The sequence below is a fragment of the Pseudorasbora parva genome, chromosome 16 (genome assembly GCF_024679245.1).
Source record: "Pseudorasbora parva isolate DD20220531a chromosome 16, ASM2467924v1, whole genome shotgun sequence".
Taxonomy (NCBI): Eukaryota; Metazoa; Chordata; class Actinopteri; order Cypriniformes; family Gobionidae; genus Pseudorasbora; species Pseudorasbora parva.
This window is the reverse complement of record NC_090187.1, coordinates 34,818,489-35,093,069: the sequence shown is the minus strand read 5'-3', so window position 1 is coordinate 35,093,069 and position 274,581 is coordinate 34,818,489. Positions and strand designations below refer to the sequence as shown.

The 274,581-nt window shown below is 37.5% G+C and overlaps 7 protein-coding genes, 1 long non-coding RNA gene and 8 other non-coding genes across 29 annotated transcripts in view; 12 read left to right on the top strand and 4 right to left on the bottom strand.

The window, feature by feature from the left end:
- The window catches only part of LOC137043942 (uncharacterized), a 96,070-nt gene extending 56,737 nt beyond the window's left edge, over positions 1 to 39,333 (bottom strand). For 6 of the 7 annotated variants that reach the window (XR_010898581.1, XR_010898580.1, XR_010898582.1 and 3 more), the window contains exons 1-2: positions 39,216 to 39,333; positions 38,465 to 38,603 (exon numbers count right to left, since the gene is read on the bottom strand). This is a non-coding gene — a long non-coding RNA (uncharacterized lncRNA). Of the gene's footprint in view, positions 1 to 16,772; positions 17,285 to 38,464; positions 38,604 to 39,215 lie in introns of those variants that run through there. The other variant, XR_010898578.1, reaches the window with a different exon arrangement.
- Positions 39,334 to 63,857: 24,524 nt separating this feature from the next.
- snapc5 (small nuclear RNA activating complex, polypeptide 5) lies at positions 63,858 to 67,046 on the top strand. 2 transcript variants are annotated; one of them, XM_067420496.1, is made up of 4 exons: positions 63,858 to 63,998; positions 64,497 to 64,612; positions 64,689 to 64,763; positions 66,155 to 67,046. In XM_067420496.1, exons 2-4 carry the CDS (start codon positions 64,523 to 64,525, stop codon positions 66,326 to 66,328), a joined length of 339 nt encoding a protein of 112 aa, XP_067276597.1. In that variant the 5' UTR covers positions 63,858 to 63,998; positions 64,497 to 64,522; the 3' UTR covers positions 66,329 to 67,046. The 2 variants fall into 2 exon arrangements, with proteins under 2 accessions (XP_067276597.1, XP_067276598.1); XM_067420497.1 differs by lacking the exon at positions 63,858 to 63,998 and adding an exon at positions 64,103 to 64,204.
- A 2,718-nt stretch (positions 67,047 to 69,764) lies between these two features.
- On the top strand, positions 69,765 to 78,487 carry lctlb (lactase-like b). 2 transcript variants are annotated; one of them, XM_067420493.1, is made up of 14 exons: positions 69,765 to 69,894; positions 70,065 to 70,225; positions 70,312 to 70,399; positions 70,486 to 70,595; positions 72,006 to 72,134; positions 72,234 to 72,329; positions 72,417 to 72,471; positions 72,546 to 72,707; positions 72,793 to 73,067; positions 73,194 to 73,320; positions 73,672 to 73,871; positions 74,660 to 74,723; positions 77,529 to 77,573; positions 77,723 to 78,487. In XM_067420493.1, the coding sequence occupies exons 1-14, from the start codon at positions 69,765 to 69,767 to the stop codon at positions 77,836 to 77,838; spliced, it is 1,758 nt and encodes a 585-aa protein (XP_067276594.1). In that variant the 3' UTR covers positions 77,839 to 78,487. The 2 variants fall into 2 exon arrangements, with proteins under 2 accessions (XP_067276594.1, XP_067276595.1); XM_067420494.1 differs by lacking the exon at positions 77,529 to 77,573 and having other exon boundaries at positions 70,312 to 70,390.
- On the bottom strand, positions 74,411 to 86,665 carry zwilch (zwilch kinetochore protein). 2 transcript variants are annotated; one of them, XM_067420491.1, is made up of 19 exons: positions 86,520 to 86,665; positions 86,337 to 86,376; positions 86,162 to 86,257; positions 85,957 to 86,075; positions 85,628 to 85,818; positions 85,477 to 85,559; positions 85,251 to 85,406; positions 85,073 to 85,144; positions 84,334 to 84,427; positions 84,139 to 84,191; positions 81,821 to 81,917; positions 81,658 to 81,737; positions 80,978 to 81,134; positions 80,828 to 80,856; positions 80,599 to 80,735; positions 80,243 to 80,338; positions 79,183 to 79,298; positions 79,003 to 79,099; positions 74,411 to 74,594 (listed from the first exon to the last, which is right to left on the bottom strand). In XM_067420491.1, exons 1-18 carry the CDS (start codon positions 86,567 to 86,569, stop codon positions 79,008 to 79,010), a joined length of 1,758 nt encoding a protein of 585 aa, XP_067276592.1. In that variant the 5' UTR covers positions 86,570 to 86,665; the 3' UTR covers positions 74,411 to 74,594; positions 79,003 to 79,007. The 2 variants fall into 2 exon arrangements, with proteins under 2 accessions (XP_067276592.1, XP_067276593.1); XM_067420492.1 differs by having other exon boundaries at positions 85,477 to 85,556.
- Positions 86,666 to 87,017: 352 nt separating this feature from the next.
- On the top strand, positions 87,018 to 90,859 carry rpl4 (ribosomal protein L4). The gene is made up of 10 exons (XM_067420490.1): positions 87,018 to 87,162; positions 87,930 to 88,101; positions 88,272 to 88,378; positions 88,779 to 88,917; positions 89,197 to 89,321; positions 89,606 to 89,735; positions 89,907 to 90,063; positions 90,241 to 90,324; positions 90,504 to 90,624; positions 90,703 to 90,859. Exons 1-10 carry the CDS (start codon positions 87,160 to 87,162, stop codon positions 90,790 to 90,792), a joined length of 1,128 nt encoding a protein of 375 aa, XP_067276591.1. The 5' UTR covers positions 87,018 to 87,159; the 3' UTR covers positions 90,793 to 90,859.
- Positions 87,764 to 87,861, top strand: LOC137043992 (small nucleolar RNA SNORD16). The gene has a single exon (XR_010898600.1). It is a non-coding gene; the product is annotated as a small nucleolar RNA SNORD16 (small nucleolar RNA).
- Positions 88,136 to 88,202, top strand: LOC137043990 (small nucleolar RNA SNORD18). The gene has a single exon (XR_010898598.1). It is a non-coding gene; the product is annotated as a small nucleolar RNA SNORD18 (small nucleolar RNA).
- Positions 88,440 to 88,537, top strand: LOC137043993 (small nucleolar RNA SNORD16). The gene has a single exon (XR_010898601.1). It is a non-coding gene; the product is annotated as a small nucleolar RNA SNORD16 (small nucleolar RNA).
- Positions 88,989 to 89,121, top strand: LOC137043995 (small nucleolar RNA SNORA35). Its single transcript, XR_010898603.1, has one exon. It is a non-coding gene; the product is annotated as a small nucleolar RNA SNORA35 (small nucleolar RNA).
- Positions 89,388 to 89,486, top strand: LOC137043994 (small nucleolar RNA SNORD16). Its single transcript, XR_010898602.1, has one exon. It is a non-coding gene; the product is annotated as a small nucleolar RNA SNORD16 (small nucleolar RNA).
- Positions 89,769 to 89,838, top strand: LOC137043989 (small nucleolar RNA SNORD18). The gene has a single exon (XR_010898597.1). It is a non-coding gene; the product is annotated as a small nucleolar RNA SNORD18 (small nucleolar RNA).
- Positions 90,364 to 90,432, top strand: LOC137043991 (small nucleolar RNA SNORD18). The gene has a single exon (XR_010898599.1). It is a non-coding gene; the product is annotated as a small nucleolar RNA SNORD18 (small nucleolar RNA).
- Positions 90,845 to 109,699, bottom strand: map2k1 (mitogen-activated protein kinase kinase 1). The gene is made up of 11 exons (XM_067420489.1): positions 109,294 to 109,699; positions 96,467 to 96,677; positions 95,620 to 95,766; positions 93,634 to 93,711; positions 93,478 to 93,529; positions 93,255 to 93,379; positions 92,418 to 92,625; positions 92,235 to 92,299; positions 92,060 to 92,118; positions 91,641 to 91,686; positions 90,845 to 91,551 (listed from the first exon to the last, which is right to left on the bottom strand). Exons 1-11 carry the CDS (start codon positions 109,374 to 109,376, stop codon positions 91,438 to 91,440), a joined length of 1,188 nt encoding a protein of 395 aa, XP_067276590.1. The 5' UTR covers positions 109,377 to 109,699; the 3' UTR covers positions 90,845 to 91,437.
- Positions 109,700 to 113,206: 3,507 nt separating this feature from the next.
- Positions 113,207 to 261,100, top strand: megf11 (multiple EGF-like-domains 11). Of its 5 annotated transcripts, none has more exons than XM_067420481.1 (26): positions 113,207 to 113,417; positions 141,766 to 141,893; positions 147,627 to 147,750; positions 154,508 to 154,609; positions 155,112 to 155,212; positions 164,358 to 164,450; positions 207,808 to 208,054; positions 209,923 to 210,043; positions 212,726 to 212,862; positions 213,845 to 214,057; positions 216,970 to 217,144; positions 225,456 to 225,576; positions 226,602 to 226,765; positions 226,900 to 227,002; positions 237,399 to 237,545; positions 242,454 to 242,588; positions 247,825 to 247,953; positions 248,629 to 248,757; positions 249,486 to 249,614; positions 249,881 to 250,009; positions 251,312 to 251,545; positions 252,441 to 252,559; positions 253,559 to 253,613; positions 257,153 to 257,212; positions 257,852 to 258,061; positions 260,540 to 261,100. In XM_067420481.1, the coding sequence occupies exons 3-26, from the start codon at positions 147,635 to 147,637 to the stop codon at positions 260,713 to 260,715; spliced, it is 3,345 nt and encodes a 1,114-aa protein (XP_067276582.1). In that variant the 5' UTR covers positions 113,207 to 113,417; positions 141,766 to 141,893; positions 147,627 to 147,634; the 3' UTR covers positions 260,716 to 261,100. The 5 variants fall into 5 exon arrangements, with proteins under 5 accessions (XP_067276582.1, XP_067276584.1, XP_067276585.1 ...); XM_067420482.1 differs by lacking the exon at positions 113,207 to 113,417 and adding an exon at positions 125,585 to 125,603; XM_067420483.1 differs by lacking the exon at positions 141,766 to 141,893.
- Positions 261,101 to 262,890: 1,790 nt separating this feature from the next.
- Positions 262,891 to 268,629, bottom strand: rab11a (RAB11a, member RAS oncogene family). Its single transcript, XM_067420480.1, has 5 exons — positions 268,438 to 268,629; positions 266,471 to 266,666; positions 265,853 to 266,046; positions 265,647 to 265,727; positions 262,891 to 265,198 (listed from the first exon to the last, which is right to left on the bottom strand). The coding sequence occupies exons 1-5, from the start codon at positions 268,475 to 268,477 to the stop codon at positions 265,062 to 265,064; spliced, it is 648 nt and encodes a 215-aa protein (XP_067276581.1). The 5' UTR covers positions 268,478 to 268,629; the 3' UTR covers positions 262,891 to 265,061.
- Positions 268,630 to 269,228: 599 nt separating this feature from the next.
- Positions 269,229 to 269,300, top strand: trnaq-cug (transfer RNA glutamine (anticodon CUG)). Its single transcript has one exon. It is a non-coding gene; the product is annotated as a tRNA-Gln (tRNA).
- Positions 269,301 to 274,581: the final 5,281 nt, after the last annotated feature.

Below are 274,581 nucleotides of genomic sequence, written 5' to 3'. Positions count from 1 at the left end.
CCGTTTGAGAAATCAGAAAGTTGCTCGCAATTTGGCATCCTCAGTGTCTTGACTTCAGGCTGACCGAGTTTGGTGCTGATCGGGTGAATCGTCTAGGAGGAGTATCGCAAATTTCAGAGCATGCGTTTTCCGAACAACCCATAATAGCTCACTTCCTGTTGGGCTGACACATAACTTAGAGCACGAAAGTTGTTCGGCCCGATGAGCTCTATATGTGTACCGAGTTTCATATATGTACGTGGAAGTGTGTTTGATTTATAGACCCCGTTTTCAGACCCCACTTTAGGGGGCGCTGTCGAGCCCCCCTGCCACGCCCGGGTCCCAGCCTCAGCCCGGCCCTGATGGCCGCGCATTCTGATGCGTGTGCAAAGTTTCAAGAGTTTTCGAGCATGGGAAGGGCCCCAAAAATGCCCAAATAGTCGCGTAAAAAAATAATAATAAATAATAATAATAACAAATTAAAGCTGCGAGCAGCGATGACGGGCCCAAGCCGGGGGCACCGCCACCCCGGTGGCATCAGCTTAACTGTGCACAGCAGGCCAATAGGCATTTAATATGGGAAAAAATAAATAAAGGGACTATGTCAAAGTCATTTGAACTCACCTCATTAACTGCAGCAACTGGTGCTGCTATGACCAGGAACCACAACACTCACATCTATGAGATCAATTACATTTTATTCTTTAATTTTATATCAGAAGATGTCAAATGTCAATTTCAAAATGAGTGCAGAATACTGTCCAAATGCTGATGTTGTATTATCCTTACACTTCTCTTTATGTGTTTTTGACCTACTGTAGCTTCTGTTTGTTCACCAGTCTTATGCAGCTAAAAGCATGCATGGTTTTATTTTAATGTGTGGCATTCAATATTTTTTTTAAATAAATAAATAAATAAAGCTAAATCACAGAAACCACAACAATGATTTCAATGTCAGTGTCAGGTAAGAGTAATATACATGCACAATTTTGTAAGTCCAGAAGGCCTGTATATTTTTTAAAGATATGTTATTTTTTGTGTTGTTTTTTTTAAACTTATTTTTCACACTAAAGTAATAGTTATTTGCAATAGCCAATGATATAAAAGCGTTAAATTATGACAATCAAGAGACAAGGTTACACACACACACACACACACACACACACACACAGAGTGAGAGAGACCCCCCCCCCACCACACACACACACACACACACACACACACACACACACACACACACACACACACACACACACACACACACACACACACACACACACACAGTGAGCCTGAGAGAGTGAGGGGGGAGGGGGGGAGGGTTAGGACAGACAGAAAGAGAGAGGCATAGTCTGATTCCGCTTGAAAAATTAAATGTACATTCTCAAAAGAACTCATTCTGTATGATTTATAAGTGTTTGTACCCATTGGGACCTCAATTTAGGTCCCTACAGTGACACGAGTCCCCATGAGTCTGTGTGCATTCAGGTTAAAAAAATATTGTCAATGCCTGTCAAATCTTCAGTGTCCTTTGTTTCATATTGACCGAGTTGACTTTATCTAAAGGTCTTTTTATATTTGTATTTTCACAATTCTGAAACTAATTATATAAAACGATATTGTCAATGCTTTACAAATTAACTGGTTCCATACTTTTTCCATTTTTTTGAACCCAGAAATTCAAACCCAGAAATATATATTTTTTTTATCCTTTAATGTTGGCCAAAGCACACAGCAATAAAAGAGCTAATCTTTTCACCATCAAAATGCAACTGGCACCCATCCCCCATCAGACACACACACACACACACACACACACACACACACACACACACACACACACACACACACACACACACACACACACACACACACACACACACACAGTCACAGGTCTGGTGTGCTATCTTTCTGGGGACTCACCATAGACTTAATTTTTTAAGGTTTTTATACTGTACCAACTATATATTATGTCCCCCTACACTGCCCCTACCCCTAAACCTACCCATCACACAAAACTTGAGTCCCCATGAGTCCTGTGCATTCAGGTTTAAGTCCCCACCAGGCTAAAAAAACATTCACACACACACACACAGAGGCAAGGTTTATTGCTTGAAAACTTATACAATATTGCCCTCTACTGGTCATTTAAGTGAGAGAATAAGTGTTGGAAAAAACAAAAAAACAAAAAAACAGTGTGATATATAGAATAACCAGCAGGTGGGAGTATAGCCTTATTTATGAACCAGGCACTTGTGTTCTTATTTTGTGTTTTTTAGGCTTATGCTAAGGGAACACCGTTAGAGATATTCAATAACCGTTCGCATTTTAGCATCTTCTGTATATTTACTTCATGTTGTCTGAGTTTGGAGGAGATTGAATGAATCGCTTTTGAGGAGAAGGTAAAAATTCAGAGCTCGCTTTCCACTTTGTGTTATCTTCCAACCAAATTATCTGACTTCCTGTTGGTCAAAGCTAATGACTGTAAATTAGAAAGTTGTCCGGCTCGAAAAGTACAATATATATACCGAGTTTGGTGACTGCAGATAAAACTAACCCCCCACTTTGGACAAAAGTGACACTTCCTGCTGCCAGTTGGTGGCGCTATAACTTTGGCTTACAAAAGTCATATCCATATGATCGGCCTCTTACAATGAACACACAGCTGAAGTTTCATCAAAATGAATTAATGTATGCAAAAGTTATAACACACTTCCTGTTTCCCTTTTCTCGCCATAAATTCGTCTCTTCGCCACGGCCAAACCGTTTAAGGTATCAAAAAGTTGCTCGCAATTTGGCATCCTCAGTGTCTTGACTTCAGGCTGACCGAGTTTGATGCAGATCGGGTGAATCGTCTAGGAGGAGTATCGCAAATTCCACAGCGTGCGTTTTCCGAACAACCCATAATAGCTCACTTCCTGTTGGGCTGACACATAACTTAGAGCACGAAAGTTGTTCGGCCCGATGAGTTCTATATGTGTACCGAGTTTCATATATGTACATGGAAGTGTGTTTGATTTATAGACCACGTTTTCAGAGCCCACTTTAGGGGGCGCTGTCGAGCCCCCCTGCCACGCCCGGGTCCCAGCCTCAGCCCGGCCCTGATGGCCGCGCATTCTGATGCGTGTGCAAAGTTTCAAGAGTTTTCGAGCATGGGAAGCGCCTCGAAAATGCCCAAATAGTCGGGTTAAAATAATAATAATAATAATAATAATAATAATAATAATAATAATAATAATAATAATTAAAGCTGCGAGCAGCGATGACGGGCCCAAGCCGGGGGCACCGCCACCCCGGTGGCATCAGCTTAACTGTGCACAGCAGGCCAATAGGCATTTAATATGGGAAAAAATAAATAAAGGGACTATGTCAAAGTCATTTGAATTCACCTCATTAACTGCAGCAACTGGTGCTGCTATGACCAGGAACCACAACAGTCACATCTCTGAAATCAATTACATTTTATTCATTAATTTCATGTCAGATGATGTCAAATGTCAATTTCAAAATGAGTGCAGAATACTGTCCAAATGCTGATGTTGTATTATCCTTACACTTCTCTTTATGTGTTTTTGACCTACCGTAGCTTGTGATTGTTCACCAGTTTTATGCAGCAAAAAGCATGCTTGTTTTTATTTCAATATGTGTGGCATTCAATATTTTTTTAAAATAAAAAAAATAAAAAATAAAGCCAAATCACAGAAACCGCAAAAATTATTTTAATATCAGTGTCAGGTAAGAGGAATATGCCTGCATACATTTTATGGAAGTGTATTGTTAACAGACACTTTTAAATGTTTAAATGTAATTAAATTTAAAATAACGATATCAAAGTCATCTAAATATGCCATATTTACTGGTCAAAGTCGACCTCTCTAAAACATGCAGCATGTTTTTATACCGCTGAGAATGTGCACGACAGGCAATATGCATTTAAACAGGAGAATATTTGAAAATTGCTCTAATATGTCACATGTATCACAGCAGCTGGTACCCCTATGACCACAAGCCACACCTATTATGAAATTTAAATATAGATTTTTTTTTTTAATGTATTAGGATATAATGGGTCACTTTCAATTATGTGCAAATGTATATTTTGCAGCTCAAAATGTTGTAAGTTCAAAAGGCCAGTATTTAATTAAAGATATAGTATATTTTTTGGTTTTTTTTAAACTTATTTTTCACACTAAAGTGATAGTTATTTGTGATATGAAGGTTTAAATTATGACAATCAAGAGACAAGGTGACACACACACACACACACACACACACACACACACACACACACACACACACACACACACACACACACACACACACACACACACACACAACCCAAACAGAGTGAAACTCAGAGAGGGAGAGTGAGGGGGGAGGGGAACGACAGACAGAGAGGCAGAGTCTAATTCCGAAAGAAACAAGATTTGAAACAAACAAAAAAATAATAATCTAAACAGTGGGAGAAAGTTTTTTTTTTTTTCTTCACTGTCTGGAAACACTGTTTTGCAATAACAATAGTTTTATCTTCAAAACGGTGTTCTTAAGGACATATCCAACCTGGTTCATAACTAAGGCTATACTCCCACCTTCTTGTTATTCTATATAATTTGCTCTTATTTTCGTCCACAAATAAAAGGCATTAATCTGCTTATTTTTAGGTTACACAAACTTCATTGTTTGAAAAGGAAACTCAAATGTGTTTTTTCTATTGTTACAAATTAACTGGTTCTATAATTTTATTGTAACACAGAATAATATATTTTTTTATCCTTTAATGCTTGCCAAAGCACACAGCAATGAGCTAATCTTTTCACAATCAAAATGAAGCTGGCACCATCCCCCTACAAACACACACACACACACACACACACACACACACACACACACACACACACATACACATACACATACAGAGAGAGAGAGAGAGAGAGAGAGAGAGAGAGAGAGAGAGAGAGAGAGAGAGAGAGAGAGAGAGAGAGAGAGAGAGAGGCAGAGTGAGATTTAGATTAAACATGATTTTCAGCAAAACAATAATAGTAAAGTCTAAACGGTGGGGAAATGTTTCAAAAGACAATTAAATGTGTTTTTTTCTTTTGTTAGTAATGTTTTTTATATTTATATATTTCTATTAATAATTATTTGTATTAACACAATTATTTAACTAATTATATAAAACAATATTGTCAATGCCCTACAAATAAACTGGTTTTATACATTATTTTTTTTATTCAAACCCAGAATAAAATGTTTTATCCTTTAATGCAGGCCAAAGCACAGCATTGGGAGGTAATCTTTTTAGACAGAAGAGTGGCTCACACACACACACACACACACACACACACACACACACACACACACACACACACACACACACACACACACACACACACACACACACACACACAGTCTGGTGGGCTATCTTTGTGGGGACTTGCCATAGACGTAATGGTTTTTATACCATACAAACCATATATTCTGTCCCCCTACACTGCCCCTGCCCCTAAACCTACCCATCACAGGAAACTTCCTGCATTTTTACATTTTCAATAGAACTCATTATGTATGAATTATAAGCTTTTGTACCCATGGGGACCTCAATTTAGGTCCCCACGGTGACAAGAGTCCCCATGAGTCTGTGTGCATTCAAGTTGAAGTCCTCACCAGGCTAGAAAAACATGTACACACACACACACACACACACACACACACACACACACTGTAGAAATCAGTGACACGTGTCCCCATGAGTCTGTGTGCATTCAGGTTGAAGTCCCCACCAGGCTAGAAAAAAGAACACACACACACACACACACACACACACACACACACACACACACACACACACACACACACACACACACACACACACACACACACACAGGAGTAATGCTGAAGTATGCTGCAGGCAACTCTTATCAGTTAAGCCCATCCACCATCCCCCATCCACAACACACACACCCACCCACAAACACACACACATACACACACACTCATGTCTGGTTCACTATCTTTCTGGGGACTCATAGACGTAATGGTTTTTATGCTGTACAAACCATATATTCTGTCATCTTACACTGCTCCTGCCCCTAAACCTACCCATCACACAAAACTTTCCTCAAAAGAACTCATTCTGTCTGATTTATAAGCTTTTGTACCCATTGGGAAGTCCCCATGAGTCTGTGTGCATTCAGGTTTAAGTCCCCACCAGGCTAGAAAACCATTCACACACACACACACAGGCAAGGTTTTTTGCTTGAAAACTTATACAATATTGCCCTCTACTGGTCATTTAAGGGAGAGCATAAGTGTTGAAAAAAAAACAAAAAAACAGTGTGATATAAAGAATAACCAGCAGGTGGGAGTATAGCCTTATTTATGAACCATTACTTGTGTGCTTATTTTGTGTTTTTTAGGCTTTTGCTACGGGAACACCGTTTGAGATATCCAATAACCGTTCGCATTTTAGCATCTTCTGTATATTTACTTCATGTTGTCCGAGTTTGGAGGAGATTGAATGAATCGCTTTTGAGGAGAAGGTAAAAACTCAGAGCTCGCTTTCCACTTTGTGTTATCTTCCAACCAAATTATCTGACTTCCTGTTGGTCAGAGCTAATGACTGTAAATTAGAAAGTTGTCCGGCTCGAAAAGTACAATATATATACCAAGTTTGGTGACTGCAGATAAAACAAACCCCCCACTTTGGACAAAAGTGACACTTCCTGCTGCCAGTTGGTGGCGCTATAACTTTGACTCACAAAAGTCATATCCATGTGATCGGCCTCTTACAACGAACACAAAGCTGAAGTTTCATCAAAATGAATTAATGTATGCAAAAGTTTTAACACACTTCCTGTTTCCTTTTTCTCGCTATAAATTCGTCTCTTCGCCACAGCCTAACCGTTTGAGATATTAAAAAGTCGCTCGCAATTTAGTATTCTCAGTGTCTTGACTTCATGCTGACCGAGTTTGGTGCTGATCGGGTGAATCGTCTAGGAGGAGTATCGCAAATTCCACAGCATGCGTTTTCCGAACAACCCATAATAGCTCACTTCCTGTTGGGCTGACACATAACTTAGAGCACGAAAGTTGTTCGGCCCGATGAGCTCTATATGTGTACCGAGTTTCATATATGTACGTGAAAGTGTGTTTTATTTATAGACCCCGTTTTCAGACCCCACTTTAGGGGGCGCCGTCGAGCCCCCCTGCCACGCCCGGGTCCCAGCCTCAGCCCGGCCCTGATGGCCGCGCATTCTGATGCGTGTGCAAAGTTTCAAGAGTTTTCGAGCATGGGAAGCGCCTCGAAAATGCCCAAATAGTCGGGTTAAAATAATAATAATAATAATAATAATAATAATAATCCTTAGAAGAACAATAGGGCTCTGCGCCCTTTCAGGGCTTGGGCCCTAATAATCCTTAGAAGAACAATAGGGCTCTGCGCCCTTTCAGGGCTTGGGCCCTAATAATAAAAACCCTTAGAAGAACAATAGGGCTCTGCGCCCTTTCAGGGCTTGGGCCCTAATAATAATAATAATAATCCTTAGAAGAACAATAGGGCTCTGCGCCCTTTCAGGGCTTGGGCCCTAATAACAAATAATCCTTAGAAGAACAATAGGGCTCTGCGCCCTTTCAGGGCTTGGGCCCTAATAATAATAATAATCCTTAGAAGAACAATAGGGCTCTGCGCCCTTTCAGGGCTTGGGCCCTAATAACAAATAATCCTTAGAAGAACAATAGGGCTCTGCGCCCTTTCAGGGCTTGGGCCCTAATAATTATAATTATTATAAGTAGTAGTAGTATTAATCATTATCATAAAATTCTGGACGTTAAAACAATAATTATTCATACATCAATAATAGAAATATTATTAACAATACTGCTGCTACTACTACTAATAATAATAATAACAACAACAATCAAATTCAATCATTTTAAATGCTAAAAGTAATTTTAGGCATCATAACATTATATTCCAATTACAGTATGAAAAGGAAATTCATTTTGCGATTTGCTAAATATTACATTTAACAGTTAAAAATGTATTAAAAATGAACTAACAATATATTGTGCAAAATACATAACGCACATAAATATTGGGTAAAATAAAACATTTTATGATAATGCACTACTGTAATACTTTTCAGTACTGAATGAAATGATTTATAATCAATGTTTCTCTCTTTGTCCGACAGTTTTGCTCCAGAAGTTTCTGAAATTCTCAATCTCCGGCCATAAACTAAATGAGTTTATGATGCTCAATAACAGATATGCAGGATTAACAGCCCTCATCCTGAGTAAAAGACACGAGGGAGAGCGAATAAGAGAGGGAGAGAGAAGCAGCATTGATGGCTCTTGGCAGGGTATGATAGGGGCAGCGGTGTAGTCAAGGGCAGAGTCATCCTCTGGCAGCGCATTCCTGCCCTATCTGTGCAGTAAACTGGATCTCCTACTTCCTCTTATCAGCTGTCAGGAATTCTCTAACTGAGGCTCTCCCTACTGCTCCCTCCCACTCTCTCTCTCTCTCTTCTCAATTGCCGCCTCTCTCTTTGACATAGAGCAATGATGGTTAATGGTCATTAAGATAAGAGAGCGCCACGGGACGCCGGACGCCTCTGAGGACACGCTGGAACCCAAACACTTGGAGAGGATGCGTCACATCATCACCGGCCCTACATCTAACCTTCCTCCAACCTCCGCCAGCCAGTTAGTTGCCATTAGTGTCTAACAAATGTGTGCTCATTAGATGCGGAAATGGTATTGTAAATGCAAAGTGTGCGTGTCCTAAAAATGTGGATTCATTATTAATAGATAATGTGTTTGCCTGTTTTTTAGTCATACATTAGTAATATGCTCCGAGTATGTGAAAAACAAAAAGGTTTGTTGAACTTGAAAACTGAACATAAAAGAGGTCAGTATTTATACAGTACAGAACAACTGCATCGTCATAAATATGAATAGGTGTTTCCATGTTATTGAGTAAGTGAGCTGAACACCAGAACAGGTTTTTTTGAAACAGATCAAATGATTCATTTAAAACCTCAAACTCAAAATAATCTTTTCACATGATGAGCTTAGGTGGATGTTAAAATGTTTCAGGTAATAACGCCTCAAGTTTAGGTGTGTACATAGTTATTATATGGTCCTAACATAGTTATTATATGGCTTCAGGATACATTGAAAATAACATGCACGAATCACATGGACCATTTTTAAAGCTTGAAAACGTATATCCCTATTCACTGTTACTTTCAAACGCTCTTGTTCGTGTTTGTTTGTTCGTGTTTGTTTTGCTTTCTGAGTGTGAAAGGTTTTGCTGCATTCACACCACGTCGTAATTACCATAAGTCTGAGATGACGTGACTTTTACTCAGAGCTGTTTACGTCCATGGCAGTGTTTGACATTAAAGGTGCACTATGCAACTTTCCGTCCACTGGAGGGCGCCTATTCAAAACAAATGCGTAGTTTGATGACGCAAAGTTTGAGCGGAGTATCTTGGGATATGTGGTCTTCACCTCACAGCCGGTGGAAAATAGGACTCGGGCAGAAATCATGTTCATGGATGCGGTTAATAATGTTACTGTAGTATAAAGCAGAGCAGGACTGAGTGTTGTGGAGCTGAGCACGGCCGCTGGAGCGATTGTTAAACAAATACCCGCCTCGCAAATACCGGGACTTTTATTATGACGGGACGGGACACATTCGCCGGGCGCCTGCACTGATCCGCTCTTCCGGTTATGATTATGAGATAATAGAGCTCTGTTTATCATATTAGATACATTTAAGTGTGTTGAAAATGATGTTATGACGTTACTCTGTGCGCTCACTTGTTCACACTGCTAAGAGTAAAGCGCTCCTGCCAAGTAAAACCGGAAACCAAGGGTAGTGCAGATATGACGCAATTGACCGGCGACTCCCTCAAACGCAATGCTGAAACGTCCCGGTCCTTGGTTAAAATAGCAACATTTGGGATATTGTAGGTACTCAACTGAACATATAACACCGGCCTAGTGGTTTTTGGATATTTTACTGCAAAAATACTACATAGTGCATCTTTAACTTTTTTTGCTCAGCAGCCACTGATTCTACTGGTTTTCCAAAGTTACTAGTCACTCACACTGTGTCTACATGACCGCTGATGGCCACAACATCTAAAAGCTGTCTACACCGGACTCGACAAAGCGCCCGTTGCAAAGCATTTGTCCTTTGTGTCCATACGTCATTGTGGCAATCACACCATCTGCCTCGTGCCGTTTTCTCACAGTCCCTTGGCCTTGTCCTGCTTGCCACATGCAGTCATAAATAGAACGGGGAATCAGTTTGCTCTCTGGGATTTGTCGCGTCACATTGTGCAACTTCCAGTGTAGACAACATCACTGATTATAACAGGTTCTATATAGAACACTGCAAAAAAAAATGCTTTTCTTATCTTAGCAAAAACTCTCTTAATTTTGAGTTATTTTTTCCAAAAATAAGACAATTACTTTTGCTTGTCTAGTAAATAAATACTTCTTGTTTTAAGAATGTTTAGATGTTTGGACTAGAAACAAGACAAAAATACTAAGTAAGAAAAGCATTTTTTGCAGTGAACCTTTTAGGGGTTCAAACTGATATAACCTGATATAACCTTTTAAGGTTCTATATAGAACCTTTTCTTCTAAGAGTGGTTACACATGCATTTTCTTTCTCAACTGTTTACGTTCACTTAAACCAAAACTTTGTTAATAAGCAGCAAAAAAGTGCTCAATAAGAGCCCTCTCAGTGCTTAATTTAGCACTGAGAGGCGGCTTTTTGTGCCCCAACTTAGAAAATCCTTCAATTATAGCCAACAACAAAGTGTAAACATGATGTAAATAAGAGATCCATTGTACAAATAAGATAAGAAGTTTTTTTTATTATAACAGAAAAAAAAAAGAGTTTTCACTTTAGAGATTGACAGCTCTTCTTTAGCCCCTTTCACACTGATTACGGCAAATACACGGATAATAGGACCCGGCATTTGTTCCCGGGCCGCTAGATTTGGTCCATTCACACTGCCAGCGAAATACCGTAATATGTGCGCTTTCACACTCAACCCGTAACGGTCTCGGATCGAGTTGACAATTATTTTTATTTGCTCATAAACGGCCGCATTACGTACCGTTCCACTGAGCTAGCGAACGATCTCAGCGCGGATAGTAAGGAGCTCCGTGGTCTCGACTTGTGTCCAGTTTGCGCACATTTCTGCTTGTTTAATTTTAGTTTCTTTTGTATACGAACACTCTCTGCGTTTAAAACACCGACTAGCTCTTCTGGCACTGCAGGGTTGTATTATTGAAAAAACAAGCTCTAGGAGTCGCGCGATAACTACGTCATCACTACGTCACATCCATTGACGGCATTAGTTTTGGCTTTTGTTCACACAGCGCTCGTCCCGGATCGAACCCCGCAATTTTACTAGGTCCCCGACCCGAGTTCAATTCGGTAATCAATTCCGGGACGTGGTTGCTTTCACACAGAAAGCGACCCGGCAATGTTCCGGGAATATTGCGGGTCTGACGTGCAGTGTGAAAGGGGCTTTTGTGAATGAAGCAGAAACTGTGATGATTGACAGTGATAATTAAAGAACAAGACATTTTTAAGGTACCAAATTCAACAATTTTTGCTTTTGCACTGAAATTGGTACTGGTACTGGTATTGTTAACGACTACTGAAATTTTGGTACCGTGACAACCCTATACCGTCATATTATTTTGAAAAACACAAGGGAATGTGTGGATGAATATGTTGTAAAATCTTCACAGATTCTCATGCATCCATTCCTAAAGTGAGTATGATTTGGTTAATATAAAAACACAGAGCTGTAATGACACTATAACAAACACCTTCAAACTCCACTGATTCATAAACCAAGCCCTTTATGCAACCAAATTGGAACCAGATGCTGACTTTAGCTCTGCTTTCTTGTGATATAGAAAACGAGAACAAGAACTTCAAAGCTAACTCCGTATTTAGATGCTAACCACAATGTAATATTACACGATGCAGTTTCAAAATTCCCATGCCTCAAATTCTTACAACAGTATGAGCAAGCCAAAGGATCGCTCATTAGTTTAGCTACATAGTCACACATGTAGCTAGAGACATTAAAAGAGCTTGTTCAGCTTATGAATGTTAAAAGAATGTTGCAGATTGATAAAATGCAAAACAATCTTTTCAAATATCAAAAATTCATAAACAATACAAAGAGATGTTTCTGCACAATTAATTCAATTATTGGATTTGTTTACTTAATTATACATATTACCATTTAGAAGTTTGTGGTCATTAGGATTTTATTAATACTAAGGATGTATTAAATTGTCAAAAGTGCCAGTAAAGACATTTATAATCTTAACCAGATAGTGATCGTTATCGTTATGCGGTTAAAAAAATTCTCCAAAATGTTGATTTCCAATAAAAAAGATGTTCTTTTGAACTTTCTATTCATCGAACACATCTGGAAAAAAGTGTAATGGTTTCCACACAAAAAATATGGCCAAAACAACAAACATTGATTAACAGTTTTTAATAAAGAGATTTTTTTTTTTTTTTTGTGAACAAGGTCATTATATATGACACAAGTGACTATAAACTATATACAAAAGCATAAACTGTAATAATCACAATTCCCCCCCCCCCCCCCCCCCCCCCCCACACACACACACAAAAAGTGCATACAACTTATACTGTATATCCACAGCTATCAGGGCTCTATGAGATGTAGGCCACGGAGAACTTGTGAGTATTAGGTTTAAATGTTCTAACAAAGCTTTTTCACACATAACCGCAGAAAAAAAACCGATTCCGCCCCTTCGACACACCAGCTGATCAGTCTGACAAGACTGTGTGTGGATGCACGTGTCTCACTTTAAATAAAGATGTCAGTCGGTAAGACTGGACCTTTGAAGTGACAGCAGCCTGCATCTGTCCCAACTTCCCCCTCTGTTCACGTGACCACAGAAGCAAAAAGGAAAAAAAAAAAAAAAAAAAAGATTCATCGCACCTGCTCAACACGCTAAAAATACAGCCCTGCAGCAGCTCTCCGCTGCAATCCTATACATACTTGTGAGTTAACCCGGGGAGAATGTAATGCCCTGTAAGTGGCTACAACTGTGGAAATATGAGATGACAGAGTGTGCGAGTCTGAGCAGATTATCAATTAATGCAGTGACCTCTGTAGTAGCAGAGGCTCCAAATAAATCCAATGACCTAAAGACTGTCTCTGCTTGCTTCAGAGGAAATAATTCTGGACTTGAGCTGCTAAAGGTTACGGTGCTCTTCTGTAGAGTTCACAGGGTTCTAGAGTTTGTCTTCGGCTTGAATTTAGCATGTTGATAAAAACATTAAAGGGTTAGTTCACCCAAAAATGACAATTCTGTCATTAATTACTTACCCTAATGTCGTTCAACACCCGTAAGACCTCCGTTCATCTTCGGAACACAAATGAAGATATTTTTGTTGAAATCTGATGGCTCAGAATGGCCTTCATTAACACCAATGTCATTTCCTCTCTCAAGACCCATAAAAGGCACTAAAGGCGTCGTTACAACATCCATCTCACTACAGTGATTCTTCCATAATTGTATGAAGCGAAAAGAGTAGTTTTTGTGCGCAAAAAAATAAATAACTTATATAGTGATGGGTCGATTTCAAAACAAAGTTTCGAACGGTTATGAATCAGCGTATTGATTCATGATTCGGATCGCTTGTCAAACTGCCAAACTGCTGAAATCACATGACATTGGCGATCCGAGTCATGAATCGATACACTGATTCAAAACCGTTCTAAACTTTGTTTTGAAATCAGCCCATCACTATATGTCGTTATTTAAACAAAAAAATTCGCACAAAAACTATTCTCGTCACTTCATATAATTATTGTAGAGCCACTGTAGTGAGATGGGCTTCATAATAACGTCTTTAGTGCCTTTTATGGGTCTTAAATAAGGAAATGCCATTAGTGTTAATGAATGCCGGTCTGAGCCATCGGATTTTAACAAAAATATCTTCGTGTTCTGAAAATGAATGGAGGTCTTACGGGTTTTGAACGACATTAGGGTAAGTAATTAAAGAGAGAATTTTCATTTTGGGGTAAACTAACCCTTTAAGACAAAAATGCTTTAAGTTTGGTGCAACTAATATGAATGTACATGAAAAGGAGGACAGAAGTGTGTTCGCCGTGGTATGATTTACTGGATCTCTCAGTGACTGAAGATATGGACGCCAGATTGGAGAGGGTAAAGCAGACAACATTACAAACAGCACTACAGTTGTAGCCTACATCTGTTTCAGACTACATTGCACACCAGCTAGCCATAATTCTGCTCACTCTGTGTGTTAATCTGTTCATCCTGCTCTTGGATTGGCCGAGGGGAACAGGAGAGAGCTACTCAACTCATTTCTCTTTTTTGAACTTATAACCCCTTTCCTCCACTGCCCCCTTCAGAATTTCACCCTGGTGTGACGACAGACTTGGAAGACCAAACCTTTGTTGTTAATTGCGCTTGCCTCATGTTTGGAATAGCAGAATCAAAATGGACAAGAAAATAGTGCCTATCTGGAGCGCATATTTGTGGCTGAACTGTGGTGAACACGTACACAAACTGCAGCAAAAAGAGCTGGAATGCTCACACAGAAGTTTCAGTCTTCTTTTAAACTCCTACTAAACCAATCAATCTTTACCAAGGTTTTTCAGTTCATTCTCTTCGAAAGTGCAGCGGGAAAGTAGCCATGCATTCACATTGCTGGAACCTACTAATGTCCACATGGGAGTCTGTAATTACCCAGGATGCAGCACTAGGATTAGTGTACTCTTGTTAGGTTTGCTCGCCAACTCTCCATTTTTACTGTTAAAACATAAGTACTGCTCCTGCTCTCCAACCTAGGTTTCTTCTTGGGTCAGGAATTTTACAGGAATAAAAAATGGAAAATTCAGTAATTTATTCTCCTTTGTGTCAGTCCAATCCTTTCTTTTTCTGTGGAACACAAAAGGGGAATTTCTGAAGACTATTATTGTCACTCTTTTGCATGTATCTTACGTTCGCCATCTCAGAGTCAGACAGCGGCCTACTAAAAATCAGCATCCTTAGAAATGCTTTGAACGTCATAGAATGTCAACAGAAAATGATGGCGTCTCTTGAAACTCCCCTGCTTCACAGCATAGTTATAGGGTTAGTTCACCCAAAAATGAAAATTATTTCATTAATTATTTTGTTCATCTTCGCAACACAAATGAAGATATTTTTGTTGAAAGCTGATGGCTGAGAAAGGCTTAAGAAAGTCCTCCATTGGCATTCAGTACATTTCCACTGACCAACTCACAAGACACTAAAGACTTCGTTACAAAGTCCATCTCACTACAGTGGCTGTACAATAATTTTACAAAGCAATGAGAATAATTTTTGTGTGCAAAAAAAAATCAAAATAATGACTTCATCCACCAAGTTATTGTCTTCCGTGTAGGTCTCTGACGTGAACTCACCTGGAACTCACGCGATAGCAGCGCTCCTCCTCTTCCGGGTCATGCATTCGAACGGTGGAGCTGCGTCATATTCTCGCGAATGCGTCGAGTTCACGTCAATAACATGGTGGATAAAGTCGTTATTTTGATTTGATTTTTGATTAACTATTTTCGTCGCATTGTAAAATTATTGTACAGCCTCTGTAGTAAAATGGGCTTTGTAACGCCGTCTTTAGTGCCTTTATGGGTCTTGTGAGTGGGTCAGTGGAAATGTACTGAATGGAAGTATGGAGGCCTTTTTGAAGCCTTTCTCAGCCATCAGCTTTCAACAAAAATCTTCATTTGTGTTGCAAAGATGAATGAAGGTGTTATGGGTGTCCAACGACATGAGGGTGAGTAATTAATGAAATAATTTTCATTTTTGGGTGAACTAACCCTTTAATGATATGCTAAAGCCCATCCGCACATTGACGGGATTGGTTACAAGGTAGTTTTTGACATCAGTTTTAATAATTGTATGTGTTTTAAGGACCTCAGTGATTGATCTCTGAACTTCAGTTTGTGGTTGACTGGGTAAACGGTGCACATTTAAAGGGTAAGAAAGATATCACAGCTCCACTTTGGGTCCATGAAGAGGGCACTAGTAGTTTAGGGGCCGACACGGAATGAAATAAGGCAGCACTGATTAAGATGGACTGCTGATAAGCATCCAACATGCACAATGGCTTCCATACTATTCGTGGCGTGAGCGACACACAGTCGCACGCAACCCTACACAAGCACACAGGAATGCTCTCTCTCTCTCCGTCACACACACACACACACACACACACACACACACACACACACACACACAGGATTGCGCCGCCATACCATTGGATATCTTACCATCAGTGTGGAGGCTGGCAGACACGACCCTTTGAAATGCGATCCTCAGCCTTTCCAAGAGCAGCCTCTTGCCCTAATTAGATGATTATATCCAGAACAACATTATTTTAACTCAGGAGAGGAGAAAAAGTCTTTATTACTCAGTAAATTCCTCCTGACTTGCTATTTGTAACCGTGGCTAAGAGTTACCAACTTCAAGCTGTCAAATGAGTGCCAGATTGTGTCGAGTTTCGAAGCTTTAGAGGAGGGAATCATTTCTTTAGATTAGTTCCGCTCTCGGTTCCTCGCCACAGGCCCGCGCGCCCACATCCAATCCATCACGTCAGATTGCACTGGTCCAGCTGTGGCGAGACTGGCCTTTTTTGTTGGTTTTTTTTTTTGCATAAAGGGTTGTGTCTACAAACTTTTCTACTTAGAAATCAAGCTCTCAGCGCACAACCCTGCATGCAATAAACAAATTTGTCCATCCAAGTTCAAGAGCCCCACTTGTTCAGACGGAGCACTCTGTGTCCTGAGAAGTCCTGGGTAAAAAGTCAAGAAGATAAACACTTGGATAATCAAATAATGGTGATCAAAGCCTGTTTGTAAAGGGCAGCTATTGCAGCACAGACTTTGATGTCTTTAATAGTTGACTAGCCTCTTAAGACAGACATTATAAATTACAAAACGTCTCGCAGAGAGACTCGTCGCATCTTAAAAAGGGAGTCTTTGGTCTAAACTCCCAAAATGTTGTCACTGTGTCCAGAAAGTTCTTTGTCTTCCCAACATGAGAAGGCTTGTTAGTGGTGGAGGGGAAACGTCGCATTGCATCTCCTCTTGGCAGCAGCAATGGTAATTTAGAGGCTGAAGCGAGCTGTGGAACAAAGGAGGGTTCGGCTCTGGGCGGAGAGGAGTCTCTAGCATGTCATTTCAGCGGTCGTCCATATATCTAAAAAAAAAAACTAAAAACAGAATGTGCCATTCAAATATTTCCCTAAACTCTGTTTGCCCCATAATCATGTGGAAAATGACTGTGTTTGCATTGTCCAAGCGGTAGAGGCCTGTTCTAAACACACACTGAAACTGCAAGAACAATGATGTACTTGTGGAAATTATAGGGGTTCTGCATTAAGTTTGCTAACATCCACACAACTTTACATAAAGAGTAAACCTACAGAAGAAAACTTAATTTAGACGTTCTGTGCTTCTGCTGAGCCTGAGACCAGTGTTTGGGATTTACTAAGAGTAGTCACACTACTAACTCAACTTTTTTAGCATCTGATTCATTATAGTAAATCAGTTCATTCAGATGGTTCATTTAAATGAACAGATTTAAAAATAATATTCAGCTATTCGAGTCCCTGTACTAGGTACACTACCACTCAAATAGTTTGAGGCCAGTGCAATTTTTTTGAATGAATAAAAACTTCAAATTTAAAATAACTGCTTTCTATTTTAATATATTTTAAAATGTAATTTATTTCTGTGATGGCAAAGCTGTATTTTCAGCATCATTACTCCCATCTCATCAGGGTCACATGATCCTTAAGAAATCTTGCTGATATGCTGATTTGTTGCTTAAAAGTGCCCTAGAATGAAAAATTGAATTAACCTTGCCATAGTGAAATAATAAGAGTTCGGTACATGGACATCACATACTGTGAGTCTCCTCCTACTTCTTATGAAAATCTTGTAAATCAAAAACACAACGGGAAAAAAAGTGCTTCTCAACATAAACCCAACCGTGACGCGGTTGGGGATCATTTATATGCACGCCCCCAACATTTGCATCTGTCCAAATATGTGCATTGTCTTGCTGAACGGATGAAGCGAATCATCGGGACTTCAGGAAAACAAACTTCTCTCATGGACACATGTCATATTCCAGGCTTCAGCATCTTAAACTGAAGAAAAGGGGCAACTATATTCCTACAAGCAGTAAGTAGTGATTTATCCACTTATTGACTAGCTGTTTAAACAATTTCTGATTAAATTGAAAGTTTCTTAGAGAGACCGCATTGTCTAGATGACGCAAACTGCTAGTACAGTAACAGTAGGAAAACTCCAAGTACCATACAAAACTAAATAGTGTGTCTAATGACAAAGGGTAATATTATTTTGTATTACAAAATACAACCGTAGATACTTTGCTTACAGATCGTTCACTCAATTCTTCTAGCAAACGTCACCTTTTCCACCATATAAGTTAAAAAAACGACATTTGACAAGGCTATTCATTTAGTAAAAATATAAGTTATATATTTATATTTTTGAGAACTGAAGTAGGCCTAAGATGTTTTCGCATGATTGTTCAGAGTACATCACAGTCACTACGTAGCCTACATTGTGACTAACGTTATAAAAGTGCAATATCATTGACAAAAAAAGACAAGTATAAAATGTAGACTGAATGACACTTTAAGCAGATTCTAGCAGAACATCTCAAATGGAGATTGCTGAAATGCAGCTTACTTGTTTATTGGTGTTTTCAGATCATCCGCGCAAGAGAAAGAGAGAGAACGTGCATATGGTTGCCAGATTGCACGTTTAGGTAAAACACCGGATAGTATACGTTTTTTTTTTTTCACAGAAAAGCTCTGTTTTGGCAACTGCACGAACACAAGCTCTTTCTCGTGCATGGATGATCTGAAAACACCAAATAAACAAGTAAGCCATTTGAGATGTTTTGCTTAAAGTTTCATTTATTCGGTCTGTGTTGTCATGACAGTCAGGACTCACACGCCACTTTACTGAACTGCTGTGAGCTGCTGAAATAAGCCAATCAGAGCAGAGCTCAACATTAATATTCATGACTCTTAAAAATAAGGCAAAAACAGAGCATTACATCCTAGGGACAATTTCTAGGGTTGTAAATGGACCTGTAAAACTAAATCTGGACAATTTTTGCCCTTAAATAAGCCAAATACCCTCAATGTAGATATCAGAGAGCAATTTAACATATTGTTTCAAATCATTCTAGGGCACCTTTAACAAACATTTCTTATTATTATTATCAATGTTGAAAGTAGTGTATGCAGCTTTAAAAAGTTTGATTAATTCAAGTGAATTGGTTCGTTCAGATGTTAAAAAAGTTATTCTTTTGGTGATTTGAATACCCGCAATCTTGTAAATTAGTTATGTAAATTAGAGATAAACATTCATTAATTTGAAAGTCTTTTAAAGGCACAATATGTAAGACATATTAAAATATAATTTAAAAAAAAAAACAATAGAACAATGTTAAATATTTTGTTGACTTTTGTACATTATACCAAATTTTATGTCCATTCTTTTTTTTATTTTGTAGAAACCATGAACATACCAAAGACACTTTAAATATATTATTGTTATATAGCTCAACACAGTTAGTCTTATTGTTTAAATCTCGTTTTTGTGATTTACAAAGGACCATGTTTTACCATGCCTAATATAGATCTAGCTTATTGCAGTGTGCAACAAGTGTCTCATAGTAGCCGCCGAGCGAACACACAGTAGCTTATAACATAACTTTCAACACACTCAACCTAATATCGGTCCAATCAAGCCTAGAAATCTAGACGCACCCTAGCGGCAGCAAATCTAATCTGCCCGCGAGTGTCGTCTAGCAACTCTCAATACACTTCTGAGCTGTAAACGCCAAACTCTGGTCGGGCCAATCACAAGTCGGTGGGCGGGGCTTAACATAATGACGGCAGAGTTGCGCTTGCGTGCTTCTAGTAAACACAGAAACTGTCGAATGGCGGTCTTTCGAATCAGCTTTGACCGCGACTCTAGAAGACTTGGAGTTAAGCTTTTCTCTGAAAAAAGAACAAAGAACGGCACTGAAGTCATTCTTAAGAAGGGAAGGTGTGCTCTGAGTTTTGCCGACCGGATGCGGCAACCAACTCTGGTTAGTTGTAGCGCTATCCAATTGCGTGGACGCCTTGCAGAGGGAGTTTAAAAGACAACCGTTTATCGGATTGAGCCCTGTCAGTGGTGAGTTTCCAGACCAAACATCTTGATGTGGGTCTGGCTTGTCAGGCTAGCTCCAATCGGCAATCGCTCCAGCGGCTTGCCGGCCACTCCAATGGCTTTCAGCCCAGCCCTACTTCATACTACAGTAACATTAATAAAGCTTTCATACATTAGCTCATCCATGAATATGAGTCCAGACATAGTTTTCTACCAGCTGTAGAGGTGAAGACAACAATTCCACAAAATCAAGGCGTCATCCTCAAGCTACGACCTTTGTTTTGAATAAGCGACCTCTATCAGCAAAAATTACAATTTGTGCCTTTAAAGGAATAGTTCACCCACAAATGAATATTCTGTCATCATTTACGTACCCTCAAGTTGTTCCAACCCTGTATGAATTTCTTTCTTCTGCTGAACAGTGTTGCAAACATTCTTCAAACTTGAGGGTGCATAAATGATGACAGAATTTTCATTTATGCGTGAACGATTCCTTTAAATGGTACTGTGTTATGCCAGAAAAAAATATGGCTTTGATTAAATTATATCTAGTTATGTTTTTATTGCAGAGTAATCCTTTTTAATTATAAATGAATAAAATAAATGAATAAATACAAAAAAAGAATAAAGCTTTGTTGGCTAGTATACCCCAAAACTGGACTTCCTGTTGATGTCACTGCAGAGGGGGACAAATCCAATGAAGATTGAAGGTGACAGGAAACACTAAAATGTGGTCAGGGTCATGCCTAAGAAGGCTTACGAGAAAGTGTTTTTTCAGGAAAAATACGTCACACTCTGTCTGCCTCCATGTCACTCTTTCCTGTTGCTGTGCCGTGAGGGGGAGCAAAACAACAGCCGATGATGTTTTGTCTTAAGATTCTGTTTCTGTTTTCTTAACCTGAGTACTAAGCACATGATCAGAGATTCAGTCAAGAATGTTTTGATATCTCTATTAGGTCTGCAAACGATTTAAAGGGACTCTGAGGAAGAAAAACTTTACAGTAAGAAGGAAACTGAAAATTGCTGTTTTACAAATGGTGTGTTTAAACTTGATGGTGGGAGACAAATTAAAGAATGAATAAGAAAAATATTGAACCTTTTTAAAGAAAGTGAGAAAGAACACCCTGAGCAAAGCAGAACTTTTCTTGCAGATGCTCGGCTTTTTGCCTATTACAAAGCAGGTCATGGAAACAGCCCTCGGAATGGGCCAAACAGCAGTTTATGAGTATTTCTGTGGCACCAGTCCATACCACTGGGCACAAGAAAACCTGCATACCCCATTTCAAAATAAACAGGGAGTTTTAAGAAAGAAGTCATAAACAAATCTATGTTTTGACTTCTTTTATTCAAAGGAAGTATCTCAGTATCTATTTCATTCTTTTCAACAGTTCAAAGAACAGTAGGACATTGTATGGAAGCTGGATTCTTGAAAACCTTTAAAATATGCTGTCAGAATGATTTAGCGTTTTAATCTTGAGATGTTCAGTAGCTTTAGAGTTCAGTAGTTTAATAGACATATTATATATTTAAAGTGTCCCCTTTTATTGCCTTTTCAAAGATTACTTTTCATGCTGTGTTTTATATCTATTTGTGAATAAAGGTCTGCAAAGTTTTAAAGATTAAAGTGCCCAACAAATGAACTCATTGGCCCGGTTTCACAGCCAGGGCTTAGATTAAGCCAGGATTAAGCCTTAGTTCAATTAGTACATTTAAGTAGCTTTTATAAATGTGCCTTAAAAAAGCATCACTGATGTGTATCTTGAAGAAAAAAACAATGGCACTGACATATTTTAAGATATGGCAGTGCACGTTGCTTGTAGTTGAAATCGCTCAAACAGCTCAGCATTAAGCCTCGTCTGTGAAATCGAGGGATTATCTCCTAAAAGAAAAAAAATATTCTGAACCGCCGAAAAGAGTGGTCAGTAATTCGTACTTCCGTAACATATCTACGTAGGGAAATTATAACAAATTTACATAATGCCAGCCCACGAACAGCCTCTACTTTGACCGGCCCTCAAACACTATAGCTGTAGCTGTAAAGCAACATGTTGTAACAATATGTTGTGTTGTCAACATGTTGACATTTTCTATGCTGCAAATCCATTTGCATGCACTTCCAAAGAGGTAATGTATGTTATGAGAAAATGTAAACAATTTTTTTTAACTTGGATGCATGTAAACCTATTGTTGGAGTCATCCAAAACTAAATTAAGAACCTTTAAAACATTCATAATAGGGGCACGCATTTTAATGATATTTGTAAACTAAACACAGTTCTGAACACAGTATTTTCTTATGTTCTTGTTACTAGGGGAAAATACATAAATTATATATATCATTATTTATCAAAAGGCAACAACCCATAGTTTCTCTATCCGTCATCGTGTTAAACCCACCAATAGCACGCCAGGCGGAAAAGCTAGTCTGTGATTGGTTCCCACAAAAGTGATACAGAAGCAGTAGAAATTAATGTACAGGTTTCCAGACTGAGTTGCCGGGTGAAATCAAATCGCCGGCAGATCAGGCTAGGTTTACCCAGTCTACATGTATATTATATAAAAATATATATTATTATATATAGGCACAATATGTAATTTTCACCACTAGAGGTCAATATGCCCATTGGCCCCTGTCCATCATGGCCTCCTAATAATCCCCATATAATGATTGGCTTCATCACTCGGTCACCTCTCCACCAATCAGCTGGTGTGTGGTGAGCGTTCTGGCGTAATATGGCTGCCATTGCATCATCCAGGTGGATGCTGCACATTGGTGGTGTTTGAGGAGATTCCCCCTTCTATGTAAAGCGCTTTGAGTGCCTAGAAAAGTGCTATATAAATGTAACCAATTATTATTATTATTATTATTATTATTATTATTATTATTATTATTATAATTACTTATTCAAAACAAAAGCGTAGCTTGATGACACTGTTAAGGAGCATGAATTGTCGTCGTCTTCACCTTCATAGACGATGGAAAGGATTAAGGAATCCAACAGACTCTGGCAGATATTGTTCATGGATGAGCAAATGTATTAAATTTGAACGAGGCCACTGGTGCAAACGTTAATGAAAGACACCTGCGATACACCGCTTCGAGGTCAGCTGAGCTTTTGTTATGCACTGCAGTCGGCCGCTTCCGCTCTTTTCATTGTGCATGTGGGGCCATTTTTTTTACATGGTTAAAATAACCATTTAAAAAGCTGTTTTACATGGTTAAAATAAAAATAATCAGATTAAATACATGTTTAAAATTAGGTTATGTTATAATGTTACTATGTGCGCTCGTTTAATGGCTGAATTGCAGCACTTTGCAGTAATCTAGATATTAGAAAATCAGAGTAATAAAAAGTGGATGACTTGCAATTAAATGACATGCAATTAATTTTAAAATATATTGTATGATGGAGAAAGCTCTCTCTGGCTTTATGCTATATTATGTTATACCCACTTGACAAAATTGGTAATAACATTGCGGTAAATCAAGAAAACAAGTGATTCAAAGAATGAGACTAACAGCAGTGCGCTACATAACAGTAGCCACGTTTACATGCACACTTTTTTGTCTTTCTGATTAAAATAATTCTGATTGAAAGATTTAGTGGACTGTTTACATGAGCCGTTATCTAAACCGATCTGGGGTTTACATGTGCTGACTTTCAATCGCAATCATCACAGAGCAGTTTGTCTGCCGCATTAGGAATGTCGACGCCGTCCTCTCCAGCAGCTGAATGTGTTCACGGATGCCATTCGCCTTATTCACCTGGCGGCCATTTTGAAAACTCTAACGCCGTTGTGGGGTACACAAACCCGGAAGTTGGACTCCAATACAGTACAAATCAATAGCAGCATTCTGTGTCACTCACTTTCTGCCTGCTTTGTGTAACAAAATCATGTAATGCATCACTGATAATATGTTTTCACTGATAATATGTAATAAGTTTTCATTTGTTAATGTTTTTTAATTTTCCTCCTAATGTAATTTCTAATGTTCTGCCCTTTTCTGGTACGTTTTTCCATACTTATAATATACAAGCAGGCCATTTGTATTCCTCCATACCAATAAATGTACATAGTTACCATTTACAAACCTAGACCAGTATGCCTATCAATGTTTTTGAATGACTTATTTCTATGTGATGTTCTGACAAGTTGTAAAGTTATGAAAGACATCATCCATGTGTCATAAAATTGTACTTTATTCTTTAGATAAATGGACATTTTATTTTACACATATGAAGATCCAGTAGCTTATACATACACATATCTCCCACATGTAAATTAACTGTATCAACTGTAATACTGATCTGCCCACGTTGACACTATATGATAGATTAAAATAAGTTGATAACATCACCGTTTTCTCCAGAATGACTGCAGCCGAATCAAATTTTGTTGCAATATTGTCCTGTTTACACCGTGAAGCTGTTTTGGAACAATCGGTATTGTAAAAGCGCTAAATAAAGCTGACTTGACATGTCCCAGTCTTGCTATTGCTTGAGTCTTTCGAACTTCGTCTGTAGTAAAATCCAGAAATTACGACCAGGATCCCTTCTGATATTTTTTTAAATCCACTCTCCATGTAATCCCTTATCCTCCGGAAAACGGTGAAAGGTTTGTCCTCTGTAGGATTTTTTCCTGAGTGACGAAGTGCAGTGAAACAGAATGCTGCTGCTGATTAGTACTGTATTGGAGTCCAGCTTCCGGGTTTGTGTACCCCACAACGGCGTTAGAGTTTTCAAAATGGCCGCCAGGTGAATAAGGCGAATAGCAACTCTCAACGGCCACCAGGACTTAAACGGTTTTATAAAAGCTATTATATTTATCTATTTATCTATTGTAAAGTGTAATCATCTCAGAAAAAATAAATTCTTCTGACAGGCGCAGTTGAAGTCAAAAATGCCTGGGACCAACACTGGCAAGATGAGAGGATGTAGCCGGGCTATGTCTGTGTCATTGTGCCTACATTATCTGCATAACTTCTAACGAAATAAAATGGTTTACCCCACAGAAAAATGTACTTTCCTCTCAACATTAGAGCGTGTGAGCGTGGCGCGCGGTCAGTGGTGAAGGCGCATGCTGTGTATCACGTCATATAAGGATGCAAACTCAAAAGTAATCGGGTCAGGTCGTTTACATTTTTCGTTTGATCGGTTTATGAAAAGGTTTATCCCACCCGTCTCAAACCGATTACAATTTCATTCGGTTTGGGCATTTTTATTCCGATTGAGGTATTTATATGGAGCATTTTCATTCGGATTGGACTTTTAAACCGATTATAGTGCTCCATGTAAACGCACCTAGTGATTAGTTTTCTGTTGACAAGTGTATCCAAACAGTTGCTCACCTGTCTGATAAAACGCAAAGAGATTTTGAAGATCCGATGGTTTCTATAAAAGTAAATCAAGGGAACCACAGATATGACGTCATTGACAGGCGACGCATGGACACGGTACATGTCCTGATTATAATAGCGGATTTCTCTGGGTTTTAACACTGCTGGAAATGTTTGGGATAATCATCTTACATATTGTGAATGAAACAGATTATCAAAAAAGGACCTGGTTCAAGCCCCCTTTTGTTGACTGAATGTCAGCTTGCATTTGAGAAATATTTTTAAAATGTGATTTTTAACACATTAATAAATCATATTATATGTAATCAATAAGAGGCTGAAATGTAATCTTGCTGCTTCATACCGGTTTTCTTTGATGTGGTGGCATCAATCCAACCAGCCTCAAATAGCCTTATTATTTTACCACAAAGTGTGTTAAAAAGACATGATTATGATCTATTTCAGTGATTAATTCAAGCTAAAAAAATAAATAACAAAAACTAACTGACTGGAATCACTTACCACCGACTTTTTGCTAATAGTTTACTCAAACACTGTCTTACAATTTCACTGCCCACTGACTTTGTACACTAAGCAGTCCATATTTAAAAAAATATAATAAATGAATGAACGAATGAATAAACAAATAAATATATATGTCCTACAAAACAGTTCTCCGTGATTCAGGAAGTCATAATAACAAATGTGGTGAGAGCTCAGGGTGAGGGTCAGCATGATTCAATGTCATCTGAAGTCACAGGCCATCCAGGTCCAACAGGTGAACAAACACGGGCTTCTGAAGTTGTCCCAACACTCTGGGAAGTTGCGGCTGTCATCGCCAAGCTCCAGTCTGGATCCGGCAGTATATACAGACTGTAACTCGCTTGGATGGAAAATCTGAAGAGTTCCTCTCATTGAATTATTCTTTCCTCTAGCTGTCCAACACAAGTCATCTAGTTCTGCTTATGTAGACAACACATAGCATAAAGAGAAAAACAAACGATGATAATTCACTGTAAAGATCCAAACCAATCATCTTGCAAAAAGCCAAAATTCGGTCCTTTTCTCTCCACGCATTGGCTGATTCTCATGTGAAGTATTTTAAAGCAATCACAACACAAGTCTCAAACAACCTTGGCGAGAATGAGCACCACATTGCTTTATTTCTCCAATGCAACTGAATCCTATTAAGATCTGGGTGGTATTTCCTCAGAAATGCAGCAAGCAGCACAAGAAACCCAAGAAAAACACCACCAGGAACAAAAAATAAATTGCTGTAAACAGTGTTTTAAGGGGATGTGATCGTGCTCTTGTTTATTTGTACTTGTTGCCTGGGTTCAGTGAACTGGCAGAGGAAAGTGGGGTCTGACTAAGGGACCAAACTGTAGAGAGAGCAATGGACACATGTCTTACAGACCCCCTAAGGCCATCTGGACCATCCATAAAGTCAGTGATTCAATAAGTCATAAAGTCAGAGCCCAAGCTGACCTAACATTCAGGCCACCATCGACCCTTCAAAGCCACCAGGCAAACCGCCTACACTTCAATGCCTCCCTTTCCCTTTTCCTTTCTAATGCTAGCGCAGTTAGACACATGTCCGTGAATAAATGCTTCTGCTCCGGTCTCTCTGTTTTCTTGCCTTTCTTCCTCTTTCTCTCCTCCACCCACGCCAAAGTCCTGTGGTGAACATGTGGCAAACCTAATGGACTTAATGACTGGCCACAGTTCACTGAAGCCACTTGTAACAAAATGAAGACTGTGGACTAGACAAACAGATCAGAGTTTTAATTAAAGGCAAAGTGTTAAAAGTCTTGATATCTTTTCTTCCATATTTTGACATCCGAACCATTTTGAGACCTGGTTCAATCCACTAGTTGTTTTTTAAATGCGAGCAATTGCAGCTGATTATAAGGAAGGGGCAGGGTTTATGCGGATAAAATAATTTGAGCAGTGTGGCATATGTCACTAGAGAGAAGTTTGTTGTTTCGAGTTAACATTTTAATTCAAAATTGAGAGGAAAAATTAAGTAAATAAATGTATCGTTCACAATAAGATCAATAACATGAGTCTTGAAAATAGACCGGGTCAATCTTGGAGACAGTATTTTAACAAATTCAATCTTAAAATATTGTAACATTTAAGGCAGTACCTACACTGTAATTTTTTGTTGTTGTTGTTTTTTGTTGGTTTAACTTAAAAAAGTAAGTAACCTGGTTGCCTTAAAATTTTGAGTTTATTGAAATAAAAAATTTGAGTTGATACAATGAAGGAAAACTCAAGATAGAAGATAGAAACTCAAAATATTATTGTATCTGAACCACATAAAAAAATTGATAAATCATGAAAATAACACTATTTGGCATGTTTCACTGCGTCATCAGAAATAAAACATTACCCAATATGCGTACAAAATCTTTTAATAATATTTTAATAAAGGTTGTCGAATCTCAAAAAATATTCATTGTATTAACTCAAAATTTTAATTTCAATGAACTCAATTTTAAGGCAACCAGGTAACTTTTCGTCTAAATATATATATATATTTTTTTACAGTGTACAGATATCTCTGTTAAGTCTCTGTACAAACTAGTAAACCAGGTACATCCAACTACTTCCATTGCACTCACCCACAATGCAACTGGAGTGGGGCCAGGGCTGCTGTTAATTGGGTCTCTTAATTAAGTTAAGAGTAGTGCAGGTGGCAGTGCAAGAGCTAATGAGCAGAAGGGAGGTTGTTTTGGCCCAGCCATTAGAAAAATTACTTGAGTGGAAAATGAATGCAGTACTCGCTCGCTGAGTCTGACTGGACTAACAAAAAGTAGTAATCAAACTGTGAGCAATAACAACGCTGAATTACTTTTACCACATTTTACCTAATTTTATTTTATTTTTTGCCTCTATATATTAGCCTAGTTGATCAAACTATATTCCTTAAAGGGTTAGTTCATAAAATTATCCAATAATTGACCCATCCTCAAGCCATCCTATGTGTATATGACTCTCCTTTTAGCCAAACACAATTGGAGATGGTTTTTCCAATTTATAATAAATAGTGGCACATGTAAGCCCCCAAAAAAGTTATACATACATCTATCATAAAAGTAATCCATACGGCTCCAGGGGGTTAATAAAAGTCTTCCAATGCGTTTTTTTTATATAAAGTGTAATCACTAGTTTTCGGTAATGTTTGTCAACGTGTTCACAAGAGAGTCGAGTTCCGGCGTTATGATGTAGGACTTAAATATTCTCATTTTATACTTCTAATTTGTTACCAGTATTTTTGCATATCATCTATTTCATCTATTCATCATGTGTCAGGTAAGTGGTCACTCTTCTGCCGAAACTAGACTCATGTACGGCCATTACTGGAAGCCAGTGATTGTAGTCTAAAGTTATAAATTTGGATTTTTTTTTTTCGTACAAAGACATTGCTTCACTTCAGAAAGCCTTTATTAACCCCCTGGAGCCGTAAGAATTACTTTTATAATGGATGGATGCACTTTTTTGGGCTTCAAAATCTCAGTTACTATTCACTCCCATTATATATTATATATTTGAAGAGCCAGGATATTTTTTAATATAACTCAGATTGTGTTTGGCTAAAAGAAGAAAGTCATATACACCGAGGATGACTCGAGGGTGAGTAAATCATGGGATAATTTAAATTTTTGGGGTTATTAACCCTTTAAGCATTAGACATACCTTTTACACATTTGAAGGGACAGTCCATGCAAAAATTGTATTCTGTCATAATTTACTGCGGAACACAAAATAAAATATTTTGAGGAATGTTTCAACTGTTTTTGTCCATACAATAAAAGTCAATGGGTTCCAAAACAACACTTAAAACCACTTGACATGTATTGTATGATTTATTTAAAAATCTTTAGTGTTCGAGTAAGAAAGTCAGTGTTAACAAAATATAAATGCATGTGTGAACTTCACCTTTAGCATAACAGTACGTGGTAGTTCTAATGAGGTGAGATTGAATACTGTCAATCAAACACCCTCCATGCATTTTGTTGAACCCAAGCTCTCTGAAAAGTCTGTCATATAGAACACAATACATATGCCGGACTGCAATTACACTTACTGTATGAATGTAACTATACTAAGTTAAATTGAGCTCAAAATGCTGTAGAATACACAACTAATGGTTGACACATCATGCTACACTCTAAAAAGTGCTGGTTTAAAAACAACCCAAGTTGGGTTGAAAATGGACAAACCCAGAAATTGGGTTGTTTGAACACAGTAACTGGACCCATTCAAACGACCCAATTTCTGAGTTTGTCCATTTTCAACCAAACTTGGGTTGTTTTTAACCCAGCACTTTTTAGATTGTAAGAATTATACACAGAAAACCACCAAATCCACACTCTACTATGGATATGAAGATGCTTATTTGTTCCACTACATAATGACAAAGAAAGCTTTTACATAGGGCAAATATTCTCAAGTCAAATGAATCAGAGTGAAGCTCAGCCTTCTCCATATTTAAGCAAAAATCTAAATTGTCCATAATACTAATATTTGTATACTTGCAGAACAATGTAGGGGATGTTGCCAGTGGAAAATATTACTGAAACACTATATCAAAAATAAAATCTTGACAAAATAAACTTTTTTTTAACCAATTTTGAGCGGTCTTCAGGCATTGTTTTCATTGAGGTGATTAACACAGAGGTTAACACAGGAAAAATATTTTTTGTTTAAAGGAGGATTAGTTCAGAATATAAACTGAATGGTTGTAACAGCACTAAGAGTGACTTTTGGAAAAGACTGGTGTGAGAATAACTGACTGTGTGACGTGTGTGTTTGTGTGTATAGAACAGCCCGTTTTTGTTTTTGAGGGACCGCCGAATGTTATGTTGAGATGAGAGCTAAAGAGACCCAGGCGGTGTTGATATCCTGTCCATGAATACTTACGACCATCCACGAAAAATAAATGCCACACACTGGCAGATCCCATTAAAAATCAAAGGCTTTTCAGGACGAATCTCTCTAAAAACATGGTTGGCACACAAGCTGCAGGAAAACACATTATGTTCACATTAAGAGCAAGCAAGAAGAGGTCATATAGGGGGTCTGTTATGGAGAGGAAAGTATCAGAACAACATGTTTTTAAAACATCTCTTCCATGCAAAGAGAGCAGAAGGGACAGTGAGGCCTGTATTGAGAGACTTGAAGGCACGCGAATGTTTGGATGACTTTGAGGGGGTTTTCTTCATGCAGCCCCTGTTAAATTATCCAAATACAACCACACCAGTATTCATCTGCACTTTATCCCATGAAAAGCAGCTTATCTTGACCACACACTGACAATGTTCTTCCTGGGAGATGCCCAAAAGATAGCCAACTCTGGCTTTGAAACCCCCGCTCCGCAGCTTAGGGGCATAAATAAGCATGCTGATATTAAACTAGTCAAGGAGATCAGCTGAGTGTTTTAGCCTGGCTGAGGCCATGAGAGTCAGATGGCTGGACACGAAACAGGAGAAACAGATGAGCCTCTCAACAGACCAGGATCTCCATAGACAACCCTTTTATCGGTTTCACCATTCAGCTACCTTCTAGGACCGCAAATAACTTGAATGAAGACTCATGAATTATTTAGATCTCTCTAAATAAAGGGGTGCTACAAGGTCTGAGGACAATTTATACAAAATACACAATTCTTAAGGGGGTCGCACACCGGACGCGGAGCTCGGCGGCGCTCGGCGGCGCGCCACGCAGCGTCTCAGGTATCGCACACCGGACGCGCACATTTTAAAAGGCTACGTTTATTATACATTTCCCCAAAATATGTTTAGACTTTATTCAAGCTGTTGAACTCAGAATGTAAAACAAATGTGTCTTGTAGCAAAGGTTGAAATCAGTATACCTTAACGATAATATACTTTTAATATAAAGCCTTGAAATGGCGCTCTGTGGCGCGGCAGGATTTAGAACAACTTCCTGAGTCGCCGCGGACAGGCGCCGAATGCCGCCACCGGTGTGCGTACACTCATTGAAAACAATGTGTTCGAATTTTAAAGACGTGGCGCGCCGCCGAGCGCCGCCGAGCTCCGCGTCCGGTGTGCGACCCCCTTTATGCTCAACAAGGCTGCTTTTATTTAATCAAAGATGGGAAAACTATCATATTTTAAAATATGATTTAAAATGAGCAATCAATTAATCATATCCAAAATAAAAGTCCATGTTTACATAATATATGTGTGTGTACTGTGTATAATTATTATGTATATATAAATACACACAAATGCATGTATATTTAAGAAAAACATGTTATATTTATATATAAATTCTTTATTTTTATATAAGAAACATTATATAAATATATACATGCAAATATTTCTTAAAGGTCCTGTTCTTCGCGATCCCATCTTTCAAACTTTAGTTAGTGTGAAATGTTGCTGTTAGAGCATAAATAATAATACCTGTAAAATCAGGAATGACGTCACTTGAACAGTTTGTTAACTAACCCTCCGCCCACAAAAATACAAAAAAGTGGGCGTGGTCTTGTGCACATTGAGCGCTTGCATCGCCCCGTTATGGTGAGAGGCGGGACCTTTCCAGGCAAAGTGCGTTAAGCTGCTGTCCAATCACAACACGGGAAGCGCTGGCCCAATCAGAACTTGTTACGTGTTTCTGAAGGAGGGACTTCATAGAACAAGGAAATCATCAGACCGTTTTTAGGACAGAGAGAACAGCGCTGTACAGATAAGTAAATTGTGTGAAAAAGTACTGTGTTTTTTACACACGAAACATGAACTCATGTTATATTGCACACTGTAAACACAATCAAGACAAAAACACATGAAAAACAGGACCTTTAAATATATATATGTAAGTATATATAAAATAGTTATACATAGTACACACATATAAATTATGTAAACATGGACTTTTATTTTGGATGCGATTTATCACGATTATGTATGCCTAATTTATTTATGTCATGGCAAAGCTGAAACATTTCTTCTTATCAATGTTGAAAACAGTTTTATATTGATGCTTAATATTTTTGTGGAAACCGTGATACATTCATTTTTTCAGGATTGTTTGTTGACAGTTCAAAAGAATAGCATTTATTTGAAATGGCAAATTTAAACATTATAAATGGTTTTACGATCACTTTTGATCAATTTAATTTTTTATTTAATTTAATTTATTTATTTATTTGGTATTTTAATTGTCCTTGCTGAATAAAAGTATAATTTCTTTCTTTCTTTTTTAAAAATTAAAATAAAAAGTATTTACCCCAAACTTTATTTAATTTTTTGTGATATGGAAGTTTTTAATACTATATAAATAAATCAGGAGTTTTGTAAAAAAAAAAAAAAAAAGAAATTATATATATATATTAAAAACTTTATATTTTAAACTAATTGTATTCATAAGTAATTTGGAAATAAATGGTTGTAACATTTATTATTTTTTTTATATATTTTAGGAAGGGGTTCCGGGCCATCTTTATTTGGGTGATGTTGCCTTTAAATAGAGTATACCGGTAATTCATTTTCATACATTTTGGGAACCTATATAGGCGGAGGGTGAACTAACTCTAAGGTAAGGCTAAGAGATGTGCATCCCCATTAAAAACACATACATTTCCTTGTAATAGTTTAAATTTACGTGTCGTCACACAGGCCAGCATAAAGGCTCCTGATAAATAATTTGTTATTAAAGCATCTATGATCACAAACCACTGTTAATTTAAACAGAAATTAAAGCAAGCATAAGCTACTGTATGCAGGATTTGGCATGGCAGAAAAAAAGAGTGCAGAGCTCCCTCTATAAATCATTTTTAAAAAACTGCTATCTTAATTTATCACACTCTCACAAAGTAAAGCTGTCTGAACAATGACTCGTATTTACATAATGTCTATACTTATTTACAGACATTATTATGAGAGGATTTATTATGAGAGGATTTATAATAACTATTATGATAGTTATTATGAGAGGATTTGCGAACGTAAAGAGTCCAGAACACACTCACCGTTCAAAACTCAGGAGTTTTTGTTCAGTGCTAACTCAAAACACTTCTGATTGGCCATTGCATTGAAAAAAAAAAATCAACAGATATGTTTGTGACTGGCAACATTGCTCAATGCTGCAGTAACACATTGTGCATATACGCACTGGATTGTTTCATCAATATGCTATTATTATAGAGAAAACTGATTCTAGACCAGCAGTTATGGGCAGCTTATCCTTCTTAAAGCAATCCGAAGCAGAAGTCGTCAGTGGTTTGACTGAGAAAATTCCACACTAGCCTCAAGTCCGTGGCCAGGGGAATGCAAAGCCTTTCCCTGCCTCACACACACTCCGCCTATGGTATACCTACGATGACTTAAAATGTTGCCTATGTGTCAATTAGGTTTCGGAACAGAGCATCTATAAATATGGTTGGTTTTGTGCTCACATTTTTCACTCTTGGCTCTAAGGACACAGTAATTGAGCTGTAATTGAGTGTTCAAGCCTCACCTCCCCTCTTCCTCTCATTATTCCCCCAGCACAGGCTCCTTGGCCTGAGCACAGGTTGTGTGGTTGGGGTCTCGGAGGCCAGAGGAGAGCCTCTTCCTGTCACAGTATTGTCTTCCAACCGACCTGTTGCTGACGGAGAGCACTCACGCCTGCTTACAACCACACAGGTTCAAAGAGCGGCCAGTGACACAATAGCAGAGAAAGAAAAAGTAAGAGAAAGATCAAGAGCAAAATAAGTATGAAGGAAAGGAAACACAGTTTCATGTCTCTCTCTTTCACCCTTTGCCACCCTGAATCCTGCAAAAACATTTTCTCTTCCAGTCAGCTGAAGGTTATTAGCAAAAGGACCCTTGACACAATAACGGATCTTTTAGGAAACAGCGCTCAGAGTTATTTTTGACAGACTAGCATAACAATGAGCTCAATGTTTCTTAACACGTAAGCTTGTTTTCAAAGTATGCTTTTCAGATTCTGCGCAATAACATCTCGTGTGCATTCTGCAAGTGTGTTCTTCATATCCTTTGTTACTTTTTGTATTGTATTATTGTATGGAGATAACTACGTCCATGGGGTTTGTGGCTGAACTACAGCAAGCAGTGCCAAAAAAGTTAATAAGACTCTACAATCATTCCTACAATGCACAAACTTTCCCAGCATCAGCAGTTTGTGTCTCTCAGTGATGTATAAAACCGCCTGCAGCTCGCCAAGAACTCCTACAAATTAAGGTCTGAGCTCTCTTGTCCAGAACAAAGCTGACCATGACAAAGTACACTTTGATCAATCTATCTATCACATGCAACAGACGACATTGGTGGCTCTGAAGGGGAGAAACCAACTCATTTACACTTGCTCTCACTGTATGGTACCTTGCTCAAATATTTCTTGACCACAATGAAGGTAAACAGATTTGACTTTACTTGTGCCTTCGACTTGAGTTTTATAGGTATTTAGCGCCAATTTAGACTGAGAGAGTAGATGAGGTGGTTACATAAAGGGATCTTATCATGAGAAAGCACAATGAGCCAATGAAAGTCAATAAGCACAGCAAAGCACGGTTTCTCATGTGAAGAGTGTTTACATGTAAGTCTTAAAGTCCCAGCAGGAACAAAGTGCCAATGAATCAGATGAAGGGTGGGAAAGCACATGAAATGTTTCTTGAGCAGCAAATCTTACCGATTTCAAAATCTCACTAATACAAACCTTTTTATCAGAGTTGATATACTGTATATTAAACAATGTATGATATCAGCGTTCTTTATCTGCTGCTATATGAACTGTTTAAACCCCTTTCCCATCCTCATCAAGTTAACCTTATCATAACCAATGCTTCATTCACAGCAAACAGAGGACACTTAGCATGACGGGGTCTCTATAAATAGCCAATCCATTGAACAATGGTGTTAATAGGGAGGTACTCCAATGCCTGTTACAGTTGCAGAGTTTAAAAGTTAACAGCAAGCGAATTTTGTATGGCATATTAATTAAACTCAGGCTAAGGAAAAAGCAGCAGTTGAATACAGAACAACTGTTTGTGACAGTTAGCTATCTTTTGATCCAAAACCACAGGTTGATTACAAGTACATCTACAAAATTACTAAGTATTCATCAACAAAACAGGCATATAAAAGAACAAATGCCTGTTTTGTAGATGAACGCAAATAATGTCTGAGCTGTGTCATGCCTGGTGTTGGGCAGAGGCCCAGGCTGTCTGGACGCAGTGAGCAGGCTTGATTCATTGATCATTAATTCAGTTTACTAACACTGATTTACAAGCAAGCAGCGTCATGGACCCATTCTGGCATAGATTAAAAGGTCTGGCATCAAAATCATGCTTTTACCAGAGCAGGAAGGGGGGGAAATTCAAATAAATAAAAGGAATTATTCCGATACAGTTCTTTCAACTCAAAACCATAAAAAGGGGTTTTGACAGTCTGTCTTTCCTCCTTGCAACAGACAAATTGATCTACAGTAGCTCTTCTCCACAAACTTTACATCATCTATCATAAAACCTTTGCACAGTAGAAATTCAAGTACTTATAAAGGAAACTATGTGAGAACTGCCTTAATCTTAAAGTAAACCATAAACAAACTCTTGTGTTGGATTCTACATTCATGTAAAGTAAAGGCCTATACACACTGAAATTGCTGCCAAGCAACCACATTGGATTTGTAAGCTTAAGAAATAAAAATAGACTCTGAGCATATGTTCTGTTGGGCTGACTAGTGTTCTTAAGGTATAATGTTACATTACTGTTAATGATTAAGATTTATCAATGCCCATTTATTATTTATTATTTATTATAGATATTATGCATATTTAAATAAATGTATTCAAACATTTAGAAATACGTTTTTAAATATATTTAAAAAGTTAATAAGTTCATTAACTTAATTATTCATTAATGTGAAATATAAAATGAGCAAAGGAACACTTCACTTTCTGCATAAAGTCATCAATGCATTCATGCCTGCATTTGAACAAGGATTAAAAAGAGAGACTAATAAACAGAGAAATTCAACAAATTATATAGGTAGGTGCTTCCTTTTGACAATACTGAAAATGCATAAACACTCTTTGTCTTCCTACAATGAGCATTAAATTTTTTTATTAATTCTTCACTTGCTCTCTCTCTTCGTTCTCCCAACCAGATCTAGTGGTTAATAACGAATATTGGGACTATTTCATTCAAATTTTTTATAATTCTCCTCTTAGCTCTTTAAGGTTAAAAACTAAAAAAAAGAAAAAAAGTATTTAAAAAAGTCAAGACATTAAAGGTATACAGACGGGCTCTTTCAGCAGGCCAGGGAAAAACAACGAGGTGCTTCAAGCCTGAAGCCCATGATACCTGATCATCAAACCACCGCCAATTAGAGCATTAGGAGAAGTCATTTATTTTGCCTATGTTAAAAAAGGTGCTAAACTCTGTGAACCATTCCCTCATACCCTGCTGAAATTTCATCCAGAGTGCGGCCCCACGGAGTGAGAGACAGAGGGATATTGAGGGGCTGTGCGAGGGAAAGCCTGAGAGAGTGAGAGAGAGAGAGAATGTGAGACCCCAGAGACGTAGACCCCTGGTGCAGACTCTGCCAGGCCTGGGCCAATCCTAGAAATACCACAATTTTAGTTTTCTTTCCCACTTTTTCTCCTTGCAATACCTTCCCACTTCCACCATCTACATTTCTAACCCAATAGGCAAAATTCAGTGTGTATGTCTGTGTGCGTATATCTGCATTTGGCGCACGGGCACGCACTGCATGGGGGCCCTGCGATAACACACACCCTGGGAACCAATTTCTATTAGGAGGAACCTGATTTCTACTGAGGGGGAAAGGAATCTACTGAGAGGGGCCACAGACTTGTGGTTCAAAAGTAATTATATATAGTATTTTATATATGCACCAGATGAAGACTTGGAAGACTTCAGATTAAGACTTCAAATGATTTTTAGTTGTCAAACAGTATTTAATAAGTGGATCCAAACTGCAAAATGGACCAGCATTTACACCACAAATCACAAGTGTGGCCATGTGAGACGATGTAAAAGGTGTCTTTGAATGTTTGATAATTGAGAGATAAAAGTGACACTCAACACAGGCAATACAAAAATTATATATATATAAATAAATAAAAATCTATATTTCTGTCACCCTAGCTATTATCATCTCCCTCCAGCATTGCTGTTTTTAATGGGCCAGTATGGGATGCTGGATTTTTATGCAGGGTAGAATAAGTGTCGCAAAACAGTATGTCAAAAGTCCCAGGATGGTGGATCTGTGCACACACTAATGGCTTAATATTTCCCACAACACTAGTTTGAGGCCAGTTATGGGATGCTGGTTGCTGGTTTGTCAGTTCCCGGCATGGGCCAACTACACTGGCTAAATTTTGCTTGAGAATAGCATGATTGAGCTGGTCCACCAGCACCATACCAGCTCTAACCACCATTAACCAGCCAGCCCATATACGTAATGTGATAAACTAGTTAGAACAAAAGTAATCTAAAAGTAATCAAAAAGTAGCCAGATTACATTACCTAACCTAACATAGGCTAATGTGGAGAACTACATTATTGGGCCTACTTACTAGATTTTTTGTCATATGTTTGCCTAATTGACTAGCTACAATTTGAAAGTAATCTACCCACTGAACAAAAATTAAAAATGTCATAGTGACTTTAACAGTTTTGTTGACAAGTAAAGCATACGATTCAGAATACGGTTTGGTGAGTGTTTGAAATGGACAATCATATTTACAAAGACAAATAAACATGGCATCGTCCATAATATCAGAAAACCTTATCACATCTGATCTGACAATGTTATATTTTACAGGTATAATTAAGACGTGAATAAATATGCTTTACCTTTGTGTAGAGCAGGTGTAGAGCAGCTTTTGGGTCACGCAGAACAGAGAGACGGTGGAAACGGTGACGGCCAATGACGTAACATATTAGACTGTTACGATTCCGTTCACGTGGTTTACTAAAAATGGCTTTGTGAGTCCTGAAAAGTAAAAAAAATAATAATAATAATAATAATAAAAATTAGTTTGACTATAAAATATGGTTGTCTCGTGCTAATAACCGTGTGTTCACACTGTGTGTGAACGTAATCGTTCTCTTCGTGGTGTTGTGTGAACGTTTTCCTTACGACAGAGCTCGACATTAACGCTTGTCCGTTTGTCCGGGACAAATGAAAGAATTTCTGATTAAAGAGACTGATTAAAACGCCAATAACTAACGAATCACTAAACTGCAAGAATGATTCTGCATTAATTTAGTGTAAGTGGTTATTGATAGTGGAAATGGATAATAATGTAATGAACTGAGGGTAACAACACGCTGTTGACGCATCTCGAGGAGAAATCAAAACAAACGAGTGCCGCTCACAGTCACACAGAGTAAAGGCTTCTTTACACAGACGAGTTAAGGCGCCTCGAAGATGCCTTAATTGCGGTAAACATTCAAAATGTTACGTTTTTATATTTATAACATATGATACAGTTAAAACTACATCACACAACCAAATGTGCTGTTTTCCTGAAAACCATCACGATTGAAAATTACACATTTCATATGACAGTTCCATAATCATTTAATCAACATTTAGACTTACATTTTAGATGCAATATTGAGTGTTTTTGTTCTATTTCAGCTGCGAAAATAGTTCCAAACAAAGATTCCAAGCAAGTTCCAAACAGCAGAACCATAACAACGCCTCTCACGTGTTCCGAATTATCAGAGTTTGAATCAATCTTGAATTGTTCCCAATATCTGTCGTTTGAATGAATCGTTTGAATTAATGACTCAATGACTCACTCATTAAGACTCACCTACTGCCACCTACTGGTAGTTTAGTTTCATATACTTTTCAACATTTATTTTGTTTATTCAAAAATACAAATCTCATAACATTATTTAATGCAGTTGTAATTTTTCTGGGTAAATTATTTAATTTGACTGGTAACAGCCATATCATGTTTTTTTTATTTAATGTATAGATAAAACTTAAGAACATAATGTGAAACCTGAAGCACAGCTTATATTTAATAAGATTAGGGGGGACATGCCCTTTATAAAAGGTTAAATATCCCCCCCCCCCACCCTGTCTGAGGTCGAGTTCTATGTGGAAGTTAATAGGTATGTGATGAAAACTTTTTTCAGTTTATGTATTTTTTTGTTTACCAGTAAATTATCATAATTTATGTTGATAAAAGGCTATGAACATTTCATTGGTCTATGGACAAATGTGCCTCACACATGCATTGTATGACGAAGGAGCCCCATGTGACGAACAGTGCCATCTGCCGGAAGTAGCGAAGAAAACGTGTGAGTTTTGTTGTGCTGTCTTTCTCTCAGCCTTTAATTCTTCGAGATGGAAAATGGTGTTACATTTAAACGAAAGTAACGTATCTGATCACAATTATAATGTGAAATTATTACTTTACAGGTTTAAAGCAGCTTCTAACTATTAACATTTGGGTCATATTGTCTATAAATTATTTTCTAATTGTTTCATTTGAGTCTGAAGGGCAGTTTTGTAAGTGTCAAATGTTTGAAATTTTTTTGAAAGTTGCTGTAGATAACATAAATGCCATTCTGGGTGAAAAAACAGCCTATCCTTAGCTGGTTTGCTGGTCTGTCTCTAAAAGGTAGCTTATAATGCAGTGAGACTACTTGAACAGTAAACCAATTTAGGCTATTTTAAGATAGTATGAGATTATTATATAAATTGCCTTATTATAGATAGTTACCCTTTTGTGTGGTTTTAGCCTTCAACGTTTTGTTTAACCGTTTTTTAACCTCTTTAATACACCACATTACCAGCATAAAGGAAATACAGTGGTATTATGCTTAAAAGCAACTGGGTATGCTGGCTCTGTAGGCCAATATTAATTGAAAAACTCTGACCCAATTCCTGTTGAATGATAGAAAAAACAAACATTAAATGTATTAATCAAGAGCTATATTACCCCAGTGCCCCAAAAACTGCCAACGGACTTGAACTTGAGCTCCACAAACCAACCTGTCCAAATCAAAATTCAAGTCATGGGCCTGGAGCAAGAGTCAAATCTGCAAGAGGGAAAAGGATATTTCATACGACAGCCATCCACGGGCCTCCAACAACAACACCTCAACACAAAGAGGAAATTCTCCCCCGTCCAGGGCTCGCTGCTGGAACACAGCATCCGCTTAATCCTGCGCTGTAATGAGCTCATTTCACAATGTCATTTGCAGCCTTTTCTTTCTACTATTACAGTCAAACCAAACTCCATTATCTCCAGGGTTACAGTAAAGAAAACAATCACATAGATCCCATTTCCTTAAATTTGTCTAATCCATCGCGTTTGACAAACACCAGTAGTTTGTGTATATGTATTTTGCAGGTATATTGAAATGTCACAAACTTCACTGGACTGAATTTTTGGGTTGCTTTTTAAGATGGTTATTCAACTTTTGAAAACTCAAGGACCACAAAGCAGGATCCCATTAACCTGTTAGTGTTTATGCTTCCAATTTTTGCAATCATTTTTTATTAACTTGTTGAGTGACCATGTGTGGTATGCTGTGCGGTATCTTACATCATGGCATGAATAATTTTATATCTTAGCAGTAATATCATGAATTTTTTTTGTATTTTTTTTCTTTACTGTAAATTCAACCCCTAAATATTCTATTGCATCATTGCATATATATATATATATATAATTGACTAATAATCAAATATAACTATTTATAAATAATTATTAATTGAATTTGTTTTATTATTTCCTTTTGCAACCAGACACTGTCAGAAAAGCTAACCGCAAGCCCGTCTCCTGAAAGCATTTGATCAGAGGAGATGGCCGCCCAAGACCCAGCACTTAAGCCGAGGTGACAGTGAGTCTGAAAGACATGATGCAAGTCAGAGAAAATTGGAGATAAACAGATAAAAGAGTGCACTCTCTGCTGGACACAGCAGGATGCAGAGGACAGGAAATAAACCTGTATTTAAGCTGATTACCTGCCCAGAGCCTTGGGCCTTCTTAGTAGCTCCACACTGCCTGGCCTCTCTTCATCCACCGCTGTTAATTAGAGTTGTGCTCGGGGGGAAAAAGGCTGCCTTGTCAGCCTGGCAAGAGTGTTAGTGATGGCTGGTTGGAGGGGGATATGCAGGGGCTCTTAATTGGGTCTGTATGCTGTATCAGTGGCTGGCCTGAGCATTGGTGATGATTGCTGTGAGCAGGTGGCCATGGTGGCAGCTCCACACAGGCAGTCCCAGGCCAGCATGTCTGTTCTCGTCAAGACCCGGAACATTGAGCAGACAGCTCTCACTCATTACCCCAAACCTGCGCACCCCTCGTCGCTTAGCAACCAAACCCATGGCCCCTCCACAACACTTTCTCCGGCAGGCCCAAAATCTACCCAACATGCTTGCACCTCGACTGTAACACTCGTGCATAAATAAACAAACCTATAAATCCTCACAGATTTTTTAAAATATAAAATCAGGGTAAAAAATTACTTAGGACTAGACCATAAGCCAAAACGTTTGTAATTATTGGTCCATTTAGTAAAATAAAGTATGTTTTTCTTATAATTTTTACATTTATTCCAGAATATTCACATCAAGAACATGGCAAATTTAATAATTATTTGTGAAATAATTCACAAACCCTTCTGATAGTCAACTTATTTTTGGATTTTAATCATCAAAGCTCTGAAAACAAACACTGCAAGTAAAATGACATAAAGAGGTGATATTAAGTGGGTGAGTTGTTTATTTTTATATTAGTCTTTCCATTAACACCATTATTTTTTGTTCATCCAGACCGATTTGTAAATGGATTATTGTGTGAACAGCGCAATAGTCTTTATGCCGAACATCACATGAACAGGACAACAGGTCTCATCACATCTGCCAGTTGAAGAAAGTGTTAACAGCCGTATGAACTGTCTACGATATCTATGGACTTTTTAAGTAACTGGCTAACCTAAAAGTTATTTTTAATGTTGGTGTTTTATTGTTAATGTTAGTAAGAAGAAGAAAAATTGCTCCTTTGAAGGCATCTTGAGTAAAACAGCTCTATATTTATCAAAACACATACAAAAGACCTGAACCGGAAGCAATTCAACCTTTTACGGTAGTTTGTTGTGCATAACCCGTATAGGTCCTGCTCCAAATGGCACACTTCATATGCACTTACGGTCTTGTGGACTTACAATGGCTATCGCATGTGAGTGTCTGTTAAGTCCATGAGACCAAAAGTGCGGATTCGTAAGAAGGCCGTAAGTGTTTAGAGTACCATTCCATAATGTACTGAAGATTGGCTGCGTCCAAAATCACATACTCGCTTGTATAGGTTTTTGTGTAGGTTTTTTTCATGAGTGTATGAGTGTGTGTAACATGAATGTACATACTACATACTGGACATACTACATTCTACCAGCATTCATAAATGATCTCCCGTGGCCTCATGGGATAGTAAAGTGTCCATCATATACAGACTTCAGAATCTCACTGGAAGGAGTAGGTATCATCTGTATCATCTGGGTACTTTTACCTACTCTAATCTGAAGACTGTGAAGTCGGATATACTTCTTTTGTCACATACTGTTTTTCGCCTATAGTTGGGATGTCAGCCCATGCCCCCCCCCCCCCCCCCCCCCCCAATCAAACTCTTCTTATCACTGGAACTTCAAATGCCTCACTGTCACTTTAGAAAAATAAGTGATTTGTACACTTAATGGCATATTTTGTCATATTTGTTTTTTTGTTTAATATGTTTTCTTCAGAGAAAACGCCCCTAATACAGGTTTGAGTGAAGTAAATGATGGCGGAATTGTCATTTTTGGGTGAACAATCAAGCCGATGGACAAGAAATAACTGTCACAGCAGAATAAGTTCTGTACCATATCCTACTTTTTCTGCCTCACATGATGGGGCTTTTTCTCCCCGATGTATGCGTGCCTCTAGACATGCCAGAACTAGAAGTCATACTCCATGACTTGTGCGATTGAGATCGGTCTGATAACACCTTGTCGAACACATACACAGGAATTGTTAAGATCTTGAAAGCATTCTTGTGAAATCTGCAGCCGTCTCTTTCTGGCACAGATCTCCATCAGTCCCAGATTACGGTCGATATCTTTGAAAAAAAGAAAAAAGAAAGGGCTTACTTACAGAACCACCCTTGTGACTTCAACCTCAACACAAGATGATGTTGATGGATACCAGGCCATGTGACCAGAAACAGAGAAAGCATAAAACATTTTTGTAAACTTCCAGTTTTGTTTGAATGAAATGAAAAGGGACAGAGTAGACCCACGGCTCCAGAAATACCTCCGTACTTATTGGAGAGAGGCAACTGTTGGTTTTGGGATGACCACGTCATCTGCTGCTCAGCCAGACACATGAACTTAATTTATTTTTCCATATTTTTATATTAAATCAATCCATTAGAAGACTCAAAGTCACAGAAGTACCAGGGAGGTAGTGAGGGAAGGGCTGCAGCGAGTAAAGCTGTTGAAAATGTTATGAGTGAATGGAAGTTTGGAAATGAGCTGTAAAAGACTCAATCATGTAGAGATCTCATTTGACTTTAGCATGGCTTAGAAAAGTGGTATTTGGTGGCATCCAGCCCAGGCAGGGAAATGCCAGGAAATGACATCAGCTGTTGAGTTGCGTTTGTTTAATGGACTTTGGAAATAAATGGACATTTTACAGGTTTCGCACCTACAGTGTATGATTATGCTGCTTGCTGTGGCATTGAATGTATGTTGACATTATTGCATACCATACAAACATTTTACTGCGCCGTATTTAGATTATAAAATGCAAGCATTCCAATAGTGATGACAGATTGGAGTGAAAATGTATTGCATATTGAATTCTGAATGCATTAACGCATACCACCAGAATGTAATCATCTGTAACTTATAATAATCTTTCTCCTTCCCTCTGAGATTGCAGTTGTAGATTATAATCTTGTTTTTTTTCCCTGTTAATATGACTTATCCTCTAATATTGGTGGGTAAATTGGTAAACAGTTACTAGAGTTGTAAATCAAAACCAAAAGACTGCGAATAATTCATAAACAATTCATAAACAAGTTAATCTTTTGAGCCAATCGTTTAAATGAATAGTTAAAGTCTCACAAACGCTTGAATCATTTTGATGATCTTTTACTGAATAAACTTGAATCCTTTAGGAGTGTTTCCCCCAAAAACATTCTATGGTCGCCATTTCTGTCGTTACCAGAGTTCAACGGAACTTGCGACTATAGTTGTTTTGGGGAAACACACCAGAGCGCTTACTTTATCAACCATTGAATCAAGTTATCATTATGTCCAGTTATGAAACGCATGTTGTGTTGATTCGAGAGCAGATGTTGTGTGAATGCATATTAAAGTGGTCACTTCTGTTGCCACATGGCCACATGGATTACTTTTATGATGTCTTTACTACCTTGAAAAGTGGTAGTTGCGAAGGTTGTCAGTGGAGGAGGGACAGAAAGCTATTAGGTTTCATCTCAAATATTTTCATTTGTGTTCTGAAGATAAACAAAAGTCTTACAGAACGACCTGAGGGTGAGAAGTTGATTACATAATATTCATATTTGAGTGTACTATCCCTTTATCTGTGGTCTATAAGTAAGCAAGTAAGTGAAATAGTTCTCTCTTGGACTTGCTAAAGGGCAGTGTTAACTCAGCACCCCACTCCTTGGGGCCTAACGTTAATATAATAATCCAAAATGGATTCCTGTAGCTTTAGAGCCAAGTTCTCCACCGGATCAGTGTGTGCGGTTAGTAGGAATCCACACAGAACCCAAACGGACCCACTGTAACACACACACGCCCTGCCGTATGGCAACGGACCCACTGGAATTCCCCTGGCTGATCATTTGTCACGGGTTGAGTTTCGCACGGCTGGAATTTCACAGTTTGCACATGCAGAATATCAGACAAGATGTGTGATGTTTCTGCAGCTCAGGGCTGTCTATGTGTCGTGTCGATCAAAGTGTGCAATGCCGCTGTTACAATGTTCACACAGCTGTGTGTTCATCAGGGTTGCACTTGGGCTGCAGGTGCTAGACCTCAGTGTGGAAGTGTTTGTAAATGAATGGTTTTGTCAGTGTGTTCACACATTCTCCCTGAAGCTAACACAGACGATCATCCTCATACACTGTAGATAAAACAACGTTTATTGGTGATTGATTGTTTGTAAAATTTACTAGCAGTTTCTGAGTGAAAATTGTTTGTACACTTCCTTTTTTTCGGTGTATAGTTACAGTCTACAGACTCAAACCACACAGCTCACCTCACTCTACCTTGCACTGGATGATATTCAGGTATGACGCACAACACTCCGTAACCCTTTCCCCCTTTAGTAGTTTCCCTCAATTACATAATTTCATTTAGCACTGTAGAATTTACACCTTTCAGTTCTCATGCTTATTTGTCCCTCTAGTCCTTACATCAGTAATGCACTCCGTTTTGCTAGTTCATGACATTGTTGAAGCTTTCATCAGCCCATTGGAACTCTAAAGTGAGAAAAGGTTTGTGAAATTTGTGTGTTTGTGCATACGTTTTAGGGTGAGGCCACGTCTCAAGGAGATGTAACAACCGGGAAGAGAGGAAAACCTAGTGGTTCCCCTAAATAGATTTGATTTAGATGGGAAGTAGGAGCAGTAATCAAGAGGAAGTCTGATACACTAGGATTAGATAAACTATGGCCTGGTTTCGTAGACTGGTCATAGAAACTATTAAACAGCATAACTGTTTTTAACATTGATGATTTGAAGAATAATATGTTTGTTGAGCAGCAAATCAGCATATTAAAATTTTATCTGAAGGAACATGTGACCCTGAAATTCAGCTTTGCCATTGCAGAAATATATTACATTTTAAAATATATGTAAATAGAAAACAGTCATTTTAAATTGTAATATTTCACAATATTACTGTTTTATTGTAGCCTGGATGCCAGCCGAATTTAGCCCCGCCCACAAAATTTTTAGGTCGGCCAATTCGGTCTAGCCTTGCTCCATAGAGGAGTAATTATCCCCGAACAGAAACTGTTCGGACCAATGAAATCATCAGGGCGGGTTTAGACGATGACGGACAGATGATCAACAGTAACGTAGTCATGCACGTCATCAAAGGGGCTTGGATTATATTTGTTTGAATCCTAAACGGAGAGCTTGTTTGTATATGCATTCACCATCACAATTTCTCTCAGAAATTATGATCATGTTGGGTAAGTACTCTGTGTATCATTAAATTATTTTACAACACTGCACTGAAAAAATAAAACCCTTGGATCAACTTAAAAAAATTGAAGTAATCGATCACACGAAATATTTTACATTGACTCAAGTAAATATTTTAATTTAGTTTAATTTGAAAAGTTTAAATCCATGCAACCACTTTTTAAAGGTTGATCAAACTAATTATTTTAGATTGGAACAAACTAATTATTTTAAATTGGATCAAACTAACAAATCATTATTTTATGTTGGGATAAACTAATTATTTAAATTAAAACAAAGTAATATTTATAGGCCAAAGTAAATTAATTATTTTAGGTTGTCTCAAATTAAGATGTCATTATTTAAAATGTATAATCAAAACAAAAAAAAGCTTTTAAAACATTTTGATCAATGACTATCATAACACTTTCCTTTAGAACACATTTATATTTATTGTTCAATGAACATGGTCACATGTATGAAGAACAGTCTGCTTCACACAAAAATACAAATTTGTTACAAATAATCAAATCACCACTTGATGACATCACATTAGTAGTAATATTAAATTAGGAATGTTTGTCCTGACAACACAGTTCACCATAAAACATCCTAAAATACAATTAAAATATTAAGATACAAATGTATTTCATGACCATAAATGTATATGATGATGAACAGTCTCTTTCAGCTGAACACCAGAGACAAATCCTGGAACTGCTCCTCAGACAGTGAACAGTGAACACTGCATCAGTTTCTGATACAGAGCTGTAAGCTCTACATTTAAAGGGTTAGTTTACCCAAAAATAAAAATTCTGTCATTAATCACTTATCCTCATGTTGTTCGACACTCGTGAGACCTCTGTTCATCTTCGGAACACAATTGAAGATATTTTAGTTGAAATCCGATGGCTCAGACAGGCCTTTAATGACACCAATGTCATTTCTCTCTCTTAAGACCCATAAAGAGTTCTGATTGGGCCAGCGCTTCCCGTGTTGTGATTGGACAGCAGCTTAGTGCACTTTGCCCGGAAAGGTCCCGCCTCTTACCATAACGGGGCGATGCAAGCGCTGAATGCGCGCTCTTCTCCACGTAGGAGAGCAACGAGACCACGCCCCCTATTTTGTGTGTTCTTGTGGGTGGAGCGTTAGTCAACAAACGGTTCTAGTGACGTCATTACAGCAGGAAGTGCAGCGGTGTAGTCCAAACCGGCCGTTCGCTGTAGGCTTTGAAAGGGAACTTCTGTTAAATAAAATAACTCGCTTGGCATTGAACTTTGAGCTTTTTAATTTTACAGGTATTATTTATGCTCTAACAGCAACATTTCACACTAACTAAAGTTTGAAAGATAGAATTGCGAAGAACGGGACCTTTAATGACAGAATATTCGTTTTTGGGCGAACTAAACCTTTAAATATAACCTATTTGTATGCAATATAGCAAGCAGGTTCCGGACCTCTGATCCTTCAATGACAATTTTAATGTCTTTTGGTGGATGAAGAGGATCCTCCTTCCCAGTGATAAAGATCGCCATGGTTGTTTGCTCCAGTTCTTCAATCTCATTTTCCTGCATAAAAAACAAAGAGAAAATAAGTACATTATAGTTTCAGAACTCTCCCATTTTCAGCTCTTACACACTCTAAACTGAACTTGAATAGGCGCGTGACGAGTGAGAGCAAAGCGAGGCCGGTAAGTAATTGGATGATCAGTGCCAACTGCACGTCACACTGGTCTCAGAGCTTTCACAGAGGAGTGAAGGGAGAATAGAAGGAGGAGCGACGACAGTGAAGGAAGAGAGAGGACCAGGCCTGGATTTTACATAGCATATAGGTGTTAAGTCATTTGCAAATGGATTCCTTTGGACACACTTATTTTGACAGTGTTCCAGGGAAGACAAGGAAAAAAAAGATTGTTTTGGTACGTCTGGACATGGTCTAAGTGTTCACAGCTCAAAATTCAGCAACAAAGATTTCTTATAAATCGTGTTAAAATCTCATCTTGTGAGCTGAGTTTCTCATCACACCCCTATTTATTAAAAGTGGCTAGGAAAACCTAGACTATGACCATGTTAGTCTGTAGGTGTTATTTGTGTGAGCAAGTGAGAGAGATGCCCTTACCTGGTATTCTTTGAAAAGGTGCGCCAAAGTTTGCCGAGGTAGATCAGAGATTTGAGGATGCATTCTCTTCTGATGGTGATGTCTGCAGTCTGAGTAAGAACAATAACTATGAATTAAAATTAAACAATTACAAAAAAAAAAAAAAAAAAAAAAAAACACTATTCAGCCATGGATCCCACTGATTATCAAATTCATAGATACCTCATCTAAAACCTGCAATGTCCTGGTGGACTCCTCCCTTGCTCCTGATGACCTCCAACAGTTTGGTGGAGTGCTTGTCCAACTGCACCAAGAACTTGTAATCCAACTTGTCACCAAAGGAACTGTTGTAATTCGCATAAACTTAACTTGATCTTAAAAGTAGAGCATACAGAAATAAGTTTAGAAGATGGTGAACACAAAACAGAATCCCCAGCACAACCGTACTAAATTACAACAACAACAACTCATTAGTGAATCAACAGTTAGGTCTAAAAATGTGGAATGCCAGGGTATGGCAAATGCCATACGTAAACGAGTAGTCGTGTGCCCAGTCTATTCTCTGCTATATGCCGACCTAAAACATTCACTTTCATAAAATCATCATCAAAGCAGTCCATATGTGACATCAGTTAGTTAATTCGAATCTCGAAGCATCGAAAATACATTTTGGTCCAAGTATCACAAAAACTATGACTTTCAATCTACGACGTGTTCCTCAAAAAAAGATTAAAATGGTTCATGAATCAGTGAATTAATCAATGATTCGGATCGCCAATGTCACGTGATTTCAGCAGTTCGGATCGCGTGTCGAACTCCCAAACTGCTGAAATCACGTGACATTGGCGATCCGAATCATTGATCAATTCACTGATTCACGAACCGTTTTAATCTTTTTTTAGGAACACGAAAGAGAAGACAATGCTGAATAAAGTCTTTTTGATATTTTTGGACCAAAATGTATTTTCGATGCTTCAAGAGAATCTAATCAACCAACTGATGTCACATATGGACTACTTTGATTATGTTTTTATTAGCTTTCTGGAAATGGACAGTAAAGTGGCCATTGACTGCATATGCTCTGGGACTAAAATATAAAATATCTTAAACTGTGTGTGAAGATGGAGGTCTTAAAAGTAAGGAACGACATTAGGGTGAGGAGTTAATGAAATTAATTTCATTTTTGGGTGAACTAACCCTTTAAGAGCTGGAATAGAGTGTGGCCCCTTTAAGAGCTGCGAGTTTCACTATTGAACTGCCGGTATTGTGTGTGTGTGTGTGGAACTGTGCCGCGATTCACGCAAACTGTGAGAAACACAGACTCGGGAGCACTCTTTTTCAGAAAAGTAACCTGCTTATTCGTTTTAGCCGATTGTAATGTATTTAGTTCAATACTGTAAGCAGTGATGGTGTTAATGATTTACCTCAGATATATGAGCAAGCGCTTCAGCGCGCTCGGACTGCAGAGAATGTGCTCAGCGAAAAAACACACTTTTCTTTTGAACTGGAGTCTAATAAAAGTTAAGCAGAAAATATTGTAGCTTATATAACGTTAGGCTATAACTGCACTTGTTTCGAGAAATGTTATTGTTAACTCTTTCCCTTGACACGGTCAATGCCCCCACAAAATGAATTTAGATAGTTTGCATGCATTTAGGTTATTACTCACCCGCCCAATGAGGGGCTAAAATAACCGAACGTTATAGTTTGAATGAAGATTACGAACATTTCGAGTGCTATCTTAAAAGTTAATTTACACGCTATCAAGCGTTAGCGCTGAAATTACGACTCAAGTCCCGTCAGATATACTTGAGGTAAAAACGTTAACGGTAGACAAAGTTTCTCTTACCTTATCAATGTTCCTCGTAGTTCTGTCTCGGAGCCTGGCTGGATGGGTCTGACGTCCGTTGAAATGTAACGTTATCGTCACGGCCACCGCTCAAGTTCGTGCTGTGTTCTTCTTCTCAGACAGTTCTCAGACTTTTTTTTTTTTTTTTTTTGAACCACAGAGAGCGGGATCTGCAAGTCAACAATGCGCATGTGCAAATCCTGCTTAATCTAAAAAAAATGCTCTGATCAAATTAATAAATTCAGTTTAATGTCCCGCTGCCCATTTAGATTCTATCAATGTAAAAAAATGGATTGAACCATAAATCTTAGCTAAAATGTTTACTTGACATGAAAAAATTAAAAAAATTAAGCTATTTCAATGAGAAAATACACATTAAACGAACAACACTAAAGTTATACTTTTTTCAGTGTGGCAAAGATCGTGTATTCCAGCCTGATTTCAGCGCCCGTGCAGACAGGGTTGCCTAAAAATTAACAGTCATTATTTACTAGATCTCATGTCATTCTAAATTTGCATGACTTTCTTTCTATTTTCTTGCATTTTTAATGAATATCCTGCACATTTTTCTTCAATATGATAACGGCTGGAACTGTCATGCTTCAAGGACCATAAATGTTTCTTAAATCCAAATGACTTCCAAGTTTTCTGAAGCCATAGCTGTGTGGGAAATATGTATGCGCTCATTGGAAAAGCAGAGATGATGAATTCATGAACTAATCTTTCTTTTGCGTCGAATCTTATAAATGAATTGGAGTCAGTCTACAAAATGGTCTGAATGGTTCTTGTATTAATTGGACTTATTCCATTCTTCAAAACAACTTATTGACTCAGTGATTTGGTCACGGTCAGCTATAGCTCATTAGAAGAGGTTCAGGATATTTTTCAAAATAATTTACCACTGATGGTTCATGAAAGAAAGAACGTCATAAGGCCAATTCACACTGCACAGACAGACGCAGACCAACATCAAGAGTCTCCAGATCACAGCACGTCACTTCGCAGACATACTAACTCCAATTCAGCTTGTTTAATCGGCGAAAACAAGATCCGACAGACGCCAACAGACTCCGAAACGGGTAACATGCTGATTCAACTAAGTGTCAGTGCAGTGTGAATTGGCCTGGAGAACATGAAAGTGGGTAAATAATATACATTTAAAAAATTTTGTTAGAACTTTGTCTTTGAACTTTGAATTCAAAATCTGTGTCTTTGTACATTCTATGGATTTGTACATTCTAAAGAAAACTTACAAAGGACATGCTCCTGACCTTTGACTGCTGTTTAACTAAATAGACCCTTTCTCAGGGTGGATTTATGTTTAATAGTTTCCTAATTCCTCCTTTCCTCTCCTTTGGCATTCAGAAGAAAGAGAATAAATACAGTTAAAATTTCCCTCCAAAAATCTTTCAGCGCTCCACTCAGCCGTGCAGAATGCTATCTGGAATTAAAAAGCCTTCACATGAAAAGGGGAAGGAAAAAAATGGACTTGTAATGAATTATTGATGTGAGAGAGACGGAAGAAAGGAAAACAATGACAAATGAAAACAGCGAGAATTATGGCTTGTGTGCTGACGTTACCGAGCCGTTTAACATAAAATGCCACTGAAGGTGAGCTGGTCTGAAACAAAAACAAGCAGGCAGACGAGGGGAAATGGGTAAGTTAACCACACTAGAGCTCCACAGGGCAAAAGCTACACAGGGGATTTCACTCCCCCCAGCTTCTCGAAACAGGCCTCCTAGAGCAGGGACATACAGGTGGTCAGCTACATATGGGTGGTCAGTTAGTTTAAGAAAGTTTCAGCTATAGTGACTGGCTTTGGAGACTAGTTTAGGCTCTCTCCCTCTTGAACCACATCAGATCAGCAGCAGTCCAAACACTCACACAAACCACATGCGTGATCTGAAGCGTTCCCCGGCTGTAACATAAAGAAGCTCTCTCCATTTAGTACGGCCTAAATCAACAGGCCTTTTTACTGTGGTCGCTGCTCATATGGACTTCTTGCCAGAATAGGACCATGCATCATTTGTGCTGCTTTGATTAGTGCTCTCCTCCACACTCAGTTTGTTTAGTGTGACAGTTTGTCGTTGAATTACATTTGAGTGATGCTTTTAGAAATAAAAGCTTGTTTCAACATCCAGTCACATCAGTCGTTTGTCCTCTCATCAATGCAAACTGACCAGATTTCAAGGGTTTAGGAACCCTGCTAATGAATCTACAGCGCAGGGTTAGTTCTTTGGTAATCAAAAGCATAGGCTACAGTATGGCCAGTTTAGTGTGTGAAATTCTCCTGGGATGAGTCAGTTCTTCTTAGTGAATCTCAAACATACAGGGTATCCAGTGTAGTGCGACATTCATGCAAATTACTCTTAAGAGTTCCTAATGTACACCTTTTTACACCTGGTATTAAAATGTGTTTTGGTCGATCGGATCAAGTAGATGACTCTAAATACAGGTGTAAATGGGATCTAAAGCTCTTTGACCTTATCCACTTTCGACCACTTCCAGAGGTAGCCGAAAACAGATTGCTTTCGTTGTGTAGAGGCGTGATCGAATGTGTTTGAACAGCCACAGCTAGCAGAAGCACGCTAGGCAGGATTTAAACTTTGTCAGCTGAGGAAAGTTTAGTTTGAAGATGATGAACTTACCAGGAACAATGTCTCTCACGATTCCTGATTTCTCACACCCACTCACAGCATTCAACGTAGTCTTGTTGCTATCAGAGCAGAAACGAAAGCTGCTGCTCTCTGTATGTTTTTCCGTCATCTTCGGTTGCTTTCATATGTAAAGTGCTTGAGTTTATTTCGTCCATTAGATCGAAAGATCTGAAAAGGCCCATACATTTATGATGAGGACAGATGTGGTCGAAAGTGGACAAAAGAGATGGAATGTCAATGGGTAAATGTATGGGCTTTAAGTTTTTAATATGAATATTTTTCTTACACAAACCCATCAATTTACTTCAGAAGGCATTTTTTAACCCCCCAGAGCCTTATGGATTCCTTTTATAAGTAATGGATGCGCTTTTTGGGCTTCAAATTTGGGGCTGCCATTCACTGCTATTATAATGCTTGGATTATATTTTTTAATATAACTCTGACTGTATTCGTCTGAAAGAAGAATGTCATATACACCTAGGATGGCTTGAGGGTGAGTAAATCATGGGCTAATTTTCATTTTTGGTTGAATTATCCCTTTAAAAATTCTGTCATTAATTACTCACATCATGTCGTTCGACATCCTTAAGACATCCGTTCATCTTCGGAAAACACAAAATAAGATATTTTTGTTGAAATCCGATGGCTCAGAAAGGCCTCCAGAATTTCCGCTCTCAAGACCCATAAAAGTCTTTCTCACTTCAGTGGTTCTAAAATAATTGTATGAAGTGACGAGAATAGTTTTTGTGCTCAAAAATAAAATCAAAATAACAACTTTATGGTGCTTGATGAGTTCACATCAGAGGCCTAAACGGAATACAAGAACTTGTCGAATAAAGTCGTTATTTTGATTTTGTTAGTTTTTTTTGCTGTATAACTATTCTTGTTGCTTAAAATTGTTGGACTTTTTAATGACGTCTTTAGTACCTTTAGTACCTGTAATTGCTGCCAATGGAGGCCTTTCTGAGCCAACGGATTTCAACAGAAACATCTTCATTTTTGTTTGGAAGACGAACAAAGGTCTTATGGGTGTCGAACGACATGAAGGTGAGTAATTTCTAGACTTGAGAAGGCTGGTCATTTCTAGACTTGACTATTGCAATGCGCTTCTGGCTGGTCTTCCATCTTGTACAATCAAACCGCTGCAAATGATCCAGAACGCTGCAGCACGTCTTGTATTCAATCGTCACACAAATGTCACACCTCTATTCATCTCTCTGCATTGGCTACCACTCGCTGCCCGGATCAAATTCAAAGCCCTGACTCTTGCTTATGGATCTTCCACAAGCACAGCACCCGCATACTTCGACTCACTCCTACGCGTCTACACACCCACCAGAAGCCTTCGCTCAGCTAATGAGCGAAGGCTTGTGGTACCATCACAGAGAGGCATGAAATCCCTCTCTCGAACTTTTTCTTTCATTGTTCCGGGTTGGTGGAACGATCTTCCGTCCTCCATACGCACAACAGAATCACTCACTTCGTTCAAAAGACAGGTAAAAACTCATCTCTTCCATGAGCACTTAATCTTACATAAAAAAAAAAAAAAAAAAAAATTCTTTCCCCCTCTATTTCTCCTTTCATCTTTCCTTTTCTGGTCTTTGCTACTCTGAGCAGTGTACAAATCTTAGTATTTAGGGCACTTTTTGTGTTTCGTTGCCTCTTCTTGACGGATCGCTTCCTGTTCTCCTGAGTTGTAAGTCGCTTTGGATAAAAGCGTCTGCTAAATGCATAAATGTTAATGTAAATGTAAATAATTAATGACAGAATTTTCATTTTTGGGTGAACTAACCCTTCAAGCCACTTGGAGAAGGTAAGCTTGTCTTATCTGCTGTTTTTTAATAGCAGTACCCTTGATTCGTACATATATGTAGAGCCAGCGATGACAGACACAGACCACTCTGTTGATCAAGTCGCATTTCTGTGGTCGTTCTGATGATGGTCTGAGACTCTTTTATTAATCATGGTCTTTGATGTCATAATAACCCACTGCGGGTACTCAAAGCAGGTGATTCATTTGGTGCGAAAATCGGAGTGCACATAAAGAACCTCACTGTGTTCACACATCCGCACTCGCCCACTTTCACAGCAGACACGGACTGCAGCCTTGAGTCTGTAAACTGTGTTTAAACACCGCCGCAGAGGGAACGCAAGGCCACACCTTGAAAGTGAAACCGAAAATTGGGAAAAAATAGACCCCCCCCCACACACACACACACACACACACACACATTCAGTGGCTTCTATAAAAAAGGAATCGTGCCTTTCTCTGCAGTTTAATGGTATTTATTGAATTAATGCTGTAGTTCCGACCAATAGCCGATACATTTCTCTTTTGTCTTTTGAGGACAATATGCCGAGACTTCGGATGTGTCATGTGTGCGTGCGTGTCTAGATGCACGAGTCGATATGTGTAGAAGGAAGAGTGAACGGATGAGAAAGGTGAAGGTTGAGACGGAGCTTTGAAAACAAAGAGTCTGAAGTCTCCCCCCACACACTTTTCCTTTTCCTTGGAGCACAGGGCTCCTTCCACCATTACAGGCTCAAGGGGTAACATCCTGGACATTATGGTTTTGTTTGTTGATGCATTTTCATTTATAGAATAGATTTTGTGGCATGAAAAATGGCAAACGACATGTTCAGTCTAATTTTGTGTAATGGCATTGTTGGTTCTCCCCTACAAATAAACATCTTTTGAATGAGAAAGCAGAGCATGAAAATGGATTGTTTGATAAGAGTGACCACATACTTTGGCACTGTTACCAATTTGATATAAAGAACAATGAAAAGAATATTATTCTCTTTCAAAAATGTACCACAACCACTCATTCGTTCTCTTTTATGAATTCTTCTCTGTCTTGCCATATATGTTTTTTTTCATTGCTTTTTTTCAGCCCTCCATCACTGCTGCTTTGTGAAATTGAGTCACAACTTCCTGACTTGACTGTCCAAAGGTCAATCCTGCTGGCTCAATCCAACTCCCTTTTCCCTCCTCCTTTCCCTTTTTGTGAGGCCCCTCAAACAGCAGGCCCAGCTCCGCATTCCTCAGTCATACAGCACCTTCAAACAGAGCAGCGCTGGGCTTGAAGCAGCCCCCACAGCACTCAACCAGCCAGCTCGAGGAAAGGTCTCACTGCGAGAAAATGCAGGCCAGCAGCAACCCGGCCCCTGTGATGACAGGGAGAAGGCAACTGTGGGCTCTGTAGGGCACAGATTAGTATATGCAGCATGTTAGTCCCCTGAGCCAGAGGCCACAGTTAAGCCCACCATAAGAATGTCCTGAATATCTTTTAAGAAGCCTGTCATGAAATGTCTGGCTTATATAATATATTTCATCACTTAAAGGGGGGGTGAAATGCTGTTTCATGCATACTGAGCTTTTTAAACTGTTAAAGACTTGGATTCCCATCCTACACATAGACAAAGTTTCAAAAACTAATGTTGGGCGTTTGATGGAGTATTTCTGTGTCAAAAATACTCCTTCCGGTTTCTCACAAGTTTCAGAGAGTTTTTTTCGAGTATGGCTCGGCTTGACGTTAATAGAGCGGAAGGTCCTTGTATGGGCCGTACGGGCTCTTCTCCCGGTAGGGTGCGCGCGTGACTAGAGCGAGAGAGGAAATGCACGCCCATAAACACTGCTCTCAGGTGCAGATCAATTCGTCTGAGCAACACGTCTGTCGCGCTCCACTTCATTACTTTATTAATAAATATACATTTTTGAGAACTGAAGTATGATTATTTTGCAGCGGGTGAGTAGTAAACATGACACTGACTATTGTGGCTTCTACATTACTTTGTTTGGCTAAATAAATCGACTTTTAAATCAGTACTCTACTGTCAAACTGTGACGTGCGCTACCTAGTTCTGTTCGTCATTCAAAGTTAAGAAATGCTATCATTGTAAAATCAATGACGGATGGTATAGATGTGTTAGCTGTCATTGAGGCGCAGTGAAACAGCCAATCAGAGCAGAACTCTGCATTAATATTAATGACCCTTCCAAATAAGGCAAAAACAGAGCTTTACATCCAGGGACAATTTCTAGGGTTGTAAATGGACCTGTAAAACTGTATCTGGACAAATTTTGACAGTAAATAAGCCACATACCCTCTATTTATATATCAGAGGACAATTTAAAGTATTGTTTCAAATCATTCTAGGGCACTTTTAATGTTTTATATTATGAAACAAATCATATTGCTTATTTTATAAACTATTATAAAATATATTTATTTTTATGTGATTTTATTGTCTTATTTATTTCCTTTGATTTTATATAATTAAAAAATCGTAATGCTCTGAAATATAATCTTACATTGTATTTATTAATTTGGCTTGGAAGAGCACCACTACCCGAGTACCCTCGCAACCACGTAGTGAGACCTTAGCAACCACCAGAGTACCTTAGCAACCGCATAGCAACCATGTAGCAAGACCTTAGCAACCACCCGAGTACCCTAGCAACAACGTAGTAAGAATTTTTCAAACTATTTCAAACTTTCTGGCTATGCTTTTTCAAGCCAACTTAAAGTTTTTCTCAACAATTTTTTTTGTCTAGTTTTATATTATTATACTGGTACTATTTATTACAAATTATTTATTTATGATTTATATTTTAAAAAAGTCACATTTAAAATGTATTTATTGCAATTATTTTTATTGTTTATCATTTTATATTTTTATGTACAAATAAATTATTTTTTAATTTGTTTTATTAGAATAGGTTTTCTGGTAACACTTATTAGAATAGGTTTTCTGGTTCAATTAACATGAACTAATGATGAACTGCTTACCATTTATTTATCTTTGTTGTTAATGTCAATAGTTACTAATGCATTTTTAACTCTTGTTAACATTAGTTATTGCGATGTGAACTCTTTTTCTGGCCATGTTACGTGAGAATCACCCACCACCAGCACATTCATTCGCTGCGTCACTCCCATGCCTGTGCTTGGAACTGGCAGCTGTGTAAGCCCTGCACCATTTCCCCTCTGACCCCAAAAGAAGCAGGCAGCAGCACTATGGGCTCCCCATGCACTGAAGGAGCGCTCCAGTTACATCCTTCTGTCCAGTCTGCAAGCACTATAAGCCCTCTTTGGATGCCTGGCCAGAAAGAGAGTAGACGTGACATTAGAGGTGGGTGAACTTGGCCAGGTTTGTGTTATCAGAGCCTCATGTGTCTCCAGAGACCATCATCCAAGCCCTGTGCACTCACTAAACCCAGTGACCTCACCTGTGGACGGCAGCACCAGGCGGTCTCTCTGCCACAGCCACTGCCATGGCTTTCACCTGGCCAAAAAAAGCCTATCTGGACGTGCCACATCTACCACAGCATGTCTGCTGGTGCCATCCTCACGTGAGATGACTGAGATTGAAAGCAACGATTGAGGAGCTGATAAGAATCAGTAGGAGAGTCTTGCACGAATGAGCTTCACGCAAGCACCTTCTCTGCAGTTATATCATATACTCATATATCATGTTCAAAATGCACAATGATGTAACTGGGAAAATGTGCAAAATGCTTCATGCTCTAATGCTAGTCTTTGGTAAAGTGCAGTTTATTTTACATAAATGTAAGTAATAAATACATAAATGTAATCCTAATGTAAACACATTCTGTCAAAAGTTTGGAAACATTACAATTTTTTAAATATATTTAAATCTCTTATGCTCACCAAGGCTGCATTTATTTAATTAATCAAAAAATACAATAAAACAATATTGTGAAATATTATTACAAATTAAAAGAACAGGTTTTTCTCTATTTTTTTGATTTTATTCCTGATGGCAAAAGCTGAATTATCAGCAGTCTTTATTCCAGTCTTCAGTCACATGATCCTTCAGAAATCATTAGAATATGCTGATATGCTTCTGATGTAACATTTCTTATTATTATTAACAATGTTGAAAACAGTTTGTGGAAATGGTGATACTTTATTTTTCAGGACTCTTTGATGAACAGCATTTATTTGCATTTATAAGTGGGAGTAATGACTTCTGAAAACTCACGTTTGGAATCACAGCAATAAATAAAAAAATGTAATTGATTAAAATAGAAAACAATTATTTTAATTGTAATAATATGTACTGTATATTTACCATTGTAATAACAATATTACCAATTTTACTGTATTTTTTTATTAAATAAATGGTGAGCGTAAGAGACTTCTTTTAAAAACCTTTTTTTTTTAATGTTTCCAAACTTTTGATAGGTATACTGTATATATTTGTCTTGTTCTACTGTCCTGTCTGTTTAGATTTTTTCCCCTCAGATTTAATGGCTTTTGTTTTGTATATTGTCAAAGTCATGGTTCCCGTCTAGTGTCATGTGACTCCCTCTTTCCCTCATGTGATCTCTGTTTCCCGCCTATTCAATCGCTCACGCATACGTGTATTCTGACACCTTTCTATCAGAACCACTTCTTGAACAATTTGAGCTACATTAGCTCATCTGTTTGATCGGACCACAATGGGCCAGCTTTTGCTCCCCACGTGTATCAATGAGCCTTGGCTGCCCTTGACCTTTCGCTGGTTCACCATGCTTCTTTGGGCCACTTTTGATAGATACTGACCACTACTGACCGGGAACACCCCACAAGAGCTGGAGTTTTGGAGATGCCCTGACCCAGTCGTCTAATCATCAAATTTGGCCCTCAAATCCTTGCGTTTGCCCATTTTTCCTGCTTCTAACACATCAACTTTGAGGACGAAATGTTTACGTGCTGCCTAATACATCCCACCCACTACAGGTGCGTGATGAAGAGATAATCAGCCACGTTTACATGCACACTTTTTTGTCTTTGCGATTAAAATAATTCCGATTTAAAAATTTAGTGGACTGTTTACATGAGCCGTTATCTAAACCGATCTGGGGTTTACATGTACCGACTTTCAATCGCAATCATCACAGAGCAGTTTGTGATGGGACAAACGCTGGCAAGATAAGAGGATGTAGCCGGGCTATGTCTGTGTCACTGTGCCAACATTATCTTCATAACTTCTAACGAAAGAAAAAGTTTACCCCTTTTGGAAAAAATTAGTTTCCTCTCAACATTAGCTATAGCCTGCGTGTGAGCGTGGCGCGCGGTCAGTGGTGAAGGCGCGCGCTGTGTATCACGTCATTTAAGGATGCACACTCAAAAGTAATCGGGTCAGGTCATTTACATGGTTACATTTTTCGTTTGATCGGTTTATGAAAAGGTTTATCCCACCCGTCTCAAACCGATTACAATTTCATTCGGTTTAGGCATTTTTATTCCGGTTGAGGTGTTTATATGGAGCATTTTCATTCGGATTGGACTTTTAAACCGATTACAGTGCTCCATGTAAACGCACCTAGTGTTATTCACTTCACCAGTCATAATGTTATGCCTGATCAGTGTATGGTCTCGCACACGCACACACATATAAACAAACTTTTATGTTAGATGCGATTAATCGATTTGACAGCTTTAATGCATGAAACACTCAGGGATATCTTTCAGACGGCTTCTCTATACTGTCCGTGGTGCTCACATGCTGTGTATCAGTGTAGACATCTGGATGGGTTTAGTCAAGGAATCCTATAAAAGAACCTAATGGGCTCTCCTAACATTTTGAGAGACTGATTAAGAGACCTTTTAGATGTTCTTCACATCAATGAGTTCCATCTGTGATTTATGTGAGCTTTCTTTAAATGGGTGTTTTTCTTTATGTCCCCTCTTTGGGAATTGTTTGGGCACGTGCAAGCTCCATCTGAACAGGTTGATGTGTTGAGGTGGTACCTGCACGTAGCTTAAATCTCCCAAAAAGGTGGCATGGAGACTTTGAGTTTGCGTGTATATCACACAAGCTTTCCTTTTATGTCTTGTAAGTAATTCCAGTCATCTAATGCAAAACATGCATAAGGACAGTGCATAATATGGTTTGTGTGTGATACATAAAACGGTCCTAATAAATAATGTTCCCAAGAAATAATCTTGGATGCCCTTCTGAGCATACATTGCTTTCAAGCTGACACTGAAGGTTTTATTAGATCAGGCAGTCGAATAAAAGAACAATGCCCTCTAATGGCACCATAGACTCAAATGGAGACAATGATAGTATAATATCAGCTCAGATGTTTAATGTGGTGCAAATCATCTAAAAAGCAGAGTGTGTGTTTTGTGAGTTAGACTCGAAACATGCATTACATTTGCAATGCATTAGGCTTCCTGGAGCTGTAAAGTTATCACCTGCCAGTTCAAACATCTCCATATGCAGGTGAGGACAGCACAGCAGGTTCAGAGGGACAGATGTAAATGTATACCGTATGCTCTCTGTTTTCTGCTTGCACTCTCTCTCTCTATATATATATGTGTGTGTGTGTGTGTGTGTGTGTGTGTGTGTGTGTGTGTGTGTGTGTGTGTGTGTGTGTGTGTGTGTGTGTGTGTGTGTGTGTGTGTGTTATCTATCAATTAAAATAATGAAAATGAATAACATGAATTTTCTTTAATATTTCGATTCTGATGTCTGCAAACATTCCATGTATACTCTCTTGTATGGTAATGCGCCTGTCCTCAAATTGACCACAGGGCGTCACTAGTGCGCTCCGTGAAGTGTCATAATTTGCATTAAATATGATATGCTGATTATTGTGAGTAAAGGATGAGGTGTGATTGAGTGCTATTTAAAAAAAGATAAATATAAACTTAAACATCTTAAACATATACAATATGAATTTAGAATAGGCCTATAGTCTATTTAAATTATAAAAAATAAAAAAAAGTTTACAGCAATTGTAGTATATCTAAAAAAACGGGACCCACTTTATAGGGGGTCTAGTACTACACTGTAAAATGTTTTTGTTGTTTTAACTTAAAATAAGTAATCTGGTTTCCTTAAAATTTTGAATTTATTGAAATTAAAAATTTGAGTTGATACAATGAAGCAAATTTGTTTAATAAATAGAAACTCAAAATATTATTGTATCCGAACCACATAAAAAAATTGATAAATCATGAAAATAACACTATTTGGCATGTTTCACTGCGTCATCAGAAATAAAACACACAATTACCCAATATGCGTACAAAATGTTTTAATAATATTTTAATAAAGGTTGTTGAATCTCAAAAATGTTCATTGTATCAACTCAAATTTTTAATTTCAATATACTCAAAATTTTAAAGCAACCAGGTAACTTTTTTTAAAATAATTTTTTACAGTGTAACATTTTAATTAATAATTTGATACAATGCACTTATTGTGTAGCCTATACATGTTTTTAAATTGTACTTACATTTTAAAAAATAGAATGTATTTACGTCTGCATGTAATTATGTCTGTAATTAATTTCTGTAGTTAGGCTACATTTGTAAGTACAAAGTTGGCACTTCCCTTACACCTAACCCTACCCTTAAACTTACCCACAAACCACACCTGTCCCTACCTCTACCCATATCCCACCTTTATACTAAATATAAAAGGATAATTATTATAAGTTTGTAAACACTGCTATTATTACATTAACGACATTATCATGTATATTTGCCGTTTTGTTTTAAACAATTATTAACATTGCCTATAGAGGCGGACTAGTTAAGTAGTTTTACTTTCCAAGTAATTTTATTTTTCAAGTAGGCTATATGTGTGTTCAACTTTGGAAACCATTTAATTCACAACATTCCTAAACATAATGTATTTTTACTGCACTGCGTTTCATATTGAATATCATTTAATGCTTAACTACATTAAACAATTAGTATACGTTCTTACTTTTACTCAAGTAGGCTAATTCAAAGTTTCAAAGTAAGTAGCTAACATTTTGAATGTAATTAAGTATTAAAGGTAAAAAAAGAAAAGAAAAAAGTACAACGTTATGCTTTGCAATGTTGTGAAGTAAAAGTAAAATAAAAATGAAATAGTCTGTGTAGAGTAGAAAGTAAAAATATAGGCTACTTCACTACTGTCCACCTCATACATTTAAAAATACATTTAAAAATAAAATTAACTAATTTACAATAAATAAATATATAAAATAATAAAAAAAAATACTATAATAAAAAAAAATGTGTGTGTAGTTTCTAGATTAAATTTTTAATTATAGGCTAGAATTTACTTTTATTATCCTATGTAGCCTAAATATAAAATGAAATAATTATTGTAGCCTAATTATATAGGCTAATGATGCGCCGACAAATATTATGTAATTATCTATATTATATGATATTTTTATATATTATAGGCCTAGGCCTAGGCTATATGTTTATTTTTATTTAGCCTACATATAGAAGCTATAGAAGAACGGACCGTTCAGACGTGCTTTATCTATATTATATTATTTTTTATATATTGTATATACTATCCTATATTATTATTATTTATGTGTTTTTTATATACCTAAATTAGAATCTTACTTTAGCTAGGAGTCTGGTCAGACCTGCTGCACTCTTGGCTCTTCAGGCTTCACGTGCTTTATGCGCATGCGTGCTGAAAGTGCGCGTGACATGTTCTTCAGAATGCTACAACTGTGGAGTTGAGAAGAAAATAAATAAACAATATAATCGAAATCATGCATGTTCTACAGAGCGTGTTGAACCAATAAAGTAAGTCACGTCGTTTGGTTTACGAGGCTAAAAAAAGAACTGAATGAGGCTTAAAGAAATAAATAGCTTGTAACTGTATTTATTTCCGCTAGCATTCTTGCTAAATGAGCTGACTGTACACGGTACATTATTCTAAGATGGGCTCGGACACTGTTTTACATAGGACATTTAGATGATGTATCATTTAGATGTCATGTCTGTTTAAGGTATGAATAATAATGTTGCTCGATAACTAATGTTATGACAGCGTAATTCCCAGAGAAAAGCAACAGCAGCATGTAAACAAGTGAAGATCAGGAACATGATGTACTTAAAAACCAGACAGCATGCACGATTACAAATTCCATCTAGGATTTGATCTTGCAGGGTGTACAATTCATTTCAACATTGTTTATTGTTGATATAGAGCAATAGATGTGTGTATCTGAAATCTGAGGCCATGCTCTGTAACGTTAATTGAGCAATGAAAGGCATTTTCTTATTGTGTTTTGTGTCCAGTTATGCTGTAGAAACACTCGTCCACTATGCTGAGTCGTCTTCAGGAGCTCAAGAAGGAAGAGGAGACTCTTCTGAAAATAAAAGTCATGCTGCAAGATCAGCTCAACAGACTTAAGGTAATATCAAATGTCTGTAAATATTTTATTGTAATCTTTGAGCATAAAGCTGATTGTCTTTGTTTACATTCATTAGTTTGAGGAGGGGACCCTAAAGTCAATGATCAGTGCTCAGTCTGAAGAAAGCCCAAATGAAGCGCCTGTCCCTGAGGTAAATAAACAAGAGCAACAACACCACATATTCAGACAAAAAAACTATTCTAAACACTGGCGATCTTTATGGAATCGTTCCCCAAATGTTGTTTTAAGCTATTATTTTTGTTCAAAGTTTTTTCTGTCTTTTGTGAATGTCCAGTATAGAATAAGCGGTATGGACGCATTTAAAGTGCAAAACATAGTATTAAAACAATGATTTAAAATGTACTTTAATCAGTGTTAAGCAACCATCTTTTTTATTTATTGTTCAAGTAATTATTATTACCTTAAATAGCTATAAAGTTGGATTTATCTGATCATGAGAGCATGTTTTCATTGATCTCATTTCAACATTAATGCTGTATTAAACTAATTTCAGAGTTCTGTATAGGTCATTACACAAAAGCTACTACAACGTTTTAATTATAAGATCATTTTACATGGTTATTAAATAATAACCTAAAAATAAACAATCTGCAATGTTCTGGGAACGTTATTTTATGGTTGCAATATAATAACCTAAAAATAACTGTTAGGGAAAATTCGGTGTAAGTTATTTTAAGGTTATTTATTTAAAAAAATAACCTAACTGTAATGTTCTGGGAACATTATTTTATTATTTTATTCAACACAACCAGGTTTTTAACAAATAGGATGCATTAAATTGATGAAAGAATTAACAGTACAGACAATTATAATGTTAAAAAAGTTTTCTGTTCCAAATAAGTAATGTTGTTTTGAATTTATAAAAATAAGAAATGTTTTTTAAGCATCAAATTGGCATATTAGAATGATTTCTGAAGGATCCTGTGACACTTAAAGGGATACTTCACCACTTTTTCATATTAAACTATTATTCCCTTAACTAAAACGAGTGGATACATACCTCTCTCGTCTCAGTGTGTGCACTTAATCGCTCTGACACGCGGTGACGATCTGATAGCATTTAGCTTAGCCCACTAAGCCCAGTTCATTCACTGTGGTACCAAACAGAGATCAAGTTAGAAGCGACCACACACCTCCACATTTTCCCATATTTAAATACAGTTACACGAATAGTTGAACGATCAAGTATGGTGACATAAAATAAAACGTGACGCTTTTCTAAGTGGATTAAAAAGGAGAACTATAATGTATGGCGGAGGAGCACTTCTGAGAGTACTTCGACTCGGTGCAGTAAAAAGTCCCGGCTGAAACATCCTCCCTCACATCTCCCCCTCCCCCCTATTGACAGAAATGAGAGAGGGAGGGGGAGATGTGAGGGAGGATTTTTCATTTTATAAATAAATGCAGGCTGAAGGGCAGTGCAGGTGAACTATCATTTTTAATATGAGGATCTTTATATGTCCCAGATCTTTTTCTTTTAAAAAAATGACGTTTAATTACATTTGCATTTGTTATGCACAGGTGGAAGTCAACCTGGATGATGAGACAGAAATCAACCAGACCAAGTTAGTATTGGGTGCTCAAACAGACTATGACATGGAAGAAGAAGACGAGGAGGAAGAGGACGATGATGATGATGCAGACGATGATCTTGATATGGTGCTAGAAGATGAGGAAGAAGACGAGAACTACTGACTGTGCCTGCAAAGAGAGCGTTGTCATTTACTCTTGTGTTTAGGTGTGTAATCTGCACATTTGGCATGCTGAAAGAGACTGAAACTCTCTCTCTCTGTCTTAGATTGGTGTTGCTTTAGATAAACTGTTGGTTCACCATCTATAGAATCCTCCAGAAGTATGTGTAGCACAAATACAACTTCTCCTATAACTGTGCTGTTGGCCAAGCCTGCACTTTATGTATTTTAAAATACATATTAATTAAAGATTGCACCAATCCTATTTCATGGTGTTTACCAAGTGATGCTGTACTGTATAGGCTTTATTTAATATTGTATTGTATTGATTTCAGATTGAATGCTTTAGGATTATGAAGCTGATGACAAGTATTATGTATGTACATGTTCATGTTGTGAACTCGCAGAGGTATTTTTTCTATTTAGACTGAGTGTGTGGAATAGGTTGTGTATGCATGGGCATGACAATTGTTCTAGCTGAGCCAGTATTATAACTTTTTTGTACTTCATTGTTAATATACAGAGAGTTTCTATGTTTTCTTAGAGAAAAACATCTTTACTGCAGACTTTGAAGGTGCTCAGCATAATAGGCTTCAACTTGGAGTGATGCAGGTTGTTTGGTTTGGTGTTTTGGTGTTGCCTTGATGTAAATGTGTGATGTGTGAATGACATTTTTACATTAACCCCTAGGTACATGCTAATAAAGGCGAGTATGATGATCAGACAGTCGCATTTCCTCAGTTGGTCAATATTATTAATATAATAAAGTACAGTTTCTGTGACAGACTTTGTGCCCACTCCCAACCACGGCATGAACCTGCAATGCAGTAAAAACACTACCAGCATTCAGCATTTTCTAAACACCAAGTTAAAAATGTATTACAATTCACAAAAAGTATATAAGAGAATATTCCATGCTCAACTGTTAGGGGTATTATAAAGTGGAAGCAATTGGGAACAACAGCCACGAAGTGGTAAGCCACCTAAAATCATAGAGTGGGGTCAGAAATCGCAGACTTTCTGCAGAGTCAGTAACTAGAGACCTCCAAACTTTTTGTGGCCTTCAGATTAGCTCAAGAACAGTGTATAGAGAGCTTCATGGAATTTCTATGGCCGAGCAGCTGCATCCAAGCCTAACATTACCAGGTGCAATGCAAAGCATTGCTTCTGTGTCTGGCAATCAGATGGACGAGTCTGGGTTTGGTGGTTGCCAGAAGAACGGTACTTGCCTGACTTTTGCCAAGTGTAATGTTTGGTGAAGGGGGGGATTATGGCGTGGGGTTGTTTTTCAGGGGTTGGGTTTTGCCCAAGCCTGCAGTCTCCCTCTCATTTACTGAAGCTTTCGCGCCTCGATCGCCCCCCGGTGACCGGTCCCAGTATAGCCGCCCCTCTGTGTTTTCTAATGGACGCGAGGCAAACTAAATAATAATATTACACTTCAAAAATGTTTCCCCAAAGTTAGTTTATGTCACTGAAGGCAGTTATCATCACGATGATTTCATTTCAGGTGTTCGTTTTAAAAATAAGTTTAGTTTGAGTTAGTTATTTGATGCTATAAAAACGGGGGTGTGACGTCATGATTGACAGCTGAGACTGACGGCTTCTCTGAGTGAAGTTGTCACTGAGGCACTAACGGACTTTTTTCGAAATTTTTGGGAGCAGATTAGAGCTTTAGCTTTAATTTCTACATTTCCATAACTGTTTATTTCACACCAACATAATTAATTGTTCTGCATCTGTGAGAGTGTGGGCGGGCTTTTGATATCGCGGCTGTACTTCCTGCTCTACTTCCTGCGCGCTACTGCGCAACTCCGGTCCCGAAATCGCTACTGCGCAGACTCGGTCCCAAGATGTCAGCGCCGTGCAAGGCTGCCTGAAAGCTTCAAATATGGCAAGCGGAAACGGATGATGTCGAGTCGTCCATATTTTTTTACGGTCTATGGTTTTGCCCCTTAATTCCAGTGAAAGGAACCTTTAATGCTTCAGCATACCAATACATTTTTGACTATTTCATGTTCCCAACTTTGTCGGAACAGTTTGGGAATGGCCCCTTCCTATTCTAACATAAAAGCAAGGTCCATAAAGACATGGATAAGGGAGTTTGGTGTGGAGGAACTTGACTAGCCTGCACAGATTCCTGACCTCAACCTGATAGAACACCTTTGTGATGAATTAGAGCAGAGACTGCGAGCCAGGCCTTCTCATCCGACATCAGTGCCAGACCTCACAAATGAGCTTCTAGAAGAATGGTCAAAAATTCCTGTAAACAAACTCCTAAACCTTGTGGAAAACCTTCCCAGAGAGTTGAAGCTGTTAAAGCTGCAATGGGTGGACTAACTTCAAATTAAACTGTACAGATTAGAGTTTATATATATGAACTCCAAACTGAATCTATGAATGGGAAAGAAAGGCGATTTAAAACATTTTTTGAGCGTGGCATGGTTGTTGGTGCCAGACGGGCCGGTCTGAGTATGTTACAATCTGCTTAGTTACTGGAATTTTCACGTACAACCATTTCTAGGGTTTACAAAGAATGGTGTGAAAAAGGAAAAACATCCAGTCACACATCAATTTTGGTAAAAAACGTTCGAGAATGAGGTTAATTCTTGTGTGTTAAGCAGCACGTTTGAGCTTCAGAAAGAGGTTTGTTCTTAGTCATCAAGCAAGTTTGGTTGTGCTTCTGTTTATATTTGCTTATCAATGTTTGTTCATCATATAAAGCGATCAAGTGTCTTCAGAAAATTTGCACTAAACCACTTGATTCATATAGACTAGTTTTACGATCTCTTTATGAATGGAAAGCTCTCAGATTTCATCAAAATATCTTAATTTGTGTTCCAAAGATACGGGATACTTTTGCATGAACTATCCCTTTAAATACATGTCAATAATATTTGTATTAAGAATAAGATCCTAGATACCTGCTGTGTAATATTTTGGGTCAGTTTTTTCAACCATATGTTGTCATTGTTATAGTAAACACAAGAGTATCAGCCTCTCCAACATTAACTTTGCTTACAGAGTGAAACCCTCCTTTGTAAGAGATCTGTCCACCGGTGCAAAATGTGATCACAGTCCATTGACCCTCAATAGAAAGGCTTATGGGTCTACATTGAGGTCATAAGACCACTTTTAGTCCAGCACAGTGTTTTGCCACCCAGGCTGACTAGTAACAGAGTTGGATGTTGGATAGTTTTCATTGATTTTAAAGGCATCTCCATCAGGGATCAATGAAGATTCTGTGAGAGGTATGTTCAAATCAAGAGTACGAGTGAGAGAATTTTACTAGATGTTAGAAAAACGTTTTGATAATTGGTTACTAGGCAGAAGACATTGTTTCTAGTCAGAGGGATTGACTGAATCATGTCTCGTGAAAGGGTAACTACCTCTCAGATCAGGAGAGTGTGCTGCTGATGAGAGTCAGAGCTGAGCGCTGGGATATGATGCTGCCACTCCGCGTTGGACGAGTGTGTCATGTGCTTGTGCTGGTGTTGTGTCTGTCTGCGGCTGAGGACTTCGACTGGTCAGCGAACAACCACGACTCCTTCTATTATGGCACTTTTCCAAATGGTATGATCCCAAAATTTCCATATGGATCCCTTTTTCTCAGCCACAAAGACTCTTGGGAAATCAACAGATTTTCATGGATATCAATAATAAAAGTTAATAACACTTTAAATTAGACTCGACGTGAAAGAATGTTTAAGAAGTGTTCCATACTGTTTCGCTTCATTTGTCAGGATTTTCGTGGGGCGCCGGCAGTTCAGCCTATCAGACAGAAGGAGCCTGGGACAAAGATGGGAAAGGACTGAGCATCTGGGATGTGTTCACTCATAAGAAGGGAAAGACGTTCTTGAATGATACTGGAGACTCTTCGTGTGAAGGATACTACAAAAACAAGGTGCTCATGTTGGTTCTTGTCATGATGATTGACTACAAAATGACCCAGCTGTGAAATGCAACATTTTGCTTCATTTTCTCGTATAGGATGACATATTGTTGATGAAAGAGCTGAATCTGAATCATTATCGGTTCTCCATCTCCTGGCCCAGGATCATGCCAACTGGTATTAGGTGTAAGTCTCTGTACTGCTGGCTCCTAGTAGGACATTAGGTATCAATAAATTCCCATTAAATTAAACTTTCACTTCTGTGTTTGCAGCTGACCATGTGAATGAGAAAGGACTGAAGTATTATGATGTTCTTATTGATGAGCTGCTTGAAAATAGTATCACTCCCATTGTGACCCTTTATCATTGGGACCTGCCACAGGTGTGTACTCCTCCAGCATATATCCAGTATTAATATTGTGCTTAATATCATATTGTTGTTTTATTTAATCTCTCAAGAACGTTTTAATGAATAGATCTTATCTGGTATTTATATATATATATTTTAGCGAATGAAAACAAAGCTGTGCAGTATATATATGCAGTCTAGTGACGCATTTAAGTACAGCTCGCACAGAAGTCAGTGTCAAATAAGTCTTCATGAAGCTTTTTTTTTTTTTTTTGCCCTTACATAACCCTAACGCTCAAAATAATCAATTGGGTTGATATAGGTAAACTTAAATTAAACAAATTAGTTCAATCAAATTAACTTGAGTATTTAGTACTTTCTTCTGAGTTCAGAAAACTCACACGTTTTAGTAATAGCAATTGTTTTGAGTTTTATGAACTTAAAAACTGAAACTGGACTGGGATTTCTATTTCTCAGCATGCTTTGCCAAGACACTTGAAAGGGAGTACTAAATGCTAAAATTAAGTAATGTTTTTTTGTGCAAGATGAATTTTAAGTGGGAGATTTAGATTTTAATGTTTTGCTGTGCAAATTTACAAGAGGTTTTGTTATGTTGTTTTTGTTGTATTTTGCAGTGCACGTTTTTGAAAATAATTTTTTTAACGAGATGATAACAATGAGAGTTATCATCTCTGTGTAAACTACAAAACGCAAATTTGAGAAAACTGTGACATCATTACATGTTCAGTCTATACACTGTAAAAAAATATTTAGGAAAAAAGTTACCTGATTGCCTTAAAATTTTGAGTTCATTGAAACTAATTGTTTTAGTTAAAGAACATTTTTTGAGATTCGACAACCTTTATTAAAATATAATTAAAAGATTTTGTAAGCATATTGGGTAATTGTGTTTTATTTCTGATGACGCAGTAAAACATGACAAATAGTGCTATTTTCATGATTTATCACATTTTTATGTGGTTCAGATACAATATTATTTTGAGTTTCTATTTATTAAACAAATTTCCTTCATTGTATCAACTCAAATTTTTAATTTCAATAAACTCAACATTTTAAGGCAACCAGGTTACTTACTTTTTTATGTTAAACCAACAAAAAACCAAAAAAACATTACAGTGTAGGACTTGTTTTGCCCATGAAAATGCACCAAAATGTCACTGATGTATGTGACCACACCTTTCTGTTCTCGTCTGTCCTCACATCCATGTTTTCAATTGCGAAACATAAATACAGTTCGCCAAGCGTCTGTTTAATTCAGTTATGGCATATCTTTCAACAATATCTCTGTCAAGATTTGGCAAGTACAAATATACACCTTTAGTGAATTAAATGTAACCTATCCACTGCATTGCCTGATTTAATAATGGATTTGTCTGTAACACTTTTGGAAAGTTTTATTATTTTGTCTGTACATTTGGACAGGTTTTGCAAGAGAAATATGGAGGATGGCAGAACATCAGCATGATTAATTATTTCAATGATTTTGCTAACCTTTGCTTTGAACGATATGGGGACCGTGTGAAATACTGGATAACTTTTAATAACCCATGGGTATGCTCACTCTATAAATCTTATTAGTATTACTTAATAACAGCAAATTAAATAAATGTGAAAAGGATATGCTTATTAAATGTGCTCATTGTGTGTCAGTCAGTGGCAGTGGAAGGATATGAAACTGGAGAACATGCTCCAGGACTAAAGCTCAGGGGCATTGGGGCCTACAGAGCAGCTCACCACATCATTAAGGTAACATCACTCCCATGACAGAATATTGTACCCTAGTATTTCATAATGGAGATATATGCAATACTGTTTGTGTTGGTTTACAAACAGGCACATGCTAAGGTCTGGCACACGTATGATTATCAGTGGCGAAGCAAACAAAGAGGTATGAGCTTACAAATAGCTGTTAGTTTATCAAAAATAATACCCTCTGAACACTTTGACTGCTTTCTTCTCTAGGTATGGTTGGCATTTCACTGTCCGGGGACTGGGGAGAGCCTGTGGACATCACTAACCAGAAAGATATTGAGGCTGCAGAGAGATATGTGCAGTTTTACATAGGCTGGTTTGCTACACCCATCTTCCATGGAGATTATCCTCAAGTGATGAAGGATTTCATAGGTACTGTTTCTAAGTAGATGTTGGTTGAATATGTGAGGTCAAGAATGGCACAATTCAGCATATTAATGACAATTTTGTATCCAAGGGAGGAAAAGCACACAGCAGGGCATGGGAACGTCTCGTCTTCCCACCTTTTCCTCTCAGGAGAAGAGTTACATCAAAGGCACCTGTGATTTCTTAGGCGTTGGGCACTTCACGACACGCTACATCACCCAAAAGAGCTTCCCTTCCAACCGTGGAACCACCTTCTTCTCAGATCGGGATGTAGCGGAGCTGGTCGACCCACGTTGGCCTGATCCTGGTTCGGAGTGGCTCTACGCAGTTCCATGGGGCTTTCGCCGTCTGCTGAACTTTGTAAAGGTGCACAAAGCCTGTTGTTTAAAAGGCACTGGTTTCATATTTCAATCATAAATATATCTTTATTACTAATGTCTTTGTGACAGTATCATGTCATGTCTTTGACTTATGCTCTTTGACTTTCTAAAGACTCAATATGGGAACCCCATGATCTTCATCACTGAGAACGGGGTCTCAGAGAAGATTATGTGCACAGAACTGTGTGATGACTGGAGGATACAGTATTACAAGGATTACATCAATGAGATGCTCAAAGGTAACTAATGATTGGATGGACTTCCTTAAAGAAATAATTTACGTACCTCCATGTTGTTCCAAACCAATATGACTTTCTTTCTTCAGAGGAACACAAAAGAAGGTATTTTGAAGAATGTATCAGCTGTTTTTGTTCATATAATGCAAGTCAATGGGGTTCAAAACAATGTTGGGCCCCACTGTCTTTCATTGTATGGACAAAAATAAAAAAATAAAAAAAAAAATAAAGAAGACGAAATATTCTCCAGAAGAAAGTCAAACAGGTTTGGAATGACATGATGGCGATTAAATGTTTGATAGAATTGTCACAAACTTGACACATTATCGTTCTTTATTTCTTGTTCTCCTGCAGCGATCAGGGATGGAGTGAATGTGAAGGGCTACACCGCCTGGTCTCTGTTGGACAAGTTTGAGTGGGATGAGGGTTATTCAGAGAGGTTCGGCCTATACTACGTAGACTTCAAGAACAAAAATAAACCTCGCTACCCCAAAGCCTCTGTTCAATTCTACAAACGCATCATTAAGTCTAATGGATTTCCCAATCAAAGAGAGGTAACATCTATATTGTTCAACTGTCCATTAAACATTACTAATAAGAAAACAATGAAGGTTATAATGACCTAGTTCTAATGTTAATTTCTTCGTATTTTTTCATAATGTAAAAATACATTACAAGGACTCCAGCTAAATCATAAACGCACAAAAAGCTATATATACACATAAAAAACTTTGGAGGGGGACCTTAGATATATACCACACACACAAAGTTTTTTTTAAGGAAAGTGCTAATTAATATTTAAAATGATTGTGTTTGACAGCCATCTTTTGGAAACACTTTGGATTAGAGCATCTGTTTTAGTGCTGAAACATGCTATTTAGAGTCAGTGAAAAAATGTTTCACTGAAAGAACATTTTTCCAATTAAATAGCTGTAGTGTTTGGGAGGAATATGGCAACAACCTCATTTGGTTATCTACCAACAAAAATGTCTTGGAAGACAAGATTAGAATGTAATTACCATATAAACGTTTTTTTCTTAATTATTTTTCTGTTTACTTATATTGAATAAACTCCAAATCATTGGCTTGGACATGTTCCAAATGTTTATTTTCAGATTATACAAAACAACAATTTTATATATAATAGTTTATATAATCGGTGTATTAAAGGTGGCGTAATTAGCAGAATGAAACAGACAAGTTAAATACCACATACAAGGACAGATTAGAATCAGAATATAATTTTGAAAGGTGTGTCCATCTGTGCAAACCTCCATCTGTAAGAGAACAGAATGACTAAATGAGACAATGACCATATGCTCTGATTCATCATCATCGTCAGGTTGAGAACTGGAAGAGGAAAGCTACAGAGACTTGCTTCACCAGCAATCAGCTCCTGGCTGCAGGTCAGTGGATCACTGATTCTAACTTAGTTGAACTGGGGCAAACAAGGAAAAATTCCATTTGTTGATCACAGACTAAAAAGGAATAATCATGTAGCCTTTAATCAAGAACAAATTCAATGGGTACAAATTCCCCTTGAACAGTGCATGAGAACATTCTTTGCCTTCATCTGGATCTCAACTGTTTTATTATGCTAACCTCATTTGTGGTTTGACAAAGTTTCTACTTAGCCACTAGTGTCCATAGGGACTCTGTATGCTTACCATGAGAATGGATCGACAAAGACTTTTGGGGAGGTCTGAACCAGAAACTGAGCTGAAACCTCTTAACAGGATTTTTCTTTGTTTGCCCCTCCAGCTAGATGAAAAATCCAAGGAAAATAAAGATCATGCAAAGATGCCAAAGGTTTGGCCAGTGCAGGATGAAGTTTAGACACTAGGGTGCATATAGAAAAAAAACGTGTTCTTTTCTTTTTGGCTTGGCAAACTTCCGACAATGTCGTTAAAAAAAACTCAAAATGATTAGGTGGTGTAGTTGGATAAAAAGAACATTAAGCAACTTCAGTTTTGGCCAACTCTAATCTTGAGAAGCTGAAATATCTCAGATCTTTAGAGGCCATATCCTGCAAGCTTCAGTGAATGATATTAAAATGTCTCTATGGTATATTCTTAATTAAATTCCCCCATAAAGAAAAAAAGCCAGATCAGCTATCGAAGTACATATAAACATCACAGAGCAGTATTCTGAGAAGCTATATACTATATACTGTAGTGTGCAACAGTGCTTGCTCATTTTTTAATGGTCTTAGTTCCAGAAGTTTTTTCTACATTCTTTAATAATCTTTTTTTGTTTAAGAGTAACAAGTCATGAACCAAACCAACCTGCTATGAGATAAATCTTTAATTCGAAGTTAAAAAAAGGATTTAAAAGAAAGAGAGAGAGAGAGAGAGAGAGAGAGAGAGAGAGAGAGAGAGAGAGAGAGAGAGAGAGAGAGAGAGAGAGAGATAAAGATACTTGACTGCTTTTAACTACATGGAAATATTGATTATGTATATAGAAACTCAAATATGCATATCTAATATACACTAACTAGCCACTTTATTAGGTAAATCTGTTCAACTGCTTGGTAATGAAAAAATCTAATCAGCCAATCGCATGGCAGCAACTCAGTGCATTAAGACATGTAGACATGGTCATGTCGAACGGCTGAAGTTGTTGAGCATCAGAATGGGAAAGAAAAGTGATTGAAGTGACTTTGAGCGTGGCATGGTTGTTGGTGCCAGACAGGTCGTATTTCAGAAACTGCTGATCTACTGGGATTTTCACACAGCTCCATACAGAGAATGGGCTAAAAAAAGAGAAAATATCCAGTGGCAGTTCTGTAGGCGAAAATACCTTGTTGATGCTAGAGGTCAGAGGAGAATAGACAGACTAGTTTGAGCTTGATAGAGAGGCAACAGAAGCTCAAATAATTACTTGTTACAACTGAAGCAGATGAGCTACAGTAGTAGAACACACCGGTGCCTCTCCTGTTAGATAAGACCAGGAAACTGAGGACACAATTCACAAGGGATCACCAAACCCAGAACATAGAAGATTACAAAAATGTCGCCTGGTCTGATGAGTCTTGATTTTTGTGGTGATATTCAAATGAGTGTCAGAATTTGGCATAAACAACATGAAAGCAAGGATCCATCCTGCATTGTATCAATGGTTCAGGCTGGTGGTGGTGGTGTAATGGTGTGGAGGATATTTTCTTGGCACACTTTGGGTCCCTTAGTACCAATTGAGCATCATTTAAATGCCACAGCCTACCTGAGTATTTTTGTTGACCATGTCCATCCCTTAATGACCACAGTGTGCCCATTTTCTGATGACTACTTCCACCAGCAGGATCTACCATCTCAAACTGGTTACTTGAACATGACAATGAGTTCTCTATACTCAAATGGCCTCCACAGTCACCAGATCTCAATCTAATAGTGCACATTTGAGATGTTGTGGAACAGGAGATTCACATCATGAATGTGCAGCCGACAAATCTACAGCAAATATGTGATGCTATCATGTCAATGGACCAAAATCTCTGAGGAATGTTTCCAGCACTTTGAATCTATGCCACAAAAAATAAAATCAGTTCTGAAGACAAAAGGGGGTTTAAACCGGTACTAGCAAGGTGTACCTAATAAAGTGGCCAGTGAGTGTATATACACACAAATATTTAAGTAGTTTGAAAGCGTAGGGAGATTGACGCCATTACATCATTCGCGGTGCTTCATGGGAGAGGGTGGTGCTTAAGAGTTTTTTTTGTTTCAATTCTCTAATTGGTGAAGTTTTTTTTTTTCAGAGAATCCTGGGTAATATATTTTTTCAGGTTTATTGTTTTTTTGTTGTTGGAAAAAATCTGTTTCTAGATGGAGAAAATGAAAAAGGTTTTTACTTGCAGAACCTGACTTATGAAGTTTTCATCAGGAGCAATTGTGTATGGACTATATGAAACATACCACTTTGGTGAACTCACTGCTACTTTCATTAGAGCTTGCTTTGCTTTTTTTTTTTTTTTTTAAATGTCGCTTTTGCCAATTCTCTCATATTTCAAACTAAATGTGCTGTATAATCTTCAAAAAACAGCCAGCGTATAAACTAATAAGTGTCATGCTAAAAGGATACTTGATGTGGATGACATGTCCTTTTTCTTATAACCCAGTTGACTGAATTGTGCCGCTTTACTGTGAGCTTACACAGAAGCCATCAAAGGGTTAATGTGTCCTGATGCAATCCTAAGATTATTTCTCTCTCTTCATTAGAGGAACAGCGGAATACGGCTGCAAATATTCTAAGACTTATTCATGGTAAGCCATCACACACACATAATTACACAACAGCTAGAAGAGAACTATATTAACCCTTTGAGTGCTCCGTTATGCAAAAGCAGTGTGACAACTTGGTTACACTAACATATTTGGGCTGATGAACACATATGTTTGTGTGTATGTTTCAGATCCTTTAACCAGCCACATGGAGATGGTGACTGAGGTTGTGGTTCCCACAGTGTGCACCCTCTGCATTTTGATCAGCGCAGTCTTTCTCATGTTCCTGCTGCGTAAACGCAACTAACTCACTTTTTTATGAGGGGAAAAAAACTGAATTTGAGACTTGAAAACCCCTAGTTATCCTACTGCTCATAAAAACATTCACTACCTGGCTTAAGAGATTTGACCAGTTTAGATGGAAATGATAGGTAGCTATGCCTATTAACAGACAGAAAATAAATTCCAACACAGCGCTACAACAACCCAAAATGAAATGACCCTTCACAATAGATAATCTTTGAAAAGCCAAGCCAATGTTGATTCTTGTTTTATTACGAGCTCTGTCAGGTTCTTTTTTTGCCAGCAGACTCTCCTCTATTTTTTTAACAGGTGATTCCCCAGAGGTTCAAGATGTAGTGTGCCGTTACACATTTTACAGGTAGTTACTATAATAATAACAGTTAATTATGCATAGTTACATGCAACTAACCCTAAACCAAACCTTAATGCTAACCCTAATTATATAGTAAGTTCATGTAGTTAATTACAATTACTTAGTACTTAATCATATAATTACACTGTAACAAGGACACCTTAAAATAAAGTGGAACCAAAAAATGTTACATAGTGTAAATTATATATGACAAACAGTCATCCAGTTTTTAATATTATTTCTATGTGGACTAAACCAGTTGCTTTTAACCCTGCTAAATTAAATCTTAAACATCTACCGTTCAAAAGTTTGGGGTACGATTTTTTGTTGTTGTTGAAAAAAAAATTATTCGGCAAGGGTGCATTAAATTAATCAAAAAAGTAACAGTAAAGACATGCGTAAATGTTACAAAAGATTTCTATTTCAAATCGATGCTGTTCTTTTGAACTTTCGGGAGGGAATCAGTTTTTTGCAAAAATATTAACCGGCACAACTGTTTTCAACTGTTATGATAAGAAATGTTTCTTGAGCACCAAATGAGCATATTAGAAGGATCATGTGACACTGAAGACTGGAGTAATCACTGCGGAAAATTCAGCTTTATATGCCATTTTAAAATACATTTATTAATAAATAGTTATTTTAAATTGTAATAATATTTCACAATATCACTATTTTCAAATAAATGCAGCCTTGCTGAGCATACACCTCTTTTTTCAAAAACATAACTTTTGAACAGTATTGTACACAGTAAAAAAAATATCTAAACTTCATTTATTTTTTCTGTCAGTATATTTGCATTAAATGGAGTCTTACCCATGTTAAGTGAAGCTGATGAGGCTACAGCTCACCATGGTCCTGTAGTAAGATATCTTCTCACACTCTCCATTGACAGACTCATCCAGCGGCACATCTGCATGTGCGTCACAAGATGAATTAAAATGTCTAATTTCTTTTGTTTTAATCAAACTCAACAACAAAAGACGGTGACTTCACCTAAGTCAAAACTGATGTGGTCTACTAGGGGCTTGTCACTGAGGTACAAAGCCGTCTTGACTTCCTTAGACCCCTGTCCACTGTACACCTCCATGCCCCAAGAGAATGGCTGCTCCCTGAGAGAATAACATAAAACAACGTTAATTCATACTTATACATATCATTACACTGTTTAATACATCCTACATGAAATGGAAAAGTTATCAGGGCTGGGTAGATTACTTAAAATTCTAGTCCATTACTGAATACAGATTAGATGACAAAAATGAGTTAGTAATGTAATCTATTTCATTACACATTTTAGGTAATATAATCTGACTACATTTTGATTACTTTTGACCTCACTTGGTTATAACATTGATTTGAATAGTATAATCTTGTACCATATTGATAAAAAAAATACAAAGAAAAAGAAAAATGATTGCATTTTTTTATCATCAACATGAATTACTTTACTTTAGGAAGGAACTGCTGGGGGTTCTTACATTTATGAAAAGTTAATAATTAAATTCCATAAAACTTTGGAGAAAATAACATTTAAAAGAAAAAGAATAACTACGAAGAATCAATGAATGAATGCTGAATAATTTACTGCCATTTTATGAATACTAAGTAACCATGTGATCAATCAAAAATAGTTTTAACTAGGGCTGCACAATTAATCTAATTTCTAATCGTGATTACAATTACGGATGCCACAATTAAAAAAAAAAAATCAAACCAATGTATAGTTTATCTTTGAGGCTTAATCCTATAGAAAAGCAATAAAAGGTTTCATTTAAAATATAGCATGCAATTGATTCATACATTTGGTATAAAGCTTTTCAAAACATTCAATGTAAATTGTGATAGTTGTAATTACAATATGAAGGGAATAATAATTTGTCATAATTGTGCAGCCCTAAATGTAACTATTCTGAATATTTATTTAATATACCGTAATATTTTTTTTTTGAAATCTGATTACATAATGTAGATTACATATATAATCGCTTACTCCCCAGCACTGAAAGTAATACAGAAACAATGACAGCTCATAAGAAATGCAGCATCAACTCACTTTTCATAAAAGTAGCTAATGAGGGCAGGCTTAATTTGCAACTGGAAGATGTGGTCCTCATCATAGTTGGATGTTTTATAGTACTGCAAACAGGACCTGACATCAAATATCATGGTTAGAACAGATTTACAAAGATCCAGCTACTGAAATTAATTTTATTGCTCTCTATTTTAATCTCTTGCAATACACCATCCTTATTGCAATCAAGGGATCTGCAGTGTTGTATAATGGAAAAAGTGCACCCTAAATCATAAAACACAATTTCCTGTAAAAAAATTGTATAATATATTATTTATCTACACTTTGAAATCACCATTTGATTAATATATCAATCAATGAAAGGGCAGGAAGCTTACTGAGTGAAAAGGAAAAGGCGGTCATGAGGAAGACTGAGGAAAGTACTGCATGTGCCCAGGATCTCCAGCAGGTGGTGCAGTTTCCTCACTCTTATCACCTGCTCCTGCAACTCTACCTCTGTGGCCAAGTAGTAACTCTGAAAAGTACAGATAAAATGCATAAACCCCTACAGCACCATACTGTTCATATTCACCTTAACCTTTAAAAAAAATCTAAAGTGTTTCCTACCAAATAGTTGAGAGTTGTAAGTTCCTTTCCTAAAAAAAATACTCAAGTCAGAATCAAGTCTTTAAACATCTAAAAATGAATTAGCGTTATGTAGCTAATTTGCAGATTAACTATTAACCAAAGAAGGGCTACATTTGAAAGTTATTGTACCAACAAGGTAGTTGATAAAGTCTTTCCTGATCTTGTCCAGGCCCAACTCTAAGAGCATATTAGCGGGTGTGAGGCCAGTGAGAGGCACGGTGTCTATCTGCTTCTGGTACGATTGCAGGATCAGCTTACTGAGAGTGCTACTGCTGTCTTTGTGGATCTAAGGGGGAAAAATATCCGCATTGCACAGTATTTTAATATATCAATGCTGGGGAAAAAAATGTTTTAGCAAAAAATATCTTAAAGGAAGTGTATGTAAGATTGTGGCCAAAACTGGTACTGCAATCACTATCCCCTCTCCTCCTCCCCCTGCCCCTGCCTTGAGGTTGCCAGATAGGCTGCAGGATCAAGCAGGAACGTTTGTAGCTGCAGCTGTGGTAAATAGAGCAGATCTGGCAACCCGGATGCAGAAACACTACTGACTTCATGATTGGTCGATCAGTGGAGGGTGGAGCTTCAGGCCAAAACACAACATATCAACATCAGTTGAGGGCTGCAACAACAACTTTTAAATGACAATATCCTGGCCGGACTACTGTTGTCAGTGATATAAGTATTTGAAATTAACATGATTTTTTAATGTCTAGTGACATATCAGGGTCATTTTATGATTAATTGAAATACATTTCTTACATACAGTTCCTTTAAATGCATTTAAACAGAAGACATGGAGTTGCACGCACCCATGGTTTGATTTTACCAAGTTTCACTGCTTTGACAACAATTTTCAGGCACTCTGTTATGTCTTGATATGAAGTTACACCTATGAGAAAAAAATGGCAATACATTTAGTTACAGTGAAACGGTTTCGCTGTATTTGTGAAAATTTGCAACGCTAATATTTACTCCTCCTCATCTTCTCCCACAGTTGCTCTGTAAAATCCAGGTCTCCTCTCTCGATCACCATCGAGCTGAAGGCTGCAGTAGCATCTGTCTTAGCTTTCTGTTACAAAAGATTAAAGGGATATTACTCAATAAATATGTGTAAATTATTTATATATAATTTTCTCACTGATGTCATTCAAATACATATGACTTTCCTTTTTCAATGAAACCCAAAAGGTGAATTTTTTAACAATAATCTGGCTACATTTCAATGTAATGAAAGTGAATGATTGAGAACTGTCAATATTATAATAATATATATTAGATTATATTCAGGGCCAGATTTATGCATTGAGAAGATGCATTGAGAGGGCCCAGTTACAGTGAGAAGAAATTTTGGAAACACTTTAGAATAATGGTCATTAGTTAGCATTAGTTAACTATATTAGTTAACATGAACTAATAATGAACGGCACTTATAAAGCATGTATTAATCGTTGTTGTTAATTTCAACATTTACAGATACTTTATTAAAGTTTTCCCCCATCTAGCGGTGAAAATGTATATGACAATCCAGTGAATAATAGTTTCTGTTCTTCTCAATTCCGATTTCGTTTTAAATCCTACGGTGGCCGATTTAGTCCAAGATTAACATGGCTTCCAGTTCGACCTCGTTCATGACTGCCATCGAGTGTTAAAACGCGAAAAGTGAAGCTTAAATTTATGTCCCTCTTTGGCTAATGTACTTTCAAGATGGAGAGGCAACATGTCGACCAGCATTCGAACCCCTCACCCGCCGTATGTATTTTCAATGGCATATTATAAACTTACGAGAATACTTTATTACTTGAAAGAAGTAAATATACATTAATGAGCACATATTTTTGAAAGAACTAAGTGTTTTTACCTAAGAATAAACTAAAAAAAGTTACACAGTGTAGCTTTAAAGGTGAACTATGTAGTATTTTTGCATTAAAATATCCAAAAACCACTAGGCCAGTGTTATATATTTTGTTCAGTTGAGTACCTACAATATCCCAGATGTTTCCAACTATTTGTAAATTGTGAAAAAATTGCTATTTTAACTAAGGACAGGGACGTTGCAGCATTGCATTGAGAGAGTCGCCTGTCAATTGCGTCATATCTGCGTTACCCTCGGTTTCGGCTTTTATTTGGCAGGAGCGCTTTACTCTTAGCAGTGTGAACAAGTGAACGCACGGAGTAAAGTCATAACATCGTTTTGAACACACTTAAATGTATCTAATATGATAAACAGAGCTACATTACCTCAAAATCATAACCGGAAGAACGGATCTGTGCAGGCGCTCGGCGAATGTGTCTCGTCCCGTCATAATAAAAGTCCCGGTATTCGCAAGGCGGGTATTTGTTTAACAATCGCTCCAGCAGCTTTGCTCAGGTCCATAACACTCGGTCCTGCTCTGCTTTAGACTACAGTAACGTTAATAACCGCATGCATGAACGTGATTTCTGCCCGAGTCCTATTTTTCACCGGCTGTGATGAGAAGACCACATCTCCCAAGATGCTGCGCTCACACTTTGCGTCATCAAACTACGCATTTGTTTTGCATAGGCGCCCTCCAGTGGACCAAAGCTGCATAGTGCACCTTAAACATTAGTTAATGCACTGTGAACTAACATGAACAAACCATGAACAGCTGGGTTTTAATTAACTAACATTAACAAAGATGAACTAATACAGTAACAAATGTATTGCTCATGGTTAGTTCATGTTAGTTAATATACGGTATTAACTAATGACCATTTTTATAAAGTGTTACCAAATTTTTATTATTATTAATATTTCACTCTTTAATGCTAAAAAACTCATTAATAATTACTTAATAAAGTAATAAAATAAAAAACATTGCACTGCATTTATTTTTCTCTCTCTAATTGTTTACCCATTATGTTATTTATGTTAGTCATTAAATTGATTTTGCAAATATTTAAACAATGAACAGTATTAAAAAGAGCTTGTGACTAAAACTCGTAACATGAAATGCTGCACACATTTTTGGACCGTCTCTGCAAATGTAAATAAAGAACTGGTTGTTTGAATATGTGCAGCATCTTCTTTACTCAAGAATCACTGTCTTCTAAACTAAGCAATTCGGGTCAGCTTCTCAGATGCGGCCATCTAAGAATTGAAGCTTGATTTTGGTAAAATGTTAATAATATAATGGCATGCAATATATGAGCATTTATGATGCCGCAACACAGTTTAAAATGATTTATACAATGCAGATAGGGCCCAAAAATGTATTTTGCCTATATCCTAATATGAGGTGACTCTGACCCTCATTATATTATAAATTTACCTCTGAAACTTTGGCAGCATGTCCTGGTACTCCATGTGCAAGGTTCTCAAGCTCTAAAATAAGAAGGACACATAATAATTAATCTCCCTCAAACACACTATAAAAGCAAAACTGACACAGAGAAAATCAGCAGAATTCATATCGCAGCTTCAGTATGCATGTATACATATCACAGAGCAATCTCACAGTATTTACCCTCAATGAGTGATCTGGTCAGGTCCACTGCAGACTGAGTCTCTATTGGTTCCAACCATTCAGTTTCTCCCGTTCTCAAACCTTCTGCCAGAGCCTAGTCAAGTGTTTGAAAATAAAGACAATAATAATAAATTAAGTTATAAAATAATAATTAATAAAAATTAATTAAACTATTTGTAAACAATACAATATTATACATAAGAGTGAAAACATTTTCCATCTATAACAAATCTACTGCAATTCAACCATCCACATTCTGTGACGATCCTCACACCACTCAAGTGATGTAACTTTCATCATCAGGAGGAGGATCCGTGGATGTCTGTGGATTTTTTTTGTCCACATAGTGCTCATACAACAGCACGTGTGAGTGGCGTAAAGGCCTAAAAAAAAATCCACTAGTGTCCACACACCAAACACTTGTTTTCACAAGTAAAGGCTCGCACACACATGGAAAATTAATACCAAGTCCTTTAGATGAAAAAAAATTAACTTAAATACAGTTATACTTGACTAAAAGAACACTTAAATGACAATTAAAAAAGTGTTGCCTTGGCAACTAATAGAAATAAAATAAGTTTAAACTGAAATACCAAAATTACTAAAACTAAAACTGAAATTAAAATAAATTAAAACCAAATTGATATATATATAATAAAAAAATAAAAAGAGACAAATACCACATTAAAAATTACTAAAATTTAAAATAAAATAATCATATATTAAAATAATTCCTTACCAGAAGGAACTCCATCTCTCTGTGGGTCTGATACAATGGACTTCTTATGTCTCCAACTGCGACTTTAATATTCTGAATATTTTTTTAAAAACAATAAGTAACCCCAATATATAGTACAAACAAAACAGATTAACTGACTGAAGTGTCACAGGCAAATGAATTTAGCATATGTACTGACCAGAGTTGCTTTCGAAGATAAGGGTGGACACTCCAAGACTTTCTCAACATTGTTCCATGTCAGACTTGCTATTACACTGCTTTGAGACTCAAACATCATGCTCTCCTCTTTCAAGGAGCAAAACATGTTAAACTGTGCATAGCCTTTGGTCGCCACCTGCAAAGAAAATCTGATTAATATCAATATCTAATAGTGAGGTGCCTACAGTATAGGAGAAATGTCTTACTGTAGAAGAATGGTGTCTATTCTGATGCTCTTGTTTAAGCTCATCCAATGTGGCGAAAGAGGTTTCATTTGCTGTTGGACCTGCTGGAAATTGGAAAATAAGAGAAGGTTCTGGGTTCATAATGTAATACATTAGTAATTAATGTTATTACCTTTGCAGCAGACTGTATACAGTTTGACACCACTGGTTTTGTTCCCACTGTAGACAGTTTCTACTCCAAGCCAGGCAGTAGCGCACGGGTCGGACTTGTCACAACGGACCCAGAGAGGGTGCAGAGTGCCTGGGACTTCCACCCGGGGCATGTTGGGATTGTGAGCCATGGTGTACCACGACAGCAGCTGCCTGGTTGAAGCAAGAGAGTTATGATTATTCATAATCACAAAGCTAGTTTAAAATAATAATAATAATAATGAATCCAGTGCAGTAATGCGCTGCAAGAAATAGTTATTTAATCATATTATATGTAATGGCTTCTTTCACCTGGCTTTCATGACAGACAGAGGCTGAGGCCCCAGGTCTTGTTCCACCTTATAAAGCATCTCTTCAACAACACTGGAGTCAGCTGTAGTTTCTGCAGATTCTGCTTCACACTTTGGTTGCTTTTTTATGAAATAAGTTCACAATTATGTAATATCTACTGTAAATAAAAATAGCACATAATATATACAATCATAAACGGACTTACTACTTTCTCACAGACAAAGACAGGCTGATTTCCACCGATTATATTGTGTAAAAGCTCTTCCTTCTCCACCAGCAGAAACGTTACTGAAATATCATCCTAAAACCAACAAACACCTTATTTTCAACATGTACGACTGAGCATCTTCTCTATACATCTGTATCCACGTTCGTTTTACCATATACGTGCAGTTGTCTTTACTTCCATCTTGACATAACCTAAAACGGGCAAGGAAAGAAATGAGTTAACGTACACATATGATTTACGTAAATGGCATAACGCTACACTGTACATAGCAAAACATGACAGACCTGCCGTTTACGCAAGTTCAATCGCAGTAGAAAAGATAACAATTACTCACTTGAGAAATTTAACAAAGGCATTGGCGTCCGAGACTATTTTGGATCCCATTCCCTTCTTTAGGAAAACAACTAGATAATTAACAAATTCCCTCCCGCTTGAATGAAAAACTTAGACGATAGAAACTATTTGATTACAGCGCGCCAAATGTACGTCACGACGGCGCAGACGTACTTTTGCCACGCCCATTATTGATAAAAATAAATCTTCAAAAGCAAAAACATTTTTTTAAACAAAAAAAATATCTAATTTTTTTTTCTAAAATGCAATTAATTGAATATGAAAAAATCCAAACATTTATAAATATTTCAAATAATTATAGAAAGTAGTTCCATATGACACAACCGCCAGCGTCCACTACTTAAATAGTGCCAAAACAAATACTGCCCCGTATATTATTTGATCGCAGTTATCTGGGTACAAATAATTGTCGTTAAATTAATAAACGATTCAAAATAATTGTATAATTAAATTCAGATCATATTAATAAATAAGCTGAATTGAAACCACCGATTTGGGCGGAAGTGACATGTATCGGATGGATATGCAAGTGCCGGTGTAGTGCTTCATTCTTCCTTTTCTTCCGTGGCCGCCATCGAGTTAGGAGCGTGGTTCCTGGCGAGCCGTGAAAACTTACTAAAATGGTGAGCTCAATGGGTCTTTTTTCCCCTCGACTTGACCATGTTTTTAATAAATGTTATGCATTTCATTGGTTTTGATGCATGTATGTCACGAGTTGTGTTTTTGGATAAAACGTTAGGGGTTAGCTAATATGCTCGCCCTATAGCGTATCTCGGGAGCCATTTTGATCCAGTGCGGCGTGTATAACGTTACACGTGTAGTCATGATTTGGCAGCTGGTTCCAATATTCAGACGTGCTTATGAATAAAAATAAATTATTCTCTTTAGAACACATAATTTTTGATCTACGTGGAATAACATCCATGACAACATATGTAGGAACAGTGTTGGAAATGACAACAAACGTGTTGTGGCCTAGTCTTGTGTTTGAGCGCAGGAGCTTCACATTTTGGATGCATATTATTAGTCAAGTGTCGAAGGGATCGTTCACTTTAAAATGACAGTCTGTCATTTTTTTATCCTCGTAACAAATATTGAAATATAGTACCACATGCAGCCTACCTGTACATAAATGATGGCAGTTCATGGCACAATTATTGAGGCTGAACTATTACTTTTAAAACACTGATTAATTTATTTTCCCCAAAAAGAAAGTGATACTCTTGCTATGATGGTGTAATTTGCGTCTTACTCTGTGATCAGTGACAGTAGCCTGCTGTCTCATGCTGGCACAGAAGGTTGATGAAAACTAATACTGAGCAAGATTCAAAGTTCTATTACGAATAAACCTGGAAATAAATAGAAGTTAATGATATTTCTCTTGTTTTAGGCTTGTGCCCGACCGTTAGTCTCGGTCTACTCCGAGAAAGGGGAGACAACCGGCAAAAATGTGGTTATGCCTGCAGTGTTCAGGGCTCCCATCCGCCCTGATGTTGTGAACTTTGTGCACACCAACATGCGCAAGAACAAGCGCCAGCCCTATGCTGTAAGCGAACAGGCCGGTGAGTGTTTTAAACCCCCAGAGTGAAAATGCCGTTTCAATGATGATATTCCACTTCGGTCCGTGTTTCTGAAACCTGATTATGATGGAAGTTCTGATGAGACTTTCTGTTTCTGAAATATTTGACTATTGTATGATGTGACTATAACTCCAAAAGGTGTGTCGTTTCAGGTCACCAGACCAGTGCTGAGTCCTGGGGCACAGGAAGAGCCGTGGCCCGTATTCCCCGTGTACGCGGTGGTGGCACACACCGCTCCGGACAGGGTGCTTTCGGAAATGTATCCTGCACTTACACGTTATTTACTTAAACGACTTAAATCATTGATTGTAAGCAACCCTTGCTGTGATGGTGTAATTTGCGTCCTACTCTACGCACAGCGACAGTTGCCTGCTGTCTCATGCTGGTGTGGAAGGCTGACGAAAATTGAGACTGAGCAAGTTACCATATCTTTAAGCATTATGGCCTGTTCATACAACAAAACAGATCGATGGGCTGAATGAATGTGTAAATTCATTCTGACAGTAAGCGTCTTTGTAGAAATACAGAAGCCACTATTGTACACTAAGAACAGCTCTTCAAAAAATTGCATTGACAACATGCAAATATGTCTGAAAGATGTTGAAATTGGTGTGAACAGTGGTTTAGTGTGAAATGTTTGACCCTTGACTCTGCAGTAGATGTGTCGTGGTGGCCGCATGTTTGCCCCCACAAAGACCTGGCGCCGTTGGCACCGCAGGGTCAATGTTAACCAGAAGCGCTACGCCATCTGCTCTGCCCTGGCTGCCTCTGCTCTGCCTGCCCTGGTCATGGCCAAAGGTGAGTGAACAAGTGCTTCATAATGCATTTTTTGTTGGGGTGTCTGGGGTCTATATAATCTCAGTGCCTCTAGGCACTGTATTTATAATATGTGGGTTGCCATCTTATTGGCAATTCTGCTTAATTCAGTGCAAGAGAAACCTCAGTTTGCAGAAGGGCCAAATCAAACTATTGGTTTTTCCCTTTCGAAGGCTGAGAACAGTAATAAATACAGAATATAAAAAATTACCATGAATAAACTTTATTTGGTTTCCCTGACTTCCCTGCCAAATATTTCAGGTCACCGCATTGAGGAAATTCCTGAAGTCCCAGTTGTCGTTGATGATAAAGTTGAGGGATACAAGAAGACTAAGGAAGCTGTGCTTCTCTTGAAGAAGCTTAAGGCATGGAATGACATCAAGAAGGTGAGCTACTCAAAGTCTTGATATTGACTGAAAATGTTGTTTACTGCAATTAAGTCTTTCAACCCTTGCTGTGATGGTGTAATTTGCGTCCTACTCCATGCACAGCGACAGTTGCCTTCTGTTTCATGCTGGCATGGAAGGTTGACGAAATATTGAGTCTGAGCAAGTTCACATTTAAGTATTAAGGATTGTTCATAAAAAAACCTGATTCCCTCAAACTCTTGATATTGACTCAAAATGCAGTTCACTTAAATAAAATTTGATTGTTGATTTCTGGTCTCCAGGTTTACGCCTCTCAGCGTATGCGTGCCGGTAAGGGTAAGATGAGGAACCGAAGACGTATCCAGCGCAAAGGACCATGCATCATCTACAACGAAGACAATGGTGTGACACGGGCTTTCAGAAACATCCCTGGTACGCAACTTTGTATTTGACAATTGCTCACTTAATACATGATGATATCCACTTCATGGTCCGTGTTTATGAATATTATGATCTTAGTGGAAGTTCTGACTCTATTTGAACATGAAATAATTTGTTTGTCTGGATAGTTGTAAATCATTAACACAAGGTTTCTTTTCTCAGGTGTCACATTGCAGTCCGTCAGCAGACTGGACCTGTTGAAGCTTGCTCCAGGTGGACACGTCGGACGCTTTTGCATTTGGACTGAGGGTGCCTTCCGCAAGCTCGATGGCCTCTATGGCACTTGGCGCAAAGCTTCCTCCCTTAAAGTGGACTACAAGTGAGTACCTTTACCCTTCAGTCTTGTGCTTGGTACGACAGTGGGCTTTCACTTTGTCTGTGTTAATGAACACAACGATAACATTTAGAGTCCACACTTGTTCAAATTAACACCTAGATGTAAAATTTGTAAATATTGAACATGAGCTTGTGGACTTACTGCCTTGTCATGTTCCAGCTTGCCCATGCACAAAATGAACAACACAGATCTGAACAGAATCATCAAAAGTGAGGAAGTCCAGAAGGCACTTCGTCCTGTTAAGTAAGTTTTGGTTACTTTGACTGTCATATTACCAACATATTGCAATGATGAGAGTCCTACTTCAGGTCCGTGTTTCTGACTAGTGATTGTATTGGAAGTTCTGAGCCATCTTGCTTTAAATCACAAAGGCTTAGTGTCTACAGTACAAGTTGAGAAACATGTTTCTTTTAAAATTGCAGCCGCAAGATTAATCGCAGAGTGTTCAAGAAGAACCCTCTGAAGAACCTGAGAGTGATGATGAAGCTCAACCCCTATGCCAAGACTGCACGCCGCCGTGCTATCATGGCACATAACCCTGACGTAAGTACCCTCTAGACCAACAAGTCCAGTTTTCTGGTCATTAGCTGAGCAATTTCTAAACCTGTGAACCATGTGCAGGTCAAGGCCAAGATGCTGAAATCCAAGAAGAAGAGGGTTGTGAAGAAGACCAAGGCCAAGAAGCCTGCAGCTGCTCCGGCTCAAGCTTAGGGCTCATAAACAGACTATGGAGTTCATAAATGCTTTTCAAATAAAACAACTGTTGAAAATCGATAAATCTGTCCTTTTTAATACACTGCATACGCATACCACTTAAGCATTACCACATTCCATCAGTTGTCATTTGTTAAATAAATCTCTTATAATATACACGTTTGTATAAGTTAAATTACTTTTTTTTCTCACTTTGGGAGTTAAAGACTGCACAATCATCATATTGAAATAAAGCAGAACACAAAATATAACAATGAAATGTCACCACCATAGCTGAAAATTTAAAGTATATCATGATCAAAAATTGACAGGGAGATCCATCGCATTTAAGTTCATGTGCAGTGTAGCATCAGCCTTTTGATGGCTTTGGCAATCAAAATGGCATTGATTTTGTAAGCTAAAGTATGTAATATCTGTCATGGATTAAAGCATTTAACCGATATTTGACGATCATTGAACAGATTTCAAGTGCCCTATCGGAGGTTTGATGCATTAATTACAGCAGTATGCTTGTTAATACTCAAGACAACATCTAAAATAAGACAAGGTGGGTTCAGAAGACCGCTGTTGGCTTTAGGGTGGAACTGGAGATGTGTGTGTGTGAAACACTAAATGGTAGGCTTAGAAAAACAATGGCTGCTCTCACATTCCCACACTGTGAGTTGGAGTTGCTGGCTGATTTAGCCCAATGGTACTGCATAGCCATCCAGCAAAGTCAACCTCCTCTGCCTCGGAATTCTTTATAAAGGCATGGACCTGAAAAGATAATTGTTAGATGTATGAGTTGCATTCTTACAATAGAAAATATCTGTATATGAGGACTGACAGAAAAGTATTGTTCCTACCATCAGTTGCTTGAGGTCTGCTCTTTCTGCTGGATTTTTGATTAAACTGAGGAAAACCAATGAACAATAAAGTATGAAAGATGCCAAAACTACATGAGATGGGATGCAAAAGTTCTCGAGGGAACAATACTTTTGCGAGCGAGTCTCCCATCTAATGTGTCCTTCTCCATGTCCATTTAGGGGCTCCGTAGAACGGAAACAGATTTTTAAACTGTTTTTTTTTAGGTTAAACCACTAGATGGCACAGCAAGCTCCGCTGAAGAATCATTTGTGCATTTAGAAGAAGCTTTTATCCAAAGCAGCATTCAGTGCACTGCATTTGATCAGTATGCCAGTTGCCTGGAAATCAAAGCTATGGCTTCTAGCTAGTGTCATGCTCTAATAGGTGAGTTACATAAATACATTACGCTTTTACTTACCATTTGTTAACAAAGTCTTGAAATTCTGCACCAAAGATGCTTGGTAGCTTAGGAGGTGGCTGAAAAAGGAAAAACGCTCCATTAACCCTAAGTGAAGCAGCCAATTATTTCCTCACTTTAATTAATTCACTGCCATAAAGCAGTTTAGTGATCTTAAGCACCACTTTAACATTACCTCATTGACAATATAGTCAAGCAGCTCAAATATAGCCATAGGGGGTCTGCTGTCTGGACCGTATGCTGACAAGGCAAACAGATCAAACAAAAATCACTGTTTTCTTATTTGATAGTCAGACACCTTGAACACAATTGAATAGTTTCTACATTTTCTTACAGACAGGACGGCACAGTCACTTACAGCTGCCGAGTCGACCAGGCGGCCTGGGTTTAGGGGAGGAATCGCTGGCGGAGGGGTCTCCCTCGAGGGGCTGACCAAAGATTTGTTCCAGCTCCTTGGCATCAGGTGGTGGGATAGGGAAACGTCCAATGGCCATCTCCACCAGAGAGAGTCCCATGCTCCATATGTCAGATTGGACAGAGTAGTGAGTCCCTTGAAGGCGTTCGGGCTACAGATTGACACAGAAAATAGGGAGGGCAATCATAAAGAGAGGAAATTAATATTATCATGCAGGAAGAGATGTGATGAAAAACAGGAGCCTGAACAAACAGCAGCCCTGGGATAAAACATCCAGGAAAGAATCACACTGGCAAATGATCTAAAAACTAAGAAATTTTATATATATATATATATATATATATATATATATATATATATATATATATATATATATATATATATATATATATAAATCTGGGAGTTATCTTATTGGACCTGGATTTATTTTCCAAGAGGACAATGACCCAAAACATTCTTCTAGTAATTGCCGGAACTACCTGCAATGGGAGAAATCTGCTGGAACATTGAAAATTATGGACTGGCCTCCTCAAAGTCGGGACTCACTTGTTCAAATTTTTGATGGTCAGAGCAACCATTCTGTTTCATGAACATTGTGAAATGAAATGAAATAAAGGTATATATATATATATATATATATATATATATATATATATATATATATATATATATATATATATATATATATATATATATATATTTGTATATACTGTTTATACTATTACTTCATGGATATGAGATGTGAATGTTTATTTTTTGTTGCTGGGAATGTAAACTTACAGACATATAGGACCTGGTTCCCACAAACGAATTGGCCATGGAGTCAATGAGTTGTCCACTCACACCAAAGTCACACAACTTGATCTCACCACGTGAGTTCACCAGGATGTTGGATGGCTTTACATCTGCAAGCAAAAGACAAGGTCCTCCCTGCAGTAAATACTGTGTCAACAAAAAGAGTAAATTAACAGATGACCGTTTGAGATAGCGTGACACCAATCACCTCTGTGCATGATCTTGTGTTTCTCCCGCAGGTAGGACAAGCCTTTTATCACCTGTATGAATAGAAAACATTAAGCATTGTACTTCAGCCTTCATTTTTGGAAACAGTCCATAAGAGATCAAGGCTATTTTTGAGATAGGTTACAGAGATACCGACCGCAATGCTGACTTTGCCCAGTATTTGTTCTGGGATCTTGCCGGCTTTCTTCAGGGACTGATCCAGGGATCCACCATCCTATAATTTTTTTATGGAAATATATTCAGCAGTTATACTCTTATATAGTACCTATAAAAACAAAGGCAGTGTAGGGATACTGAAAGGATATTGAACTATACTGTATATATAAGTTACTTATGCTCACCAAGGCTGCATTATTTGATACTAAAACACAGCAAAAACACTAATATTGTGAAATATATTCCAATTTAAAATAACTATTTTAAAATGTAATTTATTCCTGAGATGTCAAAGCTGAATTTTCTGCATCTTAACTCCAGTCTTGAGTGTCACATGATCCTTTAGAAATCATTCTAATATGCTGATTTGCTGCTCACAAAACATTTCTTATTGATATCATCATATCAATGTTGAAAACAGTTTAGCTGCTTAATATTTGGTTTCTCAGGATTCTTTGATGCACAGCATTTACTTGAAATAAGGAATTTTTACTATGTTAAAGGAAGTGTATGTAAGATTGTGGCCAAAACTGGCACTGCAATCACTTTATCAAATCAAATTAGTAGAGTGGTGCATCCCCTCTCCCTCTCCCCCTCCCCCTGACTCTCGGTTGCCAGATAGGCTGCAGGATTCAGCAGGAATGTTTGTAGCTGCAGCTGTGGTAACTAGAGCAGATCTGGCAACCTGGATGCAGAAACACTACTGACTTTGTGATTGGTAAATAGATGGAGGGCGGAGTTTCCGGACAAAACACAAAATGACAACATCAACATCAGTTGAGGGCTGCAACAACTTTTAAATGACAATATCCTGGCTGGACTACTGTTGTCATCGATATAAGTTTTTTAAATTAACATGATTTCTTAATATCTAGTGAAATATCAGGGTCATTTTATGATTAACTGAAATACATTTCTTACTAGGGATGTCACAATACTCAATATAATATTAAAATGTTCGGTACGGCATTCACGGTTCAATACACGCTGGTGAATTGCCTTTTCGTTTTTGCATTTAATTAATTATTTCCATTTCCCTCCGTGAAACATTTGAAATATTCCTCTCAAGTTTATTTCAGCTCTTTCTGAGTGTGCCTGTGAGTCTACGCGCTGATATGAGCAAATATCCACTTTATGAGCGCACGCACTAAACTTCTGTCAAACACACGTGATTACTGGACAGTCTTATTGCGGTAATACTGTAAAATACACACAAGGTTAACACATAAACACAGTCGGTTATGTCTAAAGTGAAAGTAAAATCGCGTGCGTCTATATATGAGATGTGAACAGATCTTTAATGGACAGCAGCAGCCTAGTGAACCGCTTGTCCTTAACAGGACAGTTCACCTCTAAAATGATGTTAATAAAAAAAAAAAGACCTTTAATACAGTAGCTTTTAATATTGAAGACTATGTAGTTTTAATTTAAACCTACATTTATTCACTCAATTTCATACTTAAATGCTAATGTACATCTCTGAGCTGCCACTGTAAATCTTTATATATATTTATTTTATATTATGCAATACACTGGGAATGTGTACAAGGGTTTTTTAAGTAAAGTTTTAAGTTTAAGTAAAGGTTTTCAAGTCTTTTAAGTAAAATAAAGAAAGAGTATTGCAATAAAAACATTAGTGCATATGATTGGATATTTGCTCATATCAGCGAAATAAACTGAGAGGAATATTTCATGTTCTCCTGTTGCCTAAGAATACAATAGCAAAAAAAAAAAAAAAAACGGAAAAACCGTGGTTAAAAACCGAGGTATGTATTGAACCGTGGACTAACTTGCATCCCTATTTCTTACATACAGTTCCTTTAAAATGGAGTTTTTACTGTCAATTTAATGCATCCTTGACGGATAAAAGTATTCTTAGGAATTTCTTACTGACCCTAATCTACTTAACAGTAGTGTATATATTTATATATAGACAGATAAACTCTCATGTGAGAGAGGACAGTACCATGTTCTCCATGCAGATGCTGATCTCTCCATCACTGTAGAAAGCCCCGTAGAAGCCCACTATGTAGGGAGAGTTACATTCATGCAGCACCTGCAGCTCTCGGATGATCTGATTCCTTATTGCTGGCTTGATCTCTAGATGGATCAACTGCATGAAAATAGAAGTTTGTTTTAATAAATATCAATCCCTGAAATTGAAGAAACATTGACATATTTGTATGTTTTACATTCATACTGATGTTTACCATGTTGCGATTTTGTCTTAATAATAAGTGCAGTGAAAAGCATAATTCTGAAGCCTCATTAATTTCTTTCAGTAACAGGCAGAGCTTCTCTCCGTAATTGCCAGGCTGTCTGCATTATATAGTTAGCTGATAAGAAGGAGTTAGGCTATTTCTCTGCAAGCACACTCACAGTTCTTTGTTTCATGCCGTAAATGAGTTGTTTGGCGTGTGTGTGCTGACTGCACTTCAGCTTGTTTTTTTTCCTGGGAGCGCTCATATTATGAACCATTAGTTTCATCACAGTATGTAGTGGGCTATTGGTAATTTGGCTTAAAAATCAGATGTCTTTTCTTGGACAAGTTTATTAGGAAAAGTGTCATTTGACTCAACTGCAATTAGCATATAGTATCCAGTCAGCAACTGGCTTGTTGCTGCAATGCCTAACTTCTTCCAATCTATAAAAAGACATGATGACATGAACTGATGCTTTCTGAGGCAAGCAGCTTTAAAACGGCATCCGATCGATTCAAGGCTGGACACTTCCACTTCCACAATCAATGGACTTCAGTGGCCTTTTTTGCAAAGTTGAAGCTGAAATATAAAGTTTGCTTCACCATAACTTACCTTCCTGGCCATGATGAAGCCCGAGGGTCTGTGTAAGACCTTGAAGACCACTCCTCCATTGCCCGCACCCAACTCACAAATCTTCTCAAAGTCATCATCTTTTAACTCTCCAACCTTCTGCTTTTGGGTAAGGAAGGCTTCCAGGCGTTTCTTCTGCTGCTCATCCAGCTCCAGTTCCTCTAGTTTCTTCTGCAGAGCTTCCAGATTTGTTCTAGCACAAACACACACAGCAATGAATTACATTTCTAAGATGCTGAATCTAAATGGCTTAATCTGCATCTTAACACAGTCATGAGGATCAGCAGGGGTCCGCTCTTTGATTTTATTTCATTATGCCAAATTATTTTCATAAGAACACATTCAAAATTAATTTGAATATACAATATATAAAAACATGCTCATCACAGGATATGTGTTTTCAAGTCCTCGTATTTTTTGGATGCATTACATTCGTTTTTTAAATGTATTATATATATATATATATATATATATATATATATATATATATATATATATATATATATATATATATATATATATATATATATATATATAATACTGTAAAATAATATAAAAGTACACTATAAGAATTATATAAAAATAAATTAAAGCTATAGAAATACTTGGGGGAAAAACACTAATGACAAAAGCACACAACAAAATGACAACCAAAAAAAATACAAATAAAACTAATAGCTTAACTAAAAAATAATAGCTATTTAAAAATACAACAAAAATAACATCATATAATACTAAAATAACACTGCTACAGTCTTAAGGCTTGTTCACACCAAGGACACTAACTATAAAAATAACGACAAAGATTGTAAAATCGTTCTCAATTTTAAAGAAAAGAAAAAACACTAATGACAAATGCACATGACAAAATTAAAAAAAAAATTAAAATTAGAATGAAAACTGAAAAAAGCTATGTTAAACTATGAAAAAAGTATAATAGTATAAATACTAAAATAACACTGCTACACTCTTGAAGGGTTAGTTCACCCGAAAATTAAAATTAGCCCATGATTTACTCTCCCTCCCTCAAGCCATCCTAGGTGTATATGACCTTCTTCTTTCAGATGAACACAATCAGAGTTATATTAAAAAATGTCCTGGCTAATCCAAGCATTATAATGGCAGTGAATGGCAGCACAAAAATTAAAGCCCAAAGAAGCCCATCCATTCCTTATAAAAGTAATCCATGAGGCTCTGGGGGGTTAATAAAGGCCTTCTGAAGTAAATTGGGGGGTTTGTGTAAAAAAAATATCCATATTTTAACCATTATAAAGTAAAGCCCATACATAGGATGGCTTGAGGGTGAGTAATTCATGGGCTCATTTAAATTTTGGGGTGAACTATCCCTTTAAAGGGCACCTATTATGCAAAATTTATTTTTATATGGTTTGAATATAAATGTGTAATGGCAGTGTATGTTCACAACCACCCTATATTGGTAAAAATCCACCCACTCCTTTTTTTTTAAATCCCCATGAATCATAAGCAGCGTCTCAGAACAAGCCATGTGCAGATTCTGGGCCATGTGAGGTCACATTTCACAGGCCCCGCCCATGAGTGTTAATGGACACTGCCATATTAGCATAGACCCCGCCCTCAGGGAGCTGTACAAAGTCCCCCATGTTTATCTCCTCGCCAGAGCATTGACAGCAGCATTCAAGTAAGAAATGTGTTCTTAATAAAGCTACTAAGTTCATTCAGTCGAGTAGTGAGGGATTCTTTTGTTGTTTGAGTCATATTAACAGCATATATAGCAGTAGGTGCTGTATATCACACTGCTTTCACTATAGTACACTTTAGTCTATTATACACTTCTGTACTTGCTGCGTACGTGCAAAGACATAACTGACTGCTTTCATGTGAACTTTGAGTGCATCTGACATTTTAATCGCAATAACACATGAAAGAGTCTAGTTTAAAATACTCAAACCCAAATATTGGCATTTTCAAAATGGTATATTAAATAATCTGTTAGGAATTTTAATCTGAAACTTAACAGACACTCCGGGGACACCTGGGAATTAAATTACATATTGTAAAACAGGGCATAATGGGTGACCTTTAAGCCCCTTCTCACCAAGGATGATAACTATATAAAGATAACGATAAAGATATAGTTCTAAAACTCGTTCTCAATATTAATAATAATAATAAATTTTATTTATAATGCACTTTATATGAAACAAAATCTCAAAGTGCTACAGAATTAAAAACAATCAACAACAATAAATAAAATAAATTCAAATTGAAAAATAAAATAAAGAAGTAACAAGTCAATAAAAAGCTCTGCTAAAAAGGTGGGTTTTAAGACCACGCTTAAAAGCATCTATAGTGTGTGGAGTCCGCAGGTGGTCAGGGAGAGCATTCCACAGACTGGGGGCTGCAGAGCAGAAGGCCCGATATTAAATATAAATATTAAATATTAAATAGCAGAGTACACCCCGCTATAAAAATAACGGCACAGAGAAACGATAGCTTTAGAATCACTTTAAGAACGTTTTTGGGTTGTTGTTTTTTGCAGCTGATGAACGATAAATTGACAGCCGATTTCAAAACACTTCTTCCTGAAGCCTCGGAGCTATATGAATCAGCGTATTGATTCATGATTCGGATCACGTGTCAAACCACCAAACTGCTGAAATCACGTGATTTTGTCGATCCGAACCGTTGATTCAATACACTAAATAATAAAGCTCCGAAGCTGTGTTTTGAAATCGGCTATCACTATATAAATCGTTATTTAGTTGCTTTGTTTTGTGCACAAAAACTATTCTCGTCACTTCATTAAATTATTGTAGAGCCACTGTAGTGAGATCGACTTTTAATGACGTCTTTAGTGCCATTTATGGGTCTTGAGAGATGGAGGCCTTTCTGAGCCATCGGATTTCAACAAAAATATCTTCATTTGTGTTCCGAAGATGAACGGGTTTTGAGCGACATTAGGGTAAGTAATTAATAAGAGAATTTTCATTTTTGGGTGAACTAACCCTTTAATATGTCACTCTATAAGGATGCCTCTAAGAAGCCAAACGCTTGCATGCTGAAACATATTCCTATCCTCAAGGCAGAAAACATGTAGGGATATTGAATACGATCTTGTACAATGTGTGTAAGTGGTGGGAGGGCTTTGTTATATCGTCTTCATAAAGCCCTGTTTGAGGAAACGGGGAGTTCCTCTAAGCATGCAAGCCTTTCCCTTGGCCCTGTTGTCATGGTGATGTATTTCCTTAGCTTTCTGCTGGAAGAGTGAACTTCCATGACCCTCTGCTCTCCATCCTCTCTGCATCTCCAACAACACTGTTCTTCACCATGGCTTGAATGCATTTTCCAAATGGATTTGAGGTCAATCCAGAGAAACGAATGCAATCTTTTTTGTTGTTGCTTTCAAATGAACCAATTAAAAGTCGTATGATTCAGATGTTGATACCAATTAAGAATTATTTTAACTTAATCCTTCCTGCAGCTTGTGTTTCAGTGAGAAGGAAAAAAAACCTGACGCTCTGGAGCCACACATGTTGCCGACATCTGTATCTTCAAATTAACGTTTCATAAGCATCGGACACCATGTGCCTCAAGGGCTTTCAAGCATTGAGCCAATTCAGATGGAAAACATGTTGTCCTGCTGTTGAACAATGTTTCAGGTCACAACAAGTGACACACACACATAAATTTACATCAAAGAGCTGATCAGTCTACAACATATCGCAACACGCTTTGCTTCAGACAGACAGCACGACTCAGGTGGACGAGAGCAGCACAAGTACTCCAGGATGTCTTTGTCTCATCTATATGCAGAATTAGGCGAAGTGTTTTCATTTTTGACAGCAAGGCCAGTTATAACCATGGTTACGAGGCTGCTGTGTGGGTGTGAGTGGGTGGCGTGGATGTGCTATGGTGGAGACGTGATAATGGTGAAGGACGCAGAAGATGCCAGAGTGGAGAAAAATACTCAGAAACTTGTGTTGCATGTAGGAGGGCGAACAATGACTCCATGTCCAGAATGAATCCACTGCAAGGTTTTTCCGCTGGCCTAGTCAGACCAGTAGTTCATATTTTTACTTACCAATGCCATGTTAACATTTTTATTGGCCACAGGACACACAAAAAAAATACATTCATTTTTAGTATCATTTTCATGTTTAATTATGTTTTTTTGTTTTTACTTTTTCAACTTTAGTTAGTGTGTAATGTTGCTGTTTGACAAAGCTCAAAGTCAGACTCCACTTTCCAAGAAGTTTTCCTACAGAATACACAAAAGCGTTGAGCTGCTTAAGAGAAGACAGTGTTGTTGCTATGTCATAGGCTGCATTTACGCTTCAGGTCTTGAAGCAAAATTCTGATTTGGTGACTATATCCGATTTTTTTCTTACATCATCTTTTAAAAGCGACCCGTATCCGATATTTGCATTGACACTATAAAATGGCAAAACAGCACATGACGCTCTGACCAAGAAAAGGAAGTAAAATTGTGCAATATACAATGGACGCGCAATGGATGCAGACAAAATGATTATTCAATGTTTTGCTTTCCGCAGTATCTTTAAAAGGTCAGCAAAACATTGCTCTCGTAAGGCTGAGAAAAAACGAAGAGAACACTTGTTTACAGTTCGTGTCCACCTGAGTTGACGTCATTCGCCTCCGTCCCTTTTTCAATTGCGTCAGACTTGCATTTACTGCAATATCATCCAACTGTGGCCACAAATGGGCGTTATCGTGCTGGTGGGGGTTTCAGTTTTCGCAAACTGGTACGCCCCTTTCTTCTTCTTCGCCTCTTCTGCTGAACTGCTAGCTGTCAACATCCGGATTATAAATATGTTAAACATTCGCCGCTAGTTTGTTTTTCTCAAACAGAAGCTTCAAAATAAGATCTAGCATCTTGCAACATGACATCATGTTTACTGTGTAAACATACACGTAACTATCTAAAGCCAAGTGGCGTGTTATCTGTACGCATTTTGAGCTATCCGCGTCTATGTCTACGCTGAAATGAAATGAACCATTATGTATATGTGTGATTCCGCGTGTATGTCTACGGCGAAATTAACCATTATGTGTGTGTATGTGTGTCCCCACAATGTAAATGGATTCATAAACGTACTAAATTAAAGCCGCCGAATGTTTCTTGTGTGGGTAGGTTTAGGGATCAGGGTTGGGTGAAGGCAATCGCTATTGTGATTCACATGGCCAAATGAAATGTTCAGAATCGGTTGCAGGGCATTTTCGCTGAACTGGTTTGGGGGGGGGGGGGGGATCACGCATATGACATCATACCCATGTGCCTTGAGAAACTCAACACGATTGGTCGATGAGATGCTACCAGGAACGCCCAATAGGCATTCTTGTTTCATGATGGCAATGCCCAAGCCGCAGCTGGACCCTTCTCATTTACTGGGGAATATCTGATTTGACCACTTTTATGGCAGATGCAAATGCACATATATGAAGCAAATCGGATTTATTACTACATATGAGTGAGGCCTGAATCCGATCAGAGGATTTCGGAATTAATGCGTTTTTTCCTGCTTACATAATCACGTCATATCCGGTCTGTGCCACATTAAAAAAATTGGAATTGGGTCACGCATGCAGTGTAAATGGGGCCAAAGAGAGAAACTAATAAAGTACAATGCAGGCTACGCAATGGAGCAGTTCCCAGTTTGTCAGTACAATCTGTTGTTTGTGGATCACAACTTGTTAGTATGTCTTATTATTTGTAATTGTGTTGTCTATTAACAGTTTTAATTATAAGTTTTATGTTATTGCTACAATGTAAACAAAGGGCAAAGCTGTTATATAGCATCCGTTCAACCTAACTTTTATTTTTTAATAAATATGTACTGTATACATTTTTTACAGGTGGTTTACCTGCATTTAGAATAGTCAATGTTATGCGTTCAAAGTTACGGTTAACCGAAATGTCCTTAAAATTATTGCATAACATGATGAAATGCCAGTACTTTTTCCATTATTTTAAGGATTTTTTTTTTTTACAGTGTGTGCCAGCTATAACTAATCACAGCATATTTCGTATTTTGAAAGGAGGGGCTTCATCAAAACATGAAATAACCATATGTTCGGGACAGAATGATTTACTCAAGAAAGTTGTTTACTGCAACAATACAGTCACAAACTTCACATGATTTTGAAGTTTCAGCATTTAATTGATCCTTGTAAGCACTCATTGTAACAGTTGTGAACACGATGGCGTTCAAAATAGGTAGGAAAACTTCAACACCCATAATGCGCTGGACATGTTGCCATCCAAGACCACGCCCACCAGTCTGCTATGAATACACATACCAGTTAAATACTGCTTTAGTAGGAAATACTTCTTAGCAAACTTAGGACCCATCCACATGAAGATGCATTTAGCTGTATATGGGGAAAAAAGTGTATTGTATCAGTGTTTCATCTAGATTAGGCGTTTTAGGAGCCTGAAACCTGTTTTTTTTTTAAACCGGGTCCCAGAGTGGATAAATCTGAATCCGACACCCTTGCGTTTTTGTGTGTACAGACAATCCACATATTTCGTATGTCATCACACCACATCCCACACGTTAAAGTCTAAAATGCGATAAAACTACGGGCACTGGGCATGTGGACATCAATATTGCGTCACTTAATTACTGTATTTGCATTATTGTAAGGTATGTTTAGGGTTGGGGTAGGTGTAGGTGTTAATAAAACACAATCTGGTAAGTAGCAAATTTATTTATTGTTATTTTATTACCGCAAATCCTACCATTGCTGTACCCCCATAAACTGTAAAAAAATATGGACATAGTGTCCGTGACGTCACCCATAGGATTCCGAAAAGCTGTTCTGAAGCTTAAAGTAGGGGCGAGCTGGGCGTTGCCATCTTGCGAGCGTATCATCGCATGTCACTCCCAGATAACAGAAAATGGGCAAAAGGGCGGGATGTGGGCGGAGCTTTTGTGACGCAATGACTATAGACGGCAGATAAATGGCCTTAATTATTCAGAACTTTATGGCTTTATATAACGTAAACGTTATAAAAAAAATTCACCCCCCTCACAGTTCTCATGAAGGTCAAAATAAGCCTTATAGGCGAAAACCACAATTTGTACCAGGCTGTAAACATGTTTTTTCAGCTGTAGAGTTGAGAATTTTATTCTTAGCTAAAAACACTTAGTTCTTTCAAAAATATATGTGCTCATTAATGTATATTTACTTCTTTCAAGTAATAAAGTATTCTCGTAAGTTTATAATATGCCATTGAAAATACATATGGGTGAGGGGTTCGAATGCCGGCCGCCATGTTGCCCCTCCATCTTGAAAGTACATTAGCCAAAGAGGGACATACCCATACATTCAAGCTTCGCCTTTTGGATTTTAACACTCGATGGCACCGTGTCGAATGTGAAGAGGGGGATTGCCATGTTAATCTTGGGCTAAATCGGCCACTGTAGGAGTTGAAACGAAATCAAATTTGAGACGAACAGAAACTATTATTCGCTGGATGGTCATAAACCTTTTTGGATGGTCATAAACCATAAACCGCTAGATGGGGGAAAATATCACACAGTGTAGCTTTAACATGGGGCTCAATGAGATTCTGCTCCCTTCTGGAGCCTGTCGAGCATGCAAGCCTGCCAGTTGAGGAATTACATTACTTCCGTATTGGCTTCAAGAGAGATCGCGGCCGCGGGAGGTTGCCGCTTGGTACCCCCTCTAGCCACAACTCTCCCTCTCTCTTTTTAGTGTATTTCTGTGGAAGAATTACAGCACCACACACTGGCCTGGCATATATACCTCATCGTTTTGAGTATTTTTCATGTGTATGCAGATATCTCTTGAAAAAAAGATTGGATAGGGAATGCTCTGGCTTCGTGTGGATGTGGCCTTAGTCCTAATTGTGTCTACTTTTGATTGTTCCCGGGTGAAAATTTTCAAAGAGAATTAAATGTTTAGCAAGACTCTAGAATTAGTTACTTTCAATTTCAGGTGAAAAGAATCGTAAATACTGAGAGAATGCTGCAAGGACAATCTGAAAAACATTTTAAACTGGATGACCATGAACACAGGGTTGGAAAAACTAAAAGAAACTGCCTTGTTCACAAAAGCCCTGTTGCTGCCTGGCATTTGCGTCATCCGGCAGCATGGGCATCGGAAGCAAAAAAATGTGGGTGGTTCCTTTCCCAGAAATCTTTTACTGGAGTAGATGCCTTTTACATTAAGTACAAATATATCGCCTTGTTTACTAAACGTCTGGCTGGGCCGGACAAAATTATGGAAAAGCATGAAGTTTTGACGTAAATCGACCCGATGTTCAAATCCACCTTTCGCCGAACTCTACTCCCTATTCCCATCACATATCAGATCGCAAAGGGATTTATTTTCAATAAAAATTAAGAAAATATTAGAAAAGTGACAATAAAGCTTTTAACGTGCTTAATAATAAGTGTTTATCAGTTATGGGTAGGTAAACAGACGTGGTGAATTAGAGATGATAAAAGTGAGTGGGTCCAATATCTTAAAAAGTGGGTGGGTCTTGTCCCACCCACATACAATGGTTCCAACGCCCATGTCCGGTGGACAAACAACCATAAATATATATGTCCAGGTAACACAGAGAACAAGTAAACATTGTTCATTTACTTAAACCACGACACTGAAATAATACAAAGCGGGTTGAAAATCAGTGAAGTTACATTTGTTACAAAGTTACAAGTTTGTATGGCAAAAATAGGGTGCTATCACAGTTCATTTTACAGTTTTCCCTGAAATTCTAGGTTTTTCCACCTTAATTGTAATGGATTCTGTGATTTATGACTGAAATTACATTAAACATTTTATGAATAAATTGAAACTTCAGTCATATAGCCTAGAAATCTAGACGCACTCTAGCGGCAGCAAATCTAATCTGCCCGCGAGTGTAGTCTAGCAACTCTCAATACACTTCTGAGCTGTAAACGCCAAACTCTTGCCGGGCCAATCACATTGTGTATAGAGTCGGTGGGCGGGGCCATAATGACGACGGCTGAGTTGCGTTTGCATGCTTCTTGTAAACACAGAAACTGGCGAACGGCGGTCTTTCGAATCAGCTTTGACCGCGACTCTGGAAGACTTGGAGTTAAGCTTTTCTCTGAGAAAAGAACAAAGAACGGCACTGAAGTCATTCTTAAAAAGGGAAGATGTGTTCGGAGTTTTGCTGACCGGATACGGCGAATGTTTAATCTATCAACAAGCTCTGCTTCACCTTCGTTGCTCTGGTTGGTTGTAGCGCTATCCTATCGTGTGCAGAGGGAGTATGAAAGACAACCGTTTATCCCGCCCCTCGGATTGAGCCCTGTCTATGGTGAGTTTCCAGACCAAACATCTTGATGTGGGTCTGGCTTGTCAGGCTAGCAGTCATACCTTTAATTTTTTTTTAAATTACATAAACATTCACACATGCATACAAGATCAATTAATAGGATGTGACAATGCAGCATGCTACAACCACTTGTAACAGAGTAATAAATAATTCAATACTACTATGCATTAAATTATTTAGTCTACCCTTTGATACACCATTATGTTTTCATAAAAGATTCTTACTGAGAAAATATACAAAAATGGCATAGAAAATGAAGAGTAAAAGTTGATCATGGTTTGAGATTCAAATACAGAAAACTTTAAAACTTTAACTTTAAAAGAATCATATCTTCACTTCTATTTTTTTCCCCAAGTGTTTTTGAAATGTGTGTGGATACAGTATGATCAAGCACGGGAAATAAGTGGTCAACGTTATATTTCGTGCCTTGGAATGTGAATGTAAACACTAGGGAGCACCGGGATCAGCTGAGGTTAGACAGAAGCATAGCATTTTTCTCTGGGGAGGTGCACAAAACCAGAGATTGTGTTCAATTTTTTTAACTATATATATGTTCCAGAAGATACATGAGTCATCCTGTTAAGCAGCAATTTAAACTCAGTCAAAAGCACAATAAAGGAAGAGAATTAAGGTAGGGAATGTAATGTATGGGAATTATCAAGCTTTTCTTGATGCACTATAGAGCATTCATACACCCAACAGTGCTCTTAAGTAAAATGGAGAGCAGCAGATGGTGCCATGGTGTGTGTGTGTGTGTGTGTGTGTGTGTGTGGTGTGATTGTGTAACACTGTAACAGTGTGTAGTTTCCTACTGATTATCTTGAAAAGACAATGCAGCATAGAGCTCATGGGAAACAATAGCGGTAGAGGTACTGCTGCTAATGGAGAGAGATGAAACATTATTGGCAGCACACAAAATTAGCATTGCCAAGTGTCAAATGCAAGTAAAACTGGCTTTGGCAAGTAAATAAGTCATTTGGACAGCAACCTTTTAAAAACGTCAACATACTGCAAGCCAGACACTTTTTTCTATTAAATGAAAACGTATTACTATTACATTTTCCACAAAAATATTAAAGGCACAATATGTAATTTTCGCCGCTTAAAGGTCACTTATTCGAAACAAAGGCGTAGCTTGATGACACCTTAATTTCGGAATCATGGGAGTTGTTGTCTTCATCTCTACAGCCGAAGGGTTAAAATAGCTGGATTTTGGATCTGCATTTAAACATTCTTGGAAATATTTGGGATAATGTCAGTACACAATTCAAAGAAATATATACAATTGTTCTAGTAGTTTTTGGATATTTTAATCCAAAAATCTTACATATTGTGCCTTTAAGCTGTTTTGAACATTTATCATACATTTTACTTGAGTACACTAAATATTTAATTACACTTAATTATCCTATTAGAATATAACAAAAGGAATAATATTTTCAAATATTTGTTTTTAAATGTAAATTATTTCACAATAGTATTACAGTTTTTCTGCATTTTTGATCAAATAACCCTTCAAAAACATAAAACAAATCTTAAAGACCCCAAACTTTTGAACGGTAATGTACATGAATGTATAATTCATGACGTTTACTCGCCATTGGAGGCAGTTACAATTGCATTCTTACTTCTAATTTACATGATTAGTAAATGCATGAAAGAGGTGATGCATACAAAGTTCTTCTCAAGAAAATAATATTAACTGCACTCTTTGAGATAGGCTTGCCACGACAGATTTAAAGCAAAAACTTCTAGAAAAAAAGTGTTGTCACAGTATTTAACATTCCACTGAGCCTCTCTCTATAACACTGACTTCCACAATGATTGAATCACCGCTACACACACACACACACACACACACACACATTCCAAAGTGAGCTCGCCACAGCCTGTCCTACTCTTCAGAAAGGAATGTAATTCTGCTTCACCGTCATTCTCACAAACATTACTTCTGCAGCACTAGAGCAAAGCTAATATGTCTTATTTATATAGAAATAATAACCATTTTATACCCCACAGAAACTTTATCCTTCAATAATTAATAGTCTATTAAAGCCAAATGGAGAGGCTAGGAGAGGGGAAAGTGTCTGAGCCCTCAAATGAGCTTGATGAAACAAGAGGCAATGACATGCACCACTGGCTCAGGCGGTGAGGACTGTCATTGGCTCGGCATCAAGAGGAGAAAAATCACAGGCCTGCCAAACGAAGGTAGGACCAACAGAGGCAGTCATCATATCTGTCAATTGGGATGTGAAGCCCGCAAACAAATCAATACGCCATCACTTGTATCTATATGGTGGTCAGTTTAAAATCCTCAATCACATATAGTGGTACACTGGTGGATACTTGGGCTCAGTGAATGCTGTCACATTCATTTACATATCCATCTAGGATCTTTTGGCCTCTGCTCATTGTAAACACACTTTATCTCTCCAGGTCTGCTCTTATAATACTACATTTCTGAGTCTAATTTATGGCTGTACAACATACTACAGAGGACAGCCGTGTTGTGTTGGCTGCTCTGTCCAAATGTGATAAGGTATTCCCATTGATCTTAGTGGCCGGAGAAGCAGCACTTTTATGTGCACCTGTTGGATACTAAACAACAGTAATATATGGGTCATTCTATGAACAGCATGCATTTTGTGTTTCTCATAAAAAGGCCTAACAAGCTGAAACCAACATATACCGTTAAAATAAACCATTTTCTAAGCACAGCAAAAATCATATTCAATAACTCTACACTAGTGTCTAAAGAAGTCTCTAATGCTTAAAAAATGTGTTAAAAATAGTGAATACAGAAATATTGTGGACTAAAACCATCTACCCTAGTCGCATAGCTATATTCCAACATACATTACAATCTATTAAGTTAGCCTGAGATGGCACAATGCCATATTAACATGCAATAACTAAAAATGACTAATATTATCAATTTGACTGCACTTCAACTTCAGCGATGATGGCACCACAGAGCTGATTCAGCTGAATAATGAAAATATTGTTTTCTGTAGAGCTGCTTTACAGCAGAATTTGAATTTGTCTCATATTTCTTCATGTTCCTGATTATAACTGTGTAGCTGCTTCACAATCCGTAACGCAAGCACTAAATAAAAGTACTTGATTTGACATTATCTGATAGAATGTTTATAATCTGACAGTTAAAACCACTTTATTAAAATGAAAAAAGATAGCCATTTTGCAAAATGACCCCTGTATTATGTAAGTCAACTAATATTTACCTTTAGTATACAATCCACTCGAGGGCTTTAATTTTGTTGACACTTACACACTATCTAAAATATTCACACTAATAGCAATTTAATGTCTAATACAATCAGATTACGCAATGTCAAATCTATTAAGTATCAAATCAATATTCTTAAAGGAGCCAAACAATCCATGAATGAAGCAACTCTGTTTTGGTGAAGTCTTCTAAGATTATTCGACATGAAATGACAAGCCCACTCACTCTGTGGCCCCGGTTCCGTTTACAGCGTTGCCATCTGGAATTGGGTTCAGCTGGATCGGCTCTGGCTTCCTCCTTTTTTGCATGATGAATCCTAATAGCTTGCTTCTCGGGAGTAAAAAGAAAAATTCAAACAGGAGCAATCTGATCCGAGGACTACACCAACTCACTCGCCGACACAGCAATGATGCATAAGCTATGAATAGCCTATCACACCCTACCAATCGCTGTTTGCTTTACAGTAAATATATAAATAAAGACAGAATGATGTCAACCTCGCATGGTCCTCTGTCGGGCAGGATGGAGGTTGTTTCGAATAATAGATAATTCACGGAGAAACTGAGTGTTTCTAGAGGTGTAGGCTACGACAGTAGAGGATGGGTACAGAGATTGTCTCTTGTCTCTACGTCATGAAAATATTTACATCTGTCTTCCGGACAGCATGACCGCGTGTGGACAATGACCCCATCTGCTGGTGGAAATGCGTTATAGCTCCGCATTGTTTTCATTAGACCTGCCTGGTCATTAAAACTAAGACATTTCAACATACCTATTTAGTGTGTTTATGTATAGATTGCACGTTTTCAACGTTTGCACATCCATTCAGACCCCACCCCCCATTTAAAAAGCTTGATTATAAAGTTTGATCACGTTTATTTTTGCTTGTCTGGTCTAATTATTGTTTATTCAGATTTATGATAATTCTTCTCGGTGGAGGGTGGACCCCCTGTAGTGCTTTCCTGGTTGAAAACCCTGGCAATAGAAAAGGCCTATAGAAAAGTGTTATTAAATATATTGTCATTCAGGTCTCATGCAATTGGAAATTGAGTTCCAATTGCATGAGAAAGTTGGAAAAAGTAAAAGAAAAGTTGGAAAAAGAAAATTGGAAAAAGTAACTGCTATTATGAGTTTGAATTGACTCTAAAATGAAAACCAAGTCCCTGCTACAAAACAAATAGCTCAAGTCCATATAACTTCCATAAAAGTGTTGCTTTAATAGAAAAACAGCAGTCTGTGCCTGTGGTGAAGCACATTGTGCTTGTACATAATATGTGAATATAATATAAACTCAATACATTCAGCATTATATTTTGGTAGTTTTACATCATTAACTCTTTGAGTTAATTATATATCTTTGCAGCTGTTATATATTTAAGGATTCATTCACCTATATTGAAAAAACAAAACAATTTAACTCTATTAAAATTATAGAGAGAAATTATATTAGTTTAGAAAAGTCAGATATACAGTATTTTTATATTATGTCTCACTGTGTTTAACTTTTCATGCAAGATGGATATGTCCACCAGAAAGGAAAAATTCTGAAATGATGTCCCCAATACTATCCTGAAGGAGTGGAAAAATGAAGATCAAAGATCTATTACAAAATGGACGAATACTTTTTCAAATCACATTTCACGGGAAGGACAACCAGCCCCATTTGGAGATTAAACATAAATGTATACAAATCTCCTCTACACTCCTCAAGGCCTTAAATCTGTCTGCAGCTTAGTAAACAAATGCATCTCCTTTGCTCCTTCCAAGTTGTTTCTTTCTCAGCATTTATCTCCATGCCGGAACCAATCCAGATTCGGCCTAATTACTTATCTCTACTACCTTCCTCTCATCTACTGCACATTTTAGAGCTTTTGTGGTTGATATTATTCCTATGCATACAATTTATCCTAGATTATCCCCATCTGTACTCTGATGGAAAATGTCAAAACTATTCTAAGGTCATTTGCTCATTCCAATGTCTAGCAGCAGGATAAGAAAATAGCCATAATTTCTTAATAAGCATGTAGCTGCATCTGTCTTGACTCTCAACAATTGTTTAGCAACATTGTAAACTATAGTCTTTTATAAACAGGCCAAGCATAATTTATCAGCAGTTTGCTCAATTCGGTGCAACAGGCAGATGTGCTCTGTCAGCTCTTTTGATAGGCTCCCCCTGTGATTTCAAAAAGCAGATCTGGATAATTACTGAATTTGCATTTAGGTATGCAAGAAATAATGTCCTCTTAGGATCATCAGATATTATTAAAATTGAAGAGTTGTCAAATTATAGATGCATGAAAAAGAGTAAGCAAAAACAGAAAATATTTATTAGCTGAAATTGATCCACTGTTATAAATGTGCTTGTTTTTTCTCTTTTTTGTGACTGAGAAGGTCCTTTTTATTCATATTCAGTATACATATGGAATCTGTAAAGGGCTTTACTTGCACAGATAATATAAGATCTTTTATTGCCTTTTTGTCTTGTCTTTGAAAGTTTTTAAGATCTGTTAAAGTATGGGCCCTGGATATCAGGACTCTGCTCCTAAATGGAGGCATTCATTTACTCGGACTGATAAAGAGACTGCTATGTATTTTATTATTATCAATAAACATAGACAAATAGTATAAAGTAAGAAGGGTGAAAATTATAACCTAATCAACACAATAACCTAGATTTACTTCATTATTTTATGATTTTATGACATTAAAATCTCCATGAAATCAAATTTGATCATTCCTAGTCTTACGGAATAATGCAGTATTTATCTAGAATAGATCTTTTTTTTTTTAAACTCACATGCTCTCCTAATCTTTAATGCATTCGTGCCACGGGTTTACTGGCACATCATTAGGCCTACCTAAATATTAATATTGTCTGAGAAGCCGTTGCACTCCGCTATGTCACAATATTGAAGAAAAGACAAGCAACTTATGTTGACAAAGATATTGTGTGTAAATAACATCCACTGAAAAAGGTTTCAAAGTGAAATGGATGAAAACATTAGGCTATATTATAAATCATTGTTGTTTTTCTGCATTCTTTCAAAGTCCTTTTAAAGTCAATATAACACACTAAATTGCAACCCATATTTATTTCCGAAATTTGTAGTCTATCAGATAGCCTAAAGGATCTGTAGCATGGGGAATTGATTGGATTGTTAAAAAGTGGTTCCCAGTGAATCACAAAAGCATAATACCATAGCCTACATGTACTGTCGGACATACCTATACGTGTTTTTTTTTTTTTTTTACACAGGCCTACAATTTGCCTATAGTATGGGAAGTATGCATATTACTATTTTACACCAATTGGTTATTTGAAGCACACTTTTTCCTTTGAGGAATTTGAGTGAACATTCTACTTAGGTTACAATATTTATTGTACAAAATAGCAAAGAATAATCCATTTGGCCACAGCAGGGTTTTCCAAACTGGGGTCCAGGGGTCCACCAGAAGGTAAGTAGCATAATGGGTCCCCAGAAAATTTCAAAGAATAAAAGGACAAGGCAAAACATATTCTAAATGTTATAATTTATAAATGTTTGTCTCCTTTCTTGTCATATACTTTACAGAATTGTATATGTTTGTGCCTTTTCTCACTAGTCCCGTTTATCTGGTTTGCTGGGGTTGTAAGGCTGTATAGGCTAGGCTACTTAACGCAGTATTTAAACTGCTTACATCCATTTATTGTGAAAGTTGCTTAGGCTATATATAGGCTACAAATAATTTTTAATTGAAAATGTTCTTCTTCAGGTTTATACATCCAACATAAAGTAGGCTATATCCGACTTAAGTTTGAAAACTCAATATCTTGGAACAAATATCTTGAAGACAGGTGCTAGCTACTGTTTTTCTCTCTCTCGAATAATTCCTCACAGGATAAGGAATATGTAGCCTAAATATTCAGATTCAACGAGGACTCAATTTTTTTAATAGGCTATTTACTGTATTTACTAAAATTGTGGTTTTGCCTCAAGATTAACAGTAAAAGTTCACCGAGAACTATTTTATCACCACATAAACGTGTGTGTGTGTGTTGTTTACAAGTGCTTGCAGTTTCAGCACCATGATCTCTGACGTCACGTGAGTTTAAAATGAGGCCGCGCGAGAGGCAGAAACATTCGGCAACAGTGTCGGTTACAGAGGATGAACCGCAGCGCAACGCTCTGACAACATTGGGCAAATAACGAGAACATTCCGTCGTATGTAATAAAACACAGCCCAGGACTCTTCTTCATATAGTCTGCAATAAATTACCTACGAGAAAGTGGAGAGTTTGATTACGAAGACTATGGACGAACAGCAAGAAGCGATTCAAGATCAGGGAAAGTAAAACGGACCGGGAGAAGGTAGGTAACGTTAGGCTACATATATATATATTGTATTTCGCTTTTAAAACCTTTTTAGCCTTTAACTTAGTAGTATGCTACAGTGTAATATGCAATAAAATAATCACATTGGTAAAATTGATGTAGGCTACGCACTGTATGAACCATAAGCTGTTAAGAATGTAAATTTCTGATTGATTTGCATTGCTAGTTTCTCCATGTCTTATTTACACATTTTAGCTTTAGACGAGTTTATAAATCTATCATTTAAACATTATGATTCAAGCATATCCTAATTTAAGATTATTTAACTGGTCAGTGAATTTACATATATAGCCTATTAATGATAGCCTACTCATTAATAGGCTAATTATACGACATTTGTTGTCATTATGTAAGCTCGCCAATGTAATTAAATAAAATGTTTAATAGTTAATTTACCTGTAGGCTACTATTCTTAATCATGTCATTTTAGCTCATTTTTTGGTGATGAGATCGATTATGTTAGCTGTCAATTTTGGTCAACCTACATCGCTGCAGTCTATAGCCTATTTATTCAACGTGATAGATTTTCTCCAAACTGTACAGTACAGTTATTCAGCCAGTGTCTTCGTTCAGTTCAGCCTTTTCTGGCTTTAATTGTTTTTGCTGGGGATTGGTTATAAAATAAAACTAAATGCGTTGTCGTTTATGTCAATAAAATAAAATATGCTGACTTAATCTATCTTTATTTCACAGTGTTGTTAACTGAATCTTTTGCTAATTGCACTAAATGCAACACTATATTATATTACGTTGAACCACTGTCGGTGAAATCTAGTCTAGACCACAGTAATTCACAAGGGTTGTAACTGTAACGACCTCATTGTAAAACACTTACTGGGATTCATAAAACGAGTTTATGTATGCTAATTAAGACTGACAAATACGTCACGCATTTATAATATATGCGAGTTACTGTTGTTTTCTATCAAAGGCACAAAGCATTTAAGACGAGACGATGCACTGTTCATCCGGGATCGTCTTCTTTCCATTTATTACTTTTGGTTGAAAGTTTTGGGGCCCACTAGATGGCTCTGTTGAGCAACCTGACAGCCTTATTGAGCTGTTCAGCCCCCCCGGTGCATAACCAAACAGATGCAGTCCTGTAAATATAGAAATATAGCAGGTTTAGAAGATATAATAATCATTTTTTTCACCAGCAGCAACATTCCTTCATACAAACAAGCTCTATATAAAATATAATTGATTGACACTTTAGTGTTCATTGTCATACATAAGATTGTTTACATTGATGTGTTCTGTTTTGTTGGACATCATTTGTATTTGATTTGACAGCGTGTATCATTTTTGAAATGTGTGGACATAAAGATTTTCCCTGCCTGAGCTTTCCAGGTTGTTAGATAGTTGCTTTCTGGCTGTTAAACCAAGTGAAATGTCTCATAACATCAGCACTATTGACTTTCTCATTCCAAACTAATGTCATATAGATGACTGATGGGTTTCCTTTATGATGTAAGATAAGCTGCATGTTCCGATAATTGACACAAAAGTCAGAGGTTAGATTTTTGTTCAAAGTGTGTGTGACCTGCATTAAGTTCAGAATGTGGTGAAACATTGTGGATTTTGTTGCATGCACACTTGCACAGCAAATGATCGGAGTTTTGTCTGACTTAGAATTTCAAGGTTTGTTCCTCAGTCTAGCAAATCTAAGGCTGTGTTCGCCTGCATGTTGGTTGGTCTGCTTGCCTAGACTGCATTACAGCCATCTGTCAAAAAGTCATAAATGTACTTTGCCAATACAGTAATGCAGCTTTTGTTTTCAGTCGTGAGCTTTTAGCCTAATTAAACAGCAGTCTTGTTGAGAAGATATTCATTAGTTGGCTGCTATTTATTCTGCCCAATTATTTCTTCAAGACAAACTAAATACGGCATTGTTGTGTTTAGTTGCAACCCTCCTAATTTTTGGCATATTGTAAAAATTGCACTGAAAATTTGAAAGCAGCTCAGTCTAGTCAAGTTATTCCCTGCACTGTTTGCTAGTAGATTTAAAAGGTGAAAAATGTGCGAAACTGTTTAACCATGAGATTCAAATTTTATTTCACCGTATATCAGCACAGGCACTACAATTGAATCATTAATAATACAACGGCAACAATATCTAAATAAATGATGCAATCGATTTGCGAGATTTGTGATTTAGTGCAAATATGAAAATAATGAGAATGTCTGATGATGTTGACTACTTGTACCACTTATCTCGAGTTCAATATGACCTTGATGTGCTGTGTTATGAGTCCTGGGACGTTGTTGTCAAGCCTAACCCTCTGTGTGACGGAGCAAGCATGTGTGTAAGGGAGACAGGAAGCTCAACAATGAGAGACTGAGCGCTGCTTTGTGCAGCACCACTGACCTGTGAGCCCTGATTCGTCCTGACAGCACTTAATGACAGGGAAGCAGGGGCATTTTTGGTTTAATTTTCTGATCTGTTTTGCAAAGTGAAGCTTGAGCCAAGGGCAAAGAAATCTTTTGGCTTTTTTCAATGCTATGTCGTCGCCTGTAGAGTTTCCAGTTTCCAGTCTAGTAAACCTTTTCAGCTGGAAATCCTGATGTTTTCTTCAATCAATAGTCTTAATTAGTGCTGATTAATGAAGGAACACTGGCTGTGCATTGCTAATAGTTGTCTGAATTCCCAAGGACGAAGCACTTTCTGCGTTTCCTGGCATTTTAAGTTTTGAATCAAATTTAAATGTATGACATGCTTTTGTACATTTCCGACAGATTTAGGCCTGAACATTTTTTAAATAACCGATGAGATTTGTTTTAATTGGATAGGTATTGGAGCTGGTGAATTGAGGAATAGGAGCAGTTTTCAAATTAAGGTTTCATTAGTATTCTGTGGCTATACTGACTCGGATCAATGCAGAAAATGAGCTGCGTCCTTTTGTTTTAGTATTCAGATTCGAAAAGATTATTTATTTTAATTTAGTCTGGTTGAATGTGATCGCAACAACATAAATTTAACATTACTATCACAAGCTGTTTGCTTATTTTCATATTTTATGTCAGTTTCAGCCTTTGCATGGAACTTGTTAGAGGATTTAGATGTTAAAATAAGAATGAGATTAAAATAAAATAAAAATGAAATTTGTGGTGATATGTCATATGTGTTTTACCAAAATTGTGTGTGTGAAGGTAATCTTTAGTGTTTAGCTAATTGCTTTATAAACTATGAAATGGATTTGTTTTGTTGTGACCCTCATCCGAGTCTTTGCTTAGTCTCCATTGGTGTAAGTTTGCTAATTTTCATGTAATTTTTGTGTCTTAATTTTTATGACTGACACAAACATGGATAGAGAAAGAATGGAAGAGATTCTCTATTCCCTCTGTTCTGTGGGGCGTTTTGACACAACACACGTGGAGTGTTGCCTTGCCTAGGCCTATCATGTAAACACATTTTGCTGGACAAGAAATTTGCCAAGAAATTATTGTGATAAACGATAATATTGTTGTTCTGAGACCATTTTCATCTAAAATAATGATAATGGCATAATAATGCAGGCACACCTTTTCAAATATCAATAAACTTTCTAAAGACTATTTAGCACTGAAAACGATTTTTTTTTAAAATATTCACAATTAACAAAACAACCAAAAACAATAAAAACAATGGACTCTCAGTCTGTTTAAAAAAATGCATTAAATAAATACCAAAAATAATAAATAAAATGGATGAAAACTGCACTGGAAGATTGTGTTTTAGGAGCATATTAGGGGTGGCATGGTTCACAAAACACACAGTTTGACTCATATCACGGTTTTCGGTTCTCTTCTTGTTGTTATTTTTTCTTTTAATTGTTAACACTAAATTTACTTCAGCGTATGATATATAGCTTAATATTCCACAATTTAGTATTTAAAAAATTGTTATATGATGTAATCATTCACAAACTGAACTTGATTTGACCATCTCTGAGGAAAGATAGGTGAGATTTTGATACAGTAAGAGAGAAGACATTTATGACATGCTTTTCATTTATTTCACGAGTTTGTGTGCCCATATAATCTTAGTGAAAGTGGTAAACAGATTTGGCTTGCTGTCTGCTATAGAGGGGCTCGGAGAGGATATTCTACCCGAGCTCCGATTGCCCCCCTATAACAGACAAATTGAATGAATAAAATAACGAATGAATGAGTCATTTATATAGCGATTTCATATGTACTACTGTACACCCAAAGCGCTTTACACTCGTGTCAGGGATCTCTCCTCAACCACCACCAGTGTGTGTACAAAATTGTACAAAAGGAGGAGCAGGGGAAGCTGCTGGTTTTATACCTTGGTATTAATTGAAAGATTAGATGGGCGTACTCCTCCCAAAATTACGTTTATTAACTTCACTTGGCAAACAAATGGAGAATATAATAATATATAAAAATGTGCCTTATGTGCCTTTTAGCACACAGATTGAACTGAAGAATAAACTTGCATTTATCCAACTGCCAACATCAGAGTAGCTTTAAGCCTTGTTTATACTCGACGCGTCCGCACGAGCACGAGTCTGCGCATGGCAAAAATGACGTCAGCGCGAGTGCGCGAGACCCTATGGCGAGTCTCCATTTCGCTTGCCGGGTTGCACGTCAAATTTAGTAACTTTGCATGCTCCTCCACAACAGTTTTTGTTTTCAACACAAATTAGTTTTTAATGTAATATCACTTCGATCTATCTTAGTGGCAAGGAAACGTTAGGGTAGTGAGGTACAAATGCTATGTGTTTACTGATGTATATGTTAGTTCATTGACAGATTGATGTTACAGCTAATGCTAATAAAAACTTTTTATCTGTAAATGTAGGCTTGTTAGTGATGCGTAACGCTATCTATGCAGTGTTATAACTGTTACAACACAAATTTGTTTTTGACAGTAACAGACACCGTAATAAACCATCTACAAAAGTGTAGTGCTACCACATTAGAGAGTTAGTTCACCCAAAATTTTTATTTATGTCGTTAATGACCCTAATGTTGTTCCAATATTTATTAACCTTACTGTACTATGAAGAAGGGTGAGGCTGAAAGCAATTGAAGCAGAAGAAGGCACTAGATCGATATTAGACATTGAAAAACATGGTACTTGCAGAAAATATAGATAACAAGATTTAAACAATAATACTAAATGTGTTGAGCTATATAACAATTATTAGTTTTCGGTTGATGAATGTATCCAAACAGTTACTCATCTGTCCAATTAAAAATAATATATTAAAGCATCTTTGGTTTTTCCACGGTTTCTACAAAATAAAAATCAAGGAAATCAAGGATAACAGGTATGATGTAATTTATAGGCGACGCACGAACATGGTCCGTGTCTTGGTTAAAATAGCTTATTTCTCTGGATTTTAAACATTCTTGGGAAAATTTTAGATAATGTATACTATAAATCAACAAACTATATAACATTGTTCTAGTGGTTTTTGGATATTTTAATCCAAAAATCTTACATATTGTGCCTTTAAAATTAAATTGTGATATTGCTTAGTGTGAAAACACTTCAATCTGAACATGAAAGTAAGATTTTCAAGCTCCATTTGTGAAAAGTGGCCAACCATCAAAAATCTATACATTTGTAAGAACATATAGGTTGATAATTAATCTGACTGTCTTTGTAAACCATAAAATGATGGATGAAACCGCAGTAAATTTGAATGAGAATGGATGGATCTTTTTCTAAATTGTTATGGGCATATAAAATATGACCCATCGTTACTCCACTGAGTTCACTTACGGTAATTAGGCTATACATGTCTGGTAATATTTTTAACAATTGATTTGTTTGGAGGTTCTTTTCAAAACGAAACATAAATTCAATCATCTGTTTTATTTTACCATAACAAGGTATTCAATATTTCCTAGTATTCAATATCTGATTTGATGTAAACAACAATTTATATAGGTCAAATCTTGTAGAGAACTGATAGTAGCCTATAACTATAGCTCACACTGTGTATACATTAACACTATAATGTATTTTATTGTGCATAATATAGAAACATTGGAAGCTATTGCAATAGCACTGAAGACTCAGTAGAGGAAACCTTCAGTGGCATAGACCTGACCTTTATTCTGCAAATCAAGCTTTTTTTCTTAATGAGCTGCCTGATAGATGTTATTTTAGCCAAAACTTATTGAACATTTTACATTGACCAAATACCCTGAGGTCAGTGTGGGGAGCATTAAGAAATGTTAATGAAAAATATAAAGCCATTAGCTGAGCCTTCTTGGGTCAGCTTCTGTTTCGTAATTGAAAACCTTGATGTATGTTTCTCGTTTCCTCTGGTCGTGTATACAGATCAAGGACAGCCACAGTTTTCTTAACAGTATGTATTGTCCCTCCCTTTTCCACGTCCTTGTCTCCTGAACTCTGTATATTTTCACTTTAGACTATACTGTGTTGCATGTCAGCATGCCTGTCTCAGTATGGCAAATAATATTCTTTCATTAAACGAGTCCGCAATGCTCCGTGTCACAGATGTTTTTCTCTACGTTAACCCAGAGGTTAGTGTTTGCTTTTCCACTGGAGGAAATTTTGAAAGAGGAATACCTAACATGTCTTTAATTACATTTCTTGGTATGCTTTTATGAAGTGCCATCTGAATGTACAAAAAGAGTCCACAGGTCAGTTGTGCACAATAAGACCAACACTTTATGAATGACTTGTACAGAGATGGTGCTGTAATTTTACCTTGTCATAATATAAGGGCTTGCATGAGACATGAATATGTCTCTAGGGAACAAAACGGCTCATATTTGCTGTGTTTAGATGGACTACTCATTAATAATTAAACAATTATTTTGTGCTGCATTTGTCCAACATAACACACAAAAGGAGAAGATTGTTTAGACAGCTGTTGGAGGACTTCTTCTTTGCAAAGGCGTTAGTGTCAAATTAAGACGGCCATTAAAGTAAGCCGTGTATGGAAGCTTGTTTCTGCCAGTGAATAAAAAATAAAAAAGGTAATTGCGACTTTCTATCTCACAATTCTGACTTTTTCTCTCAGAATTGCATGATATAAACTCGCAAAATACTGGTTATAAAGTCAGAAATCCTAGATATAAATGAGTTGTAAAGTAAGAATTGTGTAATATAAAGTTGCAATTGCGTGTTATAAAGTCAGAATTATGAGATAGAAACTTGCAATTATCTTTTAAATAGTTTTATTCTGTGGTTTTATGCTTCCATAGCTGTGAGACTACAATATGTTAAACAGAATTGGGGGATGGAAGGGCAAAGTAGCTCCTAAATTATCAAATACTTTTTGAAATAAATATAACCAGGCAAGACATGAAAAAGATTACATAATAAGACAACAAGAAATGTAACTTGAGCACCAAATCAGTTTATTAGAATAATCTCTGAAGGAACTTGTGACACTGAAGTGACTGAAGTAATGATGCTGAAAATTCTGCTTTGCCATCACAGGAGTAAATCACATTTTAAATGATATTTCACAATATTACAGTTTTTAATGGGTTCGTTCACCCAAAAATGAAAATTCTGTTATTAGTCACTCACCGTCATGTCACTCTCCAAACCCGTAAGACTTTTGTTCATCTTGGGAACACAAATTAAGATATTTTTGAATTCTGAGAGCTTTCTGACCCCCCAACACACACACACACACACACACACACACACACACACACACTCTCTCTCTCTCTCTCTCTCTCTCTCTCTCTCTCTCTCTCTCTCTCTCTCTCTCTCTCTCTCTCTCTCTCTCTCTCTCTCTCTCTCTCTCTCTCTCTCTCTCTCTCTCCCTCTCCACACTACGTAATCTTCACTTTCGAGGCCCAGAAAGGTAGTAAAGAGGTTGTTAAAATAGCCCATTTGACTACAGTGGTTAATCTTAATTTTATGAAGCGATGAGAGATACATCTGTGCATCTATAGTCCTAGTACTTTCATCTTCAGCCAATTCTTGGTCCTCCACTGACTAGAGAAAATTATAATACTTGATTTGATGAACGTTGAAGTTTTCAACAGCTAGTGAAACAATCTTTCATATCTTTCTGCAGTTTTCTGTGCAGATGATGAATGATAAGTCACACGTGAAGCACAATCGTGAGTTCTGAGGGAACAAGAATAGAATCAAATAAAGGTGGCTGTGAGCATCTTTAAGCAAAGCTAATTAACAGGCACTGATGTGAGCTTATAGTGAGGCTCAATAGAGCTCGTCTCTCTGATGCCAGCTCCACACCTCTTAGCTGCGGCACTGCCGGTTACTGAATAATGCACTCATCAGGTCTTTTCCCGGTGGTTGTAATGACAAGCAGCTCTCCCTCGAGAATCCACTGACTTTTTACAAATACTGCTGATGGTCCTGCTTACATCTGCCACTTATCTCAATCAGAGAGGTATTACCATAAAGACCAGCTCTCAGAGCCGCACAGCCTCCCTGACCTGCTCTCGGAGGATGTAGACGTCGTCACTCTCCAGGACGCTTCTTATGAGGGATCAAGCGTGGAAACTAAAGCAGCTCTGTTTTGTAATTGAAGTGGATAAGGGTCATCGTTTTTAATGTAGCTTATAAATCTTTCCTTATATTGAAAGGTTACATTAATGCAAAATTGAGTAGCTCGCAGAAACCAGGCCATCTGCTTGTTGGCTCCACTGGATCTTTGGAGTTATAGCATCATTTTGGATTTGGATTGAGTTGGTTATTCATTAACATTACAGGCTTTCAGTTACGACACCCATTATGAGCACTATAGCCCAAGGACTTCATTCAGCCTTTACTGTAAACCAAGAGTGCCCCTGAATTGTATATTATGGGAGTCATAATTTACCATTGCAATCCCAGAGAGTGTGTCCCCCATTAACTTTATGCTTTTTTGCTTCAAGCTATTCCTGTCCCAGCACTCACAATGGAGAGACCTAAACAAGCTCAGTGTAGCATGGGTCCATCTTGTATTGTGAGACATCTTAATGGATGTACCGAGGGTGATGCTAGGTCTGTTCCTCTCCGTACTTTGTGTTCTGCACATTCTAGTCAGTTTGCTGTTCCCCTTTTAGTCATCTATTGACGGTAGCTCTCAGTTACTTTTGAGAGGTTTGTGTACAACTGTTCTTGAACCACACTTGAGCCTCTTTTTTTTTTACCCAGTATGCTTTCTGCTCAAGTAGGGACAGCGTGATTGGTAAATTACTATTCTCCGCACAGGCTCCGGGAGTCGTTAGAATTGAACCTGCAGACGTCTCCATCACTCAGGAGAGAGGACATTAGCCATTCTGCGTGAGCCGCTTCACTCCACACCCTGCAGGAAACCTCTTTCTTTATTCTGTTAATATTTTCTATGTGAAGTGGTAAAAGGCTGCACATTGGCTGTTCATTTGACTGGAGTTCTCAAGCAGCGAGACCAGCGTTGAGTTTAATTTCCTCGTCTAAACCCTGCTGGGGCCCTGGGGCGGGATCACCTGGTTGGAAATTGCTTTTGGTGTTTCCTTCTGTCCTGTCCTAAACCAGACAACTGTGCTCAGGGACATCTCAATTGAACCTGTAACAGAGAACAGCACAGTGTGTTTGATGATATCCAAACGTCTGAACAAAAAGGAAAACATTTCTCCATTATCTCCAGAACTGAAGGTGCAACTCTCTTTTTTAACTTTTAATGAAACAAGAGCTTGTTACAAGTACTGGTGCTAGCTTTTAATATTTCACATACATTATAATGAGTACACAGTTCCATACACACAACAAATGTGCATTTGCGGCCAATTATATAATCTTTAATGAAACTCTAACCTCAGCCAAGGAAGCTCTTTACATTTCTTTCACAGTGAAAAAGTCTCAATGTAAAAGTCTGCACCTTTTATATTTTGACATGCTAGAGGCAGTTGATTCTGAGAAGTGACCTGACCTTTAATGGTATGTAGTGCCAAGGGCATTTTCACAGCTTTGTTTTTCTTTTCTGAATTGCAATATGTGTATGTATGTGTGAGTGTGTTGTTTGTCCTTCTACCAATTTCCACAACATATGACAGGGGCATACAAAACCACCTTAAGGGATAGTTCACCCAAAAAATGAACATTCTGTCATCATTTACTTACCTTTGTATCATTCCAAACCTGTATAACTTACATTTTGAAAAATATTTCCTTTGCTTCTGTCAATAAAAGGAAAGTCATTGGGGACCAAAACAACATTAAACTCCATTGAATTTATGGACAAAAACACATTTTTCAACAAAAAAAATAAATAAAAAAATTGTGCTCCACAGAAGAAAGACAGTTTTACAGGGTTCAAACAACATGAGAGAGAGAGTAAATGATAAAATGATGATTTTTGAGTGACAACTAGGGTTGGGTACCGAACTATGCACTTTTAAGGGTCCCGACCAAATTACATTGGTACTACAGCCTACCGATTCACATTAAATCAATCGGCACTAAATTTTGGTACCTGATAACACATCTGGGGATATAGATTAGTGTCTGTGAACATTAAACCACAAAAAAAAAAAAAAATCAAATTCTGCATGTCTCAGTGAATAAATGGCGGTTTAATTTATCTCGCACACACAAACTGAATTGCACATGATGGTCGTGTGTTTCCATCTCTGCTGTCTCATATGAATATGAATGAATGTACTCTTCAGAGCCTGAGAGTCACATTCATGCTGATTTCATGAGCATTTTACCGTTTGATTTGAAAAAAACTACTGTCACATCATAAACACACAGAAACTCAAAGGTCACGGCAACCCATCATAATAAAAGTCAAGTTTAACTTGACACATATATTACTGTCGTATTGTAGAATTTAGATACGTCTCAATGTAATAATAATTCTAACACTAATGTAATAATAATACATTATCAACATTTTATTTTTAAGTAATAAATCAAAAATGTTCTTCCATGTTTAATTTTAACAGTAGGCTATAAAGTGCAGCAAACTTTTAGTTTGAAAAAAAGTTTGTTTAAATAAATTAAGATACATTAAATTAATGTTTTATGTCTTCTTTTGATTACCAGAAGATACACAACAGAATTTGTGGGAAATCTTTTCATAGAAATGAAAAAAAAGAACAAAAATTTGTTATTATATTTATATAAATAAATTGTTTTTATGAGTTCAATTAATTAAGTTGCTATAGCTTACAATTTACAGTAAATATTGTCTTTCATCCCCTTGAGACAAAAATACATTTTCTGTCTTTTCTCAGTCTAGAAAGCACCAAATTAAAAAATAATTGCACATTTCTACTACATTAATAACCCAGTTTAAATACAGATTCATCTTCCCAGCGCTGAAGGTTGAACCACTGCCACTGGAGTCACATGGACTATTTTAACAATGTTGTTAATACCTGTCTGGACCTTTAAAGTGTTAATTACATGGCTGTCTATGGAGGGGTCAGAGAGTTTTCGGACTTAATCAAAAATATCTTAATGCGTTCCGAAGATGAATGAAGGTCTGACGGGCTTGGAACGACATGAGGGTGAGTAATTAATGACAGATTTTCATTTTTGGGTGAACTTCAACTACCCCATTAAATAAATGTCATTCTCTTGAAGCTTTAGGAAATATTTAGTTATTTAGTTCAGAGCCACATTATTATGCATGACTCCACAGAGTCCAGATGCTTTTTTATTGCAGCTTTGTATTGTACTCAAATCTGTGTCTCCCGAGTCAGCGGTCATCAGAAGAACAGTGGGATATTAGATGAGCTTCAATCATGCTGAACAGTCCTGTTTGAATGTCATTTAATATTTGAGCTGTCTTTAACTCTAAACCCAGAAGTACTGTTGGATGCTCCTCCCTCCCCCTCGCACCAGTGGATGTCATGTGCCGTGATGGATCTGTAGTGTTATTGGTGCGATGCACCATGTGCCACTATGTAAAGCTCCTTTGCTTATTCAGCAGCAGAATCTTTAGCCTACAATCAATGGCAGCTATAGGCAGGGCCAAGAACATAGAGCTGTTAAAACCACACCTGGGACTTGAAAATGCAGAAGAGCTGCCCTATCAACAACACCTGCCAGTCATATGAATAATTCAGCGATCTCTGACCAGGCCACTTTTACTCCTATCAGTCTTGCTTATGAGAATGAAGGTGGTGATGAAAACTACTTCTGGTAACCGTGGATTGTCCCATCATCTGTCTTTTTGGAGTTAACGAAGAAGAACAGATAGAGTGGAACACTTACCGGTAAGACATCTGAAGAGGCAATGTGCATAAGAAACTTGTGTTGAAAACCTTGGCTCAACATTAAATGTACTGAGAGTAGCTGTGTTTTAAGGGCCTCTTCATGGGGTCCAGTGTTGAGAAATAAGGTAGGATCTAATCATTATTAGCGTTTAAATATTTAACACTTCTGTTCCTGACATTTTGCTTCTACTCCAAATAACACCTCGACTAGATACATTTACCTTGATTTAATAATTGCACTTTGAAATTCTTAGTGAGTTTTTGCATTAAACCTTTTTTAAAAATGTGATTTATTTCACATAAAGCTCAGAGTTGCTTACCTTGGGCAGGACCCTTTTAATTATAAATTTTGGACAATATATGAAATTAATTTTAGAGAAGAATGTCATAAAGTTCTATCACGTTCATGTAATTAGTGGTGTTGGAATTCACACAGTTGGGCTTTAATTGGCAGTGATTGTGAGGAGCAGGGGCTGCATGGGTTGTTTAATTGGAGCCTGAGTGATGGCGGTAATGGCTCATTTGTTTGCCTGTGTGTGGTGAGGGACCCCTCGTAATGACCTGTGTGGAGGAAGCCGTTGCGTTGGAAGAGGTGCGAGATTAATCACACTACCTCACTTTGTGCAAGACTGCTATACTGTTCCTCAGATGATTCTTTTGAAGATGTTTCTTTCCATGAATTACATTTTTTCCTAATGAATTTTCACATTTTACATGTCACTCTCAGCCAAGTTCTGAAATGCTTGTGCTAATGCATACTGAATTTGTGTGTGTTTATTGTGCACTTTCATCCATCTAGATGCTTTTATAGGACACTTTAATATTGGCAGAGGTGTCTTCATATTTAGTGCTTAAGTACAATGTTGGAGGACATCACATTAAACAATATTGTTACTCAAAAGTAACTAATGTTGCATTGTTAATTTTAAAAGGAAATTAATGCGCTAAGTTACTTTTGTGTTACTTTTTCTTACTGTCTGATGACTGCTGTCAGATTAGATGTTGTCAGGTTATATGTCAGTGTCATTATTCTAACATCATTTTCATAACTTTATTACAAAATAAGAAGTCTATCACCCGATAAAAACAAACTTTTCTGTCCTGTCAGATGTTATGGGGTATTCACGCCACACTTTTCGAATGCAGGAGACGCAAGCTTGTGTGAAGAAGTTTCAGATTTTGCCGTGTTCCTAAGTCCCTGTCCCGAATTGTACATTAAACATGCTCGCAAGCACACTTCTGAAACCTAAAATGACAAATGGGATGAAAAATCGCGGACTTCATGATCATGCGCACGTGGCGACCATTGTAAGTCCACAAGACCGTAAGTGGATAGGAAGTGTACCATTTGGGACAGGGCCTAAGTTCAAGTTTGGTGAACACGTGAAGAAGTGTGACCGATATAATTGTGCATGCAAATGCGTATGCGTGCACAGTATATCATTTTCCTATATATCACAGGCGATGTTTCTGCAGATAGGTGCCCACCCTCCACTACCACCCTAAAATCACTTTATACGTACGCCCTGCAGATGCAAACGGGTTAAATAATGTTTTTTTGTGTCTTTTCTTATAATAGAGTTATAAGACAGGCTGGTTGCATATCACATTGTTTATTTATTATTTATCACATCTGTTAAATCCGGAGATTTACATCGGAGTCCATTCAGTATACTTCAGTTTTTTTCAAATAAAACCAAATTATCCACACATGAAATCAACAGACGCACAAGCAGTGTTGGGAAGGTTACTTTAGAAATGAAATAGATTACCAAATTATCCTAGTTGAAATGTAATTTGTAAATTTGTAATTTTCAATTACTTTATTTATGTAATGTAACTGATTACATTTGATCATTTTTGTCACTCACCATGAAGGCAACTCTGAGGTTGTAGCCTCATGGCAATGGACTGATGTAAAGCCATTTTTGAGAAATAAATTAGATGTGGTAAATGTGGTATAAGTGTATTTTGTATGGGGATCACAATGTATCGCATACACACGTTATTACAACTATTTTCTCAGTAATCACAACAATTATGTTGCTGTTTTTTAAATGATTATTTAATTTAAGGAAATTCGAGTGGACTGACAGTTAAATGGGCACTCACTAGTAAGCCTGTTGTATGACACTCTAAAACTACAGTGTCCATCTTTTACATGTAACATGTTAACCTCCAACACTGCTCAAGGACACTGAGGAGGACGTTGCAATGAATTGAGCATGTATATTTAATAGTGTGGGTACAGTAGATGGAGAGTATATGTCACCTCTTTGAAGCCTGGGGCACATCAACCTTATTCTTAGTCTTTTAAGTACTCCAATTATACTGCTGTATTTCAAACACTCATGTCACGATCAGGTTTTTACTTCCCTGTCGATGGTGCAGCGGCAACTGTGCAGGTTAATAAACCATTATCTCACAGCTTTGACCTTGACAAAGTCAGAGTTTAGGGGGGAAGCAATGTAGCAGGCTATTTTTGGACAGTGGATTGTTTTTTAAAATATACGATGTGTCCAGGAATCATAGTGCTTAAGTCAAATTTTAAAGATTAGCCTCCAGGCTGAGGGACACCATAGATCAGTGCCCTCGTTTGTTATTGGATGTTTAGATTTAGACTGAATGCATTTATCTGCCTTGCAAGGACTAAGCAAAGATGGACAGCTTTACTTAAATCAAGTTTGAAGCAAATGTGCCGAGGCTGATCTGGGTGTGTATTTTGTGTTCAGAGCTCATTAATAATGATTTGCTGAATGTAGGAGAGAGTCATCCGTAGCATGGTTTTGGAAAGCTGTATAATGTCTTTTTCCCTGTCTTGTCGGCTTCACACACCACTTATCCGAAGACATTTGGGACAGGCTTCCGATCCATGCCGAGCCTTGCGCGTCCTCGGACGCTGACACCAAATAAATGAAGACGCAGAATGGACTTGGATGTTCAGTGTTGGAAGGGCGACGGCTGAGGTGTGAAACCACTGAGCTGTAAAATTGCCCTGGCAGCCATGCTGTTGTTTCAGCATTTCATGGCGAGCCGCTCTGCCTGCTTCTCTTCCTCTCTGTATCTTTCCTTTTCACCTTTTCTCTACACTCGTCTCTATACCTTGCCCTACTGCGCTTGTGCTGACTTAAGCCCTGGCCCGAGAGTCCGCTGGAACTATAAAGCAATAACCGATCGCCTTGTTTTGTATGCACCGCTGCAAGGCTTTTCAACCAGACCCTAAGAGCTTTAATATTCCACTTTCATTTCTGTCTTATGGCTGAAACTACAAGCATGACTGTGTTTGCTACATAAACATTGTACCACATCCTTCACAGAAACAATGCTAATTTGTTCTAATTTGGATATTGACAAGCACCAGATGCATATGATCCTATTATTATGTAAGAAGTCACAGGGAAATAATTGACTGGGTTGTGACAAGCTTGTTTGGCCATTGCTGGGGGTTTTGTGGGGAGACAAGAGACCCCTGCTGTTGCCCTTTGACTGGGACAGCGGGATGTCGGTGTCAAGTTTTAAGTGGTTGCGAAGCTTATTATAATACGAAGACTGGTCAATAACTTGTGTTATTCATTTTCACAGAATTACCAAAAAGGAAACACAAATGCGTTTGATTGCAGAGAGTCTGTTATATGACCTTATTGACTTCTTACTTACTTAATTTAATTAAGGTTTTTTACCTATTCATATTGCTTTCATGCTTATATGGACATTTTGAATCAGTGGAACAGAAAGAAGGGCCTCAGTCACTTGCTCAAAATAAGACCAATTAAGACTGTAACACTTGGTGTGTTTGACACAAGAAAGGGCGTGCCATACAGAAATAGTAAATGAACACAAGGTACATTAACTGGCAGAGATCGCTTTTAAAAATATATCCCTCATTAGTGTTGATCTTGTCTACTACTTTTTTTCTTGTTTTCAACTTCAATAATAATTGTAATCATTGCTTTCGTTCTATTTATGGTCAAGTAAAGTTGTTAACTTACATTACTTAGTAGCCTTTCATTATAAGGATGTGTTTTTTAATTACAGATGGTACAGAGTTATGTTTTCCACAGAACATTTAAGGCACTGCTTACAACTTCTAAAATGATACATAAGAAATAGGGGTGGAACAATATATTGTGCCACAACATATCAGAATACAAAATTGCAACAATATGTATGTGTATAGTTCACCCAAAATGAAAATAACTGTGTCAGTATTAAGCTACTATATAAAATATTGAGTATAATGTATAATAATGCAATGGGGGAATATTCGTGGGTCCTGATAATGCCAAATATCTTATGTTACCAAGTGTCATAAATAATTTTAAATATATCTTATTTAAACAGTTCTTTAAATTTATAAATATTTTAATATATCTAGTCAGTGACAGAGTGTAAAGCATATTCATCTAAAATAATTCTGTATTTTCAGCTTCAGAATCATGAATATTTTTATTATGGTGTCACATTGTCCTGTGCATTGAGTTACCAGCACCATGTCCAGCCCTATTAATTTCCACCCCCAAAGCAATACCAAATTTAGCATTTTAATCAACACAATCTTTTGTAACTTTTTACCATATGGAGTTTTACAATAATATTGCATTATGAATGCAGTATCGTGATATGTTGAAACGTGACATGAGGGTATCGTCACACCCCTAATAAGAGAGGCACCATTGTTTATGTTATTGGCAGTATAACATTTTTTATTATTTTTCCATTGAAAAAAATAAAAAATAAATAAAAAGCAAAATATTTTTTAAACGCTACAAGTGAATTTAAGAATTATAAAGTTGCAATGTATGTACTTATAATGTACATAAAAATTTTTGCGATCTGTTAAAGTTTACATTTAACATCATTATTAACAGATTAGTTATCCCAAAAATTAAGACTCTTTACTTGTGTCATTCCAAACCTTTGTGACTTTCTTTTTTCTTCTGTGGAACATTTTTCTGTGGATATTTGCAAGAATGTTTGCTTGCCCTCTGGCTCTTTGTCAAAAAAATCATGTGACTCACCAGGTCTCTCGTCCTTTACAATTGATTAGACATGTGCCGATTATCGATAATGCGATTTATCACGATAATAAATATGCACGATATTGTTATCGTGGGCACTTTAAAATATCGTAAATAATAATTTATTAACAATTTATAATTTTTTTATAATGCACTCAAGCATACTTTGCCCATCAACCGTATAAATGCTCAACACCGCTGTATTCTGCGTCAAAGGGACACACGCTCAGATATAAACAAGCCCAACGTGCGTTTGCACATGACTGAACCGGTGAAGGAGACGCGCTGATGAAGTGCCGCTCAGTGACAGCAGAGGGCGCTGATGAACTGCAGAATGAAGCCGGTTACCCCGGAAACCAGCAAACAAACAAAAAAACGCGTGTAGTTTTTAAAACAGCCATTCGTTTTTGTAATCCCAATGTTGTTCATCAAGCACCAAATACTTAATACTTAAAGACTTAATAGGCTATTTATTTTCAAATTTAAACATTTTTATGTTTTAATCTGGACTACAACCCTAATAATTAGAACTGTTCTGATTATTTGTTATTGTACAGTAAAACCTTTGAGACATACGACTTCATTAGTTAACATGTTAATTCATTATTACCAAACTGACAATGAAAAATACTTATAAAGAATTAATCATTCTATGTTAATTTCTTAGTTACTTTTTAATAACATTAAAATCAAAATCAAAATAACTTTTAATGGACCTAAGATAAAACTAACAATGATCAGTATTTCTTAACTAACATTAACAAAAACATTATACTTTCTGTACCAAATGTAGCTATTGCTCAATCTTAGTAAATGCATTAACTAATGAGCCCTTATTGTAATTTGTAAGCCTACCTGTTGTTCTTTATAGCCTAATTCTTTTGCACTTTAATCTGTTTGAAAATTTTACTTTTACAGCTCTGAAAAAAATCAAGAGACCACTTAACATTGATTTCTCAATGAGGGGTCTCTTAATTTTTTCCAGAGCTGTATATATTTTTGGTGCATTATTGTATTTAAACATTCAGTTATTTTTGTTCTTACAAAAATAGTTCTTAAAGCTGTTATGCTATGGCAACACTTTTTTTTGCAACTTATTTAAATATCGTGATAATATCGTATATCGTGATAAAACGGCATCAATTAATCGCAGCATGAAAAATTGATATCGGCACATGCCTACAATTGATCAATAAAAAATTTGACATATCACTAGAGATCAGGGCTGCATTTCCCGAAACCTTCTTAACTCTACGTCATTCTTAAGTTATACCTTAAGGTATCCCTTAACGTTAATATGTGTTTCCCGAAACGAACTTAGTTAAGAATACCTTCTTTAAGTCATACTTTCGTAAGGTTGGTCTGGACCACTCTTAGCTATACCTTATCACTATTAAAAGTTCATTCCACTAGTGGCCACCACTGTGAAAAAAGCTTCTTTATATGTCAGTCTATCCGAATATAATTCCGAAGTTGTAATATACACCCAGTGTTCAATTAGGCTAGTTGAATATTTTTTTTGTTTTGTTTTTTGTTTTTTTGTTTTTTAATGCAAGGATTAAAATTGTCATAAGAAATTTCATAAATTTCCTTGTCATAAAATTTCATTACAAACACCAATGGTTGTTAGCTTTTTAATGATATTATCCAAAGGTACATCAGCTGGCAAACCATTAGACAGGAAAAGCTTAGGAGCCTATTTAAAGGGAATGATTGTGGAGGGGAGTTTAGTCAAACTTTGGCAGCGAGGCAGTGAGTAGAATTGTGCTAAATCAAAGACGGCGCCATCCGCGGAGCCATTTAGTGTATGTGCACTATTTCATACGTGAAAACTTTAGTCCCTGGCTACCATGTCAGAAGGCTGCTATAAAAAAAAAATTCGCCTACCACGACAGCAAATTAAGCAGCTTTTAGATCTTGTTGGACCAGCTTTGTCGAGACAAACTGGACGGAGCTCAGCTACTAAAATCAGCTGCTGGCGGCTCCTCTCTTTCTTTCTTTTTTCTCCGCCATATAGTAGCAGCTGATTATATGTTTTGCGTGTTGCGTTTTTATTGAGTTGGCCATCTAATAATATAAATTAGTTTTTTACACAATAATGTGATGCAGCTGCTGCATGGTCAATCATCCCTGGTTGTGGATTAAATCAAGACACTGTGGAAAATATATTGTAATAATTTAAATGACGCGTGATGCTGATGGTGCGGTTGAGCATGAGATTGCTGTTCGTGCACTCATTTCAGAATGATGTAAAATTTAGGTGCAATTTTGTATGATAAATGAAAGTTCAACTATTTCTGAAGTGTTTCTTTTATAAAGAACATAATTTGTTTCGCATAACGCAGTGAAACAGCCCCTGAATAGAGTAAATAATCGATTCTTGAGCCATCGATAGAAGCCAATTCAGCACCAACGCCACGAACAGCACCCGCTTACGTCGCACTTAAGAAGGTATACCTTAAGCGACCTCCTAAGGTATAGTTCGGGGAACACACCTAGAAATGGTATACCTTCAGTTAAGTTAAACCTTTAGAGTCTTCGTAGAGCGCTAAGAGACAACGTTATCGGGAAATGCAGCCCAGCTTTCTGCAGAAATAAACAGCCAATTACAATTAATTTGTTATACAGCTTACTGAAGTTAATGAAATGTTTAGAATAATAATAGGCCTAATATATTTTAAGTTCAACCGGCCAAAGTGCTGTTCGCGAGTGTCACAACAGTCATCAACTGCAAACCATGTATGTTTCTATGGTAACCTAGAGATCCTGCACTCAGAAGCAGCTATGTCGCTTGTTGGTGGTAATGGCTAAAAGAAAGATTTTTAGAACAACGGGAAAATGTATAAAGTATATAATATATATATATATATATATATATATATATATATATATATATATATATATATATATATATATATATATATATATATATATATATATATATATATATATATATATAAAAAAGTGACTGGATTGAAACATATCTTTTTATTGAAACTGGTGCTCTGCAGTGCCAAGAGACATTTTGAAACCGGGTACTTTCACTTTTGCCACAGAGACCTTTTATGTCCTATAAATGTGTCATTATAGGACATAAAAGATAATCCACACAGCTTTCATTGGGTGAGACCATGGAAGTTATAAAGAAACATGGATGAATGAGAAAGTAAGTTGATATCAATGTGCTTGATATTAAAATAAAATATTTTAAAAGTGCAATGAGCTGTGAAAGAGAACTGAATCCACTACTGACAAGTGTAACACGGACAAGCATAGTAGCGTTTGTCTTTAGTTGAGCACAGAAAGATGTCAAAATGCCTGCCTCGTTGAGTATTCACCTATACACAGTTGACGTAAGCACTGTGTGCAGCACTGTGTTCTTCACTTTCTCACACTAGCACACATACACACAGAACTCTGAAGAGGATTTATGCTCCTCAGGTGGACATTAAAAGCACAATTCATTCCATGTTGCAACTTATTTATTGTTTGCTGCATATTTGTTTGTTTTTAGTTTTCTATGGATCTAAAAAAAAGTTATACTATTATTGAAATGTTATAAAAAACTACAAATAAAATTTGCTCTTCGGTCAAAAAAGCTTCCTGGCCTCTGGTATACACAATTTGAAATCAATAGTAACTGAAACTTTTCAGTAACCAGCAATAACCAGTCTTCTTTTGTGGACAGAAGAAAGAAAATTGTATAGGTTAGGTTTGTAACCGCATGAGTAAGTTTCATGGGGAACGATCCCAGTTTTGTTTATATTATATTTAGATGCTGTTTAGATGCACATCGGTCTCGGCTGACCACTTGTGATTGGATAACCCAAGACATATTTTAATATGAGTGAGATAAACATGGCCTAAATTATATTTAGTGCCTCCTTTAAGCCTGAGGCATAAAATGTGCTGAAACCAGGTGTCATGAGTTAAATGGCTGGAGGCCTTTGATAGCCTATGTAGGAGCAGAGCACACAGCATGACAGGAGAGATAAAGTTTGCAGTGTTCTCTGCATAAACAGGTAAAATAAGATCAGCATGAGAGACCTGTCCCCTCAAACTCGGTTCTGTCTTGGGGTGCAGGCTGCTGAAAAAAGAAAGGTTATAGTGATGAAGGATGGCATTGAGATTAGAAGGCTGAAATTGGGCTCAGTGGTGGTGTGAGAAACCACATTGTTTGATTTATGAGGGTCATGATGATCAGTGGTTGCCACATGAATAATCCATGTGCCCAGAATTAAGTGACCTAGAGCATTTGCTAGCTTTCCTACTGTGTTTTTCCAGTTCCACGCTCTCTTATCCACACTTACTTCATTCAGGATGGAGTGCTGCTGATCAAGAGATTGGCTTATCTGTTGACTTTTTTTTTTTTTTGCCCTTTGCAAAATATTGTTAGGATTTTTTGCTTAAGAGCCATTTGGCAGTCTTAGTAACAAGTGTTTCTCAAGATTGATAGTGATTGAAAGTTTTAGGACACAAGATCAGGACAGATTAGTTCCTGTTGAACTGATGTGTGTAGATAGCCATTGCATTGAGGTAAGGGACGTTTGAGCTCTCTCTCTCTCTCTCTCTCTCTCTCTCTCTCTCTCTCTCTCTCTCTCTCTCTCTCTCTCTCTCTCTCTCTCTCTCTCTCTCTCTCTCTCTCTCTCACACACACACAGACACACACACACAGACACACACACACACACAGACACACACACACACACACACACACACACACACACACACACACACACACACACACACACACACACACACATGCATTATTTAGACAGAAAAATAATATAATTTTCACCCTTAATTTAACAGACCATGGCTCTTTTAAAGAGGACATGAATTGAGAAATCAACTTTTCATTCAGCCTTTAATATAGAAAAGGTAATCGTTATATAAGAATATCCTGTAAGTTTCAGAGCTGAAAACTTCCTTGTTAGTCAAACAATAGCTTTTATTGACACCAGGCACAGCAAACGCTCGATCTCAGAACATGCCAAGCTGTGACGTCCAATATTATGAATGCATGGATGAAATTTATTTTCAATGAATATCTAGCTCAGGTGGTTAAGACTTTCCGTGTTTGTTCCTTGATGAGATTACATGAATGTTCTCTTTTTCTTTTGTTCTTGGAATAACATAACAGAAAGCAGGAGGTTTATTAGGCTGCTGTCACTTTAAGAGCCAATATACACTGTCAGAAAAAAAGGTACATTGCTGTCACTGGGACGGTACCCTAAGGTACAAAACCGAAAAGGTATTAACATGTACCTTTAAGGTACTAATATGCACTCTTAACATACTGATATGTACCATTAAGGTACTAATATGCACTCTTAACATACTGATATGTACCTTTAAGGTACTAATATGCACTCTTAACATACTGATATGTACCATTAAGGTACTAATATGCACTCTTAACATACTGATATGTACCTTTAAGGTACTAATATGCACTCTTAACATACTGATATGCACCTTTTAAGGTACTAATAAGTACCATTTAGGGGTTAGTATAAGGTACAAAGATGTACCTTTTCACTTTTGTAACTTAGGGTACCGCCCCAGTGACAGCACTGTACCTTTTTTCTGAGAGTGTTACCCCAACTATTTACATTACAAAACTGACTGTATTTACCAGAATACTTGGCAAAATTGACATTTTGACATAATTTTGTAAGTATTAGACTGTTTTGACACAATATTCCACAAAAAAGAAGTAAAATTAGTACTTGTGAGCTGTTTAAGAGGCGGCTTTATGAGAGCTTAAACATATTACACATTTGGTTTGAGCTTGAAACCTGTGGGGATGAGTAAGGTTATGCACAATACCCACAACCCCGCACGGAAATTCAGGCCAACATCAACACTATTCAACCTGAGCATATGAGAAGAGTGTGTCGCCGATGGAGAGAAGTGAGAATGAAAACGTGCAGTGGGTAGTATCAGTACTGTAGAAAATGAGTATTGGAACTGTTTCAGATATTTCAGTAATACATATTGAAATATGAACATAAATAACTGTAAATATTGTTATTACTAATCTGAATTATATTTTTTTCTATTGCTTCTTAAATAATTCTTTAAATAAATTACAAATACTTTCACAACTTCATTAGAAATATAACTTCTCAAATAGTAATGGTTTAGTTTAAGCAAGTTAGAATTTCAGAAAGCTGCGTCTAAATCCCATATTTTGTTAAATAAAGTTAGAAAAATGAGGAGAAAGCTTTCTTGGCATAATTTGAGGCAAACTAGCCAATTATGCACTGGGGTGCCATGCTGAGTTGCCAAAATTCTTTAATCAGCTGACGTGGTTGCTTTCTCTTGACAGAAACACTGACAGGTCTCACAAGCTGTGGTAACGGTGACACTAAATGGTGCATGGCATGCACAGAAAATATGTGCAGAATATGTATGACGCAAATGTATGTAATATTTGTTATTATGGGTCAAGGTGGAACAGTACATTCAGGATCTGCAATCAAATTTACTTTAATTGGGCTTTACAAAATGTAAACATTAGACCTATTCGGATGGTAATTGTTTCTCACGTGGTCGTCTGTAAAAATTAATTTGCATGCCAATAAAATGATTGTATGCTGTAAATAAAATGTCATATGCTTGGTATAAGAAGAATAAATGCATATTTAATTTAATAATAGGAAAATAATATCCTAATTATTATTTAATGATATAAATCTGTTTAAAATGTGAAGACACAAACTCCGAGATGTGGATTCAGACGGCAATTTAATTAGCACACAACCTTGGTGTTTGTCAAAAAACAGTAGGTAATTCGGCCAGGGATTTTTACGAAGGTGGTGGGAGAAAAACACTGACATTCTAGATTCAGACGGCAATAAAACTAGCCCCTGTAAATGATGAAAATACCTTATGACCCCACGAGAAACAATTACCGTCCGAATAGGGCTATAGTCAGTAATATGAAAACAAAATATAGGTCATGGTTTTACTACAGTTTCTGTAAAGCCAGAACTGCACCAGGGATGTAAAAGGGAAGATATGTACCACAGGTAAAAAGTTTCCCCCTTTAATTTAAGCTAAAGAAGCTACATATATTAAATCATTATTGTAAAAGTTTTTTTGGCGGGGGGTGGGTGGGGGGTGCTGCGCAATCTTGACAAATAGACAGAGGATTCTAGTCTTTCCCCTTTTTAAACAGTACAAGTGCGTAAACTATTGTTCAAAATGCTGGTGTTCAGTAAGATGTTTTGAAAGAAATGAATACTTTTCTTCAGCAAGAATGCATTTCATTGATCAAAAGTGACAGTAAATACATAATGTTTCAAAGATTTCTATTTCAAATAAGACTTTGTCCATTCTTCTTTTAGTTTGAACTGTTGCATTTAGTTTTAACAAAACAAATCTAGTTCTGTATGTAAAGACAGAAACCATGTCATGATGCAGTACGGTAGAAGAGTGTGCTGTATACAATCAATCACTACTCAAATTCTCATGGTTAGTATCATAGTCAGCAGTTCTAATCTGAGTCTTCACTCCAACGTCAGCAATCGCTTCAGTTTCTAGATGATTATATGTAAATGGTCACTAGCTTCTTCTAAATGAAGACCGAAATAAATAACCATAGCATGGTGACATGCTGACATAAACTTAAGATGCGGTCATGACTCCTGTCTTGAGTAGATGGGTTGATTTTACTTTATCGTTGTGAGAGCTGCCAGCAGACCCATAACATCACTCACAGAGGGGCTCAGATGCAAGGGGATCAGGGAATTGGTCGGTTAATTGCATTGAGCTCTAATACGTGCATGTCCTGAATCATGTCAATGTCTCCTTTGGTTGACAAGGTGGGAATACAGAGTTGGTTTGAGTATTTTGAAGCACCCTTTTCCTTACAATAGTTTAGACACAGAGTAACATAACCTTTTTGCTATTTACATACAGGTAAGAAGACAATTGCGTTGTTGTTCCAATCCCAAAATAAGTGCAGCAGGGTAAAAGAAGCCAAAAGGGATTTTGAGTTTTATGAGCAGGATCTCTAGTGTGTGAATCGGAGACAATGAAACATGTTGTTTCTATTGTGAATGTCAGGCAGGCAGATGAGACAACAAACACAAACAACCTGGCCCAGCATATTGGTCTGAGTTTTAGGATATTGTTCTGTGTGCACAGACTCATTAATGAGAAGTAAATGGTATGGTTTCATATTTCAAAGTCACAGTCTCTGGTGAAATTCTTTTAGTTACCCATTTGTCTCATGGTTGTCATGTTATACTACAAACGTTGAAATACGTGGCAGCAGAACAGAGCTTAATGCATTTTATCATTTCACTAATACTTGGCTGTTTGTCTGAGAGGTTTTATTCATTCTAAAGTGTGACGGAGGTGTAATGTTTCAAACGCATACTACCTCACTAATATTAGAGAGGCAGAGTACTATACTACTGATATAATAAGCCAATTAACTCTTTCCCCACCAGCGTTTAAAAAAAAAAGTTGCCAGCCACTGCCAGGGTTTTTGAATATTTTGTTTTATGACTATCTGAGCATGAAATATGTATCAAAAGAAAGAGCTGACCCTCTTCTTTTAAACAAACAAACAAACAAAAAAGTATTCTGGCTTTATGCATTCCTTTTTATTCCTTCAACACTTGAATATGGGTAAGTTTCATAAAAAAGCAACATTTTGAACAAAAAGCTGAGAAAATCACATTTTCGTGAAAGATTACATCCAGATCCTTACTTCAAGTCGCTTTGGATAAAAGCGTCTGCTAAATGATTAAATGTAAATGTAAATGTAGATCAAATTCAGAGCGATGATCAAACACAGATGGAGGAGATCGAGTCCATCAACATCTCTAATCCTTGCACAGTCCTGTAGCTCGTCCTGGGTCCACATTTCATTCAGCAACATTAGACCATTTTGATCTATAAACTGTTTAAAGTTGATGATCACGTTATTTTACATATCTGCTTACATACAATCGCTTGTTTTCCTCATGTGTGTTTTGATCAGGAGATTCAGCACTCATTCAGGAGATGCGTAATAGGGCCCCCCTAGTGTCTAACAGTGGAATAGTGTCTAACAGTGGAATCACGAAAACCTGGAAAATTTCGTGTTTTGTGGGGAAGCATTTTTTAACAGAAAATTCTGTGTTTGGCAGGGATGGAGTTAATTATTGTCATGCTATGGCAGATTGTGGACAAAGCGACAAATGAGGAGAGCAATAGAAGCAATCAGACAAGGGACAGCACAATGCAAGTAGTGTAACACATCTCAGTTAATCTAGTGTTGTACACATACACTTTTTTAAAGACTTTTGCTAGTCTTCATTGGTCAGGTGCTGCTAAAAAGATGTATCTTTAGACGTTTTTTGAAAATGGGTACAAACTCGGCTGCTCGGATTGAGATAGGCAGGTCGTTCCACCAGTTGGGAACAGTCCAGGAAAAGGTCAGTGAGAGTGATTTCGTGCCTCTTTGGGATGGCACCACGGGGCGTCGTTCACTTGCTGAACGCAAGCTTCTGGAGGGTGCGTAAGGCTGAACAAGCGAGTTTAGGTATAGTGGTGCAGAGCATTTTTTAATGACAGCCCTATATCGCTTTGAAATGCAGCATTTTGTGCAGAATTCAAATGGGTCTGTTTTGTATCACTGAAATAAATGACATTTTGAAATTTATTAAAATAGAAAACATTTATTTTAAAATGTAATGCAATTTCACAATATCACATGCAGGTTTACTGTATTTTTGATCAAATAAATACAGCAATGGTGAGTATAAAAGTCTTCTTTTGAAATCATGTAAAAACTTACCGACTTCAAACTTTTCAATGGTAGTAAATATAAAACCAATATATTGTGCATCCCTAATTAATTTTGATCAAATTAACCTCCAGTCATCATCCTTCTTCAACACTGTGATGACGAAAATGTAAATCTATTCGTGAGTGGCCTTCTGATAACAAGATACAGTCATGCTACAGTATTCATTTGGATTATTTACAGAGTTAGCTTATTTCAAATGGAAATTAAACTTTGGGTTCAATCTAGCTTTCACCTTTCATTCAGTTAGTTTTCAATTACACACTTCATTATGTTCTGTAATGAGTCCAGTGATGTGCCTATACATTCCACCCTGAGGGCCTCATTGGGATAATATATGCAATCCCATTTTGCACCCTTAGGCTTGTTGCCACTAATAAACAGAAAAATTCAGAGCATCATTTGTTTGTAGAATTTCCCCTTTGGATTCCAAGGAACACGTATGTAAATCCAACAGAACATGAGCAGGCTATGAGCAGCGATACAGAGTCGTGGATTATTGCACCTTCGTCACATCTTAGTATCTTCAAACTGCTTGTGTCTCAGTGGTGCTCCGCAGAGTACTTAGACAGACAAACAAGACTGAGTAGCTTTAGAGTCTGATTGCTGAACTTTTCAACGTGTAGACAGAAAAGCAGTGGAAGAGGTCACTTCCAGACAGCCTGTCCCCTCCAGTGTGCTTCGAGCTCATCTTCCTGCTCTTGTTCCGCTCTGTGTCCTCGCCTGCGGCTTTCTGCTCGGCCTCTTCTGCATCTGAAGGAGAAGGAGAATAAATAATGAATCACGATGACAGCGAGGAAACTACATCTTTTGTTTGTACCCGCAGTGTTATTTTTCTCATCTTGTCTTGAACCCCACGTCGATGACCCACAGCCCGACGCAGGCATAATGAAGATCTGCGTAATGAGGCTGAGGAATACAAGGCCCCTAGTTAGACCCTAGCTGTCGGCATGGCGGCACTTGTCATTGTGCCGTTAATGACCATGAATAGCTTGTTCTCCTTTGCTATTGTTGAGAATGCTCTCGTGGCGCGTGCGGAGCGATAAGAGGCTTTGACACTCCATGATCCTTAAGGTAATGTAAGCTCTCACCCTTGTGTGTTGGCAGGAGGCAAATGAGCCTGATGTTTTGTCCCCTCCAAACTGGAGGTGTGGTTTAGATTTAATATCCAGGATTTAGCAGCTGTTGCATTGAGGAGCTCCTAATGCCCGAGTCCCTTTCCTGAGAGTCCCCTTTTCTCAATCTTTATTCTCTTTTGCCGTTTAGACCTTTTCCCTGCTCTCTTGTTCTGAAGTTGAACACTAACTGTTTCTTCTCTCTGTTTCTCAATACCCAGGTGCCCTCTCTTTGCTTTGAGTCTGATTATCGTTCTGTCTGGTCTCCAGCCCTTCTGTGTCTGGTTGTCTGGTTCAGGCGAGCAGTGATCTTCCAGACATCTCCAGGGACTGCAGCCTGTGGTCTGAGGTGAGTCCAACCGGGATCCATCGCCTTTGCTCCTGTCTCTCCTCGTTTGCAATCAGCATTATTCCAGCGGCTTCCACGCAGCTTTAATTCTTAGAAATCAGTGTTCATTAGAGTCACCTACACTTCAAGAGGAAGCACAGAATAATTTGATGTCAGATGCCTCATTATGGTACTCCTACTTAAAGCATGACAAAAGTACAATCTTTTTCATGCTCAAGAACTACCGCAAGTCCATGGGGATAACAGAGAGCAGCAGATGCATTTTGATTAAAGGCTAAGTGATCTTACGGTGCAAATCAGTAATACATAATGAATGGAATTCATTTCAGAAGAAATGGTCTGATCATCCCTTAAAACTTTTGCTTTTGCTATCTATATACTAGACATTTTACATGTATTACTATATTTTGGATTTCGCTTGTCAATAATTGTCATGCTTTAAAATTGACTTTTAATTTGTATGGTTTTTACCTTAAGGACCTGTTTTTAGCTGGTCAAACCTTTCAATTTAGTTTAAATGAACAAGACTTTTCAAAAGTTGGTAAGATTTTTGAAAGAAGTCTTTTATGCTCACAGAGGCTTTTAATGTTTTTTTTATTTTATTTTTTATAATGAATTCTCAGCAGCAATTACTCTAGTGTCACATGATCCTTCAGAAATCATTGTAATATGCTGATTTGTTGCTTACATTTCATTTTATTATCAATGAGTGGATTTACATGCACATTATAATGGCAGTGAATCCCTTACAGAAAAACCACATGAACACATGTGCAAAAACACGTGTTCACATGTGAAATTCATGTGTTTTTTTCTGTAAGGGATGGCAGCCCCAAAAATGTATTGATTAATTTTATAATGGATAGATATAATTTTTTGCTCTTCAAATTCACTGCCATTTTTTATATAATTCCAAGTGTATTTGTCTAAAATAAGAATTTTCATATACACCTAGGATAAGATCATTTTCATTTTGGGGTGAACTATCCCTTTAACCCGATTGTGCTTAATAAGCCGTTTTGACAATGCATGCGATCATGTAAACATGTTAACCTGTTTTCCTTCATTGGAGTAAGGTCATAAAATGCATAAACCGATCGTCACCGATTTCTCCCAGTGTGTAAACGCATTAACCTGCTTTCTGTCTGCTTTTTTCATAAAGTGCGCATTTGTGATTATGTGACAGGAATGCGTCCTTGCTGTGAATTTAGGCGTATCCATACAGAAAGAGAATTTTGCAGTAAGGGAGGAGGAAATATATTGCAAACTCAGACTTTTTATTGACCCAAAAATGTATAAAAGTTCTCTCATCTCGTGCAGCAGAAGAAGAAGTTGTACAGTCAAAATGCTGCATATGTAGCTGCATGAGAGGATAATATATAAGCCGTAAGTTTCCTGCTTGCATGTTGCATTAGTCTTCTTCAGTTTTTAATTCTTCTTTTAAAATCATAACCGATATGAAATGAAATACTCAGATACTCATTATTAAATCAATTATTACGTTTTGACATCACTACTGGGAAAAAACTTGATCTAGTCTTGTATGTCTTGTAAACGCAGATTACTTGCGTTGTCGGGTTGTTGGTTTGTGTGTAAACCCAGACAGCAGGTTATTTCAATAAGCTGATTTTAGTGAGTTATCAGCAAACTGGTGTGCTTGTAAACATGCTAAATTTTGAGGACAATTTTTGTTATTTTTGTTGCTGATGCACAAGGAAGAGGTGAGGACCTAATTGCAGCAGGCAGAAATCCAAACAAGGCAAAAATCCAAGCAAGAAATACAAATCCAGACAATGCAGAGGAAGACAAACACAACAGTTTTCCAACGGTGTGGTAGAGACCATGAACAGCCACTAGTGATGGGTGATTTCGAAACACTGCTTCATTAAGCTTTGAAACCTTTACAAATCTTTTGTTTCCAATCAGTGGTTCGGAGTGTGTAAACATGATTTTGTTACATCACAGCTGTTTCAAAATTATTCTAAATGTCAATGGTTCACCGCTGGGGGGTGGGCGATCATCTCTGTGAACCCTGTGAATTTGTGATAGGTTGAAACCTGTGCAAGAAGTCTATTTATCAAATTTTATCACTACCAAATATTCCACGGTCAACTGTTAGGGGTATTATAGCAAAGTGGAAGCAATTGGGACCAGCAGCAACTCTGAAGCAAGCAAGCCATGAAGTAGTAGGCAATGTAAAATCACAGAGCGGGGTCAGCGCACGCTGAAGTCTCCATTTTTCTGCAGAGTCAATAGCTACAGACCTCCAAACTTTGTGTGGCCTTCAGATTAGCTCAAGAACAGTGCGTAGAGAGCTCCCAGCTGCATCCAAGCTTTACATCACCTTTGTGTAGGAACTTGACTGGCTTGCCATCAAGTCCTGACCTCAAGTCCTCAACCTGATAGAACACCTTTGGGATGAATTAGAGCGGAGACTGCAAGCCAGGCCTTCTCGTCCAACATCAGTGCCTGACCTCACAAATACGCTTCTAGAAGAATGGTCAAAAAATCCCATAAACACAGTTCTAAACCTTGTGGAAAGCCTTGAAGAGTTGAAGATGTTATAGCTGCAAAGGCTGGGCCAACTCCATATTAAATAGGGCTGCATATTGACACAAATCTCACGATTCAATAAATCCATTTTGTATGGCGTACAAAACAATCGTCCAGAGATGAAGATGATCACAACAATGTTAGTATTAATAGCAAAGGCCTCTGATTTAATTTTCAATACAAATTAAAAACAGACGCAAGTTGCATTTGAATTAAACGAGAGCGCGTGTCCGTTGTGATGCATGGATGTGTGCTGTTATAATGCATTGCTATTGACGGCGCTCGTTATAAAGAAGGAAATGCCACAGAATAGAAATTAGACTTGCTTTAAAAAAGTACATAGAGCTGCTTGTTTTATTTGTTGATTTTCAAATAGAAAACTTGTTGAAATTTTCTTTTTGAACACTTTCATCTCATTTTAACAAAACCGTGATAATATTGATAATGATAATTTGGGTCACTATAATCGTGATATGAAATATATTCATACTGTCCCATCCCTAATTGTGGATATTAAAGGTCCCGTTCTTTGCGTGTTTTCGAAGCTTTGATTATGTTTACAGTGTGCAATATAACATGAGTTCATGTTTCGTGTGTAAAAAAACAGTATTTTTCACACAATTTACTTATCTGTACAGCGCTGTTCTCTCTGTCCTAAAAACGGTCTGATGATTTCCTTGCTCTATGAAGTCCCTCCTTCAGAAACACGTAACGAGTTCTGATTGGGCCAGCGCTTCCCGTGTTGTGATTGGACAGCAGCTTAGAGCACTTTGCCCGGGAAAGGTCCCGCCTCTTACCAGATGTAAGCTGAATGCGTGCTCTTCTCCATGTGAGAGAGCAACAAGACCCCCTATGTTGCGTGTACTTGTGGGCGGAGGGTTAGTCAACAAACGGTTCTAGTGACGTCATTCATTCAAGGAAGTGCAGAGGTGTAGTCCAAACTGGCCATTTGCTGTAGGCTTTGAAAGAGAACTTCTGTTAAATAAAATATCTTGCTTGGCATTGAACTTTGAGCTTTATAATTTTACAGGTATTATTTATGCTCTAACAGCAACATTTCACACTAACTAAAGTTTGAAAGATGGAATCGCGAAGAATGGGACCGTTAATATATCAGATACACAACATGGAAGATTTTCTTCTCTCAGCTATCTCAACTAATGCTATAAATATACAAGGTAATCAGTTAGTGCTACTACTATAATATGGTAAAACAGCAGAATAATAGGAACAGAGAACGACTTTACCCCTTTTTTTGAGTCCTTGAACAAAAAAGGGGAAAAGAGACAGGAATTGTTTTTGTGGAAACAGAAAACTTATAAATGAATACCACTTATTTAAAATAGAAATATTTTATAACATGTCTTTACTGTCACTTTTGATCAATATAATGCATCCTTGCTGAATAATTTGCTGTATTAATTTCATTAAAAAATATATTCCCACATAAATAGTTCTGCAGACACTGAAATGCACAGTATAACTGTACAGCATCTATTTTTTTTATTTATTTTTTTGCTTATGAACAACTTATTATACAAATATTGTTTTAATATTTTGAGCTTTGCTATGTTCTGTGTGATTTCTAAATACTTTTCAGATCCATTATGACAGCACATAGAAACACCCACAGGTCAGAAAATGATTCCAACACTAACAGTGTCTTTTAGATCCATTTGGATTTTATGAATAAATGTGTTAGTAACAATAACTATAAAGATAACAATAAAGATATAGTTATAAAAATCTTTCAAAAAAAAAAAAAGAGCAGCAGAGTCCACATCACACCTTTAAAAATAACGACTTTCATAATCACTTTCAGAGCGATTTTTTCCAGCTGATTTACGATAAAATCATTGACAGCCAATCAGAATCCATCCTACTTTAAAGAGCTCGAGTATAAAAAGCGGCAGACAACATAACTGCAGCTTAGAAACAGAAAGTTATGATTAGCTGGCGTGGGTGCTAATATAGTTGCCATTATGGTTATCTTATAAATAACGGGCCTTTAGACAAAGTTTCCTGCTATAGGGTTGTGTCTGAGTGTAAAGGTCTTATAGCTGCATTTCTAGTGCGAAATAATATGAAACCTTTAAAGGGTGACTATGTAAATTCACCTTTTTACAGAAATGAACTTGACTTCAGTCTCTGCTTTCAAATGAGCTGTTATATAGTGGAAGTGAAATCGATATTGATTTTTCTCTCATGTGAATGACCTGCAAACACCTTTCAGTGGTCTCAGATTGGCAAGTAAGTGAAGCCAATGTTATTAGACATGTCATGCAAACCGTTAAATGGTGTTAACAGATCAGGTATACAGTCCAAGCAAAGTATGTATGTGTTTAGTACACACACACACTTAAACCTCACCAGGACATTAGGGGTTGTAATTGTTGTTCTTTCCTGATCCGGTACCTTATGGAGAGTTGCAGAGAATCAAGCAAACTGTTGTTCTTGTGTCCTTCTACAATACCCCCTGCAGTTTAACATAATCAGTGCTTTCACGCTTCGCCGACCCATGCTTGTGCAGTGTGTCATTCACGTGCCCTTCTAAATCTGTCTCTGTCATGTCAATTCATCACACACATGCTCATCTCCCATCATGTGTCTAATGAAATATCTTGACAGTTTAAACAAACGGTTCACCCTGTGTAGTCTTAAAAAGTCCTTCATCACTGTCATGGGACTAATATCCTGAGCTAACTATTACCGAATTATACACACACTCACACAAGTATGCGTGAATAAAAGGTGCATAAAGACTGACGTATCAACCCGACGAATGAAGCGCACAATATATGGACATTTTGAAGTAAATAATGTTTTCGTTTAAGTGTTTGTATACATCTCATTTGTTTTAATTAAATTGTATTAGTCTCTATCACACACATATCACGCCATTATGACAGCCATCTGCCACCACGGTTTGTAGTTGTCATTGGCTATTGACCCATTTCGGTCAACAGAAGAAAAAAAAAGACAAGACAAATTCAAGTAACATTTATTGATATTGTTCTTAAAAAGTCATCTCTTTTCACTCTATTTCTAAGTATGATCCAAGGGCGCCAATTTATAAGAATGATAAAGGACAAAAAGTGTCCTTGTCTGTCTCTCTCTTTCTATCTCACACACACACTCTCTCTCTCTCTCCCTCTCTTTTTCTCACTCTCATTCTCTCAGGAGGAGTCATGGGGCTGGTACGGGCCTACCCATTAGCCCTGCCTGTGCTGGCTGTTCTGGGCCTCATTATCAGCGCATGGAGCCTCAACCCAGATGACCCCAATGTCTGCAGTCACTGGGAGAGGTGAGAGAGGGCCACTCTCCTGTGTTAAACTCCGTTTTACCTTCCATTTCTCCATTACAGGATTCACACAGCATAGTTATTCCTCTTCAACATGCTAGAATGATATTTTGGATTAATGAATGATGAAAAGAGGATTGAAATTTTAACAATGCAGTGAATTAGGCTTATGTGATTGATTGCTCAAAATTAAAGTTTATTTATTTATTTAATTAATTAATACATTGTGTGGATACTTAATAATAATAATAATAGACCCTTTTCACAGACTGTGCTGTCGATTTTCCACAGTTATTAATACTGTAAATCTTTTTGTTATAAATGTACATTTATAACACTATACTTTTGTGCTATATTACCATGGCATTACATTCAAGATAAATAGTTAACGCTGCATTTTGGATGTTTCTAACACAACGGCTGAATCAGTGATGGCAGAACAATCTTTCTGTCTTCTGACCACCATAATCGATCTCTCAATGATTTTTTTCCTCCTTGGGAAAGTCATAGAATCACTATTTAATAATCTATTATTATAATCTTAATAATAGATTAATTTTTAATTTGCCATTAGAGCAAATGGGAAAGTAAAATATATTTGTTGTATATTTGTTTCCATTCACCACTATAACAGTTTACTGGAAGTGTGAAAAACTAGTACTAATACTACCCAGCAAGCAATAGCTGTCATTTCACCTTTTCGGTTAACTATAGACCCGATATAGTCAGGCTAAACTTCTAACCACTTCCTGTCTTTTGCCAAAATAACTTGCGACATGTATGATATTCCATCATGTAAGCAAAGTCAACAGTGATTTCATGGTTTGGTTTACTTTCTTTGACATGTTCATGTTCTCAATGACTAGTCTATTGTTAAATCTAACTTTATCAGTATGAATATAAACAAATAAGATGTCTTTTAGTACTCACTATCAAGCTAGAATACCGATACTGGTAAAGTTTAAAATATATTTTTGTTTGATTCGGTAACGAGCTAGTTATATTTATAAGGCAAAGCTAAAAACGAGTTACATCAGTTATACTGCTGTGATAAAGATGAATTTCGTGTAAGATTCATAACATATACGGTGTTTTGCATGTAAGAGTTTCCATGATGAAAGCATTGTTGATTAGTAGTAGCTAAAGCTAACTTAGTTCTAAAAAAAGTTCCTGGATGCGGTGTACTAGCTTTTACACATGCATTTTGTCATCTAAAATTAAATTTTGCGAAAATTCAACACAACAGCGATCAACTTGAGCTAAGCATATTGGGTATTTATCATCTCTACTAATGGCTATTGTAACTTTATGCTAAGCAATGTTATGTTAGCTATATTAGGCAGCTACATGTGCTAGTGATACATGCTTCATGAAAACATAAACCAAAAAAATGTATAATTAAAATGAAAGATTACCTGTCCAACAGAAATACAGCCAGCAAGGAGTCGGTTTTCAGCCCCTTGAGCCTCAGTTCTCGCCATCGTTGGAAAAGCCACTCCGATATTTACTCGCGTTTGATTTCTTTGTTAATCCAAAGACTTTTTGTGCATTGCCTTTTCTTGTACTGTCTTCCTTTTTTTGCATTGTTTGCCTTCGCTGACTGCAAAACCCGGTACTGTGAATTTTGAATGCTTTTGCTCTTCCTAGCAGTGCACGCATGTGGGCTGAACCTGTAGCAAAGGTTGGTAGCTATGGTAGCGAGAGAGAGTGACAGTCGCTCAAGCCAATCACTTGTTTTGGCCCAAACGAAAATAGTGAGCGGTGTTTATTGCAGTTAAAGAAATCTAGTCACTCAATTGTTATACTCTCTTTTTCAGAGTACTTACATTTTAATTATGTATTGACATATAAAGAAAGTTTAAACAAATTTGGACAAAGTATTTTAGATCATTCTTAACTACCCTACCTTTAATAGTAAGTATTATTATTATTATTACATTTAAACATTTTAAAAACAATGTTGTGATACTGCTCACAGGCTACCTGCTATTTTTTTTTTTTAAAGTAGCTAGCTAAACTATAAACTTTGACCATCTCAGTTAGGATTACTGCATCCAACTTGAAATTATATATTTACAATAAGGCAGCGGCTATTTGCACTTAATTAATCAATCAGATTAATATATTGATAAGTGATATATTCTATATTTACACCATATAAAGTTGCAGTTCTTTGTAATATAAACATTATTTGAACAAAACCGTGATAGTAACCATGATCATTTGGGTCACTATAATCGTGATGTTAAATTTCCATACCGTTTTAATCCTAATCGTGACAAAACAATGATCCATTAGCCTTAGGCTTTACTGATTGCACCACTGAGGATGTTGAAATATGGGCGTTTTTTTAAAAATTTTGTTTGGCACAGCCAGGCATTGTTAGGTGGAGCTAGTGCGAATAGCACTTGCCAATAAGGCACGCTATTTGCACTTAGTGTGAACAGACACTCCGTTACAATAAATACAACTCATAAAACTAGAATACACCCTAAATCATGTAATTAAGTTACTTTTTACTTTACTTTTTTACTTTACTACTCTTTACTTTTTACTTTCATGTAATTAAGTTACTTTTTTTGTAATTAATTAATATATTTGAACAGTCCAAACAAACTGATCTCTGTACTTGGACTTTACTATGCTACATCTGGCAGAGAGGACTGTTTAAGAGTGCATTTGATTTCTGACTTCTGTTCTGATAAGTGTCTATCTATGCAGTGCCAATAGAATGTGAAAATGTGATTATGATATGTTTTGAGAACAATCACTACTTGCTCGAAAAAAATGCTTATTACAGGGAAAAAATGGCACCATTTTGAAAATAGATGAGCTTCAGAAAAATGTGTTCAAGATAGTAGTGTTGCTACTTACTAGGTGAGACCCCATCAGTGATTGTATGTCTTCTGAGATAAAAAGCTATTCAAAATGGATACTTGTCAGAATATTACATATCGGAGGATTTGTTGTGTTGGTGATACATAATCCTTGAATTGATACTTGATGAAAATTTACAACAGTGGGTAAACCTTTGGCCCTTATGGGATGACAAAAAGGATGTGGTTACAAGCTATATGGATCAGTTGCAAAAACATACACAATGGGTATTTCAGCTCTGTTCTGTTATCTCAGAGATTTAGAGGATGAACATCTACATTTGTTTGTTCCTGTATTGACTGTATGCACTTTTAATGGCACAGTTGAGGGGATGTAAAGGATTTTGTTTGGGAGTGTTGATCTGGTTACACTTGCCTACAGGTATTAGGTTCAGTCACTAGACACACAGAACAATATTGATGTTCTTATTATTAACCTTGTTGTGTGTGTGTGTGTGTGTGTGTGTGTGTGTGTGTGTGTGTGTGTGTGTGTGTGTGTGTGTGTGTGTGTGTGTGTGTGTGTGTGTGTGTGTGTGTGTGTGTGTGTGTGTGTGTGTGTGTGTGTGTGTGTGTGAGAGAGAGAGAGAGAGAGAGAGAGAGAGAGAGAGAGAGAGAGAGAGAGAGAGAGAGAGAGAGAGAGAGAGAGAGAGAGAGAGAGAGTGTGTGTCAGGAGAGAGGTAAAGATATGTTGCTAACATAAAACAGACACAACAGCATTCAGTTGATCAGAACAATCTGTTTTGATTGAACCTATTGCCTGAAAAAGTATTATTTGTAAAGAGTGTTATCAGTTATGACAAATAAGCAGGAGCTCTTGCCTCTACTGAGAGGAGGACAGAGGGCTGCAGAGATGAATGAGTTTCAGCATTGGTTCCCTGAAAGAGAATATTTCGGAGCTTTAATGTCATTTTGCTGGCAACAAATTTGTAGTGTTTTTTTATGGAAATTATGATGAGATAACTTGTTTTTCTAGAGTTAAGGAAGCTTTGGAAGATAAATATATGCTTGTTCGTTATTTGAGTCAACAAGTTATTTTGAACTTGAATATTACATTTAAGCATTTTATGGTTTCTTGGATTGTAGTATCTTTACAAGGCTGTTGATTATAAAATTGAGACCAGACCATTTTTTGTTTCTCTGCAACATAATCATGTTTGGGCAATTTCAAGTAAAAGACCCCAAGGCAAGTTGTCTTGACTCCATTTGACTCCAGTAAATATTTCTTGGGATAGGTTCATTATTGTATATACAAATACACAAATGTCCTGATTACAAAAAACTCTAGAATTTTTCATTGCTTATGCTCAGGGTGAAATTTACAGCTCATTTAACATTTTGAGACCAACAGCAGGGAATGTTGTCCTACTGTATTGACACAATATTGTGCATTTGTCACAATAGAATCCTGCCATTAACAGCCAATTATGCTTTTCTGCAAAATTGTTTAAATAAACAATTATGCTATTAATGCACAAAAAGCAAAAATGTGTACAAGGTATCAAGTCATATATTGGACCATATATTTTATAAAATGAAATAAACTTCCCCAAATGCCACAATAAAATTGGGTGTGGGTAAAATCACATTAAAATATATTAAGGTACAGGATCAATTAATAAACCTTTATTAATTGACCCTGTACCTTAATATATTTTAATGTGATTTTATGTGTGTGCACTTTTGTACCAGTGGTTCTTAATCGGAGCGGCGGGGCCTCTTGGGGGGCAAACTTCCAAGGACACAACAGGTTGACATAATTATTTAATTATATATATATATATTTTAAATGTATTAAAACTTAATTAAAATGCAGCAAACAAAAACGTAAACTGAAATAATTTGTTTTGTTCCACTCAATAACTTATTTGTATTAAAAAACACAATCAGAATCGTGAATGTTATAGAATGGCAAAATAAATTGTTAAATTAATTTAATATATTGTAACGATTTGGTGTTATATTGAAAGCATACAGCAGAAGCAGTGAGAATCCAAACACAGTTTATTTAAAAGTATTATCCAAGGTCAGAGTCCATACCAGGCAGTGGGTCAAGCACATATAATCAATGCAAGACGCAAAAGCTGAAGTAGCACATCCGACTGAAAAAGAACCGATTGAGGCAGTTCAAACATCTGTCAAAGTTTTCGAGGATTACAGAGGCGAGTTGACGACGCAAGTCTGATGCACATAGACTACTGGAAATATGTTTATTATGACTACTGTTATTAAATAACATTTTATTAAACCATGCAAAAACCATAAATTTTACTATAATTTATTATGCATGCAGATTCTATCTATCTATCTATCTATCTATCTATCTATCTATCTATCTATCTATCTATCTATCTATCTATCTATCTATCTATCTATCTATCTATCTATCTATCTATCTATCTATCTATCTATCTATCTATCTATCTATCTATCTATATCTATAGCTGCTTTAGACATGTAACATATCCACGTTTGTTGATCAGTGCCTGTAATGTGTATTGTAGTTGGGCAATTTTCAGTCGAATCCGACGCAAAGAATAAATTAATGAACTGAACACAACACAACACAAACACCATTAAGTGAATTAAAGGCAAAAATCAGAAAATGCACTCATGCAAATTTTATTTTAATATGCACTGATACAGATTATTACTTTATTTGAATGTTATATTTTAAGGGAACATGACACAGAGAAATGTATTAAAAAGCATAAAAGAAATGCATAGTGACATTATTGCATGAGGACGACAAGAACCTACGAATCGGCTTTTTGAACTGGTTCATTGAACCGAACTGTCCAAGGAACAAACCGGATCGCAGAAATGAATCGGACTTTGCATCACTAGTCCACATACACCACAAACACTACATGGAGTGTAGACAGGAATAGGGAATCCAAGTCTCAGGCAGGAATTAAACTTAAGAAAAACAAGAACTGCTCGAAATGCCAAAAGAGAATGCTAACCAAAACCAACAGACAAACAATTCATCCAGAGCACAGGGCAAATGGCATTTAAATAGACAGGGTAATAAACCAAGAAAACAAGACACAGGTGAAATAGGTTAACTAATAACGAGCAGAGGATACTGGGAAATGAAGTCCAAGAATAACAGAGTCTATGGAAATGAAGCTTCCATCTGCTGGTACTTAAGGGTACCGCAACTGACATGTTACATAATGGCTGCGTCCGAAAACATTGGCAGCTGACTCGTTGCCTCGCTGCCTTATCAGGCAATGTCTTGTAAGGCAGCATTTTGTAAATGAAGGCACCTCACGAAACAAACTTCGGACAAATAGTTTAATGATCTACAAGCAAAATAGAGCGAGCTCTGGTGAGAACTAAACACATATTTAATTACTACATTAGTAATTTCTCCCTAGAAATGACATCAGAAGTGGAAAATATTGGTAAAAAGCTAACATTCACACACAAACTGACCAGCAAACGCAACTTTCGGACACCGTCTTATTTTCCCAGCTCAACTGTCACTCAATGGAAAGCACAGGATTGTGGGATATCTAACGCAGCTAAGGATACAGAAATGCTGCCTTCAAAAATCGATCAGATGAAGGTATCATGAGACAGGAAGTGAAGCAAACATTAGATTCGGACGTGGATTGATGCCTTTCTGCCTTCAAATGTGTCCTCCGAAGGCAGCATTTTCCAGGTTTTGGACGCAGCTATACACTCCCAGTTTCTGTTAATAAATTAAGTTTGAAAAAAAAGCATAATAGTTATGATGTAATTATATCAGAAATACCAGTGAAAATTTGAAACACCTTTAAATATTGTGTTGGACCATGCCTTCATGTCAAAATGTATTTCAACAAAAGAGGGGAAAATATAATTACATGACTAATTTTTCTTTGCTCCTTCTCTCTTAGCTATGCAGTGACTGTTCAAGAGTCCTATGCTCATCCGTTTGACCAGATCTACTACACCAGGTGCACTGACATCCTCAATTGGTTCAAATGCACCAGACACAGGTGAGTGTGACCATGACCTTTGATCTGCAGTGACAATTCAGCTCCATGGCAACAGGCAGCACTCTCCCACTAGACACATAAAAATCAAGATGCCGGTGTGCCAGTGTTTTTATCACCAAGTGTTAATGCTACCAGTCGTGATTGTAGTGGTTATAGTTGGGATGGAAATGGCCATTTGACTGTCATCCGACATTACATTGGTTTTAATTGCTGCATTAAAGACTTTATCGTCAGTGTCCCGGCTAAAAGCTGTGGGCCCAGTGAGTCACCGTGATGCAATGTAGCATTCAGAGGCGAGTTGTCCTTCAACTTTTCCGTAACTCACTTTAATTATGTTTATTTCTCCTCTTTCCACCTTTAGGGCTTGGCTAGGATAATTACAGAAAAATAGAAAAGCTAACGGTAGCCAGCTGTGTGTCATGATGTCCTTGTGGAGTTCACCTGCCCAGTTATTGATGTTCATGCTTTCTCTTGTGTGTATGTGTACGTGTTTCCATCTCAGAACCAGCTACAAGACGGCTTATCGGCGTGGGGTGAGGACCATGTACCGTCGCCGTTCACAATGCTGTCCCGGTTACTTCGAGAGTGGAGACTTGTGTGTCCGTGAGTGTCTTTAATATTTTGCTCGCTTATTTCCTCTTAAATCAGCACAGTTCAATTTCTCTTTCTTGCTAGTGGTTATGAGCACAATAAAAGCATTCATCTCCTTGAGCGATGTCCTCTTAAGCCTTGTACCCCACTCCTTCCTCCAGAGGCATTCATCAAAATCTCAGCCATCTTTGAGGCATTTTTGTAACTGCATATTTCAGGCATAATTTGTGCCTTTCATTACTGGTCCTACTCATATTGGGTTTGCTCATATATTCATTTTTAACACTGCCAGTGTGCCATTACAACGGCGTTAATAGCATTCAGTTATCGCTCATTTTTTAGAAAAAAGAATCTTGAGTGATTCACTGCAAATACATTGTCCTAATTCCACTCGTTCTGGAGATAATATGCTAATTAAGGAAATAACAACTTTCCCTGGCTGTGGTCTGAATGATAGATTTAGCGATTATTTTATGAGCAGTGAATGTCAAAAATGTCGGCTTTTATACTAATTTATTGTCTTTTCGCACTGCCAAATGTGTGTTTTGTTTCTCCGGATTGGTTATTGTAAGGGCCAGACTCATTATTCTTTAATGTGCTTTAATCACAAGCGAGTGAATCCTGTCAGTCAGCTCAGACCTTTGGCTTGCACGGTTCAGCGGTTGTTTGACAATATGCAAAAATCTCTGCGTGAAAGGACCTTGCACAGGACCGTGTCAAGGTGATGAGCTAAATGACGGTCTCACGGAGCTCCAGGGAGGGTATAAAAATCAACACACGTAGCTTAAGAGCAAATGGGATTTGATGTCCTCACAGCTACTCGACATTATTAACAAGAGGGTGGGACAGGCTTTCTGATGAATGTCTGTTCCTGGGTGAATGGCTTTTCTTCATCTTTAAGCACAGACTACTGTATGCTTGCATTAAAGCTGATGAAACTTATACCTGTGGTCCTGTATTTAGTTTCTGAATATGTAAGATTATGATAAATGTATTCTGTGCCCATGTGCCAACTGTATAGCTACTCTTAAAGCATCCTGACGTTATAAGCATAATGTCATGTAATTCTTCAACCTGTGTGTTTTAAATGGACTCCCACAAGGACGAGCGGAATTAACAGCCTACATTAAGTCCTGATATGGGCCGCTGTGATATTCAGCTCTGCAGGAATCATAAAAATTCAATTCAGTTCAATAATGTGAAGAAAAAAGGATAAGTCACAGACGGTGTGGTCGCTTGAAATGCCGATTATAAACCTGCAATGCTGTTATGTGAAGTCATACTAATTCATAATTAATTCGTATTTTTATTTCACCATATCAAAAAGAATTTTCCGCTTTACTATGGAACAAGCCATGAGACCCAGCCACTGTTGTGCTGTCATCATGTGTCACAGGGACCTAAACAGCATTGCCAGTCTTTGTAGTTTGATTTACAAGCTTTGTCATTTACATATGCCACAGAAAACACTTTTTATGTTCCAAGGACATTTTTAATTTTACTGTTTCACACCTTGCTCTCATGACAGCAGGTATTAAGCAATTTGGTATTTCAGCAGGTATTTAATTAATATGTTTGCTCGCACAGTTTCTATGTTCTCTTAGCTTTTAATTAATTCATCCATAAACTAAAAATATATTATTTACTTACCATCATGTTTTTGAGACCGGTTTCTTTCTTAGGTGGTCTACCTTAATTACTGTAGGAGAATGTCCAAACTGCTCTTTTCCATGCGATGAAAGTACGTTTTCTGTGAGTAATGATTTAAAACTTATTTTTTCCTTTCCTTCTTTTATGGTGATTTAATTAATATATTATAATGTAACATAAATATAATATACTATTATTTATTTATGTTATTATAATTTTTTTTAAATTGAAACACAATCCCTAATCCCCAACAACATTCATTGTATGAAGAAGAGAAGCATGAACGTTCTTCAAATTTCACTCAAAAAGATGATTCTAGCTGTTTGGTCAGTTTATTAAAAAAATTAAACAACACAAATTACTTATTTACTTAATAAAATTACTTAATTGTCATTTTACTCAATTTGATTACGTTAAATGAACTAAAATTTGTAAAATGTTAAGTTAACCTAAACCATTTGTGTTGGGACTACATGAATCATTTATGTTGCTCTGTCTGAACTGGGCAGTATATTTCTAGTTCCCAGCATGCTTTGCATAGGGATGGATCAGGAGAGTAAATGTTGAAATTAAGTTCTGTTTAATGTGTATTTTAGTTAAGGGCAAGACCTATTAACGTTTGATGTATATTTGACAGTTATATTTGACATCTAAAAGTTGTGTTTATGTTGTGTCGATTTTGTTATGTTACCATTATTTTGAAGTGTAGACCTTGTGGTTAGGCTGTGCTGTTCTCAATGAGCTGTAACTGTGCTAATGCCAGTGATGAGAAATACTTTACTTGATCATTACTTGCATGTTACAATTACCAAGTGATCAAGTGTTGCTGACTAATAGTTTTATAGTTTTTATAGAAATAAAGACAATAAATTAAATGAATAGTTCACCCAAAAATGAAAATTTGACGTTTATCTGCTTATCCCCAGGGCATCCAAGATGTAGGTGTCTTTGTTTTTTTTAGTAGAACACAAGCGAAGATTTTATCCTACTTTATCTAGTTGGAATGACAGTTTTTTTTTTTTTTTGTAGTTTTAACTAAATGATTTTAAGTTCATTCAACAAGATTGCAACAAATTTTTTCAAAACAGTTTTGTTAGAAATGCATAATTCAATTGCGTGTAAATGTTTTCCATAATTTAATTGTGTTCGTTCAACTCTTTTTTTTTGGAGTGTTTTTTCATTTTGACTTGCACATGAGAAAGTAAAAGTTGAGAACAACATTAGCAGTAATAGTGGAAGATTTAACTTTTTATTTTGGTTTTAACTATCCCTGTAATATTGCAAATGACCAAATCTTCTTGATTTTCTTGCTTCCCTTTGAATGAAAATGGTGAACAATAAGAGCCAAAAAATGCATTGATTGTAACCCTCATGCAAATCAACATCGTGTTCACCAGATATTGTTCTTTCGTTACAAAAGGTCATTGTAGAAAAGAAGAGGTTTCAACAATGACCTTTAGTAACAAGATTTTTTTGCGAGTGGCCATGGTCTGTTGAAGATAAAGTTGATCTCATGTTTCTGTCCTTATTGAGTGGGATTGTGTCCAGCTCTGTCTGTAGCCTGAAGGCACTGCTAACAACCATGGGATTAGGTGCAGCTGGGATAGGGATCAGTTTTGACATTGTCTGGTGTTCTGTGCGGAAGAAGGCAATGACAATAATCAATAATGTTCTCATTACCACACAATAGCTGCAACAATTTCATGTTAACAGTTGTTTCTGTAATGGAACCACACCATCTGTGGAGACGATGGTAGGCATAAATGTTTCCCCTCAGTGACCTCAAGCTATGTTTATTGCCTCTGTGCTGTTTAAATCATGGCTGTACACTGGGTTTCAAAATATGCTTTATAAAAACAGATTTGATTGGATGAGCCATGTGTAAAAAAAGTCAGTATATGCACTTCAATTGTATTCTCACTCTGTTCATGCAGCAAGATGCTACTGTACTTTGCATGCAACCATGAGCAGTCTACTTTTAGGCTAATGAACTGATTACTTGACATGTTTATTGTGATTATTAAGAAAAGTTGCTGTAATCATGTTGCAGTAATAGTCATCTTCTGTCTTTGCATTCATTGTTTAATACTTCCTTTTTATTTAATTTGTGCACTTTTGTATATTTGACAGACATCTGATAAATAGTTCAAATGCCAGATGTCGCCTGCACATCCATGACTAAACATGGATAATAACAAATAATAATTTGATCAATAATAATAGTATTATAATAATTGTTAAACATTTTTTCATCTAGACATACAATTTTGTGCTGACTTTATTTGATTTCAGGGTATAATTTGGCCATTGAGTGTAAGCTGCCAGCAACAAGGTGTTTTTTTGTCCAATGGTGTGGTCACCTTAGAGAGGTAAATGGATTTCAGTGGGTTTTTTTCCTGTATTTGTTCTGTATATAATCCTTCTGCTCTCAGTGGCTTGGATTAAGAGCTTTATAGATCTAGCTATGTTCACTTCGCAGGGAAGAGAGATGGTATTAAGGCATTAATATGTGGATCTTCTTAATATCAAACACCTCAGGGTTTATACTCTCAAATGTACCTTTTATGAGCTACTTTCCTAGTAGAATCAGTCCCTTGTGCTTTAGCTACATTTTAAAGAAATCATTCATTAATGGCCTAAACCAACACAGCCTAACTGCTTTGAAGGTGACATGTTTGCAGGTTGTCTTCTGTGTCTATAGTGAGCTGCTAGAAACATTTAAGTCATTTAATCTGCATGCACTGCACCTATCAATCCCAAATTGTCAGTGGGCATACAAGAGGATCATCTGTAGTGACTGTATGCTTTCTTATTACACAGAATCTTTAGCTAATGAGTTTATTCCTGTCATAGCACTAGCACTGTTTTTGCAAGTGTGCATTTAATGCTGAGGAAGAGATCTTGCTCATACTAAGCTGCAATGACTTTTCTTGGAGCCAAACCTCATGGAGCCAAAGCAGTTTACACCATCTGGTCAGAAGAGTCTCAAATAGTTAGTGATGCAGTATTAATGATGCTATGTGCATGCTGCAGCTTCTTGCTGGAGAATTAGTTGCTCTAATAAAGTCCCATGCACCATCACAAAGTAGATTTCTTTGATGGAATAGATAAGATCACGCATTCGCTTGCGTTTGATTTTGAAACCTTTTTTAGTTTTTTCCCCATTAATTTTCATATATATATATATATATATATATATATATATATATATATATATATATATATATATATATATATATATATATATATATATATATATATATATATATATATATATATATATTACATTCTAGTAGATATATACAGTAATAAACTTGGATTATTTAAGGTGTTGATTGATTGACTGATTGTCAAACTGTATGTTTAAATCTTTGGCCAGATGAGTATTGAGTGTAATAATGCATGACAATTACAATTAGCTCTATTGTTACCCGGTATGATAACGCCACTGTGTAATGAGATTAGCCTTTTATCGAAATGAAAAACATAATTTTTCAGTAGAGCTTGCAGACATAGTCCTTTTCTGTGTTTGAAGGAAGAAGATTCATTGAATTTTAATTAAAATGCAAGACCTATTTTCTGAAGTATTATAGACACGTACATCAATTCAGCTCTCGGGAAAAGGCACGCTTTATCCTTTCACCTACGTTACATAAATTAATTTTAATTTGCTGAAAAGATGTGACAAATTAGCATTTCTTCTCAGTTGTCTGATCAGAAATTGCTGATTGTAACAAAAATCAATCATTTCATCACCAGTTTTTCAAAACTCGCTTTGGAGCACGTTGTATAGCTTCATTGATTTTAAGAAGTCAAATTGATGTCTTTGTCAGCACAAATTCTAAAGGTTTTTCTTTTTTTAAGCTGGAGGAGAACGGGCATGCTTGAATATCAGGTTCTCAGTGCTGTGTAAATCCATTCTACATTATTTGCCAGTGGCAGGTTTAGCATTTTCTGTGTGTGGAGCATTTCTGCTCTAAGCACTATCCTCTGGGTATTTGGGATTCTCCCTCTCCCCATCCCCTTCCTGTGCTTATGTCCAATACTGAGGGCCCAGTCAAAGGCTGAAAGAGTGATAATCTATAGCCATGCTGGCCAGGAATGAGGGCAAGTCCTCCCTCATCCTTTACCTACTGCATCCAGCTTGAGTGTGTGCCAGCATCAAAACATGCACACACATTAATTCACTCATATGAGCGTGGTTTATTTGCATGCACAATGATGTTTAATTAATTTCAAAACTATTTCAACCAGAAGGCAATTTGCAATTTCCACCACATACATAGTTTATATGTACGTATGTGTGACCCTGGACCACAAAACCAGTCATAAGCATAAATTAAAAAAAATTGAGATTTATATATCATCTGAAAGCTGAATAAATAAGCTTTTTAATTGATGTCATTTGAGATTTGTTAGGACAATAGAGCTCCGGATGTCAGGTGACCCATTCTGTTTACAACGCCATATTGGCAGGCAGGGACAGCCGGTAGCAAATATGAAATGAATGAAGCCAGCATGAGTTTCAAGGCAAAAGAGTTTACTGCGCACCTTGATAGATTAAACATAACAGATCCCTATAATGCCCCGGGGTGTATCGATAAAGGAACGGATAGCTTTCCTGACCCGCAGTATCCAGGGGCTGGTTGCATCTGCTGTGCGCAAGTTACAATTAGCCTAGTTTTGATTTAAATGGGCACTAAGTTACAACTTATATATTGCTAAATAGTTTTGCTTTGCACCATTAAACTTAGTTGAAGCCTAAATCTACGTATAAACTAAATATTTACAGAAGCCTCTGATCAGGTGTAACCTTAACAGATAGAATAAAATAGCAGGCAGACTGAACTGCATCAATAAGCTCTTGTTTTACATGACAGACTTCAATTCTTTACACGTATATGATAATGCTGACATATACACCCACTTACATTTTAAGAGAGAAAACGTTATGTTATGTAGCGGTTAACACAAACCCATCCAGTCTGTCCCATTAGTCCGTGTAGTGCATGTCAAATAAAACCAGTTTTTTAGGGGGGTTCAGTATTTATTTATTGACCCTTAATTTTGTTTACAGTTTCTGAATGTATTTATATATAAAAGCACTTATGTTATTCATGATTAAGTATCGTGTTTAATGGGAACTTATTTTTATCATTAGTTGAAGTGAAGCAAAAGTAGTTAAGAATGAAGAATAAAAAGAAATTCACTGCATTTCAACAACTTACTTCGATAAAATGATTTCCTCTTTGATTTCCTCCACATGTTCTGGCATCCTGCCACAAATCAGCTGTCCACCATGTTAAAATTGTAAGGTTTAAACAGTCTGGATTCTTTTTATCTAATTATTGTTCGATACCAATGACGGAGTTTAGATTGTGTGACGTCAACCACCGGAGCTCTATAGGAAAACATTTGGCTGAGATACCTTGAAGTGGATTTGAAAATCTGGAATCTGAGGGTGCAAAAAAAAATCTAAATATTGAGAAAATCGCCTTTAAAGTTGTCCAAATGATATCCTTAGCAATACAAATTACTACTACTAATATATATATATATATATATATTTTATATATTTACGCTAGGAAATTTACTAAATATCTTTACTTAATATTCTAATGATTTTTGGCATAAAAGAAAAATGTATAATTTGGACCCCTACAATCATGTATTGTTGGCTATTGCTACAAAGCATTCATATACAGTGAATTCTAAGTTCATAAATACTATTTTTTTTTTAAACGATCAAAAAAAGATTCCCTTGAATAAAAATAAATAAATCTGTACCCCTTACCCTCAGTATAAATATGTATAGTAATATTTCAAAACAATTTACTGGTAAAAAGCAGATTATCATAAGCACCACAAAATGTGTGGGCACCAAAATAATTCACTGTTCCCGAGGTGTTGACATTTAAGATTTGTGTCATACTTCAGGGCTCCTGTGAACGTGACAGAACTTGAAATATTGCTCTTTACTGAGTGGTTCTTGTGTGGTTTGGAGGAACATATTGAAGTAGAAGGGGGGAGAAGTCCCAATACCATTCTCTGAGTTCTCTTTGAATTGATTTATTCAGATTAACACGCACTCCACTATACTGCTACATAACACTTTATGAGAATCTGAATTCATTACATTTTGAGTTTGTGTTTCATTGGAATTGTTTACTGTTTCATTGCGATTAGGAAAGACTTCTCTCACTGTTACCCAAGAGAATCAAAATAAGCATATTAACCAGACAAGATAAATGCTAGTCATCATTGTATTTATCAGGTTTCTTTCAACAAAATGCATGCCTGGCCATATTTAGCTTACATTGTTGTTCAAACCAACCTTCACATATTTCATGGTCAAAGATAAGGACATACCATAGCATCTGACACTTTTTTTTTTTTACTTCTTCACGCTAAAATCTGTAGAAGAACATGCTCTCTTCCGCTTATACTTGGAGAGTCACTGCTGATTCCAATCAAAGCGGATTGTTCCGGAAGCTTTGGGGGTCAACTGTTTCCTGACTCCGATAAGAGTCTGTCGGTTTGAGTCCTGCTGGCCAGGTGACCTTCACTCCCTTAAGCATTATTCATTCTTAACGCCTATATATTTTCCCTCTAATTCATCTTTTTCATCACCCCGAAAAGCATAAGAAAATGGGTAGGTCATTTTATTACTTGTCCGAATCCAAATATCTGACCGAATGCGAGGGCCCTGGCAGGAATACTAATGCTATAGACAATCAATTCGACGCTGTGTTGTTCAATAGGAATGATCAAGAAAACTGCACACTTTGTAAACAGCATGAAGGCTGGTTGGCTGGCGCTGTGTTAGAGCATTGTGGCGGAGTGCAGGCTGATCAAATTTGGAGGGATTTACAGCTTGTTTCCTTGCGGCTGTGGCTGCTTACGTCGGCTCATTTTGCATGGAACAACCGGTTCATGTGATAAACTGAGATGTTGACCAAGGACTCAATCTCTTGTGGTCAGAGTGAGCGTTTTAAACGTGTGGCTGTAAGAAGGGCTTTACTCTGGCGAAGAGGCATCGGTGACAGCCATCTTTGGAAAATGGCCAGTGTAGTCATTATCCTCCATATCAGCACATCAGCAGACATTTGCGGCGGCTAAATTATGTCTTACGGGAGGCGCAGACCTACAGTGTCTGTACAGCCTCCTGTGATAAGTCATGTTTCTGTCTTATGCAAGATGCCTAGAATGTCTTATTTGTTTTTGGGAACGATCTCAACCCCGTTCATTCTCTGCAAAGTGTTTTTCTAGAATATTTGTTCTATTACTGCTATATTATATTGTTTCCTGTAGCTCCACCAGTAGAGCGTGGTGCTAGCAACGCCAATGTCATGGGTTTGATTCCCAGGGAAAGCAAGAACTGACAATAATGTCAAAATGTGTAACCTGAATGCAATGTAAGTCACTTTGGATAAAAGCATCTGCCAAATGTATATTTAAAGCATTATTTTATGTGTCTTTGTCTTTTTTGTTCTTTTATTTCTGATAGCGCGATGTACGGAGGAGTGTGCCCATGGTCGGTGTGTGTCTCCTGATACGTGTCAGTGTGAGCCAGGCTGGGGAGGACTGGACTGCTCTAGTGGTGAGTTCACTCTCTCATTAACTCTGAGAGCACAGTTCACTTCATTAAGGCCCTCTCACTCTCACATAGTTAATGGCTGCACCAGTCCCCAGACGCCACTGCAAAGCTACCATGTTTCTCACTTACTCGCTCCCCTCTCTTCTTGTGCCAGCTGTATTAAAAAGGAAAGCTGGAAATTATGGAGGAAGAATGTGTAACTGTGCAGTTGCATTAAAAGGTTACTCTTTGTGCCAAAGCTCTGAGAGAAAAAAGCAACTATGAACTATTTTGTTCGATGGTTTCTATGATTATTGAAATTCTTTAATTTCGCCATGTTTTGCCAATTTGCTTAGGTACATAAATTACAGTTTTTTCTAAAGTAACACTGTCCAACAGCGACACCAGCAGGTAAAGTTACAGCTGGAATCCGTGTCTATCTTGCCTCCCGTGAGCCGTTAAGTTTTAATAGACCACTAAAGCGTGTGGTGGAGGGTTAATGAGAAGGAATGGGAAAGTCACGCGAGAGGATGCAATGCCTCCATCGCGATATGATTGGCTATGATTGGTTTACACAATAAATACTGCCTCTTGTTTTCGTGCTTGTCTGGGAATCAGTCTGAATAAACAAAATGATGCCAGTAATGGGAAGACTAATTAAAGGGATAGTTCACCCAAAAATGAACATTTTATATTTATCTGCTTACCCCCAGCGCCTCCAAGATGTAGGTAGGTGTGTTTATTTCTTCAGTTTCTTCAGATTTTTAACTCCAACCATTGCTTGTATAATGCATGTCAATGGGGTATTTTTCTATGAAAGCCTCTGTGAGAGTAAAAAACAGACATACAAATCCATATTAAAACCTGTGGCTCATGGCCACACATTGATGTCTTAAGACATTAAATGATCAGTTTCTGCGAGAACCGTATTTTTAAAAATAATTTTTTACCTCATATCAGACGAATAATATCTAGTTTTCTCCAGCGCCATTACTTTCGTTGAAGAAGGTCAAAATCTCGGCGCGATCATAGATATATTTACATAGATGCATAATTCGACCGATCCACGCAGACACTAATGAGGAATTTATATACAGTATATATATATATATATATATATATATATATATATATATATATATATATATATATATATATATTAGAGCAGTCTTGATCAGCACTCAAAATGTGTTATATTTAAACCGTTATGCGCTGAGACCGTGAGCTAAGGGTGAGGGCGCAAGAGAGAGAGTGAGGTCTGCGGTCTTGGTCATTAGTTAATTTACTTGTTTTTGTGTCAGTAATATGTTGTCAAATATGTTTAATAAACTTAAATAGACTACCTATACAAATAGTTATGTCTCTTTGTATTAATTTGTCCTGTTATTGACATAATGCATGTCATTGACAAAATGCACAACCATATGTTCGAATAGTTTGAATATTCGTGTTTTTTTAGAGGGAATATTCGAACGTCATTTTTGAGCAATTTTGACAGCCCTAATATATGATCGCACCACTTCTTTGTTCTACTGAAGGAAAAAACACACCTATATCTTGAAAGCCCTGGGGGTAAACATAAACATAAAATTTTTGGGTGAACTATCCCTTTAAAAAGCAAGTAAACAACTCATCTACTTGGATATCACTGCTTTATGTCACATCAAAATCAAATGTGAAATGGTCTGAAAACATGATTACTCTGGGGGGGGCTTCTTTTAGTTAGAAATCACAATGAACTTGGTGAAATTATTATTTTTTATAGTTATTATTTTTGAATAAATATAACAGTTCTTTATGATGACATTTATACTTGGATTTATTAAAAAAAAAACATTAATTACATTGTTTTCGAAAAATACAAAATGGAATTGTATTTAGTTTCTTTTCTGATAGTGTAAGTAATGTTTATTTAACCTGGAAAATTTAATTAAGTGTAACTAAGACAATTTACATTTGATTTATAAAAGAAAAAAACATTGCCTCCTCATTTCAGAACACCACTGCATGCCACTGATATATTGTAATGAGGTTTAAAGCTCAGGGAAGAAGTAGGCAGGAACTGGTGAACGCTCAACAAACTTTAATGACAAAATAAACAAACGACAAAATGGAAGTGACTGCCGCCTGAATTAAACTAGAACAAAAACACAACATAAAGTCCAGGTCTTGTGTGCCATGTGCCTATGACATTGCCATGTGTGTCAAACTAAGTACACCTTATGATTCAATTGCTTGTAGAATCACCTTTAGCAGCAATAATTTGAAGTTTTTGTTTTCTGTATGACTCTGTATTGTGTCTCACATTGCTTTGGAGAAATTGTTGTCCACTCTTCTTTAAAATGTTTCTTCATTTCTTTGAGGTTTGCAGGTATTTGTTTATGCACATCTTTCTTAAGGTCCTGCCACATCAGGTTGAGGTCTGGGCCATTACAAAACCTTGATTATTTTATTTTTTATTGTTGATTTGCTGGTGTTATTGGGAATCATTGTCCTGTTACATGCATGGCCCAATTTCAGCCAAGCTTTAGCTGTCAACAGATGGCCTCATATTTGACTAGTGGATACCGGTCAATTGAGTTGTTTTGCACAGTTACGCTTGAATGGTCTAAAAATTTAGTATTTAAATTGGCAAGCCTTAAAACACATAGAATTGACAAACGTTCGTGAGGACACAAGCGAAAGTGATCTTGATTCAGACGTGCCTCTGTGTCACAGAAAACAGCTCACAAACACTGAAGGGAGTTGTTTTGCATGATGTTGTAAATCACTTAAACTGGTGAATTTAGAATGTTGATTAACTTACCTGTACAATAAATTGTTTAAACGGTACATTCACCGAACCAATGGTCCCCCTTTCACTGCCAAAACAGCCCTGACCCGTCAAGGCATGGACTCCACTAGACACCTGAAGGTGTATCCGGCACCAAGATGTTAGCAGCAGATCCTTTAATCCCTGCAATTTGTGAGATGGGGCCTCCATGAATCGGACCTGTTTGTTCAGCACATCCCACAGATGCTCAATTGAGATCTGGGGAAATTGAGTCCAAGTCAACATCTCAAACTCATTGTTGTGCTTCTTAAACCATTCCTGAACCATTTTTGCTTTGTGGCAGCTAGGGCACATTATCCTGCTGAAAAAGGCCACAGCCAACAGGGAATACCGTTTCCAAGGTGGCCATGGTCTGCAACAATGCCTAGGTAGGTGGTACATGTCAAATTAACATCGACATGGATGACAGGACCCAAGATTTCCCAGCAGAACATTGCCCAAAGCCCCAAAGCATCACACTGCCTCTGCTGGCTTGCCTTCTTCCCATAGTGCATCCTGGTGCCATGTGTTCCCCAGGTAAGCAATGTACATACACCTGTTCATCCATGTGATGTAAAAGAAAATGTGATTAATCAGACCAGGCTACCTTTTTCCATTGTTCCATGGTCCAGCTCTGATGTTTACGTGCCCACTGTTGGCACTTTCGGTGCTGGACAGGGGTCAGCATGGGCACCCTCACTGGCCTGCCACTATGCAGACCCATACACAACAAACTGTGATGTACTGTGTGTTCTGACACATTTCTGTCAGAACCAGCATTAACTTCTTGAGCTCATTTGAGCTGTTACTCCACACATTAAGCGTATAGCGTCAGTTTTGGCAAGTCACTTTAGTCAAACTCACATCAGCTGGCTGTCAGCTGATCACGTCTACCTATAGGAATACAACGTATATCACAGCGCACACACACACACAAACACAAACACACACACACACACACACACACACACACACACACACACACACACACACACACACACACACACACACACACACACACACACACACACACACACACACACACACACACACACATATGGCTCCTTAGTACTATCATCAGCTGTCACATTTCTCCATAGCTCATTTATCCTCCTCCATCCCCATGCAGCTCCTCTTCTCGTCCAGTCAGGATTTGGTCATCACAGTTTGGGCCTTGTCAAACTTGCTGAAATCCTTGCACATTTTTCCTGCTTCTAACACATCAATTTGAAGATAAAATGTTCACTTGATGAAGAGATAATCAGTGCTATTCACTTCATGTTGAATACAGGTGGTGTATAGCCTATATATATATATATATTTTTTTTTTTTTTGTACAAAAGATTTCTATTTAGAAATATATTTTATTATTTAATGTTATATAAACTCATTTTTTTCAAATAGTTGTTTTATTTTATACATTTTTCTACTCAGTGTTTTGCATACAGTATACAGACTCTTAACATATTTGCTTTACATATAGGATTTAAATTCATTATGGTTTTATTTAAATTATTAATGTGTAATTTTGTCCAAAATGATTGGATTGCAATTTTTTTTCTCTGTTTGAGTGACAAGCTTGCACATGCTCCGTGGAGTGTTTAAAGTGTGTCACCACAGCGATGACTTATTTGCTGTTATAAACTGATTTCATGGATATAACAGTAAAAGGTGGTGTAAAATATGTTGTAATCTCTGCCATTCTTGTATTTTTTGTCCATAGAACTACTTTAATTTTTTTTTTAAATAATCTAAATTCATTGTTTACTATTTTCATTATTTTTTATCAGTTTTATTGATTAGTTGTTGCAACCTTATTCAATACAAAGCTATTCAGGGTGTTAAATGACAGATGGACAAATGAATGGACGGGTGGATGGATAGATACATGAATAAATTGCTGGATTGATAAGTTGATGGATGGATTGATGGAAGGATGGATGGATTGACTGATTAGACAAAGCCTGTCTTCTTGCCCTGTACTTGGTGAAACAGTCTTCATCACAATTAGAATGATGAGTAGTGCACAGGGTGAAATCAATCTGCATGTGAAAACAAACAGACTGTCACTGGATACTCACGATGAATTGGTGAACAGGCCTTACCTCTATGGCTGAAACATTGCGGGACAAAATAGGAAGCCATTGACATTCACTCTCAAATCAATTAAATAATGAAAAAGCAGGCTGTAGGAGGGACTAGAGATTGAGAGAGAAGGAGATATTGACATGTTTGATATTTATGTGTTTAGAGGAACTTGAAGGCAGTAGGGACAACAAACTAAACCTCTTTTATGTTAATAACGGCAGGACTGCAAACTTCTTGACCTTAGAGATTTTTTTTTGAAGTACATTGCTGACATGCAAATGTCTATTTGTCCAACATCGGTCTCTGTTCCAACATGTACTGCTCTTGTCAATATATACATGATGCCAGATATGCAGATTTTCTCATTCAAGGCGCGTGTTTTGACTCAATTCGTAAATTTTTCCGGCTTGTTGACTTGGTTGTGGCTCACTTACGGCCCATATTTACCAGTGAATGATGGTTTCAGAAGGCTCTGTATGGATCTATGGGCATTTTCATTAACAAAGGAGTCATTTCTTGATTACGAACAGTCTGTAAATCACCAGCTTTCTTTCTGCGGCACTAGCCACAGCGAAGGAGACGTAGGCATGACCACCACTAATGACCTAGACTGATTTTCCACAGTGAACTCCACTTGCAGGAACAAGGTTCCTTGCTTGGTGACAGAGGAAAGGAACCCACCTCTGAAGCTCAAGACCCTCTCCTGGGTATGTCTGCCTGAGGGCCTCACATTCTTCTGAGCAGGTGCTGTTCTGTACTAATCCGCCTTATTAAAACAGACCTGGTGATTGAGACAGAAGCATTATTCATAACTTTTATATTTCCATACCGGGCGTTAGGCCAGGCTTTTTCATTTATGAGCTTTCATCTGTAGAAATGAGGAATGGGAGCCAATTTTTAAATTAAATCTGACCTCTTTTTTCACTCGTACATAAATGGTGCATCATTTTTTTTTTTTTTTTTTTTTGCCATTCAAGGTACATTTCTCTTCTCCTTTTCTTTCTCATGTGGTGGGAACCTCTTCTGTCCCGGGTTCTGTCATCCCATTTCAGGATCCTCCTAGCTAACAGAGACAAATAGTCATAGATCGTTAATCACAATCAGGGCTTTCGGTCACCGACTGAAATGCCTCCTGGTGAAGTCAATATGAAGGTTTGAGAGTGATATAAAGCCGAGTATTATGTGCGTTCTGAATGAATGGAGTATATAGGATAATACTAAGCAATAGGGATGATATGGTTATGAAAAACAGAGCTGCTTTTGGGCAACTGAAGAGCTTGAGAGTTGAAGTGACGAGCTTTGCGCTGACGCTCTGGAGCAGCATCAAAGAGGCTGGCCCGCATTACTGGAGCAGCACCCACTAGGAGCCTGCTATTTGGGTCAGAAATGAAAACTGAAAGGTGGAGCTTATTGCCAGGATGAAGGGATAAAAATGAAATGAAAGAATAAGAAAGAAAGGGAGGGAGGTGAATTGGAAGGGCCTGTCATTTCACTCCTGCTGAGGTCAGTCTGCCATTGCCTAAAGACAATGTAGCCGTCACGTTTGTCAGTCTGCAAATGTGAGATATAACCTTGGATCATTCAGAAAGCTTCAGGTGCTAAAAGTCGCTGCAAGGTCATCTGCCACATAAATGCTTTTACACAAGTCTGAATTATGCTCTTACAGTGAAGCACTCATTTCACACGGTCTATTTAAGATTCCTGTCTCAAATTTACTTCTGCTGCTTTGGCAACAGAGTTTCATTCTATTTGATAATTTTTTCAAAGCATGAGAATTAATGGTGGACTGGAGGACCAAAGAGAATGCTGAGTTTGGGGAGTTTCTCCAGAATGCATCTACAGATTTCTCCATTTCATATTGATTAGCCTGGGGTAAGGATGGATGTTGTGTAATACATTTAGGTTTTTGATACAGTATATCAGCAGCTGCAGTCTGCATGATGGCTACATCTTTATCAGTGTCTAGCTTGTCATTATGGCCAGAAACATGCATACAAGTTTGGCTCAAAGCTTATATTAAATATGATGAAACATGGAATGAGCACACACACACACCTTTCTAGGGTTTACAAAGAATGGTGTGAAAAGGGGAAAACAACCAGTATGCGGCAGTCCTGTGAGCGAAAATGCCTTGTTGATGCTAGAGGTCAGAGGAGAATGGGCCGAATGATTCAAGCTGATAGAAGAGCAACTTTGACTGAAATAACCACTCGTTACAGCCGAGGTATGCAGCAACGCATTTGTGAAGCCACAACACGCACAACCTTGAGGCGGATGGGCTACAACAGCAGAAGACCCCACCGGGTACCACTCATCTCCTCTACAAATAGGACAAAGAGGCTACAATTTGCACAAGCTCACCAAAATTGGACAGTTGAAGACTGGAAAAATGTTGCCTGGTCTGATGAGTCTCGATTTCTGTTGAGACAGATGGTTGATGTCAGAATTTGGTGTAAACAGAATGAGAACATGAATCCATCATGCCTTGTTACACCAGTGTGCAGGCTGGTGGTGGTGGTGTAATGGTGTGGGGGATGTTTTCTTGGCACACTTTAGGTCCTTTAGTGCCAATTGGGCATCGTTTAAATGCTACAGCCTACCTGGGCATGATTTCTGACCATGTCCATCCCTTTATGACCACCCATCCTCTGATGGCTACTTCCAACAGGATAATGCACCATGTCACAAAGGTCGAATCATTTCATATTGGTTTCTTGAACATGACAATGAGTTCACTGAACTGACATGATTACAACGTGAGGGTGAAATATTAGGACATTGGCCATGTCCCCAATTTTCAAAATGCTTATAAATCATACAGGATGAGGTTTTTTTAGAAAGTAAAAATGCAGAATGTTTCCTCTGATGGGTAGGTTTATGGGCAGGGGCAGTGTAAGAGGGATAGAAAATAATGTGTGTGTGTATGTGTGTGATGTATGGTTTGTTAGGATAGGAAAAGATACAACTATTTGAAAATCTGGAATCTGAGGGTCGAAAAAAGTCTAAATATTGAGAAAATCGTTGTTAAAGTTGTCCAAAAGTCATTAGCAACGCATATTATTATTAATAATAATACATGTTTTTTGGAAAGAACAAAACAACAGCATTTATTTAAATGTTTTCTGACTATTTTAAATGTCTTTACTGTCACTTTTAAAATATACAATGCATCTTTCTATAATAAAAATATTAATTTCTTGACAAAACAACAACTTTTGTAGCTTGAGGCCGGACGCAACAAAGCAAAATTTGCAAATCCATTTGTTCTTTGTGTCAGAAGCAGAGCATGTGCTTGGAGTACATCAGAAATAGAACAGTCCGTCATTTTGGAATTTGGTTTATCACACCACGTCGCATCTAGTGTAGATCCATCACTGATTGTAATGGGTTCTTTTTGCTTTTGTTGTGTTGTGCCACTTGCTTCAGGTGTAGGCACAGTGTAAGATGCACTTTTTCTCACAGAGTACTATGGGTCTTTAAACATGAATATATGAAGCCACCTTAATTTTTCAAAACAATGATCCATCACATCTGTGTGTAGTTGACATAAAAATGTTTGAAAACCCATGTTGTAGGTTGCTCGACTTTACACTTTACATTCACTTTAGAAGCTTTAATCTCATTTAAACTATATTTTGCTTGCTTTACTTTTGCAGTCAATTATTTTCCAAATCCGTTTTTTTTAAACAGATTCTGGGTTCTTTCCTGTATAATTAATTCCACTGAAGAATGTATTGTAATTTCAATATTTACAGAAATATATTTTTAAAAAAAAATTAAATGGGTAAATTACTAATTAATACTAAGTTTTGTATAGATTAAATGTGGAAAAAATAATTATTTATTTTTTTAAAATTGTGAGATAACTGGTTGCTGTGCTAATGAAATTCTCTGTGAAGTTACACAATATATCATGATAGGATTTTTTTCCCCACATTGCGCAGTCAAGGGTGTAGAGTGGGACACAGTTACATTTGCATTGCAGAATATTATTGTCAGGTTCTGTGGCAGCTTGACTGCCATGGCAACACAACAGCAGGACTTTCTGGCAACGGAGCAAAACATTATTTCATTTGAAGTGAAAATAGGCGGTTTATGAGTGACAGATCCTGTCTGATTGGCATTCATGTACAAACAATAAAAACCGGTCATTATTTTTAACACTTGACTTGCTTTTACCTTCTACAATGCTATTCAAACAATTAATTTTAGGTGGGAATGTACATACTGGGATATAGCCCTATGCATTGACTGTTTGGTTGAGCCAGATTGTGATGGTAGTTATGCAGTGCACTCTCAACTAATGGCTTCTAATGGCAGTTGTCTTGGGAAGTGTTTAGGAGCCAATTTTTCTGCATTAGTGCAGCTTGTGATGATGTAAAAGAAATGTGCGTGGGTTTTGAGAAAAGAGGAAGGGAAGGGAAGGGGTCGCCGGGGAACCTAAGGGCTCACCTGCTTGTGACACCTCATTTATCAGCAGAGACCCTCAAACAGATGGTGCCATTCCAAATCCGCACGAGTTGACATGATATGGCGTCAAAGGGAGAGAGAGCGCAAATTGAACGTACCTGAACTTTGAATTGAACTGAATTGAATTAAATGCGACAGATGGATGGTTGTGATTAGAGTGGGGGGAAAAGGCAGAGATAAAAATTTACATAGAAGGAATAAATACTACAAAGAAATGGAAGACCTATTCAATGTTCAAGAAAGGCAAGAAGTGAAAGTTGGCAGGAAAGAAGGACACAGTCTCGCCGACTCTCCTCTGTCATCTACAAAGCAGTTAAATAAATCATTCTCTCATTCCCTATTCTCTCATCCCTCTCTCCTCTCTTTGCCTCCTTTAATCTCTCTGCACTGCATCTGCTGTGCTCTCAAAAGCTCCAAATACAGACACTCCGCACCAGGAAGTGCTCTCAGCTCACACTTATAAGAGCTTTATTGGCTTTGTATAATGTATATGTGTGAAGCTGTCTATGTGTGTAATACAGTATGGATATACTATATACATTCACCTAAAAGATTTTTAGGAACACCTGTACAATTTCTCATTAATGCAATGATCTAATCAACCAATCACATGGCAGTTGCTTCAATCCATTTAGAGGTGTGGTCCTGGTCAAGACAATCTCCTGAACTCTAAATTGAATGTCAGAATGGGAAAGAAAAGTGATTTAAGCAATTTTGAGCGTGGTATGGTTGTTGGTGCCAGACGGGCCGGTCTGAGTATTTCACAATCTGCTCAGTTACTGGGATTTTCACACAACCTTTTCTAAGGTTTACAAAGAATGGTGTGAAAAGTGAAAAACATGTGTGTCCACACTCCTGTATGTGTGAGCGTTTGAGTGGGAGACCAGAGAGAGCGGGAGAAAGAAGAGTATGAGCTTTCCATTCATAATAAAATTTAACTTTGTGGCAAAGAAATTGGTTGTTTTTATCCTATTGTTTACTATATGTATTTGCTTGTTCAGTGTTATTGTGGGTATAGGCTCTTTTGCCCAGTTGTCAACTGTAGGGACCTTTTGAAATATCTGAAATCCTTTAGTAAAGTGACATGGAACTGTAATGCAGTTAAGACCTGCCTGGAACTATTTTAGCTGTGTGTTTCCCTGAAAATAATTGTACACCTTAGAATGTTCATCAGATTCAAAGCATTCAACAGTCCTTAAGTATGTGTGTTTATATATATTCAGGTGCTTGTCATATAATTAGAATATCATCATAAAGTTGATTTATTTTACTAATTCCATTCAAAAGTTGTATATTATATTCATTCGTTACACACAGACTGATATATTTCAAATGTTTATTTCCTTTCATTTTGATGATTATAACTGACAACTAAGGAAAATCCCAAATTCAGTATCTCAGAAAATTAGAATATTGTGAAAAGGTTCAATATTGAAGACACCTGGTGCCATACTCTCATCAGCTAATTAACTCAAAACACCCGCAAAGGCCTTTAAATGGTCTCTCAGTCTAGTTCTGTAGGCTTCACAATCATGGGGAAGAATGCTGACTTTACAGTTGTCCAAAAGATGACTATTGACACCTTGCACAAGGAGGGCAAGACACAAAAGGTCATTGCAAAAGAGGCTGACTGTTGACAGAGCTGTCTGTCCAAGCACATTAATAGAGAGGTGATGGGAAGAAAAGGATGTGGTAGAAAAAAATTGTAAAATCAATAGGGATAACTGCACCCTGGAGAGGACTGTGAGACAAACCCCCACTTCAGACCCTGAAGTTCTTGCAAACTACAGGCCTATTTCCAACCTTCCATTCTTGTCCAAAGTTCTAGAAAAAGTTGTTGCTGCCCATCTTCAGGATCATCTAAATTCAAACTCCCTTTTTGAAAAATTTCAGTCTGGTTTCCGTTCCGCTCATAGTTCTGAAACAGCCCTGATCAGGCTCACAAATGACCTGTTGATGGCAGCTGATACCGGCACACCATCGCTGCTCATTTTACTGGATTTATCTGCTGCTTTTGACACGGTTGATCACAATATCCTCCTTCAGCGTCTCCATCATTCTATCGGACTCTCTGACACTGCTTTGAGCTGGTTCCAGTCATACCTGTCTGGAAGAACAGAGTATGTTTCCTTGGGAGGTGTAAAGTCTCAGACGCATACAGTAACTTGTGGTGTCCCGCAAGGGTCGGTCCTCGGCCCGATTTTGTTCACCATTTATACTCTTCCCCTTGGCCACATAATCAACAGGCATGGAATATCATTTCATTGCTATGCCGATGACACTCAGCTATATATAAAAACCAACCTCACTTCATCTACAGCCACTCTGTCATCTCTGAGCTCCTGTCTTGAGGATATTGAGGCATGGATGAAGGCAAACTTCCTACAGCTAAATAGCTCCAAAACAGAAGCTATTTTAGTGGGTACACCACACCAGGTCCAGTCATCACCTATAACGCACATCACCTTCTCTGGTCAAAACATTCCAATTTCATCGACAGTCACTAACCTGGGAGTAAGATTTGATGCTCAACTCACATTTGAAGCCCACATACAACATCAGTGTAAGATCTCCTTCTATCATCTCAGGAACATTGCTAAACTCCGTCCCACACTTGGTCTGTCAGATGCTGAAAAACTTGTCCATGCTTTTATTTCATCCAGGCTGGACTACAGCAACGCTCTCTTTTTTGGGATTCCTGGCAAAAGTCTACAAAAATTACAATACATTCAGAACAGTGCTGCCAGGATCCTAATGAGGATAAGAAAATATGACCATATCACACCCATCCTTCACTCGCTCCACTGGCTCCCTGTTTCATACAGGATTAATTATAAAATCATCTTACTTACCCATCAATGCATCCACGGAAACGCACCCCCCTACTTAAAGGAACTACTCGTCGCAACACAAAACTCTTCACACAACCTCCGTTCTGGAAATAAAGCCCTTCTTCAACCATCCACAACTAAGCTCCGCACTATGGGGGATCGAGCCTTCTGCTCAGCCGCACCGCGTCTTTGGAATTCCCTTCCAGAAAACCTAAGGGCTCCTCAAGCCATAGACTCTTTTAAGAAAGAACTAAAAACCTTTCTTTTTAAACAAGCATTTTTTACTTTTTGCTAATTCATTTTTTTTTTATGTGTAGCACTTTGGGATTGTTTTTAACTATGAAAAGGGCTTTACAAATAAAATATATTATTATTATTATTATTACAAACCCCATTCAAAAATGTGGGGGAGATTCACAAAGAATGGACTGCAGCTGGAGTCAGTGCTTCAAGAATCACTACGCACAGATATAGTGAAGATATAGTGAAGACATTCCTTATGTCATCAAGCCAATCTTGAACATCAGACAGCGTTTTGCCTGGGCTAAAGACAAAAAGGACTGCTGAGTGGTCCAAAGTTATGTTCTCTGGTGGTAATCAAGGTCCCAGAGTCTGGAGGAAGACAGGAGTGGCACACAATCCACTTTGCTTGAGGTCCAGTGTAAAGTTTCCACAGTCAGTGATGGTTTGGGGTGCCATGTCATCTGCTGGTGTTGGTCCACTGTTGGTTTTCTGAGGTCGAAGGTCAATGCAGCCGGATGCCAGGAAGTTTTAGAGCCCTTCATGCTTCCTGCTACTGACCAACTTTATGGAGATGCAGATTTCATTTTCCAACAGGACTTGGCACCTGCACACAGTACCAAAGCATTCAGTACCTGGTTTAAGGACCATGGTATCTCTGTTCTTAATTGGCCAGCAAACTCGCCTGACCTTAACCCCATAGTTAATCTATGGGGTACTGTGAATAGGAAGATGGGATATGCCAGACCCAACAATACAGAAGAATGCTCAATGCCACTATCAGAGCAACCTGGGCTCTCATAAAACCTGAGCAATGCCACAGACTGATCGACTCCATGTCACGCCGTATTGCTGCAGTAATTCAGGCAAAAGGAGCCCCAGCTAAGTATTGAGTGCTGTACATGCTCATACTTTTCATGTTCATACTTCTCAGTTTGCCAAGATTTCTAAAAATCCTTTCTTTGTATTGGTCTAAAAGGGTTAGTTTACCCAAAAAAAATCCTTTCTTTGTATTGGTCTTAAAGGGTTAGTTTACCCAAAAAGGAAATTTATGTCATTAATGCCTCACCCTAATGTCGTTCCTCACCCGTAAGACCTCCGTTCATCTTCGGAACACAGTTTAAGATATTTTATATTAGTCTGAGAGCATATGCATTCTATGCCCACTTTACTGTCCATGTCCAGAAAGCTAATAAAATCATCATCAAAGTTGTCCATATGTGACATCAGTTAGTTAATTAGAATCTTTTGAAGTATCAAAAATACATTTTGGTCCAAAAATAACAAAAACGACGACTTTATTCAGCATTGTGTTCTCTTCCGTGTTCCTCAAATAAAGAGTCAAACGGTCAAGAATCAGTGAATCGATCAATGATTCGGATCGCCGGTGTCACGTGATTTCAGCAGTTTGGATCGCATGTCAAACTGTCAAACCGCTGAAATCACGTGACACTGGCGATCCGAATCATTGATCGATTCACTGATTCATGACTGTTTGACTCTTTATTTGAGGAACACGGAAGAGAACACAATGCTGAATAAAGTCGTCGTTTTTGTTATTTTTGGACCAAAATGTATTTTCGATGCTTTAAGAGATTCTAATTAACTAGCTGATGTCACATATGGACTACTTTGATGATGATTTTATTAGCTTTCTGGACATGGACAGTAAAGTGTGCATAGACTGCATATGTTCATATTTTCATATGGTACTAAAATATGGAAGACTAGGATTTTCCTTAGTTTTCAGTTATAATCATTGAAATTAAAAGAAATACAAATTTGAAATAAATCAGTCTGTGTGTAATGAATGCATATAATAGACAAGTTTCACCTTTTGAATGGAATTAGTTAAATAAATCAACTTTTTGATGATATTCTAATTATATGACCAGTGTGTGTGTGTGTGTGTGTGTGTGTGTGTGTGTGTGTGTGTGTGTGTGTGTGTGTGTGTGTGTGTGTGTGTGTGTGTGTGTGTGTGTGTGTGTGTGTGTGTGTGTGTGTGTGTGTGTGTGTGTGTGTGTGTGTGAACATAAACTACATGGCCAAAAGTTTGTGGAAACACTTTATTTATTTATAGCTATTCTGGCCATTTGCTATTAGTAGAATGGGGCATACCTTTTCTGTTCCAGCATGACCAGCAGTGCCCCTGTGTACAAAGCAAGGTCCAAAAATCAATGGTTTACAAAGAGTGGTGTGGAAGAACTTGACTGGTCTGCACAAAAGTGTGACCTGAACCTCACTGTTCACCCTTTATGTAATTGGAAAGGTAATTGCAGTGCAGGTTACACAGCCATTTCAGTTTAAATTGATTTGTTTGTTTTTTGTTTTTTTAATTAATTGCTGATGTTGTGGTACATGTGTGTTTTTAATAGTGATGTATAGATCTATTTGATTATGAAATAATAAATGGATTACTTTTATTTTGTTATATCAGTTGTTAATGAAAAGGAAGTTGTTAGTAGAATGGCAGGCATCTTAACCTCTTAACCTTCTGCACCTGTTGGGTGGTTGAACATAAAGTTGGCATGAAATGGAATTTCACCCTGTTTATTTTATAAATGTATGGTATAGATGGTATTTTCAGCAATTCACGTGAAAACTACATTCTCCAATCATTTAGTCCACTGAAACCCCATCCCTTCGGAATTATACTTTAACCATTATACTTAGATGTACGTCACAAAATCTGTCATTACTTCTGCTTCATTGAGACTTTAAAGGTGTCATGAACAGTTTTTTTGTTTTGTTTTTATACTGTTGTCTGAGGTTTTATGTTGTCTACTGAACTTTTGACATGTGCGTGGTTTTTACATTCAAAAACATCATAATGAATAAGTAATAGGCTATTTCTGGGTTTGAGGCTCTCTCATGGAACGCTCAGATTTTATGGGCGTGTCGCACTGCAGTCTTGGAAGTAAACACCCATGACTAGGATTTGATAAGATTTGCATATTTAATGAGCTTCAGCTTCCCCATGAGCACGCGTGAGGGATTGATTTGAAAGCTTGTGGAAAAACGGCAACTGAAATGATTCGTCCCACAGGGCTCGCAAAACATTTTTTATCAAACAAACACAATGATTTATCTCTTATCCACACGCAATTGATTGGAATGTTATTTTTTTATTACTTGGCCCGAGTAAAAAAAATGTATTACCTTGGCCCAGTTCTCATGATAGAGAACTGCTCTATCGTGTAAAAGTCGCAAAAAGCCTACGATAAATAACTCAACCCCTTGGTTATGTCTGAGCCCAGGAGCTGGGTAACACAAAAACTACCCAAACACTGAAAAATAACCAAAGAAGATGGCCCAAAAGGCTACAAAAAAATAAATAACCCAATATTTTTTAGAGTTTGGTTTAGTGCGTAAAAAAAAAAAAAAGGTGTCAGAAAAGTCCAAAACCTGATCACTCATCGTAATTGTGCATTCCAAACACGGTGACAACTCATCTGTCTCATCTGTAAGCACAAATCATTTATACTGTGCTGGAGGAAAAACAAAACTTAATCAGTGGGATACCTCATTATATAGCTGAATGGATGTGATCGCTTGCGACGCACAGGGTTTCCTTAAAAAGCCTGCCAGCGTCTCTTTCTCACGGTCCAAACTTGCAGCATTCGGAAAATGATCATCGATACAGACTTTTCCTCTGACTTTGAAGAATCAAAGCACGCTGTGGGAGGTGGCGAGGGAGTGGGCTTCACTCTGTGACCTCTCTACCTCCCTCTTTGGATCAACACTGCCCAGGTGTTTGTGTGTGTGCGTTTGCAGACACAAAGTTCACCCCCTTGAGCCTTGCAGCCTACGCCGCTGTCGTGTCTCTGTTGTTAAAAGCGAGGGACTGGGGGCTGCGGTTTGTGACTGACCTCAAACTCTCAAAACTCTCAGGATGAGTATAGAATAAAAATATTACAGGTACTGAAAATCAAAATTGATGCTACTTGTAGGGAGTTTTCTCCAATCATTCAGGATTCATGGTGGGTGAGTGTGTGTTTCTTCGTGATTAGAGCATTGATAGATGATGTGTTTTTATATAAATTGGTTGTATAAATCACTGCAGTAGTGTTTTTAATGGCTATGAGGTGACCATGTGACTGTTCCCTACTGTTTGCACTTATTAGTTGACCAGCCGTAATGGGCCAAACACTGTGCCCTCTCTATAGGCCACTCTCTCACACACACAGAAACACACAAGCTCCTCAAAACTACCCCTATGGTATTGTTTAGCCCAGCCCTGAATGCATTTTTGCTATCCTAACAGGAAAGTATTTTTTTCATCAGCCTTTTGTTGTATTCAAGCACAATTAATTTTAGAGTAATGTCCCATACGGCCTGTTGTAGCTTGCATATTTCTCTGCCATGATTACTTCCATATTGTTCGTTGTTGATAACAGAAATATTGTCTCCGTACATAGTCAGCGGCTTTCTCGAATGAAGGCTTTTTACAAAAAGTCCAGCTATTTTGATGAGTGCCAGAGATGATAGCAGCGCCTGTGATTGCGCAGACATCACTTATGCCTCCTTTCGCTGGATGTAAACATCAAATATATGTCTAGATTTTGGAATGTTGTCCGTAGTCTAAACAGCCTTTAGGTTGAATAATTGAATAAGGACATTATAAAGCTCTATCACTTCTTTGTGTGGTCTAAAATAGCTGGAATGTCGTGATGACAGTGCAACCACAATCTGCTGGAAGCATACTAATGCCGGACCGGGCTCTGCTGTGGTCATTTCATAGTCTGAGTCACACTTGATTTTGGGGTTGATTTCCATGTTTATGAAGTTTAGCGCTACAGGATTCAATTTATTTCATTGATCATTACATTTCATGATCTCTTTACTCGCTGTGATGTTAATTCTGCAGCCTCTGAGGCGAAATTGCTCTTGGCATTAGAGGTCATGTTGTGATGAGGTGAAGTTAGGAAAGGGAACTGAATTCTCTCACATAATGGATCTATGGAACACATGCCCCCACACAAGTCTCTAGGACTTGATTTCAAGGGTATCTGTACTTATCACAGATATTCTTTATGTGTAATGTTGTTGGGTCATTCCTGCATCTTTTGTATTAGAGTAGCTTTTGATTCTTTAACATCTCTAAAATGAAAATGCACAAGTAATTTAAAGTATGTATATATTTTTTTATAAAATTGATAATACGCTTAGAAATATGTTCTGGTCAACCTTGGCCACTTAAAAACTTTTTTTTAATTTATGACTTAATTTTTTTGCACAATGGCAGTGAACACACTCTAAAAAATTCTTGGTAAAAAACAACCCAATGTTGGGTCAAATATGGACTAACCCAGCAACTGGGTTGTTTTAACCCAGCTATTGTTTTTTTTTTAAAGCAAATATTTAACCCAACCGCAGGATTAGAACAACCCAATCGCTGGGTTAAAACAACCCAATTGCTGGGTTAGTCCATATTTGACCCAACATTGGGTTAAAACAACCCAAAAAAAATTAGAGTGCAAGATGGAACATATCAGGATGCAAATAAAAAGCTAATGTACGTTTTGCGCTGTTCGTCCTTGATGTACAGTATCAAGTACATTTTTATATTTGTAAACAATATATAGTATTCTTTGGTAAAATACAGATTTCTGTTATTATCAAATCTGATGGAATGGTTTAAAGTGAGACAAACCAATTCATCAGAATTGTTGTTGGTAATGCTTACTGTTTGAGATGTTGTTTTTCTACCAATTGTAAAATGTTTTCACTTATCGGACGATGTCTTAAAGAACCGTACAGCAATATAATTTGTTGCTATATGTTTGTATCTCAGTGTTATTTTAGTATTATTAGCAGGGTTGGGTACCGAATTCTGTACTTTTAAGGGCACTAACCGAATTACGGCAGTAGGACTACCGAGTACCGATTCACATCAATTCAATCAGTACCACATTTCGGTACCTGAGAACGCATCTGGTGATATAGACTACTGTCTTTGAACATTAAACAGCAAAAAGACTATTTACGAATCCTGCGTGTTCTGCGTGTTTGTGTAAATGAATGACACTGACCAGCAGTTTATTTACCTAACACACACACACACACACACACACACAAACAGAACTGCACATGACAATCGCGTCTCCATCTCATACGAGATGGAGTTGTGCTCAATATGTTTAAGCTGTGGTCAATATGTTTAAGCACTCTAGGTCAGGAAAAAGCCCTGGGCCTGACAATATAAGTAGTCGCCTGCTCATCTCTTGTGCAGAGCAGTTAGGTCCAATTTTTCATTATATTTTCCAGATGTCCCTAGAGCAACAGAGAGTGCCGAACATATGGAAACAGTCAACAGTTATTCCAGTGGCCAAACTAAATCATCCAAAATTATTAAATGACTTTAGGCCAGTAGCTCTGACCTCCTTAGTCATGAAGTGTTTTGAAAAACTGGTTAAAAAAGTCATACTTACAAAAACAGAGAATCTCTTAGATCCACTACAGTTCGCTTATAGGGCTAAGCGAGGGGTAGATGATGCCACCACTACCTTGTTAAACTTATTATTCAAACATCTTGAAGGCAGTAAAACACACGCAAGGATTTTATTTGTTGATTTTTCATCGGCTTTTAATACAATACAACCACATATTTTAGTTGATAAGCTCTTAAAGAATTTTGATCTCGATTTTAATATTGTAGGATGGATTCTTGATTTTTTAACCGACAGAACTCAGAGAGTGAGGGTAAATGGTTGCTTGTCTGAGGAGATGTCATCATCCACTGGGTCTCCTCAGGGGTGTGTCCTCTCACCTCTCCTTTATATTCTTTATTCTGACGACTGCCGCAGTCAGCATGAAAATAGACATATTTTAAAATTTGCCGATGACTCTGCTATTGTTAGTCTCCTCTCTAATGAGGAAAGTGACCATGGTCCTGTTGTGGATGATTTTGCACTTTGGTGTTATAGGGCATTCCTTCAACTAAATGTTGAAAAGACAAAGGATATGCTGATTGATTTTAGGCGAAAGTCATCAACTCCACAGATCACTATTATAAATGGGAAGATGGTGGAATTCGTAGAAACATACAAGTACCTAGGCAGTTTGATCGACAATAAGTTAACTTTTATCTCCAACACTGAAATGCTTTGCAAAAGAGGCCAACAAAGACTGTTTTGTCTTCGCAAACTGTCAAAATTTCGTGTTGACAAGACTCTCATGACCCTTTTTTATAAATCATACATTGAGTCTGTTTTAACATTCTCATTAATTTGCTGGTATGGTAGTCTCACTGTCAAGGCCACAACTGCCCTTTCCAATATAGTGAAGGTCAGTAGTAAAATTATAGGTGTCCAGCAGAGTAGCCTTTCTGTCCTGTATGATAGACAGGTAGTTAGGAAGGCCAACGCAGTTATCTCCGATAGCTCCCACCCCCTTCATTCAGAGTTCCAGATATTGCCTTCCGGGTTTCGGTACCGCTTACCTCCTGTGAAGAATAATAGATACAAGCATTCATTCGTCCCGAGAGCCATCTTGTTTATGAATTCAGCCCTGGGGAGGAGAAGACAGACTATAACTATTAAATAGTGATGGGGTTATTATTATTATTATTATAATATGTATAGTATTGCTTGTTTTTGATGATGTTGTTGCTGAAATGGGGTTGGTTATGAAATTGTTTATGAAAATGTCAGATTTTACTTTAACAAGGGCCAGTTACATAAATTATTTCTTATGTGTTTTTGTCTTGTATTTGTGCATCTGTAAACTGTTCTGTGTTTATCTTGCTGCAAAACCAATTGCCCTATGGGGACAAATAAAGTATATAAAGTAAAGTATATAAAGTAAAGTAAAGAGGACATAAACTCATGTCCGTCATCTCCAGAGCTGCTCTGAGAGTCACTTCATACAGCTCTTACAGGTTGTTGGCCTTGTTTGTTTCGTTGCTGCTATTGCTCTCCCCTTTTTTGTAAGTCGCTTTGGATAAAAGCGTCTGCTAAATGATTAAATGTAAATGTCATAAGCATTTTAACGTTTCATTTGAGAAAAACTATACCGTCATAAACACAGGAACTCAAAAGTCTTCACGGCAACCCGTCAAAATAAAATTTTGGTTTAACTTGAGAAATATATTAAGGTTTTATGTCTTCATTTGATTACCAGAAAATAAACGAAACAGAATATACGGGAAATATTTTCATAGAAATTGAATTAAAAAGAAAAAATAATAATGGTTGTTTTTATTAATTCAATTAATTAAGTATCTATAGCTATACATCAAAGACAATGGCAGACCAAGGCAGCTCTGGCATAATGTCAATAACACTTGTATAAATGACTGACAGTTTCTTTACAATTATTGATGTATCTCTTAAGTTCCGAAAAAAGGTACCGTTGGGTACCGGTAATGAATTGCAGGTACCGATACCGGTTAAAATGTGAACAATATCCAACCCTTATTATTAGTGTTACTCGCCAAAGACAAAGCATAACATACTTATTCTTCTTCCACACAAAACTTCAGCTTTGTTGTAGACTCGGGCAGCAAGCAGCGAATCACGAGTCGTCTCTACTTTTTAGCCACGCCCTTTTCTAGAGGACTCTAGAAACCCAAATCCAAGGAGGGATATCTTCAAATCTGAATGTCATAGAGACACTGGGGTTGGTTTATATCATTCGTAATGACAAGCAGCCTTTGGAGTGTCATCATTGAGAACAAGAGCATCAGAATATCATACAGATATGGTTGGATATTTTAAATGTGTTAGCATCTTGCTAAAAACATTCCAGCAGTGTTAGGGGTCAGTGCAGTTGCACACTCACATTCTAGTTTTTATTATTATAGTATATTTATATATATATTTTAATATATAAATACGAATATTTTAATATTTTTCATTTAGATTGGTTTTTCTATGTCTCTATGTAGCTTTAATTTATTTGGTATTAGTTTTAGTTTGAGTAATTTCAGCGCTTCAACTTTTTGATGGGTTTCCTGTCAAATTGCACCATTTTGCATTTATTCCACTGTTTATGATTAAAGGCACCCTTCAAAGTTGCCAAATTCACACACATACCAGGTTAGGAATGACCTTGATTAATCAAATGACTTCAGAAGAACCACATAGGTCCAACTGAGAGAGAGTTTTTGTATTTTAGGTTGTTCATGGAAGTGTAAAAAGTACAATAAATTGTGATAATACGTAATAGTTTGTTCTTGGGGCACTACCCCATGATGCCTTGCCTCTGCTGTGTCCTTGGGTGTGCTTTGCTGATTATGTTGTTAAGGTAGGTGGTGGTGGGGTGTGGGGGTTATAGTATTAGCGGTATGCCTCAGATCCTCCTGCACCTGCTGTCTCCTGATGTTTAACCCTGCACTCCATGGTAGTGTTGCACTGATTACTGGCCGTCCTGTGGGACATTGATTGTCCTGTTCCTCTCTGGCAAACCCCACACAATGCTGACGAATGAACTCCTGGCCCTGCCAAGTCCAATTAACTGTCAGTGCTGCATCGACGCGGCCCCTCCGTAACTGAGGAGAGGGAAGAAAAACAAACTTTTAATCAAATTGTGCTTCGGGCCCCAAGGTAACTGGGGTTTTATTCTGAATTCTGCTCCATTCTTCTCTGTCGGCTGTTACGCACTTTTCTTAAGAAGGTTGTTGAGAGAACAATTTGTTTTTGCATGATTAAGGACAAAGAACAACATCCTTCACATTTTAATGACAGTTTTCAACCAAGTATAATATATCAAATATATATTTATTAACATATGTGTCTGTTTAGCTTCCAAAACCTAGTTGGCTCCCTATGGAGACTGTGCTTTAAGGCAGGCATAAGCAGGCTCCTGACGTGAAGGTTGTCCCAAACAGTAAACAAATTAAATGTGTTTGCTCTTAAGATACTTAAGGCCAATTTTACTAAGCAGGGCAAATTAGCCTGAGAGCGCAATTCCAAAAATGCACAGATGGGAGTGGAAGGTTCTGCGCATGATCTCTACTGACGTCGCGCGTGTTAATGAACACAGACGCAGCCGGATCATTTCCATAATGACCGATGCAATCAACCAAGAGAAGCGCAAATTAGCGTCTGGTTTAAGACATGCTTCTTGGGGGGGCGGTAAACAATGCCGCAAATACTAATAAATTGACTAGTGCAAACTTTAGTAAATGAATTTGCATGATTCATTTAAATATATTCTCTCATAAATGTTGCATCTGAAAGGGAAACTCCTACAAATGCATATGCAATAAGGTCAGCTGCAAAAATGACTGTGTATATGCTTTTCAGCTGTAATTTTTCACTGCATGTCTTTATTTGTAACGGTGTAGCTCAGGCAGGAAGACAAGGACAGGGATATACATTGCTCATTTACTGAAGAAAGGTTCAATATCCATACATAACAAGCTTTCAGCATAATGGCATAACACATAAAAGTGACCAGACCAAGACTGAGTGAGGAGGATGAACTTAAATAGGGAATCAAAAAGAGTTCATTAACAAGACACAGCTAGAACAGAATGAACAGGCAGAGGAACATGTGACGAATGCAAAAACACAACAGAAACAGACTATACATTAAAAACGATAGTAAATCCTGACAGTAGTTTTTTAATGCCAAAAGAGGGTCTGCACAGGGCTCAACACTAAGGATTTTTACGACTGACCCGATTGGGCCAGTGGTCCAAATTTTTACTTGCCCTGCCAAAATTTACAGTGGCCCCACCACAAAAAAAACAACAAACCAATAAAATAAAATAGAACTAGTTATTGTTTTAGTTGTTTTTTGACACCAAAACCCCCTAGCCTAAGTTCCATTCACATGTTGCGTCTAAAAAAGAATGGAAAACACAACCCACTTTCACCTTTTTTCCAAAGTGATCGGGAGCTTTCAGCATGGATTTCCAGCCCTTGCAGTAGCTCTACTACTTAATATATTTTTAGAGATTATCAATATAAAAATAAAATAAAAAACTGTACAGCTATGATCAGCTGTTCCTCCATCTTGGGCTCCAGCTTTCAGTGTTGTTACGGAAAGGCCATAGTTAGTTCTGGTCACATGACCTGCAGTGCGCTTGTGGCATTCTGAAAAGCTGAGATTTTTTTCATCTCCCTGCGGTGTAGACGTGCCTGGGAGAAACGAGCATGTCACGCCACATGCGTGTCACTTCTATTATGAGCGCACCTGCCACGCATCTGCATTTGAAATAATGAACTTGAGCATGCCAAAGATGTAACATTAACTCCTTTAAATTATAAATAATGTTAATGTCAGTAAAAGTTATTTTCAGGTTTTTTTTATGTAGGTCTAAACTAGGTTTTTAGATACAAAAATAGTAATCAAATGTAAAATATCACTGCATAGTCTTCACTTTATAAATATAGATTAACCCTTATTAGTTATTCAGTCATGAACATTGAGCAATTTTTTTCTGTTTTGTGTTTTATTAACATATAAAAACATACAGAAGCAGATCCAATATACTGTTACACATTCATCTTATTTCTCACTTACTTTAACTTAAAACAGACTGTTTACAATTACAAAATGGGAATTTCAACAATTTTGTGGGAATATGTTCAAGCTCAGGAAGACGTATTCACGCGCTGTGACACGCGGCGTTCTGGATACCAATCTGTGAGATGTGGGTACTTTCGTGTCTTGCACTTGAATATTTAAATTGGAAAGGCTTAAAAATACGAACAAATGATCAACTTCCATGAAGATGTAGCACTCCCCCAATCGGCCAAAGCAGCACCACTTCCCAGAATGCATTGTGATTCAATATGATTATAATTAAAGTATTTCATACTTAAACAATATGGATAAATAATATTCTGTTTAGTTAAAAACTGATTATTTTAACCAATATTTGTGTGATATGTACATTTATGCTCATTGGATTTTCACACAGCAGCCTTCTAGATTTTGAATGAAAACTATAATTTCCAGTTAGTAGCTAATTTCCATCACCTTTGAGAAGAAGACTACATATGGGTGGCCTCAGTAACCTTCTGAAAGAACAGATGCTCTACAGTTTTTCTGATTTTTCTTACATTTACCATCAGTTAGTTTAGAAATATGGAGCCTTTGTTTGAAGAAAGATGTTGACTTTAACAATCTTTTATCATAATTTCTGGTTGACTGAGTTTTAGCAATAAGTCTCATGGTCCTGCGCAATAATGTTTGTTTTCCCTTTTTTAAACTCAGGACAATGGTTATCTCTATGAACGTGGCCTTACTAAAGCTCCCAAGGTTATGATAAACAACTCAAGACGGGCTTGCTTTGATTATCCTGATGCAGACATTAAAAGCCCTGAAATTCAATTAGATTCCTGCCTTTTGCCTCAGAGCATAGGGAAAGAGAAAGGCCGATGCACATTGGTAAGGCTTAATAAGAGGAACAAAGGGATGGGGTTTGTGATCTGTGCATCTAAGAAAGGGCATCTAGAAGATAAGGTTCAAAGGAGAGCTTTATAGAACGTTTAGTTGCTTCCCCGATTTCACACGTGCTCCTCTTTTGCATAAACACCACAGGATTTCAAGGTTACTGTATAGGACTGCAATAAAATAGTTTGCTGTGGATTGCCTCATACTCTATTATGAAAGAAAGCATCATTAGGTTGTGTGAAAAAGGCTTGCTATTAATATTTGTGAAGATAAAGACTTAAAAAATAGTTTTCTGGTAATTGATAATTGATATCAAAATGAGCTGCATAAATATTATTCTCAAAGAATATTTATTTAATTAAGGTTATAATTGACTAAATTATTTTTAACCATACATTGAACTAAAACATGGAATATATATATTATATATAATGATTTTTTTATATTTAAACAAATATATAAAAACAAACCTTACACATCTTTTACACAGAGATTCATACATATTTATAATGGAAAGAAAGACACATGCTTCTTTGCAGTGTTCATGCTGACAACTAAGGACATCTTACGCAACAAAACCCTAACATTACAATTATTTTGTAAATATCTTGTCCAGTATTGATCCTTTTTCCCTAGTTGCACATCTACAAGAGTAAATACCAGCTATTGTGAGCCAGACTAATTTTAAGACTGATTTAGATAAGATCATTTGCTTTTGTTCATCTGGGGAATAAAGGGATTTTTTCCCTCGGTCGATCAATAAGGCAGCCTCTCTCTAGCAAACTTCACCATAGAATGGATGAATCGGATTTGTTTTTTACATTCTATTTGTCTTCTCGTCAGACATCTGCAACTCTTTCTGTCATGAGGGAAGTAACAAATAACTGTGTCGGGAGTCTTGTGATTGCCAGTTGTTCTTAGTACCAAGCCGTTTTATTGCCATGCAAGAGATCGTGACTAATAATCCATTAACTCTCAATCTAAAACTTCCCCAGCAACAAACCTTTTTTTCTTCAAATCTATTTTTGACTGTCAGTTAGAGAAAGAGATACACAATTGATTTCTCAGGGAGTCACTGATGTATACCTTTGACTTCACTGTGACTTTGAGAATCCACAGGAATAATTCATGGGCCCTGGTGAGTTCCCAAAGACGAGAAGAACAAAACTGCATTCAGAGATCTCGCCGCTCATTCCGGATAATTTTCCGTCTCTGAACCTGCCAACCTTTTTCCAGAGAGGCTGAGACTCTCCTGAGGGTTCTTCGTGTGACTGCTGAGTGGACGAGAGAGGAGAGGGACAGCTATGATTGACACACATTGGCCACTTCACAGGACTCTCAGACCCTTAGTGCCCGACCGTAGAAGCAGTATCTTCATTCAAAAGCGTTCTTTGGCCACCGAGGCTGTTCCCTTACCTCCGCTCTTGACGCTGCAGTCACTCAGCTAATGAAGCCTTAATGTGGTCCTTGCTTAAGTGGGCAGCTCTCTGATGGAGCTCAAGTGGTAATTTCCTAAGAACCCAATATTTCTCAAAACACCTTAACTCTCAGCATTAAAATTTAAAAGGGCTGTTTGCATGGGTTAAAACAACCCACTCGTTCAATCCAACGATGACAACATTTAGGCTAATGTTTACAAATGCAAACAACAGAAATGGCCATTTGAATTTAAGCCTAATGCTGATGATGCAAATACATGAAGTCATCGCTGCAAAGATAATCTTCTCTCCCACGCAAACTGATTCACGCAGAAAATGATGCACTCTGACCCTCGAAGATGGAGCACGTCATTGTTGTTCTCCTGAGTCTGTCCTCCATGTTTAATCTCAATGGCTCTGGTGGGCAGACGACCACCTGCCGAGAATCGTAAACCCCTCGCAAAGATTTATCTCTTTACGATGAACATTAGCATAATGTCAGATCATTAAAAGCCAATTATACTGATCTGTGTGTGTGTACGTGCGGTGAAAAGTGTTGGGAAAGTTTCTTGGAACAAAAAATGTTTTTTCACATGCTTTGGGATGCTGATGTGGCACTAGAACCAGGGGCGCTCACAGAATCGCGAACCATGGTGCTCAGAAGAATGCCCCCAAAGACCACACATCATTTCTAATGTATTTAGACAAGAAGGTAATTGTGTGAAACAACGAATCATGCGCTTACATGTTGATTGCAGATTCTTGTGCACATTTTTCGTGTTGGTGAACAAACTGCAGGGTAAAGCTATACAGAGTCTAGGAAGTGGTGATGTTTTTCTACTAAAAACATGTTTAAAGTAGATTTCATACCCCTGAGCAACATTCCATGAAAACAGAATTACAGAATTATCAGAAAGTCAGACCATCTAATGTACACCATTCATAATATGTAAAAAACTACAATTATTTATCATTACAGGTTAGATCACATAAACTGTCAAATCCAACAGTTGTTCTAACTTGCACTTATTTTACTTTACTCTTAACTGTAAAAAAAAACAGACTATTGCCATACCATCAAAAACTACATTACCCATAATCCTTTGCCTGGACACGGCAGCCATCATTGTTTACACCTGTGAGTCATTAGCCTCATCACCTCAGCCTATATAAACCGTTCACAATAGGTGCTTTTATATGCACGTTCTTAAGTCGATTACTCCTAATAAGATGACAATTAACATGGTCATGTAAATGCAGTAACCTGTTATCTTTTATTGGAGTAAGGTCATAAATGCAAAAGCATACTTGTCTGGACAAGTAGTTTTTTGCCTCTTAACCTGATTTCACGCGTTATGTAAATGCATTAACCTGCTTTCTGTCGGCTTATTGAAGTGCGCATGTGTGATAGGTGACAAATGCAAACTTATAGCAGATTTAAATGCATCCAGACAGAGCGAGCTAGTGTTTTTCATGAAATAAGGACATATACTGTATCACAAACACAGACTCTTTTAAGACCCAGAAAATTGTAAAGATGTGTTCTCATCTCATGCAGCAGAAGTAGATGTTCAGTCAAAACGCTCCATCTGTAACTGCATGAGGGATAATATGAGCCGAAAATCTCCCGCAGACACAGTGCACGCTTTATTTAACATCACAACTGACGTGACATTTACTCAGAGTCAGATATATTATTTTTGACGTCACTACAAGGAACTAACCCAGTTTATTAATAAAGTCATGTAAACGCGGTTTACTTGCGTTGTCAGTTTAATGTTTTGCATGTAAACAGGGAAAACTGGTTATTTCAATAAGCTGGGAGTTATCAGCTTACTGGTGTGCATGTAAAGCGGTCTTTGTCTTTTACTGCGAAGTCTTGTTCAGTGTAACACTGCAGTTCTGAGCAGTCTCCCTGGCTTCATGTCTCTTTGTTTTGGATTACTCTCTTGCCCGTGTTCCCTGCCTTGTTGTGTTTGTTTGGACTGTCTGCTTGTGTTTTGACCTTCCCTACTCAGGTCTACGATTGTAGATTGTCTTCATAATAAAATTACATCTGGATCTCAGCCTTTGTGAGTCAGCTATATTGGTGAGACAGCTATATATGTCACACCTATATTGGTCAGCTAAACAAATGTATTTAAACACGCACCATAGATCGCATGCTCCATTGATAAATTAACTAACATTATACACGATCGTTTTGTTTACTGATGTTTACTTGCGCGACGATAGCCAACAACAGACATTTGAAGCAGTTTTACTCACCGCGCAGGACCATGAACCTTTATCGCTGGGACCGCTCCGTCAAAAACACACATCATTGGTAACTGTTGATTTCGTGAAGTCCTGTGACAGCAGTGACTGTGGAGATCCACTTTTGCGGCGCGACTGAAGCGTGATGTTATGAAGCTTCCCATCATTTCAGCGTTCAAATGCAGCGCTGCCTTCCCGGAATGCAAGCTGAACCGTTGAAGTCGCTTGACATCACCCATAGGAATAAAGTGGAGTGCGGCGCGACATAAGTGTTCACGGACGAGTGGATCTGCAGCTGAGAGAGTGTTTATGGCCGTGCATTTCCTCTCTCGTTCTAGTCACGCGTGCGCACCCTTCCGGGAGAAGAGCCCGTACGGCCCATACAAGGACCTTCCGCTCTGTCGACGTCAAGCCGACCCATACTCGGAAAAACTCTCCGAAACTTGTGAGAAACCGGAAGGAGTATTTTTGACACAGAAATACTCCATCAAACTTCCAACATTAGTTTTTGAAACTTTGTCTATGTTTAGGATGGGAATCCAAGTCTTTAAAAGTGTAAAAAGCTCAGTATGCATGAAACAGCATTCCCCCCCCCCCACCCCCCTTAATATAATCCCTTGACATTTGTGGCAATATCTTGCAATTAGTCATGTTTGAGTTACACACAGACTTCAAAATTCAGCATGCAAAACACGGTAACAAATACATTTTATTTAAAGTAAATGATCAATTACTCTCTACAGTTCTCTTTTAGTCACTAGAACTCTCGCGTAAGTGAACTATGCTAACTAAGCTTTTGACAGTACAACATACCCTTCCTTAGTATTTACTTGTTTAAGACAATTGGTTTGCATGCCTTTAAGTAAGTCTAACTAATTAGATTTCACAATGTTCTGTGCCAACAGGACTACTCATGCTATATTGATATAAAATAATGAAATGGCATATATTACTTTAGCTACTCAAGACCATGACGTACATCATTTTTCTATTGTTTTGTTTCCTTTTTGAGTTGATTGAGAAGGCACTTGCATAAGTTATGTGGTTATGGATGTAACTGACTTGGAAGAACTCATTTGTAACATTCATCATAATTTAATTGGTTCCACAAATTACACTATTTTAAAAAAATATATATGTATCTATTTTATAAAATCATTGTGCATGCAATCTGAGTAAAAGATTTCCTGCAGCCACTGATTTTCTATCCCAGTTGTAGTTCTACTTTGTGAAGATCCTAGAACAGCAGTCACAGGCAACTTTATTCCCACAGCAGCAATCGGAAGCAGCAGGCAGTGGATTGAGTGAGATAATTCCACCGTGAATTGTCTTTCACTAGCATTTGTATTTGCCTGTAGGCATACAATATGTGACTGACTTGAAGCCTTACACACTTTCCAGTTATGATGTTTGTTTTGTATGTCCAAAGTTGGCATGTAGATAACAATTTAGAAATTACATTTAAATATTTTTTATATTGAAATGCTGGTATTTTCTGTGTGCCATATGCTAATATAACTACCACCCATCCCATCATCCCAGTGCTCTGTTAGTTTAAATCTATTTAAAAGGAAACACCAACACATTGCCGTGTAGCTTGCTATTTCAACTCGCTCTTCTGTGCAAGCTGTATATAGGGCTTTTGTATGAGATACTTTGTTTTCACATAATATACAGTATACTACTGCCAGCACCTGCAGAATGAGTTCATGCGCGGTAGACTAGCAGCAAACTCAAGGAAAGATATATAACATAACCTCATTTCTTTCCTCCCCCCTTACCAGTTTTCAGCAGGTGCAGATGCCATGGAAACCCATAATGCATTGGCAGTGTAGGTCAGGAGAGATCTTCATGCTACATACATACTCTGTCATTGTCCCTGTCCACACATGAGATTTAATTGCCTTGGTTTGAGTCTTCGTTGCTCTTTTTATTTGCTCATAATGGTCAAGTGTTTCTTATTTGAATTAAATTGCATCAATTCACAGAAATTCAATTTGGGCAACTGAAAAATTTAGATGTGATCCGTCACTAGAAAATTGTAATTTTTTTTACAGTGTAGTAATGCATTCATAACGAACAGCATGGTTAACACAAAGGCACATATGCAAAACAAGTGAAAATTTCCCAGTACCAGAGAATACGATATCACTTCTGTTTTTTTCTTTGTTTTTCATGTTTTGCATATTAGAGTACTCCATAGCTGTCCTTCACACCAAAACAATTATCCTAAAGTTTTCAGATAGTAGCTGTTTAATTTTGACGTGATGGGCGGCCATTCTTTTTGATGAGTGCATGTGGGTTATTGGCAATGCATTGTGTTGTGTTTTCAGCTCTGGGTGGAGGAAGGGCTGCAATTGTCACCACACTGTAGTAACTTCATAATTAAACATACATCACAAAGCACTAATTTGTACGTCAGACAAATGGTGGGCATACAGCCGCTTACTGACCCATGCTTGAACTATGTGGTATAATGCCCCCTGGTGAAGGAGTTTCACGCTTTGAGGTCAGAAACCAAAGCTAACAACGTGAGCATGACGGCCCCTTGGCCCAGATCGGGATATATAATAATATACAATAATGATGTAAAAGGCTGTTTAAATTGGGTTTCAATCACATAATCTATGTGCTCTATCATCAAAATCTAGAATTGGCGTAGAGTAGACTCACACTCGTAGTCGTATGTGGATCACTCGCCTACATCTGCCGGGCCTCTCCATCATCGACCCTCTGTCACGGCCCCTGGCACCATCTACTTCATCCTAATTAGAATTAATAATTGAAAATAGGAAATCGATGGGTGCAAATTAAGCGCAGCACGAGTGGGCTTTATTGGGTTGACATTGTCTCAAGAGCAGCGGTTGTTGGTCACTGCTGATCTCACATTTGTCTTTTGCATCTCCATCTCATGCATCTTTATTTCGAGTCATTCCTTTCTGGTTAGAGAGACGTAAAAGAGGCTCGTTTCGTGCTTGTTGGCCTCGTGACTTAGAGAATAGCTTGTGTTTTTCCCGAGGGAGGAGAGGAAGATAGAATTATTAATTTGGTAAAGCAACGGCCCGTGTAACAATCTGCTGAGGGGGACACTTCTGACTTTTGTTGAATAAGCTACTGGTTTGCTGCACTAGGTCATGGCTTTTCTCAAATTATTCAGGAGCATGATAATGACCCGACTTGTGCCTGCATGATTCACTTCTAAGATCCCTTCACAGTAAAAGATGCTGCGATCGCATAGTGCCGTCCTGCAGTTTTGCTGTGAAAGGTCTCTAGCACTGTATTGAATAGAAGGTGACTTCTCAAGGCTGATATTGATCTGAGTTCACAGCCTAGATATATCTCAAACAAATGACCTAGTTGTATCCACAGGGGGAGTGTCTTTTCTAGACAGTGATTAGTCAGTGCTTAATTTGATATAGATGTCTCTAAACAACCTTCTGCAAATACAAAATGTTTAAGCAGTTTGAAGAGTTTAGTGGCCTGAAAGTTAGGTGATTTGCCTTGGGTTTCTCCCTGGCCATGTTATATCGGATTTCATTTGGTATTATCATGAATATTAAGATACAGTACATTACCGCTCAAAAGTTTTGGTAAGATGTTATGCTTCTGAAAGGAGTCACCATGGTTTTATTTGGTAAAAAATACAGTTAAAAAAAAAAGTAAAATAACTGTTTTCTATTTTCATAGATATTGAGACATTGTATATTCCTTTGATAGCAAAGCTGGATTTTCAGCATCATTACTCCAGTCTTCAGTATCACATGAACCTTCAGAAAACATTCTAATAGGCTGGATTGATGCTCAGGAAACATTTCTTATCATTTGTATTCTTTGAGGAATACATTTTTTTTTTTAAATTAGGCCTGTCACAATTATACAATTTTGCTGGACGATAAATTGGTCAAGAAATTATTGAGATAAACGATAATATTGTCGTTCTGAGACCACTTCCATCTAAAATAATGATAATGGCATAATAATGCAGGCACACCTTTTCAAATATCAATAAACTTTTATTTCTAAAGACTATTTAACACTGAAAACAGAAAACATTTTTAACATCCACAATAAATGAACAAAACAACCAAAAACAATAAAAACAATGGACTCAGTCTGTTTACAAAAATGCACTTGAATAAATACCAAAAACAATAAATAAAATGGATGAAAACTGCAAAGGAAGATTGTGTTTTAGGAGCATATTAGGGGTGGCACGGTTCACAAAACACACAGTTCAGCTCGTATCACGGTTTTCAGTTCTGTATGGTTCTTGTTGTTGTTTTTTCTTTTAATCATTAAAGGGGTACTTCAGCGCTGGGAAGATGAATCTGTATTTAAACTGGGTCATTAATGTAGTAGAAATGTGAAATTATTTTTTAATTTGGTGCATTCTAGACTGAGAAAAGACAGAAAATGTATTTTCTCATGGGGATGAAAGACTACAATTCCCAGAATGCTTCGCTGCCCTGTGAGGCCATTCCCAAAGCCATCAACTTGATTACTGTGACTGAGTTAGAGAAGACACAACAATTAAAAACTGAACGTGTCTGTTCAATATAATGAGTGAGTCGCCGCGCGAGTATCACAGCACTGAGCACTAACTGCAGGAGTCAGATAAATGAGCTGATGAGCTCTCGTGATGAGAGCTGAGGTAATCGCGACTACACTCGCGGCATACATTCACAACACGAGTTCAGTCTGGTGCGTTTCAGTATATGCCGTTGCAAGCTTAACTTTGATAGAAATTAATTTGAGAAGTTAAAAGACTTACATTGCTCACCATAGCTCCGTTTAAATGAGTGCCTGCCTGTAGCTGCTGAGCTGAGCAGTGAGTGTGTGTGTGATCTCCATCCCCCGTGTGCGGGTTCAAAACATGCGGAAATGGCTCCCTCTGCTGGCTGTAGTCTTTAGGCTTCGGCCATACATTCCTCCTATGATGCAAATATCCTCAATTTGCATCATAGGAGGAATTTTTCCAGAAATAAAATGCATAAATCTCTTGTCTCAGGGGGATGTGAGGGGGGAAAGCACAATCATTTGAATTATACTCCAGGGTTTCTACTGATACAAAGCCATATGCTAATCGCTAAAGTCACCCTTTAACACTCTCGAAATTTACTTCAGCATATGATATATAGCTTAATTATCCACAATTTAGGATAGCCTACAATATTAAAAAAAAAAAAAGTTATATCATGTAATCTGGTACAAACTGATGTTTACTTGGACCATCTCTGGTTGTAATATTTAGACCATCTCTGAGGAAAGCTAGGTGAGATTTTGATACTGCAAGTGAGAAGACATTGATGACATGCTTTTCATTTATTTGGGGAAAAAAGGAGAATGTGTATTTAGTGTACTTAAGTGTATGAATGTGTATGTATGTCAAATTTAGTAACTTTGCGTGCGGCTCCGCAACCGAAGATGCATGATTTCCAGGCCAATCTGGCCGAGCAGGATGTCACATCATGCATCGAGTAAAAAACACCTCACCGAACGGACGAGGTGCGCGCAGTCAGCGAGAGAGACGAGGAAAACAAACAAGCATTCAAATGGAAATTATCGAGCTATATTTTTTTATTGTGCGATTAATTGATTTATTGGCTATCGTGACAGGTCTATTTTAAACCAGTTTAAAAATGCTTGTTGAATAAAATTATTTATTTCTTTAAAAAAAAAAAATTACTGATCCCAGACTTTTGAATGGTAGTGCATAAAGCAACAATACTGCATAAAGTAGAGTGCATAAAGCAATATTATATATATATATATAATATATATATATATATATATATATAATATATATATATATATATATATATTTATATATATATATATATATATTATATATATATATAATATTGCTTTATGCACTCTACTTTATACATATTTTTTTTTATATATATAAAATTTACTAAGAAAAGTACCTACCTTGTCACTGGCTACACCAGAAATTAAATTTGGTTACTTACTGCAGATACTGTAATATATCAAAAAACAGTACAGTAAAAGTCTTTACATGAGAACGATAATGTACCGTGAGTCATAGCGTGAAAAGATACAACATCAGCACATCCTTACGCTACGTGTGTCCCCTGAGGCTTTGGTTGGCAGGTCCCATGCTGTTCCTCTGTACTGGGGAAAAGGAAACATATAGCAGGGGTTTGTCTGTGATAAATTAGGGTAGGAGGGACACCCCGGTCCATCGAGGCTGCCTGGCAGCTGCAGTGCAAGCGCTCCCCCCTCTGATATTATAACTCAGCACTATCCACCCCACATGACTATTGGCAGTTCCTTCTGTATATTTAGAATAGCATCCATCAGCTCCCCACCCCACATAACGTATCCCAAATTCCCTAATGTATCCCTAATTCATCCTGTAGCAGTCGCCTCTTTCAGCGCACGAATAAATAACATAGTGATAAGTGTCAGTGGTGCTCTAGAGGGCCCAGTGGGCCATTTCACGGTGAGAGTATTGGCAGCTTTTACAACTGTACGTTTAAAAGCATGTCCAGGAGACATTTATCATCCTAGTGTACTAAATAATCGTCATTTTGCAACAAAAAAAGAAATATTTGTAAATATTTATCAAAGAGCTATGGCCCTGTTTGTCTGTTGCAGGCATTTAAATGCGCAGCAAAACATTACAAGAGAAGTGCGATTACAGGTACTGAACAATAACTCTTTTGAACTGGTAGAAAAAAAGCATTCTTTTGCTTCACTAAAAAGAAAGCAGTAGGCTATATATATATGGAAAAAATATATCACAATTATTTTTCAGTAAGATCACAAAACAAATGTCATGTTGGTTTTATTATGCCACTTAGCAGTACAGCAAAACTATTGTGCATTTTTTTTTTAAAATGGTCCTTACAAGGTAACACAATATAAAGGAAAAAATAATGACAGACCAATTAGGACAAGTTGGGCGAAGTTGAAAATCTTTATTTCATTATTTCCTCTTTTTTATTTAAAAATAAGAACAAATAAGCTAATTACAAATAATTGGACAAATCAAATATAATATACTAATTAAATTAACAGCGCTTTATTTTTTTCAGCTACAGTATTTAACATTAGTTGTAACTGTTAACAGTAGTTAAAGGGTTAGTTGATTTACTCGCCTTCAAGTTCTAGTGTATATGACCTTCTTCTGTCAGAAGAATACAATTGGATTTATATTTAAAAATGTCCTGGCTCTTCCAAGATTTATAATGGTAGTGAAGGGCTGTTCCCCATGTTTTTTAAAGTATCATCTTTAGTGTTCAGCAAAAAGAAAGAAATTCATATAGTTTGGAGCAACTTGAGGGTGAGTAAATGATGATAGAATTTTCATTTTTGGGTAAACTATACATTTAATACATTATGAACTAACATGAAAAACAATAAAATGTTGTATTTATATTAGCTAACAGCAAAGTTAATATAACATAGTGAATGTAACCATGCAGGTTATGCTTTATAGTATTTTATGTGCAAAAAGGGTTCAATCACATTACATTCTAACATTTTAATATACCAAACATTACATTATAACAAATTCATTCAACTAAAAATGAACTGAGTTGATTGGACATGATTTGGAAAGGCACACACCTGTCTACCTAAGGCCCCACAGTTAAACGTGCATGTCAGAGCACAAACCAAGCCATGAAGTCCAAGGAATTTTTTGTAGACCTCCGAGACAAGATTGTATTGAGGCAAAGATCTGGGGAAGGCTACAGAAACATTTGTGCAGCATTGAAGGTCCCAATGAGCACAATGGCCTCCATAATCCGTAAATGGAAGAAATTTGGAACCACCAGGAGTCCAGGACTATTCCTAAAGCTGGCCATCTGGCTAAATTTCGCGATCGGGGTAAAAGGGCCTTAATCAGGGAGGTGACCAATTAACAGCTCCAGCGTTTCTCTGTGGAGAGTGGAGAAACTTCCAGAAGAACAACTACTATACAGTGCATCCGGAAAGTATTCGCAGTGCTCCACTTTTTACACATTTTGTTATGTTACAGCCTTATTCCAAAATGGATTAAATTCATTTTTATTTTCATATACATTCATTATTATTATTATTCATTATTATTTTCATATACAATTCTACAAACAATATCCCATAATGACAACATGAAAGAAGTTTGTTTGAAATATTTGCAAATGTATTTGTGAAAAAGCACATGTACATCAGTATTCACAGCCTTTGTCACAGTATTCACAGCTTGAGACGTCTTGCAAAGAAGAATGGAAAAATCTGCCCAAAAGGTGTACCAAGCATAATACTCAAAAAGACTTGAGACTGTAACTGGAGCCAAAGATGCTTCAACAAAGTGCTGAGCGAAGGCTGTGAATACTTACTGTATGTACATGTTTTTCCTTCTTTTTCCCGTTAAAAAAAAAATTGTAAGACATTTGGAAAGATTTCAAACAAACTTTGTTCATGTTGTCACAATGGGGTATTGTTTGTAGAATTGATGATATATATATATACACACACACATACATATATATATATTTACACATACATATGATTATTTGTAAGTGTGAACTCGTGAAATGTAATTAAAGAGATTCATGCACCAAAAAGGGACAAGAAAATATACACGATGAGAGAGCGTGGTGTAAAGAGGCTGCCATTAAAAGTTTAGAGTGAACACAATTAAAAAATAAAAATGTATTAAATATTTTTTGAACTTATCTAATTTGGCAATCCTTATTCTTTGTTTTTTTCTCTGTTCATAATATCTGTGTTGTAATAGGGATGCAGTACCTTTAATCGGTCATAATTTCTACCCTTGCAAATCCAAGTCAAGTCAAGGTTTATATATATGTATATATAGAGTGTATTTGAACCTTAACTTATTTTTTCATGGACGGAATCTTTTTATTCAAGCACATTTGGATCACCCATTTGGTGTATATTTTAAAAATGTATCTTTTATGACACCATGCCCATACACTTTCATTTACTTTTGCCTTCCTTGAAGCTGCACACTGTTTGACATTCAGTGGCTTAATAAGGTTTCTGTTTAACCTGCGCTCTGTAGAACACACTCAACTGGCACAAAACAGGTCTCATTCTAACCGTCACCGGGCATGGAGTCGAACTTGAGTCACGTAGCGCACAGAGCTATGACATTGACTCAGTAATTAAGACACTCTGTCATGTAGAGACAAACTCCTATCCTGTATTCATCATGGCATAGAGAGATGAACCCAAACAGAGGAGTTCAGCTGCCAAGGTTTGGGATCTTCATTTATCTAGAAGTTTAATTGTCTGGATGCACTTCCTCCAGTCATTAACCACAAACGCTAAAACTTGTGTGAGAGGGGTTGACTGACTCTTCCCCTCCACCACTGGAGCTTTAATTAAGGAGTACAATGGGCTGGACTGGGTGCAAGGAAGTAGTAATTGGCCCTAGAGGCATTGTGTGCTGTGATAGAGTCAGTGTAATCACACTCTTGTACAGTGCTTCCTATTACACTATCTGATTCACAAACCCTTGGCCCTGTTACAAACATCTATATGGCTACAGTCCATCTTTTGAACGATACCAGGGCAAATGGCAGGTTGGCACAAGATTGATAGGCACAAAGTGGTATATACGAAATGTTGTATAGGGCATACTAGGCCATGCATTTCATTTTTTTGAAGTATAGAGAGCGTCTTAGGGTTATGTCTTGTTCTCTTCTCAGGAGACTGGGTTTTGAGGGAATTCAAGACTGTCAGATGATGATGCGGTGGGGACTTTAATTGGACCGGCAATAGCCTAGAGCCCCTAAGAGCAGGACTTTTCAGGGGAGACTACAGACGTGGCCTCAGCTAAGTTCACGGTACTAAGTCCAACATATATTGAGATATGGGGTCGCATGCAGCAACTCTACATATCATCAAACCAGTTTCAAGTAAGCGCTATACCGATGGAAGTTTGCATGGCAAATACCTCAGCTTTTATGTATCCAGCCTTAATGAGATGTAGAGGGCGACAGATAAGAGAATGGATTGCTAACCACAATACAGTCCACCTCTGCTCTGTCAAAGACCTCTGATCTTCGACTAGCCTGAGAATGGGCCCTAACCTATTCACAAGAAAGCGTAGCCCTGCATAGACCCGAAATTCTTTCAAACTATGTCAACCCGCATTTGTGTGAAGTGAATTGTTGGAAAATGCAAGTAGAAAAGGAGCAAACATTTTAAACCTTGCACACAGAAAGCCATTCTTTAAGATCCATCTGGAAATGCCACAGGTCGCTGCATTATGCTGCGTCTTCATGCAGGATTTTTCTTTTGCGTGCAGAAGCAGGTCGAAAGTGGTGAGGTAAATAGCGTTGCAGTCAACACTAGCAGATCCATGATTTATCAGACTATCAATTTAATTTTTATCGAGCTGTCAGGTTTATTTTTCCAATCCACTGTTTACAATTTAAACAACAGTCCGAATATAGAAATCACTTGTGTGCATCAGGCAGGCAATAAAATAAAGTAATAATTAATACACAAATATATAAATATGGAGGATCTTTCACCAGGCCACCGGATGCCACCCATTGTGCCAGCCTGTGCCTTATTGGTGCATTTACATTTGGATCTAATTTTAACAGGTCTCTCTTGGGTCGGGTTTCTTTTTTTATTTATTATGTACAGAGGAGACACAGGAAGTAATAGAAGACGAGAAATATATTATTTTGCACTATTTAATTGTTTTTTATGTATTTACCCTTTATATATATATTATTAAAAAAGATTTTACCTTGATTTTTGCTATTAAAATATAGTCTTGACGTGGCAGAAAATGACCAAATAGCAAATAAAATAAATAAAATAAAAATTTTAAACATATATTTTTGTAGTAATTTTTGGAGAATTTGCCAATGTTGCCTTTATTTGACAGTTTGAGCAGATACATGAAGAGATATGAAGCACTGTTTCACGATGTGTATGCGTGTTACCCTCAAGGCTATGGCTCCGACTACAAGCGGATTCTTAATAAAAACAGACAGCGTAAGCAGGGCTTCCAGATTCCACAGAAGTGAGATATTTTGTCTTCATAGAAAATACAACAGTTTAGACTCTGGAAGTCTCCCTAATTAGCCTTTTGTGACGTTCATGTTTATTTAGCTGCACACACAGCTCTAGGCAGAACATAGCACCAAAATACATACAGTATTTTTCTTGTCAGCCATAATAATTTTTGAATCAGGCCTGCAGCTGAAAGGATTTTGTTTTGTAATAAGGCTCGCCACACTTATGGGAGAACTTCAAGTAGCAGCATTACGGATTCTCACAGGACTGTGCATGACGCTGGCTGGAGATCTTTGGATCTTTCCCAACCATCTGATTGGATCAGGCCATTAAATTTATCTGCTTATCAACGGACAGTACACAAACACACGCTCACAGCTCAGTCCGATGCCTCAAAGAGCACGGGTTCTCTCCCCAAACACACCCTTTGATTAGCCTGTTTGTGCAATGCTGAGCGCTTTAAATAGGGGTTGTGTTACAGGTCGGCTGTTTGGTGTACTGATAACATTGAATCTCTGCCCACACACAAGGTCCATTACCCCAAAGGGGGCCTCATCCACTCTTCCTTCATCTCGTCTCTGATTAGACACATACTTATGGAAGCTTTCTTTTAGATACTTTAAACACAGACATATAGGAATATCACTGTGTGTTTTACAGCCTTGCCCATGGCACCAAATGATCTCTGACTCTTTAATCACGGCTAAATGCTGTCAGAGGGCCTGCAGTGAGAGACTGTCTGCGGCGAGTCTGAAACTAAACGCAGAAGAGACGGGCCGAGATAATGGGCTTTAGAAGGAAATGTGCTGAGGCGTCTCGCTGCGGGGGGAAAAGAGGCTTTGAGTCTTCAATGGCAACATTTTGTGCTGCTTCTGAGCACCAGAGAAAAAGACTTCTGCAAATTAAGCTCTGTCTAGATTTCCACTTTATTTGTCCTCCTCCGCAATGATTCAGAATGGCTGCAGATGAAGAGGCCTGGCGGACTCTGAGCCAACGCGGAGTGGATTTGCCGTGTTGAATGGGAGGGAAGCTGTTTGCGTCCCAGTATGAGGCTTCTTTGAAAGTGAAGCGCTCACTTTGGGGCTGATGGGAAGTTGACGAGGTCCGGGGGCCGGTGAGAGAGGCAAACAGTGGATGTGTTGTGTTTTTCTGCTCTTTTTCTCTCATCAGCGTGGGAGAGCTGAGAGGAGCGTGATGAGTGCTGATTGACTGCGAACGGAGCAGGCGATGAGCGGCTCATCCATCTTTGCTGACCTCCTGCAGGTTTCCTACCTTTAATGTGCCCTGGTCATTTGTGGGGCGCGAGAGCTCAACTGACAGGAGAACTCATCCATGGCAGATTTACTCAAATCAATAACGTGCCTCCTGCCCTCTGTGAGCTACTTAATGCGGCCAACATCGCACCTCCTGGGAAAGACTCGCCACAGCGGCAGGATGTTCCATGACCCCCCTCTGTGGCAAGCTGTCTTCTCTAAGTGATGATCATCCGACTCATGTTTGTCTGGCATATACAACGGATGCTGGTGTCCAACAGCACACAGTCTTTATTAGGGCTTTATCCAGATTTAAAACAGCTTTCTGGTAGCTTAGTAGTTAAATATGGACTGGTTTGTGATGTTAAAAGGACTGTGTGCTTCAAACAACATGTTGCGTTGAATGAAACATTCATCATTTGAAATGACGTGTACTTTACCTTTCAAAAAAGTCTGGAATCAGTAAGATTTTTTTGTTTTTTTTTGTTTTTATAGAGTCTCTTATGCTCACTAAGGCTTCAATTATTTGTTGTAATTATTGATTATTTATCTAGACACATTTATTTTTATCATCAACGTTGAAAACTGTTAAATAACATTTTTTGGTGGAAAATGTAGGTTGTGAATAGTAGAGGTACTATTTATTTTAAACTAGACATTGTAAATGTCTTTATTCTCACTTTTAATCAATCTTTTCTGAATACAATTATGCAAACTCTGCAAGAGAGTGGCCTTTCTGTATCAATTGCTGCGTCCCGATTTGCCTACTTATACTACGTCCTAAAAGTTTGTACTCTTTTTATGAAGAAAAAGTACATACTTTTGAGTGTGTAGCAGAAAATGATGTAAGCTTCGGAACATACTACTTGGTCATCTTTAACGGACTCTGTCGCTTAGTTACATGTATCCCATCACCGTTTAAACTGCTCTGTCAATCATCACACAGTTCAAATCCTCCACATTCAGTTTAATTTCCTACCATATCGGCGAGAAATGTAGCCGCACGTTGATCTGCCATTTGTGAGTCTTTAATACAGAGACTCTCGTGTTTGCAGTTTAAATATAATGCTGCATTTAAAAGTTAATGCCCAAACATGTCATTACAAAAGTTCACAATGCTGCTGCAGGTGAAATATAATGTGGACACCACTGAATAAATATATTTTTCTCAGGTTAAATACTGATAGTTGGTCACTCAAAACCCTTTATCTAAACTTCTCTACTTAACCGTTCGACCCACACATCGGTCATGTTTGTAGTTTTTTAATGCTTTTTATCTGTGTTTGTAGTTCTAATCGAATCCTCGTCCAACTCGCAATGGGTTGTGGGCAATATCAGCCGTTAGAGTGCGCATCGATCCGCACTTCGAATTCGAACCGGAAATAGTAAACCATCCTGGTATCTTTTGTATACTCTTTTCAACATACTACGATTTAGGACATACTAAAGCCGGGTGCACACTGTGTGATTTTGGCCACGATTTTGCCGTCTGAGACAAACTTAGCAAATCCTAAAAGATTCCTCTGATCCTAGGCTAAAATCTGACGTCTTTGGTCGTTAGTTTAACATGTTCACCGGCAGCCGATTAATGAGCGCTGCGATCAAATTTTACCTCAAATTCTGGCAGTGTCAGAAGATTTGGCACACAGTCCTGCAGTGTGACTTCTCCTACGACGACACGACAGTCAAATATCTCCGTTTTTCAAGACAAAATATGACCAAAACGAGAGCTACGAGTGACGTGTAATGCAGCTCACCGTCACCGAACGCCTCATTTATTGATGATAGAAAACTCCGGACGAGTTTTCTTGTGCGCGTCCTGCCAACTGAGATCTTACAGTGTGACATGGCTTACATCGGGGATCATGTTCGTACAGTCTGACAAGGGACATTCGCAAAGGATTTTGAAAAATCGCACAGTGTGCAGGACCCATAATTCTTTTTTTGAGTACTATTTAGTATGAATAGTATGCGAATTGGGATGCAGGGAATCTTCCCCACCTCTGTTTTAAACAGTAGTGTACAGTATATCTGAAATGATGCAGGATAAAAGTTAGGGTAGGATTTTTAAGTGAGGGTATCAGAATCGCATAAGATATCTCCAGATGCACACAGTAACATTTCTGCAAGAATGTATGTGTGTATCTGTCTATGGTAGGTTTGGCCCTATTTATGCTCGCTAATACCGTGTAAACACCAGAATGACTGAGTCAGTCTTTTATAGCATCTCTGGGTCACTTTAGGTGTGCTTGAAAGATTAGCTTCTTGCAATTTCACCCATTTTATTGATAGTGTTTGCTTTCAGCATGGTATTAGGTCGTTGATAATTTAAAGAGAATATATTAAGGGATGTAAATAATCTATGCTTAAGCTAATCCCCACTCACAGTGGGATTCACTTGTATTGACAAAACACTGTACAAACCTGTATACTTCAGCATATGCTCTGTAATAAAATTCTATGAGTTAACAAATCTTGTATATTGGCAATTCCAGGATTATAGGTTGCCGGTTCACAACTTGTTGCTCACAATGTAATACGACCGAGTCATACTGATCAGCGAGAGTTTCCACTCTTAACTCTGACTGGAGTATGGTGGCAATTTAGTTGGCTGGTATAAAAAAGCGTCCTTTCTTCTTCTTTGTGTATCAGGTTGTGAAAGTGGCCACTGGGGGCCCCACTGCAGCAACCGCTGTCAGTGCAAGAATGGGGCACTGTGTAACCCCATCACAGGAGCCTGTGTCTGCACAGACGGCTACCAAGGCTGGCGCTGTGAGGATCAATGCGAGCCTGGCTACTATGGCAAGGGCTGCCAGCTGCAATGTCAATGCCTCAACGGTGCCACCTGCCACCACGAGACAGGGGAATGCATATGTGCACCAGGCTACATGGGCCCCATGTGAGTACCAGAGATAAAAGGGTTTCAGTATAGAGATATGAAGGTTAATATGTCTGTCCTGAAATATATTCTTTATGTAGAGGAGACAAGGGCAAGCTGTAACTCTAGTGAAAAGGGTAGGTTTAGGTTTGAAAGTCAATTTGGGCCCACACTTCTTGACTGCAAAATAGCTATTCAACCTTTTCACCGGCATTGCCAAGTAAACACACATTCACCTTTTATGACCTTTTGCGTTGTCACAATGGGAACCTGTCATTAAATAGTCTGTTTTTCGACTAAATAAACAGTAAAACAGTTATGTGGTGCAAAACATTTGGACCCACTTTATATTAGGTGGCCTTAACTACTATGTACTAACATTGTAATTAATCATTTGATACAATGGACTTGCTGTGTACATACATGTTTTTACATTGTACTTACATTTTCAAAACGACCCGCATGTAATTACATCTGTAAATAATTTCTGTAGTAACATTTGTAATTACACGTTTAGCACTTCCCTTACACCTAACCCTAACCTTAAACTTACCCATATCACCACACCTGCCCCTAACTCTACCGGTATCCAACTCAATGTCAGCAAAAGTGTTTTGCAATATAATATAAACGCAATTAGTACATTGTACTTACTTTTTGATGTAAGTACATAGTAGTTAAGGCCACCTAATATAAAGTGGGACCAAACATTTAATGAAATATAGCAAAAATAGTTCACGCAAAAAGTTATACTTCATGTTTTTTTTTTTGTTCAGCAATTGATCAAAAGTGATTGTTTTCAACATTAATAATAACAAGAAAAGTTTGTTTGACAAACTGATGTTAGGATGATTTCTGAAAGATCATGTGTTATTGAAGATTAATGTCCGATTCGAATTCAGCTTTTCCATCATTTTAAAATGTATTTTACATTGTAATAATATTACTGTTTTTAGTATATTTTTGATCAAATAAATTCAGTTTTCTTGTGGATATTAAATGGTAAGTTCACTCAAAAATGAAATTTATGTTATTAATGACTCACTCTAATGTTGTTCCACACCCGTAAGACCTCCGTTCATCTTCAGAACACAGTTTAAGATATTTTATATTGAGTCCGAGAGCGTATCCAAGTATATGCACACTATAATGTCCATGTCCAGAAAAGGAATAAAAACATCATCAAAGTAGTCCATATGTGACATCGCTGATTCATAAATCTCAGAGGCTTTTCAAGTGTTTTGCAATCGGCCATCACTATATAAGTCGTTATTTAGGTTATTTTTGTGCACAAAAACTATTCTTGTCGCTTCATAAAATTATTGTAGAGCCACTGTAGTGAGATGGACTTTTAACAACGTCTTTAGTGCCTTTTATGGTTCTTGAGAGAGGAAATGACATTGTGGCCAATGGAGGCCTTTCTGAGCCTTTGGAGCAAAAATATCTTTATTGGTTTTCCGAAGATGAACGGAGGTCTTACGGGTCTGGAACGACATGAGGGTAAGTAATTCATGAGAGAATTTTCATTTTGGGGTGAACTTACACTAACAAATATTGCAGTTACGAGGTTACAATTTGAACTAGGTGTTTGAAACCAACAAAGAAAACAACCGAGAGTTTTAAGTTAGGTAAGTTACCCCTTGTGGCAACTAGCCAGAGTCCCCCATACTGATCTACATTCGATATACTTATTCTTTGTCTATATTCATTGTTAGCATAGTGGAAATGCTCTGAAGTACTTGTGACGGTACTTAAAAAAAATATGGTTGGTTTTTTTTTTTTTTTTCTTAAGTATTTGTTCTAAAGTCTTTGAACATTCTTGTGTTTTATGTTGCAATCCTTTGCAATGGCTGCCTGAGTTTCATGTCTTTCCTCTTGTGGTTCGGCAGCTGTGGAGAGCGATGTCCCTCTGGAAGTCACGGCCCACAGTGCGAGCAGCGCTGCCCCTGTCAAAACGGAGGAACCTGCCATCACATCACTGGAGAATGCTCCTGCCCTGCTGGATGGATGGTAAGATGCTGCACTCGGAGGGACCAAAAGGGTTGGAGAAGTGAGGGACAAAGAGAAAGTGACAGAGAGAATAAAAGATAGAAAAGAAACAGGCGGGAATAAAGATGACGAGAGAGATGATAAGGAATGAGGGGCAGAGAGTGAAGGAGAGTAAAAGGGCAAGATACTGAAATGACGGAAGAGGTGAGTCACACTTAAAAGGAAGTAAGAACGGAGAAGAGGGAGTAATTAGAAGGAGAAAGGGAGGGTTAAGTGAATGGAGGGAAGGTGAAATAGTTTAAGAGGTAAATGAAGAAGGGGTGGAGGAGAATTTGAATGTAGATACTTGCACTGTCCCAAAAGGGGAAGAAATGACACTGGTCTGAGCAGAAGTTATCATTTAAGAAGCAAATTGTGTGAAGTTTACTGAGTCTCATTATTGCTCTTTTTGCATCATCTAAAACTCACATAAAAAAAAGGACATATCAAAAACACGTTTCCTTTCTCTTCCAAAAAGAGTTTCTCCTACAGTATGTAGACGTACTCTAACATTCACAAAGCAATGCTCCATCCACAGTTCATTCAAACCATTTGTTGAAACTAAACTGAAAAAAATGGGTCATTCAGACATTTTAAAAGTATTGAGTCCAGTAGCATACTGTATACATATAAGCACCTATTCAGTAATTGAGGAACCTCGCTTAAGGGGCTTAAAGGTAGAGTAGCAAAGACTGGATCAGATAGGTGTTGGTAAGTGGTCGTAAAAAACTTTCAGCTTTAACAGACATAAGTGGCTACAGATATATTGAATAGGGCCTCTTTTACAGGTCCACATATTGTGTTTTTCTGTAATTTTATACATGTTCTATCTTTGCATGAGTTTATGTATGATCGTTTATCTTTGGATGATTCTATATACTGTATGTTCACTCAAAATCATTTATTCCCTCATGTATTCCAAATCTGTATGACTTCTTTCTTCTATGGCACTCAAGAAATGTTATTTTGAAAGTTTGGTATTTTAAGTTTGAAGAATATTTTGGCTACTTGTCGTTTCATAAAATAAAAGTGAATGTGCTTTCAAGCTCCAAAATGACAACAACAACAAAAAACAATGTAAAAGCATTATAAAAGACCATAGCTTATGTATTGAAATTTAAGTTGTTCAGTGAAAAATGGCTTTCTACTGTCTGGATTTTTTAATATGGCATCTGTTTGACATCAGCGTGATGATTGCATGTCAAGTGACTGATCACATCAGTGAATTTGTGTGGAAGTGAGAATAAGAGTTAAGTCACATTCATTGAAGGTCACACCACAAATACAAAATTAATGACACAGATTAACAATCTACATGTAATAGATAGGTGCTTAGGTGAATAGAACAAAAAAGTCAAAAATCAAGAACAAAAGAAGGTTCCACACGCTATCAGTACTTGCAAAAGTATCAAAATAGCTTTATTCGCCACACCGCTTTAGTCCCATGACCCCGTATATGCCTAATGAATGTCATGGGAGTGAAACTATAAAGCTATTTTGATACTTTTGCAAGTACTGATGGTGTGTGGGACTTTATTTTGTAGCTGATGAGCAATAAAAACATCAGTCAGTCAGAATCAACCTGACTTTAAAGACTTTGAAGAGCTTGAGCATTTAAAGGGGCAAACGACTTAACTGCAGTGCACTTATAATAAACAGAACATTATCTTGTGTTGGTGTGGACGCCAACATAGTGTTCATTATGATGATTTTTGGGGTGAAAAGGGAAGATTTTGTAGTAAATAATAATGACTAGGGCACTTCTCTGTTTGAAATGAAGAAAGTCATATGGGTTTCAAATGGAGGAGTAAATGATGACACACTGAAAAAAACCATGCATTTAATTTAAAAAAAAATTATTTTGCAAATTTTTGCACACATATTTTTTGAAGTCACATATGGAATTAAGTAAACTCTACTTAACTAAGTTAAGCACAATTAACAAAGAGAATAAATAATTTTAAAAAAAAGGTTAAATAAGTAGTTCTACTTAGTTGAAGTTTTCTTTGCAATACATTTTACTCAAACAATATAACAATGAATTAAACCGTGGTTTTCTTTACTTAGAACCATCTAAGTAAATAATGCAATAGAAATTGTGTAGACATATCTACATATCAGAAGTAACATGGCATTGGAAACACACAGACCTCAATACTTGGTACACAATGACGGTAACTTTTGATGGATCGTTTCTGAGTATGAGTGTGTCATTTGGATTAGAGAATGAACTCCAAATGTCACAATGATAAATCAGTGTAAATTCAGCAAACAGTGACAAATCAAGCCCCAGTGCACGAACACCAGTATCAGAAAAGTTGAGCAGTTATAATATTGATATTTACTCTTTATTTTACTCTTTTATCGATATTTACTCTCTTGATATTTCTACAAGCTTGAATTATTCAGCGCAGAATTGTAATTTTTTCACAATTCATTGTTAGAAAAAAATGTTTCATTCTTGCCTGAGCTAAATTTTTAATGTAGAAATTACATTAGTTTTTTCTGTAGTATTTACTTCACCACAAAATCATTTTTATCAGCGCAGAATTGTAATTTCTTCAGTTGACTCGTTCCTTTGAATTAGTGCATCTTCATTGATCATTATGAATGAACTTGATCTGATTCTCATATGTGAATTTTCTCCGCTCTCTTGCTCAACAGGGGTCTGTGTGCGCCCAGCCATGCCAATTCGGCAAATATGGGATCAATTGCAGCAAGGAATGCTCGTGCCGAAATGGAGGACTGTGCGACCACATCACAGGACAGTGCCAGTGTATGGCAGGATACAGTGGCCACAGGTAAAACGGATACCCAGTTAGTGAAAACCAGTTCTGATCTTATTTATGCTATTATTCCTCTGTGTCTTTAAAAAAACTGCCACAAAAGCAGTTTGTTACCAAGCATGCACAATTTGGGTCTGAATAATTGATTAATTGTTTTTTTTTATTGCTCTGTGTTTATATTCCCTATGTTCACTGATCCCACTCAAAGATCCGCGCTGGTCTGTTACGTTTCTGCCCATTAATTACCAGTAATGGAGTTTTATTAGGATCCAATTGAAATAGCTCTGTGCCTTTATTTCCCCGTGTCTTCTGCAGCAGCTTAGGGTTTATTAGCGCACTAAAGTGATTGTCTGCAGAATGAAAACACTTTCAGGACAGACACTTCTTATCCTCTAATATTTAACAAAATTGCCCTCATTCATTTGGTCTGTGACAGGTGAATTAGCCCAGCAGGAATAATCTCAGATTGCGTTAGTATCCCCTCCTCCCTTCCCCTAAGTCCTTCTCACACCCGTCGTTTCTGATATAAACGATGCTGGTGTAATTTCAACATGAAACATACCTAGTCCGTTTTATAATTTAATTGAGCTATTTATCTGTCTCCTAATGGCTTCTTTGGACACTTAAGATTGATGTTCTGCCAGGATTGTATATTGAAGATCTTGTGGAAGTCGTTGTTCCTTAAGTCACTTTGCTATTCAACAGAGAGAATGAGCCCGGGTCTAATTGTATTCACGGTAATTAATGACTGCAGTTTTAGTTTCCTGTCGCCCCACAGGCGAAGCCAAGGGGCTGATGAACCTGAGGTACCAAAGAAGATGCCCAGAGCATTGACCCTTGACCCTTAGATTAGAATAACTTTGTAGTCTACTAATTCTGCTTGTGTTATTCTGACGGGCTCCTTTTTCTTCCAGAGCTGCTCCGAGTAACTAATAATGTATAGAGAACATTGAACTGGGCTTTTCTTCCCTCTGTAAAGTGTCTGAAATGTTCCCAGGTGCCAGGAAGAGTGCCCGGTTGGCACCTACGGACCCCAGTGCGCCCTCCACTGTGACTGTCAGAATGGGGCGAAGTGTTACCACATCAACGGAGCGTGTTTGTGTGATACAGGATTCAAAGGGCCTCACTGCCAGGACAGGTTCTGTCCACCAGGGTTATACGGTCTCATCTGTGACAAATACTGCCCCTGTAACTCCACCAACACTCTCAGGTGAGACAAGTTACCTCACATCAACAGACTGCAGTAAAATAATAACTTCTGAACTGACAAGAAACCAATGGACTATGGATGCATATTTGTACCATAATGGTAATCAGCTGATATTCAGTTGATTTTTTAAAAATGTATTGGTAATAGACAATATTAGATATTTAATTCCGCATGCCCTATTTTTACAGTTAGATCTAAATGAATGTTTAAAAAATGTAATAAAACTATTAAATGTAATCTTTAGCAAAGCTCAAAATGAATATCCATTTTGAATTTTGTATATACAGCTCTGGAAAACAGAGAGAGACCACTTAACAGTGGTGAATATAACGACACCTGACAGAACTGAAAATATGGACCCTTTTTGCCTCCAAAACATAATTTAATTTCATAATGTTCATGAAACATACAGATGGTTGCTCTGACCATCAAAAATTAGATAAAGTGAGTCGTACTGTTTTTATTTTTAACTTTAATATTTGGTATATCCACCTTTTGCATCAATTACAGCAGCACATCTGTCACTATATTTCCTCTGAGAACTTCTGTTATTCCATGACAAAGGCTTTCCTTTGAATTTACAATAGATCTGTCCAGTTTATTTTCCAACTCGCCCCAAATGTGCTCAATGTTGTTGAGCTCCAGACTTTGAGGGGGCCAGTCCATCATTTTTAATGTTCCAGCAGATTCCTTTCATCGCAGGTAGTTCCAATAGTTCGAAGAATGTTTCGGTTCATTGTCCTCTTGGTAAATAAGATGACATAAATGTATTTTTATAAATATACATTGTCTGCGGAGTGTAATGAAATTATAGCACACGTTCTCTGTCAGTCAACGCGTGTTTGCATACATCATATGTTATCAGGTGCAGACAGAGCGAGAATGGCAGGCAAACAGTTGTATATGTACATTATTGAAGTACTTTTACTGTACTGTAAAGTGTTCTAACCTGTGAATGATACATGATCCAATAACATCTCTGGTCATCTGGGCTGCATTTCCCAATATCGTTGTCTCTTAGCTCGCTACATAGACTCTAAAGGTAACTTAACTGAAGGTATACCATACCTTCAGTTAAGTGTTCCCCGATCTATACCTTAGTAGGTTGCTTAAGGTATACCTTCTTAAGTGCAACGATAGCGGGTGCTGTTCGTGGTGGTGGTGCTGAATTGGCTTATATCGATGGCTCAAGAATCGATTATTTGCTCTATGCAGGGGCTGTTTCACTGCGTTCGGTAAAAAAAAAAAATGTTTAAAAGAAGCACTTCAGAAATAGTTGAACTTTCATTTATCATACAAAATTGGCTATGTGTCACTCATTAAACTAGTATAATCACCTTATTGTCAGCTTCTTACTTGTCTGCATCTCGAGAGATTGTTTTATAAACAAAGTTTGTGAGGAGCACGTTCAAACTGTATCTCATCTAACGTTAGTTACCTCCACAGTTTTCTGCATCCCTCCGCCACCCCTTTCCTCACTCTCGGTCGGTGATACGTGGCAGAACTCTGGGTTTGGGCTAAATTCAGAGCTCGGAGCCCTCGATCTCTCTCCCGACAGCACGTCAAATACCCTTATATTGTTTTAATTTATTCAATCATTTGTAAGTGTGAACTAATAAAAACAACTACCACTGGTAATCTGACATTTTTTTATATTAAAGATACATTAATTATCACTATTGCCTCAATGTTGTATAGTGTCTTTGAGTGGATTGCTGCAACATCCATTATGATTGTTTGTGTTTTGATCTTGACTTAGTCAAGTTAGATCTTGAGTCCTCTTGACTACTTTAAGCATTTCATAGATTTAGTTTCAGTGCTAAAATGCTTTGGGAAAAACTCTTAGGGCAAATATTTAGGATTACTAAAATTAGGACTGACATAGTCATTATTTTCTCCTAAATCTGCAAGTTAGGAGCTACTTTTAGCCTTAAGATGTTTTGTGAATACAGCCCCAGGTCTGTGGACCTTCATGTTTTATGGACATTATGGCTTTGGAGGCCGATTGGTAAATAGGGTTTGATTGTATGCTTTCTTTTTTTTTTTAAATACTTAATTTTAAGGATTTTTCAAGTTGAAACACAAAAGAAACAGCATTGGCTTGGACTAAACATACACATCATACACAAAAAACAAAATAACAAAAAAAAATCAAGTAAATGAAAATACTCCAAAATGTCCAATATACAAGAGTGCAGCAGTCAAGGTGCCCAGATGGGGTGCATCAACTTAAGCCTCAGCCTCAGAGGAGTCACTGGGGCCTGGCTGGACAGCCAACTTGTCCAAATGTACAAAAAATGGACCCCAGACAGCAGAGAAGATTGTATGCATTCAATGCTAGCAGGCTATGGTTAGCTTTCCCTAGATCACCTATTGCACCTTTAACATAAGAATTCAGCAATTCATTATTTCTGCAAAAAAAAATACATCTTTGTGGAGTTAAACAGAACCTTCAGTCCTGCACTCATCACTTTTCTAGCCAACTCCTCTCGAGTTAACCTCTGGAGCCATGGGTGAGTAAAGAGCTCCATTTGTGTCCATTTGACTTCATTTGACTTGCAAGTAAAAATTTGAACACCTTTCAACAGTAGCATAGCACTTGCTCTTTATCGCGACCTGTGCTTCATTCATTATTTCTTAGGCGCGTTCCTGGCTAATGCAATGTTAATGCCTGGTATGGGTAGATTAGGCCCTGAGACACTGGGGCTCATTACTACATGAAGAAGAGAAAGGACACCCCATTTATCTGAGTGGAGCTCACAGACACCAGGATGGATGAACTCAATGGTTTTAGTTCTCAGATTTGGCTCCCTTGTTCTGGAAACCAAAGTGTTTCTGTTTAGATGCCGTATACACAGCATATCTTTAGGCATATTTGTACCTAAATGTCTATCTGTCTTTCTCTTTTTCAGCTGCCACCCCCTGACAGGTGAATGCTCATGTACAGCTGGATGGACGGGTCTATACTGCAATGAGACCTGTCCCCCGGGTTACTATGGAGAAGGATGTAGTGTGCCATGCCAGTGTGCTAATGGAGCAGACTGCCACGGTCTCACTGGGGCCTGTATCTGTGCCCCAGGCTACACAGTGAGTCCATGTTTATCATTTATCATTGTCTCCAGTCATTAAATGCTAGTAAATCTTGCCATGCTGAAATATTGTCACATGAAATTGACTTCTGAGCACTGATGATTACAGTTGCTAATGTTTTGAATTAAAGGATGGTCTTTTATCAATTGCGACATATACCCACCTATACATCTGGCATTAACATCCCTCAAACCTCTCATTAGTAGCGTCAGAATCAGAAATACACTGTCAGAAAAAAGGTACATTGCTGTCACTGGGGCGGTACCCTAAGGTACAAAACCGAAAAGGTACTACTATGTACCTTTGAGGTGCTACTATGTTCCTTAAAGGTACTAATATGCACTCTTAAAGTATTGATATGTACCTTTTAAGGTATTAATATGTAACATTTAGGGGTTAGTAAGGTACAAAGATGTACCTTTTCACTTTTGTACCTTAGGGTACTGCCCCAGTGACAGCACTGTACCTTTTTTTCTGAGAGTGTAGCTTTATTGCCAAATGTGTTTGCACACCCAAGAAATGTATCTTGGTATTCAAGTACACATATATACATTTAACAATAGATATAATAACGTAAGAATATAATATAAATTTAAAAAAAGTATAAAGACACATATAAACTAATGTCTGGACCAACATGTTAATCAACCAATCCACACACAAAAATAAGGAAATTATTTGTTGATTATTACATACTTTAAGAAAGAAGCCCCCAGATGATAATTCTGAACAAAACTTGATCAGTACATCAACTTAATATTGTCTTAATATCACCGATTTAATTTGATTTTTTTATTATTAGGTTGTAGTAATGAAATACTGTGGCAGTGGATTTCAAGTTCACCGAATCCTTTGCATAAGACTGGATAAGGAGAATAAAAGTTAAAATTAAGTGTTAATTTATTTGTTTTTACTGAAGGGAAAGACCTGTTAGTGTTTAATGCTATTATGTTTGACATTTAAAAGAGTTTTTGTAATGTTGAAGTTTTTGTGGTTACCATTGTGCTGAGATACATAAAGGTAAACACAACATTGAATTGTTAATTAAATATAGCATGTGCTATGAAAGCTGTATTTGAACTGAAATAGATAAGATGAATTGGTTTCAGGGCTACAACTCTTGTTGAAGTGACTTGATTTTGAGTAATCAACTTAAAAATGTGTGTTTATGCTACAAATTATCAAGTTCCTCTAATTCAAAGCAGCTTGTTGGTTGAACGCAAATTCACTTAAAGTTGTCATAACGCAAAAAAAAATGCAAACTGTTGCGTACATTTTTTTTTGTTGAGCCAACACATTCTTTTTTTGAGTGCATCTTATATTGCACTTTTAACACCATGCAATAAAGTGCAGTAAGTGAGAAGTGTAGTAAGTTTATTTTCCAAAAATCAGTGACCCTCTTGTCAAAATCAGATCACAAGTGGTCACAGGACACACATTTGTGATGCAGGTGCAAACAACAATGTGTCTTGACCAAATACCACATCTAAACAGGGCCATCGATATGACATATGAAAGAGGCAAAATTCATAATTATATAATAAAGGTTTATGATTGTGGATTTTAAGTGAAAACTGGAAGCACCTTTCAGGGAACATTTCTAGTCAGCACTTTCCTTGATCTCTCTTTGAAAAGTTTTTTGTGCCTTCATACTTAAAGCAGAAGTGTCAGCGAATACAGTTTATTGCTTTGAAAATGATCTTTATAGTGGTCTCTCCCTCTCTCTCTCTCTCTTACACACACACACACACACAAACACATCACCTCCTGCAGGGAGGCTGGGAACAAGGTGAGAGTCTCTAAGTTCACTAATGCTACTTTCCCAATGATGGTATCTTATTACACAGCAGGTTTAGACTTAACACAAAGACCTTGCCAAACACAAAAAGAAGCGTTAGACTCCAAAATAGGGTGTGATTTCTAGGCAAGATTTTATATGACATAAATAACTAAATGTTTTGTTATCTAGTTGGTTGCACAAGGCACAAAATCTGCCTGGTGCTGTGCCCGATGATGAACAAAGGGGATGCTAAAATGAAAGTGATAAGATGCAAGGAAAGAGACGGAGAAAAAAGATAGAGATAATCAAATGTGTGATTTGAATTTATTTTACAGAGATATTAAAATAGATGGATGAGTCATTTCGTTACTGAATGTGTTATATATTTATTTCACTCCTGTACATCTAGAGAAGCAAACATGCTCTCCTACAGAGCCAGTATGCTCAGAGTTAGAGATCTGAGAGAAACCAAAACAATTGTTTTGGAGTTACTAAGTAGCAACTGTAATAATCATTTTAAAAAGGGGGGTAATTCACCCTGAATTTAAAGTTATCACCATTTACTAACCTTCATGTCATTCAGCTAAAATGAAATGTTTAGTAACAATTTTACATTTTATTCTGCTTTTTTTTAATTATATACATTAAGGTGTTTTTTGTTGTATTTAGTATTAATGTACAGTACATATTCAAATGTAATGCTGTCATCCTAATTGTTTATTAAATTAAAAAAAATATGTTTATTCAAGGGTGCTATCAGTATATTAGTATTAGTACTTATAAACTTATATTGTTTGAAAATATTCATTTATTGCTTCCGGTTGGCACGTGGTACAAGATGGCACTATAGCTCCCAGTCATTGACAAAAAACAATGGAGGAGGCTGATAATAACAACAAGTCTGCACCGGAGAAAGATGCCACTGAAACTTTACGTGCAGTATGGAGTGCAAGACTTAAAAGACTTGAAAATAATTTAGCCAATTCAAAGAAGAGTTTAGGGAGGATAAACCAAAGTTGGAAAGGGACAAACCAGAAGCTGCACAACGCTGACGGGGATATTAAGTCACATAACACGAGGCTAGAATTCACAGGACTCAAATCTGAAAACCTTGAACTGAACCACGTGCTACTTCATGCTTTGAAAGAACAAAGATCGATAAGGGAAAGATCAGGGATCTCGAAGAACGGTCACAGCGAAATAATATGAAAACGGAGCTTATAGCTGGATGCTGATCTAGATCTGCAGATACAGAGAGCACACAGAAATATGATTTCATGAGGACAGACACATTTTCTTTGCGCATGACTATCCAGTGGAAATTAATGCAAAGCTAAAGGAATACAAAGAGGTTAAAGAGTTCTTAAAGGACAACTCCGGGGAATTTTTAAGTTTATCTTGATTGTTATACCTTTGTGAGTACAGTCTATAGAAGAAAAAAAAAAGGAACCGTATTGGTGCTTGCAACACAGAGTTATTACAGTTAATGCCCAGAGCCCCCACTCAGCTAAAACGGCAGCTATGGGGGCATAAACGTAAAGGGTGTCTCTGTGCCTCTTAACAGACACAATGCAATTAAAATGTCTGTCCAACATGAACACGTCACTTACATGACAACGAATTGCGTTTAGCCCCTTAGCCATTGTTTAAATTCACCTGTTTTAGACGGCTAGCTGTATCTCGCGCTGAAGTCCCGTGGGAACGCAGTTGTAGCTGGAAAAAAAGGCAAATAGTCCAGGACCTGACCAAGAGGGGGCATGTAGTGGATTTGACCAGGATATCTGAGGGATCGGAACACCGGTGAGAAGAAAGGCTGATGCGATATTCCAATGGCAGAAAGTAAGAAGCAGCGACTGCAATTGCATTCGGTTGAAGCTTTGGGCTTCCAGAGGCACCCACCAACATCGGATTGATAATATTTTGGACATTTGGTTTTCCAGAAAACTCAGTAGAAGTTTTCAATCCCTGTATTTCAAACCAGAATCTAGGATTAAAATAAATGGTAGCCTTACCAAAAAAAAAAGAGAAACTTAGAAAGGGGAATTATATATATATATATATATATATATATATATATATATATATATATATATATATATATATATATATATATATAGTAAGTTATAAGTAAGTTAGGTAAGTTTGGAACCACCAGGACTCTTCCTAGAGCTGGCCGTCCGGCTAGAGGTGACCAAGAACACGGTGGTCACTCTGACAGAGCTTCAGCATTTCTTTGTGGAGAGTGGAGAAATTTCCAGAAGAACAACCATCCATGCAGCACTCCACCAATCAGGCCCGTATGGTAGAGTGGACTGGCAGAAGCCGGCACACAACCGCCTTCAGTAAAAGGCACACAACCGCTCACCTGGAGTTTGCCAAAAGGTACCTGAAGGACTCTCAGTCCATGAGAAACAAAATTGAAACAAAAAATAAACTTTTTGGCCTGAATGGCAAGCCTCATGTCTGGAGTAAACCGCTCATCACCTGGCCAATATCATCCCTATAGTAAAGCATGGTGGTGGCAGCATCATGTTGTGGGGATGTTTTTCAGTGACAGGAACTGGGAGACTAGTCAAGATCAAGGGAAAGATGAATGCAGCAATGTACAGAGACATCCTTGATTAAAAAAAACATGCTCCAGAGCACTCTGGACCTCAGACAGTTTTGGAGATTCCTCATCCAACAGGACAACGACTCTAAGCACATAGACAAGATAACAAAGTAGTGGCTACGGGACAGCTCTGTGAATGTCAGACTTAAACCGACTGAACATCTCTGGAGAGATCTGAAAATGGCTGTGCACTAATGCTCCCCATCCAACCTGATGGAGCTTGAGAGGTCCTGCAAAGAAGAATAGAAGAAACTGCCCAAAAATAGGTGTGCCAAGCTTGTAGCATGAGGCTGTAACTGGAGCCAAAGATGCTTCAACAAAGTACTGAGCAAAGGCTGTGAATACTTATGTACGTGATATTCATTTTTATTTATTTTTTTAAAACATTTGCAAAGATTTCAAACAAACTTCTTTACGTTGTCTGGCAAAACTGGCCCCACCGCGGCCCCTCGCCCCGCTGCTTGCCACACCCCAGGGGTATTATTGTTTGTAGAATTGAGGGGAAAAATTATTAATTTGACCCCTTTTAGAATATGGCTGTAACATAACAAAATGGGAAAAAAGTTAAGCGCTGCAAATACTTTCTGGATGCACTGTATATTTCATGTACTGTATATTTCATATAAAAATGCATATAGGAACATTATAGTATACTTAAAGTGCAAAAATAATATATAAATAGTAAACTATAAGTATAATGAAAAGAATGTAAGAAATGTAAGAATATAAGAAAACTTACAAATATACTTAGTTTACTAGTAGTTTATTGAGAGTATCAGAGTGAACTTTCATAAAGTAAGAAATGTGGAGTTGCAGTAGAAATGGAAAAGCGTATGCTAAGTCTTATGTATGTATGTATATGTTAAATGCCCGGGTAAAAAGATATAACTTTAACTCAAATTTAAACTCTTGTGCGGAGGACAGGAACCTCAAGGATAGAGAGAGACTATTAATAGTTAATACAAAATTAATAGCAAAGATGCATTGAATTTATCAAAAGTGACAGAAAATATTAAGTAGCACAACTGTTTTTAATATCACTAATAATTACAATAGAAAAGCTACAGTTTCAAGTATATTCATCACCACTGAACTGATTTTACTGAAAAAATAAATAAATTAAAGCAGATAAATTAAAGACAGTGCTGCAGGTAAAGACTGGAACAGGATGATTAAGACAAACTCAGTAAGAGGCTCTAGCCAACTCCAGGCTTGGCCTGTTGCTGTGTCCTGTGGCAAAGCTACTACAGTGATTTGAACTAGCAGGCGGAGGCACAGACTGTATCTTCATTTTCACCACCTGTTTTTTTGTGTTAGATTTGAGCGGCCTGCTGCCAGTTCTATTAAACACTGCTCGAGGAGCTTTGGCCAAGGCGTCTGACCGAGATGCAATGGAATTGGGACACAATACTCTATTTCCAGGCCATCTCTTCCATTTGGACCTATAGAACAGCAAAGGTTAACAGTTTGACCGCAGTCTGGTTGAAAATAAGAGGGGTAATGCCACCAAAACTAACAACCATAGAGTTCTGAGAGAGTGATATTTATAGGGGTGGGAAAGGAACATATATGCTTGTGCTGCAGGTACTGAAGAGAACGCAGGTGGGTAAATGAGGGACCAAATGCGCGTTGAAAGCACACATGCCACGTTCAAGTGTGCTTTCATGACACTTCACTAGAATGCACAGATGCATTAGTAGGAATTTTAACACTTTATGCTATTTTTTACCAAAAATAAAAGTCATAACTTCAGCACATTTAGACATTGAATGATTGACCACTAGTAAAACCTTTTCTATTTAGGATTTTTCTCATTTATAAATTATTAATATAAATATAAATATATTTCATCATGTTGTTATCTAGCATGATTGGAGTAACAATATATATTTGTATGTATGTTTTTTAAATAAGTATGTTATGCTCATCAAGCCTGCATTTATTTTATCAAAAATAGTACAACAGTACAAATGGTAATATTGTAAAAAAGTATTACAATTTAAAATAATGATTTTCTATTTTAATATACTTTAAAATAATATATTTTGTTCATGCAAAGCTGAATTTTCATCAGCTATTACTCTTTAGTGTCACATGATCCTTCTGAAATAATTATAATTTGCTGATTTGATGCCCATTTATTATCAATGTTGGAATATATTATTTAAAAATCATGAAACTGATTATTTTGATTTAAAAAAAAAACATTAAAAAACAGACTTTTGGACCCATCTAAATATAAAAATCAAAGCCTGAAGACATTTCTATTGTTATGTTATCATAAAGTGAATATTTAGCCTCTAAACATAAGTCCTGTTATAGCCTGCTTTTAGAGAAGTTTAGTCACCCAGTTGAATGTGCTCTCAGACCCGTGTCAGTGTAATCTGGAGCATTCATGGGTCTCAATAAATCCCTGTGGTCATTTGTGAGCCAGAGACTCTTTTACCTCCAACCCATTCACCAGTAAATTGCAGGTCTGCTGAAAAGTCGAACAAACTAACTTTCTTGCCCCATATTCATCTGCCTGCACCGATAGTTTTAAGTTTTTTTCCGCTGAACAGAACTGCCATTGTTAGCAGTCTGCTTGCTGTCACTTTTGAGCAGAACAAAGATAACTGCACGTAGATTGATGAAAAATTAATCCACAGATGTAAGCTTTTCATGTGGGGAGTGGATGGACGAGCGAAGCAGATGGAGAGGTAGAATATTTGAAATGGGGAATACAATGGGGGAATGTGGGAGAGAGAGAACGAAAAAGAAAGAAAGAGCATACAAGAAAGAAAAGAGTGGGAGTAAGAGAAAATATTGGAGATGATTGTATCAAAGTGAGCGAGCGAGATAAATGATGGCAGATTGAAAGAGAGGGGAGAAACAAAACATATATAGAGAGAACGAGAGTCAGTCCCTCTTGGTGCCAGTGGCGTCCTGTGGCATATCTTATCTTGCCTTCCTCCTAGACCTAGTTCTAGATGATAATGAGAGAGCGGGTCCTTTGCTGCTCAATCCCCGACACCGGGAGACGGAGGCAGGAGGCGCACGGCACACTGCCATTACCCCACTAATTGGGAGTCTAAATCATTTTGTCAGCTGTCAGTCAGAGCCAGGGATGAGGCAAGGAGACACCAGTGATAACCGGCGCTGGGATACAGGCGACTCCCCTGCTGAGCCTGGTAAAGCGCAGAGATTGTGCTGGTGTTGTTAGGCTGGGGAACAGGGTTTAAGAACACAGTGTCTGTCAGTCATCAGCAATGGTTTTCTGGGGGATGGACGGAGGTGCCAAGGGCCAGGGGCTGTCAGCTCATTAATGCAGCTGGGGAAAGCGGGCCTTTAGCACTGAGCTCTGAGCATCTGCTGCCACACGAGAACACGAGCTTCACACGGACTTCAGGTTGTCTGCTGTGCAAATGTGCCCGCTACCGTTCTACTCACCTGAAAACGGTATCTAACTCATATGCTGCCGTTTTGCAGGACATTTCCTGTTGGAAGTTTTACGGAATCCTCAGATGGGATTTACAGTCACATTTCACTACATCTTCCTCATGTTACAGTTTAAAGTTGCATAAGTACAGAATAATTCTAATAACTAGCATCTTACATTTTATGGAAGAAATGTGTGCCTGCCTGAGCAAAACTTGCTGCCATGATGCTAGGGTATTGTTAGTGGTTTCCAGGGCATTGCTACATATGTAGTCGTTAAAATGTTCTGGGTGGTTTGCACATTTTTATTCATTCGTCGGGTGTTCTGCTAGGTGTTCGCTTAGGTGAGTGGCTTTAGCATATTGCTGTTCTATTGCTAGATTGTTGTGGGTGGTATTTAGGATGACACACGTGTATGAGTAATAGTAATTAATGTACGTTATTAATTTGTATGTATATTTAGTGTGTAGTTCAGAAACTCTGTTGTGTGTGTTTTTCAGGGAGATTACTGTTCCCAAACCTGCTCGCCTGGAATATACGGTACTAACTGCACTTCCACCTGCCACTGCCACAACCAGGCATCCTGCTCACCAATCGATGGTTCCTGCATCTGTAAAGAAGGTACAGCATAATGTGCTCTCCTTCTTTCTTCATTCTATTCCCTCATTTCTCTTATAAAAATGTGAAGTTGTGGGTTTACAACCAACCAGATAACAAGATTATAGATTGACCTGTACGAATAAATCCTTATGCAATCAATATAAGCAATCAAATAGTAAGGAAAAGTCATAATCTTTACAATTGATTATTCTAGGTCTAATTAATCATTTTCCAATCCCCTCTAAAACATCAATGTTTAGAGGATTAACCCTGTCTATAAATTGAAATTCGGCATGCCTAACAAGCCCATTATACTCCAAAAACTTTCTGGACATCACACATCAGACACTCCCAAAAAATAGTATATAATATCCCCATCCTTCTCTGCCATTATGAAAAAAACTGGTGTTTCAAAATCAAAGGATCCAAAGGCCCTCCAGGTCACTTTCAAAGGATACATAACCACTTAGCACTTACATACATACATAGATTTTTAGGCTGTAAAAGCATAAAAAATGCAGCGTAAATCCACAAGAGCCCTGTGAGTACCCGCGTTTGGCTGACCGCAGCTAACCGTACCTGCGGGACGGCCCTCAGTTGTTGCATAAACATGGACTCATCCGGAAAGGCTTGCACCAGAAGAGTATTTGCTCAGGTCCCCTCAGTTTGGGAGGAAGCTCATTAGAGACAGTACATTTAAAATCCTCATCCCATTCATAATGCAGAACCCCAGTGTGCTACGCAACTTCTCTGCCTATCTCACTCTGCTCTTATGTTGACCTCAAACCATGCATATATTCCACTCATTGACTGCTTTGCGGTGTGAGTCGAGGGAGACAAGAATCCTCTGGCTTCTGACAAGTTGTGACCTCAGTTCCCCCTCTTCCCGATCTATTAATTAAACTCTGTTATAAACTAGAGAAGGACTATTTGGATAGAACTCCGAAAGAGAATGTCTCTTTTTACAAATAATCAAGTGAAGGAACCAGTGGTTGAGTTGAAAAATAAATGAACACATATCTGTACCATTTCTCTTTGCTTTATAGGTTGGCAGGGTGTCGACTGCTCGATCCTGTGCTCAAGCGGGACTTGGGGTTTGGGCTGTAACCGGACTTGTTTGTGTGCCAATGGTGCAGCTTGTGACCCAATCGATGGCTCCTGTACCTGTTCCTCGGGCTGGAGAGGGGAACGCTGCCAGCAGTCCTGCCCCGTGAGTATCTTCCCGGGACAGGTTCCATTGTCTCTCTGCCAGAGGCTAGCAAGACTGGCCATTTGATGTATAAATATTTGTCATGACAGGGTAGTTTAAGCTAAGCAGGATGGTTTGTGTGTTTGGTTATTCAGGATGGAACATATGGGCTGGAGTGTCGCGAGCGTTGTGACTGTAACCACGCTGATGGATGTGACCCTGTGAGTGGATTCTGTCGCTGTCTGCCAGGATGGACAGGTGAGTGTGAGACCAGTGACATAATCACACTGGGTGTGTTTACATGCACACCAATAAGCTGATAACTCACAAATATCAGCTTATTGGAATAACCAGTTTTCCCCGTTTACATGCAAACCAGTAAACTGACAATGCAAAAAAAACGTTTTTACATGACTTTATTAATAAACTGGGTTATTTCCTTGTTGTGACGTCAAACATACCGGTAATAATGACCGTATGTGACTCGGAGTATTCCAAATGTTACATCAGTTGTGATGTTAAATAAAGTGTGCACCGTGTCTGCGGGAGATTTTCGGCTCACCCCTCATGCAGTTACAGATGCAGCGTTTTGACTCAACAGCTTCTACTTCTGCTGCATGAGATGAGAACACATCTTTACAATTTTCTGGGTCTTAAAAGAGTCTGGGCTTGTGATATATGTCCTTATTTCATGTAAAATGCTAGCTTGCTCTGTACATTTAAATCTGCTCTAAGTTTGCGTTTTTGTCACCTATCACACACACGCACTTTAATAAGCCGACAGAAAGCAAGTTAATGATTTTACATGCAGCGCAAAATCGGGGTAAGGGGCAAAAAACTGACCGGTTTATGCTTAAGCCGTTTATGACCTTCCTCTGATTGAAAAAAAGAAAACGGCTAAACGTGCTTACATAACCATATTCATTGTCAGCTTATTGGGCATAATCGTCTTAAGAGGGTGCATGTAAACGTGCCCATTGATATGTTAAAATAGGCTTTTATGAAGCAATAAATGCTGGTGTGAATTACTCGCCCATTGTTGTAAAAAGGCTTGATGCAACGGCGATTTACATAACCTACTTAGTGCACATCACCACCTATTTGGTGGTTGTGCAATCATTTTTCAATCTCTTTGTTAAGCAATCTTTATTCACTTAGAATACAGATTATATTGTTTGTTTGGTGCTACTTAATTTAATGCAGATCCATGTGTGAGATGACAATAAAATAAATCAATATATTTGAATTTAATTAACATAAAAAAATTACCTTGTTATAATAGTGCTTTAGAATTCATACATAATATTGTATATTATAACTGTAACTATATTACACATTTAGTTATATTAATTTAACTATATTTATTATATAGCGCGTATCTGAATACCTCTTACCCCCTGGAGCAGGTTATGTTCAGAGAGTGAGTTGCTATGGCTACTTACCTTACATACCCTGAAAGTTACCTCCATTTTGGGAACCGAAGGTTGGTTTAAACAAACATACATCACATAACCTGCTTTCTGGGATACCCTCCTGGAGAGCTGTCAGTCAATAAATGGGAAAACAAAGTAATTTGCATTACTTATTTGAAAAAGTAACTTATTAAAAGTATTGCATTACTTGAAAAAGTACTCTAAATATGTAACTCAAATTGCTTGCTGGTAATATTTCACAATAGTACTACAGTATTTTTGATCAATTTAATGAAGAGACTAACCTTAACGCTATAGTGTTCACTTTAGTTTTTAGCTAAACTTTGAGGTTTTGAGTTTTGTTCCATGTAGATTAATTACCCCGATTTGGAGTTAAATGTGACTCCTTTTCTCGTCTTTCATGATGATTTTCAACATGATGAAGTACTAAATATCAGTAACCCATTTTATACATCATGGCTGTATTTATATTAAATACTCAACGTGTGGTTACCCATAAATGACTACTTTCTGTATAGAGGTGCAGTTGTTACGCTACAGAAACAGAGTTAGTGTGAAAGCACAATGAGAGCCTGCTGTTACAGTTACACTGCAGCGCTCCCTTCACAAACTGTGTGGAAACAGAGACTTACTACTACTAGTAGTCTTACTAATGCTAATCATTGTAAGAGTCAGCTGGCAGAATTAATATGATATTGAGATCTCTCAAGATACCACAGTATGTCTTCATGAGACAAATATAATATCCACCTAGAAACATCTGCTGTAGTTAGTTGTTTTAATAATGGCTTTTCCAATAAATATTGCAGTATGAATATATTTTATTTTATAAAGTAAACAAGAAATAATAAAATCAATGTTGTCTGTCTTTTTAATATGGAAAGTATTAATCTTTAAACTGCCTTCATCCAGTGGGAAATGCTTGATATTTTTTGAAATCTCATTTTGTTTCAATAGAAAAGCAATAGCACATTTTTATGTCAGCTTCTGTTAATGCTGTATGTTTAAATTAAAATAATTCAAATGCAGTCAAACCAGATTTTTTTTCTTCAACATTTTCTTAATTATCACAGTTTATTCGCTATAGTTTAGAAAATGATAATAAAATATGACAAGAACTCAGAGTTAAACTATGTCAGAACAAATTCATCTTGCCAATGTCAGATCACTTTGATAAAAAAGGTATGTAATGGATTACAATCAACCAATCAGCTGTCAGCTGTTTCATTTAAGTAAATAATGACAATTTAAATCAACCAATTAGCGAGCAATGCTTAATTATGTTCAGTCTGTGGTGTAAAAGGTCGCATTCGCAATTAAAGAGAGAACACTTAAGCAAAACATGGTCAGGTCAAAGTTTCTGAATAATTTTGGTCCCATTCGGTTCAATTCTGCTGGTAGTCCACTGTATAAAGAATTGTTGGTTATATGACACAGTAAAAAAATGTTTTGCTATCCTCACTTACATAAATGAACTATAGTGTCATGAATCCACCAGTAAAAAACTATATCTGGTATCAGAATAATTTTTGGTTTGACTGTATATTTGTGTGTTGTTCAGATTATTCTGCACAGGACTCATGCCTCGAAAAGATGTTATCGCAGGACAGCCTGCAGGCAGATTAATATGAAATCTCTCAAAGCATGAAGCATTTATAATAACTGTTGCTGAAGATGTTACCTAATTAGATTGCACTGACCCAGAATGAAGCAGTCGTTCTGTGCAGTCGACTGCTTATACGGCTTCCACACTGTGCTTACACCTTCTGTTGCAGTGGTCTCAGCACTGTGTGTCCAATATCACAGAAGGGCTGTCTGCTGAGCTCTTCAGCATTACAATAGCATGTGAACATGTTATACAACAAGAGAAAAGGAGCAGGTTGATTTGGTAGATGTGGCTATGCCTGCAGGCCTCCATAACTCTCTCCGTTCAGGTCTCCAAATTCTGGCCATGTGTACTGGGAAATGATGTGGCTTTCATTATCTGCAAGAAGGAGCCAGCTACGCAGAAATCTCATGCTCTGTATCCTGCACAGGTCCCCGCCATCTGCCGGGCCTAATGGAGTCACCAGGGTGCAAATAGGCCTCCGAGACTCTGAGCATCTGAACAAAGAGACTATGCAGAGCGGTGATTTATGGAAGCTATCGAAAGAGACAGAGCTAGGCACACATATGTGAGAAGATAGTGCCAGGTCTGAGACTTTAAGAGAATGAGCTACACATAAGATGGAGAGAGAGCAAGAGATTGCAACAGAACATATCATAAGGAATCTCACACAGTCACAGAGAAAATAAGTTTTTGAAGCTGTTTATTTATATAGGTCCTCTCTTTCACTTGAAATTTCACTTGATTTTTGAAATAGGAGTTTGTACTGTCTGTGACTATTTCTTCCCAGTCTCAAACAACCAATTTTTTTAAATTGCAAAGCAATTAAAAAAAAATTAAATTTCCCATTGTAATTTTACATTTTCTTAAATATATATATATATGCATGTGTGTGTATTTATTTATATATACATAATAATTATACAATGTACACACACAACTATTATGTAAACAGAAACTTTTATTTTGGCGATTAATCGATGCTCCAGCACTATATACATTTTTAAGGTTTTCTCTGCTGTGAAGTATTTGATTGGCTAAATATTACTATATATATATATATATATATATATATATATATATATATATATATATATATATATATATATATATATATATATATATATATATATATATATATATATATATACATACATACACACATACATACAGTCGTGATCAAAATTGTTGGTAACCCTGGTAAATATGATGAAAATATGGCTGTAAAAAAATAATCTGCATTGTTTATCCTATAGATTTTATTTTAAAAATTCACAAAAATCCAACCTTTCATTTAAGTAAAATAATTGACAATGGGGGGTAAATCACATTATGAAATTAATGCTTTTCTCTAAAACACATTGGCCACAATTGTTGGTACCCCTAGAATTTTAAATGAGTAAAATATCTCTGAAGTATATTTACATTAATATTTACATATTTTAGCACACCAAGGTGACAAAGAACATAAAAATACTTCTGGATCTTTAATGTTGTGGGCCTATTTCTTTGCTGGAGGTCCTGGACATCTTGTTCAGATACATTGTATCATAGATTTGAGCAAATACCAAAAGATAAAAAATCAAAACCTGATGGATTCTGCTAGAAATCTTATAATGGGCCGTGGTTGGATCTCTCATTTAGGACAACAATCCAAAACAAACATCAAAATCAACACACAAATGTGTCACTGAGCGCAAAATGAAGTTTCTGCCATGACCATCCCAGTTTCCTGACATGAACCCTATAGAAGATGTGTGGCTGTACTGAAGAGAACCAGCACCAGCATGGATCTGTGAATCTGAAGGATCTGGAGAGGTTCTGTATGGAGGAATGGTCTCTGATCTCTATTCAGGTGTTCTCCAAACTCATCAGGCATTATAGGAGAAGATTCAGAGCTGTTATCTTGGGAAAAAGCGGTTGCAAAAAGTACTTAATAAAAGGGTAACAACAATTGTGGCCAAAGTGTTTTGGAGAAAAGCATTAATTTCATAATGTGATTTACCCCTCATTTTCAATTATTTTACTTTAATGAAAGGGTTAGATTTTTATGAATTTTAAAAAAAAAAGATCAAAAGGATAAACAATGCAGATTTATTTTTTACAGCCATATTTGATCATATTTACCAGGGGTACCAACAATTTTGACCACGACTGTATATATATACACACACAGTGCCTTGCGAAAGTATTCGGCCCCCTTGAACTTTGCGACCTTTTGCCACATTTCAAGCTTCAAACATAATGATATGAAACTGTAATTTTTTGTGAAGAATCAACAACAAGTGGGATGATTTTTGAACCATTCCATTGTAGATTTTGCTCTATGTTTTGGATCATTGTCTTGTTGGAAGACAAATCTCCGTCCCAGTCTCAGGTCTTTTGCAGACTCCATCATGTTTTCTTCCAGAATGGTCCTGTATTTGGCTCCATCCATCTTCCCATCAATTTTAACCATCTTACATGTACCTGCTGAAGAAAAGTAGGCCCAAACCATGATGCTGCCACCTCCATGTTTGACAGTGGGGAAGGTGTGTTCAGGGTGACTGAGCTGTGTTGCTTTTACGCCAAACATAACGTTTTGCATTGTTGCCAAAAAGTTCAATTTTGGTTTCATCTGACCAGAGCACCTTCTTCTACATGTTTGGTGTGTCTCCCAGGTGGCTTGTGGAAAACTTTAAATTACACTTTTTATGAATATCTTTAAGAAATGGCTTTCTTCTTGCCACACTTCCATAAAGGCCAGATTTGTGCAATATACGACTCGTTGTTGTCCTATGGACAGAGTCAGAGTCCCACCTCAGCTGTAGATCTCTGCAGTTCATCCAGAGTGATCATGGGCCTCCTGGCTGCATCTCTGATCAGTCTTCTTCTTGTATGAGCTGAAAGTTTAGAGGGACGGCCAGGTCTTGGTAGATTTGCAGTGATCTGATACTCCTTCCATTTCAATATTATCGCTTGCACAGTGCTCCTTGGGATGTTTAAAGCTCGGGAAATCTTTTTGTATCCACATCCGGCTTTAAACTTCTCCACAACAGTATCTCGAACCTGCCTGGTGTGTTTTTTGTTCTTCATGATGCTCTCTGCACTTTAAACAGACCTCTGAGACTATCACAGTGCAGGTACATTTATACGGAGACTTGATTACACACAGGTGGATTCTATTTATCATCATTAGTCATTTAGGTCAACATTGGATCATTCAGAGATCCTCACTGAACTTCTAGAGAGAGTTTGATGCACTGAAAGTAAAGGGGCCGAATAATTTTGCACGCCCATTTTTTCAGTTTTTGATTTGTTAAAAAAGTTTGAAATATCCAATAAATTTCATTCCACTTCATGATTGTGTCCCACTTGTTGTTGATTCTTCACAAAAAATTACAATTTTATATCTTTGTTTGAAGCCTGAAAAGTGGCAAAAGGTTGCAAAGTTCAAGGGGGCCGAATATATATATATATATATATATATATATATATATATATATATATATATATATATATATATATATATATATATATATATATATATATATATATATATATATATATATATATATATATATATATATATATATATATATATATATATATATATATATATATATTCTAAGAAACAGAAAGGGGGTGAAAAGGGAAAAAACAATAATGTCATATATAAATGTATTAAATACATTCATCACAAAGAAAAAGTATTTAACCTTTTAGTTTATGAAGCAGTAAGGCAGTAAGTACAAAGAAAGTCTTGAAGAGCAGTAGATTTTTGTGACACAAAGAAAAAGAGTGACTACAGAAGAGTAAAATGTAAAGATACGCCCAAGGACAGACAAGCTGAGAGTGTGTTTTATCAAAAGAGAGAAAGAGAGGGATGTGTGAGATGAGGATTAAATGGTCACTTTCAATAAAACTGTGCATGTGTCTAATGAAAGGAGGAAGAGAAAGAGACAAAATAACCAGGAGAGAGATAGACTGAGAAAGCAAAAGAAATGTGGACGTGCAATATTAGGAGCTCCAGGGGCTCTAGACTGAATGATCGTGTGTATAACACAGAGTGTCCTGCAGAAACCCTCGCATTACGTGTGCAGGCATGTGTGTTTGTGTGTCCACTTAACATGTAAAGTGCGGTAGAAAGGGATGGTGTATGATGGTACTTGCTCTTCACTCATTAATTGGCTTCTGGTCCCCCTGGCATTTCTCTTCTAGAAAAGTCTTCTCATATGCAGACAGACACTTCTCCTCTTTCTTCTCTCTCGCTCTGCTCAAAAGCCCCTCTTTTTGTCACTATTAGGCTTTCAGGGCACTCTTCTATTCTCATTCATTGCTGACAATAAAGGAAGTGCAGGACTTTTTTCCGCCCAGCCCAGCAGAAGCTCAAACAGGCTTGCCCCTTCTTTGATGTGCGGTGGCTGGGCTTGTCTTAATCGCACCCCCATCCGGCCACCTCTTTCTTCTGCAACAGAGGTGGAGCATTTATGATGCCTGTCCCTGAAGTTTAGACCTGGTCTAATTCAAAGACCTGGGACTAATTCCATTTTAATGGGCCGTGCCACTCGCTCAGAAAAGTCTCTGTCAAAGGAAATTGCAAATGAGTTTCCTGAGCTGCTGCTTGAAAGGATGTGTGTGAGAATATGCATGTATGTGTGTGCACATCATTTCTCCTATCTATGCCATCTTGCTTATGGAGTGTGAAGTATATAGATGCTAATTTATTTAAGTTGTATTATTAAAGCAGTAAGCCACTCGAGGCTGAGTATTACACTGAAGTTAAATGGTGTACTTACTCAGGCAAAACCTGAGTGGCATGGTCAAATCATTGTAGTTCATTACCACGAGCGCTGATTGCTTTTATAATGTCAGCGGCGACACCAGTGTTCAATTAATATATCTATTTATAGTTAGGATATAAATAGTCACAAAATAAACAGTAGTTCTGCCTGTTGACCCTTCACTAATCTCTGCATGTGGTTACTGTTGCTAACTCAGAAAGTGGTAGAATTTAATGAGACCTTATGAACCGAAATGAATTGTGACAATTCATGTAACATGATTAAAACTGTGCAGACTGTAAATCAGTCTTTATCAAACGTTATGAACACCATTGATCAATATAAACGCAGATTAGGCATAACTTGTCATTATCCTAATATTGTATTGGTCCCCTTTTGCTGCCAAAACAGCCCTGAGCTGTGGAGGTATGGACTCCATTAAACCCCTGAAGGTGTGCTTTGGTATCTTGCCCCAATATGTTAGCAGTAGATCCTTTAAGTCCTGTAAGTTGCGAGGTGGGGCCTCCATGGATGGGGCCTACACACACATGGCCATCCACGTGATTCATCAGACCAGGCCACCTTCTTCTATTGCTCCATAGTCCAGTTCTGATGCTCACGTGCCCACTGTTGTTTTCAGCAGTGGACAGGGGTCAGCATAGGCACCCTGACTGGTCTGGGTTTATGCAGCCACATTCGCAACAAACTGCAATGCACTGTGTATTCTGACACCATTCTATCAGAACCAGCATTAAATTCTTGAGCGATTTGAGCTACAGCAGCTCGTCTGTTTGATCGCACCATGTGGATGTCACATAGCAAGCCTTCGCTTCCCACATGCATCAACAATGAGCCTTGGCCACCCTTACCCTGTTGCTGATTCACCACTGTTCCTTCCTTGGAGCACTTTGATACTGACCACTGAAGACCGGGAACACCCCACAAGAGCTGCATGTATGTGTCTAGCCACAAGTCGTCTAGCCATCACAATTTGGTCAAACTCGCTGAAATACTTATATTTGCCAATTTTTCCTGCTTCTTACAGCTTTTAGAACAAAATGTTAACTAGCTGCCTAATATATCCCACCCATTACATATATATACATATATATATATATATATATATATATATATATATATATATATATATATATATATATATATATATATACAGTGTATACTACAGTGGTGGCCAAAGTTAATAGAACACCTGACAGATCTGAAAATATTTACCTTTTTTGCCTGCAAAACATATTTCATTTCATGAACATGCAGATGGTTGCTTTGACCATCAAATATCAGATGAAGTGAGTCATACTGTCCACTTTTATTCACTTTTAACTTTTTAACTTTTAATATTTAAAAGTTAAATATTACTGGTTGCCCACTGAAGCTAAGCATGGCTGAGCCTGGTCAGTACCTGGATGGGAGACCAACTGGGAAAACCAGGTAGCTGCTGGTAGAAGTGTTAGTGAGGCAAGCAGGGGGTGCTCACCCTGTGGTCTGTGTGGGTCCTAACACCCCAGTATAATGATGGGGACACTATACTGTCAAAGAGCACCGTCCTTCGGCTGAGACGGTAAACCGAGGTCCTGACTCTCCGTGGTCATTAAAAATCCCAGGTTGTCCTTCGATAAAGAGTAGGGGTGTAACCCCGGCATCCTGGCCAAATTTGCCCACTGGCCCTTGTCCATCATGGCCTCCTAATAATCCTTATATTCTGATTGGCTTCATCACTCGGTCACCTCTCCACCAATCAGCTGGTGTGTGGTGAGCGTTCTGGCGCAATATGGCTGCCGTTGCATCATCCAGGTGGATGCTGCACATTGGTGGTGGTTGAGGCGATTCCCCCTTCTATGTAAAGCACTTTGAGTGCCTAGAAAAGCACTATATAAATGTAATGAATTATTATTATTATTATTATTATTATTATTATTATTATTATTATTATTAATTATATTTGGTATGTCCCCCTATTTCAGCAATTACAGCAGCACATCTCTCTGGTATAGTGTCAATATATTTCCAATGTGAATTTCAACACTAATGTTATTCTATGAAAAAGGCTTTCCTTTGAATGTGCAATAGATCTGTCCAGTTTATTTTCCAACTCGCCCCATAATGTGCTTGATGTGGTTGAGCTCCGCACTTCGAGGGGGCCAGTCCATAATTTTCAATGTTCCCGCAGATTCCTTCCGTCGCAGGTAGTTCCGGAAATAGTTATGTTTGTATTTAGCTTTTTTCTGCTATGGTAGGTCTGTCCATGTGCCTTGTTGTTTTCCTGTTTGTGTTGTAACATCAATATGACCAGATAATGTCATTACATTACAACACTTTGAAACAATATAGTAGGTCTCTTCTTTATATATTTTGTGCGTGTACTTGAGCATGTCCCTAGTGGAAGTCTATACACAAACCAGCTAAAAGAGAATGGGAGAGGAGGCTCAACCACTCGAGGGACTTGGCCCTGTTAATGAACACTCTACACTGGCAGGGAGGCCCAGCCTGATCAAAAATACATACAGAGCGCTGCACAGAGCGGCCCAGTGCTGCGGCCAAGAGATGCCTGAACCTACACACACCCCAAGCTTTTGAAACCAGGACTTTGCTCTCAGATAAGACTGCTTGGTGCTCTGTTGCTGTCCCAAAAGAAAATGTTATACTAGCTTACTATAAAAGCAGTGCCCTTAAGGTTCAGGCATGTCCCCTCTTTTTTAAACAAGCAGCTGATTTATTTAGGTTTTGTTTATTTCACTTGTCTGCATCTATTCCCATTTCTGTTTTCTGCTGTGATAGAAAATATGGAAGCACACGGAGAACAAGCAGTGATACTTCCCTCATTCTTTTAACAGGCATCCACTGTGACAGCATCTGCCCTCAGGGCTTCTGGGGGCCTAACTGCTCCATGACCTGCTCGTGCCAGAATGGAGGCTCCTGCTCTCCTGAAGACGGGACCTGCGTCTGCGCTCCTGGTTACCGTGGGACTTCCTGCAAGAGAAGTAAGCTTCTCCTCGATTTCCTTTCTCCTTCCTGTCACCTTCTCAAAGCTTGACACATAAGTGTTTGATTTGAACATACTTCAAACAAGATGATAAACAACTGGCAGGGATGAGAGGGGGTCACGGCTGTTACATCCAGACAGTGACCCTCTGGGAGTAGAGTGGGGACGGTTGAAGAGGCAAGCACTCAGTGACAAGTCATGAGCAAATCTTTAATCACACACATCTTAATCACTTCAGCCCTGGATCGCTGTAGAGATGCAGTGTCCATGTGGGGCTCTCATCAGCCTCTCCATGAGGAGAAGTGTTTACTCTGCTTCTCCGGGGTCTTCTTCTTAAGACACTGTCTCGCTCTTGCTGTTTCTTTTTACCACACTGTGCCCTCAACAGATAAGCTGACTGATTTCTGGTCATTTATTAAGGATCAAAAGCACAAAATACTACAACGATTAGTCCGTATACGGCAGGTGAAATTCACAAAAAACATGTCCAGGTTACAATCTGCTGTTTGTTTTTATGAAATACAAATACAAATAAATACATGTATCTAAAAAGTTTAATTACTTTAATGCATCTGGGTGTTTTAATTATAATTATTAATATGGCCCTGTTTAGATTAGTGCGTTTTCATTTAAACACAGATCCTCGACAATACTGCTGTTTCCACTGCTTTTCAGAAAAGATCTCCGTCTACTCTACACAGCCGAAAACGCATGTCACATGACTATTGATGCACACTGGGCATGCGCATAGTGTGAACAGTTGCCAATCGGTGCCAATTGCTCTAATAATAGCTTGCTTTTTATATTATAAAATGCAGAGTAAAACTACACAATAGCTGCTAAAAAGGACAACAAAGTCAGCAAAGCTTTCAGTTCCGTCTCCATTATTGTTTAAGAATTACTGGTCTGTTTCAGAGCTGTTGAGAGAGGCCTAAGGCCTGTTGCATGAATCTAGCTGAACAAACTGAGTTTCAGAGTAGGTTTAGAGTTGACAAATCCAGATAAATCCAAACTGGTTTAGATCGAGTTCAGCCGTTTCTCAAAGCTTGGTATAAACTTTCTCTGTCAACTCATATTTAATTCAGAGTTAGCGATTAACTCTGAAGAGCATGCACCTGAAAGTGTGCACACAGTGTCCGTTCGGTTCACTTCTCGAGAAGGCGCAATTCACTTCTCTTCTGAAGATCGTTTTGAAAATTATCATGAAATTAAATGTGTTTACAAAGCAGGAATAAACACTGCTGCTGCAGCGACAGTTTGAGGAACTTAAAGAATATCTGACTAGATCAATGCATGATGTGAATCAAAAAAATATGCCTAATAATTATAGGTTCACAGAGAGCTCATGAATACACGTTGTTTAAAAGAATTATGAATGCATGTTTTTCATATAATGCAATTATATGAATATATTATATTAATTAAAAGTAATTATAATCCATATGATATAAATATAATAAATAATTAGCACCAAAGGATGAGCAATTTTGTCTCTTATGTTTTTTTCACTATAAACTGCCAATTTGGAACGAGAGAGACAGGATGTATGGCTTTATTGCTTCTTTACTTGCAGCTGATTGGTCCAGTTTGGGTTTGCTATCTCTAACCTAGAATAAAACCTGCACCAGACTACTATTACAAAAAGACATTTTACTCACATAAGTTTGTTGCACCATTCCTGTCGGATCCAATATAGAAGGCACAAAATTGTGTCTGCAAAGCACTTGAGACTTGTTTACAAACGATTCCGCAGTGAAATGAAGCGAACACACAAACGGTCTTCCCCACGTGAGCTGCAACCTCATTAAAAATAAATGAAGTATCACACATTCCTAATAGTAGGATCCAAAGGAAGCTTATGCAGCGACTGTTCTTCCACAATATCTTGCTATCTTCTTCAGCATGTTTATTGCTGCTGGCTAGCGTGATCCAATGGGACAGTTGGTGGGGCTACAGAATTACACAAGCTTATTATTCTGTATTCAGTATTTCGTCGCAAGATATCATAAGGATGAAGCACACAATCGTGTTCTGGGCCTGGTGTCTATAAAAGCTTTTCTTTGACTAACAAGGACGTTTTCAGCTCTGAAACTTACAGGATAATCTTATATTACCATGACCTTTTATATATCAAAAGTTCAAGGGAAAGTTGATTTCTCAATTCATCACTCCTTTAAAAAAAAAGTGTAAACTGAGATTTCAAACTAAAACAAGGTATGCAGCATTTCCAAAAGACTGTTTTCTGTGGACGTCATCTGTGGACATCAGGCGTAACCGTAACAAAATGTATGTGTTTTAAAATGAAAACGCACTAGCGTAAACAAGGTAATGTTTACTCTATTCCAGAAAAATAACACTGGAATGAATAGCTTTTTTAAATATAAAAAGCTGTAGAAATTTAAGGAAGTACAACATCTACTAACATGATATATAAATACTTTTAGATGGACTAATACAACAAAATTATATATCATTTCAAGAGTTCACATGTCCCTGGCTAATTAGTTAATGGTAAATGAACTTGGCTTGCTATCCTCAAAATAAGCTTGTTCTCGAGGCTCCAAACTCAACCCCCCTATACTACATGGAGGATGAATGAGAGAAACAGAGGAGGAAATGAGGAGGTAGATGGATGCTGGAAGAATTGTCACTGCATAGGACGGTGCAGTGACTGCTGCTCACATCCGCTTGCAATGATGAATGGCAGGACTAAATGATTAGGTTCCTCCCGAAACTACGTTTGGAACTTCATTTATATTACAATAATGAGAATGGGATTTTATGCATTAGAGTGAGGAGAGGGCTTACAGTGCAAAAAAATCTTAATTTTCTTTAAAGGGTTGGTTTACCCCCAAAATGAAAAAAAAAATTGTCATCAATTACTCATCCTCATGACATTTCAAACCTGTAAGACTTTTGTTCACCTTTGAAACACAATTGAAGATATTTTAAATGAAATCTGAGAGCTTCATAAGATCATAAAACAACTTCATATGAATCAAGCGGTTTAGTCAAAATTTTCTGAAGAGACTCGGTCACTTTATATGATAAACAGATTTAATTTAGTCTTTTATTCACATATAAACATTGATCAGCAAATATAAACAGAATCTCAACCATAAGTGCTTGACGCACAATCATTTACCTCATTGGTTCTTGCTGTAGCTCAAACGTGGTACTGTGTGTGGTGGGACAGTAATTAGAAGATGAACAAAAAGTCTTAAGTTTTGGAACGACATGAGTGTGAGTAAATGATGAAAGAATTTTCATTTTTGGGTGAACTAACGGTTTAAGCAAATTATGATTTATCAGTTATTTCTCTTGATTTAGATTTTGGGGTGAAGAATGATCTGGGCATGTTTTATGAGAATCATCTAGGGAGTTGCAAGTGTGTGTGTGTTCAAAGATTACAAAGTGAAGGGAAAGTGAATGTGATTAATCTTCACCACACTGTTCGTTGTTGTACAATTATCTTAATTACAAAGGCCCACCACCCATGGTGGAAAGGTCAGCACACACTACTCTCCTGCATTACACAAAGCTACAGCAATTAAAGCATATTAAGACTCTAATGAAGAAAAATGACCCACAGGAGCTCCCGTCTCGGACAGAGCTGAGTGACAGAGACATACTGAGCCCTCATGCTGATGGGAAACAATGAGCCAAACCAGGAGGCCGACAAAACCCCCTCGTTACTTCTGCTTATATTAGTTGTACTGTTAATTTAGGGTTAAAGAATAGCACCCGGATGTAATCAAATCTCAGTTGGCCATAGATGATAACATTATTGGAATGGCTAAATAAAGTGCTCAATTATATTTATATAAACTACCTTTCAAAAGTTTGGGGTCGGTTTTTAATGTTTTATTAAGAAGTCTCGTATGCTCTGTACTGCCTTTATTTGATCAAAAATACAGTATAAACAGTAATAATGTGAAATATTTTTACAGTTTAAAAGAACTGTTTTCTATTTAAATGGATTTCGCATATTCTATGAATTAATTTATTGCTGTGATGGCAAAGCAGAATTTTCAGAATCATTTCTCCAGTCTTCAGAATCAAATGATCCTTCAGAACTCATTTTAATATGATGATTTGCTGCTCAAGAAACATGTAATATTATTATCCATGTTGAAAACAGCTCTGCAGCTTAATGTTTGTATGAAAACCATGATATATATATATATATATATATATATATATATATATATATATATATATATATATATATATATATATATATATATTAAAGATCCTTTTATGAATAGAAAGTTCAAAAGAAAAGAGTTTATTTAAAATAGAAATCTTTTGTAACACTGTAAATGCTGTCACTTTTGATAAATTGAATGCATCCTTGCTGAATAAAAGTAATTTCATTAAAAACTCCAAACTTTTAAGGCACGGTGCAGTATATAATATTGTTTTTAATGGGTGACGAGTAAAATATTGACAATTCTTATTGGTTATATGAACGTTTGGGAACACTATTTTAGGGTTAAAATCAACTAGTTGCTTATTTGCATGCATATTACTAAGATATTGGCTGTTTATTAGTACTTATAAAGCACATATTAATGCCTTATTCTGCATGACCATATTCTATATCCCTTAATCCTACCCAATGCCTAAACTTAAACGGTACAAAAATGAACTTACTAACTATGAATAAGCAGTAAATTAGGAGTTTATTAAGGTTTGTGTATAAATATGCTTTGTGCAATGCATCATACAGTTTTTTTTTCTAACTGTTTTTTTGTTTCTAACTAATTGCTTGTATGTCCTTCTATGTGATTATGCACTTTGTATTCATATTTTCCATTTATGTCTAATCTCTATTTTGACTTTCTTTGCTTTGCCACTAAATCTTTCCTTCCACTTCATCCTTTCTGTGCTTTGCCCATGACAGTTTGCCCTCCTGGTTTCTATGGGCACCGCTGCAGCCAGTCATGCCCACAGTGTGTGCACAGCACTGGGCCGTGCCATCATGTCACGGGTCACTGTGAGTGCCTGGCCGGGTTCTTTGGCTCGCTTTGCAACCAAGGCAAGTAGCTTTCTTTCCTCTCCCTCTGTTTCTCTGCTTTCTCTGTGTTTTTGTCTCTCTTCCTTACCCATGGACCCCCTCAGATCCTTGGAGGCTTGTTCTGCTTGGAGAGAGGTAAAAGAGAAGTATAGTCACACCACTGTCTGACTGCCTTTACTATAATTACAGTATCGTTCAATTAGAAACACACTATAACTGAATCAATACACCAAGGTGTCCATTTCTCATGATGAAGTGCCAGAAATACGCTGTTTCTGCAAAACTGTTGACACATTCTTGTTGTTTCCACACAATTTGCAGTTCTGGTGGATTTTTTTGCACAACTCTCAGGGGCCAATGTGGGAGTGTTTCGGACCAGTTGACGGACTGTCACCTACAATAATTATTATGCCTTAAAAACTTTTTTGTGCATTGAATAGTGTTGTTGCAAATTCTGCTGTTTTAAACTTGTCACCAAGGTAATATAACTATATATACTCACCTAAAGGATTATTAGGAACACCTGTTTGATTAAGTGGTGTAGTCCTGGTCAAGATAATCTCCTGAACTCCAAACTGAATGTCAGAATGGGAAAACAAAGGTGATTTAAGCAATTTTGAGTGTGGCAGGGTTTTTGGTGCCAGACGGGCCGGTCTGAGTATTTCACAATCTGCTCAGTCACTGGGATTTTCACGCACAACCATTTCTAGGGTTCACATAGAATGGTGTGAAAAAGGAAAAACATCCAGTATGCGGCAGTCCTGTGGGCTAAAATGCATTGTTGATGCTAGAGGTCAGAGGAGAATGGGCCGACTGATCCAAGCTTATAGAAGAGCAACTTTGACTGAAATAACCAATCGTTACAGCCGCGGTATGCAGCAAAGCATTTGTGAAGCCACAACACGCACAACCTTAAGGCGGATGGGCTACAACAGCAGAAGACCCCACCGGGTACCACTCATCTTCACTACAAATAGAAAAAGAGGCTACAATTTGCACAAGCTCACCAAAATTGTACAGTTAAAGACCGGAAAAATGTTGCCTGGTCTGATGAGTCTCGATTTCGGTTGAGTCATTCAGATGGTTGAGTCAGAATTTGGTGTAAACAGAATGAGAACATGGATCCATCATGCCTTGTAACCACTGTGCAGGCTGCTGGTGGTGGTGGTGTAATGGTGTGGGGGATGTTTTCTTGGCACACTTTAGGCCCCTTAGTGCCAACTGGGCATCGTTTAAATGCCACTGCCTACCTGAGCATTGTTTCTGACTATGTCCATCCCTTTATGACCACCTTGTACCCATCCTCTGATGGCTACTTCCAGCAGGATAATGCACCATGTCACAAAGCTTGAATAATTTCAAATTGGTTTCTTGAACATGACAATGAGTTCACTGTACTAAAATGGCCCCCACAGTAACCAGATCTCAACCCAATAGAGCATCTTTGGGATGTGGTGGAACAGGAGCTTCGTGCCCTGGATGTGCATCTTATAAATCTCCATCAACTACATGATGCTGTCCTATCAATATGGGCCAACATTTCTAAAGAATGCTTTCAGCACCTTGATGAATCAATGCCACGTAGAATTAAGGCAGTTCTGAAGGTGAAAGGGGGTCAAACACAGTATTAGTATGGTGTTCCTAATAATCCTTTAGGTGAGTTTGTGTATACACACACATACATGTACGTACATGCAAATACCATTTAATAATCCATTTAATAATTTTAATCAATATAATAATTTACACTATGTTGTTATTGCATACAGTTTAATGTACAACAACATTGAGGTGCAAATTATATCTGCCACTATTTATAACTAGTATAAGTAATACATGGAAAATAGGCCTATTGTTCTTTTTACATAGTAAAAATAAAATCTAGCGTTATTTTCCCACGTCCTTTAAGTAAATCGTGAGCACAATATAATCATTTGTTCCCTTGTTCTTTAATTTAAAATGAGAGAACAAATTAGTACAATGTTGCCATGGTTTACTAAAGCGAGAGAACATGCTCTATTCATGGCCACAATATATTTATTGTCCGCATGTCATGTGCAGGGCTCCGTAGTAATGTTTTAAATTTTTTAAGAAAATTGATATGATCATAATTATGATTTTTTTTATTTCAGTATTTATCAATATTTATAGAAAATATTAAAAGACATTTAAAACTAATAATTAGTCAAATATAATATGAATTAAAAAAATTATCATTAGGGAGATTTTTAATCTCATTAATCACATAACTGTGATGACATCACACCAAAGGCCTTCCCTTCTAGTTGCTACTTCCCCTGCTGGTGAACCAGAATCAATTGTTATGTAGATAAAATAATGTGGCACAATTGTGTATGTTTAAGGAAGTTGTACTTAGTTTAAGTTGACTCTGACAAAAATGTATTGTTCCCATGTATTTTGATTGGTCTATAAATATATTCTTGTGCTTCTTTCTGGGATTATATACATGAATGTTGCACATATTTACCCCTCTCAACCTACCTATTACCTAAAATGAGCTGTGCTCGACCCGCATGGCACTTCATGCCACTCTGTGTGTGTGTGTGTGTGTGTGTGTGTGTGTGTGTGTGTGTGTGTGTGTGTGTGTGTGTGTGTGTGTGTGTGTGTGTGTGTGTGTGTGTGGTGTGTGTGTGTGTGTGTGTGTGTGTGTGTGTGTGTGTGTGTGTGTGTGTGTGTGTGTGTGTGTGTGTGTGTGTGTGTGTGTGTGTGTGTGTGCGTGTGTGCGCGCTGCTATTGGCAACATGCCCATCCGCAGAACGCCACGCTGACTCGGTTCCTCCGCCGTACTGAAAATAATTGGCATTATCACTGACACTCTGACAAATAACCTTCATAGGAAATCTGAATATTGCTGAGCTCGTTCTTCTGAGACACAAACACTGAAGAGTCAGGTCAATATCACCAGTTTTGTTGAGCTCCTGTGGAAAACCAGAGACAGTGTAGAAACAATAATTTGTTAATTTCCACTAATATACTTCATGCTTTGAGATTTACATCTAGGGGGTCTATAATACCCGGAGAGAGCTATCCGTTAACATTCTTATTCATTACAATGGCAGTTGTGCTGCTTAGGCATAAACCTGAGAAGTCTGAAATCTACCATCTTTAGCTAATAGCAAAACATCTACTATAATATAATGTCATATCTGCGATAAACTGTATATGTTGCTTGCAAAACAAATTTATTTCGTCAGAAAGCATGGCAACTTTTGAATAGTTTAAAATGTTATAGTAACAACTTTCTACCAGCAGGGGTTGATCAGCCAAACCCACAAGCCTTGATTTACTTTTTTAAGGGATTACTCCTCTACTATGGTTTTCACTTTTTCCGAAGTTAGTCAAATGAAGCTTCTTGCACTAAAGGAGCGCTGTAAATATTGACTCCCGGTTGACTGTTATATAGACATAGTTACAGGATTTTGAGTTAAGTTTCAGGTCAATGAGGCAGATTTCCAACTCAAACTAATAAACCCTTAACACTCACTTCCCACACCACAGCACCCAACTGAGACATCCAGATGAAATATACATAGACCATCTCATAATAATTAACCAGTCTTTTCATGAATTAAGGAAAGGCTGCATGAATATATAGAATTCACTTTCATTGCTTTCAGAACTGTCTCGTGAATAAATATTTAATATGTTAAAGCAGAAGAAGGAGAAGGTCGAGAAAAGGCTTGTTTTAATTTGTCCAGATCATAATTACTGGAAGAAAGGCGGGCCTCCGGGGGATCGTGGCTAGCCCACATACCTACTTTTTTGTAGTTTGGTCTATGTTGGCGTCCTTGTATGTCTTGAGCCCACGTTCACCCATCTCAAAGAGAGCTAATGAACTTCTGCGAGTCACAGTCAGAATGAAACGGAGCCCGTGACATGAGGGGGCCACTAGCTAATAAGAGGAAGCTTTGAGTTAGTTGAAAGTGTTTCCACAAAATGAGAAGAGTGTGGAAATATAATTATTAAAACCCAGTGACTCAAAGATTTAGCTTCAGCTTCACCTCAATGGACAATTCTTCTGATTAGATCATCTGATTCCGTTGTGTAGCCGTATTTCCCTCGACAAGGGAGGAAATAGTATCCCATTGTATGCACCTTGCTGTGAACTCAACGAAGTAAGAAGGGAGAGGTGTGCGAAACATGATGGGCTTTAAACTCAAATTTCTAATTGAGGCAAGTGTCAAGAGTGTGGTGAAATATTCGTTTTATTAAAAATGTACACAAGCTCTATTTTTAATTTTGTAGTACTTCAGTCGACCCTATTCTTGACGGCGCTGTGCGAAGCCTGCAAAGACGGATAATTGGACCGTGTGACAGAAGCACATGTTTGAAGGGTGATTCAGCTTTGAAGTGCACACAGACACATGACTTACAATCACTCTTGCACGTGTCACTCTGGTTTATCATCAGTTACTTCTCATGCAGCAGTATTATAGAACATAAAATCACACAGCATGACATCAGTGATCGGTGAAAAGTTTCAAATGGTGAAATGCAAGATGTTACAGTAAAGTTGAAAGTACTTTAGTACACTAAACAATTAACCTAAATGCTCCTAAATTACTTTTATTAAAGTCAAAAATATAATTTAGCATCACTAGATGAACTGTTTAAAAGTTTATGGTCAGTAAGATTTTGTTCGTACTGTTGTACATTGTACTATTCAGAAAGAATGCATACAATTTTATAATGTTACAAAAGATTTATAATTCAAATTAATGCTGTTCTATATAAGAATATTATATAAGAAAAGAAAAAATGCAATGTTTTCCACCAAAATATGAAGCTGCACAACAATTTTTTACATGTATAATAATAATACATCTTTATTGAGCATCTATATTTTAAAATATATTAAAATACATTTTAAATAATTGTAATGTATTTATTTTAATTAAATGATTGCAGCCTTGGTGAGCATGCGAGCATTTTGTCTTTTCAAAACACTAGTAGACAGGGATGGTGCTGTGTGGTTGAGTTTGTGAAATAATCATTATTATTGTTCATCATTTCAATAATTTTGCTTAGTCCCGCTCCTGACACACTTCTTCACCTTCACATCACTGAGAAAGCAAAAGCTATTTTGGAAGGATCGTAATTTGAATGCAAAGATTTGATTTGAAAACACATTTATGTGGACCAAAAAAAACATTTTTTAGCATGCTACAGATATTCTGTCATTTCCCACTGACAAAATGACTTACAGGTTTAAGTGTTGTGCTTTGTGTCCCATCAGTGTGTCCCAGTGGCAAATTCGGGAAAGCGTGTGCTGAGATCTGTCTGTGCACTAACAATGGCACCTGCAACCCCATTGACGGCTCTTGCCAGTGCTTCCCAGGTTGGACCGGAGACGACTGTTCACAGAGTACGAACCAATTTGTCTTTCTCTCTGTTTTGGTCTTCTTTATTTCTCTCACTCTTTGTGTTTGGTCCTACCATTTCCTGTCCACTTTCATCCATTTCTCTTTCATGGTCTCATGTCATAGTGCCACGTAAATCATGACCACGTCCATTTTTCTTTGCCAAATACCCCACAAGCACCGCTGATGGAGACCAACAATTTCCTCAATAAATTACTTGATAGCACACTCTCAATAATTTACACAGCGCAAGAGAGCAGCAATATGAAATAGAGACGAGAGCAACAATGTCCCGGAGAATTTATCACTTATTCGCTCTCCTCCCGCCCCTCTCGAGCTGTTAATCTAACGCTGTTTGCTGTAAGTGAAGGGGTGTTGGATTGGCTGTGGGAAAAGTGAGGGATTTCTATTATTAATTCCAAACAGTGACATTTTCAGCTTTAAATTGACTAAAAGGATTATACTGTAGCTATGGCCCTCATTTCAATGTGATTTCCTCTTTATTTTGGCTGTACCACATTTTATTTGTAAAATATGCAAATTTTACATCAAATGCATCATTTTGTATACATGTTATGTCAAGTAGGGGCCTGTAAATGTACGTTTACACGCGTGTTTTATATTAAAACACAGTAGACATGTGTGTTAGTCTTCATTTGACGGTGTCTCTGGCTCCGCAGTTTGTCCCATTGGCCAGTGGGGCCCTGACTGCTTGAACTCATGTAACTGTCACAACGGAGCCCAATGTAGTGCCTACGACGGAGAGTGCAGGTGCAGCCTGGGCTGGACCGGCCTCTACTGCACACAGCGTGAGTCTCCCTCACACACAAACACACACACACATTCACACACACAGTTATTACATGTTCAATTAAACAAACCTCTATTATACACATATACACACACGTAATGAACATAAAGTGACACAGTGACACCTTTTGGCAGTATGTTGGAACTGCACCATAGAGTTGTGAAATCTCATGATGTTATGATGCCACAGAGTGGTCCTTAATAATAAATGCACATTTTTCATGTCAGTCATTTAACTCATTATATGACCTTGCTCAAGGCTGATATCAAAAACCATCAGCATCACGCCTGCTAAAAACAAAATCCATCTTTCATTCATTACGTCAATCATTTCTTGATCCCTCCTCTGCTGCCACTGTTTGAAACTTTTTTTATGACGGCAGTGATATGAACTCTTTCTTGAGAGTGATGAAATCAGTTTGCGTTTTGCTGCAATGTTTGCTCCAGTAGGCTTGTTATCTTTAGTGGCCAGACTGTCTTTGAGTGTTTGTGTATTTATGTACTGTACTTGTGATTGTCTTAGTGTCTGAGGCCGTTGTGAAAGGGGGAACACTGCCATGCTAATACAGTTAAATTAGGTACACGTTACAATAAATTCTGGTCATTTGCCGAATTGGAATGTTGCGGCTTCTCTTTCTCCCTGGGTTTCCTGTTGCCGGCGCCATCAGCATACACCAACTGTGTGTTGTAGGTTAATGTGATGTAGCAGGATATCTCTTTCCTTCAGGCTGTCCCTCAGGGTTTTATGGGCGAGACTGTGCAGAGGTGTGCCGCTGTCAAAATGGAGCTGACTGTGATCATATCACTGGCCAGTGTGCCTGTCGGACTGGCTTTATTGGGACCAACTGTGAACAGAGTGAGTGTCGTAGCCTCTTTAAGAATTGTATGTGTTGTTGTGTTAGGGGGTTGTGAGAATGTCAGTTCGAAAGAGACGTTCAGCTGCCCTGATGATGTTGATGATGGTTGGAATTGATGATATGTGCGTGTGTGTGTTTGTGTACGTATGTTCCCCATCCACCATCTCAGGCAGTCAATCACAACATTTGTCTGAGTGCTTGCTTTACACAGTGTTTAGCAGGAGTTGTTTGGATAATTGTGTTTGTGTGTGTGTTTTTTGTACAGAGTGTCCTCCCGGGACATTTGGCTATGGCTGTCAGCAGCTGTGTGAATGTATGAACAACGCCACCTGCGACTATGTGACCGGAACGTGCTACTGCAGCCCGGGATACAAAGGAATCCGCTGTGACCAGGGTAACACTCTCTTTTTATGTCCTTTTTTGATGGAAAATTCCAAACATCTATACTAAACATCTATACTAAACTTTTTGACCATCTAGAACAGTCCAGCAACTACATAGAAACATGTTAACAACCAATTCGACCCTTAGCATCTGCAAAGAAAACCTTAGCAATTACATAGGAACACAGTAACAACTACTCAGATCCTTAGCAACTGCATAGAACCCCCTAGCAACAAAATAACAATACACTAACAACCACTTAGACTTTTAGCAATTTCACAGAATATCCTGGGAACTATATATAAACACACCAACAGTGTTGAGGAAAGTTACTTTTAAAAGTAATGCATTGCAATATTGGGTCACTCCCTAAAAAAATACCTAATTGCATTACTTATCTTTTTTTATGGAAAGTAATGTAGCAGTACTTTGGTGTTACATTTTCTCACCTGGGCTTGGCTTGATTTTAGTTTTTTTTATAGACAAAAATTAAAGAAATTAATTTAAAAAAATATGGTATTCTTCTTCTACGAGTGTGAATGGCATTTGTTTACAGGTTGTTAAAGAACACAAAGCACACGTCTCGCAGACATCCTGTAGAATTCAACCAATCAGATTATGACTTTGACGTCAGACTTTCATTTTTGAGCTACTTTTGACTGCCCATTGGACTACTTTTGTTGCACAGACCTGGCAACCCTGGCCATTCTGGACTACAGAAGAATAGAACAAAGGTTCAACACTCTTACTCTTACTTCGGCAATAAAAGCAAAAAAAATGTCTAAAGTCATTTTGCTTATTAGTATAGATCAATTGTATTATCAAAGTTCATCAGCAAAGACATTGCTTAATAAACTGAGATTGAATACATAAAGTATATTTGTGTCATTTAACGTTTAATTATCACAGTTTTGCGTAATCCCTGTTTTTATTCATTAATGAATCTGCTTTTGTGCAAGTTAGATGAGTGCTCACATTTCTACTAGAACTACAGTAACCACCATTTTTACACACAAACGCCACTGCAACGTTACTCACAATTTCCCTTAACATGGGGACAGGAGAGTAATAATAAATGTCAGTCAGTAATAGGAAAAGTTTCTAACTTGTGTTACTAATTTGAAAAAGTTATTACTCATATTTTGTAGTAAAATTCACCATGCATTTTTCCTGATGTGCGATATTGTGGGTGAAGCAAGAGATTAGTATGCATAGGAGAATTCTGTTGTACCTGTACTTCTGGGAATTAAGTAGTCTGACTGATCTACTCTACTTGATTTCATTTTCAACATAATCATATTCTGTGTCCCAGCGGCTCTAGTGATGGAGGAGCTAAACCCCTACACTAAGATCAGTCCTGCTCTGGGTTCAGAGCGCCAGTCTGCGGGTGCTGTCATGGGCATCATTTTCCTGCTCCTGATCATCATGGCCATGCTCAGCTTGTTTGTTTGGTTCAGGCAGAGACAGCGAGATAAAGGCCAGGACATGCCTAGTGTCTCATACACACCAGCCCTGCGTGTCACCAACACTGACTACTCCCTCTCTGGTGAGAACCTCCTGTGAGAATAATCATCAAATATTAAATAAGATGCTAACTTGAGATGCTCTACGAGCTCTATGATCGGCACGAACCATCTATAGGCTGAGACATATTTTAGCTTCAAAACTAAGAAATTCACCAAAAAACAACAATAGTTATATAGTTATAGTTACCGACGCAATGTGTAAAACATATCAATGAAACATGTTGTATATTTGAAAGGATAATTGCAGCTTCCATAGAATATCCCATAGTATATTTTACAAACTATAAATGTTTTTTGCTAGTACTTATCTGTATTTAAATGTTAGAAACATAAAATAAACATCATATGGTTGAAAACGTTATTTGAACCACTGAGTGCATCCAGGTTGCAGATTTGAGAGTAATAGTTGATGACATGATTCTCTGAACATTCTTATTAAACCGTTGTGATCATACGTTTCAAAGGGTTAATTATCAAATGTAAAAATATTGTTTTTGTCTATGGAAGTAGCATTTGAATCCATTTGGCTCAAAAATCTGAGGGGGCATTTGAATGGGAATGACGCCTCTGCTTATAATAGCATATATTTTTGAACATTGTGAATTATGCATTGTATTATCATTGTATATTGCCATGGTGCTACCACACTTTTCATACTGTATACTGATAACTTTTTCTCAGGTATATTTTAAAATACTGGTAATTTTTATGTCAGCTGCATAGATGCCAGTTTTATTGATGTGGCTGTAAGTGGCTCCACAAACTCCATTAAGTATCATGAATTTTTGTCCATTTAACTGCCCTTGTCTACTCTATTATTGCAAGAACAGGATGTCATGCATTATCAGACAGGAGTTTATATACTTGTGTGATATGTAGGAGTTTTGAACACTGCTGTCTTGCCATCACTCCTAGAAACATCTCAGAGCAGCAGCAGTGGCCAGTGTTTCTCCAATCCCAGCTATCACACTGTGGCGCAGTGCAACATTTCATCCTCCATCACAAACAACCTGGACGGCACTCTCACTCTTAAGGTGAGCACATTAGGCTCACAACTTCATGTAGGTTCGGTAGATGGTAGATTTTCAAAATTTCACTAAAGTTCACAAAATTTCTGTAGTAACTGTTCTTGTGCTTCGAATATTACATTAAAAAAATGTATGCTACAACATGATTCAGAAACAAGGGCAAACTGTATGTATTCACTCGTTTGCATCCATAGATTTATTTGTTAAAGGGGGATTCAGTATTTATTAACATCAAGACGAAATAATGATCCGAAGCTGAATATAAAGTTGTGCATTTTCAGGTCTAATGCCAGACTTTGGCAAGCTGTGTGATATACACTACCATTTGAAAGTGTGGGGTCAGTAAGATATTTTTATTCAACAAGGAAGCATTAAATTGATTAAAAGTTATGTTACAAAAGTTTTGCTTTGTTAAAAAATGCTGTTCTGTTCATCAAAGAATCCTGAAAAAACATAAATATTAAGCAGCACAACTGTTTTCAACAAAGATAATAATAAGAAATGTTTCTGCAACAAATCAGCATATTAGAATGATTTCTGAAAGATCACGTGACACTGAAGGCAGGAGTAATGATGCTGGAAATTCAGTTTTGCCATCACTTATGATGTATAAAGAGCATTTTAAAATGTATTGAAACAGAGCATTTCTTTTGAATTGTAATAATATTTCACAATATTTACAGTATTTTAAATTTTAAAAATGCAGTGTTGGTAAACATAAAAAAATATTACCGACCCCAATCATTTCAGCTCTAGTGTACATTAGACAGGGTTAATACCAGTGACCAAATGATGTGTTAAGGCTCTTGTGCCAGTAAAATGGGCTTGTTAGATAAACTTGTTTTTTTTCCTAAGACAATCATTTTCGAGTTATGTAATCATGTCAGTGAGATACGTTTTATAGCTTAATTCGTTCTTAATGAATCCCTGCATTGCACAATTCCATCAAGTCTATCAGGACAATGGTTGTTCGGAGTGTCTTTGATGTTTCCTTTTTCCCTTTAGAAAGGAGACAGGAACAGTTCAGAATGGAGAGCGTACTGCAATCTCAATGACCTGGGTCAGTGTCCTCACTTAATTTCTTATCTCACCCTCTATTCAAACCATCTTCTATCTGTTCCTGTCAGACAAGAGTACTCATGCAATTTGAAATGGATTAGATATATCATTCTTTTCTCTGCTCAGCCTATTCTACAAAACAAATAAGATATTTGTTTTCCATTGAGGCACCAGAGAATTAAACTACTTACTCATTCCTGGGGAGTTGCAGCGAACACCAGAAGGCGCTTCTGGCACTGGAGCAAGACCTCCGCCTGCTGCGTTTTTAATAAGCCTGTACTTTAAGTGGCACATGCATGTGGTGGAAGGTCGGGCTTTGCCTGTATTATTCAAGGTCACTCAGACTAGGGGGGAGAGAGTTCATTACCTCGCTGATTTTCCATCCCATGGCACCTCACCCCATTATGTCTACCTGCAGGTCTGCTGATAAGGCTTCGGTAGAGCATAGAAGGCCTCAGAGACTCGGGTTCGAGGTTGGGTATTTCCATCATATTCTTTTGAAAGCCCATAGTGGAAGTGAAATAGGGCCAGTAACCACAAGTTCAAAAAGATTTCACCTTGTTATTGGAAATTTCTCTGATTTCTAATCACAGTGGTGAGAAGAATTGTAATGTTAACTTGTAGATGACAGCCTGTTTTATAAATGGACAGTTATTTCAAAGCCTAAGCCAAAACTTTGATGAAGATTACGGACGTTGTCTTCTTGATGAATTGTTTACTGTAAGACAAGGAATTTGTGTTCAAGTAAATTATGACAGTTTTGATTTCAAATTATGTGAAAGTACAAATGGTCTTGTTGGAGTTGGTCAAATTGACCCCAATTGGATTTGTAGAAAAATGTACAGTTAAGACCTGAGGGCCAGAGTCAGAGATGAAATCGATTCAAGAAAAGTTTACTGAAGAATAGTTTGCAGATTCATCAGCAGAAGTCTGCTACACACTCAGCAAGGAGTTCGTAGGCAGCTCTGCATACACAATCATTACAGCTGCAGTTTTTCTAACACAGGTCACAAAACTTCAACATCACATCAAGTAGAATGATTCTGATTGGTTAAGGCATAGATAAACGGAGAAAATGTCCACATATGGGCGATTAGTCAGAAACATATCTCCATTGATTATCAGGATGACGACCAAAATCCTAGCTTAGGCACAAAGTGAGTCATAAATCTGAGTCTGATGTCTGTCAGATGGTCATTTTGTCTCCCCTGCATGCCAGCTGCTCATCTCCCAAAGGATTTTGACTCACACCCACAGATACACAGCTTCTTCAAGGTTGTAGCTGGTCGAGCTCTAGCTCTGCTAAGGAAACTTTCTTAAAACATACTGATAAGATGTCATTAAGAGGTTCTCTCTGTACTTTCTCTCAGTAAGAGGTTTAGACAATATTTGTCTTTATCCTCTAGTGATTGAAAATAAAAAGTAAATGATTTAACTAAGAATTGATCTCAGTGTCCTAGGCTATATTGAATATTTGGAATGATATGTATTGTGAAAAGCTCTATAAAAATAAATGTGAATTGAATTTGAATATTGAAGTGGCAGTGGATTCTGGAATCCACCCCTTCAGATTAAATACAATTCCCCCCAAAATACACTATGAAGAAAAGAAAAAAAAGAAAAAAAACAGAATCAGGTGCAAACAATTAACTTTTAATAGCAATATATATATATATATATATATATATATATATATATATATATATATATATATATATATATATATATATATATATATATATATATATATATATATATATATATATATATATATATATATATAAAATGTATTTTCTTTACAAAGAATAAATATCTGAATTTATGATTAGGTCCTTACAGTAATCTTGACAAACTATATATTTTTGAAAACTTTCAAAGTTTTTATATTTGGTGTCTGATTTTCAAAAGAAATAGATAAGACTGTGAAATATTATCCATTTGTGACACGGTGTCGAACAGTAACACACGCCCTGCTTCTTCCCGTTTGTTTTTATGTGGATTAATATTGCACTGTTCAGTGCACTGTTTGAACATTTTCATTTATCAATCTAAACGTCACCTTAAAAACATGTCCATATCTCTTGGTAGTCAGCTGAGAAACTTGAGGAGTAATGTAATTTGGTTAAAGGTTAACTCATTATACACTTGCTTTTGCTTGTGATAGAAAGACAGTCCTTCCTGTGTTGTCTTCAGGAAATGTTAATTTATGATAGTAAATGTGCTAGTATGTAACATTCATGAGAAAATATATATTTTATATTAAAAAGCTAAATATAATTAGAATTTGATAATATATATATACACATTACCTTTCAAGTAATTAATACTTTTATTCAGCTAGGATGCATTATTTTGATTAAAAGACTTTAAAGTAACACTTCATAATTTTTTACATTTGTTAACATTATTTAATGTATTAACTAACATTAACCATTAACAGCTTTTATTAATGATATTTGGTAATGTTAGTTTATAAAAACACAGCTATTCAAAAATGAAAAAAAAAATCTAAAACTTCAGCTTTGCATTACGTAAATGCAGGCAACATTAAGATTCTGTCACGCTTGGTAAAGCGTGGTTAAACAGGAACAAGATGAAGACAAAATATGAACAATAGGCTTCAGTAACACAGACAAAAAACAACCAAACTTACCTTAGCGAGAACTAAAACACAACAAATTATATACAAAGAAAGACAAGGGTAATGAAGACCTGTGATGACCAATGAATCTCCATAGCAACTCATAAGTAGTGGGAAAGCCAAACACAGGAAAACAGGAACTAACGAATACAAACTAAAAGTCCATGAAAGCAAAGCTAACAGAACATTATATATACATATACTTACATACACAGTGGTGGCCAAAATGATTAGAACACTTCTGGGGCATCTGGGCGTCATCTTATTGGGCCTGGATTTATTTTCCAAGAGGACAATGAACCGAAACATTATTCTAACTATTTCCGGAACTACCTGCGATGAAAGGAATCTGCTGGAACATTGAAAATGATGGACTGGCCCACTCAAAGTCTGGAGCTCAACCACATCAAGCACATTTGGGCCGAGTTGGATCTGCCCAAAACTGGACAGATCTATTGGATAACATTAGTGTTGAAGTTCTCAGAGGAAATATATTGACACTACGCCAGAGAGATGTGCTGCTGTAATTGCGGCAAAAGGTGGACATATCAAATATTAAAGTAAAAAATAAAAACAGTACGACTCACTTTATCTGATATTTGATGGTCAGAGCAACCATCTGCATGTTTCATGAACATCTAAAAGGTCAATATTTTCAGATCTGTCAGGTGTTCTAATAATTTTGGCCACCACTGTATGTGTGTATGTGTATATAAAGTTATGTGCGTGTACAGTGTATAATTATTATGTATATAAATACACACAAATACATGCAAATATTTCTAAAATATATAATGCAAGTATACACAGTGCACACACAAATTGTGTGTGTGTGTGTGTGTATAATTTATTATTATTTATTTATGAATTACTGATAATGTGTTCATGTGCCTCATTAGGAGTATCAAGAGGAGACACACTTACACTGAGGGACAACAAAACCACCCGAATGGCCAAAGGTAATGACTATTTTGGACATTTGCTCATGTAATAATGGACACCAAACTATACACAAGATGTCCTTTTCCATTTTTGTGGTGGTCCCTTAACAAGGGCCATGCGTTCACTTAGATTATTTTTTTTTAAATTAAGAATGACTAGTATGACTATTAGTCAAGTCCGTAATATAGCGATCACACTGTGCCTCATTCATATACACTTTATTGTGTGACAGATTTATACACAGTCTGTTGTCATTACTTCCTCCATTTTACAGAACTTAATCTCTTCCTCTATATTTCTGGTTGATGTACATAAGTAAAACAGCCACCATCTAGCTTTTACTCTTTCTACACAAACTCTTCTTCAGCGACATTTTTTATGTTAACTGCCGTAACAAGATTTTCCAGTGCAGCCTAACAGGATTTCACAGGAAAAATCCACCCTGGGATGCTGTTTCTAAACAGTGCATCCTGGAAAAGTGCTTACTTTGCATCTTTGGCGTGAGATTGTCTTGAATGCAACTTAATTTTCCTATAGTTCTTTGTAGATATAATAACCTTTATTACATTTTCCTTTCCCAGATGATGATGATGATGTGGTGATTACATTGCAATAAAATGAATATGTGAGTAATACATGTTCTGTAATGTGTGTAGATTACATAAAGGCCTCCATGTGTAGCTCCAGCTCGTGCTCCCTAAATAGCGAGAACCCGTACGCTACCATCCGAGATCCGCCAAGCCTGGCCTGCAAGCACACTGAAAGCAGCTACGTGGAGATGAAGTCTCCAGCACACAGAGACCTGACCTTCTGCTCCAACACTAGCACAACCCTGACCACTGCCAGCAGGAACGTCTATGACGTGGGTGAGTCTGATGAAAGCAAATTAGTACTTACCGTTTAATTTCTGCAGTATACACACTCACACTCACACACTCATATGGTTGGTATATAGATATACAGTGAGGAAAATAAGTATTTGAACACCCTGCTATTTTGCAAGTTCTCCCACTTGGAAATCATGGAGGGATCTGAAATTGTCATCGTAGGTGCATGTCCACTTATAATCAAAAATCACGATATATGATTTTTTAACAATTTATTTGTATGATACAGCTGCAAAATAAGTATTTGAACACCTGTTATTCTACCTTTAAAATGTCCACCTCCACTCCATTTATTATCCTAAATTAGATGCACCTGCTTGAGGTCGTTAGCTGCATAAAGACACCTGTCCACCACATACAATCAGTAAGAATCCAACTACTAACATGGCCAAGAGCAAAGAGCTGTCGAAAGACACTAGAGACAAAACTGCATACTTCCACAAGGCTGGAAAGGGCTACGGGGAAATTGTCAAGCAGCTTGGTGAAAAAAGGTCCACTGTTGGAGCAATCATTAGAAAATTGAAGAAGCTAAACTTGACAGTCAATCTCCCTCGGACTGGGGCTCCATGCAAGATCTCACCCCGTGGGGTCTCAATGATCCTAAGAAAGTCAAGAAATCAGCCCAGAACTACACGGGGGGAGCTGGTCAATGACCACTGTTTCCGAGGTTACTGTTGGTAATACACTAAGACGTCATGGTTTGAAATCATGCATGGCACAGAAGGTTCCCCTGCTTAAACCAGCACATGTCCAGGCCCGTCTTAAATTTGCCAATGACCATTTGGATGATCCTGAGGAGTCATGGGAGAAAGTCATTAGGTCAGATGAGACCAAAAAAGAATTTTCTGGTCATAATTCCACTAAATGTGTTTGGAGGAAGAAGACTGATGAGTACCATCCCAAGAACACCATCCCTACTGAAAAGCGTGGGGGTGGTAGCATCATGTTTTGGGGGGGTGTTTTTCTGCACATGGGACAGGGCGACTGCACTGTATTAAGGAGAGGATGACAGGGGCCATGTATTGTGAGATTTTGGAAAACAATCTCCTTCCCTCAGTTAGAGCATTGAAGGTGGGTCGAGGCTGGGTCTTCCAACATGAGAATGACCCGAAGCACACACCCAGGATAACCAAGGAATGGCTCTGTAAGAAGCATGTCAAGGTTCTGGCGTGGCCTAGCCAGTCTCCAGACATAAACCCAATAGATAATCTTTGGCGGGAGCTCAAACTTCGTGTTTCTCAGCGACAGGCCAGAAACCTGACTGATCTAGAGAAGATCTGTTCGGAGGAGTGGGCCAAAATCCCTCCTGCAGTGTGTGCAAACCTGGTGAAAAACTACAGGAAACGTTTGACCTCTGTAATTGCAAACAAAGTCTACTGTACCAAATATTAACATTGATTTTCTCAGGTGTTCAAATACTTATTTACAGCTGTATCATAAAACAAATTTTCATTAGTTTTCATACCAATTTCATACCCCTCCATGATTTCTAAGAGGGAGAACTTGCAAAATAGCAGGGAGTTCAAGTACTTATTTTCCTCACCGTATATTACCATATAAATAATTTATTTTGTAAATAATTTATTGTTTTTTATAATATCATTGTGTTCATGCATAAGTAACAGTTGTTATTTATGCTTTCGTGTTCTGAGAATGTCTGACTGTTAATGTATCAATTCATATATTTAAAGGGGAAATTTTCCACTGAAGTACTAGGTTGCCATATGGCAATATTTAAAGGAACACTCCACCGGTTTTAGAAATAGGGTTTATTCAACTTATTTCCTACATTTAGAAATGTGGGCAAATGCATTTTTGTCTCAGTGCATGCAGTTTCAGTTTGGCAGGGTCGCCGCTAACTTAGCTTAGCATAATGAATGGAATCCTATGTTGCCAGCTAGCATGTCCTGAGTAAAAGTGATCAAAAAAAAAACCCACCCAATTACTTTGTCTGGCCTGCGTACTCACGAGTACAAATAGCGATGCAGATTAAGACTAGGCGATTTCCTAGGCAGATATTGACTTGGGACTATTTTATGGGGAAGCACAGGTGAAGCACTGCTACTTGGGCTCAGAGAATACACAGGCCACACAAAGTAATTAGGTGGGGGGGGGGGGGGTTAATCACTTTTGGACATGCTCTGGACATGCTCGCTAGCAACATAGGACTCCATGTTATATGGAATAAAACAATAAAACAGGATAAAACAATGCATGCACTGAAACAAAAATGAATTTGCCCACATATCAATGTAGGAAAGAAGCTGAATAAGCCCTATTCCTAAAACTGGTGAGTGTTCCTTTAATCCCATTATTTTCCCCAAATGATTCTAAAATATCAATTGGGAAACATTAAAACTTTAGAACGTAGCATATATCATATAGAGAGCTGTGTGCTAAAGATTCAGAGTTTCAGAAATTAAGCCACTCACCTCTCTTTCCACCTTTCTTTCTCAGAACCAACAGTGAGTGTTCTTCAGGGACCCAACGGCCTGGCGACCGGATTCTCCCAGAGTCCTTACGACCTCCCGCGGAACAGCCACATTCCCAGCCACTACGACATCTTGCCCATGCGTCACAGCCCCACACACACCCCACCCCCTCCAGAGAGTCCCCCAAGCTCCCTGCTGTAGAGCCCAGTCCTGCCCCAAAAACACGGGCGCAAGACCTTGTTTTTTTTACCATCTCAACCTCTTTCTCTCTTCTTATCTCTTTTCACACACACACACACATTCAAGGACAGATGCATGAGTAGATTATACTGGACATGACACAGTTGGAGTCCGTATTACTCTTTCCGTCGAGTGAAGGAGGATTGTGGGAAATGGACTACCGGAACAACAGCTCCAAATTTGGACACCAGCGATTATTCATCACCCCTCTCAGAGGCGTTTTATAGCAAGCTGTGCATATAAAATCAGGAAATACAAGGGTAGAAATGCATTCTTTGCTTACATGTCTATAATAAGACATTTGGAGGGAATAAAGAAGTATTTAAGAGGTTTTCATGGAAACATACTCACTATGTTCTTAAAGACTAAAACTCCACACTGGAACAGATAATCAATGTGACTCAATGATCCAGAACTTTTAATTTGGAGTTGGCAGTCGGGGTGACCGTGAGGAGAGCAGTCCTCATTTTTCACCCCTGAGTGTTAAGTCTGGACCTGAGACAAAAGCATGGTTTAAAATAAGAAATATTCTTATTGTGTAAAGGCGGTTACCATTATGAGACGAAGGAGTACCAACCAGGACTTTATACATTCATCTACCACTCAGAAATATTTATAAAGGTGTATGAGGAGAGCCTGGGGTCAACATGAGCTCTGTGATCCTGTACTACACTGCTCATTTGTGTAACCTGGTGCTTTCTACTGTACATAGACGTTTATGACTGTTGCTATCAGTTAATTGGGTGTGTATGTATTATGAATTGGGATTAAGTTGTGTTACACTTTTCAAAGCTATCGCGTTTAGTTTTTCTTCTTTGTACGTTTACATTTTTAAAACATCTGTTAGCTGGCCCTGAAAGGTTTTTATTTTTTGGTTATGTATTTATGATGTTTATTTATGTACAAGTGATGTTTTTCTTTCTACTGTAAAAGTTAAACATATTTAAAAGGGGAAAAAAGTAGCATGAACAAATGATACCCATAGTGACCAATTATTTTCATGTGCTTGTGCTATTCGTGCACAGTATTAATATATAAAGTCAACATTATATGTTAGCTCTTTTGTCAAAATAGACAGGACGAGACCTCATACGTGTTCTAAAAACAGTATAAATAGATTTGGAGACATGTCGCATTCCTTGTGTTTCAGTTTGTTTGATAATTTCAGCTTCGATTTGAGTTTTGTTCTAAAGTGGCTGCGTAACATCACAATAGCAATAACAGTGACAATCATTCATAAATTAAACAGAAGAAAAATGCATTTCATCAATCCGACCAGATCTACAGCTCAGCAGTGGTTCCTCATGCACTTTTATGAATTGTTCAAGATCGCCCAGTTTATTTAATGTTCTTACTGTTTAATTGATGCTTTACATAAAAGTCCTAATTTTTTTATTGATTAATCCCGTTGTTCGGCAGTCACATATTTTTGTATAATAACCACTAAAGTGTATAATTGCCTTTCAAGACATTTTTGCATTGCTATTACCTTAAGTTAAACTTTAAAAACGTTAATCAATTGTTAAGTGTATTATTTAGCAAATGTCTAAATGAATAGTTTATATATGTATATATATATATATATAGTACATTATAATGTTGTGATGCTAGATTCATTTAGTGTTATATTTTTAATTTTAGACAAAACGGTGTAGGATTTTGATATCGTTCATTTGCCGTGAAAATAATTTGGTGCGTCTGTACTGAACATTATCTGTCACGTATAACTGCTCCCTTTTAAATAAACGTACCACTTTTACTAACTTTACAAATTAGGACGGTGGTCATGCCTTAAGGAACTGAAATAAATATCATGTTGAAAAATAAAGGACTAAAGTAACAGGGCATATCAGCAGTGGGACAGTACGCCCACAAATGAAAATTGTTATTTCCTCAAGCTCAAGTTGTTTGAGATATATAGAAGTTTCTTTCTTCTGTTAAACACAAAAGAAGATGGTAACTGTTTTCCTACTATGGAAGTCAGTGGCTACCCTCAACTGTCTGGTTACCAGCAGTCTTTAACATATCTTCTTTGGTGTTCAACAGAAAAAGAAACCGGTTTGAAACAACTTGAGGCCAAGCAAGTCAGTCACATGAAAACTGTAAGGTTAAGCAATTTATAAGTAACAGAAAAGCTTTGAATTAACTACATATTTTATTTGCTCTTTTAAATTGGAATTACAGTGGACAGAGTAATAGTATAATCATAACAATACAAAATAAATCACAGTACAGTGCAGACAAAAGAAACAAAAAGAAATAAGGTTCTCGAGGCATTACGTGAAAGATCCGACAGTCAGAAAAGTAATATCTGGGTAATCTTGCTAGGACACACCAGCTATGTGCAGTGCATGGGCAGGTCATAGTTGTGCCATCTGTAACCCTCACATCATTGGCACCGGCCCCTGTTAGCACCAGAGACCCCTGCCTCTAGAGAACAGTCATACAATCAGAGTCAGGGTCCTAAAAGAACAGAAACAGACCCTAACGCCTGTATAATCACCAGGTCTTTTCCTTTTGATGGCGATACGTATTGTATGTGCTGCTTATAAGATCTAGGAGACTCACTAAAAAACAGTCAAATGACTTGCATGCAGTAATGTCGGTTCAGTCGGATTCAGTAATTACATTGCAGCCTTTTAGGGCCTTCAGGTCCACCTGGAATGTGTTCCGATACTGTTGGGAATGATCTTAGCAAACTACGTTGTTTTACCTAGTGCTAGGGTAATTAAAGCCAAAGGGATCGATAAAGTCAAATTTCCAGAAAAATAAACCACTGCTGAGGTCTACAGGATTCTTCCACACCGAGGTCACCCATAGTGACCGTTATATAACATGCATTATTAGTTCAGTCTTAACTGATATTTTGTGTCACACTGAGTAAATTTTATTAGACAGCCATTAAGCGAAGACGAGCATCACAGCTTGTGGTAGTTTCCTCATCTGCTGGAATCAGAACAAAGACTTTTTGTAGGCTAAAACACATAATACATTCATAAATTATCACACTGTGTCTTAACGCTTAAGAGTCCCATCACTTCGCCACGAAGATTAAAGGCTAACAACTCGATTCAAGTGACTACCACAGAATAAATACAAGTTACAGGTCTTAAGATCATTAACTGTAGTGGCGGGAGATATCTTACATTCAGTGCAATAAAAAGAAAGAGAAAGTATCCAGTCTGTTCCCTAGAGTGCTCTCATGTGACGCGGCCGTCAGCCGGCCACCATTCACTGCTGCGTGTTTTTCCTGTCCAACTTTAACAACAGAGTGTGATCTGCGAAAATTACAATGGGTTTGAGGTCGTGACGATAAGATAACGTTACCTTTAGGGGAGGTCTATTCCCTTATTTCATACTGAATAGGTTTGTGGTAGTGTTTCAAAGAGAACGTGTGCCTGTTTGGTAGTACTGTCCCCTCTTGAGGAAATCATCTTTCTGCATTATGACATCGATTCTTGTTTATTACAAATTGAATTTTTGCTATACCAAGACAACAACTGAAAAGGGGCTGGAAACACAAAATGAAAGGACTACATTACAGCGTGATTCTAGCGTGTGATGAAGGCCTCGCCGCACTGGCACGGACAGCTGCGTTGCGTTTTAAGCACATGCATGAAAGCGTCCGTGTGTAACGGTCCATCAAAAAAGGCACTAAAACCACTATTCTACCTCGATGCAAATGAAGCACGTGATGGCGAAGAGAAAACAGCGCAGTAGCTATGTGCCTTGAGGCCTCTTCCATTGGCCTGATGGGGAAAATCAAGAACGCGATGCGATGCCGCCTTGTGCCGAATGCATGAAGGGGTGCACATGCAATGAAAACCGCACTTGGAAGATGGCTGAAAGGTGAAGACTGTGGTCTTTGGGCCCTAATCATCATCTAACATCTATCAGGTACATCATCTCTCTACAATCACAACATTAAATATAGCAAAACCTCCAATACTGCACGTTTCTCCCCTCCACCCCAGACACGACAGTGACGAGGGGGCTGCTACTAAAGACATACATGAGCGAACCTCACACGTTTGCGAATGAAATTATATATTAAGACATTTCAGTGAAGATCGGCACAAATGATTATTAAAATTCTGCAATATAAAAGCCTACCATGGCAGGAAGGAGGGAAAATAAACAAGCTTAGTCCAGACTGCAGGTGGTGACCCTTTGAGATTCTAGCTTTGGAACCAGCCTCTGTGCTCAAGCCTAGTTGTGCAGCTGCATCTCAGACCCAAAGCAGTCTTGAAGGGGGAGGGGGGAGGGGTGTTGCAGGTGGGTGGTTGGGGGTTACGGTACGGGTGCCGCTAGATGCTCTGGCAGCACTGCATCTTTGGTTTATTCTCAGTAGGTTGCACCTGGATGGACACCACATTGTTGCTAGGTGACATGTCATTGTCTCGGCGGTCAGACATCTGCTTTTGGGATACGATCCGATAGATTTCTATGGGACAGAAAAAGATATTGATGCTAAGACAATGTACACAGGGACAATGAATACGGACTTTGTGTTGCCAATAAACCCTAGAGTTATTACTAGATGTCAGGGCAAGCACAATTACAGCATTGCAACCGACCGCGATGGCTTTGAAAAATGAATTATTTGTTCTTCCTCTGCAGATGCCAGGAGCCAAACAGAGGAGCAAAAGACGACGGAAACTCTCTATTGCAGTCACGTCAGGCTAGAGAAACATACCCGACCAAGTCAGGGCTTTTGATGAGTCATTCATAAGGATATGGCCTCCAGCCAATCATTTATCTTTCTTTTTTTCCTTATTCACAAAACAAACAGTAATTTCCTCAAGCCTGTTTAGAGTGCATTTCTTTATTTGTGTATTTTCCACCTTTAAGAAAAATGCACGCTGATAAGTATCATGCTGAGACACACTCACCAGTCAGGATGGTCTGAAAAGCGGTCTCTACATTGGTGGAATCCAAAGCTGAGGTCTCTAGGAAGGACAGACCGTTTTTCTCTGCAAACAAGGGGGAACAACACATTTATGGTATCAGTTAACAAGTTAAAAGAGTAGCTATACACATTTCCTGTAATGCATCAGGAGTTAAAAGTCCACTTCTAAGTCTTTATTGTGGCTCTTACCTGCAAATGCTCGCGCTTCGTCGGTGGGCACGGCCCTGAGGTGACGCAAGTCGCTTTTATTGCCCACGAGCATGATGACGATGTTGCTGTCTGCATGGTCTCGGAGCTCCTTAAGCCAACGCTCCACATTCTCATAGGTCAGGTGCTTGGCGATGTCATACACTAGGAGGGCCCCTACGGCTCCCCGGTAATACCTGGACACAGGGAACAAAACAAAAGATCATGGAAAATTGAAGAGTGTGCTCAATGAAAATTCATCTCTTGGTGATTCAATCCATTTGTCTTTGTAATAGTTATCAGAATATAGAATTATTTCACTTTCAATTGTCTGACATCATATTTGAGAGCCGCTATAAATACTGGAACTCTATAAAAGTCAGGTGGATTCTAAGTGGCTCATTCTTTAACAGGAAAAAAAAATCGTTCTTAAAGTGATTTCAACAGGATTGTGCCTCTGTGTTATCATTGTGTGGACTTCCCTCCACACAAGATCATTAAAAGTGTATACTCCTTGGTGAGAACAAAGTTTTAGACTTTATCAAACTAAACATTAAATAGCTTAACTAAGAAAATTGGCATCTTTAATATGAGGAAAAAGATTTTAAATGTGGTCCTTACGCTGAAGTGATGGCTCGGTAGCGTTCCTGTCCAGCTGTGTCCCAAATCTGAGCCTTCACCGTCTTCCCATCCACCTGAATGCTACGTGTAGCGAACTCCACTCCGATAGTGCTTTTGCTCTCAAGGTTGAATTCATTGCGGGTGAAACGAGACAGCAGGTTACTCTTCCCCACACCTGAGTCTCCAATCAGGACCACTTTCAAACAAAAAACATCACGGTTTTATATCCAACATCAGATCAATGCTAGGAGTGTCGTGTCAAAATATAATCGCAATAGAAAAATTCAACAAATTGTATCGTGGACAGTGACAATCTGTATTGTGTGTAGTTCACCCGCAATGAAAATTACTGAGACAAAAATTCAAGTTTATAGAATTTTAGTGTTAGTACTACATTAAACTATTATATATAATGTTGAATATAATCTATAATAATGCAATGGGGGAATATTTGTGTGGGAACTAATAATGTGAAATGATTTATGTAACCAGTAAAAACTGGCCAACATTATTTGATCTACTCAGTGACAGACTGCAAGCACAATTGTCTAAAATAATTCTGTATTTTCAGTTTTAAAATCAGGAATATTTTTACTCAGGTGTCACATTGTCCTATGCATTGGGTTACCACCAAGTCCAAGTCTATTCTTTTCAACCCTCGATGTAAAACCAAATTTAGCATTTTTACCAACGTTTACCATGTATTGGAGTATTGCAATAATATCATATTTTGAGTTCAGTATCGTGATATGTATCGAATCGTGACATGAGTGCATTGTTACACCATAGTTCACACAATTTTAATTTGTGTTTCAAAGATAAACAAAAGTCTTATGGGTTTGGAAAAGCACAAGGGTGAGTAAATTATGAAAATTTTCATTTTTGCATGAACTAGCTCTTTAAATGTGAGTGTGAGTGATAAATCTAAAATATAGGAACAAACCCCTTCACAATCAGAAACTATCTGTCACAACCATATGTCACACAACCTAATTTAAAAGTGAAGTGTTAGTGCACTTAAATAAAAGAAGATGTCAATGTGGGAGACATGACCATTTTTGGTAACATTCTGGTGTGACAATGAACTTGGTTTAACGTAGGCTTATTTGAAGATTTGAATGAATGAATGACCAAATTACTAGATTAGAGAAGTTGTTTACGATCACTACGTTTCATGTCAGTAATATCTTGATGACATGTCTGACAGAAGCGAAACCTCACAAAATGGGAAACAATGCATTTCAAAGATGACACGGACTCATCCAAAAAAGACATTCCACATGCTTTCAGGAAAAAAACAACGATACGCGAAGAGGGGCCGCGTCACCTGATACCTTGTATTCCATTAAAAAACAATAACAATAAGCGGACAGAAATCATTATTTTAAAAGGCCGTTCACCCCAAAAGTGTTCCAAAACAGGTCAACTTTATTTATGTCGGTGGAACATAAAAGGATATAGAATTAGGCAGAATGACAGCCTCAGTCACCGTTCACTTTCATTGTATGGAAAAAGATGCAATGAAAGTGAACAGTGGTTGTCCCAAATATCTCCTTTGTCTTCCACTGAAGTCAGTCGTTCAGGCTTGGAAAAACATTTGGGAATAGAGGCCGTTTCCCATTTCCGTCTGCTCCGTTAAACCCCTCCAGCGACCGTATCAGCTAACTTCAGCTAGCCGCTTCAAGGTGTGGTCGGATCCTCGGTAAACTGTGCTTTATGTGATAAATTAACCAATAGCTGTATAGACAGAGAGCGCCGTAATTGAGTAATATTTCACACAAACCGACAAAGACTAAAATAATACCATTCCAGCCGAGGAGCAGGAGTTTGTTTTGGGCTGCTCGAAGTGGGCTAGCCGGTTAGCTGGCCTTTATGTGTTTGATATAAAACCACAGTAACTAACAATAACCATGATCATCAGCGCGGCTTTAACATGTACTGTCGACAGAAATGTAGTCTGTACTAACCTTTAAACAAGTAGTCATATTCGTCGTCTCGCGTCCCCATTTCGATTAAAACAAAAGGGCAAACAATGGAAGAATGTGAAGCAAAAGTGGAGCCGTCCCGTCCCTGTCCTCTCCGCTGCTGCACTGCAGTGTATTTGTGATTAGGCTGTAGCCATGCTAACAGGTTAGCAAGCAGGCGAACCAGTGAGCATCTTCTGAAGTGTTCCGGGTTAGGGCCTTTACAAACTGTCATAATAAAAGCTTTATTACATTATTTATTTTGTAATATTTACATATTTTTACTACATCCAAAATGTGTCTTTATGATATACCATTGGAATGTAATACGGTGTATTATGCGTACATATATTGTTTATAATGTAAACCTTAAATACAGTGTTTTTTGTTTAACTTACTGTACGGCTGATAATGCAACCTAATTCTCACACAGCTATCGTGATATGAATATAAGCCAACTAAACGTGTGTGTGAATATACATTTTGTGTTTAAATGCTATTGTTATCGTTCAGTTTTAATATAAAACTTGCTTTGGCAAAAACCATAAAGAATTGTTTGCAGAACAGAAAAAAAACACTAACGTTAGTTAGGGGGCACATAGCAATGACGTGACGATCATGCCGCATGCGTTGTTGTCTTTGAAATTATTTTTAGTTGATTTATACTTGGACTTGTTTATGTCATACTTCCTGGTGATAGCGGTTTGAAGAAAACAAACAACCAACGAAATAAACCATTTTTCAAATTTCAGAACTACTTATTAAAAGTGTACATTTCGTTGGTAAGGCAAGTTGGTTCCATGGTGTAATGGTTAGCACTCTGGACTCTGAATCCAGCGATCCGAGTTCAAATCTCGGTGGAACCTAAATTTTTGACATTCCACGTGTAGAATCTGGATTTCCCGATAATAGTTAACAGGAGCACGAAAAGGCCTGTTCTGAATTATGACTCTTCTAAAAGGCCAATATGTAGTTCAAACGTTGTTATAAATCCGTGTAACGGGCCCTTTTTATTTTTATTATTATTTATTTTAATTACAAAAGATTACAATATTCCAAGGGTAAAAATTAAAGGTATAGGTTTTACTTGCTAAGCTTTACTTCTGCTAAGCGTCTCATAAAAAGGGTTATTCATAAAAAATGTAAAACCTACGACCACTAGGGCGCAGCATTGTGTGTATATTGAGTCACACAGAAACACCAAAATGGTTGAAATGTACTGAACACGTGATTGCAATGAATTGTACATTCTTTACGTTGTTGCAGTGGGATGGGGAAGTCCCCATGAATCACACTGACTAAAAACAACATTTTGTAACAGTAAGACACGATAATTTGAAATGAGTGTGCACATTAATCTTTAGCTACATTTAGGCCTACATATAGCCTAATTAATTCATACTGGATATTTGAAATGACAAAACATGAAATGTAAACAGTCTGAACCTTTTGATGCCACGGTAATCAAAAGTATCACATTCCATAGATACATAGCAACCAGTCTGTGACCATTTCCTGGCGATTGTTTACCAGACCTGTTTTTTTTAAGCCGATTCCAGTTCTGTTTAGCTAGCCGGTCCTCTATTGATTGTTAATTAGATTTTTTTTTTTCCAGAATTTTACAGTTTTCACATCAAAAGCTCCGATTACACAAACAGTAGGCTATGAATGGTCAATTATGATGTTATTGTTTTGTGCTTTTTAGATGACTATTCCAGCATCCAGCAAATAAAGTGTGATTTGAAGTATGATTGCATTTTTTTCCTTTTACTTAATTTTTCTTATTATATAGGCCTAGCCTAACATAGACTAATCTCACAGGACTTCCAGAAGCCCCACCTCTTAGATGCTTTACAGGACTATAATCAGAGCTGCATTTTTGATGTATGTTCTGTAAGCCTGCCAGTAATGTATTCTTGTAATGTACTGTTAAGTGTTGGGTATTGTTGCTGACGCATCTTTGAAATGAATCATCAGTTGGACAGTTGGGGGGTTTCCTTCATTGCAAAATGTGTTCTTATATCAACAAGTGGGCAATGCCTTTCATTTGTGCCTCTTAAAGGTAGGTAGGCCTATTATTTGTAAACAATAAGGAGACGGAACTGCGAGCTTTGCTGTTTGAGGTTATTTTTTAGCAGCCGTTGTGCACTTAAACGTTGTATTGTGTAATAGCTACTACAGCTTATATGTAGCTTACATGCACAAGAGGCACTTGCATGCCCAGTGGGCATGAATTGTCATGTGACGTGTTTTCGGTTGTGCAGTGTACACAGAGATCGTTTCTGAAACGCCACTGTAGACGAGGATCGTTTTCATTTAAAAACGAAAACGCACTAGCGTAAACGCACTTGTTCTACGAATTAAAAATAAGAAATTCCATTTTGTGTGTTTTTTTTTTTTTTTAAGGTGCACTATGAACCTCTGCCTTACTCACCTGTTGAGTAACATTTCAAATCCCCAGTTCTCTCCATCTCCATAAAGCCAGGCCAATATTGATTCTTGTTCTATTACAAGCTTGGTTGCATTCTCTTTTTTACCAGCAGACTCTCCTCTAATCTGCCTTTTTAAACAGAGATAGTTTTAGCCTTGCTCCGCCAAACTAATTCGCTTATTGTAAGCCACTCCCAATAAACAATTTCCAGAAGTATAACACTTATTAGCTAAGACTCACCATAGCGAATCAGTGTAAGACAAAAAAAAAAAATATATATATATATATATATATATATATATATATATATATATATATATATATATATATATATATATATATATATATATATATATAATTCAGTACACTGAAATTCAAATAAAAAAATATAATTCTGACTTATTAAAACACATTAAAAAAATTAAAAATAAATATTAGAACATATGATCAGTAAAACTATATTTAAAAACATGTTCGGGATGTTTTAAACGGGCTGTAAAAAGGAACAAGACTCCAAAAAACAGGCATGTCTGGTCAACCTACTTTAGAATCCTCTAAGAGTCTTAAAAAATGTTTTAAAGTACTTACTTGCCTGATTTTCCATGCATTTAACCAAAAACTGTCATCCACTTACTTAAATTTACATTTCAAGTTTGGGTTAGTCATTCCAGTCAAACACAAGCACACAGTGAAACATAATACCACTTCAGCTCCTCAGGGAAATTACAGAGACACTGAGGTAGACACAAACAGAATACATGCAACAAATAAACAGATTTTAGTCAGCATGCATGGCAGAATTAAAAGTAGGTACATTGTTTTACATTTTTTGCCATCATTTAGCAATTGTACCTCTCACTGCTTAGATAAATCCCTAATGACGGGCTGGAGTATTGAGTGGGCTGTGTATAATTTCTTTTTCAGACTAACACAATGTAAAGCCTAACAAATGTAATTGCTACATAAACAAATGGAGAATCCTATGAAGTTATATTGAATGCCAATTCATCTCAAGCAATGATTTTGCATGGCAGACCCCTGTGGACATCATCAAACTCTGTAGTAAATGAAGACCAGTGTTGGGTGTAAATAATTACTAAGTAATCTAATTACTGTAATTTAATTGCTTTTCCCTTGAAAAAGTAAAGTACGGGATTACTCTTAATTTGTATGTAATTTAATTACTTACTGATGTAATTGCATTATAGACTTTAGACCAAATATATATAAAACAAGAGTGGTTTAACATCAAAATGTATTATCTACTATTAAATGTATGTTTTAGTTCAAGAATGATTTATGCAATTGTATGTTGTTCATTTGAAATAATTAAAAGAGCAGTTTTGTCTGTCTTGTATTGTTCAACTGGTCAAAGTAAATATGGGATTTAGAGCTCCATACATTTATAGTAAGGGTTTGGTTTAAGATTATTTGTAATTATACATAATTTACTGTAAGTTCATGTTGTAGTGGGTAACTATATCACCTTAAAATAAATAGTTACCAAAAGCAATTAGCAATAAGTAATCTGATACTTTTTAGAGAGAGTAATCTAATTGCACTGTTAAAAAATGTAATTAGTAGCTAGTAATTAATAACTTTTAGTAACTTTATGGAGACCAGCAACAGCAGCCTTCAAGCCTTAATCAGTTTGTTCAGCTGCTCCCATGGCAAAAATATTAAGATCAGCTCCAGATATGACTTCAGACAATACAACTGAAAACTTCTTGGTAAAGGCTTTTACAGAAGAGCAAAAATGTTCCACTCCACAGTAGACTGACACTCACAAGGCAGGCAAAGAAACAACTTGCTTTCTGCCAAAATGGCCACCCAGCTAACAAAAAGAAACATTTTGCTAACGTTCCCATTATGTTATAAAAAATATTATTTATAAATGTTTCCTGAACATTCAAAATGACCATTTTTTATGTTTTAAAAATATTTTTTTCGTGGTTATGTAAATATGAATAGAATATTCCAAAGTTTTGTGAGTGTTCCCTGTTAGTTAGGCACATAAGTTGACTGTTGATGTCCAAACTTGTCCTGCCATTTGGGTGGCCAGCATGTGGCCTTTGGAACCACATAGCTACAGAACTAAAACACAAGGGGCTGGTGGATGTCCTAATCCTTCTGATGTTTATGACTTTGCACAGCCAGCTGGGTGGCCAGTCGGCATCCACTTAAACTGCTTTATTAAATCATTTATCTGGGTTTAAGAAGTGTTCTGGGTGTCTTCTTGATGAAGAAAGCTGAAGCACTTTGAAGACTGTCCTTTAGTAGTTCCTGCGCCCTTTGACCTCTGAACCTTCTAAACAAATATTCTCCCACCCTCACACGTTTTCTAGTAGAATTACATATGTCTAAATATATTGTGTTCAACTTCACCTCTTAAAAAGTCTCCATCTTTTGTCAGTGGCCATAATGTGTACTGTACAGATCCTGCTTAGGAACGCGTTGCAGCAAGAGTCAGTTAAGATTGAGTTAAGAGACATTTTTGAACAAGCTGAGGAGCTGTAGTTAGTTTGGGATGTAGTTACATTGGCAATCCACCCACATCAGACCACCTAGAATGGCATGGAACATCTGAGTCAGACTCCATGGCACATTTTGTTGGCAGTCACACCATCAAAAATGTCTGAAAACTCTGTCTGAATGCGAAATAGCACCATAAACCCTCAATCACTATTCGTTAGTCCACTAATACAGTTGACTTGAAGTAAATGAAAACGAGTGTGTGAATTTGGACAGTCATTGAGTGTACATCGGCTGTACACTTGCTATTGCAGTGCAATGTGGTATAGAATGAGTACACTCGATATCTTCCACTATGGTTTCGGAGACCACTTGGCTGTCCCCTCAAAGAATGCCCTGTTTGAGTGTATATAAGGGTGATTTTGGATTCAGTCTCTGTCTTGTGAGTGTTGTCTCACCATTTTCAAAGCCCTACTAAACTATCAAATATACACAAAATATATAAATGCAAAATATTGCAAGCGCAATTGAACTTCAAGTTGAACTTCGCATATCTTTGAAATCAGAAACCCAGCTCAGATGCTCCCTCCAGTGTTATAGAGTATGTCATTTTACCGCTATTAGCTGATAATTCTGATTATGTTCAAGATGGACATTTCTACCATATCTCTCCTTTGAGAAAACATAGCGGTCAGGACATCAGGTGTTTTTAATCTCATCTGAAATGGGGGTAAAGCATTACATGTAACATGAATAACCTTTTGATGTAAGGAGTAAAGTAACACATCACAAGTACCGTGCATAATGTAATCAAATTACTTTTTCGATGTAACAACTAATGCATTACAAATGCATATATAATAAATAAATAAATATATTTATTCGCGTTAGCCTACTCATTGTTACTACAGATTAAGTATTTTCAAAAACAACAGTATGAATTGTAGCTGAAATATATATTGGTGCATGTCAAATATAGTGGACAGATGATTAATCAGAATTTTCTCCCAATTCAATAGCTACAAAATGTAACTGTGATGTGACTCATTCGATTTTTCTTGATGCTACAACATTTTTTACCTGCAAGAGTCTAGGACAGAAGGAATAAATGGATATTCCGGAGCAACTTTGGCATTTCTGACTTGGTTTGGAGGAGGAAATCGGCATACAACGACTTGCCACTTGGTGGCAATATATAAGATGATGCACTACTGTAGGTTGATATGCAATACCAGCCCATCAAA

Bases quoted from the DNA above. Each gene is read 5' to 3' on its own strand.
- snapc5 (XM_067420496.1), top strand. From the start codon at position 64,523: ATGCTGAGTCGTCTTCAGGAGCTCAAGAAGGAAGAGGAGACTCTTCTG. The intron at 64,613-64,688 runs GTAATATCAAAT...TACATTCATTAG, and splicing joins ATCAGCTCAACAGACTTAAG to TTTGAGGAGGGGACCCTAAA. The intron at 64,764-66,154 runs GTAAATAAACAA...TGTTATGCACAG, and splicing joins ATGAAGCGCCTGTCCCTGAG to GTGGAAGTCAACCTGGATGA.
- lctlb (XM_067420493.1), top strand. From the start codon at position 69,765: ATGATGCTGCCACTCCGCGTTGGACGAGTGTGTCATGTGCTTGTGCTG. The intron at 72,708-72,792 runs GTACTGTTTCTA...TTTGTATCCAAG, and splicing joins AGTGATGAAGGATTTCATAG to GGAGGAAAAGCACACAGCAG. The intron at 73,872-74,659 runs GTAACATCTATA...CATCATCGTCAG, and splicing joins GATTTCCCAATCAAAGAGAG to GTTGAGAACTGGAAGAGGAA.
- zwilch (XM_067420491.1), bottom strand. From the start codon at position 86,569: ATGGGATCCAAAATAGTCTCGGACGCCAATGCCTTTGTTAAATTTCTC. The intron at 86,076-86,161 runs GTAAGTCCGTTT...TTCATAAAAAAG, and splicing joins TCTTTGTCTGTGAGAAAGTA to CAACCAAAGTGTGAAGCAGA. The intron at 85,145-85,250 runs GTCAGTACATAT...AAAAATATTCAG, and splicing joins TATCTTCGAAAGCAACTCTG to AATATTAAAGTCGCAGTTGG.
- rpl4 (XM_067420490.1), top strand. The intron at 89,322-89,605 runs GTGAGCTACTCA...TCTGGTCTCCAG, and splicing joins CATGGAATGACATCAAGAAG to GTTTACGCCTCTCAGCGTAT. The intron at 90,325-90,503 runs GTAAGTTTTGGT...TTAAAATTGCAG, and splicing joins AAGGCACTTCGTCCTGTTAA to CCGCAAGATTAATCGCAGAG.
- map2k1 (XM_067420489.1), bottom strand. From the start codon at position 109,376: ATGCAAAAAAGGAGGAAGCCAGAGCCGATCCAGCTGAACCCAATTCCA. The intron at 96,678-109,293 runs GTGAGTGGGCTT...TGTTTGTGCTAG, and splicing joins AACGGAACCGGGGCCACAGA to AACAAATCTGGAAGCTCTGC. The intron at 91,687-92,059 runs GTAAGTAAAAGC...GGTTTTCCTCAG, and splicing joins CAAGACTTTGTTAACAAATG to TTTAATCAAAAATCCAGCAG.
- megf11 (XM_067420483.1), top strand. From the start codon at position 147,635: ATGGGGCTGGTACGGGCCTACCCATTAGCCCTGCCTGTGCTGGCTGTT. The intron at 210,044-212,725 runs GTAAGATGCTGC...CTTGCTCAACAG, and splicing joins CCTGCCCTGCTGGATGGATG to GGGTCTGTGTGCGCCCAGCC. The intron at 252,560-253,558 runs GTGAGCACATTA...TTTTCCCTTTAG, and splicing joins ACGGCACTCTCACTCTTAAG to AAAGGAGACAGGAACAGTTC.
- rab11a (XM_067420480.1), bottom strand. From the start codon at position 268,477: ATGGGGACGCGAGACGACGAATATGACTACTTGTTTAAAG. The intron at 266,667-268,437 runs GTTAGTACAGAC...TTTGTTTGAAAG, and splicing joins ATATGACTACTTGTTTAAAG to TGGTCCTGATTGGAGACTCA. The intron at 265,728-265,852 runs GTAAGAGCCACA...CCTTGTTTGCAG, and splicing joins CGAAGCGCGAGCATTTGCAG to AGAAAAACGGTCTGTCCTTC.